This window comes from Dromaius novaehollandiae, chromosome 11, assembly GCF_036370855.1.
Source record: "Dromaius novaehollandiae isolate bDroNov1 chromosome 11, bDroNov1.hap1, whole genome shotgun sequence".
In the NCBI taxonomy this organism is placed as follows: Eukaryota; Metazoa; Chordata; class Aves; order Casuariiformes; family Dromaiidae; genus Dromaius; species Dromaius novaehollandiae.
In genome coordinates, this window is record NC_088108.1 from 22,365,508 (window position 1) to 22,574,711 (window position 209,204).

General features: G+C 47.1%; 4 protein-coding genes across 16 annotated transcripts; 3 read left to right on the forward strand and 1 right to left on the reverse strand.

The window, feature by feature from the left end:
- Positions 1-9,202: 9,202 nt before the first annotated feature.
- Positions 9,203-115,196, forward strand: MBNL3 (muscleblind like splicing regulator 3). Of its 13 annotated transcripts, none has more exons than XM_064518335.1 (9): positions 9,203-9,304; positions 45,735-46,708; positions 77,133-77,297; positions 87,263-87,463; positions 89,039-89,275; positions 97,955-98,105; positions 103,067-103,161; positions 104,580-104,653; positions 106,862-115,196. In XM_064518335.1, the coding sequence occupies exons 2-8, from the start codon at positions 46,535-46,537 to the stop codon at positions 104,634-104,636; spliced, it is 1,080 nt and encodes a 359-aa protein (XP_064374405.1). In that variant the 5' UTR covers positions 9,203-9,304; positions 45,735-46,534; the 3' UTR covers positions 104,637-104,653; positions 106,862-115,196. The 13 variants fall into 13 exon arrangements, 11 of the variants coding, with proteins under 11 accessions (XP_064374405.1, XP_064374411.1, XP_064374404.1 ...); XM_064518334.1 differs by lacking the exon at positions 9,203-9,304 and adding an exon at positions 9,414-9,550; XM_064518338.1 differs by lacking the exon at positions 9,203-9,304 and adding an exon at positions 9,636-9,823 and having other exon boundaries at positions 106,865-115,196.
- Positions 115,197-124,285: 9,089 nt separating this feature from the next.
- On the forward strand, positions 124,286-134,163 carry RAP2C (RAP2C, member of RAS oncogene family). Its single transcript, XM_026111007.2, has 4 exons — positions 124,286-124,423; positions 124,501-124,910; positions 126,644-126,963; positions 131,665-134,163. The coding sequence occupies exons 2-3, from the start codon at positions 124,638-124,640 to the stop codon at positions 126,920-126,922; spliced, it is 552 nt and encodes a 183-aa protein (XP_025966792.1). The 5' UTR covers positions 124,286-124,423; positions 124,501-124,637; the 3' UTR covers positions 126,923-126,963; positions 131,665-134,163.
- A 10,542-nt stretch (positions 134,164-144,705) lies between these two features.
- FRMD7 (FERM domain containing 7) lies at positions 144,706-152,598 on the forward strand. The gene is made up of 12 exons (XM_064517935.1): positions 144,706-144,762; positions 147,885-147,989; positions 148,211-148,253; positions 148,830-148,908; positions 149,495-149,592; positions 149,727-149,841; positions 149,934-150,081; positions 150,889-150,984; positions 151,117-151,280; positions 151,398-151,466; positions 151,540-151,615; positions 151,696-152,598. The coding sequence occupies exons 1-12, from the start codon at positions 144,706-144,708 to the stop codon at positions 152,596-152,598; spliced, it is 1,953 nt and encodes a 650-aa protein (XP_064374005.1).
- Positions 152,599-156,905: 4,307 nt separating this feature from the next.
- On the reverse strand, positions 156,906-189,986 carry STK26 (serine/threonine kinase 26). Its single transcript, XM_064518342.1, has 12 exons — positions 189,664-189,986; positions 189,437-189,552; positions 173,041-173,271; positions 166,117-166,173; positions 164,340-164,448; positions 164,090-164,247; positions 161,758-161,943; positions 160,947-161,095; positions 160,186-160,279; positions 159,644-159,706; positions 159,418-159,554; positions 156,906-158,850 (listed from the first exon to the last, which is right to left on the reverse strand). The coding sequence occupies exons 2-12, from the start codon at positions 189,476-189,478 to the stop codon at positions 158,826-158,828; spliced, it is 1,251 nt and encodes a 416-aa protein (XP_064374412.1). The 5' UTR covers positions 189,479-189,552; positions 189,664-189,986; the 3' UTR covers positions 156,906-158,825.
- Positions 189,987-209,204: the final 19,218 nt, after the last annotated feature.

A 209,204-nucleotide genomic window follows, 5' to 3' on the forward strand; every position in this document is an offset into this window, starting at 1 on the left:
GGCGGCGGCGGCGGGGAGACGGCCCCGATGCACCCCGGGGCTGCTGATCCAGCGGCACGCGCCTTGCGTGCTCACCAAACAGGATTTTGGGGTAGCTCGTCCCATTTGTTTTGCTTCCCTGCCAGATTTTGGTTCGGCTCGGCGGGGTCCGTGCTCCGCGGTTCACCGGCAGCTGTGCAGCACCGAAACCCCCCGGGGCTGTAAATGGCTCGTGGAGGTGGCGGGGGTCTCTCGCCCCAGCAGCTCTGACACCCTGTCATTAAATATAGGGCTTTTTTAACCCCGGGGTTTGAAAGGTCTAGGTTGCTCTTCATCCTGGCTCCTCAAGGGAGGGCTCAGCCCCAGGGCGAGCGGGGACCCCGAGGAGGGCTCGGTTCTCGGGCCCCCAAAGCCAAGGAGGCGTCACGGCACCCCGGAGCCCCGCGGCACCCGCCGGTGGCCTTTGGCAGCTCCTCCCGGGGAGGCTGCGAGCCCTTGCTGGCGTCTTATTTACTTGGAACCATAACGGAGCTGCTCTTTCCAGCATAATCACACTTTTGGCCTTAGAATAAATGCAAAGATTAAAAAAAAAATCATCACAGGGAAAAAAAAAAAGTCATTTATTGAAAGGACTTGTACGTGCTGGCCAAGTCCTGCTTGGTATTCAGGACGGAACGGCGGTAACCCTTATGTTTACACCCATACCAATTTAGGCTTTAATTTAGGCAATATAATGCAATCTATCTTTCTCTGGATTTTAATAGCTTTTCTATTATTTTGCTCCACGGATACTTGGAAATGTGAGCTCCTTTACTACGTGACTACTTAGGCCAATAAAAGAGCTATTTACTTAACACATTAGTTTGCAGGCACCCTTCTGCCCGGCCGCGCGCGGAGGCTGCCTGCCGTCCCCGTCTGTGCGTATGAATATGCATAATTAATAAATGTTATTTGCTGGACATATATTCCTGAGTGTCTTGGCTCTCCTTGACCGAGAAATTCTGTCTCTCTGAGAGCTAATGAAAGGTTTAGACTTTTTAATTTATTTTCTTAGATTAGACTCAGAAAATAACCTTATTATTCTAATAGGTAGATTAGTCCCCGAGGAAGATATGAATAAATGAAAAAGTGATAGGTGAAAAATAGGCCAGAGCTGCTATTACGGCAGAGTCTCTCTGACCCTTTAATTTTTGGTTCAAAACCATGGGAAATCAGCCTCTCGGAGTGTGAAAACTGCAGGCAGCCAGTCGCACAGCCCCAATAGCTGTTTTTCCGTGGGAAATGACAGAATTGCTACTAGAGCAAACGTTTTCTCGGGAAATACATTTTAAGTGCACATTGTATTAAACCCATTTCCGATTGCGTCCAGCCGGTACGGTTCAGTGTGCACGTTGGGTCCCGTTTGGGACTGCTCACACTAGAGGGAGCTACGGAAAACCCAATCCGTGCCGGGCGCCCAGGCCCTGCTCCTGCCTCCATCCTCGCGAAACGGGGGTCCCGCGGGAGCAAAGCCCAAGCACGGCTCTTCGGGTGTGCTGGGGAGCGGTTTTGCCAGAAGTAAAGCACTTGAATGCACCTGTGGAAGCTGAATTTGGGGAAAAGCCTTTTGTTTCAGTAACACCAAAATGTTGCATTCTGGGGGGTCGAGACTCCCGGTCCGGGCTGCGTTGCTGCCCTGTCCGTGTTTACCCTGCGTTAATGCTCTATCCTGAAACGGTCTCCTGCAGAGGTCAGCATGCCTCGCTTAAATTGCGGAAAAAAGATATTCGCTGACTGTTGTTTAAACAAAGCATCTATGCGCCGTGCTAGCGGTGGGGCAGCGTACGGCCGCGCGGCAGGGCTGGCACAGCAGCGAGCGCAGAGCAGCCTCCAGCCGCCGGTGAAGCCCGATGTGCGATTTTGCCAGCGCCGGTGACACCGGAGGGGTGTTTTTCACCCAAGTCGTCGAACACGACGGCATTAATGCAAGGGAGCAGGCAGCTGGGCAGGCAGGGGCCATTTCAACAAAGCAGTAATGCCTTTGCTTTTTTTTCTTTCTTTTAAGCCAAGATCACACCTGCAGCTGGCTGCACTGGTTTCCCACCCGAATGGCTCCTGGGCTGCGGAGGTTGCAGCAGGCGCTTCGCAGGCATCTGCTAGCGTCGCCGGGTCCCAGGGCTCGTCCCGGCCACCAGCCTGGGCTGGCTGCGGGCTCCGCCGTCGAGGGAGACGAGCGGGTGCCAGATCGCAGCGACTCGCCTTGTCCTTCGGCGTTGGCTGGCTGGAGCAGCATGCTTCAGAGACGCCAGCGTAAACCACTGCGCTTGCACGAGCCCCAGTGCTGCAGAGCTGTGTTTCAGAGCCACAGTGGGGTTCACAGGTATTAACAAAACAAAACAAAAAAAAAAAAAAAAAAAAGGAGAGGGTATATGAAAGCAAAACCAAATGTCTTTAATAATTACGTTACTGTTTCTGTGAGTCCAAGGACAGGGCTCTGCTCCCCACGCACCCAGACACTCCTTCTTCTCCTACCCGAGCTCTGCAGTGCAGCGGTATTAATAAAAAAATCACACCGTCATGTACAGCCCACACCGGCACATCTGTCAATGCCATCAAGAGGCAGGAGTGTGTGTTTTTCCCACCTTTCGGTACCTCTTTGCTCTGGCAGTTGTCTGAAAGAGCGGAGAAAGCCAAGAAGCCTGTCCCCCCCCCCCACCCCGAAGCAGCAGGCAATAGCTTCAGTTTGGGGTGCGGCAGTTCAGCATCGCCGTTTGGGGTGATTAAAAACTGGTATTTGCCAAAATTCAACCGCTAAAAATAAAAAGACTTCCAATCCTCCATCAGTATTTATCCTGCCGAACGCATCAAAATGATCCTGGCGTGCAGCCTGCTTGTGCAAAATCATATTTTCTAAGCACTGCTCATGGCCCGAGTCCGTGCTTACTTTAGTTAACCTGCGTAAGACTAGACTAGTGTTCATCCGTGACCATGGAAAACACCTTCTGCTTGGGCAGGGTTCGGGCTTGCCGAGTTATTCGCAGTGTTAGTACGGGCAGCAGTGGACAAGGCAGGAGACAGCGGCAGAGCTTTATGGTGGGCTGTGAAGGTGGGTCCTCCTCTACTGCCCGTGTCCTCCCCGCGGCTCGCTGCGGCCAGGACGGGTGCTGTAGTGACTTACCCCGGGAGCTCCCCATAACACATGACCCCCAAACTGCGGGAGCTTTTGGTCAGCATTAGACTAGGGAGGCCAAGAAATTAGTTGGAAGATGATGCTTTGCCCATACTGTAATTTAATTTTCAGCTGATGCGCATCACAGCGGCTCCCCTGCAGCGTGCCGCCTGCGCGCGGAGGAGCCCCGCGTCCCGCTGCCCCTGCGGCGTGCAGCTGGGTCCCACCCCATGGACTTAGCCTTAGCCTTAGCTCTCCCTCCCGGTCCCCGCGTGAGAGGCCCAAGCGCTAACGAAATGCCGCCTCTTTCCGCATGCATCTATAGTTTGTGTCCGCGGTGCAGCTCTGCAGCATCGCTCCCTCGTGGGGGAGGCCCCGGGCACCCCGGCAGCGCTGCTGCACAGGAGAAGCACGGCTGCTGCCACGGGCAGCCCCGGGAGGACGGCCCGCGTCGGCGGGGCCGGGGAGCCCGTGCCTCTGCCGGCAGTGGATGCAGCGGGCGGCCGCTTTCTGCACGGCTGGTGGCAGCCGCGCTGCGGGCACGGGCTTGCGGCGCTCCGAAAATGGGACCCAAATGGGTTTGCTGCGAGCGAGCCGAAGCTGGGAATAGAGCACAAATATTGTGTCAGTGGTGAGGGTAATTACACCGCCTGCTAACTGCGCAGACAACCAGCTGCCAGGAACGGTTACGTAGAGCTGGTCCTGCTGCGGGGCGGAAAGAGGGATGAGGTGGGGCCGGAGGCTCCTTCCAGGCCTCTTCGTTCGATGGCACATGAGGCTATTGAGGAATCGCATCACTTGATGGGGTTTGAAATCTGCTGCTGCGTAGATGTACCCTGAGGGAGAAAGGAGGACACTGGGGTTGCGGTTGGGCAGGAGGTTTGCTTTAAAGAGCCTGAAGGATCCCTTCCGACAGTAAAAATCTCCGGCTTGTTCATGCTGTCATGTGCGAGTGATCGTTTACTTCTCAGCGGGAGAGCCCTGCAGTGATGCTCGTGGACGGAAAAGCACACTCCGTGCTGGGATTTCTCCAGATCATAGTACTTGCAGATGCTGATTTCCCCCGTGGCTGGTGGCTGTGCCCTCCCGTGCCACCCGTCCTGCCCCTGCCCACACACGAGTGTTTGGCAGCCCTGGGCAGCGTGGAGTACAAGGGATGTTTTTTCCTCCATCGTTACAACTATCTTACACCATGCGTTACTTTTTGCTGCTTTATTTAGCTGCCTGGGAGGGTTTGGGGTACCGATTAAAAGCTGTAGATTCAGTAGATCCTCTTAGTGCTGCTGGAACCATTTTCTCCCCTCCCCTCCCCTGGGGCAGCCCAGGATACTCCTGTTTCTTCTCTCTGCTAGAGGATTTAAGGTTTACCCAGCTGGTTGTCTGCCTTTGCACAGGGTTGAGTACACAAGAAGTTGTGTATTCAGCCTTGAATATCTAGAATAGCCCTCTAAAAGCACCAGGTAAGCAACCTGCGAAAGTGCTGCAGTTCTGTGCGAATCCCAAGCCAAGGTAGCTAAGAAGAGGCACTGTCAGGCTGCCGCGAAGGGATGCTCGGGCCAGATCACACGCTTGCAGAGCGTGCAGCCAGCTGGAGACGTAAGGCAGCTATAGGGCTGCCCGCAGGAGGAGCCGGCCTTTCCGCCCGCCCTGCTCCGAACATGGGACGAGGTGCGAGTCAAAACGAGGGACACCAGGAAAATAATAGACTTCACATGAAGAAGAACAATAATTTGCAGCTGCAAACCACCTTTCATCTACAGATCACAGAAGCGTCTCACACACTAATTAACAGCCTTGCAGCATCCGTGCCCCACAACCAGCACGGGGCGATGGTTGTTACAGCCGCTGGCACCCAGCCACGTGTCCTTGGAGGCACCTGCGAGAGGAGCCAGCTTGCAAGGCTGCTTCTGCTCCATTTCTCACGGCCACGCTGGAGGTGCCTGGCCGCAGGAGCTGCGGAGCCGTGCCAAAGTGCAGGTGTGTGTCCCCAGCATAGTCAGGATTGTCGTCTGCTTCTGCAGCAGGCGGGTGAAGATGGGCCGGTGGATTGCACTGATGAGTGGACAACCGGAGCAGAACTCACTCTGGATGCAATACACCGCTGCCTTGTTTTTTAGTTGGTATTTTCTACGCAGCATTCATTATTTAGCTGGAAGAAAATTTGAGTGAGAAAGGTGAGCCTCTTTAGCAACAAAGAATGCTAGCAGGGCTGTAAATAAAGTAAGCCAGAAAGTTTTCCAGTCTCCTAAAGTTTTCAAAAATGTAGGTATGTGTACATTTATTTATATTTACAAAATATTTTCAAAAAAGTCAGAGTTCTTCAATATTTACCTTAATAGTTATGTATATAAAGGTAGGCACCCACTCAGAATAGTTTGTTAACTAGGGCATTTGCCAGGAGCCCAGAAAACAGTTTCACAAAGACCTGTACACGAGGTTGTGCCTACTCCTGCGGGAGTGCCTGAAAGCCTGGACAGGCCCCATGTCAGTCCCCTGCTCCCCAGAGCTGAGAAACCTTTTCTAGTGAAAGTGTAATATGTTCTTATGTGAAGAGTTGAATTTATTGAAAAAGAGAGCGAGAAGAAATGTCACAGTCGGGAAATTTCTCAGTTAGCTGTCGGCGTACCAGACTTTTCTTCCCTCCCCCTGGGCTGGGTATCTATACCATGCACCCTGCCCCACTCCGGTGCCTGCAGGATGTAACAGGAGACTCTGGGCTACAAAACTTGTATATTTAGAGTTTTCGGTGAGTAAAATGAAACCCAAGTTACTGGGCTCCATGAGGGAACGGAAATGGAAGAGCCTGTGAACGATGGGAGAGGGTAATCAGGTTGGATAATCTTGCTCTGCCTTCAAAATGTCCACAAACATTTTGGAAATACCGTGTGCTGGGGGATCATTTTGTGTGACTGAAAACGGGTCTGCAAGGTGCAGGGCCAGAGCGAACACCAGCCCCTGGCACCGTGTGGCTCCCAGCATTGCTTTGCTGTTGCAGCAGGAGCTTTGCTGTACAAAGAAAGCACAATGGAGTCTGTTACTTCTTCCATTTTATAAGCAGGTAAATTAAAGGTTGCAGAGACTATAATTGGCTTCAGGTCACGGCGCGTGTCGGGGCAGGAGCGAGACCCGAGAGCCCTAGCTGACAGTCCCCTGCTCCAACTTCTGCATGATGCGGGATTAATTTCCTTTGTTAGACATAACCTTGTTTATAACCTCTGTTTCATGATTCAGCTTTTCTGCAGTCAACAACTGATCACCATCAAAGCAGGGCAGCATCAGATTTCAGGAGGAAGATGCAATGGGAGGTTGCAGCTCGTGGAAGTTCCTTGCAAAGGGCAGTTTGATTAATGAAATGAGGGCTCTCTCGTCAAAGGACTGCTCTTTTTGGAGAGGCGTTCTCCTCTCTGAGATCGCCGTGCCAAATTCTAAGTTGTCTGGAGTGTCTGTTGTGCAAATCCCCACCCACTGCTGCTGCCCTGCCAGAAACACCAGTGCCTCTCGTCACTGCGCATCTCGCACTCTCTGCAGGCCCAGAGGTCCAGACGAATTTGGGTTTCCCGCTTCCTTTCCTCTGTCTCGCCTGCAGGTCAGAACGTCAGATGTGCGTTGCTGTTCATACTGATACCTGGAGCCCTACCAGTGGCACAGCTGCTGGTTTTACGTCTAAACCTAGACTCACTGCTGAGAAAGATCTCCTAGAACATCTTGTGTGACCATTTGTATTCCTTTGGCTGTTCTTGCGTGGGTGTCTTGCGAACAGCACTGCTCCTTGCCTTTAACCACCATGTGGCCAGGGTTTGCTCTCTGCTGTATTATCCTGCCTGCAAATACAAGGCAGTGATTTTTACTACTATTTTAGTGGATTGCGCTATGTTGAGGCACATAAAAATAAAACTGCCCATGCTACCAGGTTTCCGTTGGTCACAGCGCCCAGCATTTTGGCTGGAGCAGCTGCCACAGGCATTGGGGCTGGCAGGGGACAGGACTGGCTGCCCACAGGGTTGTCACTGTGCCTGGATCTGAGTGTGGCCTTGCTCTGGGCCAAACAGGCAAGGGCCACTGAATGCCCACTGCCCGCATGTGCGATGTGCCACCTACGCGGCTATCTTCATCCCATTTACCAGATGCAGAAATCGAGGCACAAAATGATCAGACCCCATTTTCCAAAAGTGGCTGCTGATTTTGGCTAATGGGATTGACTTGCCTTTTTGTCTCACATGGGTGACTCCAAATCATCGGCCACTTGAGCAACGGCTGCCCCACGTTGTATGCCCATGGCCACACAGCTACTCAGCAGCAGAGATATAAACAGAAGCCGCACTCCTGAGACACAATCTTGTGATGTAAACTTGAGATCGTCCTTCCTTTTTTAAGAGCTAATCCTTTGTCCTTGCAGCAAGAGGAATTTTCCATAAATGTGGGTTTTTTACACATCACTGTGTGTTTAATGTTTAACAGTGGGATCATTATAGTTTTATTAGCAGTATGTAATGCTTTTTCATCTTCAACTGACTTTGCAAACATTAACTAATTGATTTCAGCTATGAATCAGTGTGGGGGTAACTAAGGAGAGAGGTTAAGTGATCTGCTCTTGGTCACAGAGGAAGTCATTGTCAGAAGAGGGTGCAGAAATTAGGGCTCCCAGTTTGCTGCCTAGACCATGAACACCAGTGTTTTTATTACAGTCATTTCCATTAATGCCGCTTTCAGGGAAGGCCGCTCTGTGTGCAACAAACAACCCTCGTCTACTTCTTTTAGCTTCTGTTTGAGCTCACGCTTGACAAAACATAGCAAATGTCGCTGATCCCCGCAAAATGCTGATCTAAAAAACCCGCAATTGACTTTATTTTCTTCAGCAATCCAATAGTTGGTATTTGGCAATTGTTTGCAGCTCAGCCTAACAAAATGCATAATTAAAGTTATGTGTATCCGTGGGAATTAGAGGCTAAAGTCAGAAATTACTGAGGCTGCTTGCAATTGAACTCTTTGTAGTGTTTTTAAGGGCCCCATTGGAGAAGACTGACTGGAAACATCCTGAAGACGTCTAGGAGGAAATTAGCTCCTCGTTTGCAGTATGCGGAACATGTACGGCGGCTTTATGATTTACACTCTCATCTGCTTCACATTGCGCCGATTTTCCCTTGCGACTGTCCTGGTGTACGCAATTTTCTGTTGCAAAATAGGAGCGAGAATGAGCACTGCAGCATGGAAGAGCTGTGCCACGACGGAGGTAAGAGCGTCCAAGGCTGGAGGGGACGCAACCCCTTGGCCCCAGGCGGGTGGGGGGACACACGGGATGGTGGCTTTGGGGACAGGGGGAATGCAGCCCCTCAGTGGAGGGATGAGATGGTGGCTTTGGGGATGGAGGGGACATAGCTCCTCAGCAGGGGGGAACACAACAGTGGCTTTAGGGGCACAGGCGATGCAGTGTGGGATGGGATGGTGGCTTTGGGGATGGAGAAACAGTGGGGGGATGTGATGGTGACTCTGGGGACAGATGGGACGCAATCCCTTGGTGGGGGGACGCAACAGTGGCTTGGGAGGCAGAGGTGATGCAGTGGGGGATGTGATGGTGGCTTTGGGATGGAGTAGAAGCAGTGGGGAGATGAGATGGTGGCTCTGGGGGCAGAGGGGATGCAGCCCCTTGCTGGGGAAGCATGACAGTGGCTTTGGGGACAGAGGGGATGCAGTGGGAGGACACAACAGCAGTTTGGGGGATTGGGGAATGCAGTCCCTCAGCACGGGGGTGTGATGGTGGCTTTGGAAACAGAGGGAACAATGCAGGGGGATGTGACAGTGGCTTTGGGGACAGAGGAGATGCAGCTGCCCAGCAAGGAGGTGCGATGGTGGCTCCTGGGATGGAGGCGACGCGGCCCCTCAGTGGGGGGACGTGATGGTGGCTCTGCTCCCGCGCAGTGCAGGCGCTGGTGCCGCGGGCCCAGCCCGCCATGGAGGCGCGGAGCCCGCTCAGCCGCCGGCACCTCGAAGGGCCCAAACCCACCTGCCGGCGCGTTATTTACGCGCAGGAGGAGGAGGAGGAGGAGGAGGAGGGGAGGCTGCAAGAGTTAAGCTGCCGCGGGAGAAGTTGTGAGGGAGCCGGGAGGGGGAAGGGGGGGCCGAAGAAAGAGCGGAGGCGGCTCGGGCTGACCGCGGCGGCCCCGCAGCGCCGCTCCGCAGGTGGGCGCGGGCCGCGGCGGCGGGGGGCCGCGCGCTGCCGCCAGGCCGCGCCGGGCCGGGCCGGCCGGTTGCCATGGCAGCAGCCAGGCGGCGCGCGGCGGCGGCGGCGGCGGCGGCGGGGCGCGGCGCGGGCCCCGGAGCGTACCATGTGCGCCCGGCGGCGGGAGGCGGCGGGGCCACGGCGTCGGCGGCGGCTGCTGCGGCCCTTTTAGCTCCGCCACGGCGACCCGGAGCCGCTGCGTAAATGTAACGGCGGCGGGGGAAGGGGGAGCGGGGCGCCCGCGGCGGGGAGGGGGTACGCGCGGGTGTGTGCGCGCGCCGCCGACGGGCATTTCCACGCCGCGCGTGGCCGGCCGCCGCAGGGAGGCAGGGCGCGCGGCAGAGAGGGCGGGCGGGAGGCGTTAAAATGGCGGCGCGCAGCCGGCCCCCGTGCTAAACCGGCCCCCGTGGCTCGCCCCGTGCCGCCGGCGCGTGGCATGGTGCGGCCGCCCGCTGCCTGCTAGCGCCGCCGCCGCCAAGGTAAGGCCGGGCCCGGCCCGCTCGGGGCTCCCCCCTGCGTCTGGGGGGACCGAGCCGCCCCCCCGGTAGGGGACGGTCCCCGGTCTGCTCCCCCCAACCGCCCTGGTGCCCCGAGTCTCCCGTGGGGCCCCGGCCCGGTTCCTTCCCCGCCCGCGGGGGCTCCGGCTCTATGTCCGTGCTCGGCCGTGCGGGAGGTGCCGTGTTCAGCCGCGGCGCTCGCCGGGGGGGTTTTGGGGGGCGGCGAAAGTTTGTGGCAGTTTCCCGGCGGCCGCGTTGCCCCCGCGTCTGCGGCCCGCGGCGGTCGGCGAAGTTTTGCCCGGGAGAGCCGTGGTGCTGGTGCAGTAGGTCTCTGTATGTTTGATTTTTCTTTCTTTCTTTTTTTTTCTTTTCCAGCGCATTGCTTCTTTGTCTATTTGAATGGTTTCTTATTACGGGTTGCTGGCTGTTTCTTTCTTTAATTTACGTGTAGCCACCAAAGCAGGCTTTAAAAAGCATCTGCAGAAGGTTGTTTGTTGTCTCATTATAATGCGCTGCTAGTATTTAGTGCCGTTCTTTTTAATTAAAAAAAAACCCAAAACTATTTTTTTTGCAGTCATCTCGATTGTTGAAAGTGTTCCAGATCCTGTCTTCCCCCTGAAAATCTCGTAGCTTAGCAAAATTAGTGTTCAGAACAGAACCGAAACAGACTTTTACTTCTGTAAAAACAGCACAAACTATTTGATGGACTCCCCTATTGCTCCAGTAATGAGAGAGGGGGCTTGAGGGGAGGGGGATTTTTTTTTTTGGACTCTTATTAAGACATGCGCATTTGTTCGTTCTTGCCACTGCACTGGAGTCTGCCTAGAAACAAAGAACACAGCCTGGCGAAGTTGATGCTGGCTCTGCAAGTGTCTGGCTTTTTTTCTCCCCCCCCCCCCTTTTTTTTTTGCATCATTTACTTGTGCCATAGTTAAAAGCTCTAGATATTTCCATGAATTATTTCCATGTGTCTGCAGCTAGACCCCCCCCACCCCCTCCCGACCCTACCAGGCCAGGGCTACGCATTTCGGAAAGTGCAGCCATGATAGATAGAGCAACTTCTCCCATTTTCACCCAGCCCTGCTGGTATGACAGTTCTCGGTAGGTGTGCCTTCGCCGGGGAGCCACCCCCTTGCTGAATCATTGTGGAGCGATGGCCGGACAGCTCGTCTGCTCAGGGAGCAAAATATTCCCCTATAGATCATGAAGTGATTATAAGGTGAGGCGAGGAGAAAGTAAGGGACCTGTTAGCGTCTGGCTGAGGCTCTCGCGTGCAGCTGTGCTTCGAGGGGGAGAGTTTTCCTTCCGCGGCAAGCGTCGCCGGAGACGCAGCTCCGAGCTGCAAGGCAGAATGCGTGCTGCTGTAAGGAGCTGCCCCCGCCTTTGAGGTGGCGACACTGGGGTGCTCTGAGGGATTGAGCCTGCAGCTTTTCCTCCTGCGAAAGCTCCTTTCGCGTGCGGGTAGGCTCTGCGTCGCATCAACACCTGTTTTGGGGGGCAGTGTGTGAATTTGTGGTATTGCGAAGCGATGGTTATTAGCGGTAATCCTGTAATGTGTTTGTACAGACGAGCGTGTGAACGGTGTAGTGTCGTGACTGTGTTATTTGCCTAAAACAAGTTTGTTGTTTGTTCTGCAGTCATGAAGGTCATTGTCCTCATTTCTGCAAGGAAATAGTGATCTTTTTTTTAGTTCTTCTCCCCCCCCCCCCCCCAGGTGTGTGTGTGTGTGTGTGTGATACTGAAGTGCTGCTAGCTGTTACTGTCTTTATCCAAAAGATGCCAAAAAGTATGGAAGAAAGAGGTGGGATGAGAAATTTTGAGTGGGGTGTATCAGGCAAGACTAAATTATAGTAGTTGTTGGACATGTAATGCGATCCTGTAATTAGAGCGAGGTAATAGTCTATACCGTGTTGAAACTATCGAGTGTCTGAGTTGGAGCAGCCTGAATTAAGCTCGTTCTTCTGGGATTATGCAGTAGCAGAAGTAATGCAGTTAAAGTTTCCATGCAGCAGCTTCTGTGGGGTTGCAGAGATGTTTCCCCCCGCCATGCGTCCTCCTTGCAGGTTATTTTGCTTTTAAGGTAGTGTGTAGAGGCTGCAATGATGCTGCTCTCCAAGTTGGAGCAATGCTGTACATGCCACAGTCCTGCTCCCTGGAGCTTTATTTACAAATGAAGGCCGTAATTCTGCATCTCAGCCCTGGGAAAAACTCCCAAAGGATGGACTGTGACACAGGCCTTATGGGTTCAGCTTTGAGTCGTTTGCCCAACTGAATGATTTAAAGGACTCTGTAATTTGGTCTTAAAACTTCCCTGCCCCCACCAGTCCATACCCCGAGAAGAACTGTGTTACCACGCTGGTCTGGAGCTTGCATGCCTTGGTCTTTCCAGCGCTCCCCGTCAGTGGGGCAAGATCCTCCTGGTGCTGTCGAGCAGGCCCGATTTGCTCTAGGATTATAGTACCCCGCTGCCGGAGCCCTGGCAGTACAGTTAAACCCATGCAAACCCTAAAGCTGTGCAGCGCTGTTGTGTGTGGGCACCAGCCCTTCTTACACATGCTAATTCCCCTTTGGGGGTGTGTGTGTGTGTGTGCGTGTATATATATAGACATGGTGCATATTTAAATGAACTCATTTTAGAGTAGTGATGGCCCAGAAAAGTTTGAGAGCTATTTCAGCAGTGGAGTGTTTCTGTTTGAAAGACAATGGACTATAGAGAAGCTTCTAGGTATTATGGGATGCCTTTATGGCAAAAAGGTGCAGTCTGTTCTCAGATGCAGTCATTCTTCCCAGAAGCAGCTGCCTTACACGTGTTCAGTCTGGATACAGCTGTATATCTGTTAGTCTGCTAGTATCTTCCAAGTGAGACATACTGATGGGGGTCCAAAGCAGACCTGAAGGTTAGGGAGGAAATTAATCCCTGGCTGCTGTAACCCCCTGCACCTCTGTCCACCTCCTGCAGTATCTGGCCGAGTCAGAAGTCTGAGAGCCACCTCCTTCCCCTCCACCAAGGGAGAGTGAGGGGTCTCCAGGGAGAGGGTGAGGGAGTGGATGTGCTCACTGGCCTCTTCCCTCGCTGCCATTCCTCCCTGCCGCACGCTGGGCCATGTGCTGCAAGAAGGTTACTGAAGAGTAGGGACGCTGGGCGGTTGGGGTCCTGGTGCTGCAGGAATGGATGCAGTTTTGCATCCGCATAGATGAGTTTTCTAGTGGTTTTCATGCCCAGTTCCACTTTGTGAGTAGCAGTGGCCTGCTTGGCCTCCTGCTTGTCTGTCAGCAAATGGCTTGCATGAGGCTCGAGTGGTACTCTTAGATTTTTATGGGCCTAGCGTTTTACTCCTGTGCTTGTCCCTGCTTAGCAAGATGCGTTTTGCACTTGGGCTGTCCCCGGCAGTGAGGGTTTGAGGGGCTGTCCTGTGTGTTCAAGGGAGCATCAGAGTGGGGTGTAGACTTGTGACTACAAATTGTGGCATTTTAGCTTTCTTACCTTTAACAGTATAGCTTCCAAATCTGTTTTGAAGTGGGTGCTGCAGTGAACAAAGTGGTCCTGCTCCCAGGCCTTTTCTCTGGTCGCTTTACCGTCCTCATGGGTCAAAAGTAACCTTGCAGAAAAACAACAGAGAGGAATGCTTGTTTTAACTGGTACTGCTTCCCTGGTTCACCTCTTCACATGGCCACACGAGCAGTTGTGTTGGTACAAGGGCCTGGGATATGCAGGCAGAACAGGTTGAGCCTGGACTGCTGCTCTATTAGCAGCACTGGCTTATAATGCTTTAAACTGATTGTAACACTGCATTGCTAGTGTCTTGCAAATGGATCTTCCTCCATGCACAAGTCAAACCATGGCTTTCCTAGTCACCAGCGCCTGCAGTTTAGTCAGGAACCTGAAAGCAAATCAGGATTTTCTTTGTGGTTAGTGCAGGGACAGGTGATGATTATGAGTCTGCAGTCAGAGTTTAGTTCCTAAGGCCTGCAGCAGGACTCCCCGCCATGCCAGTGGTGAGAGCTTGGCTTTGGCAGTGGAGCAAACCACGGTGTGACTCAGACATGTTGGGAAAGAATACGCAATCTTTACACAAGTAGGCTTTTCTGACCATGAATGTACTAGAAGTTGTGTGAGGAAACTAAAGTGAGTACTAGAAATACGATGCTCTTCATTGAGAGGGAGGCTGGATGCTGCAAAGCTGAGTTTGCCTAGGCCTCAGTTTCCAAAGGCAGACCTAGGAGCTGTGGCTCTTTTATTGTACTCCAAAAGCAAAGGCTGAATGTCCAACCAAAGGAGAACTGCCACTTCAGACAGACATGGCATCCCACATTTGGGTTGCTCAGGTCCAGCCTCCCAGCACCCAGCAGGACACAACGCGAGAAAAGCTTTGAAACGTGATAGAAGCACTTGGTTGGGGAGTGATAGCCTGGAAGGGGAAAGGAGAGGATGTTTTTATTTACTCTGTAGTGTGTACTTGCCCTTAAGATCCCTGAATTGCAGACTTGCTTGATATGCTGTGTTTGCCATATGTAACATTTCAGTGAGCAGTTTCAGTTGTGTGTGAATGAGCTGATGCAGGAATTGTTCTGTTCTAGTTGATAGGGAACCAGTTACTCGTGCATAATGCACTGGTTGGCTTGTTAGACTTTTTTTTTTTGAACTTATTTTTAATCAGTGTATTTCAGACCTCTGGGCAGTGCACGCATCTTTCTCTAAGGCAGTGCTCAGGTCCTAATTTGGTATATGAGTTAAGCACAGGCTTGCATCTCATGCTGAAACACCGTCTTTAAGCTGGAGCATTTATAATACCAAAGCATTTTGCAATTCTGTGTTCACCTTTAATGCAGCATCGTGGGTACCCTGACTTTGCCTCTACACGTGTCTGCCCCTGGAATGGGGTTCCTTGTTGTGCCTGCTAAAGAAAGAAACTGTATAAACTGATCCTTTTAGTTTGCTTTCTGTAGGTTCGCACATGCATGTAAATCACTACTCCTGGGTAGTTTGTTTGCCTAAATTTTTGCTCATGGCACTTCTGCACTTGTGCACTTCATGTCTGTTAAGCTGCAGTAGCACGTATTCTTTTAAAAGGTGTGCGTCCTCCTGTTTTTCCATGCCAGCTTCCAGGAGAGACTGTCTACCCAGAGCACTGTTATCTTCCCCCATTTTAAATGGTGTCAGCTGATATCTAGATATATACTCTCTCTCTCTCTCTTTTTTTTTTTTTTTTTTTTCCCTTCCTCCCCTCCTGATGCTAAGGACCCACCATGGGAGTGAGTTGTCTTGTGTAACTTGTGTGGAGCAAGTCTGTGGCTTGGCCTGTTCAGGTTCAGGGCCCCGTTCAACAAGGGTAAGGGCCTCCTGAGCTGAAGTAACGGTGCCAAGATCTGTTCGTGTGCTTTTGCAAAAGCACATACACTGATAGTCAGCCGAAAACTGGTGGCCTTTAGAGCTTGGTATTTTATGTCTGAGAGCTTCTGAATGCATAAAATCAGAGAGAATGTGCCTGTGTAATCCGATCTGTTCTTGAAAGCCTTGCAGAGGGCTGCGTGCTGCAGACATAAGCTGTGTCAATAAGAACTCTATTCACTCTCTGAAAACAGCCTCGTGATTGGGTTTGATTGGCAGCCTTCCTAAGGGAGGGCCTTTTTGGAGAAAGAGCTCAGATTTTGGCGGCACTTCTGATTGCCTTTTCGGACTCCCATTTATTGTTCTTTGCTTGGCGTGATAAACTTGGATTTTGTTGGGAGGCTTCTCAGGCGCAATGAGAATTTTGTGCAGCGCAATAACATGAGTGCAGAGAGAGTTTCCTTTCTCACAATGCAACCGCTCAGCCAAAGCAGCATTTAGGAATGCGAAGGTGACAGATTTAAGAGTATGAGGTAGGACTGGAAATTGCTGTGTGTGGGAGAGTGTACTCATGTGCGCGCTCAGGGTACTTTACTGCAAAACAATGGCACAAAACACATGTCCTTGTAAAAGTCACAGATTGTAATGGACAAAAATGTGCTTATGCACATTTATGGGTGCTTTTTTCCCCCCCTCCCTCAATTCTATACAGGCTTACATATTAACCAGAAGTGTGGTAGGGTGAAATTCTGCTTTCAGTTACACTAGCATAAATGTGCTGTGAAGCCCATGTTGTACTAATGACCATAATTTGGCCTGTTGTGTGTGTGTCTGCGTGTGTGTGTGTGTGTCTGCGTGTGTGTGTGTGTGTCTGCGTGTGTGTGTGTGTGTGTGTCTGCATTTTTAATCCCCACAAATCAAAATTCTTGTTTTACTTTTAAGTATTTTACACATGACACGTAATCTTTTAAAATCTTTTAGGCAAATGTCCTTGAGCTAATAAAAACAATTATAAGCTTTTCTGAAAGCAGAATTTTAATTAAAAAGTCAGATTTTGAGCTTCTGTTTAATGTATACCGTCTGTGTAAATGGCAGCTTCTGTTGCATTACATGCATGATATTCAGTGTTTGTTCTGCTGAAGTCTTAAAGCCAGTCTTTTTGGCATCTTTCTTTAATAAAAGATGTTGCACTGTCAGTTTTGCATGTTTTTCTTGCAGGTTCCTGGGTCTATTCGGCACTTTTTTAAGCTCCAGCTCCTTGACTTAAGTGATGATTTGAAAATTAGCTTGTCTGTATTGTCTTTCTGGGTTATTCCTGTAGCTGCATAAGAAAGCTTGAAAAAATAATTAGGATGTAATATACAAGCTCAAAAAACCAAAGTAACACAGAGCTATTATTTAAAAGCGATGCAATTATGCTTTAAGCCAATTGAGGCTGGACTTAATTTCTCAAGGCTTGCTGTTGATGAGTAAAACCAAAGTTAACTCCTGAAATATGCTTATACTGAATCGGGTATTTGGCTGGTGGGAACTGAGAGCTCCACGGAGACCAGAGGAGTTCCCATAGTGCCTGAAGACCCTGATGCCGGCCCTGGGCGACTTGCACCGTTCTAGATGTAGTGCTTGGAGTCATTCCTGTAGTCTGTTTCCTTGTTCCTCCCCAACTGATTTCTGTTCAGTAAAGACCTGATTTTGCTCCTGAGAGCATTAATAGCAAATCCTTAATGGTTTAGGTGGGAGTAGGATTGGGCCCTAGGAAAACTGTGCAAAACCAGGCAGTCATGGATTGTGACAAGCATTGACAGGAAATGCTGGTTTCTCTGCTGCTGCTCATAACTCGGGGAGGCCACAGCTGGGTAACTTGTTTTTTACTTCCTGTTCCCGATCTGTTTGGGTCAAAAGTAGCGGTGTTTTTCCATATTAAGATGTTTGGCTTCATTCTGTAAGGCAGCAATAAATTTCACACCAGGCACAACATGTTTCTTATATTTCAGAGACTCTTTACTGCTGCCTTTGACTTTAATTTGGATGGTGAAATCCTTCTTAGTACCTTTCTTATTACATAGACCTGTTTTTCAAGGAAAACAAAGCTTTCTTCTCTCTTTCTTTTTTGGAAAGAACCTTTGAAATGATTTGCAGGAAGGCTGGTCTGTAGGTGAGCACGGGGAGTCAGGCGGTCTGACTGCTGTCCCTGGCTCTTCTACAGGCTCCTGCAGAGATGGGGACGAGTCAGCTTGCTCCTGTGCTTGTTGGTCACGAGGGGATGATGCTGCCCAAGTTCATTGGCATGTTGAGACTTAAATCATTAATATTTGTGAAGTGTTTGGTGATCTTTGGTAGACGGTTCTCAGACTGCAGGGGATGGTGCTGCACCGGGCTGTGACGCCAGGAACTATGTGCGTGGTTTGCAGTGGGCTGATGGGTTGGTCATTAAAGCGGTTGTAAAGGTTGAAATGCCGAGGGGCAAAGCATGATTAACTGGTGGGGAAACCTGCCCCCGAAAAGGAAGAGCTGCCCCCGTAAAGGAGAGCATCGCCCACTCTGTGTTGCAGCTGGAAGCTGGCTCACTAGCTGTTGCTTGGGAATTGTTCTCCAGAGCGATTGGTTCAGGATTAGTCCTCAGAATACAAAATGTTACTGCAGGCCATGAAGTACAAAACTTAGGGAGAAGAGAGGGTCAGGCCTCACCTCGGCTAGGCTGGTCAGCGCAAGGGCATTGGGTTTCTCTTCCAAAAATCCAGCCAAAGCTCCATCAGTGTTGCTCACTCCTCTTAACTGAGTGTGCAGCTCAGTTGTAGGATCTCACATCCATCTACAAACAGTCAGTCAGCATGGACGGATGTTTTTATAGACATAGCAGATATCAGTGGGATCCTCTTAAATACAGTCTGAATGCTTTGGAAAAAAAAAAAAAAAAGGAATGAGCTGTGCTGGCGTGGCACCAGACAGTGGGAAGTCCTGGCCCAGGGGGCTTGTGTTATGTTTTCAGATACATTTCAGTAAAGCTGTTTCTGAGTTGCAGGAAAGAAACAGTAGCATGGGGCCGTTGACAAGGTTACATATGCCTGTTCTCTCTCTGTGAAGCACACAAATGCTGTCATTGTATCTCACTGAAGAGCCCAGAGCCTGCAGATATCTTGTGAAGTGCCGCTGTGCACTTGCACAGCTTCCCAGGTTGTGGCACAGGCCCCTCTGCCTTGTATTTGCTGCATTTGGTTCCTGGTTCCAGCACTGGACACCTCAGTTCTAGGTCCTTGGTTGACCTTGCTTTGTTGTCCAGACCAAGTCCACTACCTTTGAATTCAGCTTGGCTAATTACTCAGTGAAACGCTTTACGCAGCAACCCCTGTGCCCTCCCTTGCACGTAGGCTTAGTAACCAGCTAATATCAGGTGTGCCCCGAGAACCGAGACGTGTTCTGGCTGATGTGCAACACCTTTGATGTGGTGCTTGAGGAAGCTACACTACAGGTCATGTAAATGAGGCTGACCAGAATTGGCTGCTCTCCTGTAGAAGGAATGGCGAATGCCTTCTCATGTTGGTGTGCAGGGAGGATATCTGCAGTGAGACAGACACCTTCCCCACTGCCTTTGAATGCCACGGTCCTGAGTCTCATTCAGCAGTGGGGACCAGTTGGCCCCATTCCTCCCTTCCCTGTTCTGCACACCACCTTGGACCAGTCTCTGGAGGGAAGCTGGCCTGGGTGGCTCTCACCTGAGACTGACCACTTGCTGCTTACAGCCTTCGGGATGATCTTTGAGGTCTCCAGAGCAGTCGCTTGAGCAGCTGTGATCCAGGTTTTTTCTGAGCCCAAGGAGATGAATAGGACGTGCAGGGCTGGTGCTGTGTGGGGTTATGTTAGTCTTGCTGAAGGGAGAGACCTGCTGGGTCAGGGACTTTCCAGCTCCGGTGACGGCATCGTCATACGACACATTCAGTGGCTGATGCTCGGGTGTCAAGTTTGGAATGGGGCAGCTGCTGCAGCTTAAGGGCAAATTCATTTTATGTCTTGTGTTAGGTGGGAAGATAGGCTTCTGAGAGGGCCTGAGATCCATTCAGAAGGTACAGCAAAGTCCTTTGGTGTGTCTAACAATAGACTTATTTATGTGCTGTACAGTGCCACCGTCTTGTTCCTACAGAGATACTAGGGTTTGTAAATTCGGCCCAGCTGCAGAGTCTGTCGTGAATGCCCTCTTGATTCCCTTAATTGGGCAATTGCACCGTTTTGCATGCTAGCTTATACTGGAAGCGGTTTCTTCCCCCAGGTCTTGGAGCACCTCCCCTGCTCAGCCCACCTGGGGGATGCAGTACCTGAGCAGTGTTTGGTTGCAAAACACTGCAGGGTACGTCCTTATCCCTTATCGCAGAGCCCACACCCAGTTCCTCTGGCGTGTTTCTGATGTAAATGACTTTCAGTGCGTGTAAGGAGAGACACAAGCTTGTGAGGAGCTCGTGCAGCTGGGGCACTCATGGAAGCCTCTCGAAAGAGGGGCCTGGCAGAGGCAGGGCTGTCTGCTGGGAGCTCCCGGGTGGTGCTGGGTGCCCTTGAGGTCCTGGATTCCAGGAGAAACTGAGCCTGCAGTTTAATGCCCTTCACATGGGTGCTGGTGCCGAAAGGTGCAGTCTTTCTGCCCTTCTTCTGGCCTGTTTCCCCTGCCTTGTGCTTGGTCTCCTGGATGAGAGAGAGGGCAGGAATGAGTCCTGGGGCCCGTGGGAGGGCAGAACCGCCCCTGCTGATGGCAGTCTGGGCTTGGGTTTGCTGGAAATGGTGGCGAAAGCAGAGCCTAAGGGTGTCCAGGCCTGCAGGGGAGTGTCGGGAGAGATGAGGCTGAGCTGTTTGCTGCCAGCCTCTTACAAGCTGCTGGGGATTTTTATTCAATAAAACAGTAACTATGGTAGTTACATATTGATTAATAAAAGTAATGCTTAATGCAGCCATTGCATAAGGCCATGAGCTAAAGCCAGGTACCTTTTGCCAGCAGTAGCTCTAATTCTGAAGCGAAAGGACTGGACGGTTGAGTTGGGCTAACCCTGTGCTACGGGAGTTCACCACCAACTGCATTTTGAATAATTGCTCTCAGAGTCCTGCTCTGCAGGCTTTGAAACGTGTTGGCTTGCCTTCCCGCTGTGGGGGCCAGGTGGGCACGCGGGGAAGGCAAAAGGAGCATTGCTGAGCCCGCTGGAGCTCTGTGCAGCAGCCCAGCCCGGCACTCCTGGTTTGGGGCTAGCAGGCAGGAATTGGCAGCTTGCTTGCCATGGACCTGCCTCCCTTTCAGTAAAATGCAGATGGAAACAAGTGTGGGAAGCTTTTAGTGAAAGTGTGCATGACTTTCGGCAGTGAACACATGCAGCTGGTGGCTTGCTTTACTGATGGCTTTCATTTAAGTCATCTTAGGTATTTATTTTGTTTGGGGAGAGGATTTTACAGCTCTGATTCAGAACTTTAAATTGTCAGGAGTATTCCTTCTAAAAGTAAATCAGTGGCTGGATTTGCACATGTTACTGTGCTCCATTTTCAGTTTGCAGTTCACCAGTGTTGGCTTTAAAATAAACCAGTTCCTAGGGGGGTAGCATGCACCAGTGTCTTCAGTTTGCATCTGAACTTTCGCTAGGAGCAATCTAAACCCCAGATCTGGTTTCGGTCACCAGTGAAAGCGAGCTGTTGATCCTGTGCTGACCTCCCTGGAGCGGGCTGCTGCTGCGGGGTGGTCGGGGTTATGCGTGCCCCAGGCTCCCTGTCCCCGGCAGAGCCCCAGCCTGGGCTGCGGCGGCGGAAGTGGCACGCGCCTGTTGTGCATGCGAGACGCGGGCTGGCGCGGCTGCTCGCTTCCTGTCGGTGGGCAAAGAACGCCGTCAGAACTGCCGAGCTTGTTTTCGGAGTTATGCAGCAGTTACCAAAAAAAAAGAGAAGATGGGATGCTTGTTAAATTAACACTGCAAATGCTTTTTTTAGATGCCTAGTACAAAACCTACCAAGGGAGAGAAGTCCATCGCAGTGATTACAGTCCAAACACAAGATCACTGTGGTAGTCGGAAAGTGAAGCTGACTACAAATGGGAGTGATACTGGGAGGGTGGCAAAAAACCTTGATATTTGGAATGACAGAGGAATGATTTTAAATTCATTTAATGTCAGTAATCTTTGTATTAGCCATAATCTGCTTCTGAGAAGGGTGTGTGTGTATGTATATATACATATATATATATATATATTTTAAAGCATAGAACTGCATTAATAAGAACAGACTGTTTTCCCTGATCTCTGCCTTTGGAGCATGGCTCCCAAGAGCACAGATTGCTCCTCTGTATATTTGGGAGAGCAGCTGCAGGTAGTTGACACTGCCACAGATAAATAGCGGTGCTGGGAATGTGTATTGCTGTCCCAGATCACTTAGCAAGGGTCTGATCCTGTGTGATGCCTGCTGGAGTATGGAGCCAGGACTGCAGTTTGATGTGAAATGCATGGCTGTCTCTAGGATAGCTTTAAATCTGTAGGCTTTTGGTTTTCTCCAGAGTGGTTCTCAGCAGGGGCATCTCAGGGAGCAGACTACTGAGCTCAGAGGGCAAGAGGAGGAACGGTCTGCTGTATTTGTTGCTGTACAACTTTCTGGGAGATGTACCAAAGAGGAAATATGAATGTGATGGTATTGAGGTACTTGATGCAGTAGTATTAGCTGAATTGTGGAGACAGAGGTGAGACAGGCCTTAGGATTCGTGTTCATTCGGAAGACTGAGTCTCTAATGTGGGGAGACAGTGGGGAGGTGGAGTGGCAGCAACTGACGCCTTTAGGTGGAGATTATCACGGCTGACTTTGTGCATCTCCCCTCTCCAAGGGAGAGACCTGGTGGTCCTTCCTGTGTGCGCTAGCTGGCTTTGATTTCTGCGTGAATGTGATGTTGCTCATCCTGGAGATTCAGGCAACCAAATGAGAGAGAGAGAATTAAAACATGAGATCTGCTTGCTCATGACCTGAATCCCCTAATCACAGCCTCATACAAGCGAAGCTCTTAGGCTGGGTTGAGTAAAGGGCATCTCCACGCAAGAAAATGTGCATCTCTGTCCTCAGCCCTCCAGAATTAGAGCTTACGTGTGATGAGCAAATTGAGGAATCGCCTTAAGCCAGACCTGCTGCGTGCGAGGTTGCCTCGCCTGCGGCACGTGCATAGTAAGAGCTTCATTGGAAAGGTGCGTGTTACCTGAGCTTCCAGCTCGCGGGAAGAGCTCACCTGGGTGCCAGAAACGCAGCCGAAGTGAGCCTGCGCTTTTTGGAACTTTTTAAGCCCATTTTGATGGGCTTAAATTGACCCTTAATTTTATTTACTTTAAGCTTTGTGCTGTTTTGTTCTTTAACCCAGGAAGGAACATTAATGAGGCTCGTACAACAGAATGGTCACTTTCGCTGACCCTTTAATTCGCTTTTCGTCCTGTCTACTTTCCGTGTACGTTTTTCGGAGGGTGCTTTGCTAATGCCAAGGGAGTGGTAATCCCATGCTTTGAACTACATGTTCTGTTAATTCCTCATTGTGACACTAGCCAGAGATACAAGATTAACAGTTGTGTGGGTTATTTTTCTTTTTTCTTTTTCAAAGTAGGTGGCTAAACTGAAAAATCAATTAAAGACCAACAAACAGAAGAAAAGGAATTTATTCCACTTAGGGTCAACTGGTAATAAAAATGTTTGGCTTCAGCAATAAGCTGCAGCTCATTTAAAAAAAAAAATTGTCATCCTACTGGAGGAAGGGGAGGAAGAGCATGTTTAGGTTTAAAATATATTGTTTGTTTATTTATTAGATGACAGGTAGAGATGCATGGCCTTGAAACACTATTTCAGCTGACAGGTGGAGGAAAAAAAGGAAAGAAAAACAAGTGGGGAAAAGCGTAATGTTACCTGCCTTTTCTTAAAAAAAAAAAAGAAGAAAAAGTTTCAAATTTTCTTCTGAAGCAGTCTGGAAATTCAGGTTAGTCACTGAAAACCTGAATAAATAATTTATCTGAAAAACATTGCCTAGCTTGCAGTCATAGCAGATGTAATCATAAAGGCAGATTAAAATATTTTTGTAAAAGGCCTTTAAAGCACCTTTGGCTCAAGTCTCTGGTTATGTGAACTGAGGGAGCATCTCTGATTTTCTGCTACCTGAGGATCTGGCTTTTATCTTGTTTTTAATCTCTTTTCCTATCCCTCCCCCACCTACTCCTGTGATATGAAAGGTGAGTCTGTGTGGAGGTTTTTTGCAGCACACACTTAAGAGCTGTTCTAGAGCTAGCATTTGATCCAGGCACTGCCCGGTCTCAGCGGGTTTCTGTAAGAGCTCCTGTGCCTCTCGTGCGAGGCTGCGCTCTTGTGAACCAGAGAGAATTGGCTCAGTGTTGGGAGACAGAAATTTGGGTTTTTGAACATCCCCCACAGACATTTTTAGAAAACTCCATACAAACATCTTTCTGAGAGCCAAGTAACAACAACAGCTCAGGTCCCCATGTTCATCCTGTGTTGTCCCTTGGAGGTTGAATTTATAGCTATCTGCCTTTTCAGAGTAAGCTGATAATAGATTAGTTGCTAATATTTTGCTTGTTGGTCAATATTTCCCCTGCTGCTATTGATGTGTCAGCAGGGTCGAGGCTTTTGAGTCGTGAGGTGGAGCACATAAGCCAGATCCTGCTCCTGTGCAAGACAGAAGACAGCCTCTGCTCCAAAGAGCTGGTGGTCGAGGGCTGGGTGTCCAGGCTGGGATGTGGAGCTCCCAGGAGAGCAGGGCTGGAGCTGAGCAGGTGGCCTGGCAGTCAGCTTTTTAAGTCATGCGGTGAGGGAGGCTTTGCAGGTCTCTGCAGGGAAAGACTCCCAAGGCACAAAGTGTTTGATGGCACATTGAAAAAGCAGGGAGCTGGGTGGGTGGGAGACAGGATTTTAGAGAGCGGGGTGATCATTTGTGGGGGGATAGCTAACAAAGAGATCAAAAGTGAAGACAATGGGCTTGTGTGAAGTGATAGAGGAGAGGGAGTCGGAAGGGGAGACAGCGTTGAGAGAATGGGGACCTGAGCTAGAAGAGGCCCCCTTTGAACAGAGGGCAGTGGAGCGAGTCAGACATCACTTGAGAAGGGCGTTACAGGCATCGAAGTGTGGGTGCCTCTTTGCACATTGGGGTAGATCATGAGTTGGTGTTGTGCAGCTGGGACTGCGCGTAGCCCTGGGTTCCCCATCTCTTGCTGCAGGAGCCAAGGTGCGATACCCTGTTTGTGCATGGTGTGTTTGGGTGAGGTGGGGATGGGACAAGGTATTGTCCACCCACTTCCAGTCTGCGACTCCTGTGTTGGCTGCATGAGGTGGGGACAAGAAGGAGTGTACCAAGTGTGTGACGTACTACCAGAGCCATTAACTAGCTCTTAGTCTGCAAGTGCTGTTGCAGCAAGTAGCTGGGCTGTGCCTCGTAAGGCCCTGTTATGGGGTGATGTGGTAGCTGGTTGAAGTCTCTTGTATTAATGTACTGTTTTGGTGTCTGGTCTCTGCTGAAGGGTGAATAACCTTTAGATGAAATTAAATACATTGAACCCTGCTATGGTTTCAGTGTGAGGCCAGGGCTGCATCTGAGGAAACTTCTGGGGTGTTAATTGAAAGTTCATATCCTGTTGTACAAGCTGCGGGGTAGGCATTTACCTTCCACAGTGTAAAATGAGCATTCACATTGGCTTTCTGGCTCTTGAACATATGTGTATTTTCAAAGAACATGCAGTTCTAAGGGAGCCTTCAATCAATAAACACTAATGTTTGTGCAGCATGATCAAAAGAGTCTTGGGGCTCTGCTGGCTGATGGGGGGACTGACCATAGACAGGCCCATGTCGGAGTCCCTGTGTGTTCCCTGTGCCCTTAAGGTAAAGGATTAAGCTTGCAGTAGAACGAGGTCAGGTCTAGACCAAGAAGTAGACTCTGGAATCCAGCCAAAAGCCTTAGTAAGATTTTTTTTCCCTGTAACAGCATCCTAGATGTGGCAGTTGTGTTGACTTAGGCGAAATGAGGCTGACATCTGTAGGTCAGGCCTGATTAAAAGCGAATGAGGGTGGAGAATAGCTCCACAGAGTAAAGAGGATTTAAAGATAACTGCGGAGGGAGATGTGGCCCTTACTTGGAGAATTTGGTTTGGCCTTGGGAATCTTGCTCCCTGTGTGGGAGCAGGGAGCTCCTGTTTCTCTGGATCTGCTACTGGCCTCCAGAGCACTATAGCCATTACCCCATTCTTCCTGGATTTCTTTTGGTTGATCCCATCCCACCAAGTATGTGATTTTTTTTTTTTTTTTTTTTTTTTGGTCCAAAAAGTCATTTGATTTAAGCTTTGGCCTTCAGCTGTGCAAGGGAAACCTTCCATACAAACCTTTGTGTTTCTGTACATCCCCACTGTGAAAGCAGTGCCCACCCCTCAGCTTGCTCTGTTGAAGGGTTGTGTGTCTGGGCCTTTCGCGTGGGGCAGATGAAAGGTGCTGTATTGTTGAGCATTAAATGCTGGAGGCTGCTTCAGAAAACATTTCTGTGCTCCTTTTGACCTCTGCTGCATATTCCGGCCCATCCTCAGTTGCATTGGCTGTTGAGGATATTGAAGATGTTTCTCTACTGAGAGAGGAGGAAAGAGGAGAATGATGGCAATTCTGACACAGTAGCCCTTGTGCTGTAGTAGTTACAGCATCATATCATTTTCAAAACTGTAGTTGTATCACTAGCTGCTGGTTATACATTGAGCATGTTGATCTCAGAAGTGCTTTGACACAGAGGATCCCCATCACTTGGGATGGGTGAGCTGAAGCGTGCAGAGACAAAATGACATGCTGTAAACAGTCGCTTGAAGGAGCATGCTGCTGCCACAGCCAGGGATGCAGCTTGTGTCTTCTAAATGCTTCCCTATGCGGAGCCGGTGAGCTGGGAGGGAGTGGGGGCTCGGGTGGGCTTTGGTGAGCGTGGCGAGGCTGTTCTGTGGTGTGCTGCCAGCATCGCGCAAGAGGGAAGCAGTGAGCGTCGTGTCCAGCTGCACTGGCTCCCTGGCTCAAATGACCGCATCTCCTGAGCTGGCTGGGCCTGGCCTGTGGCCTGACTCCGGAGGGCGGCTCGGATTTTCCCACCAGGGACACCAGTGCTGTCTGACCACAGCTCCCCAGGTACTCCTGCTTATATATTTTCTTGGAAGCATTCAAGGGCAGGTCCACTGTTCTGATTTTTCCACGATGATTTCTTTCAATGGAAAAATGGCTTCTTTGATTAGATAAAAATTTATGTACTAAAAATCAGAAAGAAAAAGGGTCCTTGATTTCTCCCTAAAGCAGGAGTTTTAGTTTCTAAATGAAATTTTTAGCAAGATAAAAATAAAGAATTACTTTATGGGGAAAGTACTCACTTCCCTACCAGTTCTGCTGAGCAGCCTTCAGCTGTGAAGAAGTGGGGAAATTATCCTCAGCTTCACTGGACCAAGATCGGCCCTGGTGTTTTTGCAGTGAAGTACCTAGAGTTGCACCAGGGCTTCAATATGCCTCTCTCAGTTTGAAGAATATATGAATCAAGATGAAAGTTTAATTTTAATTCCTGCCAGACACTGCTTCCTTCTCTGTAGTGATATGTAATCTTCACAGCACTGTGTCATGGAGCACGTGCCATCTTGTCCTGACTGGAGAAGGTGGCCGACTTCGGCATTGATGGGAAAAGAGCCATTTAACTGAGACTGCCGCATGGCAGCGTTCGTTATGTTCAGGTGCTCATTCCAGCTAAATGATGCTAATAATTGTGATGACGGCTCAGATCCATTAATAATTTTTATACTTGGGGAAATAACGGCATGAGCACCAATATCCTTGTGTAGTGTTCTGGGCCTGTCAGAAGACTGGCAGTTGTTTGATTTTGTGAAAACAAATGATCTCAGCTCTCACTATAGTCCCTAAATTTGTTTTCAGCTGTGACAAGAGCCAGGATTTAAGCCTGGGTCCCCAAAAGTAAAATATAGTTAATTAGCCTACTCTATCATGTAGCCATTTTCAGTTCGACAAGGGCAGTACATTGAGCCAGACGGTTCTTGCTCATAAGTGATGCTCACCTTTTGAGCTTCATGTGTGATGGAGTGTACTTGCTCAGAGCCTAAAGTCCATATGATTGCAGCCCTTTTCAGCAGTGCTTCTTAACCCCCCCCCCCAACCCCCCCGGCCTCACTACGGTGCTGCTTTTCTCTGAGAGAGGAAACTTCTGGCACCAGCACTTGTTTTCAGCTTGCGTGATGATTTGTGTTATGGCAATGGCTGCAGGTTCCTAGCAAGGTCAGAGGCTGCTGCAGAAGGAAGGGGGAAGGAGTTTTTATCCTGAGGAGCATGTTGCCTTCGAGGCAAGTATGTAGGGCTATGTGATGTTAGTGCTGTTCACGGCACCTCATGAACAGGGTGCAGGCAATGGTGGAGGAACAAAGTGAGACAGCCAAAACAGTGTTTGGTTTCTGGACTGGAAGAAGGACGTGTGAGCCTTCATCTTGTGTCCTGGCTTCTTGTTTTCACCAGACCAAATCTCCTTTCTGGCTGGGAGCTTATTTGCATCGGACACAGATAAGCAAGAACTCAATGCTGAGTACTGCTGTGGTAGGTCAGGCGTGGTGAGGTGCAGCCTGAAGTTAGCCATCAAAGAATGGAGAATTGCTGCCGTGGAGGGACTCTACTGCACCATTTGCAACAGGTTAGGGGAGGTGTTTGACATTCTTGCTTGCCACCTCTCTGCTGATTTTTTTTTATTTAATTTTATTTTATTTAATTTTATTTTATTTTTTTGGGGGGTTAGCCCACAGAGAGGATGGGGCAGGGCAGTGTGTCCCTGGAATAGGGCAGGCTGTGGTGAGGCTTTCTTTCTACCCAGCTATTGACCTCAAGCAGGGTACTTCACCGCTCTGTTCTTCAGCAAAGTGACTGTTAGGATTAAAGTTACTTGACGTTTGAGTCCTTTGTAATACCGTGGTTGTCAAAGGTGAAGGATGTTGTACAAACTCAAAATACAGTTTTTCTTCCTTCTAAATTTGACTTTTGCCCCTGCAATGTCACAGTGTTTAGCACGGTGGGGGGAAAAATCCTTAGCCTGGCTATAAGTGCTGGCTATAGCCTAGAAAAACATGTTCGTGTTTCAAAAAACGTAGGGCCTTATTTTGAGATCCTGGCATCTATTTATGTCCATGCTGTTTAGCAAGCACACGCACTTGGCTGCTTACCGAAATCTACATTCACTGGTATTGTAATCCAGAGCTTGTGTTTGCAGGCAGTGCCATTCGGTTGAACGAAATCCTTGCACAAAAAATCATCTGTATGTAGATACTAGAATGGGAACAGAGATGGCTGTGTGAGTGGATGGCAGGTCAAGACACCCTGAAAATAGAAACATATTGATGTTGTTAGCAAAAGCTGTGAAGCGTGTTTTCCTTGAAAATTGTTATTTAATATTGTCCTTGATGTCTTTGAATTAAACATACCGTAAGGAACTGTTTGCTGGAATTGTGGCTGGATGCTGGGTAGTCATTATCAACAGCCAGAGAAGACGGCATAACCTGCTAAATGGATAACAGGATGCATCGGTGCAGCAGAAGGGGAGCCGAAGACAAGGGAATGCAAGGGGAAAAGCTGTGTGCGAGGTAAAAACTTGCGCAGGCAGCCCTTATGCAGCAAATAAAGCAAGGTCTTGCTGACCTTGGCAGCTGTGCAGGGCAGTCTTTGCATAAGAATGAATCGTGCTTAATATACTGGAGAAATTATTCAGGGACAAATTTTTGTTTTCTTCAGCATTGGGGACGCCATCTTTTCACCTGATCTCTGGTTGCAGCATAGAAACACAAAGGCGGTGTAGGCAGGGTGAGAGAAGCACCCAGCTCCCCTCAAGCGGGTCAGCCCCATTTCCTGTAACGTGTGTGTGTGTGTGCGCAGAATCCAAAACTGTCCTCCTGGCTAAGCTGAACTTTTCCAGAGCACCTTCTCCCTGCGAGCTGGCAGTTGCTGGATGTGAAGGCAGTGTGATGGGTGTCTGTCTTAATTAGTCTGTTCTGTTTGTGCCTGCAAACAAGAGGTCTGCCCTGCTGCAGGGAGACAAAGTAATATCAAGGAGGAGTGATAGGAAAATGTTAGTGTGGAGAAGGGGAGCTCTCTTCCCCCATTAAAATATATTTTCACTTACAAATGTAGCCATTTGGTGCTTCAGGAGGTGGGTCTGGGCTTGAACCTTCCAACCCTCCAGTGCCTCACTGTAATTGGATTGAATTTGTGGTGGCCTTGGGCATCTCCGGTAGCCCTGCGAAGGAGGAGTTAATGGTCATGGCTGTGTCAGGAGAGCTCTGGGACCCATGCAGTGGGCCTCAGAGGTGCACTGGGCTCCCCGTGTTGTGCTGGGGTGAGGCAAGCAGAGGGGCCTAGATTTGCAGGCCTGCACAAGCACGGTGCATGTTAAGTGCTGGGACATACCGAGCTGCTAAAGCTCTGTTTTCCCTGACCTACTCGTCAGCCCATGAGCAGAGGCTCCCCACATCAGAGCTGGTCCCTCTCCAGCCACATCAGGGTGGGACAGATGGGTCACAAGCTGGCGGGTGTCTCCTCTTTGCGTGTCCTGGCCCCATCCAGCCCCCGTGCTGCTGCCAGGGCAGGAGCCCTGCGTGCGCTGGTCTCTGCGTGGGCTGGTGGTTGCTTCCGCTGGTGAACGTGGGCTGCGTTTCTCTGAGCTGTGCAGGTATTGTTGCTCAGTATTTACTCAGCCGCAGTGTTCTTCCTCTTTGCCTTCCTCTCGGTATGAAGAAATCAGTCCCTTAAACGCCTGTGTTTGAGAGAAAATTTATTGCGTGAGTTTTGCCGGAGCAGCGTCTCCAAGGCGTGTTTCCAGAGGGTTGTCGAGAGAGGGCCAGAGACAGTGTTTGTTAACATTGATCCTGGGAAATGTAATTAATGCGGGTATGAAGTGTTAAATGTTAAATTAAAATGGGAGATTTAAAAGCAATCAATAGATCAATTCCGAGGCTGGGATGAAATGCTCAGACTTTCAAACAATAATCAGATTTCCAATAAGACCTCCATTGTGTGCAATTAAAGGGGTTGCAATATTAAATCAGGTGTTAAGGGAATGATATTTAGATGTTGAAAGAGCGGAGGACCAGACAAAAAGGACCCTCCCATCTGCAAGTAGAGTGCCCTGGCTGGGCAGAAATGATGCAGAGAGGGGAATGCGCCGAACTGGTGACTAAAATCACAAAGGAAGCCTGGGAAAACTGCAGAATCAGTGCTGCAGCGCTGAACGTTTGCCTAGAGGTAGACTAGACCATTTTGTCCCGATAGGTCCTCTGCAGTCGGGTAAGACTGTTGTAAGCTCTAGGCCCATCTACGTGCACATACTTACTCCTTGTTTGCAAGCCAGCCTTCCAGGGAAGCGAGGGCAGCATGTTAAAATCCACTGCAGCAAGAAGTACTGCCGTGCAACAGGCTTCCCAAGAGGTTAAAAATACTCATTACGAACTCCCACCATGTTTCAGCGGTATCCCAGCTAGTCAATAAGAGCAAAGGCATGCAATCGATGCTCTGTTAACAAGCAGAACAGCAGTTAAGGAGGGAGGTGAAGCTGCTCTCAGCTCTGCTGGCGGTGGGGATATATGGGGTATCCTAGGGCATGTGGCATTTCCAGGGCATTTCTTTGAAGTTCATAGTTTTCCCTCGCCCTACAGTTCATAAAGAAATAAGCAGAAAAGGCCCTAGAGCAGCAGCCCCCAGTTTAACTGGCCTGTGAGTAACGATATCGAAGCAGTACTGCTTTGTGGGCAGCATCAGGCTTCGCTCTTCCAGTCAGCTTAACTTTCTGATGCCGCAAGCGGCTCGGGAGGCTGTAGGAAGTGCCACAGTGCCTGTTCCCCAAAGATGTATTTTTGCTTTAATCCCAAAGGGATAATTCAGAATATGGAGCGGACATAGCATTTGCTATGGGCACTGCACTTGCCAAGGTAACATTACTGTGGGGTGGAGGGCGGGGAAAGCACTTCTGCATTAGATAAGATGAGTAAATGTGTTCTTTAGCTCCAGGCACTTATTTGCTCACCTTGTCCTGTACCTGTGATGTGATTATCTGTGAGGATGTAGCTGTAAAGCTCTGCAGAGCCTTGGAAGACGCATGTTTTAAGAGTATGCTCTCATTTTGTTTCATAATCCTGGTGGCAGCCTCTGCTGCGTAGTTCTGGAGGTTTAAATGCTGATTAGGTTAATGGATTGTAATGTAACCCCACCCAGTTGGTCATCAGTCCCTTGAAAATGCCTTGTGATTGCGATCATTGCTGCTTAATTGCAAGTCCTGCCTTGCCCGTGGATTTGTGAGGCCGGGGCTTACCCCGCTCCTTGCCAAGGAGAGGGCCCAGAACTGGCAGGGAGGCTTCTCGTGGAGCCCTTATAGGAAAGTCGCTAAAATTTCCACTGTGGCCTAGCTGGGCAGAGGTAACGTGATCTTTGGAAAAGTGCCTTTGTGCTGTAGCCCACAGAAGAGCTTCTTTATTAACAAAGCCTGAATACGGGTTGGTTAAATTGTAGCTCTTGTATTCAAGGTCACTGTTAATTTTTTTTTTTAATTGCAAATCTGGGGTTGCAAATGAGATTTGCTGCTTTGAGCTCCCAGAAAGGGTTGGAAATGATGTGATATTTTTTCCCCTGGTTACCTGATGTCACCCCGACCCTCCTCCCCATTATCGCAGAGAGAAGTAAGTTTTGCAAACTGCCGTACATAGATGTTAACTTTGTCACTGATGCTAGAGCTCCCTGAAAGCATGTGTCTCTGGGAAGAGCCTGATGCTCTGTCTGTAGCATATCATAAAGATGTTTGGGGAGGCAGGGAGATCAGAACATGTTTGTGGCCAAAGGAGCTTGAACTTTCCTTTAACATCCCTCTGAAAGGACTTGTAACCTCTCCAGGTGAGCAGGGGTGGAGCTGAGGAGGCCCTTGCCCAAGGGGGGTGTGGGTGGGCGATGTTACACAAGTTGCAGAGGGGACTGGACAAGTACTCGGTGAGGAGCTGGTTGGGGATTGCTGAGAAGGCAAACCACAGCAGGTTCAGGAAATCCTCCAAATTAAAAATAGCAGGAGGCTATTGGGAGGTGGTATCGTATATGCCTGCCTTCTTGCTACTCTTTGGCACCTCTGGGTGGCTGGTGTCTCCTCATCTCTGCATGGGTGCCAGGTGAAAGGAGGGTTGGTCCTCCCATCTCTTGTCTTCTCCTGTCACTCCCTTCTCACAGGTGCTCTGGGTTGCGATGGCCATGCTGTGGCCGCAGGGAATGGTGAGGAGAGGAATTTGAGGATGGAGCAGAGATGCTAGCCTCCACCTGCGCACTGTTCCTTTCTCGATGCCTTGATGCTCCCTAAACTTAACCCCTATGAGGTAATCCCCTGGATTAACTGTCTCCTTGCTGATTTCAAGGGAAGTTCCTTGCAGTCCCGTTTCTAGTGGGCAGAGGTCTGTGTGGTCTCTGGAGAGAGTGACAGGGCAGCAGCAGTGCGTGCACCAGCTAAAGGCACGCCTGTGTCGAGCCCCAGTCCCATTTGTCCTGACCCGAATGCATGGAACAGCTTGTTCTCTGTTGTCTATTAACCCTTACAAAGAAACTTAATCTTGTTCTCCTTTGTTCTGCTTTGGTTGTGCTCGGCAGGGTCAGGCCCGTGCTCTCTGTGTAGGGCCGGAGCCTGGCTGAATAGCTCCATACCCCATGGGGCAGAGCCTGCACTGGAGTTAATTGCTGAGTGATGATGGCTCGCCCCAGCTGAAGAGCTGCTCCCAGGAGCTGTTTAAGCCTCTGTTTCTTGTATCTCGGTGCCAATCAGATTAGCTGGTGCCAGGAAACAGACCATGGCCTGCTTGCTCTTGAATGCACCCTTTTTCCTCCTTACCTGTTATTCCCAGTTAAGCCACTTCCTGCTCCTCCTTGATTCTCTTATTTAGTTTTGTTCCTTCCTTTTCATTTTCAGTCTCATTCTGGCCTGTCTTTTCTCTCCCTGAGGCTGTGTCTCGCTGCGTTTTGACATCCAGCCTTAGCACTTAACAATAGGCTAAATCCTGCTCGCTGTCGTACCGCCGGCTGCTCCGTTTGCAGCGCGTCAGCACCGCGTGGCCCTCTGCAGCGCTCCGCTGTGCTTGCCTCGCTCACGAGTCTCCCCACAACACTCGGGCTGTTGTGGCTTGGATCCCCTTTAATGTGCACAAGTCGAGATCTCTCCAGTTCGCTGGAGCTACTAAAGGCAAAGAAAGAGGAATGGATTCAGGAGGCAAGAGGGTTTTCTGCTGAGGGAGGGAAGGATGTGGGTGTCTAGGCACCGAGCTTTTCTTCCCAGCTCTGTCATTTAACCTCTCCTTATCTTCTCTTCCATTTGTACAATTTGTTTGTTAGTGTTTACCCATCACAGAGAGGTCTCTTGAGACATTAGAATATACATTAGCCTCTTTAGCCTCTAAAAATAGAGGGTGTGAGTTGCTGGAGAAGAGTGAAGCCACAACTTGCGCAGAGTGCAGTCGGTGTTGCTGTCTGTCTGTCCACGCTCCCTGTGCCACTCGAATGGCCGAGAGCCACCCGACTGCGCCTGAGCCCTGGGGCTGTCCCCCGTTCAGCTGTCTGTGCTTCCTTGGCGTCGTTCTGCAGCGCTCAGAGCTGGGCCCTTCCGCTCCCTTGCTGCTGATTTCGGTAAGGGGTTCACTGCTGCAAATGCAGACAAACTCAACTCTCCTGCCCCAACCTTACAGGGCCACGTGTTCCAGCATGGGTGCCTGTGCCAAAACCGGCCCATCCCCTGCCTCTCGCAAGGCCCCACCTTTATCCTTCTTCTAAAAATAAAATGCAAGGACATTCCTTCCTGGTTACTCTGTTCTGTTATTCTGACCTCATTAGACTTTCCCAATACAAAAATTCATTGAACTCCTCTATTAGCAGTGAAAACAAAAACAAGATCATTGGACTTCCTTTGGAAAAAATGCATCTATATGACGAGGACGAACTGTTGGGAGCCAAATTTCCACTGCTGAGTTTGCGCCGTATGCATATGTTCCCTAGTATGCCTTTTAGTAAACAAAGTTGTCTTCACACTTAGAAGGATTTAAACAATTTATCCTTTATATCTTAACTGATTTCCCTCCCACTCTTTCTCCCTGACTTGAAATAAATTGCTCCTGTGATGTTAGAAGGAGCAAAGTGCTGTTAGCTGGGGTCACTGGAACGGTGGCATTTTCTTCAGACCCCCGTGCTAAATGTATTTTGAGGATTACGTAAGCGCATGTGCGGAGGGATGATAGCCAGCTGATGGATTGCTAAGCCACATCATAAATTCTGTTCATCGGACACCTTTGATTACCTCCTCTGCACTCTGCCCGTAATCATTCTCCTTCAAACATCCTTCTAATGTTCTTAACAGCAGCCAATTAAAACAAAGACTCAACTTGCCGTATATCCCCTCTTCCCCTCTGCCATCCTCCAAGCTCCTTCCCTTAGGCAAAAAATGAGTGTGCTGGTTGGAGGTCCAGGGTGTGTGCCCAGGGCATGGGGGAATACATCCCTGTCTGTTATTTTGTCAGCTCTGAGAGGGACCCGGGGTAGATGCTGGTGTGTGTTCCTGTTGCTGATCAGAAGAGTGGCCGGGGGCTGCAGGGCGGTGAAGGGAAAGACGAGGCAAGTGGGAGGGCGCTGTTTATCTGTATGGGTGCCCTGTCTAGCTGGGACGCGTCTTCTCAGACTCAGTAGTTTCACATGTATTCAGGTGCTTTCTGGCAGAAAAGCATGCCACGAGCATGCTTGGGAAAGTGGGAAGTAATTTGGGCCACTATGGCTTCCATGGGGAAGAAGTTGAAGCCATAACCCTACAAATGCAGGAAGCCAAGGAGAGAATTGATGATCTGAGGACGTTAGTTACGTCCATGACTTGGGCATCCTAGGGCAAACGAAGGGCGAAAGGCTGAGAAGTTGATTCATCCAGCTGGCAATGAGATGAAGAGGAATGGATAACAGATTTTGGGGTGAGCGAGAGGCGGCAGAGGCTGACATACTGACTGTGAACGGCTTGCAACACACCTTGAGGGTGACTTCATTGGCGTCCCTTTGCATTTTGCAGGGCATGGCTGTGTCAGCTCCTCTCCGTGCACCCCCTTGGCCCCTGGGAACACCCCAGCAGACTGGCCGAGCGTGTGGCACTTGGCGCCAGAAGTGCAGTTCCCAAATTGGTGCTTAAACCTTCTCAGTGCCTCTTGGCTCGCTGTTCCCCCACGTGTACTGCAGCACCGCTTCCCTGCCATGCCGGGAGGGTGTTTATGGCTATGCAAGCAGGATTGAAGTTGTTGGACGTGCCTTTCATCTTGTTGCAGCCTGCTGGATTAATGGGGCAGGGGTGGGTGTGCACGCACGCCTGTGTATGTATGGTGTGTGTGTTTTTCTTTTCTTTTTTTCCCCCTCTCCTCTCCTGTATCCTATTTCGGACTGTAATGACTGTGGGGTCTGAGAAAGACTTATTCATCTAGTGCTTGTAAAGCCTTTACCATAGTAGTTTTTTAATGCCTGGTGGTCATTCCTTGGTTTTATCCTCCAGACATTGCTGAGGGGATAGGGGAGTATTGTCCCCTGTTTGCAGAGATTAAGGGACTTGCCCTGTGTCACTTGCAGAGCCTGTTGCTGAAGCAGGCTTCGAACCCTTGTCTCCAGGGTCCCCATCTGGCACTTAGACTAGAGCATCTTTCCTGTTTAAATGGTAACCTGCTGCAACTACCTGTGGGAAGATGATGCCTTTGGAGTCGGGACTAGGCTGCTCTGGATTTTCACTCATGTATAGAAGTAAAAAGGAAGCTCTCAGTTGTCAGGATGTTTGCTTTTCCTGATTTTCTGCCTATTTTAACTTCTTTCAGGATAAAAAAAAAAAAAGTCTTGAAATATGATGTTTTTCTTGCTTGGCTCTTGGTCTCTCTGTCATCATAGATTTGCTTTGCAACTTGAGGAGGCTGTTACAGGTCTGAGTAGAGAGGAATAAGTAAGAGCTTGCCTTTTCTGGAGTCCTGAATTATTTTGCAAATAATTCTTTAGTACTTTTCTATGTGTTATGACCTTTTGCATAGCCCAGAAATGGTAGGTGCTTTCACTTTTGTGCATGAGTCCTCGCTTTGTAACACGTAGTGTAATTCGGATGGACTCAAATGTAGTAGCATAAAGACTTTGGAGGCCTGCCCTGTGAGAAGGGGAAAATTACTGTCTGGCCCAGAGCAATGGCTTTGTGATGACTGCATTGTGTTCTGGTGCTCTGTGTTTGTACCAAACTGGTTTGCTGCCAAGTTACTTATGGCTTATCCAAGCACTCTGTACAAAGAATGTTAAAAGACAAACTATTTTTATTTTCTGTGAATTCTTCCAGCTGAGAAAGTTCAAACCACTGTCCAGAGCGCTGTCTCCTCTTTCTCCTGGCCTGTTTTCACCAGGTAGGCCAGCTAATACCTTGCTGTATGAGCCTACAGTATGTGTGTAGGAGCACATATGCACTTCCAGGAGATGCAGTACGAGACCTGAAGGGAAAATGCTGCCCTGTTATTCCTCTGGGGACAATGGCTTGACTGTTGGAGAAAATCTGGCTGTCTGAGCGTCAGGCTCTGTACAAACGGGAAGTCCAGAATGGGGCAGTCGTAGCCACACATCTGTTTTGACCGTGCAACGTTTCTCTTCAACTCGTCCTTCTGAGCTTTCTCCTCATTTCTGTGAAACCCATAAAACCCGTCGGTGTCATGAAATGTGTAGGCTTTTCTGGCGAGCCATCTGCTGCGGCTCGGCATCCTCTCTGAGCGCTGCAGCCTGCCTTTGGCTGTGCTTTGGAGGACGGTGCTGGCAAGAAGAATGCCGTGACCCAGCAGTCCCCGCTTGTCGGAGGGGAGAAGTTGTGTTGTGCAATGGGAATTTCCTAGGCACAAGTATGTGCACATGGACAGAGACACCCGAGAAGCATGAGACCTGCTGAACGTGCCCTGTGCAGGTATGCAGCATGTGTGCAGTAAGTCTGACACCTTCCAAAAGCCCCAGGCCTCCTGCACGGCATGATGAATGGGTGAGCTGGGCTGCTCTGTGCTGGAAAAATATGTCCTGTGCTGAGGGCTGGGATTCCCTAGGCTGCAGCAGCCAGGTTGGAAGCATCCAGTTCGTGACAATACCAAATGGCTGGAAAGTCCCTGAATTGCCACAAGTAATTGGGGGGGGGGGGAGATGCTGTCTGGGAAAACTCAGTTAAGTGTGAGCAGCACTGGTACTGCAGAGTTTTGGGGCAAAAGGCATTCCTATTTTGGGAGGGGTGAGGGAGTAGGCAGAAGGATGAGAATAGTCTTTGGCCAGGGTAGGAATAGTGGATACCTTTGCTCCTGAGCACCCACAGGTCCCTCCCCTCTCCTTCAAATGTTCTCCCTTTCTCTAGGATCAGTTCCAGATCTTTCTTCCAGTCTTGTGTTTCAGTGTTTCTCCTGCTTAATGGTGTATGTTGTCTGGCTCAAGTGTTAAGGCTGTGCTTGGAGCTTAGGAAAGACTCGTAGGTCACTCTTACCGTCAGGATCCCATGAAGTGTGATCCACGTGAAAGCATTCCTTCCCATCGGCCTGCCCAAATAGACGTGCACGCTTATCTGATTGGCAAGGACCTTGGGGGTTTCTCGAACGCTGAGTAGGATAATCAGATAGATTGTGGGATACATCTGCTTGATCCTATTTCTTATGATTACGTGGTGAGAAACAAACCTTAATAAGCCTTGGCCTTTCCAGTCTCCTCTGTAAATTTAGGCGACTCAGTTGAGCTCTCTGTGTAAGACAGATCTTTATGCTTGGGGATGGAGGGGCATCCACCTCTGAAGGTGGCCCTGCTTTGAGCAGGCGTTGGAGTAGCTGACCTCTAGACCTCCCTGCCCAATTACTTTTTTCTGTGTTTGCAGCTGGCGTAATTGTAGCCCTAACCCTTTGCAAGCAGTGCTGGCATTGGTGAGGATTTCAGCACTGGTTCAGAGCAGCGAGATAGCTGCTTCTGCACCACAGAAGAAATGCTTCTTTGGGGTCAGCCACCCAGCTTTCGCGCAGCTCCCTGGCCCTTCGCCCGGGAAGCTACCTCCCACGTGAGGCCAGCAGCGATCTGCCAGGCGGGTGCCAGCAGCAGGGAGCATAGTCTCTGCATGGCTGGGGGGACGTGGGCACCGTGCTGGAGCCGTGCTCAAAAAACCCTCGTGTTCGGCCGCCTGATCGTCGCAGTATCCCCGTGAATGACCTCATCTCCTAGGGCAGGTAAGGGATCTCAGTGGGTCGCCCCTAGTGGAGGGAGCTGCAGTAGGAAAGAGGACTAACTGATGTCGAATAAGCTGATGGCAGGGAATCCAAAGCCCAAAAAAGCAAAAATGCAGGTTTTTTCTGTTCTAGCAACAAATCTATTCAACAGAATAGATGGAAGTTCCCTTTGAACTGCTGCACTGCATGCTGCCCTGGAACACCCTGTGGAAAGGTATTTGTTCTGCGGAGGCACGTGTGGGTCCAGCACAGTAGCTTCTGGGACTTTTTTTTAAAGGCAAACAAATAAATAAACAAAGCTTCTTAAATTGAAATGTTTTTGTAATATATTTTGGCTTAGAATTCCCCAGCAAATGGTGGCAAACAGCTCTCAGTCTTTTGCCTGGGGAAGCATTTTGGAGAAGAGCTGATCCGGCAGGACCGAAGGGGAGAAGGGTTCTCTGAACCCTACGGGACAGGGGTGGTAGAGGTTGATGATAAAGGAAAAGAGATTGTGAAAATTTGAGGCAGCTGAGGAAGTAGGAGCACATGGTCTACAGTGAAGAATGATAGATTTCAGAAACAAAAAATAATTTTTTTCCAAATGTTTCATTAAATCCAGCATTTACTTTTCCTGTGCTAGTTTGCTGTAGGGTGTAAATGCAGAGAATTGCATATGTGCAGTGAAGGATAAAGTAAAGTTCCTTGAGTTTGTCTGTATTTTGTTTTTCTTCTCTGCACTGAAAGGCTCCCTTCCCCCACAGTACTTTATTTTGTTTGTCCTGGTCCTACAGCTGCCATTTCTTCAGGTAAGGAGGGTGTCTAGGTTAGGCTAAGTCGTGCCATCCTGCAATGAGCAGTGGGAGCACTCAGAGGTGTGATGGATGACCCGTTTTCCCCAGGATGGCAGACTGTAGCCTTGGCAACGCTGACTGTCCCTGCAGAGCACCACATCAATCTTCCAGGGTGCTGCAAATCCGGGAGCTTTAGGGAGGTGTGTGTTGGCGAATTTTTGGAGATGTGTGACACAATATGTGCAACTTCAGCCTTCTCCTTGGAGGAGAAGGAGGATTTTTCTCATGCTGCTCTTTCCATGGAGGTCATGATCAGTAACCCATGCTCTGTCGAGTTGCTCTCTAAGCCAGAGGCATGAGTGAGTGTGGGGGAAGAAGGGCAAGTCGGTGTTGGTGGCTCCTGGAGCACAGAAATGTGTGGTGTTTGCACTCCTAGACGTCCAGCTTGAGTGCACAGCCACTTCTGTAGTTGGTTTGTATCCTGCCAACGAGGCTTTTCCATTGCAGCATCTTTGGGGGGTTGCTTTATTTGGGTTTGTGTTTTCTGGCTTGTGCTGTCCTTTCTTGAGTAGACAGCACTCCAGGCTGCAGCTGACTCTTCAGCATGCAGTGTGATCCTTGGTGATTCAGGGCCCCCAACATCTGCGATTAGACCTTGAACAGAAACTTTCCATGCGTGGCCATGGAAGAGAAAATCTGTTCTTTTTCTGGGTAACTGGTCGAAGAACAAAAGAGGTTTTATTTCTTCCTGGCTGTGAAGGTCTACCTTAAATTAAGTAAACTGTTCCCTGAGGGAGAAAGTGTCCAGGTACAGAATGTTCACAAAGGAAATATTCAAGGTGTCTACCCGAGTCCCTAAAGTGTTTGCTTTTAAAGTATAAAGGCCAAGGCAAAAATAGAATATTATTTTCTAATTTAAAAGCAAAAATATCTCTTGCAGGTGGCAGAAAATAAATTGACCTTCTTCATGTTTGATACTGCAGCCCATTAAGTACACAGGCAGAAAGCAGGAGCTATTAAAAAGTCAGCCATTTCCACAGGTACTTTCTGTTCCAAGTGCACAGACCGTGTGAGCGCAGGGGGGGTGGGACTGGGCCCGTTCTGGAGGCAGGCCTGCTGCGTGCCGACTGTTGGCATTGCAACACCAGAGGAATTCGAGTGCTGTTGGTTTTTAGGTGATACAGGCTGAGAGCCTTGCTAATCTGGACTTCAGCAATGCAGGATCCATGCCTTGACCTTGTTTTTTGTGTGTGTGTGTGGTTTCTTTTGCTGTTGTACAACCTTGCTGGTACCACTTTTGAACCAGTCCTGAGCAAAGCAGAGAGCCGCTCTGTGATTCAGTTGCGGCACTGCCTAAATTGCCATGGGCTTTTTGTGAGGCTTGAATGAACCTCTCCTCTGAAGAGTCAGCTTACTGAACTAATGTCGTCATGTCCCAGGCTTGGTAGGTCCAGGATGAAGATGTCTTTTTTTTTTTTTCTTACTGACTCTGAAAGCTCTCCACAGATGTGGGTTATCTCTTTTCATGCATTATTGCCAATAAATGTACCGATGCAGCATTCCCCAGTAAAATCTTGTCCTTGGCTATACCTTTTTGATTACTTTGAGAAGCCAGAGTGCAGTTTCACATGTCCTCCTTTATCGCTGTTGTGAAGGTGGAGGAGAAAGAAAGGACTGGGAAAGAGGCTTGGGCTTGGTTGGCCATGGAAAGTGGAAGTCCTGTTGTATGGTGGTGGTACTGACATATGCAGCATTTCCAGAAGCATAGCATTTATTTGGAAGTGGGCTTTTAGGTTTTTTGTTTGTTTTTTGGTGGTGGGGGGTGGTTCTTGACAGTGGTAATACCTCTATTCTGTGCATGAGGAGTTTTACCATTTGGGCTTATTGAGGAGGGGTGGCAGTGGGCACACCAAGTTTCTCTGTACCCTTTGGCACTGAGTTTCAAAAGAGAGGATACAGAATTGTCTAGAAGGTGCAAGGACTCAAGACTGACAGTCACTTGCGCAGCCAGCTAGATTTAGTGCATTGAGGAACAGCCATAAAAATTTTGGGGGGCTCTGGCACTATCTAGGTACTCACTGAGAACATTAATGGTTCAAGGGTCCTTTTGGAATTGGTGAAAGATTTGATGTCTGAATTTTTTCAGTATAAGAGCACAGTTCATTGCTCTTCATCGGCTGCAGTGAAAACAGGGTGTCCATCCATTCAGGCTGGTTTGCTCTGAGCTTTCGTTGAAGATAACTCACAAAACTGGTTAAAGTGTGTTGCTGTCCAGCAATATAAAGCTTAGTTCAGAGCCAAGAGACCAGGTCCTCCGTTCTTGTCTTCTACTAAGTGCTAGGGTTTGTGCTGAGGAGGGTAGTGTGGAAAGTATTAGATAGGCTTTAAAAAAAAAAAAAAAAAAAGGCATGGCTGGAGTTTGGTTTGAAGACGCTTTCATGCCCTCTCACTGCCTGCCCCATCTCCCTGGTTCAGGTAAAGGGAAATCATTGCTGTTCTCATTCATTGGGACTGTCAGCTAGGATAAAAGTGGTTTTTTTGCCTCTCATCCGAGCAGATGTGACCTGGAACTTGTTGAGGAACAGTAAATATGGAACCCCACCTTGCCATTTTTACTGAGTCATTTTTTTTGGAGCAGAATGGCACTTTCAATAGCATCACTTACACATGGGAGCTGCTGGAATCAACCCTGTCACATAAATTGCAATCTCTGAACTCTGCTGTCAGGACGCGTGCTCAGGAGTCGACACCCATGGGGTATTGGTAGACGGGTTTCAGTTTCATGGAAAGCAAGAGGAATCCAGCTGTCAAGTGAAGATATTTGTCCTTCGCTGTGTCCTCACGTTACCCCAAGCGGCTAGGGTGTCTTAATCCCGCCAGAGGCGAGGTTGGACGTGACCTTCACAGATCAGACTGCCCTTGTTCCCGTTCGCTTCAGAAGCAGCAAGACTCGCTCTGTTGACATCCAGAGCAAGGCTGCATCCTCCCGCATTTCGAGCAATTAGGCCCGGCTCAGCAAGTGGCCGTATAGTAGGGGCTTTAAGGTTATTGTTTCCTCAAAGGGATAAAGGCCACAGGTTTTTCTGTGTTGCTGCTTTCTCCAGCTTCTGATGCTGCTGCGGTCGAAGCTAAATTGGCCCATGCGGCAGCAGAGATGAGCTGTGCCAGGCAAGTCTGGCTCAGGGAGCGGCAGCACCTACCCTTTGTTGTATTTCCTGAGAGCAGAGGAAAGCAGTGTTTTGCGGAGCTACTTTGTATCCTCGTTAGGTGTTGCTTTTGGCATGGATGTTTTTAATCCTCCCATGTGAAGTAAGTGGGAGAACAAAATGAATAAAATGCCAGTTCCCAAAAAAGGGTAATACGCGGAATGGGAAAAATGTATCACGGTGAGAATGGTTGTAGTTGTTTGCTGCCAGGAATTGAAACACGGAGAACTGAAACTTTATAGGGTCAGTGGTGGGTTCCTGTCAAATGCTTTTCACCCCTTGGCTGCATGCAGGGGAGCAGCGTAAGGCGCTGTGCGGTGTCAGCCTGGAGCACGCGCGCTTTAGGCTTTCCTCGCGGCCACAGGGAGGGGGGATTTGCATCAGTCCAAACATCGATCTAGTTGTTGACTTGCAGAAAATCCTAGCTCACGCTCCTTTGGGCTGTGATCGCAGAAGCCTAAACACGACGACTGCTGTCTGCGCTTGCTGGTCTCCCAGCTTAGATAAACCTGTGAAATAGATTAATTTATTTAGGCCCCGATTCAGCAAAGCGCTCAAGTACGTGCTTCCCTCTCTGCTTTCCAGTAAGATTGTTGGCATGCTCAGAGTTAAGCATGTGCTTGAGTGCTCTCCTGAGTGGGTGACAAACAGGTGATCTGAGGCAGTGTGTGCTTTTGCTGTGCTCTGCTGATTGTCGGCAGACTGCAAAATTGAGGCCCTGATGCTAACAATTTTCTCACTTATTTACCTCCCCCCCCAGTATAGAGGTCCTAGTCCTAGAGTCTGGGGTGATAGTCTCCCTTCCCACAGAAAAGGGGGTGGTTTTGGTAACACAGAATATTGTGTCCTGCTTTTCCATGTTAAACAGACCATTTTTTCCATCCTAGAGCAGGGGTCTCTCTTCCATTTCTGTCAGCTGAACATCTGCAAATGTTTCTTCATACAGTTCTCTCACTGTTTTTTCATTAGAATTGTAAAAAAGTCTGCTGTCACATGTGTCCGTATATATCAATATTTGTATTTTAATATTGCCTAGGGTTGATGTGACTTATCTTCCATTAATGTGATTCCTTTCAATGTGAGGACTCTCAGACCAGCGTACTGCATGCAGATACTTGTATGTCTGTGTGCACATGTGTGCTCCCGGGTTACATGGGTGAGAGCAAGACGATCATTTAGTTAGCAGCACTTTTCAGGATTTTTTCAAAGTGGAAGGGCTGGGAAGCGGCATATCTTACTGCACTGTTTATACATCTTGCTGTAATCATGTATTAAGTTCAGACTTGCTGTATTCAGGCCTGGCATTAACAGACCCTCACTTCTACTGGAGTCTGGGGCTCTGGAGTAGGCACTTAATTCACAAGATGGTTGTATTGCAGTCTGCTCACAGCAGCTCCTCAGAGCATTCTTTCTAATCCCCACCCATATTTGACCTGTTCTAGCTCGTTTTTTAAGAGCTGCACCCAGCCTGTCCCTCACTCTCTGTGGAAAGGTTTCCACATGTCTTTCTGTGCTTGCTGAGCTCAGTTGGACTGGGAGTCTGGATATTAATGAATGGGATTCCCACATAAAATTGCCCTGTTTGCAAAATCAAGATTGATTTAGAGCATCTCTGTCCCTTATGAACCCCCCCAAATATGACTATGGCTAGGTATGCTTTTTTCCTTCCCTTTGAAGTTGAAAACATGCCTAGCAAATCTGATGTTCACAGTCTCTGTTCCCCACCTGATGTGCAAAAATGCAAAGGTCCTTCCAGGCCCATGGGCTGGACTAACCCTGTACTGATGCTGCAGGCCTGAGCGTAGGAATCGGGGCACTTTCTGTTACAAACTTGGCTCTGCTTAACTGAGAAAATACTTGCAATGTAGGCTTTAACATTTTTTTTTTTTAATGCAAAAATAATTGAACCCGTGAATCAAGCAGCCCCCCTGCCCCACCCCCTGCTGCTGCTGACAGCATCTTCCCACACCGCTTCCCTGGTAGCGCTGCCTGCTCCAGCTCCAGCAGCCTTCAGTTGCTGATCAGCGTAACTGCAATAGCACATCAATAATAAAGGAAGAATTTAAGCCTCCTTTTCTCGTAGTCAAAGGCTGTTGTCTTAAGTTTTAATAGCAGTCATGTGAACAAGATCCTGTGCCCATCAAAGGTTTGCAGGATTGGGAAGCAATACTTCAGAAAGAATTGGATTTTGCAAACACGGAAACAGCGCAATCCTATCAGGCTGCACTGGTACATCTGATACTGGAATGGGGAGCTCCAGGGGTGGCTTAACATTTTAGTGGATGCCAAGGAAAGCTTGAATAGGAGTTTATTGGAAGTTGCTTGCAGGATAACTCAAGTAGCTGGACTCAGAGTGATTTGAGTTGTCTGTAGTTTTGCTGAAAAGTACAGCTGCGAACAAGGAGTTAACGTGTTGTGTGTGCGTGTGGCTCAAGCTTCCTTGCCAGGTTTGTTTTTGCTTTTGTAGATCCCAAATTTATAGATGCATGACTGCAAAGGAGTCGTTTGTCCGAGTGTAGCGTCCCAGTCCGCTGCTGAGCCAGCTCTGTAGTTAGCAATGGGTTAAATAAAACACCTTAAAAATGTGTAGCAGTGAGAGGGCTGAGCTGTAGCAGTTCCTTCTGCTTTGTATACAAGAAAGCCACCAGCTGCTCTTCCTGCCAGAACATTTCCTCCAGAAAGGGGGGGGGGGGGGCGCTGATTAATGGGGGGGGGGGAAAAAAAGCATGTGTTGAAAAAGCCCGTATAGCAAAACATTGCCCTTTTGCGTGAAAGGGCTGCGCGGTTCATGCGTCGCACCCGCGCTGTCTGCGCCCGCTTCCAGCCTCGCTGCGCGTGGCCCGGCCGGCCCCGGTGGGGGGAATGGGGCTGCCGCGCACGGGGGGCAACGCGGGGCCTGCGGACCAGGTACGTAGCGCGGCGGCCGAGGCGGGAGCAGCCGGCGGTGGGCCGCTCGCACGGGCAATGCCGAGCCCTGCGCGGCCGCGCTGGAGGCCGGCGCGTCGGGCTGAGGCGTTTTCTGTGCAGTGGGCACAAAAATGAACGGCTGCCAGCATCGGTCGATATGAAACGATCTCTTTTATTGGGCGGCTGCCCAGCCCTTCTGCTGCAAGAGCAAACCTAATTGGTCGCTTCCTCCTACCATGCGCAGCTTCATGTGGGAAATGCCCTTTTTATCTACAATGGCTGACTGCACTGTGCCGCACTGTCAGTGTCTGGGGAGTCCCTCCAGCGAGCCGGCTGGTTCCTAGCGCTCGAGTTGGAAAGGGGGCGATTGTCTTGTTGTAGCTGATTCTATTTCTCTTTTTCCTGCAGGTTGCTGAAAAGTGCCTTTCCTGAAGCCACCGCTGCTTGGATTTCTGTCTAGGGCTGCCTCTCTCTTCCCCCTTCACCCCCCTTTTCTTTTTAATTTGGCGTTGCTTGCAGTTCATACCCTGACGGCAACTCATCCGTTCTCTTCCTTTTTTTTTTTCTCCCCATTTACACGCAGTTTGCTCAGCCATTTTTTTCTTCTCCCGAGTATGTAGCAAATATTAAAAAGAAAGAGGGAAAAAAAAGAAAAAGCAAAAAGAAAAATTATAACATCCTTTTGCTCGTTTTGATGCTCGCGAACTGTAATTTTTAGAAGCAAGAAATAGAAGGAAAAAAGTTTTCTCCCCAAGGACCGAGACCATTCCACAAACTGAAGTGCTGCCAGCAGCATATGCTTTTTGCAAGAATAATTGAAACCATTAACTGGAGAGCACAGAATTCTTTTGAAAGTCTGCCAGTTATTTTCAAGTAACTTAGGCAGTGGCACAAAATATAACACTTATATTTTAACTTCTACAATTGCACTTTTAGGAGCTGGCCTCTAATTTGATTTTCAGTTATTCTGATAAGATTTCTATTTTATGATTGGCTTTATGTTTAATTCTTGTTTAAACAAACACAATTTGACTTAAATGAAAACCTAAGTGCTGATGAATAGGAGTTCTACCAAAGCAACAAGTTAGTTATTTCTTCACATTTAACTTGAATTCACTTTTTTACCCTTTTTTTAAAGAAAAAGATCAGCAGTAAATATTGCCCTGAAAAAGGGTGCAATTGCTTGCATTTTAATTTTTGTTTTTAATATGGCTGTAAACGTTTCCCTGGTCCGTGATACAAAATGGCTGACATTAGAAGTGTGTCGAGAGTTTCAGAGAGGTACTTGTTCTCGGTCTGATGCAGAGTGCAAGTTCGCCCACCCATCCCGGAGTTGCCATGTGGAAAATGGTCGAGTTATTGCCTGCTTTGACTCCCTAAAGGTGAGGACTGTCTAACACGTGCGTTACCTACGCTCGCTTGCTCTCCTTCTCTCGCGAGTCGCTCGGTGTGCGGGGACGCGAGATGTGCGGAGCGGTTGTTTGCTGGTCTGCTCCTGCAGGGAGGATGCCGCTGGTGTGGGATGCAGCCCTGCAAATCTAGGTTAGCTGGGAGTCTGCATTTCCTTTGTTCAGCTGCATTCAAAAACTGGAAGTCTTAGACAGTTTCTTATTTGGGGATCACAGTGGTAGTAGAAATAAGGGGTGGGGGGGGATGATACTTGGTCACAGTTCGGCTTTGGTTGAGTCCGACATGAAGTGCAATTGCATGAGGTGTTGGTCATCTTGGGGAGAGAGAAAGTAAAAGGATTTTATCCAGAGCATTTTCTGGTTGTAGCTCCGGTCTGATATGGCTGTCTTGAAATGGAGAATTCGTGTCGTGGGCAGTAAATGAAACTGAAATGACAAAGTAGAGAACTGAAACACAGTGCTTTAATTTGTGTCCGCAGCACGTTGGCTGTGCATTTGGTGCAGGGCTCTGAAATGTGCTTTTAATGAGCAGAAATAAAGGCAGCGTTTTGAGATAATGAATCAGCTTTATGTGTATTTCCTGGAGACAGTGTTGCAGATGCACCGTAACATCGTATTATATATGAGGAATAGCCAAAATATTTGGAGAGCAGTGCTCACAGGAAAATGGGTGTTGGGAAGAGGCATTCTGTAAGGGATATGAAAACGGGATGGCTCTGCTAGTCCTGCCCGAGTTAGAGCTAAGCCTTTCTGCTGGTGGTCGTCTTTGTGTAGCTGATTTTGCAGGAAGTAGATGGTTCTTTATTGCCTGTCACAGTCCGAGTTCAGGGGGTAACTTTCCAACTTCCCAAGTGACCAGATCTCGAGGCACGGGAGGGCTGAAGGATTTGGAGGAGGGGAAGGGAGCTGAGCATCTTTGGTTTGGTCACTTCTGCTGAGTTGTCTGGAAAGGAACCTACTTTTTTCTGGAAGAGGGGTTCCTCCAAGCTGTTTTTAAACAGGATGATAAAAAACCTGAGACAACACACATAACTGGTTGCTTTTGAGCAGCTAGTGATATGGTGTTTAATGTTTGTTAGAATAGTTAACCAGTTTGAGTTTGTAGAAGGAATCTGAAAAATCTTATAAGCTTAAAAGTTCTCCCTTGAATTGAAAAGCCTTAGGTTTATTTTTATCGGCACAGTGACTAAGAGCTGGTGGAAGTGTGTATGCACAGGTTCATATCAGGACTGGATCTGTTCTGCCATGCATTTACACATTTTACTACCGTTTGTGACTTCTTCATATTTTCACTTTTTTGTTCCCTTTTACCAGGAAGTTGAAGCTTCCTATTTGCATTCAGTTTTGCTCTTGTTAATCTGAGCATATGCAATGACTCCTTAGTTATACAGTGACTTTCAAATGTTCATTTACATTGCTGGCCTGCTGACAGTGAGAGACAAAAAATATTTTTATCAGAGGAAAAAAGAAGTCATGTTCTTTGTGCCCTTGAAACTTTTGAATTGTCGCCAGTGGCAGCGCAGATATTTTGAATGAAGAGATTAATATGTTTACGTTTTATAGCACTCCTTCCAGTTCACGAATGAATGCTGTAACACCATGTGGGATAGTGTGGTGTCTCCGAGGAACCCATTCAGAAAGCTGCAAACTGCAGGCACGTGGCCCCTGTGTAGCCCCCCAGCTTGGGTTGGCTCAGTTATTTAGGAGCAGTGAGTTGCACTGTAAGTAGCAGTAACTGGTGTTGGTTTGAGTGGAGCATCTGCAGCGTGCTCAGGCTCTGTGCTGGGCCTTTCTCTGTGGACCTCAGGCTGCAGCATGGGATGTGCAGGGCCAAGTGTATTGCCTAGCTCAAATCCCATCTGTTGGCAAGAGTACGCATTTCCTGCTGGTAGAGAGGGAGGGATGTTTTGGGGAGCACCATGTTGGGAAAGCAAAAACTACCAAAGGAGTTGGGGGTGATCTTCTGCAGCTCAGCATGTTTCCTATGTAACTGACCGTTCAATAATGTCTTCATTGCAGTTGCCTCTTGACCTGGTAGCAAATGCCCACTATGCGGTAAAGTGGCCTGAATTTGCATGGGAACAAGTTTTCTGGATTTTTCCAGGCTTTGGACAGCCTTAAGGAGGGCTGACAGCTCTGCCCTGCAGGAAGTACACCTGGAGAAAAGGTCAGGCACTGCAGAGCATATGGCCAGGGGATGATGGTGGGAGCTGTTCCTGCACCCCCTTGCTCAAATAAGAAGTAGGTGTCAAAGCCGTTCCTCAGATCCGTGGTTCTTCTGTGCATCTGGGCTTAGGATGGGCAGTTGGCAGGAATTTGGCCAAGCACATCCAGACCTAAAGCCCGTGGGTAGACCCAGCCAGCCCTATCCACTCTTGTGACTGGATTCAGTGGAGCTCATTTAACGGGGACTGCGTGAGTAGTGCAGGCCCTTGTGCACAGTGGTCCCAGCTGGGCTGCTGCCCCGTTTCCAGGGCAGTGCCAGCACATGGCTTCAGAATGGTTTCAGAGAGATCAGCCCCGCGGTTTTGGTCGTTCTTGCTGGACAGAGCCAGGGTTCTGCCACCTCTTGGGTCTGGGCTGCTGCCCCGTTTAAAGGTGCAGTTCCCAACACCTCCTCTTTCTTCTCCACCGGCCGGCAGTTGTAACGGCAGGTTAACAAGGGGTGTGTGTGTGTGTGTTGCGTGTATGCGTGCGTGCACCATACGGCTCCCAGTGGAGATAACCAGCCTGGTGACTAACCTCTTGAACAATAGTCTCTGTGTTCTTGGGCAGGAGCTGGGCTCCCAAGGCCCTGTTTGCCGTGGTATTGAGGGGCTCATGATCATAACACTGGCCTCTTACTGGCGACAGGAGATATGTTCTGAGCCATGACTGCCTCTCCAGTTTGAGTGCCTTGACTAGTCTCTGTTAGTGGCTGCGATGCATAAAAGACTGTCCTTGGCTTTTGCACGGCTGCCACCAGCCCATGGGATCAGTTGTCCAACTCTCCCCAGTGTCAGCACAGAATTTTGTGCTAAGGCCCTAACATAACAAGACCCCTCCATTAACACCGTTGCATTCCCAAACCTCCTGTTAAGAGGTTTTCATCCTCATCCCATGGACATCTTTGTGCTCTCAGTCGCTATTTCCCTCTGGCAGCTGTTGAACACTGACCCTCTCTTCTGCTGCGGAGGGCTTTATAACTGCTTAGTGCTCTTTTCATCTTTTCACGCCCCGCATTAGCAGAACATCTGTGTTTCTTTACTGGAGACAGGATATAGGATGCTTGCAGCTAATAAGTTTTCCCGTTGTCTTGCAGTCGCCCAGGGCTTTGTTTGGAGGTTGCTTATCTGCATCCATTGTGTAGCATTGTTGCTTGTTTTTTCTCACAGAACGCTTAAGCTCGAACAATATGTTCGAACAGGAACTTCTGATAACCCAGCATACAATGGTTTCGCCTCACTGATCAGGTCACAAACAGCATCTATACAGTTACTGCTTCTTATTTTCCAGTCTCTTTATAGCAGTTCTACTTCCCTTACAGTAGTAGTGAGGCTGCCTCAGTGTGTGGTGTTCAGATGTGAGCGTGTGCTCCCTGGGTGCCTGTAAAGAAAATACAGGACTCTAGATGGGGTACTGCGGAGGCTCCGTTGATGCAGGGGTGGGATTCACGGGTGGGGGCTCTGCAGGAGTGTTGTGTGGTTGTGAAATGCTTTGGTTGTAGGATATTGACTTGCAATTAGGCTGCAAGTGCAGGGCTGAATCTTGCTGCCCTGCAAGTGTGGTGCTTCAAAGGGGGAGTTTGCACGTTTGTGGGCAACAGAAGGAACCTTTCTCTAGCAGATTGATAGGAAACTTAAAAATAGTGCCTGTGAGAAGCTGTTCGCAGATTTGAATCAGATGCCAAGAGAAAACTCTCACTCTCTACTCACACTTTCTTCCTCATTAATTCAAATAATGCTGTTCTTAAAGAATAATCTGTGTGAATGGAAGGGCAAATCCCCCCTGCTTGGTGGAGGGCAGTGCGGCGGTCCCTGAGCCAGCTGCTGCCGTGCTGCCTCCAGGTCCCGGAGTGACCGCGGAGGCTGCTGGGCAGTGGCTCGTGCTCTGCAGTACCACCTGGACAAGTCCCAAAGGGCCTCTGAGTTGTTACTTAACTTTCTTCTCTGATCTGTGGCCTTCGGGAGCAGTGCCCTTCATATGCAGGGACATTAGTATAGACAAAACCCAGGGTACGGTTTTGAAATGACTCTGCTCCTCTTTTTGTGGAGGGGAACCTTGCCTTCCCTGCAAGCTGCTAGTTGATGAGGTGGTGTGAAGTCTGTTATGTTTTGCTGAGGAACGCTAGTTTAAGAAGCTATGAAACAGAAAATAAAATTTGTGAAAAGGAGAGAACTGTACTGTCATCACTGCTAACTGAGATGGCCCTTGTCTTTTTGCATCAGCTTTTCTCTGGCTTTGGCATGCACAGTCCTATACATAGCTGGTGCTTTTTGTAGAGGTCAGGACAGGGTTTGCTGGCTCATGGCAATTCTTCCTCAGGTTTGTTGTGGCCCTGCAGTGGGCTGCCTGCAAGTGCTCATCAAGTCCTTAACCTTCCTGTTCAGACTGTATCAGGCAGCAGCAGGATGAGCTTGTCTGAGTCTTAATTCCCTGTCCAGGAAATCATTAGTTTGTGTTCTTCAACTTCTGAAGATGTAAGGAAGCAAAAACATTCTCTGATCACTAGCAACGCAAACTGATAAGCAGTAAGCTGAGAGAAAGAACATTAGTAGATAGTGATGTATTACATAAAAACATGCAGGTAGTACAGGCCAGATGTTCAAAAAAGCTTTGATTTATACAGCTCACAGTTCACGTAGCTGCACTGTGGGTTCATGGTTAAAAACACTATTTAGAAGCCCAGTTTTGATTTGTCTTCTTGTTTGATTTGAGTGTAGATGTTTCCATATGCAAATCCAAGTTTTGAAGAGAGGTTTTAAAGACAGAAAATAGCATGGTGAAAGTCTCAGGGGTATGAATTTTGACTTTGGGAGGTCAAATTTAAAAAATGTGGTCATAAAGCTGCTACACATTTCAAAACATTCTCTTCTATGTAAAAACAGTGACTTGTGCCTATGTATACACATAAAATCGATAATGAAAAGCTGTTACAAAAAAAATAGAAGTATTCTTTTTACATTGCCCTTTTTCTAAAAGACATATTATCTGATGATTGTGCTCAGAAGTCCTGCAGCCACCTGAAACCAGCACCTGCAAAGCTCGCTGTGGTTGGGCAGTAAGTGCACCAGATGATCTTGAAACTGGCATACCTCATTCACTGTTCATCACAGCTTTCATGCTAGTTTACCTGTTTTATACTGGCTTCGGAACTATTTCTGACTGTTACTGATTTGCAGTGAAAATCTTTGTGGTTTTTTTTTTTTTAACAACTACAAATTGGGAATAACGAAAAACTCCCATTGAACTCAGCACATGGCTACATTCTTGGGGGGGGGGGGGGGGCACAAGACCATAGAGAGATATTTGGAGAGATCTTCTGTGTATCTCAGAGATGAACATCGTGGAGATGCAAGTAAGCCAGATAATGAATTATTTTTGAGTCAAGTAACCTTTATGAGAAACCTTTTCTTCCCAGCAGTAAAGGCACTGTTCCGTACCTGTGTAGCAACAGTATTTGATCGTTTGGAGTGTATTTCTTTTCTTCTCTTTTAGAGATGTGATTCAGTAAAATGTGTTAAAAATAAGTTTTATTTATAAGAACTGTTGCTATTGTATTGCTCTTAAAATAGAGCAATACTTTAAGGACAGTAAGAGGCTTCAAGTGAAAAAATTTTTGTTTAGGCCTGACCCCTTCTTGCGTACAGATTACAATAAGCTCTATTTCTTTTAGCAGCATAATTTAATCAGTGGATGTCTAGTGCATGTACTTCCTGCTGTCAGTGCCCAGAAGTTCCTAGGCATGGCTGTGGGAGTGAGATGACTGACAGACGCTCACCTAGGCAGTGTCTGTATCTGACAGTCCGTGACCTCCTTCTGTGTCTCCCCCAGAGCGAGGAGGGCAGATACTGTTTATTGGGGTCAGGCTAGTTGCTTCACGAGGGTGTACGAAAGGCACGGTGGGGTGCAACCCCCCTAGGCATGTTCAGCTTTGTGGAGAAAATGTATGTTGTTGCTTTAATCTGCTTAGCTGATCTTCCTGTGGGATAGAGGTCTGGGCAGAGCATATTTGATTTGTTTAGCATTATCCACGGGTTTCTTTGATGTGCCAGCAGTCTCGCTTCACTTGCTATGACTTTTTTGACAGCTGAAACTTGACAGATGAGCGCTGGCAAGTCTTGATATCATAGTTTAAAAGGCTGCTGCCCTTAGCTGTCCGCTTGCTTCAGTGCCATAGGTTACTGCCCCTGCAGCAGGGTTAGCAGGAGGACAGTGTGCCTATGCCTCGGATACAGTGTACAGAGTCCAGCATCTGAGCTGAAACCCCCGTGGTCCTGGCTTTGTGCTAAGGTGCTGGATTATGATCTACAGTAACTGGGAACAGGCCTGTGTTTCCTGGTGACTCTGCAGCAGGGACAGTAACAGAGAGCCATGGGCAGGAAGGTCTTACTCATTGCAGCTATATGCAAAGATGTAAGGCAGAGTCCCTGGTAGGAATTCCTTGTTTTTGCTTTAAAGCGAGCTGGTAGTTTTGAAGCATGCTATGGAGGGTGAAAGGGGTTTGACCTGTTGTTATCTCCAGTGGGTCTTTCTGCAGGTGAGCAATCTCAGCAGGGAATGCTTTATCTTGGGCTTTGTGCATTTTCAAGGACACATGGTTTGTTAAATGTGGTGTTGTCCAAGGCTAACATGGCAAGAAACACAAGATTTCCATAGGTTTTCTTGTGCATAGTCTGGTGGTTTTGGTGCTACTCTAGAGGAATGCTCCTATCTTAGTTCATTGCTAGAAGAGTGGGGGAAATACTGAGACTATTGTGCAGCACTGCTGGAAACTGAGTAGTGAGAGTCATCCCAAGGCAGAGGGCTTCATGAGAGTTCCTGGAGACATGGGCTGGAGGAGGCACGCTTAAATCTGCGTTTCCTTGAGTGATCTTGGTTGGAGTGGATCTGAGCATTGGCCTGCTGTGACCACTGGCTCTTGCAGAATCAGTTTGCAAGAGTCTGCCAGAGGGTTGATTTGTGTCCTTGGACCCTGCACCACCAGAAGGAGAGGTGTTGATGCTGGTGGCTCCCAGGTGGCAGGTCGCACTCTGTGGAAAGTCAGGGGCCAACCCTTCATCTGTCCAGCAGCTCTCCCAGTAGACTTTGAAGAGCTTGGGTTCTGATGGTCTAAACAACCTGGTATTATTTTATTTTCATTATATTTGTTCACTCAGACCCTTTCTTCCATTTTTCTCTCCAGTTTACATGGTATCTGGCTGCACTGGGGGGGATGATCTCCTGCATGGGGGTGGGCAGCAATGCTGTTGATGCACAGGCCTGTATGAATGTCTCCATGATGCTCTTCCTGGCCAGCTAATACAGACAGAGGGACAGTCACAGTCATCCAGATGGTTGTCATCAGTATGGAGATAGGTGTTACAAGCTTGAGAGGAAGCTTGCATGGGAGTTGTCTGTATGGAAAATGCAAGTCCTCCAAAATTATCAGTGTGATACTTCTCCTGGTAACTGCACTGGTTCCTCAGAAAATGAGTTAAATACTCATTTTCTGGTTGACTAGGCTTTGGTGACTCCCTCCTGAAGAATGTTGGTCCCTTGATTGCCATATTGGCCTATTCATCAGACCTTAGGCCATAATGCCTGTGGAAAGTAGATATTAGATGTCTTTGGGTATTTGCTTTCTCAGCAGTTAATGTGCTTTACAGTGGACACTTGTCAAGTCTAAGTATCTGTGTTGCTTTCTGCATCTAAAGCTGTAGGACTGTTTTACAGGCTTGGTCAACATGAACATATTCATCAGCTAACATCAGTAATAGTGAAAGTCACTTCTGAAAGCCTTTTACCCTGTCTGCCATGTTTCCCTGTAGAGAGGCGCGTCTCTTCCCTTCATCCTCTTTCAGCTTTAGATCTCTTGCAGTGTCCCACATCGACTACTCTGGGAGCATGAGGCAACTTGGCTTCTCCCTGTCCACTGTGTGGCATTGCTAGGAGCCAGGCCTAGGCCTGAAGGTTTCCAAGGCAAAGGCTTCCTCTTCTCTGGGTGGCTGTGGCCTGACAAGTGTCAAAGCATTCAGGCCGTTTGTGGGAGGGATCCTGGTGAGTCTTTGGAGCCTGCCTTGCTGCATGGTGAAGTCATCAGGACTCTCCTTTCACTGTACCATGGATACCTGTAAGTGAGGTGTCTTGGCAGCACTCCTTGGTTGTATGAGATATGGGTCAACCCTGCTGGTGTTAGGTTAGGGTTTAACTGCTCTGGGAGATGCCGAATGATTCTTCTGGCCGTTGCAGTGTACAGTCATGGGGTAAAACCAGATCCACTCTTGTTTCTGTGGAAATGTTCTCTCAAGATCTTTGTTTATTGTCATGCAGAGTCCTGTCTACTCCCCAGACCTCCGGACCCTACTAACTCCCAAGGGCTTGCCCGCACAGGTGCCATCACCTGGATGTCTTGAGGGCTCCAGCCTAGTTTGTGGTGTCCTTGGGTCAGGTTGAGAATAGCTGGTGAGAGGTGTGAGGGCAGATGTGCACTTTGGGGCCAGTCTTCCTGAGGCAGTCATGGTGCAAGTGGGAAACACAGGTTCTCTTTGCCTGGGACCAGCTTTGACCAGATGGAGCTGTGCAGCTATGTTAGGCATTTCCCTCTTGCCTGGTGTGTATTTCCAGTGGGCACAATAATGCCACTGTTGTCCTGCTTTTTTTCTTCCTTCCTCTCTCTGTCTTTTTCCTGCAGCTACCTAAATCAATTACAGCTTTTCCTTGGGAGAGGCCTCAGACTTGTTTGTATTTTCCCTTGAACATGTTGGAAAGCAGAACAGTGGCCACAAACTTGTCCTGAGACCACATGTCTGAGGCCAGCCTCCAAGGGGAGACGGGCCAGGCGAATTCAGCAGTGGGGTTTTCCACAGGCTGCCGTGCCAACTTCTCTCTTCATCAGCAATCCCTGGCAATGCAGGGCCTCTACTCTTGTCTGCAGTTAGAGTTGCCCAGGTCTTGTCCCTGTGGCATGAGCAAACCACCATCCCAAAAGGGAAAAGCCAGCAGCATTTATATTATTAACGTCAGCCAAGAGTAACCTTGGTTTTCTGGTTGGGAAGATGGTGGTGAAGTGCTGACTGCTGCTCACATTTGCCTAAAAAAGCAGGAGAGAAATTCTTTTGGGATGTGACTCTAAACCCTTCTGAGTTACTGCATCTGCTGAAGTAGATACATTTTGAAACCTTTTATGGGCATATTGCAATGGTGCAGGGCCATGGCATGCCATCTCCAGCTCCTGAGGCTGACTTTCTTTTTTTAAGAGCAAAGCTCTCTGGACTGAGGCTCCACTTCTGCGAAATATGTAAGGCCTCATTTTGGGCACATTAGAATTACTGTGGAAAGCAAAGACCTCCCTGTGCTGAAGCGAGTTGTTGACTCAGGTTTTCAGATAGGGAAATGGTCCTCTCTGCCATTCCCTCCGAGAGGGATAACTGCCTCCCGTTTCCTCTGTCACCTTTGGCTTTCCAGCTCGGGAGAGCGGCTTTCCCTGCGCGTGCTCAGCGTGTGCGCCTGGAGCTCGCAGTCCTGCTGAGCCTGCTTGGGTGTGCAAACGCAAGTGCTGTGTCTGTGAGTCGTTGTGCAACTACAACGCTCTGCTCTGAGCCCTGGGGTTCCCTCTGCACTGCATGGAGGGAGATGGGGCCCTGAAACCCAGCTAGCAAGGAGCGGCAGCTCTTAGGTCGAGTCTTGTGAGCATGTGAGTCAGTGCCGAGTGTTAGCCAAGGGAGTGCTGAGGGGTGTGGGTTTGAACAGTGAGCTCTGGCAGCTCAGCGTGAGCCATGCTGCAAGCTGTGGCATTGCCAGAACCACTTAGGGAGGAAGTTCAAGCTTTAGTGCTGCCAGCCCTAATCTATAGCAGTAGCTCTCGCTGTGGGATTCAGATGGATGCTCTGAACTTATTAGCTACTGTCCCCAGAGGGTGTTTGGGCAAAGAGGGTCCGTGCGCACTTGGGCACAATGTCCCATCTCGCTGCTTTTCCAGCACAGCCGCCTAGCACATTCTCTCGCTCGTGACTGCATTCGCCCGGTGAAGCTGGCTGGGGGAAAGGCAGCGGAAGATTGCTTTGCGGAGCGTGACTGCGCATGGGGAGCTGGTGGATTTCTTCAGCAGCCTGGTATCACTTTGATGTAATCCCTCTGCTGACAATAGCATTCTGCCGCTTGGTTCACCCATCTGAAAGAGGGTGCAGTAATGGGTATTTATGTAATTGAGCTGTTTGGAAGCTTTAAAACAAATATAAACAAGATATGCCAGATTTTCTGGAGAGCCCATTATCTGACATCTCCCACAGAGCACGCACTTAAGTGGATAGATTTCCAAGGGAGGAGCCGAGCTCTTTTGAAAATCTGCCCCTATAGATATCATTATGCTGGTATTAAAATAAATGCTTTGAGGTACATGGATGAATGTTGCCCTATACAGGCAAATTTTTACTTAGGACTTACGAATGTTGCTTTATTGCTTTTCATAAAACAGCAGAGAACCGGGCACTGACCGCCTTCTTTAGCTCCTGTAGTCTCTCATGCCATGTCGAATGATGGCCTTTTGATTAGAGAAAAGGCCAAGGATTCAGGGCCTTGCTGTGACGCAGGCTGCTTTATTAGGGTTGCTGTGCCAGTCTCTCTGCGCCTAATTGCGCTTTTTGACCTCTCAGAAGCAGTGCAAAGAGAAAAACGTTTTAGAGTGGAGCTCAGCTATGCAGTAACAAGACTCTGGGTGTTTTAAGCAGATGTCCCATTTGAGTGAGCATTTCAAAACCTGGCTCCTTCTAAATAAATAGCTATCAAACGTAGTTCTCCAGTCTTAGCTGTCTGTTATGAAAGCCTGCTCTCCTGCAATGGAAGTGAAAGTATTCAGCTTAACTAGGGGTAGTATGCGTTGGATACTAACGAAATCTTTCTATTAGCCACACGATGGAAGTGCCTGGCACAAAAGGAGCACCGATTCCTGCTCTCAGAAAGCTTGGCACTTTGGTTCTTCGACATCTCAGTCTCTGCACATCAGTTTAGTTCTGGGCCTTGAGTCTGGCTTCCTTTGACTTGGTTACTCGGTGTCACCGCCAGCAGCAGGGTCGGGGGCTGCGATTCGAGGCCAGTGGGTTTTAACTTTCGACTTGGCATTTTCATGTCTTTCCTCTGAAGCCAGCACTTTGGCGTGGCCCTGTGCCGTTCTCCGTTGCGTGTTTGAGCTGGAAACTTGGGAGCTAGAGGTGCCTTTCTGCAGCGTCTCATTTAAAACTGAGGAAGGTGCATGTTCTCGAGGGGGAAGATTGGCTTGCTGGGAAATGAGTGTACTCAAACCAAGCACGTTTGCTATTCTAAAAGTTTGTAGTGAAATGTTACAGCAGATGGCCCGCTTACAATGCAGGATATTATTAGAGCCATGATCAGTACTAATAAGGTCATTGACAGTAGAGGAGGAGGTCGGTGTCTGACCTTGTTTGAGAGGTGGCAGCCTGCGCTCCGGGGGGGAAGTCTCTCTCCGACAGCGGTGCAGTGTGAATGTTTAAAACAAGCTATCTTTGCATGCCTCAGTGCGGCTGTGCTGTAGAGTGAAATGCCACCCTAGCCCATCTGCTGTGGGGATGCTGGGCCTGGGCCTCAGTGCCCTGATCCCTAGCTGAGGTAAGTGCCGAGAGCACTGTTCAAAAGATGAATTCTGCATAAAATAATGGCCCCAAGAAAGGAAACTCAGGACTGGTTTAAGTCAGTCCTGCAGAATGGGTCCCATTTGAAAACACATTACATAGTCTTCTGACGACGGAGTGGTGTGTGCTGAGTTTTGTCATGCCTCTGCATCCCCTCTGGGTCTCTGGGTGTGGAGCAAGTCCCTGTTAACCAGGCGCAGCTTCCCTGTGTTAGCGAGTGCAGCTCCCCGGAGGGACGTTAGCACGGGAGCGGGCTGCCTCCCCCTTCCACAGCACGGGGAGGGTGAAAATAGCTCAGGTTTAGAAATATTAATGCTTGAGCCTCCTGGAGAGCTCCTGGACCCGCTCAGATCCAGACCGGAGAGCTTCACCAGCCATTAGGGGTTAGCAAAGCCTGGCTGCCACTGGGATGGTTGGAGTTGGCTGGAGAGGGAGCAGGACAGGGCTGATGTGTCATGGCTGGGCAGTAGGATTTGGGGAAAAGACAGCTGTGGCTTTCCCAGCTCCTCGGTGAGGCAATATCTTTCGAATGGATCAACTTAAGAGGCAGGCTTATTTGAACACATTCTGCATTAACACAGCATTTACTTCTAGCTGCCTTTTCTACACAGGTATCAAAATACTACAGCAAGGAGCATTGGGTCAAGCTTCAGTTCTGTTAGTGGTGCCCATGTCTCTGCCCAGCCTTCCTGTACCCAGCATGCCTATACCAGGCTCCAGAGAGGGTTTAAGCCATTAACCCCAACAGTGCTGCTTAACTCAATTTGTCTCCTTGCTTCTTTTCTGAATAAGCTGCTAGCTGCTCCTGGGTGCTGGGGCCAGACCTAGGTGCTTATTGAGGGAGAACAGCTCTTCCCCCCCGTCCTGTGGCTCCCCTGCATGGAGGGGCAGCAGTGAAAGTACGGGGAGTATCTGGCTGTTTTAGCTGGGGAAAGGAGGTGCCCAAGGGCAGCACAGACGCAGCGAGTCGTGGACAGCCTGCCCAAGAGCGCAGCCATTATTAAATGGTGGTTCCCTAAGTCTGTATTATCTGCAGGGGCACGGCTGGTGCTGGGAACAATCACACGGAGATTAGGCCCTTAAAGAGCCCCTGCCACAACTGAGCAAAGTTTGGAAACAAAACCTCAGCGTGTAATCCCAACGGCGCTGGCTGATCATGCTGACCAGCGTTTCTTCCTTTTGCTGTCGGTTACTGGCAGATCAGAGCGAAGTGGAAGCTTGCTTTCTGACCGAGTTCCCCTTCCTCCTGCCTGGTCCAGCTGTGCAGCGTCATGCTCCGTGCGATGCCCGGGCTCTGCTCCTGGGGTCCCTGCCCTGCAGCGCGGCGGAAAGCAAGTGCTGCCAGAATTTGGCAGGAGGAAGCCAGAGCCTTGCTGGGCTGGGCGTTTCGACCTGCGCTGTGGCACTCGAGTAGCCAGGGAAGCAGGGACCTGAGAGCAAGAAATGCATGCGAGAGTCTTGAAGGAGGGCTTGAAAGGTCGTCCTCTAGCCAGATAGGGCAGAGGTGGTGGTGTTTGAGGTCAGCTGTAGGAAATAAAGTGCTTTTCTCCCTGGAAGGGAATCTTGTTTCGTACAACAGTGGATTTCCAAGACAATCGTCTTTGTTTGGAAACGAGCAACATCTCATCCAAACTCTGTAGGGGAGGTGTTAAAAATGCACCTGGCAGTTTCTGCAGGATCCCTCCTGAGTCTTGCTCCAGTATCCCAAGACTTGTGCAGCCTTGTTCCAAATGCCGCTTCTCCTTTCTGCTCTGTTTCCTCCTCCCCTCTGGGCTTATTTGTCCCCAAGCCCTCCCGCAGCTCTGCTGCGTGCGTCCCTGCCTGTCGCTAGGTGTGGTGTCTGCAGAGCTGGGAGCAAGGCAGCCGGGGGAGCCTGCTGCTCTGCCTCTCCCGCTGCCTGTTACCTCTGTGGTCACTTTGATTTCTCAGTGTACCTGGTACAAGTTGCAGATAAAGAGGTAATCATTGTGATTACCTCCCCAGAGACTCTGGCTCCCCGCTGTGTAGGTCTTGCTGCCTGCAAAGCCTCCTTGGCGTGGGGTGTAGCAGCCTGAGCAAGGCAGGCAGGCGACGTGAGCCTGAGGGGCTGCCAGGGCTGATCAGAGTAGGCCGGGGAGGTCTGCGGGCTTCGGGGAGCCGAGCGAGCAGGAAGGAAGGGGGCAGCTGCCAGGAGGAGAGGAGCGGCTCCCAGGGCTGCCAGCCGGCTCTTGCAGAACAGGGCAGGCTGGGCACGTGGCGAGGGCCCCGTGCGATCCAGCCGTGTCAGCGTTACCAGCATCTGCCGGCTCGCCGCCTCCCGCAGCGGGGGGCCGATTACCCCGCGCCGCACCACGCTGCTGCCCGGCCGGCTCCTTGCTACCGTTCATCACTGGAGCCCGCTCCCGCTGCTCGTGAGCCACAGTTTGGAGAGTTTAGGGAAGTCCCTCGGGGGCTAAACAAGGCAAATGAGCAGCACCGCTTTTAGGTAGTGGTGCAGAGGTGGGAAGCGTGGCCTGTCTGCTTTGAGGATGCAGGAGCTGGAGGGCAGCACAGCTGCAGCTCTTCAGTTACAGCAATGCAGCAAGGAGAGGCTTGCTCGGAGTGGCTTCCTAGAGGGGCTCACTTCTAAATAAACTGTCTGTCAGAGCTAGGAAGTCTTTGAGGGTGAAGAGGAGTGTAGAAGTAATCCCCTGCAGAGCCTGTATGTGCAGCTTGCAGGCTGAACTCAGTTGCCCCTGAGTGCATGACACGCAGCAAAGTCAGTTCTACTGCAGCTGCAAATCTCGTTGTGGTTATAACCGTATTGCTTTCCTCCACACCCTCACATGGCTTCAGGGTTGCAGAAGATCAGTGATTTGGAGAAGGTGATAACTTATAAAGAACCAGTAGTGCGTGGTTCCTTGTTGAAACTTCCGACAATGTCAGGAAGCGCGGTAGAGGAGGAGACTCTTCCCGTGGCGGACTGGTGGTGTGACTGACACTTCTCCCAGCCACGTGTTTTCTTTTCCACCAAGTCTTGTGTATTTAGACTGTAAACTCTTCAGGCTGGGGCCATCCTGTTCTGTGTTTGGGTAGTACTTGGGAGCAGGACCCTGAGCTATAACATCAATGAATACTTGTATTCACGGAGCTAAAAATTCCCTGCTGTGGCTTTGTGCGATATAGTACCATTTGAATTGAGAAGGTTTTGTTGTTGCTTTGTGTTTTTTGTTTGTGTTTTTTGAAGAGTCCTTGGTAATATAAGATCTTTGGAAGTATTTACTCAGAATGGAGCTCACATTAGCTAGGACTGAAACACCACCAAAAGTCACTTTTGTCATCTTGATGGGGTGAATTGTAGGAGAAGGGTCTTAAGCATCCTTTCAGAGTGCACCTGTCAGGAGTAGCCCAGGCAGAGGAAAAGCCTTAGCAATTCTTTTAATACTTCTCTCTTTGTATGAGTGATACTGTGCAACCTCTTGTACAAAGGATTTCCACCAGGGCCTGTCAGAAGTTCATCTATCAGTTTAAGCAGGCGCGCGTGTGCTTTACAGCCTGGTATGCGCTGATGTACGCACCGGCCCTGCTGCATTCCAGACTCGCTAATGACACCGGAGCTTCTCTGCAGCTCCTCCGCTCATGTGTCTGGAGAGGCTGCAGATGTCCTCAGGAAAGGTCACCCTGTTTGGCAGAGAAACCTCTCCTAGCCAGCTCTGGTAGGGGCCCATCTTGCCAAAACGCAGAAGAACCCTTGCATCACAGCTGACTCTCATCCTGGCTGTACCTGATCAGGGCAGTGAAGGGTCCTTTTTCTTGCTGCCATTTTAGGAAAGGGTTCTGCTGTGTCTGAAAGTCTAAAGGTAGCTCTTGTTGGTGGCAGAAACAGAATACACGAGGTCAGGTGTCTCCCAGCATGTCTAAGGAAGTCATATTGTCAAGATAGCTTTTAAAGGCTGCTTTTTGTTAGAAGGTAAATCCTTGCATTCCTTCTCGTCTGCAAAAGGTTGAGCATCAGCCAGCCTGTATTGCAGTGGTGACTGGGACGAGGATAAGCAGCTCAGAGTAAGCATTGAGGACAGGAGTTTAGGGAGCGGAGCAATAATGTGGAAAGGGAGGAAAAAAAAGAAAGCCACAGTAATTGGATCGGTTTGCTTTTTGTGACTGAAACCTGAATAAGCAAGTGTGTCCACATGGATGTGTTTGAGTTATTTCCACCTCCCCCAGCTTTTCCCTTATGCTCTCAAACCTAAATATGTGACTCTGGCAGTTATTGAAAACAAACCACAAAAAAAAGAAAACCCAAGCAAATGAAACCCCTGATTAGTTCCAGTCCTGCTGCTCTGGCCGCACACACGCATGCGTGCGCACAAACACCCCACGTTCCCTCTTAGCTGTTCTGTCACTGCACTCGGAGCAGAATTTAGGTCAGGATTTCTGGCAGGGCAGAAGCTGCATCTTGCAGGACAGGGCAGATGCCTCCACAAAATAAAGTTGTACAAACTCGCTTTTTGGTGCCTGTCCTACCACTCTTGGAGAGGGAACAGATCTAATGAGTGGGTATGTGGAATTCACCTTTTGGCTTCTGAAATCATGGTTTCTACAAAATGCACGATCGGTTAATCCTCATTCTTGGCACTGCACGGAGAAAGCAGAACGTTGCTACTAGATTTGGGGACTTTGGACTTCACCACAGCTACTCCATGTTGACCTACAGACCCAGAGCGTGAAGTGCACGTTGAGTAGACAGCATCCTCCAACAGGCTGCCTGCAGCCTCCCTTGGTGGCTGCTGTGCTGGGAACGGTTTCTTGCTTAGCTGCGCTCAGTTCAGCGCAATAGCACAGGTTTGCTTTGGCTGAGCAAGGTAGGAGCGTGGGTCTGCACAGACCCTCGAAATGCTCCGGTTAACACCTTGAGGGGAACTAGGGGGCTGCGAGGAATTTTGTAATTAGGACAGATTGTTAGAAATCTTACTCTGGCTGAGGCTGTTTTAGTAAATCCATCGTAAATCAACAGGGCTTGAAACGTTGGCGCAGAACTTGGTATGCTGTCCCCTAGGACTGGCTGCCTGTGTGATACTTGTGACTAGTACATGTGATCTACAGCTAAAAATGTCCCATGCTCTGCAGTTGTAGCCCAGAAAGTGTGTTATTGGCCAAATTCTGACTTTGCACTTAGAGATGGCATTGCGTTATCTCTAACATTGTGAGCCCATCACTTACACCCCCATGGGAAACCTCGGGCCCTAGAAGGCCTGCCTGTGCAAGCAGCCGAGGTGTGGTGGCGAGGCCTCTTCCCGGGGAGCACGGAGGCTTTTGCTCACTGGCCTGCTCTTTCTCCCACTGATTTAGCTGAGCAGGATCAAGGCCTTCAGCTGGACAGCGGGAGTCCACAGGCCTTGCAGGATCAGGCTTTGGCAGTGAAGGAGTGTGTGAATGTGTGTCCAGCTGATAAGTCGAGTTTAGAGGGAGTTTTTGCTGCAGCCTTTGTACTCTTCTGGTCCTGTGTAATGTGCCATGGATGCTGCAGCCTGTACTGTTCCACAGGCTCAGTGCTCACAAATATTTACACTGCCTTAACCCTCTTTTCCCTTGCGATTGTAACAAAGATTGGATGTTCATCTGCTCTCTAGTGCCAGGTACTTATCAAAGAGCACATCTGAGGGTGTTTTCTTAAAAGAAAAATCCCCTCTGTGACTTAAATGTGCATATGTTACTGGCTGTAGCAAAGTATGAAGAATATAATAAAATCAGCCTTTTTTTTGTGTGTCCCTGTTCTTTCTAAGCCTTGCTGCCCCTTAGTCGGAGGGCTGTGTTTTGGTGTGACTTGGCCGGGATGCCCCCTTTGGAAGGTCGGGCCTACATGAGATGTGTGCGCGCTCCTTGCCAATGATGCTCAGCAGCCTGGAAGGGCTCTCAAAGGTGCTTTTCCGTGTCAGGGTCTGCAGCTTCAGCCCTCTGACCAGCAGCGAGTTTGCTGGTGATACCGTGGGCATGAAACCTGAGGCTTGAAATGCTTTTTTGCAGCAGTTCCTGAAGGCCTGTGTACGGTCGGGTGTGCAAGGTGATGAATGGGCTGTAGCTGTAGGCACCAGTCAAACCCATGAGCTCATCAGGCGTCCCATGAACCATGAGGGCAGAGCACGAGGCCCCGTGGTGACAGCTGACCACAGCCTTGTGGGCCAGCAAGGCCTGGGGTCCTCGCTCCGAGGTTAGCGAGAGCGCGTAGAGTGGTGGCACGCAGCCAGCCCTTCTCCTGGCTCATCCAGCTTCTCCGCAGAGGGGAAGCATGTGCTGCCGGCCTTGGAGCCCAACCATGGTGGGTTATGGCCCTTCAGCTGTGCTTAGAAGGGGGATCTCTGGGCTGGCATGTTCACTCCTGTCCCTTGCTGCCCGCGCGGCTGCTCACGGGCTGCTGGCTGTCAGCTGTCCAGGTGCACCGGTGCTTGCAGACTTGCTGGGCACATGGGTTCCCGAGCATGGGCATACCCAGTTACGCTAAAGCCTTTCTCAGCAGTTTCCGCGCTTGCTGAGGGCATTTCCCAGGCTGGTTCCTTGGCTAGAAGGAGTTAGTCTCGCCTTCCCCCAGCGCTTGTCTGGAAAGGCCCCACATCAGCAGCGCGCCAGCCGGCCTGGCGCGTGTGGCCGAAGCAGGAGCATGGGGCTACGGCTTGGTCCTTTGTAAAGCAACGGCACTGCTGGGAAGTGCGGGACCTCAGGGCTCTGCCAAACGTCCCGCAGCAGATCTTGCGGTGGTAACCGAGGGCATTACCCTCTGCTGTGTGTGCCCGCTCCCCGGGAGCCCTGGCAGGGTCGTCGGAGTGTGCTTCCCAGAGCCTTGCGGGGGTCTTCCCCCCTCGGGGGCAGCGGGAGGCTGCTGCCTTGCCCCGCGGCAGCCCCTCCATGGCTGAGCCTGGGGAATGTCCTGCAGTTATTTTTTCAGATTGAAAACTCTGCCTGTGAATTGTCAGCCCAGATGGGATTAATTTTTTATTTTTTTCATTATTTTTTGAAAACTAGGAATCTGTTTATGCCCATTAAGCTGTTGCTTTGAGTGAAGCAATAACACAAACAAAAATTGGACTAGTTCTCGGATGCTAAGTTGCTATTTTTTTGCCAAGTTTTAAAAAAAAACCTCACAAATCTTTCCAATTTGCAGTTTCATTTTGCTCTCCAAAATACATGGAGAATGAGGTTTTTCTGAGCATCACTTTGCCCTCCATGGACTTGGACTGGGCACTTGGTTCTCAAGGCTCTGCACTTTCCTGTTTGCCTTTTCCTTTGTGTAAACTTGAGGAGTGAGGCAGCCAGAGGGTGGTCACATGTCCAATATTTGTATTCATGAACATAGTGCTTTAACATTTATTCTCCTGGGCTTTGATGTACTTTGCTTGGTTCTGTCTACGTGTGGTTTGCCTGCTTAAATTGTAATATTCAACAGACACTGTAGGTAGAGGAAGGTCAGAAGCATCAACTTTCTGTATGACCTTGACAGATTCAATCAGCCAGTGAAAGTTGTAGAATTGGATTATGGGATTTGCAATGAAAAAGTGGTTTAAGGGACAAGAGAAACTATACTTGGCATTTTCAAAAGCTGGCCTGGTTTAATAGCAACCTGGAGGGACAGAACTGAAGGAGACACAAAAGGTGGATGAAAGATATTACGGTTTTTGTGTGCAATATTTGTGCAATATTGTTGCAGAGACTGGCATAGTTTTTATAATTTATTACAGCAAGAAAGCCAATAAAATGCTAGAGTTTCTATCTTCCAGGTAAAATTTCTTTAGCTACAAATAGCCCCATACTGAAACACTTACCCGCAGGAATATTAACATCGCAGGGCGTCGTGTCCTACTCTAAATACGTTAAGCTATTCTAGGGCTGAACATATTTCTAAACTTGCTGTCTTTACTGGGTGCTAAATGCATTCTTTCCTAATGATAATTGATCAGCTGGAACAGTTCTGTGGCTTGGGACGTCTGTAGAGACTCATCCTGTTTGGAGAAAACCTGTATTTGATACTGTATTAAAGAAATGTATTTTACTGTGCTTTTAACATTCCTGAGCTTCAGAGTGTAGTGGAATAATACTTTGCAGACAGTAAAAATGGTCAGTGCAGAATTCCAGATTGATGATACTTCTGTGCATATGTTTTAACCTCATTCAAATATGCACTTTTAATAGATCGGCGCAGTCCACAAAACGTAGCCTAATCAAAATGTGTTGGTGGGTTTAAAGGAAAGAAAAAGCTCGACAAACCCTTTGTTCCCCTCCTTTTTGGAATGAGAGTGCTGTTCACTGCGAGTAGTAATCTCTCAGATAAACAAAGTATTTTTCTGCTCTTTGGCTCTACAGTTCATAAATATGCTTTGACAGTGCTGTACTTTTTTTTAATACATACTTCTTGGACCTGGTGAAACACTGCCCATTGCTTAGAGCAAGCCAAAATGTTCCACAAACCAAATAGGTTAAAATCAATACATGGTTTTTCATTGAGTATAACGGAGCATACCACTGGTCTGAATGAAGAGAGCTTGGCAGGAGAACAGAGCTGGAAAGAGTTGTCAAGATGCAAAAATATAATAAAGGAGCTACAGGGCTTTTCCCCGACGAAATCGCTGCTCTGAATTTGTAAGAACCTTTGAGGATAACAAACAGCTCGGAATAAAACTTCTGCGTGAAAGCGGGAGGACAGCCACGGCCTCTTTGTGCTGTCCTGGGGAAATTCAGCAGAACATTGCTGCGTTCAGCAATGTGCAAAAGTAAACTTCGCTCCCGGCAGCGCTCTGCTTGCCTCATTGCCAGGTGAACGAGGAGCTGGGAGGTCAGTTTGGTGCCTGTCGCTGCTTCGAGTCTGCGCCAGGGCTGGAATACAGTAAATGGATGTCGCCCCTGTTCCTAGAAAATGTTTGCCAGGGTGATGTTACTTGTTTAAATACTTGAACTCGGTGCTAACAAACCGTCCTTTCTTTACTGTTCTGTATTTGCCTGCAGAGTGTAGCGCTGGGAAGCTTTTGGTAATAGCGTGGAGTAACTCACTAGTTACGGTTGTACCAAAAAGGGAGAGGAGATGATATAGAAATGCTGCTGTGTTTGCTTTCTGTTTCTCTTCTGCCCTCATTTGAACTTGGTAACAAAAACAAGCTTGACAAACGTTTTGAGGCTGACAGCTTTGTAAAAGAGTCCTAGATAAGCATGTCTGCATCCCAGCAGAGTGCATCTGATCTTGCGAAGCCATGCGAGCGCTTTACAGCTGCACACGCTGTTTGAAAGGGCTGACGTTTGCAGTAGGACTCGTCTGCGCCGTGTATTTGCTTGTTTCAGGCAGTCTGCATCTGATGGCTGCCTCTTTACCTTGCTGCAGGCCCTGCGAAGCAATGTTACATGCTCTATTAGAGGGGAAAAAAAAATACTGGTGATATTGTTTAGTAGTTAAAAGGCTTCTTCCACGTGTGTGGTTTTCTGGAGGATTTTTTCATAGATTTGTACTGGGTAGGAAAGCAAAAATGCTGTTTATACGGCTTTTTTGTGTACACATGTTCCTGAGCTGAAAGTTTGAGGTCTCCCAACTGGGGTGGGGAGGCAAAGGGGGAAAGTACTGACTTTGCTTAGGCCAGGACCCCATCCTGGGTAAGCAGCATGGCAGTTGGAGGCTGAGATGTGGCGCTCACTGCGTGCCCTGCTTTTCTGTCTTAAACGCAGAGCTGGCGTCGGGGGCTTCCGCACAGCGCACTCCCCAAGCCGGCGGCACGCAGGGGCACGTCTCCATGCCCGCTCTGTCTGCAGCAGAGGCTGGCTTTCGCAGACAAAGGCCCGAACGGCACCGAGGTGGCGATGCTGCGGGTCTCCAGCAGCGTCAGTTCAGCAGTCCTCTCGGCTGCCTGTTGGCAGCTTTTGTCTGGACTCGGATGCGTTTGCAAAAATGATGCTGACGTTTTTTCTCCCCCCTGTCCTTCCTCCCGTCTCCCTGCGAAGCACAAATATCTCAGCTGAGCAGTCACAAGGGTGAGACGGGGAGGCTGAAGAATGGCCCCAATGTGCTGGAGCCAGGGATTTTTGTCTCTACTTTCCATTCCTTCTGCATTTTTCTAACTTGCTGGACGTGGTGAAAGGCCTCAGCGGAGTGAAGTGATTGTGTTTGCCTGACCCGCTTTTCTGCGGCTGGAGAAGAACAGATTTTTTTTCTCCCTAAACCCCTACAGTTCCTTGTGTATCTCTTGGTGGGGCTCCCCGAGCTCTGCCCCACAGCTGCAGGGCGAGGAGAGCGGGGCAGGCTGGGGCCAGGCAACAGCTTCATTTCAGCAGGGCGAGCGCAATGTGCCGCCTCGGCTCCCTTTGCCGGCGCGCTCTGCGCTTGCACGTGCCACCGGCTTGGCTTGGAGCTTTCAGTTCAAAGGGACCCGGGTGTCAGGTGTCACCTACTCTTATTTGAATCCATGCAAAACATCAGGCTTCACTCATTTTGGTCAAAACCAAATCTAGGCTGGCTCGGAAAGGGCTCGACCTGACATCCATTGAGGCCCATGGAAATTCATTCCCTGTCTCTGAGCCCTTTCTGACGAGTGGGAGCTGCCAGGGTAGTGCTGGGAGCTCGTGATGGATACTCAGCTTTTTTCCACCGAAGCTGCGTGGATGCATGAAGGAACTCAGAAGTTCCTGCTCCTCTATGGGAAGTGCCGCTTCGAGTAGTGTGTCGGAAATGACGGCGTGTTTCTCTTCCTGCAGGGAAGCGAGGCTGGGGGTAGGGCACGAGGCGGGCCTCAGGGTTGTCCTCTGGGCCCTGCAGAGCCGTGGCCCCTTGATCTGAGCAGCCGTGCGTTGACAAGCTGCCCTTGCAGCTAACTGCCTCGCTCGAGACCAAAGCCGCAGCTTGGTAAGACGCTCTGGCACAGGCCCTGAGCTGGATTACTTTTGTCCCTGAAGTGAGGCCAAAGTCAGTGAATTACTTGGTGATGTATGTTATCTGCTTTCTTGTCTTTAGCACTCTTCTGAGCCATACAAGAGCAGGAATTTGAGAAGTGTTTGGCTTTGGTCTGCTTATTCCCCAAGAAATTTGTGGAGGTTTGCCTAGCTACTGGGGGGGGAGGGTTAGCCCAAAATACTGCCTGGGGTGTTTTTAACGGACTACTAATCTGTCTGCACGTCCTCATGGAGATGGTTCTTTGGATCCAAGAGGTGGGAAGTTCAAAGAAGTTAGGCAGAGCTCCTCTGATGGCCACTGCAAAACTCTGGTTATGGTTTCTGTGGGCTGCTTGAATCACATTCTCAGCAAATTATATATTTATGAACAGTGCTTGTTCCTAGCTAGGAGATATGTCTCACGGGGTCCATATGATCCTTACCTGGAAGTTACTAGATTAACCTTAATTCTAGCATTTTTATCCATATCCTTTGAAACTTCTGTGCCCTAGGAAATCCGCATTGCTTCCCCTCTCTCCAGTGCTGATTGCCTTCTGGTAGTGCTGGCTGGATGATAGTGTGCTTTCCCTCTTCAGCTACAATCTGTTCCCAGCAGGGATCCATGTCGTAACAGTAGTCTTTGGGCTCTCTGTAAATGGGTGTTACGGCAGCATTTGAAAAATGTCAGGAACTAGTTAGACTGCTGAGCTGTATCTTTCGTAATAGACTGTTACAGGTAACATTTGAGCACCAGCTCCTTTGTACCAGACATCCTGTACAAATGCATGCTTGATCACAAATCGGTCTCCTGGCATAGGAGCGGAGCAGACTGTCAACTCCCCAGCGTTTCTACAAAGATGGCCAGAGCGGAGCCAAAGAAGCGGTAGAGCTGGAAGCCTTTGATAGGTTATTCCAGAAGGACATGGATGACAGAGTGCTTGCATTAGATTTGGGAGTCTTTGTGACCTGGGGCAAATCAGTCTTGAAGCGAGACAGGGAATTACAAAGCATAGGTGAAGCTCTCAATGCAGGGCTGCCTGGAAGACTCTGCAAAGAGCTTTGTTCGGAGGCAGTCTGGAAGGATGTGCTTGGCAAGACTGTTCAGTCCTTTTCTGATAACTTGAATGATGGAATAGAGAGTATGCTTACTAAATTTGCAGGGTGCTCTGAGCTGGGAGGAACTACAGGCACTTTACAGAACCAGGTCTTGAGTTGCAGATAATCTTGACAGATTGGAAAAATAGTCTGGAAAAAAAATGAGATGCAAGTTCAATTAAAGAAATGTGAAATACTGCACTTCAGAAAAAAAAAAAAACCTGCATGATGCAGGGTGTAGCAATAGCTTTGGAAAAAGGACTTGGGATCACAAGTTGAAAGTGAATCAGCAATGTTAAGCTGCTGTGAGGGAAGAAAATGTCATACAGGAATGTATAAGCAGCAGTGTCATCTGCAGGACAAGTGAAATAATCTTTATATTCCGCTCAGCAGTGGAGAAGTATTAGCTAGAGTGCAGTGCCTGGTGCTGTGTACACACTTCAGGAGGGGTGCAGCCTCGCTGGAGAGAGTGCAGAAGAGAACAGCCTGATCAGCAGTTTAGCGACCTTGCTCAAAAGGTTGAAAGGAGAGAGTTTGCTTAGTCTAGAGCAGAGAGGTCTGAAATAGAGGGATGGATATGACTGCTGTCTTTAAATATGGACTTTTCTTTTCTTGCAAAGAGGAAGGGAATTAATGTCATCCTGGCCTGCTGGGGTAAGACAAGAGGTCCTAGGCTTCAGTTGCAGGAGGAGCAAAATTGCAGCTGAGCATCAGGAAGAGTTTAAAGCTGTAGGGAGAGTGTGCTGGAGTCCCTTGCCTGGGGAAGGCAAGCTGGCCTACACAAATACTGGGTATGAAGAAAATGGGTGGAGTTGGTCTGTGTGAGCCTAGGGCTGTTCTCTCCCACTTCTCCAGGTCCTTTTAGTCCTGCTCTCTAGGATCCTTGTTGATAGGCTAACAGCCCTGCATGAGCACTCCTTTATGAAGAGTGGTGCTTTGCACATAATTGCATTTAAAACATCTCTCTAAACGAAGTGAGCTGCTCCAACACTACGAGGAGAAGAGCATTGCTATTAAGTAGAATGTGCCAGGGTCAATGTCAGGTGGGTTGCAAGGTTGTGCTTTTCGCTGACTCAAAGGTAGCAGCATAACTTGAACATTTCATTAGACTGTGGAAGGGAATTGCAGGTTAGGTACATACTGAACTAGTCTTTAAACTGCAGAGTATGGCAGCTTGGCCGCATGAACGCGTATCCGTGAAACATAACACTTGTTAATGATCATGCTGACTTGTCTGCTCCAGCCTCCTCTGTTTCCCAGTGCAACTGGAAAACATGCTATTTTCATGCTATTTGGTGTTGCTCACCGAGTGGACGGCGTTGCTGTGTGGCCGCTTCTGCAGTTTGGTCTCTGTGTTGTCCCTCCAGATGCCGTGGCAGATGCCGCGGTGGGTGAGGGCGTGTTGCTGTGTGTACGCAAAACACTGCGCTAGGCTCTGGCAGGAGCGAGGATCCCTGGCCAGAAGGCCTCTGTGTGCATGTGCCGAGTTTGATGGAAAGCAGAAGGCTTCGTGCCTCAGCGCTGGAGCGATAGGCACTGAGTAAGCAGGGCCAGCGCTTCTGTGAGTGTGCCGCCCCACCGAGTTCCTCTGGGGGGAAAACTGCTGCTTCATGCAGGGAAAAGTTATGTAGACAAGCTGTGTTTCGGTGCCTGGCTTTGTGCAAAAACACAGAAATCCTTTCCTGCCTGGTCTCTTCTCATCCTTTTTCCTGTCACTCACTGCACATGTCATCGGTGTCTGTGGAAAAGACAGCACAGTCGGGACCCAAATCTACTGCAGGCTCGCCTGTGCAGAAAGCAATGTTAGCCTAAAGATTTTCGCATGAGAACTGCTGGTGAGTGACAGGACATAGTGCAGACACTAAAACCAGAAGCGTGTCTGCTGTGGCACCCCTCGCTGGCATCCGGGATTAGAGACTGTAACGACCTACGGAGTGTTACTGGTGCAAGCGTGAGCACAGCCTTAGGTCTGTCCTGGCAGTCTCGTTTTGGTAGCGCGGTCTGGCTCGTTTCGGCAGCCACCGAGAGGAGAACCTGTGCGTTCATCTGGCACGAGGCAGGTACCCCGTGTGTTCATACCCGCATCCCTCCGAGCAAGGATGCAGATGACAAGGTGCAACCTGGGAGACTCCAAACAGTTAAGTGTGATGCAGGTTTTCCTCTGGATTTAAGTGTGTTGCCATCAGTGCTACCCGTGAAACCGCTGGCTGTGTTACCCCCACTGCAAGCTGCTGTCATGTTAGCTCGCATCAGATGCCAGCCATTTACAGTGTGCGCCATCACAGCATGACTTCAGCTGGCAACGCAAAGTCAATCACATGCCAGCAGCCTACTGTAAGGGTGGGGTTGCGTGTGGGAAGAAGGGGGAGAAGATACTCTCATAAAATGCTTTAATGATTTATTTTTAATATCTGCTTTTCAAGCCTTGGGAAGTGCAGTCCATATGCTTTTCCCTCCTGGCTCTAGTTGGCAAAGAGGCTGATGAATATGGTCCTTCACAGGCTCCTTCCCTTTCGTGAGGAGCCAGAAAATACATCTATATTTAGCGTGTTTCCAAGGCCAGCAGTAGTGCGTGTTGCTGGGTGGTGATTCCCTGGCTGCACGCGCGTGTGCCACCCTGGGACAGGGTGGGAGCCTGCGTTCCCTAGAGTCAATGGCTGTGTTGAATTAACAGCATCAGGGACAAACTCCTTCAATTACAATACCACGGCTGCACAGGTCACGGTGGGTTCAGCACGCGGCTTGCTCACATGGGACAGTCTTTGGGCACTGTGCCCCTTCACAGTGCCCACAGCGATCCGCTTCAGGTGCTGGCAGGAGCTGGGCTAGTGCTTCCCTGTGACCCTCGGCTTGGAGGCTTTTTGGCTCCCATGCAATGTGCTAAAACTGTCTTGTGCTGAGCATTTGATGTGCTAGAGGCACAGCTAGTCACATCATCCAAACAGCTAGTGTGCTTTAGTGGTGAAGACACTCATCTGAGGATTAGGAGCCTGAGTCCTGTTGTATTTTTCTCTTATTGTGTTCCTAGGCCACCCCACCGCAGTTACAAAGTGGAGTTGTCCTTATCTGTCCCCAACTCAATATCCCCACAGCAGATTTGCTACCAGTTCCCTGTTGTCTTCCCTGCTGTTTCGCAGCTGGTACAGGAAAGTGAATAATGGTCGTTCCTTTGCCCTTCTGGCTGCTTTCACAGAGCTGAAATTGCTCTTGAAGAGCGTATGTTTTGCTGAGAAGCATGGAGAACTGTGGACTTTATGGCAGAAGATTAGAAGATAGGATCATGCCTGCAAACATGGGACTTCAGAGAATGCTGGAGGTGCCCATTGCTTCAGAGTGAGATACTCTGAAAGTTGTTTCACAGCCGCATGTCTAAACTGGGGTCTCTAAGAATGAGAATATGTCGTGTCATTTTCAGTGAGATCATCAGCGCCTAAAATTCATTGTCAGAGAGATGAACCCACTGTGGTGCTGGAAAGTGAAGCACTTCAACTGTGGTTCCCAGCCTGTAATGGCGAAGCACAGCAGTTGATGATGCTCAGGATGAAAATGATGGCTAGGAGGAACTAGACTGGGGATTTTGAATTTGGGTGCAATGATGATTCACTGATGATTCATTTAGTCTTACTGGAGCAGTAAAAGGCCAGAATGACAGAGGTGCCTGTAGTTTAAAGCCTTAGCTCTGCAGTAGCACCTCCATGGGTCTTAGTTCCTTGCAAATACATATCCTCATTAAAACTAGTAGCACTCTGTGTGGGCACTGGATTCTGCTCACAGCTCTGTCTGCAGGGCCAAGGCCTTGTGCTTCATGTTGTTTTGTTGGTAATAAAAGCATTCTGTTTTTAGAACCCCCTGTGGGAATTAAATCAACTCTGTTTTGAGGAAAAAAGCAGAACAAAGCTTCAAACCAAGCTGGGGTGGCTGGTATCGATGTCATGCAGAATTTCAGTTGGAATAGTAAAGTCCTTTTCAAGTTGAGGTAGGCACTGTAAGTATTGTTTACAAAAGTGGTAGCACTTTTTTCATCATCTCCGTTCCTGCAGAGTGAAAACATCTACATGGATTTATTCCAAATTGGGTAGAAATTAATGTTTTCTCAACTCAAAGTACTTGTGCCAAGTTTCAGCCAGGAGGAATTTCCAAGGCTGATGTCTAAGCCCTTGAAGGCTGTAGCTCAGAATAGAGCAGCCGCCTGGCCGCTCACAGTGCGCTGCTCTGCCAGGCCAGGCCCGGAGCAATGGGAGCAACCCCGCAGATGCCGGGGAGGTGGGACACACAGGCTCCCGCACTGCAGGCATGCTTTGAGCCTGAATGTTGGTCTCCTCGGTGTCGCTTTGGTCCCAAGCGATGGGATGGCCTGGTTCGATGTGGTTGCAAAGGCTTCACCTTCTCATCTGCGAGCTCCCCCATACGGATGGGTCAGGGAGGAGGAGGAGGATTAGATGGGCTCACAGGGAGAAATAGCGTAGTTTGGAAAACTGAACCCAGGACTGTGTGTAACATCATCTTGAAAAGCTGCGTGACTGCCTTTGCCGCGCCGTTTGTCTGCGAGCAAGGTGAGCGGGATCAGTCGGAGAAGCTGGAAGGGCTGCCCAGGCCTCTCTGTTCCCTAACGAATCTCCTTCGCCTTCCAGGTTCACGTAGCTACCATGCAGTTGTTCACCTTGTAGTGCTGGGTCCTCTGGCAAGCGGCATCATACCTTTTTACATTTACTTTATGTGGATAAATAAGTGTTTGGCAAGGAATATTCATGTCCTCGGGGCTTGCGAGCAGTTAACTCACTGCTAGGGATCTGAGGTTGTTGGGTTGCTGAGAAGCCCAAACAGTAGCCTGAAAGTCTCCTTTCTGAGCTGGGTTGTAGGGTGCTGCTCAGCTCCTGCAGGAGTGGGGAAGGCTTTTGCTAAAGTAGACTTCTGAAGTTGGGGGTGAGGGTTCCTGCCCCAGCAGATTTTTCCCATTAGTTTTTGCATTTAATTATCTGTCTAAGTAACAGTGGGGAGCCAGGAGTTTTGTTGAGCTGCCTGATCTGCTCGGAGCAGATCAGAGGAGCGTGTTCCTCATGATGCTCCATTGCGCGTCTTCCCTGATGCTGCGGTGCCAGCTCTGGGCCCGGTGGCACCGCGATCCCCACCAGGAAAAGGGCAGAGAGAAGCAGGCCCAGGGCTGCTCTTGGTGTGCTGAGGAGCCACGTTTGGGTCCAAAAAATGGCCTGTTCACTGCTCAGAGGGCCACAGTGGTGGCTTTGGGTGGTGCTCAGCACTGTCCGCTGGTACCACCTGTGCCCTTGCTACCCAGCAGGGACGAGTCTTCAGTCCCAGCGTGGGGCCTCACCGAGGGAGCATCCTTCGAGGGTGTCCATGAGGCGATGCCCCACGTCGGTGTTTGTTTTGGTTTGTCCTTTTTAAGCAAGCTTAATTATGGTGAGGCTGAGAGCTCTGTTTTCAGCCCCTGAAGAGAGCACCTGGGGCCCAGGCCGGGTAACCCTATTCCTTCGCTGTCTCCCACAATGATTATTAGTTATTTGTCAGGTGACAGCTAGTGGCCCTAGTTCTGAATAGGAGCCCTGTTTTACTGGGTTGTGAATAGCTACAAAAGAGTTATTTCCTCAAAAGAATTCACTATTTTTGCACTAAAGCTGCCTAAAATGTTTCCTGTATTCTTTATGCCTGTTTCTTGAAAAGTGAATAAACAGAGAGAGCGTGAGAGAGAGGCTTTTTAAAAAAAAAAAAAAAAAAAAAAAAGAATTACTTCATCTCAGCAGGAAAACAAAACTGGTAACAAGTTTTGTTTTCAGCAGACTATTGGTAATTATCCTCCTATGGCTGGCTGCAAACACCATTAAAACAAGGCACAGTTGATGGATGGGTTTTGGAAGTGGTTGTCTCAGTTGATTTGAGCTGATCCATAAGATCAGGGATCCTCTGCTGATTGGGAGCCTTGGCTTCCCCAGTGCTTGTGTTTGTTTAGAAAAGAAAAAGAAAAAAGCAGCTAACAGCAGTGCAGCATATTGTGGCTTTTAACAGATGAAAGCACAAGGGGGAAATCACTGTTTTAACCATTACTCTGGGTACTAGCGCCTGTCAGCATCTCGGGCTCCGTGCACGTTGAAGATCACAGGTACTTCTTTGGAGATGCCTGCTCACGTTGCACCCAGCACAGCTGGGGAAGTGCTGCAGACAGTTTTGTTTCTTGCTATCTGGTTGTCAGGGCCAATTAAGTGGTCTGGTGCTGGGAGGGAGGGGGAAAAACCCACACAAGAAAATCAGGGATTTTTTTGTTGTTGCCAGCACTGCTGTCACTGGCTTGTTAGAATACTGGTGTTTGTGTTAGGTTATTTTATTTTGACAACAATCCTGTTGCCTTCAGAAAACCTAGCTTTTGGGTTTAGTTTGATAGCGTTCAGTTAGTGTTACAGCAGGAGAGGTCATGTGTTTTTCTTCATCCAAGTATTGCACTGCTATAGAAAACTTACAGAAGAGGCACAGTAGCTACCAAAATGCCTCTGCCTTGATGATTGTGTTGTTACAGTAACCCAAACAATCCTTAATTAAATTTCTCTGGCTGCCCTCAGTGTTACATTTGCTGAAATGCTATTTCATTATTTATTCATTCATTTATTTTTTAGGGCCGGTGTACCCGAGAGAACTGCAAATATCTTCATCCTCCCCCGCATTTAAAAACGCAACTTGAAATAAATGGACGCAACAACCTGATCCAGCAAAAGACAGCCGCAGCCATGTTTGCTCAGCAAATGCAGTTCATGCTACCGGGCGCGCAGCTACAGCCAATTGTAAGTTACAGCCATGAACCGCGTTCACGTTGGTCCAGATTTCTTTCCTGTTTACTTACAGAGGCCCCAGTCCGGTGTTGTGCTCAGGCAGGCAGGCAGTTCTTGCTGCTGCACTGACCGCAGGGATATCTGCGTGGATGTTAAACCTGCCTGGGTGAATCCGAGCGCTACAGCGAGTCTGGCCTTCGAATCAGTCTCACCTAGGCTGTGGTGTTATGCTCTGTAGGCGGAGGGCTGTGCTCTCTCTGTACCTTCATGCAAACTGTGGCTCTCCTTTTCTCTGTGATAATTAACCAGCTGCAAGATTCAAGGCAGCGGAGCTTCCTGCTGTGGACTCCCAACACCCCGAGGTCCCCGACGCTGAGGCTCAGGCTATACCTGATCCATTCAGGAGCATATGATTTTCCACTTTAAAGCTTGTCGGAAAGTGGAGCGGCCTTAGCACCAGGTGGATTTTGACCAGCTCGTTTATGTAAATCCCAGAAGTCCAGAGCAGCTTGATTCCAGCAGATCCTATTTTGGATACCTGTGTTACACTGGGGTGAGGATGTCTGAGTCCTGACTCCCTTGGGTTAGACATCTGGCATTGGTGGGCTAAAATTGGGGGAGATGAATCTCATGCAGGAAAATGTTAGATTTTTTCTGGGAGTGAGACCATTTCTTTGCAGTCATCCCAGCAGAGGGTTGTGCTAATGTCACAGTCTTGTCACTGCTCTTCACAGCAATGCTAGTTTTTAGTAACAGCAGAAAAACTTGCTCCTCTTCAGACAGGGAAGGGAAGCCTGTGGGAGATGGGTGTTTGCAGAGCAATAGTTCAGAGTCCTTCATCACTGGTCTCTGCTGTAGCTAATTGGTTAAAACAGGTTTCCAGGCTGGAGTGCCCTGTTACCCCCAGGGAGAGAATGGCTTGTCTCTCTGCTGGCTGGTGTATCTGGGAGGGGGTGACATTTGTCTGCTGAGTTTGAGTCTGTTGCCATGTATATTTTAAGGAAATGTCAGAGGTTTCAAAGGAGCTCTTCAGTGCTGACATATAAATAGGCTGCACATTTTTAACTGTGAGCCTAATTAGGAATTCTACATCAAATGATGTTTTTTTATTTTATTTTAATTTTTTGTCAGGGTTAAGTATCTTTCCTGAGGCAGTGTGGACTTGATGTGCAGTTGTTGGGTGAGGTTCCCTGAGCTGTGCCACATGGCAGGTCTGACTAGATAACTAGGACATACTCTTCTAGCTTGAAGACGTGAGAGTCTGAACCAGCCTGCACTGGGCCTCCTGGTTTCCACATACTGTGCTTGGCTTCTCTGCCTAAACGGGATTTCAGACTTGGTGTCTGCTGTCCGAGCTCTGACGAGTTCGGGTGTCTCTGGTTCATCCCTGCGAGAGACTGATGGAGTTTTCCTCCTTGTTGGAGGCTGTTGTGCTGTTTGGTGTAAGTGTGTGAGATGATGCTGTGTTTCAGCAGGAGAGGCTGATAACTCTCCCTCTTTGATACTCTCGCACTTTACCGTTGAGGAGCACGCCAGATGGCCCCTGGTCATCTTGCATGTGCTAACAGATTTATCTTCTCCCTGCCATGTGAGCTAGGGAAATGCTGTTCATTCTTCTCATTTCAAAGATGGGAAAGTGAGGCAGGAAGAGAAAATGGGCAACAGAAGGCCTATGGTTGCCCTGAACGTTAAACTTGGATCTGCTGTAGTCTTTGTACCTCCTTTTGTGAAGTTCCCTTTCCACCAAAGTTGCATGCATAGGAAAAGGAAATCCTGAGTTCCCACAGAATGGTGGTACTGGTTCCCTAGCCCTGTATCGAAAGCAAACCTTTCCTGTTTGGGGTTTTCCTCTGTGGGGGATTCACAGTGGATGCTCTTCTGTTGGCTGTTCAAAATATCCTTGGGATTTCCTCTCTGGAAAGTTCCCATTTTCCCATTTTGCAATCTTGCAGGTCCAGTTCATTTCTACTGCAGCTTCACTGCTGCCTTTTAAATTGCCTCAGATTGAATCTGTTGGTTTGTCTGGTTGGTGCTTTCATTTTGGGGGTAACCTTATTTGATGAGAAAGGTCCCCAGTTTCTAAATTGTGCCATGGGGGAGACACGGATAAAGAAGAAGAAAAAAAATGTTCTGCAATGACTGCTCACTTCCCCCTTTCCCACACTTGCCCAGAGTAAACGAGCCCTTGCTCTAATTCCTGCTGCCCGACTTGTTCCGCACCAATTTCAGGACAAACAAGAGCTTGCTCTTTCACCTGCCTTTGATTTCCCAAAGATGCTGCCAGTGGAAGCAGGCTCTGAGGATTTTCTTTTTTTCCCTGTCTAAATGAGAAGGGTGGGGCTTCCTTCTGGCTACGCATGAAATTCTTCAAAGCAGAAAGTATTATGAGATGCAGCGGCAGAACTAATCCCATGTGATCAGAAAGCTGATCAACGGTATGTCTGCTTAATTGGGATGCTTGCCAGAGACCAGATTTGGGGCAACGTGTTTAATAGCTCCAAACAATAGCTGAATGCCTAGACATTTGAAAGTGCATTTTCACCGGGAAAGCAACCATGTAAAAACAGCACTTGATGTAACGGCCTGTCACCACACAATGGAAATACTTACCACCAGATCTTCTTGCACCCACTGCTGACATGCAGCAAAAGCTAATCTTCCTGTTGAACCACAGTCAGGGCCCTAATGATGCCTGTTGAGCGAACATGCTGCTCAGAGAAGAGCCATGTCCCATGTGGACTGCCTGCTGCAGGCTGCTCACAGAAGCCTACCAGGTGTGAATTAATGGTTTGCTGGTGTGAACTTCTTCTCTGAAGTCTCTGGTTGCTCTCTGATGTTGCTGCTAAGTATCTGTGCAAAGCTGAGAATCATGTGAATGTTTGATGCAGGTTTTTCGTCGATTTTTTTTTTTTTTTTTTTTTGAACGGTGCTTCATATAGCACTTTAAAACAAGCGAGGCAAGGACATGGAGCAGAGTGTTTACTCAACATGGTGTCTCAGAGGGACCTTGGAAAGATCACACAGGTGCCAGGTCGGATGACTATAGATAGTAAAGTTTTAACCTTCAGAAGTCCAAATCCACCTTAGCTACTGCCTTTGATCAAGCTAGGGCCTTAAACTGGAAACTCTCTGGGCCTTCTTTGCCTCTGTGTCACTTAAACTGAATACAGATCTGGTTGGGATGGGCAGAGCTGGACTCTGGCATCAGGATGTGGAGTAGCTTTTATCAATGCTGTGTCTGGTTTCTCAGATACAGTCTCTTCCAGCTGTGTGTGTGTGTGCGCACGTGCCAAAGCAAGACCACCCAAAAAGAGATGTGCTCTGGGCCTGATCCTTTGCCTTTTTCATGCTGCTTTGTCCCTCTGCAGCAGTATGAGGCAGGCTTAGAGCTAGCCATGGAAGTGCTTTGGTGCTGCTAGGGCACTTCAGCCCAGCTCCTGAGCTAACCCAGTGGCTGTGAAGCACTGCCGTGGAAGCTGTCTGCGAGCAGACGTTGGATAAAGTGCTGCAGTGTTGACACACCTGCCTCGGCTCCTGCCTCGCAGCTGCCTCTGCTGCTGCCATGGGAAGTCGTTTCCTCTCTGGGCTTTTGTTTTCAAGCCCTTCACCTTTTCTTCCTGTCAAGCCCTTTGCAGGTAGGACTGTCCCTCTCCCAGTGTCTCGACAGCACCACACTGAGTCACCTGTGCCTCTGAAGATGGCTGAGGCCTTAACCAGCCCTGCAACCCCTCCCAGTGCAGCAGGACCCAGCTGCTATCCCATAGTGCTGGTGGAGAAGTTAAAGCACAGGGTGACCAACTTGCTTGGCCAGCAGCATGCTTGCAGCGTGTGGTGGGGCAGATCTGAAGCGGTGTTTCAGGCATATGCCTCTCCTTCCATGCAGCGGAAACCTGACCTGCATGTGGGTGTCTAGTGAAAGGCACCCCGGGGATTCATCACTGGGAGTACCTCAGCCCACCTGGGAGGTGGTGGCTGAAGCCAGCCGAGCAGCCAGCGCTCTGGGGGTTTTACACCTGCCTCTTGCACAACAGCCATCCACAAGCGAGCTATGGAGTTGGATGCTACAGCCAGTTAGGTTCACTCCAGTGTGCTCAGCCTCCGTGTTAAAAGGATTGTCCTGGCATTGTCCTACAGTCAGTCCCATGCAGTTGAATTGGATGGGAACACTACTTTTTTCTCTGAACAGTATCAGTTTTTAATATTGGGATCTTCAGCTTTGTCAGTAGAAGGCCTTTAACTTCTGTTTCTATCAGCAGACTATAGTAAATACTGCTGCTGTTTGTGTGCTTTCCATGCGTAGCTTCTTAGCAGTGACCTGTCTCCTTTCCTTATCCAGCTCAACAGCACCTCCGCATTTCTGTCAGGCCTCTGCTCTCAGACTTTTCCCTTTTCTGGGGTCTGCAGTAACTCAGACTCGACACTTTCTGCCTGGGACAGTGTTTGTGCCGTGTTAAGCAGAACACCAGGTGCTTCTCTGCGTTTCTCTTCACACGCATTCTGTGTTTCTTCTGTAGCTTTCGCATGATTTCTGTTAGGCAAATTGGATGCAACTTCCAGTTTGTTAACAAAATCAGCTGTCCTCATGGAGTCAACCTGGGACTTTGGACTATGTCACCTGTGGTGACAGGTGCCCCTCCCTGGGCCTGTCCCTTCTGTCTCACCCCCTCAAACAGACAGCTCCTGTGCTCTGTGTCTGGGAAGAGCTCAGAGTGGCTCAGCCAGACCACTGCTGCTGTGGACAGAGCTGGCCGAGTCCTTGGCAAGCTTTCCCTGGTGACACGTTATTCCCATTCCTCCCCCACCCCCAGATTCCCTTTGCTTCTAGCACTGGGGAGTTCCTCCTTGCATGTATGCTTACAGTCACATTTTGGTCAGAGAGAGGTTTTCCTCTTGGAAGGGGGGAGTGTGTCTCCCTTGGCTTAGGCAGCTGCCTTCAGTTTAGGCAGGAGCCTATCCCTGTCCCACTTCCCGGGCAGGTGTGCAAACGTGGCAGGACGTTGCTGCCAGGAGCGGTGATTCCTTTAAGCCTGGTCTCATGCCCTGTCTGGGAGACTGGAAGGCATCTTGTTCGGGAATAGATGTTCGGTCTGGCAGTGGGGCAGTTTAAATCATCTTTGCTCTGTTTAGCTCAGGTGCTAATGTGAGCTTCTTTTCCCTATGTGTGTCACTGGATAGCTCCAAAGAAGTAGTGTTTGCATCCTCCTCTTCTGTCATTCCCCTCACACCCTCCTGCCCAACAGCCATTTTGGCTCCTCTCTTTTCTTACAATCATTTTAATACTCAATAAACCCGCCCTGTGAGCTGTTACCAGTCTGAACCCCTCTACCACTGCACCGTAACCGGTTTCTCTTTGCTCAGGATCTTCTGGTAGTGTCTGCATATGTATTAGAGGTTAATAAAAGATAGTCTGTAAGGAAACCCATCCCTGCATTTCCTCAATTTGCAAAAGCTTTAAGGGGTGCAGCAGAGCGTAGATGTTAATACTTTCAGTTGGGCTGTTCTGTCCTAAAGCATACTGGGCTTTGCACAGATAACAGGCTTCTAAGGCTCCTTGGGGAAAGGATCAGCTCAGTTTCCAGATGTTGACCTAGGACATCACTGATCCTATTGCATCTGGCTCCCCCAAGGAATTCCCTCTGTCTTCAGCCTTTGTGGGGACCTGTGTGCTCTGTGCCCTGGAGCCCTGCAGCTCTGGAGATGATCATATGCGCTCTCAGTTATTAAATTAGTCCATTACCCAGGTCTATCTTTGAGCCTTTGTAATGCTGTCCAAGCTGGCTGTTGCCTGTGTCATGGCAGGTAAGTTCAGGAGAGCGGCTCAGACCTTGTGCTGCTGGGGCATTGGGGTATTGATTACAGTACCAAAGTCTGGAAGCTTGAGGTGGCATTAGGAATGTCACAGTGCCTCCCATGCCAGCTGCTTGCACCAGACACCAGCCTCTTCTCTTACACGTGTGTTCATAGCAATTGGGACTAGAAGCTCTTTAGTGCTGCAGGTGATGGACTCAATTTATAGTGGTAGTCGGCTGGGGCTTCCGATAATCTTTAAGGCAATCTATGGGTTTGGGGCTGTTCCTACAGAGTCAGTGCTTCCAGCCTGCTCTTCAAGAGCTTTGTCATGGTGCTGCCTTTAGTGCTAATGACTTATTTGGAGCTATGTTGTTGTGTTTTGCACTGCAGCTTTACCCTCCCAGCAGTCGAGGAGCAGCCTTCTATCAGGATCTCAGCCTGTTTGTTGGTCCACTGAATATAAGACTCTAGAGTATACAGTCAAAATAATATTGATCTGTCGAGCAGGTTTCCTGGCCAGATGCAATCACAAGAGATGGATGGGAGATATGTTGTGGAGGAAGAAACTGCTGTTGCTAGTAGAAATTACAGTCAGGTTCTGGCTGCAAGAAAGGAGCTCGCTAGAATTCCCTCGGGACAGGCCTGGCACAGGGGACCTGCACAGACGTAAGGGGAGGAAAGATTTGGCTAGCAGCATCTTTATTACTGGTACTGATGTATGAGCCAGACTGGATTTCCTAATCCAAGGCAGGCAGGGCTGGCAATGAGCACAGCCCATCTTTTCCCTTCATGAGACACAATAAATACAGAGCTGCCTACTGCCAGCTTAGAAAGGAGCAGTTTTCAATGGATTTACTGCACTGCAAACTTAGAGACCCAGTGCTTTCAGACTTAACAGACTGAGTAAGTCAGCTCCTTCTCTGGCTTTGCATCTGGATTAACAGAGCCATCCCACAACCTGGCTTTCCTTATGCTTTCTTGGGTTTCCTGGAAGGAGGGGCCCTGGGCTGGATTCAGGATCTTATTTAAATATAAGGTTTCTGGGAAGGGCTGCTGGCAGGTGCGGCCCTGATGAGGGCTGCTGCTCCCGTCTCTCCCTGGCAGCAGCACATGCCTGCAGCAGGGCAGGAGTGGGAAAGTGCAGATCTCTGAGCGAAAATGCCTGCATGTCTCCCAGGTTTCAGTTTGCTGCCCTTGGGCAGGGTGTGGAGCAGAGCTGTAGCTCTCAATCAGCAGCATTAGGCATCTCGTTTGGGCAGGCAGAAGAAACGGTTGTGAAACCTTGGGAACGCTGCAGCAGATGCCAGGCCGAGCGTGGAAACAGGTGAACGACCAGAAAGCCCATCCCACCCCTGCGTGTGCCCCTCTGCAGGGCTGCGTCGTCCTTTGCCCAGGATCAGGGATAGATCACGTTCCTCACTAGCTCTTCATGGCTGTGGTTCCTCCACTCGCTTGGGAGGGTAGCGCTCTCCAGGCTGGGTTCAGATCTGTTGGCTTGTGCTGCTTTCTGCTGCTAGAGAGAGGGGCTGTCCTCGAGAGAAGGTCTTGGAGAGGGGGCTGTGTTTCAGGGGATGGGACCTGACTCTGTTCCTAGGCTTTTGTGGAGAGGCTGGTGTGTCCTCTCCATGTGAATGTTTTGCATCTCCTCCTACTGCTTTCCAGTAAATTTGCTCAGCGTAAGGCCTTGCAGTCCCCCGCCTCCCTTGCTGGCTGTGCAAGTGCCCCAGCCTCCTCTGCTTGGGCGTCAGGAGGAGCAGCTCTCCTCCGTCTCAGAAACGAGGGCTCTGGGAGCTAGACCCTTGGGCTGGCTCCTGGCTGTGTGCGAGTCCAGGCAGGGGAGCTGGCCTTAAAGCATCTCCTGAAAGTTTGTCCCACCTGGGGACACACAGGGCAGGGTCTGTGCCACCCCTGCTCCGGTCAGCATAGCTGGTGTGTTGAGTGCCGGAGAAGCATAGGGTAGATTGGCCCACCTGCTTGTGCAAACCACATGTGCCGCAAGGTTTGGGCGATCGTGGGTACATATAACAAGTGCTGACAGCGTGCATCAGGCCCCAGCATAACCCCGTGCAGGCTGGCCTGCCCGGAGAAGTTCCTTAAAATAGAATTAACAGCGTGAATGGTGACAGAAGTTCAGCAGATGCCACTGTAATTTCTAGTGCTCACACAAAAGAAAATAGTCTAATGGCTGCCTTCTTGCTGAAATGTTCAGGGAGCCACAGTATTTGAAGATGCTTAAAGAGCTTTTTAGCAACAAAAGGTGTAATGTGTCTGGGAGCCGCAGAGAATTGAGCAAGAGAAGAAAGTGATTTAATAAAGGGCCGTGGACTGGAGGAACTCTGGGTTTAATAGGTAAGTCTCCCATCAGTTGAACAGGGGCTTGAATCAGGCTCAAAAGAAGGAAAATTGAAAATCTCTCCCAGAGAGAGGATTATTTGGCTCTGCTGGATTTAGAGCACCAAGCTCCCCTGATTCAGGAGGCTGTGTCTGATCATTGTGGAGGAGAAAGTAGGCTGGGAATGACCTGTTGTCCCCTTTCCCAGCAGATCAGGTGCTGCTTGCTGTCACCCTGACCTAAGGAAGAGAGACTCATTTAGCTGGAGGTGGGTTAGGACAGCTTGGCTCATGGGCTAATTTATTCCAGATCACCACGAGCAAGGTGTTTCCTAAGATACGGAAGTGCTGGGGTGTGGACACTGATGAGAAACGTATTATACACGTGCAGCTTCTTTGAGAAACCCACAGGACTAGAAATGTAAAAATAAAAACAAGGATAGGGCGATGTGCATGGCCAAAGAACCATCTGAGGTTGCTTTGTAAGTGCATTTGCGTTTACCGCTGAGTAGAGGCTCTAGCCGCTGAGGACAGTATCATGCACACCCAGGTATGCGAGCAGCCTTTAACAGTGACCTAAAGTTTACAGTGGAGCAGGTGACAGAAGGAAGAATGAAAATGTGTGTGGGTCACAGGCTGCTTCCCATGGGCATGGATCCAGCCACTGTTACAAGGTTACATGTTACATGGCCTTCTGGGTGGGCAGAGAGGGATTTTACCTCAGCTGGAATTACTGTTTTTTTGCCCCAAACACACCTCAGCTCTCGTGCTTTGAAGCTGTACAAACTCCCTGACTCTAGGAGCTATTTTTAGGCTTAACATGTAGCACTTATTTAATTGTTTTGTGTGACCTTGGCCCATCTGGGAGAATGGAAACTCTTATCAGACCAGTGTTGCTGAAGAAATTCAGGCAAGGGGAGCTGCTCTGGCCACCTGGATTCCAGCTCTGCTGTTCTTATAGGTCCTGCCTAAGGCTATTTAATGATCAGAAGAGCCTCTGTCTTTGTGACCCTTTTTTCTGTCTCTTTATGCAAACATTACTCCTCGCAGTATTGATGGGTCCTAGGCTTCATACTGGCCTCCCTGAGCAAGCCATCTCATCTAGTACACTCTGTCCATGTCTCACCCAACCTGTAGACCTACCTGGTCTTGCCAAAGCTGGGGGGAGTCATGATGCTAGTGAGCTTGTGTCCTTTTGTTGCCATTCACATGGAGCCCAGGCTTAGGGATGCTCATGAAAAGTGGCTTTTGCCTGGAAGCTGTTGAGACTCTGATATGGAGCGTAGATGTGCAGAAGTCTAGACCGGTAAATGTACTGTAGCAGAGACACTTCACCTGACTTTAAATGAGCTGGTTTGCCTACATGAGCCAGTCTAGTCATCGCAGCATGAAGCTCAATGCAAGCTAATAGTAAATACAACTATGTAGCTATCGAGGTTGCCTATTTCCAGGTCCTGAAGCTTGCTTCAGTCTAGCTTGAGGTCTGCATACAGCATTGCAGTGTAGACATACAGAAGCAGAGACGTTTATTTGGGAATGAGAAGTCTGTTTAATTGGGGCCTGCCCTAATTGCTGGCAAGAGATCCTTAATTGTGTCATTAAACCATAAAGATCATCAATATGCTTTGATCTGACAAATAAAGATGCCTTGTGTTCAGGATGAGTCACAAATCTGTGAGTCAGGAGAAGCGAATGGACTGCAAGTAAATGGCAATAAATGAATAGATTGATTAGCAACATCAAAATGCTCTGCTTTTCAAATTGTCTAAAAGGATTGAAGTGCTACAAGGCTTTGACTGGATAATCCAAGGCAGAGATTTTTACTAATATTTTGTTTTCTCTCTTTCTATACACAGACAACATTTCCTGTGACTCCGTCGCTTGCAACAAGCCCCACGATGGCTTTTAGTCCCTACCTGAGTCACGTTTCTCCTGGGATGGGCTTGGTTCCTGCAGAGCTTTTACCAAATACTCCTGTCCTGGTTTCCGGGAATCCTACTGTTACAGTACCAGGAGGCTCTGCTGGACAGAAACTGATGCGTACGGATAAACTAGAGGTATTTGAATGTCTGATGTAATACTGCTGAAGGGAATGAACGGGGCCTGTGGGTCCCAACTGTTGCACTCTGCTAGAATAACGCCTTCTGATTCAGTAGACAGCGCAGAGATTAACTTGCAGCTTTCCCAACCCAGGGCTGCTGCCCTCTGCACGTCCAGACACTCATGTGGGGACTGATCTCAAATCCTTTGAAGTCCCTGGAAGCTTGGGAGCATGCAGGCTTCTGATTTTAGTGGGCATTAGAGCAGGACTGGGAGTGTTGTTTTCTGTGTATAATCCAGTTGCTACACTTAAAAGATGCAAGTGGATGGCCTGCCCTTTCCCTGGGTTGAGTGGGAGACATTCTGGAATAAGAACAAGAGGGTGGAAGTAACAAACACTGCCCTTGTCTTGAGATAGGCTTGTCAAGCTTTTACAGAAAGCTTCAAGCATTACATTGTTAGAAAAGCTGGGAGCGGAGCATCGGGGTCTGGGTCACAGAGGGGACGAAGTGTAATAACAAATAAGTATCATGATTAGGAAAGCCATCTTTTCCCCTCCCAAGCTCCCCACTGCAGCTGGCTAGGCATACTGGGACTTAGCGTTGAAGGAGTCGTAGATGTCTTTCAAATCGTAAACAGAGGCTCTGCAGGAAGTAATGGCTGAGGACCCGAATTCAGAGGCTCCTGTAGGTGTAAATTATAACACAGGAAGGCAGCAGAGAAGGGTGTAATTTCACAGCGTATTGTTTTATGTTACATACACTTTATATTGGCTTGCTTCCCTTTTCACGTGACGTCTCACCTTTCCCCACACGCAGTCTGATAGTGTATTGGTATGTGATTTACACCTCCAACTATAGACCTCAGTAATTTTTCTTGGTTCCTCAGACAAGGAAACCTTAAGATGTGAAACTTTGTTCTCTGCCTTTGATGCTTCAGAGTTCGTAACTCCCAAGGAGCTGCAAGGTCTTTGTAAAGCTAGCAATTTTGGTAACAGCTTATGAACACATTGTTGGCTTTTAGTGTACTGTAATCAAGCGCGCTGTCAAGTAACTCCTGGGTCAGAGTTTTATTATGGAAGTCGGTCAGACCATCTACATGAAAGAGGCTCCTCATACTTAAAAACAGCTACCTGTTGCAAATACTGTAGGTTGCAGCACTGCGAATTAAATGTCCCACCTGGGAGTGCGCTCCGTAACAAATACATGAGCCTCCTGAGACACAAATGGCAAAGTTATGAAAACCTGAGCTTCAGAGGTGGGGGAGGAATCCTCAGCCCCAGAGGTTTTGGCAAAACGCCATTAACTTCTTGGGTTCAGGATTCAACCTGGTCCCTTTCCATTCTGAAAAAAAATCTACCCTTCACTTACATTTGGTAATTGGCCTTGGTAGCTTTGTTTTTTCCATATCCTGAATCAGTTGTGAGTGGCACCAGTTGCCCATGTGATTGTTGGTGTATGCACTACCTAAGATAAGCAGGGTTTTAGAATACATGTGTAGTTTAATGTAGCCAGCTGAACTGATATTCTGTGTTGAAAATACTGGACGAAGAGTAATTTGGTATCTGCTCAACAATGTGACTTTCTTTTAAGGTTTGTCGAGAGTTTCAGCGTGGAAATTGTACACGTGGTGAGAATGATTGCCGCTATGCTCACCCTATAGATATTGCAATGATAGACACAAATGAAAATACTGTTACAGTTTGCATGGATTACATCAAAGGTCGATGCTCTAGGGAGAAATGCAAGTACTTTCATCCCCCTGCACATCTGCAAGCCAAAATCAAGGCAGCTCAACACCAGGTGAACCAGACAGCTGCAGCTGCAATGGTAAGGATGCTCTTATCAAACTGTAGTTCCATTGCTAAGAGATTTGATTTGTGTCATACATGGAAAAGTAATGCTGTGTATTTTGTAAATGGCTGAGCATGTGCAGTATGAATCCCATCTTTCCATTCTTTCTGTGTGCTCACCACAGCATGAGGCACTGAGTGAAGCAATACCTCTCACCAGTTAGGGACACAGAGGCAAACCCTGTGACTTCCTGACGTGAGGTCAGGAGGTAATGTGCATCAGGCATGGTTGCAAGTACCTAAAACAAATGCAATCCCTGGCTAAGCCCTAGGTGTCAGTTTAGCTTCCTCAGTACACAAGGAAAGCAGATAATGCCCATCTCATAACACTCCTTTGTGGGGAGATCCTAGCCTGTGATGTCAGCAGCAAAATTTCTGCCGACTTCAGAGTGGACAAGATATCAGCTGTTCCAGCGTAGCAAGCTGAGGAGCCTTGTGCCTGATACCTTTGAGGCTTAGTGAAATGACAGGAGTCTCAAACCAAGGCTGACTTACTGTATCTATTTGATGCTTAGGAACTGTCAAACGTGGTTCCAGCTATATTTTAATTTGAGCTGTGATTTCTTACACTCTTGTAGCGGGGGCTAAAATTCTAAAAACAAGTCAAAGAAGCTTAGAAGCGTGGATCAGATTCCCAGCTGGAGTAGATGGTTGCCATTCTGTTGACTGCAGTTTAATGGCTCCTATTTACTCCAGCTGGGAATATGCTTCCAACAGTGCATTAGAGAAATCTAATTGCAGAGCTGAAATTGTCCAGAGCAAGGAGGATATTGCCATTATAAATTTTTCTTGTGCCCTCATGGCAGAGAAGGCCAACTGCATCCTGGGCTGCATTGGGCAGACCGTTGCCAGCAGGTCGAGGGAGGTCATCCTTCCCCTCTTCTCAGCCCTGGTGAGGCCACATTTGGAGACTTGGGTCCAGTACTGGGCTTCCCAGTATGAGAGATGTGTGGATGTACTAGAGACTAGTGCAGATGATTAAGAGACTGGAGAATCTGACTGTAATACAGAGAGAGGCTGAGAGCAGGGATTCTTCAACCTGAGAAGAGAAGGCTCAGGAAGATCTTATGAATGTGTATAAGTACCTGATGGGAGGGTGTAAAGAAGATGGAGCCAGACTCTTGTCAGTGGTATCCAGTGAAAGGATGAGAGGCAATGGAGACAAATTGAAATACAGTCAATTCCATTTAAACATAAGACAAAAACTCTTTTACAGTGAAGATGTTTGAACACTGGAGCAGGTTGCCCAGAAAGGTGGTGGAGACTCCATCCCTGGAGATATTCAATACCCGACTGGACACAGCTCTGAGCAACCTGCTCTTCCTGACCCTGTTTTGAGTAGGAGTTGGACTAGACAACCTCCAGAGGTCCTTTCCAACATTGTCCACTCTGTGATTCTTTGAATAGCTAATATTAAAAAGTTATTAAATTAATCTTGCCTCCTTTTTGATTTAGAAATAAAGCTAGTAGAGTTTTTCTGAATAACACTTTTTCGCAGACAGTAAAAGGGGTTGCTTTTTATTCATGGTGAAACATAATGCAAAAACAGGAAGATTGTGGAAATTAAATAACTGTCCTCCTGGTAACATCAATGTTACCTGGAAAGTATCTTGAAGAACCAAATATACTGCAGTATTTATTTGTCCTGGACTGTTTTTGTTAAATTCTTAACTGTTTTTTCTTATCGTTGAAACAATAACTGAAGTCTATTGAAAAAGATTCATCTGAAATGAAATTCTCATGTTCTTTACAATTGAAGTTTTACTTTTTCACTAATTATCTAGGACACTGTTACTTAACCAAAGCCAATACATGTTTTATTCATGCTGCTGGCTTCTCTTAAAAATGTAATTAACCTTATTTGTATGCTGTTAACTAGAACCTTTAAAATATTTATTGATGGTTTGTTGCATCACACCGCTACCAAAACAACTTACATTATTCATGGAGTTTTCAAGGTTTGATGCAATTATTTTACCTGTTGAGGGATGAGACTTTAATAAAGGGAAGGATGGTGCCCAGTCATCTTGTATCAAGAAACAGGTGCCATGCAAATTGGTGTAATAAGCCCTTCTGAAATAGATTTGGCGTGACTTCAAGTCTAAATTCAGAAGATATCTCTGGGGGACCCAATCCTGCAGTAACTTAACACCTCTTGTAGTAGCTTTACTTGCTCCTACTTGGCTGAAGTCTGTGCAGCAAAGTCAGATGAACTGGGTCAGGCTCATTCCCCGGTTCAGGATCACACTTAAGGTGTGCTTGAACTTCCCATCTTTGCTGGTGGTCCCTTCCTTGCCGTGAGCTCTCCTGCTGGCCTCTGCATGGCGCGTAGCTGCAGAAATAGGGCTGAAGCCCAGCGCAGATCCCCTGGCAGGTGCTAATCCCCGAGCGTGCCTCACTCAGCACGTGCGTCGCACTGAAGGTGCTCTAGAGTACATGTCCCGTGATGATATTTCTTTACTCCTAAAAATAACTGAGGCAAAATAACTGACTAGCCGCTAGGCCAGGTAATTACTCAGACACCCCATGTTGTGCATGCCTCGTCTTTTTGATATATTGTATAATGCATTCATTTTTTTTTTTCTCTTCACCTCCCCACAATGTCGCTCTCTCTTGACACACCTCTGCTTGCTGTTTTTGTTACTGTGCTTGACTCCCCTCCCCGGCCCATTGCCATCATGTGCTCGCTGCCTGCTAATTAAGACTCAGCCAGCTGTCAGATCACTGAAGCGACCGCTCGAGGCAACCTTTGACCTGGTACTTGGACCTTTCACCTTCTCGCTTTGCACGTAGCCATCGTAGCTGCATGAACGCTTTCCTTGCTCGTTCTGTTGTGCTAATGCCTGGGGAGACTGCCCATCCCGGTCAGAAATGTTAGCGGCTGTTCAGACGTGCTGGGCTGTGCCCCGCACACCGTCCACTGACCGTCTGAGCTCTTCTTCACAAAGCCTGGATGAGTTGTGGAGGATGCGATAATCTTGGGGACCTTCATCAGGGGAGACAGCTCTGTGTTTTGGGGTGTTTTTCCAAACAGCAGCAGCTTTGGAGTTGTGCAATACAATGCTTCAGTGAGGATTTAACTCGTTAGGTCTGCAACATGCTAGATGTACCGGAGGAACCGCGTGGTGTTGGACAGATCCTGCTCCTGCCACTAAAGCCTGAGCAACTTTTCATGATAGGCCCAACAGCATGGCCTTGCCTAGCAGTGTCGTGCTCATACTGCCCTTCAGAAAGGTGCTTTGTGTGTAGGCACAGCCCAGATCTGGGCCCTCGCTAATCCTGGCCATCCCTGATGTTGAAGAGAAGCGCTGGGAGGGAGTTTAAGCAGCAAGTGCAGTGATGAGCTCTGGGAACTGAAGCAGGTGCAAGGCAGGACTTCGATCATGAGATCTGTAAGCTGGAGGGCTGTAGCTACCATGGTCCACTCTGTCTCTGGTTTCTCCCCCACGACCTCAGTGAGACAGAGATCAGCAAAGGGATGGGATGCCTTTTGCTTCAGCCAGAGGCACAGGACTCGCTCTGCAGGCTTTTATCTGCAAGCTGTGTTCGTATAAGCTGCCTTTGATTACATCCTAAGCCCCACATACTTTTGCCTGCCTTCATGATGGTCTTAGTAATGCAAAAGCCATCCTCTCAGCCTGCCATCAGCCCTGACTCTGGAACAGACGATTCCTTCCTGCTCACCCCAAACAGATGTGCGATCAGAGGAACAGATCCTAAAAAAACGGCTCCTGTCCTCCAGCTGTAGGGGGAAAGGGAAGAGTGATGCAGAGGAACTCTGAAACCTTCGAGCCAATGTTGCTCCCCGTTCTCAAAGATGGGAAGCAAAGGCTGATCTGCTCCCATTCCCCTCAATCCGGCCAGATTTCATGTAAGAGCCTCCTTCACCTTTCTCAGTGCCTGTGGCTATTCCTCGCCTGCCATCTGAGCAGGCCCCTTCCAGCTCCTGGCCTGCCAGGGCCAGTGCAGTGAATATTCCCCCAGACACCGGGGAGTGTTTGCTCAGGTCAGGGAGGCTCTTTTTTTTTTTTTTTTTTTTTTTCTCTTTTTCTCCTCTCTTCTCAGAATGGGGATGTTAAAGTGTCCATTTCACCTCTCCTTGGGACAAATTTAAAAGAAAAGAGGTGGTGCTGGGTTTGGCCGAAGGCAAAACCCCATCAGCAACTCTGCAAGACTGTTTTTTCTGAGCAGGCAGCAGGCTTCCCTATCGGAGCTTAGACGGCAGTGTTAGGAAATCTCGTTAGGGGCCAGCTTCCGCCAGCAGCCCCGGGATTACGCTGTAGATGACATGGCAGCGCCTTGCTGGTGCTCGCTGCTGGCACAAGCACAGCCGCGAAGCCAGCATCGCTGGTGACCTGAGCCGTGCCTTGCTGCCCTTTCCGAGCACCACCTCTCTTAAGGGACTTGGACTATTTGAGAAAGGGAAAGCCTTTTGCCCTCCTAACCTCTGCCACAGAGCCAAACCTGGCCATATACAGGGTCCGGTTATTTTTAATAGTCTTCCTGCTCTGGAACATCTGAATGTTTGCAGCCACATTTTTGGACTATATTGCTTCCTCATTCTGCTGCTTACCAGGGAACGGGTGCTCCCTCAGCCCTCTTTAACATGACCCTCTATTTGTTGTGACTTGGACGGAAGTAGCAAGTCAGATATGGACCCAGCCCCTCTTTGCTAGGTGCTGCGTAAGCAGAGAGTGAAAGTGTGATCTGCTCCCAGGAGATAGGAATCTGAATGGAATTTTGAGGAGCAATTAAACTGTTTGCTGCAAGATTTAATCCAGTTCCTGTCTTGCAAAAAATAACAAGAGAGGGTTAACCAGCACATGGGAAATTTTGACTTAGGCATGCATTGCATTTTTATCTGTCATTCATGCTGAAAGATTTCTTTCCATGCCAGGCAGAGAAGTGGCACAAATCTCTTTGAGGTGCTCATATTCCAGCAGGAATGTGGCTTTCCCAGCCCTAAAATGGGAGGCTGCCTGGCATTTTTGGAGTGGGAATTGTTCGGTGGGATCAGTGTGAACTATTGCATGGATATTGAACAGCAAAAAATTAACCCTTTCACCAAGGCAAATGGTCTGCTTACATTGCATAGCTTGTGTACACGTGCACCTGCACAAACACATGGACAAAAAGGAAAGTTAGAAAAGGTTACTGTCGAGCACTGCTACATCTGTGATGATCAAAGCTTGTCCAGAGGGAAATCAAAAGCAGCAGGGTGAGGTAAACTGAGCAAGTAAATTCTTTGCTGCAAAGATTTGGTCTAGTCCCTGTCCTGCAGCAGGGGGGCACTTGCAACAGAATTCAGCAAGGTGGAAATGGGGTGAGGAGTCTCCTGTTGCCTTTTGTAGGTCCTGTGGGACGCACTCAGGGGATTCTTTCTAAACCAGGACGTGGTGCAAGAGAGAAATGTTGCAGAAGTAACATCCCTAGAAGCTGCACTTTCTGCAGGTCTGGAGACTGTTATACAAATCCTGTCCCATTTGAAATAAGACTTACTGGGCTGTTTGCTCCAGTGTCCCTGCCAGATTCCTGTGCAGGCAACTGTATTGGCCCAACCTCATCCGGTGATGTTTTAGACCCCCATCCAAGGCCTTTGTTGATAGATTGTCCAGTGAATAGGCTCCTGACTTGGGGCCCTTGTCTCAGTGCAAGAGCTGGGGCAGTGGTGAGGCCAGGCCTTTCTGTCCCTCAGACCCTTCTGCACCCTGCAATTTGGCTGGAATTTCTCTTGCCTCCAGCCCATGTTCCTCTGTGCTGTACTTCATTCCCTGGGGGCTGCCACCCTTCATTTGGGAGCCCAGAGTAAATCCTGTGCCCAAGTGCTCGGGCTCCAAGGGGAGTATGGGCACTGTGTAGCTGACCTGGGCAATCTGCCGTATGGCCTGGCAAATTGTAGAGCCATCACTTGCCCTCCCCGGGATGGTCACTGTGCTCTCCAACCTCAAAGTTAGATACAGGGGTTGGCAGCCAGAGGAGCACATCTACAGGGCATGCTCCCATGCAGATGCTCACCCAGCTGCTGGAATGGGAGTAGATGGTGCAGAAGGCCTCTGACTCCTATGCCCACAGTGCTGATGTTACAGAGCAGGCCTTCAAGCTAAACACTAGCTGTTTCAGTGTGCTGCTTATTTTTATAGTGCTGCTTTGGGCTTCTCCACCATCAGCTGCTGTTCAACCATTTCCCAAAGGTGCTCTTCAGGGGACAGTAATGGGACTGCCACAGCTCCTGTCTCTCCCTCTCTCCCAAGGGGCTGGAGCAGGGCAAGAGAAAAGTTGATGTTAGATAGATGGTGGAGTAGATCCTTGTGCCTTGACATCCCTATGGCCTTTTGGTATTTGTGTGCTCCCTCTGACCACAACACTGGGCTCAGAAATCATCCCATGTATAAAGAGCAAGGACATCACAGTCTCCAAGCCTTCAGCTGTTCTCCTGCTTTTAGCACTGCGGTTATGGGTTAATGGGCTTTTTGGGGTGGTGACAGCCTTTGGCCAACAGGCAAGGAGTCAAAAGTCCATTATGCCCCTGGCGTAGTTGCTTTGCTATAATTAGTAATTTTTTTTTTCTGAGGCAGATTTTGAAAGTGAAAAAAATGTTTTGCAATCAGGCACAGTAAGAATGAATTTAAGTGGCAAATTCTTCAGCTATTGTAAACCTATAAAACATCTCTGAAGTAAGTGGAGCTACTCCAGTCTCTGCAAGCTGCAAATCTGTCCTGTGCCTAGAAGAGCATTCACGTGGCCACCATTAATAGGCAAGATGTAGCTACAGTCAGATTTAACGTAGGCATCAATGAGGGCTCCCCAAGAAATAGAAACACATAGATCTCTACCTAAAAGAGCTCATCCTAAAATATGGATCTTAAATGAAAGATTTTGGTGTCTGTTTCTGAGAAAGTTGGCCCATACTTGACTGCTGTCTCTGATACTAGCCACAAGAAATCTAGAAGAGTATTGTTAAGGCCTAATTCTAGTACTGGATGTCTGCTAGCATCAGCAGAGGATGTGTGCATGTCTGAGGGCAGTTTGCAAATGCAATTTCTTCTTCAATTCTTCTTTTTTAATATTAAAACCACCCAAAAGCAACTGTATGAACAGAGAAAGGATGGAGTACTGTTTTGCTTGGAAGTATCTTCCTTAACATTTCTCAGATGAGCAGTCTCCTATAGCAAATTAAATTTAAAGTGTAGCCTGTTTCTAGATGGTGACAACTGTTGTAAGCTTTCAGTTATATTCTGTTGTGTGTTTCTCTTCATCACATTTTTAAATCTCTTTCCATGTGTCTTTTCTTAAAATTACTGTATGTTTGTAGCCTTAACCCTTCATTAGCCAAGCTTCCTTCATTACTCGCCCTTTGCTGTCATTCATTCAAAAAAAAAAGAACAGGATAACCCTATTTTTCAGCCATTGCTTTGCTACATGATGTAGAACACAACTAGGCAGAAATGACCTAATTCTGCATGACTTCCACGTGCGTAAATCTCATTGACGTCAATGGGAGTGTTACGTGCAAAAGGACTGCAGGGCATAATTAAAAAGGACCCTTTTCTATCACAATGTGGAAAAAATGTGGTTTCTGCTTAGGTACAATGAAAAGCTGTAAATCATTAGAAACATTCCTGTCTCCTAAGAACCTGACATACTACTTTGTTGTTGAGGCATGCTTTATGAATGATGAGTAGCTCGCTGAGAAAAGTTCCTGAGTTGGGTTAATGCTTTTTACCAAGTCTGATCATGAAACAGGTTTGACTGGCTGGAAGAAGCACTGTGGTGTGATGGAACAAAGCGAGAGGATTTGCTGGCTAGCAAGGCCCACCCAAATCTTGTTCGAACAGCAGATATGACAATGGCTTTTTCCACTGTTAATAATGAGCAAGCCGTATTTTACTGTTGGAGGCCTTCTTCTAGTGCTGCACTACTAGAAACCGGGAGCAAGTCCAAATCTGCTGTTCTTGAGCTGTGCAGCTGTTGCAAGCGGTGGAGAATCTGGCTTATTCTCGACTATGTCGTTCAGCCTCTCTAATAACAAGTAGAAACGCATTTTACTATGAATGTAACATTATGCGTGTAATTGGCAGCAGCTACCACTTTACCACCCGAATGCATAGGTCATCTGCATACAAATGTGCACGCTTCCACACACGTGCACAAACATGTAGGCAGGTATCGAAATAAGTGGAGGCAAGCATTCCTTATTTTTCCATGACATTTGTTGCTTATGCTAGTTTTGTTGTTTTTAAATAGTTTTCTACTATATTTCTCTTAGCTGGTATTTTTTTTAAATGCTTGTTGCCTGCAACTGCTTTTTGTGGTATCCTGCCCAGAAGATTGCTTCTCCCCTTCCTCCTCCTCCTTGTTTTCCTGTGTGTCCAAGTCAGTCCTATCAAAAAGCTTCCTTAGTGTTCCTCCTCATTCTGGACTCTGACCCCTTCTCCCGATGCATTTACTAACTGCTTACCTAGTGAAGTTGTGCTTCCACCTACCACTTTTACTGTGATTTAGCTGCTCTTCTGTTTCCTGTCTTGCTAAGTTGACCCAGTTGCAGGTGATTTACAACCAAGACCCCCTGTTATTTATTGCATGCTTTATGTACATCTGTTTGGTTGTTTGTTCTTTTTTTTATTCCACTTGTCTTTAATGATTCTCTTATCCACAGGCCCTGCCGCCTGGTGCACTTCAACCTTTACCAAAGAGGCCAGCACTTGAAAAAAACAATGGTGCCACCACAGTCTTTAACCCAAGCGTTTTCCACTACCAACAGGCTCTAGCCAACATGCAGTTGCAACAGCCTACATTTATCCCTACAGGTAAGTGTCTCCTTGCTTTCCTCATCACATCATTGCTTTCTTTTTATGACCTAGAGATTGAGCTAATGAACAGTTTTGTAGGAGTCCTTAGCAGAAGATTATTAGTGTGTGTAGTTTCATTTTAAAAATCCATGGAAAGTTAATGTTTGTTGTTTGACGTTTTTCCTTTCACCTACTACAGTCCAGAGCTTTTGACTTGTAAAGATCCCTTCTTAGCCTTTTTTGTTTTGTTTTTTAAACAGTCAAACTAAGAAAAATGTCTGCATGTTCCTTGAATTCATACTTCCTGTTTCTTCTCCTTATGGTTCAACTAGTTAATCCCAAATTAATTCTTTGACTCTTGTGTAGCACTATCATGGACTCATGTTAAAATGTTTAGTGGATCTCAATACAAAACAGCCTGCCCACTTTAAACTGCAGGCATCTTTCTAACCTTCTATCTCAGTGACCTACATATTCCAGCAGCCATGATGTTTGTAGAGGGAATGGTTCATCTTTAGTCAATACGAATTACATAATCCTCTTTAAAGACATATATTTCCCTCTTGTCTGTCTTTTGACCGGTACGATAGCCTAAGCTTTTTAAAAGCAATTTAACTCCCCAGCTTTTATTGTACCTTTCAGGTCTCAGAGTAAAATTGAAAGATGCAGTTCAGTAATTCATATAGAAATTGAAATATTGACCTGGCAGATGTGACTGCTGACTAGCCAATTAACCTGTATTCACTGCAGCCGAGTGAAAAACAAAAGCTGCTTAGAGTAGTAAGTATTACAAATGGCTGAATTAGGAATATTCCAGAGTTGGTAGCTCACTTTTAGTATCATTATCTTCATCGTGGAGCATCATATGAAAAGGAACGCCTGAATTTTTTTAATGTTCAATGCTGCATTCATTTGCCAAACGATATTTACAAAAATACATGAAGTGTTTCTCCAAGCTGGCTCCTTGAAGTGAAACCACAGTGGACTTGGGCTTTGGTGTCTTGCCCTTCCTTGGAATCAGGGGAAGACTTTTCAGAAAGAGCCCGATACTGAGAGCAAACTGTGTCTCAGGGGTGAGTGTGGATCCAGAGAGCTGAGACTTAAACCCTACAGTCATTTGGCCTGTATGTCATGAGCGTGCTTGGAGATGCTCAGGATTCAGCAGTTGCCAAAGTGTATTCTTCCAGGGAAGTGGTGTTGTGCATGCAGAGATGAACGGAGAGACTCAAGCAGAAGGCCTCCCCCCTTGGGCTTTGCCGAGTGCTCTTAGAGGGGATGGGCTGAGCTGACCTTACAGCAACTCTTTGAGATGCCAGCAAAATATTTCTTCCCATGGGACGACTTTTTCTTTTTTATCTGATTCCCTGATATCAGGAAGCATTGAGGACCTCTAGAATGCCAAGTCGTTAAGCTGACAACACATTCCAGTTTCTTGAGGTCACAGTCTCCAAACTTGACATAAAGATGCATATTTCTGATGCAAGCACCGTAAACTAATTTTTACCCAGAACTCTTAGAGTCCTGTCTCCTGATCCGTTAATGGCAGTGGAACTACGCATGGGGCTGGTGTAGAACAGGTCTGTTTTGCTGGCACCTGCTCTTGTCGGAGGACATGAGCTCTGGTCAGAGGAACAAACTGTCAGTCAGAGAACTGACAAATCTACCTTGCTCCTCCGGATCTTTCCTTCCTCCAGCATCAGACCTTGAATTTGGTCTCAGCCTTTGAAGTTCTCTTGAAAGCTAAGCAGAGAAATGGCAGATAGCAGATCACATCATAGGAAGGGGAAGAGAGTTCCTGCTTTTCTCAGTTTCTCCTGTTCAATTATCAAGAGATCAGTGTCATGGTTTACCCCTGGGGGGAAAGTCAGTGTGTATAGGCAACAGCACCTTCAGTAGAACTGTTTCAAGTCCAGAAAAAACTGCCTCTTTCAGCTTAAACTAGAGACTTTGAATCCCAGCACCTGCTTGCAGGAGTAAATTGTTTTTCGAAAGTCTGTTTTAACATGAGTGTGCTGTTCCTCTAAGGGCAACTTGATGTCTGCTGACATGATCAGAAAGAAATCAACACGCCTGACACCAAAAAAACCCTAGACAATCCTGTTCTGTAGGCTAGATCACATCTTTTAATACCAGGGTGGGAGAAGAAATAAATTCTCTACCCAAGAATTCAAGAATTAATTTGGTTTGCTACAGTCTCTTAAAACTGAGTTTAAACTATTTATGTATCAATATGCAGAATCTGTTTTGCATGTGCTTAAATACTGAATGCTGCAAAGAGAATACCTGCTTTTTAGTTAAAGTGATTTCTAACACTGAAGCTTCACTAATGAAATATCCCTTTTGTTCATCTTTCCACGCTTCAATGCATGGTGTGCAGGGTCAGTTCTGTGCATGACACCCACTGCAAGCGTTGGTAGGTTTTTCTACACAAACTTCTCAACTTTTCCTAATCTGAAAGAGACAGCAAATTAGTATGCATCAGTGAGAACTTGGGTGGCTGAGTGGTGTGACTGTCTGTTCGCTGTCTTCTTTGAGGCTTAAATGGTTGTATCCCTTTTAATTTCTGTGCAGTGCATTGTTTCCTGTGACTAATAAGAGAATCCAAGGTGATACATTCCCACTGCAGTTTAGTTCTGCTGCAGAGACAAAAATTTGTCACTTAAATATCTTTACAACCTATTTAAGTCATCCAGCAAAAGAAACTAGCAATGGAAGGATCCTGTTGGCTTATCTTTTATATCAGGCATCAGGTGTGCTAGAGTTTGGATTTTTCTTTGTCCTTCAGAGGATATTTTAAGAGAGTGGTTTAATAAAGGCTCTGAGAAGTAATGAGTCTAGGGCCAGCCCCTTTGCCAGAATTAGGGCTCTGTTTGTACAGCGGGAGAAGCAGTTATGCTTCATCTCTGAAGGCGTCAGTGAGGTGCCGGCTGTGCAGGTGTAAGGAACTGTAAGAAAATGACAGCGTTTGTGCACGTGGGATCCAGCGAGGCAGAAGGGCTGAGGACCATCTCTCGGCTGCTGCGGGAAGCCGAGGGGCTCAAGCTCAGGATCTTGTTCTTACGGGGAGCCTGTGCGGGTCTCTGGGGGACCCTCCCCTCCGTCTCCTCTGGAGCTGCTGGGCACAGCAGCGCGGGTGAGCGCTGAGCTTTTGTCCTCCAACCGAGACGATGCTAGGCTGCAAGCATCTCGGTGTGTGCCTGCTCCAGACGGAGTGAGGACGATGGGAGCAGTAGTCCCGGGAAGGGTGCTGAGCTTCCACAGAGCAGTTTGGGAGCAACCTGAAAGTCGGTAGCTTTGGCAGAAAGGGCTAAGCACTCCGCTGTCGAACTTCCCCGTCCCTACGGACTGATTTTTCCACCCGAGAGTGATCCGCTGTGGCAGTAACGGCACAGTGTTACCCACTGTTGAACCCTGTGGTCATTCCTGCAGACACCAGCTCTGAGCGTGACCAGGCAGCCAAGTCTGGTGGACTCTGGTGCCTCGGGAAGATCCCACGTCTGTGCTGAGACTGGCCCGAGCGGGAGCACGCACAGGCAGACCGTGGCTGTGAGCTTCCCTCCTCTGGGCCTTGCGCTGTTTTCTCTGGGACATGACGGGTGACTCTGATGATCTCGGGGGGCCCACAACAGCCCCTGTGGAGGGCCAGGTGTGGCTGGTGGGGTTCCCAGCCGGTTCCCCCTCCATCCCTTGGAGAAGGACCTAGCAAGGGCCATCGGCTTTTAAGGACCATCTGCCACCCCCACTCCCGGCTCCCTCTGGCCGGGAGACGGCAGTGGCTGCAGGTGGGGGAGTGATCCATGGCAGCGTCCCTCCTTGGGAGCTCCCAGTGCTGAGGACGAGGTGCCAAGGTGCCCGTGGTCCCCAGCGTAGTCTGGATAAAGAGCCAGTGCAGAGAACAAATCCCGAATCCCGGCTCCGCAGAGGAGCCGGTTGTGCCTGAAGAAAAGGGCTGTGGGCAACCAGAAGCCCCCAGTGCAGGCGGTAGCGTGAGGACAAGCGGGGACCCGGGTTGTGCTGAGGGGAGCTGAGGCCTCCAAAGCAATCTCTGCTCGTAGGAGAGCACAGCACGCCTGCTTGGACCCCGCAGCCGGAGCGGGGCCGGCGGGCGCATGGCGAGGGATGCCGGCCCGCTCTCCCACCCGCACCGCGCGCTTCCCTCCGGCTGCAGCACCGCTGCGGTCGCCCTCCGGCCCGCTCCAAGGTGCCCTTTCGGATCGTAACCGAATCGATTCGTTTATTCTTCTCCCTATCCCCAAGGAGGGGTGGGGGGGAATTTTGCCGAATCCTCTGGAATTATAGTGGAGAGGAAGCACGCTGAATTTGGACGGAGAGCACTGGGGCTGCCGGCCGCTCGTTTGCAGCGCCATCACCTCTGCGCTGAGGAGAAGCCCCTGGTGGGAAAGGGCGAGAAAGCCCCGTTAGAGGGACGCCGGCCGTGCCTCTCCTGGGGTGGTCCGCCCCAGAAGCGCATCGTGTGCCTGTACCTCCCGACGGGGCCGGGCGGGGAGGGCTCGGGGACGAGCTTCCCAAGGCGGGTGGGACGGTGCGCTTGCCAAAATGTCCCTCCCCCCCCGCTCCCCCGAAGGACCGTGCGCTGGCTGCGTCTAACTCCCCACGGGTGCGAGCTGACGTGGGCTTTTGCTAGCACGCCCGCCCTCTCCCCCCTCGGAAATCTGGCCCGCGGAGTCTAATACATCATTGTTCTGCTTATAAATGTACTAAGTGTTGAGAATGTTTTGGTTTTTTCCTTAATTATAATTGTAATTGGCTTCTCCCCTTCTCTCTTGTTTATTTTTCTCCCAACGCTGTCTTGCTTTGCACTGTGATTGCATGCCGCGCCCCGATGTATCCTTCATGACGATGTCACATGGCTTGTTGCTGCGATACCTGCCACGCCCCCAAAATCCACCACATGTTGCCATGGTTACATAAACGCTCCACCCTCCCGTATGTCGCTTCCATGGTTCCCTTCCGAAAAGTGCCCATGATGCACGGTGCTACGCCCACCACTGTGTCTGCAGCAACAACTCCTGCCACCAGCGTCCCCTTCGCTGCAACAGCTACCGCCAATCAGGTTTGGCCCTTTCAATGGCTTTCTTTCACGTGTTGAGATGTCGAGGGCCCGGGCATCCCCCCGCCCCCCAGGGCGGCCGGCGAGGGGGCCCCGGCGGGCTCGGCCGCGCGGTCCCTCCGGCGAGCCCGGCGGGAGCGTAGGGATGGGCGATGCGCAGGGACGGCCGGAGGCGCGGGTGTTTGCCGGGCGGCGTAGCCGGCTTCTCCAAAACGGCCCCAATCCTTGGGGGAGGGGGAAAGAAAAAAAGAAAAAAATAGCAACTGCAAAACGCCCAAAAGATGCTGTCACGCAAGACCCCGCAGCACTTCTGCTTTCAGTCGCAAGCAGAAATACCACCTCGAGCATCCTTCCCCGTGGTATTTTGGCATGGCCTGTCCTGGCTTGAAAGTGGAAGTGAGAACACAAAGCAGCTTCCCCCGCCCTGACCCTGCCGCAAGATTGGAGTATAAAAACCAAAAAAAAAAAGAAAAAAAGGAGGGGGGCAGGGGTGAGGCCATGGAGATTCGAGCTTATTGATGCCAGAAACATCACCCATCCCTACAGAAATTACTCTGGATGTGCAGTACGTGCTGTTGTAGCACTGCCTTAAGTGTAAAGGATTTCATGCATGTTTGCCTAGCCATAATTCTCTCCAAAACTTTCCTCTGAAGATACTGAGTTGTGATGGCTGCTTCCGCACCAGTCCTGAACTGTATATGCACAATCTGTCCTGGTGATGCTTCCTGATAATTTGGTGTGCCACAACTTTTTTCCGGTTAGACCAGGGAAATTTCAAGCAGAAGGACTTTTCCTTTCCCCCCGATACTATTTTTGCATTTTTATTTGGTTCTTCGTCATGCTCTCAAGTTCAGCGTGATTGCGAAGAAAACCGGGTAGCACTTTATTCTGTAGGACACTGTTAGCAGTGCTGAGCGTCAGGAATTTCTCAGGCTGTAGGATGAGCTAGCCCAACGTCGCAAGGCTTTCAGGAGAAGTTTAGCCTGTGTAAGTCCGAGGCAGTGCTTTACTGCTTGCAGGAGGTATCGCTGTTCTCCCTCCGTGCTCTGGTGTTATTTTCAGGTAGAGAAGGTCCTGCTCGTACTTGGTCACGAGGAGAAAGCAGGAACTGCTGTGCAGGGTTACTCTGGCTATACGAGTCCTGGCAAAGCTCTGCTCCTTGCTCTTCAGCTAGTTTCAGGGCATTTCTCCATCTCATTTACTGTCTGTGGAGTTAAATTCCCAGTGCAATCGCCACATACTCCACGAGGCAGTAGTAGCGATGCAACTACGTTGTACTTAGTGTGTGGCAAAATAGAGACATCTTGGGAATGGATCCTGTTTTCTAAGGCACTGATGTACTTACTGACCTGAAATTGAAGACAGAACGAACTCAAGACAATGTTTTAATGTGTTGTGTTCTCTGTTTTTTTTTGCTGTAGATATCCCAGTTATCAGTAGATGAACTGAGTAGCAGCATGTTTGTTTCACAGATGTAGAAGTTCCCGATAGAACAGTAAGTTCCTTTTCGGTACTACTCTTTATGGTCGATCGCTTTACCCAAGGGCACTGCATCCTCTGAAGGTGCTCGTTTGGGCAGAGGGACTGGACCCACAGCCCTCCGGGGCTCCGCTCCCTGCCAGGTCGCCCGAAATTCGGCAGGTGCAGCAGAGGTACGGACCAGCCCCAGGGCTTACAGCCCGTAATGTTGCCTTGTGTCTAAAATACCTGTTTTAGGGTGCTCAAAGCCTCCCTTCTTGCATCCCCCCGCAGTCTGACAGTTGTGGTTACAGCTACCCTGGCTCTGGGCAGCTCCAGCTGCCTTCCCTCAGCTTCCTACCTCAGGGATTTGTGCTATTGACAGTAGAGACTGTTCTTGTAACAGGAGTCAGGTGAAAAGGTGCAACTTCTGCTTTGCTGTGAGTGGTGTATTTCCTTTCCTAGGGTAAGTGGGACTGGGTCATCATCGGCCGCAGCACTTTAGCAGGGCTGGCTTGGTTTGAGCCTGCCGTTTTAGCTGCAGTGGGGGGCTGGCTCGTAGCGGTTTTCCGCAGAGATCTGTGTATGCCGTTAAGAGCAGGATGAATGCCGCAGGCAACATATCCTTCACCCCACTTGCAGATCCTGGGCTTCCCTAGGCTGCCGGGTTTCTCCGAGTGGGAATAATGGAGGAGCTTGTCCTTTTCTTTGATTTATACAATATAATTTTACAGCCTGAGCAGCACTGTCATTTTTCTATTGCTTTTGTTCGTAAATGTTAGCTGATGTTCACAAGAGAAAATCCCTTGGGAGTTTCAGTTTATCACTGTATTTTTACCCCCAAGAGACTAAAGAACAGTTCAGCTCACTCAGCGAGAGGTCACCAGATTTTCCCAGTGCAGGCCGTTTAATATACACAGATATGCATTCCGTATCTCCCTTAAGGCACGGATTACAGGCAAGTACTTAAATGCTGAAAATAAATTTGGCAGGCAGTTCTCTAATTATGTCTTCAGCAATAGACAGAAGTTACTCCTGTTGGTGGTGCCCCTTATCTCTCCTGACCTAAATAAACTGTCCTCTATTTATGTGGCCCGCCAACTGTGGCCGTGTATCCCTGTTGGTATAGGGGTGAACGCTGAGCTATCCCTGCTAGTGGAAACGTTCTGCCTTGTACTGCATACTACTCTCCTAAACACCAGATGTTACACCTGATGTGTTAAAACATTTCCATACCACATGCAAACAAGTCTGTTCCACCCGAGAGGGGATCGTTTGCATTGAAAGAACCTCATTCTTGAACACTTCAAGACTGTTTTCAGCGTTTATTTCAAGAAACTTCTTATTTTCTTAATTCTTTTCACTTTCATGCGTGTCAGTAGTTAACAGCGATTTCAGACAAGGTGAGGAAGTTCCCTGCAAGCAGGAGCGCAGCACCGTCTGTCCAAATAAAGCATCAGCAGTGCTGTTCAGGAATGAAAAACCCTTGCTTGAAACAAGTAGGGCCAAGGTTTTGAATTTGATGAGATTTCTTGGGGCTCCGGCTACTGGGCCTGGAGCATGTCTGGGTTGGACACAGAGCCTGTTCTCTGCGAGGGAACACTAACTGTGTGCATGCCCCACCGCTGTGCTGTGAGAAGCAGTTGTCCTCTCAGCACCTCGCAGCTGCAGGGCATAAGGTGCCTGCACAGACTGGCAGAAAAGAGCTTTCTCCTCCAACTTCCCCAGCGCGCTCAGACCCATTGGTGACTGTGTCCACGCGGGAGCCCTTGTGCTGAGATCCTGATCCGGGGTTGTTACCCCTCAGTCATGTTTACCCCTCAGGATAGTGTTTTGAAGTGAGTATCTGTGGCTCTCGTTGAGGGAAACGGGCGCTAACAGTGGTTAGGGATTCCTTCGTCCCTCTCATTAGTCATTCTCCACCTGCCGTCTTGTCTCCAAAATGAGACTATTAGTTGCCCACCTCCCTGTTTCACAATTTGCTTCATCAGTGTGTGTTAAATGCACTGAAAATGGAAAGCCGTAAGTGCAGATTAAAGAGAATGCCAAGTGTGTTACTAGCAATTTCACCCTAAGTCAGAAAAATAAGGGAATAAAATGTTGGCTGTCTGCAACATAAAGGAAACCTCTTGGGCAATGCAGTGAAGATATAGATGTATCTTATTAGAATGACTTTTATTTAAAAAAAAAAAATTCCTCCAATTTCTTACTCTTTCTTTGTTGTTGTTTTTTCTTTCCCCTCCAGCAGACCATATTGAAATTCTGAACAGTAAAATTGTGGAGCACCAGGACTTCTTGGTGGGAAGCTGCGCATGGCCTTTCTGTATATACCCCCTCTTCCCTCTATCGTTCTCCACCACCTCTACAGTAAGCCTGTTGCAGCCTACATGTTAACCAAAAACTGATCAATGGGAATGTCAAAAAAAAAAAAAAAAGCACTATAGAAACAATTAACAAACAGCGCTCTGTTATATGAGATATACAAGTAGAAAATTATAATAGACTTTTATAACACATTACTTTAACACACTTAATCATTTTATGACTACCATCCTGATAAGTGCATCTGCACAGCGGACTGTTGGTTTACTGTATACTATCGATGGATAAATGTTTGTCTTGTTTTTAAAGTGTTATCTTACTGTTTTGTTTACATCATAGTCTATTGATTTGTTTTAAAGTGTACATCATTATCAAGTATACTCAATACCATTTTTTCATTATTGTTATGTCTTAAGTTTTCATATACTGTAGGTTTTATGGGATTTTGTTTGTTTTTTACTAAAAATGTTATTGTGGGAAACAGGAATTATGTGCTTGAAAAACACGACACAAGAATGTTCTGCCCTTTTCTAGATCTTGCTGTTAACGTCAGCTACAGTTGCTTGTGTTGAATGCTCCTTTTATCATGTAAAATTTGCCTTCAGATAGAGTCTCCAAAATTTAGTACAAATGACAGGAAAGGACAGTTGTCGTTTTAGTCCAGTTCAGGGTACTTTTTTAAATACAATGAGCCGATTCTGGAAGCGTAGAAAACAAAACCACAACCTGCACTCAGTGAAAAGTATGGGGACAGGAAGGATTTGCTCAGACCGTGGAAAGTATCGAGGAATGTCTGCAGTTCTGTTGTACATTGAAGTGCATTCTCAGCTGCAAATGGCGCACAATCTTTCTTGCTATTCTCATGGTGCAGTCAAAAAAAAAATGGATAAGTGAGACAGCTTCATTTGGGCAAAGATGCATTTGCATTGGAGAGGAACAAACACCAACTGTTAGCTACAAAACATATAGCTGGATTAGGCCCATAACCATGACTTAGCCCGAGCTGGGTGGTAGCGTGCAGGTGGGCTTGTCTCCACTGCGCATGCTGCAGCATTTCAGCCTGAAATCTTACGTGGCTCATCTTGACATTTCATCAGCGTGCACCAATTATTTACTCACCGTTTTCCTTAAGTTGGTGATATTTCCCAAGACCTCTGGCCCTTTAGAGCAAGCTTACCAGTAACAAGCCAACACAAAAAATCTAAACTTAAGCTTTCTACTGTACATGGATATTCTTTCTAATGGAGTTCCTGTAGGTCAGTGGATGTATTTTGGCATCTTCTACTTGATCAAGAGCAATGTTTGTCGCACGACAAGGGCTAGTTCTCAACACCTCCTTTTCACGCGCATGAATGAAACGATTTCCAGCCCGTGCACCCTGGACAGCACAGCCTGTGACTATGCTGCGTTGCTGAACAGCCTGGCTACACAGTGAATTTGATTTGAGGACGCACCAAATTCATCCCTATTGTAGCTCTGTAATATCATTGGCATTATGGAAGAGATGGATTTGCTCCTGTAAATCTGTGAACTCCAGAGAAGTATGAACTGCTTGGAGAAAGAGAATCATTACTAAAACCAAACAAGAGGCACGTTCCTGGTGTCCGGAGGGTCTGCACCCTGAGCTCACCATGGCCCTGGGGGGTGCCAAGTTCTGACAACCAGATCATGTTTTCTTTTCAAATTTCCTAAGGCTTTGGTTAGAGGATTTCCTTGCCCCCTCTGTTCCAGTGTGAGTACAGATACATTGGTAGATATGTATTTATACGGGCCACAAGTGATAGAGGGGCCTGCAAGGCACAAGTGGTGTGCCCCAGACCAGGCTGTGACCATCTGCTGTGGAGATTTCTTCATAAGCAAGAACCTTGGAAGAGTCCAGTTCAGAAAAGCCTCGAGCCGGTAGAAATCTTTCCATTCATTTCGACAGGCTTTGAACCAAACTCTGAGAGAGGGAAAACACCCCCGCAGCACTCATTTGTGAACCTCGCGTTTTGACAGTCACTCACGTCCGTAGATGTTTCCCAGCCATCAGCGTTCAGAAGCAGACAGTGTTGCCTGAAATCAGTGACTCTCATTTATATTGGCTACCGCATACCTGTTCTTTTAACCACTGAGTTTCTGTTTCCCAAAACCATAACATTGTTAGTGGAAAAAGTGGATTTGAGTACTTCCTGTTTGAAATTATTTGTGTATCAAAATGGGTTTTGCACAACCTGTGCCAGTGCCTCAACAAAGAACAGAGCTGATCTTCTTAAGCCAGAAAGGATGCATTCAAGCTTGTATGGCTTTATGTGTTAAAGGAGGTTGGAACTTTTTCAGTGCTAAATGGATTTTTGTATATCTTGACACTTTGATGTAACCTCCTACTTTATTTATCTACTTAAACATCTGGCATAGATGTGCATAGAATGTAAACCTAGAATACAGCTGTTTTCATGTCACATTTAAAGCACTGAAAAAAAAAGCGTTTAAGGATTATTTTTTATTAAAGAGGTCCAATGAGGGATGTTCAGGGTAGTTATATTAGGTGCCACAACAGTTTTTATATTGCTGGCAAATTTAGCGTTAATTTGTAAATGAGTTTAAGGAAAGAAAAGCTTGAAGCACTAAACTTCACCAAATTCAAAACAATCTCGGCAAAAATGCCATTTTGAGGTAGCACTATTTAAACTAGTTGTGCAATGACTTGCTCTAATTTTCTTTGTTCAAGAAAGAAAAAAAAACAGTCGCCAGACTATAAATTTCCTAAATAGACTATTACAAAGTCACCAAGGTAGTTAGTGACTCTAAACAAATGTCATAAAAGCATGAATATCATCCTTTATTTGACAAGAGATGTATGTAAGTTTGTTTAAATCAATATAATTTTAGTGACATTTTTATAAGCTTCCCACTTTCCATGAACCTATATTTTTTATTTATCCAAAGTTATTTCTCTTTGTCCATTTCTCTCAGCCTTATGCAAACAATATGCAAGAAATGCTGAAACTTGGATAAAACGGGTCATGCAGAGGGAAAATGAAAGCTGAGATTGATCATTTTCACAAAAAAAGGTTGTTAGTAGTTTCAATAAAAAAAATACTACTACTAAACTGTAACATAAGCAGACAATAAAAGAGGGATTTAAAATAAAATGGATTCATAAAACTATTAAGATTATTTTTGTTAAATACAGTGTTTTTAGTAATTTGGAACCTGATTTCACAATCAACCATGTTTTTTTAGTTGGAGATTTCTAGCTGATGATTTTTGACTTTGTATTTTTGCATCGTGACGTTCTAGAAATCATTACCTCCCTGGCCAGCCCCCGCCGGCCCCGTTCCCGAGCACCCCGACGCACTTTCCTCTCTGCCCTAAGCGTCGCCTTACGGGCGGCAGCCGGCCCCGGCTCGGGTCCCGCCGCGCGCCCGGGCGGCCCGGGAGACGCGTGTGTCCGATGGGATGTGTGCTCCACCTTCCAGACTCCTTGCCGATGCCGTAGAGTAGCTCTAGGACGCGCCAGACCCCGAAGCGTTGCGAAACTGGAGTCCTCGGTTTGTTTTATCCCTTGTACATTTCACGTACCTGAAAATTGAAAAAGGTGAAATTTATGAGGAAAATCTAATTTCCCATTCCTGTTGAATGGATTTAGTTTGATATTGACCTGATTTTACCATGTGCCTGTTGAAGGCCTTAGAGTATATACTGTATGTTAAAGACTGTAATAACTTTAAAAAAAAAATAGTTGATAGCCTAATCCAAATGTAAATATAGCTACAACACATTGTTACTAGGCTACAACGCATTAATTCATGTCATATATTTTCATTTCTTTACCATTAGTTTTTAAGGTCTTCATTATTGCTTTTTTGATATCTTTAGTAACTAATGAATTTAATTTTGAAGGAGAGTTAGAGAAAGTTTAAAATTTTTAATACATGTACTCAACCCATTTAGTTATATTCTAAACCAACACTGAAGCATGGTAAGGTATAGAATACAGTCCATAACTAGTTTGTATAGTTTACAGTTTAAGAACAAAATTAACTTTGTATGTAACTCCTACAATGATAGATTCATTGTTAACTAATTATATTAAGTTGTTGTTGCTATGGCAACAAAACTACAACATGGCTACCTTTGTATACATTATTTGTGAAATTTTCACATGTAAATTAAAAGTGATGTGTAACAGTATGAGCTTGTTAAAGGTACAGTTCGATACTGTCAGATAAAGATATGATTGAATATTTTTAAAATCCCAAAGTCCCATGTGAACGCTGAATTTGTGTCTTTATGTCACTTTTTCAGTCAAGAAGTTTACAACACATGGATTTAGAGTCAGGTTTTATAGCTTGTAGAAATTGTTGTGTGGCAAGGGTTATTCCACAGTATTTTAACTTTGAAAACACGGCAGCCTGTATTGACGACATAGTGACTGGTCTTTCTTTCATTTCGTGTCCATTCGCGTTGTGGGAATTCAGAATTAACCCGTTTCAGTACTGTAGCTCTGCTTGCAGTTTGTTTTTTTTTTCCTGGAATTGAACACTCACATGATTATGTTACGATCAGGGCTAAATAATTAAACATATAACTATTTTAATACTAATTTATATTAGCAAAAACTGTACATAAGAAAAAATATTGTGGAATGACCCCTTAACAGTGTTGAAGATACAAATATGCTGCAGTTAAACTGATTCAGTTAGTGTACGAATGTGTGAGACACACCTTTTTTGCACTTATGTACATAGTCCACGAAAGAAATCCTTGGAACTTATTTTGAATATAAAAAGTCTGTAATAATACAGGAAAAGTTTGTAAAAGAGATAGGTATTACTAAGGCTTTGAAAAGGAGGAGTTTTTTGCTATAAAACTTATCTGAAAGCATGATGTTGCTTTGCTGTTGTAAAAGCTTTGTAGTTTGCCATAGCTTATTATACAGCAGACTGATAACAGGTCAGCTCCAACCTGCAGCACGGAGAAATGGGAAACAGTGCTTAATTAATTAATAAGGTCACTAGCAAAGATTTGAATTACGCTTTTTTTTTTAAATCAGCCTACATTTCTGAACACACCCTAGGTCATGTTTTTGATAAGTTGTGTTCTCTGTGAATCCCATTAGGACCAAGATGTCACTGGTGGCATACGCGCGTTTTTCCTGACACCTAATCCTATTTCTAGCTGGAAGTGTGTATCTGTTATAGACGACTGTCGTTGCAGCAAGCGTTTTGAATTTCAGAGGGAGATTGAGCTGTTGCCCCTTGCTCAGGCCTTTTTTTTCTTTTCCCACCCTTTCGGGGCAGGCTAACCAAACTGAAGGGACCGATGAGCAGCAGAAGGGCAGGAGTTGTTTCGGACTGTGTCGGGGTAGTTTCCTGCTGCTGTACAACGGCCTCGATGCCCGTTTGAAAGAGCGGAGGGGTTGCTCACGCGGTGGTGCTGGGTCGTGCTGCCTGCTCCGGTGGAGCTGTTGGTTGGATTTGGGGGCGCGGCTGGGAAGGCTGATCATGGCCAGGTTGGGGCTTCTGCTGGGGGATAACACAGGCAGGAGAGCAAGGGGCAAGCCTGCCCTTCCTTGCCTTGGGGCAACTCTGCGGCTCCTCCTCCTCCTCCAAGAGTGAGCTGGATCTCTAGCGGGCTTCGGAGGATGAGGAGGATGCTCCTAGCTTGCTTGCTGGAAGGAAAGATGGAGAAGCCTGCTACATATTCAGCATTACAGTCTCTTTCACAACCTTCTCAAATTTCCTACAGTTTCAGCTGTTCTGGAGCAGTCAGGGTGTGGAAGCGGCGTGGGTGCACGTGGGAGAGCGGTGGCCGATCTCGGAGCAGGGGGCTGGGATGGTGGGTCCCTGCCCTTTATGCTCTCTGCCAAAGATGTGTGCACAGCCAGGCTGGTGGTTTCCCATCACCCTTGGCTTACTTTGGGGGAAGAACCTGTTTTCTTCCTGTTGACTGTCATCAAAAGAGCATGCAGCTGTGCCCTCCCAGCCAGCAGCACAGCTGGCAGCAGCTGCAGGCCCGTAAGGACAGTGCTTGTCAAGCATCTTCTAGCTACAGGCTGGCTGAGGGTTACGTGGCTCTGTTTTCTCCCTCACTGTGGTCGATCATAGTTTAACAGTGAGGACTGGTGTTTCCAGGAGGACCCAGCTGCACGTTCCCTGTCCAGCCGGCCGGCCACGTGGAGGTGGTGCTGTCGTGCACAGGGCTGGTCGTCCTCGTTTGCTGCAAGCACATTGATACGTTAACAGTAACAGAGAAAACAGATCAGTGATGTGAAATGTCCTTCGCTTGCAGCAGACGGCTGGCTCCCAGCAGCCCTGGTTCCCAGGCTCTCTCGAGTCTCTTCCCCCCTTGCTGTTGGTTGTACTGCCAGGGCTCTGCACTGCTGTGTGGATTTTGGAGAAGCTAAAGGGCCTGCGTTGACCCGTTTATCTGATTGGACCGAGTATTTTTTTTGCAAAACCCAAGCCACCACATTTGCTTCAAAAAACATGGCTAGTTTTGCCACAAAGCTGGTCCCAAACCCTCCCGGCATTGAGCTGAACCCCCAGAGCAGTCCGGGGCGGGTGGCACCCGCTGGCACTGCCTTCCCTTCCCACCCGCTCCAGGGACGGGGGCCGCTGGGCCACCCACCGCAGAGCGCGAGATCCCCTCCTCGCCGCTGCCACTGCTGTCCCAGCGGTCCCCGACCCTTGGCAGCGCCAGCCGGGGCTGCTGAATCGGGGCCGTGGCATCGGGCGGTCGCCGTGGTCTCGCTGGGGCTGCTTGGATCCACCTGAAGGACGATTCATCCTTTGGTCATTAAAGCAGAGGAAAAAAATCAGATGTTGCCTCTTTCTTGGGCATTAGAATGATGTTTAATATTAAATAATTAGCTAGCTCTAGCCACCAGGTTGTTTAGGCTTCCCTTTGCTGTGATCATTTTTCATAATCAAGCTCATTCTCATCTGTAGGATTATGAGAGGAAAATATTTTGCACTATGAAATGAGTCGTAGCCGGTAAAAACTTCTTTTCATTGGGATATGAGTACGTTCATGAGGCCACTGCTAAAATCTTTGCTAGTGATCTTTACTGTCATCCTCTATCATCAAAAATAACTCTATACGCCTCTCAAATGAGATATTCAAACATGCAAAAATAACACAACTATTAAATAAAATGAAGTTATTTTTCCAAACACACAACAGAGAGAATTACCTGACACCGAATTACAAGGTTCCAGTTCTTTATTACTGTACACAGATGCTATTTGATAGTGGTGGAAGCCAAATGATTTTGTTGCCATGGCTTTTGTATCCTAGCAGATGAGGGGATGATAAGACCATTCTTAGATTGGATTATGGGATTTCTTTTTTCTTTCCAATTAGCTTTGTTTTAATTATATTTTCATTTTTAGCTCATGAAAATGAAACAAAAATCCCTACACCCATTCTTATTTCACCTGACAATAGATCACTATTCTTTTTTTTTTATAAATAGAGAATTGTATTTTAGGCAATCACTAAAATCAAAAAAGAATGTTCTCCTAAATTGTCAATTATTAATTTAAATATATAAAAACATTAATACTGTACTGTGTAAAGTAGATATTTGAAACACATTCTTTTCATAGACATTTCTGGTAAAACAAAGTAAGGGAAACATTAGATATCAATTTAATGATATAGTTTAGAATATATACGAAAGATTACAGTTAGCCCTGTGGAACTGTAAGAAATTAAAATACCGTCGGATCCAGACAGGCATAGGTTAATGCAATATTTCAGTTCCATAACATAATAGTTCATTCCCTCAACTGCTACCGACAGGGTGTACGCTTTGAATTTATTTTTCTTTTTGCCACGTTATATTGCTGTAGTGCTTGTACGTGCTTTAGAAATGTGCATAATGCTACTCATTTTAGTATGTTACTTCTATATTGTTATTGTTTATTTTTTGATCTTTTAATAAAGTGTATAAAATTCTTGGTTATGTTTTTTATGGATCCATATCTACACATTAATAGGAGTTTACTTTAAAAACTTTTCAAGTTCCAGTTTATTAGTCCCAATCTTTAAAGGTTCTGATGTAAAAATAATAACTAATGAATTTGATTCAATGTTGTATCTAAAGTGTAGAACAACAGAATAAATTTCTTTCCAGAAAATACCTTCAGTATTTTGAATTCTGTAGCCAGTGCCTCCTTTTTACCGGATGCATTGGGCCTATCCTATTGCAGTTACTAACACAAGAAAGACATTTGTATTTTAGAAAAATAAAAGTAAAACTTTGCAGACGCTGCCTTTTGGTTTCTCTTGTGCCTTAGACCCGCTGAGACGCCCAGGACGTGCTCGTTTTGTGTTTTTCCCTGCTTCCTTTCTGAGCTGTCCGTGATGTGATCGGAGGGGAGAGCAGAACTGTGCATTTGAAGATGACCATGAAGAGTAAATCGAATGTAATTCAAAGGACCGCAGCTTTTGTAGCACGGTGATGTGTATGTTAATTTTTCTCTTTCAGCCTTTGTGTCAGGGGTTGTTTCGGAGGTCCGGGGGCTCGGCCGCGCCGGCTGCCAGAGCCTGCGAGAGGCCCCGCTCGGGCCCCGGGCGGTCGCAGCCGAGCTCGCTTCCAGCTTCCCGAGCAAACGGCGCCTGGCCAAAACCCAGAGCTTCTGTCGGTCGCTGCTGCAGCGCTGAGTAGATGCAGAGGTAAGAAAGCTGCTGAGCAGCCCGCTCGGTCCGTGGTGGCCACCCGCATGCCAGCAGCGCTGCTGTCACAGGTAGCTGCTACCTGCCACGCTGGCTCGCAGTGCCTGCGGACCCCCGCCGGTGCCCGGGGACCTCGCTGCGGAAACCGAAGCAGGGTACGGCCCTCATTGCCCAGAGCCGACACCAGCGTGGGCCACCCGTGCGTCCCCAGGGCGCTGCACCAGCCCCAGAGCCGAGCTGGAGCCAGGGGACCGGTGATGGAGATGGGCACCGGGATGCACAGCAGTGCCGGCCGCCGGCAGAGGGGCGCCCGGGGTTGCTCTGCGACGTCCCGAGGGAGGGGACAGGGCACGCGGGGGCAGCGATGTCCCCGGGAGCCCGGCCGCCGTGCCTGTCCCAGCGTGGGGCTGCAGCCTCCCGGCGCCTGGAGCAGCGGAGAGCACTGGGAAGACACAGACGGCTTCCGCCTCTCAGAGCACATTTGGGGTGTTCCGGCCTCGGCCTCTGCTGCAACGTGGAGGACACTGGCGCCAACAGCTGAGTTGCGGCCGGCAACTGTTTAATGGTGAGATGGGGCCGGGGAGGCCCTTTCGCTGCCGGTCCCTCGGCCAGTTTGGTTCGCTGCCGGAGGCTGCAGGCTCGGGGCAGCACGCACGTGTGCCTCCCGCCGGCGACCGTGGCGTGGCCCCATGAAACGCAGCGGGGACGAGGTGGACATTTCCCGTGCGGGCTGCAAGCTCGGCAGGCGGCAAGGGCCTCCGTTCCCAAAGCGGGTCAGGAACCAGGCGCCGGGGGCAGAAAGCAGTTTGCAAATGAACATTTCAAAGTTTTGCTTCCCTGGCTTCTCCTTGCAGGTTAATTGGCTCCATTTGTGGGTCAAGGCCACTTGCAACATTTTTGCCTGTAAGCGGCTTCCACCTCATCCAGCGGCACAGCTCAGCGCCCGATCCGCTTCCGAAACCCCCGAAGAGCGGGGAAAGCGGGCGCTTCTCGGCGCACCGTGTTTGGGTGCTCCTGCGGCGGGGCAGGATCCCTCCTCCGGCGGCTGTGTCGGCTGCTTCGCTTCGCTTTGCTTCACTTCGCTTCGCTTTCCCTGCCGCCAAGGCTGCTGCGGACGGGGGCAAGCGAGAGCAGGGCGAGAGCTGCAGCACTGCCCGCTGCCAGCCCGGCTCCCCTCCCCTTAGAGATGGAGCTGGATTAAACCTCCGAGCGAGCTGTGCGTGGCGGCGTATTTATGGCCTGTGTCATCAGGAAAGCTTGCAGCACCCAGCCTATCTATCTTCCCCTCCGCTGGGGCACGTTTGTGTAGGAAAGCGAAGTTTAATAAAAATCTCCATTTGGTTCATAGGCTGTTTGGGCTTCAGCGGAAACACCAGGAAAAAAATCTATTTTTCAAGGCCGGCTTCAGTGGGCCTCTGTGCTCCAAAGCCAGACAGCTTTTACTCAATCTGGACTTCGTGCGGGATAAATAGATCACTTTGATCTATTTGTTATGAGAAAAAGGAGAATGGAGAAAGAACTGCTGGGCTAATCCCCGACGAGTCGCGGGTGTGAAATCCCCTCTCCCAAGAAACCCCGCTCCCCTTCCTAGGAGGGGGGTGCAGAGTGGGGGTTGAGGCCTCCCGGGAAACTCCCGCCCGAGAAAAACCCGTGTTGCCCTCCCCTGCGGGAACGGCACCGGCGAGGGGTGCTGCTGAGGGTGGCCGTTGGCACTCGCCGTGGAGCACGGGGTGATGGAGGGTGATTCCCTTTGTAGGGAGTGTGCAAAAATTGTGTCCGGCAGGCATAACATGTGAAGAGCTCGTGTTTAACTGAGCAGAACATGGTGGTGGCACAAGGCATGAGGATTAAACGCGGAGGGACTCGAAATGCTGCAGAATTATGCAGCCAAGTTTAAAAAAAATGTATTAAGAGACTTGCAGAATTTTAAGAGGATGGGGAAGAATTTGGCGTGGGGTTAAATATTGGGAAAAAGAGAAGAAAAGCAGAAAGCAGGGGGCGAGAAAAGCCTAGGGACGAGGCGGATGCACAAGAGCTGGCGAGGTCTCACCCTCCGTCCAGCCGCGGCCCCCGCCGCCGCGCGGGGCTGTTTGTTTGTCCGTCTCGTAGGTACGGCGAGGAGGCGGCAGACAGGGGAGCGCCGGCCCCGGCAGAGCCGCACTCGCTTCCAGCAGCTGCTGGTTTGATCCTTTCCAGGCCGTGCAAGTTGGGAAACACTTTGAACCGCCCAAGCGCCGCTCTGCAAAACCCAGCCGGCCAGCAGTCCCCCGCCACCGGGGCAGAGAGGCAGCTGGGCTTTGGCGCGCTGGCTTTTGTCCCCCAAATGGACTCAAGCAAGTTGATGAGCTGCAGAAGAAAACATTAAGGATGGCTGGCCATCACCACAGCGAGCTCTCAAGCCCGTACCAGCCGGGGAGTCCCATCAAGGCTGTTGATGGCCCCTGCTGCTTCTAATGCTCCCTTGCAAATATTAATTCTGTTTTTCAAGCAGAGAAATTAGCTGCTTTGCAGCCCCAGGCAATCTGCCTGCTCTAACGAAGCACCGGGATTGGGGTGCTCCCTCCGGCAGCGGTCCGGGGCGACGCTCTCGCCTGCCCTGCTGAGGCCAGCATCCCCTGGACGTGAGCTGGGGCCGCACGGAGGGCCCCGTTTCGGGGAGGGGGCACTCGGCGGCGCGGTGATGCTGCCTTTCCCAGGGCTGCAGGTCCGCCGCCCGCTGCAGGGACACCAGCGGGCTCAGGCCACGACGGGCTGGACGGGAGCGCGGCCTCCAAGCACCAGGCTCGGGATCCTGCACGCTGTAATGAGCTCAGCGCCGTGCGCTGCACAGAGGAGTTAGCGATTCAGGACAAGGCTTCTCACTTTGCTACAAGGAAACGGTCCTGTTAAAAGTAATTTATTAAAAAGAAGAAAGAAATGTTTTTGATAATTAAAATCAATGTAATATCAAGGTATTTTCTGAAGACCCCGTTTGGGCTGAATTTTGCATTTCTCTCTGCGGTGGGAATGAAGCGGAGGGTTTCACTCTAATTAATTGTTAGCTGGTTCATTCTGTTAGTGCATCGCATGCACAAGTTTGCACATTCCTGTAGCATTTGAATTGCAATTGCTGCAGGAATATCATAAAAAAGGAAAAATCCATGGGAATTTTAAAAGCGAGTGGGAACTCTTCTGTTAGACTTAAGTGTTTAAGTGCCTCATTGTTACAAATCTTGAATGTACCTTGACAGTATGTTTACCTTTCTCCCCTACCTTTCTTTTCACTGGGGTGTTTAAAATAACACGATGCTGCTCTTTTACGGATTGCATTAGCTCGGACCGTGAAGGTTGATAAGGAGACAGCTCCACGACCAGGAGAAAGGGGCAAAGGAGCGACCCGTGACACGCGCTTCTTCACTGCACCGTCCTCGTCCTCACCGGGAGACGTGCTCATGTCTGGAGCGGGAGAATCCAGGGGCCGGGCCCCAGCGCCAGGTGCTGGTCCTGCAGGAGACGCAGCCTCCGTGGGGATTGCCGGGCGGAGAGGGGCAGCGCGGAGGCGAGGGGCCGGCAGACAGCAGGCCGAGCCGAGCCGCTCTCGCCAGCCCCAGGACGCGGGAAAGCCGCGAGCGCGGCCGCGAGCTTCCTGGGAGCATGGCAGGGTGTGGAGAGCATCCCCCAGCGCCGGCCTCGCACGGGACCGGGCTGAACAGAGGTGCTCCCCCTCCCCAGAAGTGCCGTAACCTGCTCTGTGTGTCTGATATGGTCCTGCGCATCCCCAGTTCTGTCCCAGGATCATATATTCCCCTAGAAGAAGTCTTTTATCTTTTCTTTAAGTGCCAACATGCCTTTCGGGTCTACTAAAATAATGTCTGAAAGGTGGCATATGGCAGAAATAAGAGATTTCTGAGAAAGGCCTTCAAAATCTGCCTCTGAGTCATCTCCACGTTGGCAGGAGAAGCTGGCAAAGGAGAGCAGTGTGTCTGCAGGTGGTGCAGCCTGAAATGCCCCCAGAATGAGGAGACTTGGCCGGGTGAACACGTCCAGCCCCTCAGACATATTTCACTACAATCTGAAGGAGAACAAATACAAAGCTGCCGTTATGGTCACGCGGTTGGTGCAACAGAACCTCCTCAAAGGAGCCCGATGTGAGCCCAGCACCCCAGCGTGCTAGGAGCTGCCCGCACTCCGGGGACCCAGGCCTGGCCCTGCAGCTTACACGCTAAATACCATCGAGCACAGTAAGTGGATTAGCAAAACCTCTGGAAGAGGTGGAGGAGAGACGACACTAGATCTTAACCTAGTTTTGCATACATTTACACAAATTATGCACCCAGCCAGACAGTTTTCATTGGGTGACTTAGGTGAAATCCAGGCTACCCCTTCTGGGTAGCCACCTGGTCATCTTCGCTCGGCAGTTTGCTGCAGAAAAGAGTCTGTTTTATAGCTTTAACACGGTGAGTCACATCCAGGAGCCAGTCATTAATCACAGCGCAGACAGCCCGAAAGCAGCGCCGGCCGCAGCGGGGCCGAGCCTGCGCAGTGGTCCAGCTGGGCCGGCGAGGCTCCGGCTGGTGGGAGGCTGGTGCGGACCCAGCCGCGGGATGCTCCCGCCGCCCTCCGCGGCTTGGGGGTGCTCCCCTCTGCCGTCCCCCCAGGCCGGCTTTGCAGGGCAGAGCCTCGCTGCAGGGCGCAGCGCCGGGCGGGAGCTGTCTCTCACGGACGCGAGGAGGATTGCAATCATTCCTGGCCCTCGCTTGTGCCATCTGTGCATCCCCCCACCATCCCTGCGTGATCCATGTCTTTGCAGGTTAATTTAATAAGAGCCGGGTTTATTGCTGCTGGCTGCAGGCACGGCACGCTGCGGCCGAGCCCGTCGGCAGCCCAGAGCAGCACCGGCCACGATCAGACTCTGCCCAGACGCTTGTCAGGGTTTGTTTCAGGGCCGTGAGCGGCAGCAGGGGCCAAAGCCCTGGACTCTTCGAGCACGCTTAGCAGGCACCGGGGAGAGCGTGGCAGCAGAGATTAAGTGAGATGTGCTGCACCTCGCGGGTGCTGAGCTGGCAAGAGCGAGGGAGCGGCATGGGGCGGCTCACGTAGCTCGCTCCGGGCTTGGCCATTTATGGAAGATGCAGCTATTCCCGTCTCGAGTTTCGAAAGCTTTTGCACCACTAGGTACATCCAGCTACGGGGTAGGGTGCAGCCCGGTGAAGCAGCCGTGCAGCACGCAGGTGAAGGGAGCAGCGTGCTGTAAGGATAACGGGCAGCAGGGAACACTTTGAGATAGACCTTCTCTTTGCGGGGATGGAGACGTGCAAGGCCAGTTATAAAGTTGGGAGACAAATCTCAAGGACTCTAAGCTGGCATTGATGACACAGTGAGGATCTTGGTGGGGGGGGGGAAGAAGAGTTCCTAATCCTGCAATAGGAACTGCACTGGCCCAGTCAGTCCAAGAGCGAGGCACTCCCAGTACAGTCAAACTGCATCAAAACCTATCTGTTTTTCCTTTGATTTGCCCCATTGCTGTGCTCTCTGCCCCAGTTTCTCTCCGTCTATCCATCCATCCGTCCATCCGTCATTCCTCCACCCATTAGAAACACAATGGACCAGCAGTGCCACAAAGGCAGAGACATAATGAACCTAAGTGACCATGTAATCTTATTATTGTAACCCTCATCCTCCCTTTCCCCTCTCCCCCCCCCCATTTGTCACTGTCACTTATTGTCATGGTTAAAATTAGACTGGAAGCTCCTCTGTGAGGGACTGTACCTTTCTTTTCTTTATCCTGAGCACCTTGAATGCAGCAGGTACTCCGCAACCACTCGTGATTTATAATAAGGTTGAGGTAGGAGGAAGCCTGTTTTAATGCTCACCTTTTTACAGTTTTGAGCTGATTCACCAGCCACATGAACATCTTCTATCCATGCACCTCTAACTCCTGCCAGCAATTCACCTGACAAAACGATTTCAGAGGCAAAGGAAGGAGAGGTGTTATTACTCACATGCAATAAAGACAAGTGACTCAAATTTCGTGCAACTTATGTAAGATTTGTTCTGGCAGCTAAATGTCCTCTCTGAGTTTTCCCCATAACGGACATAATTCCTTTATGGAATGAAAGTGAAGAAAATAATGCTACTTGCAAAAATAACCACAAGCAGAGCCGTTTATAGGGTGCCTTAATTGCATCTTTGGAGGATGTTTCACCCTGACCAGGTAGCTCTCTACGGTCTGCTGGAAGCCTGGGAAGAGGCGCAACGCAGACAGACAGCAGTGTCTGCCCCAGACTTGCAATCGAATAGGTGAAACACAGAGGACAGAGGACATGAACAAATCCTATATATTACATATAGCTGCTGAATTTCTGCAGACCGTGACGAGGAGCTATCTCATACCTGGAAGAAATGTGATCATATTAGAGGGCTACTTCTCCTGTGGGGAAATGCTTTGGGAAAACAATTAAGTTCTGAAGTGACTGAGGATTTTTGTTTTAAAAGGAAAACAGTTATTCATCACTTTTACTGGAAACAATGGGGGAAATTCAGAAAATGACAGGGGAAGTATTTTGTCTGGAAAGTGCTAGGGATGGGCTGCAATATCTAATACTTTATTGTGGCACTTTATTGAAGGTCATCTCAGCAGCTTCGCAGGCTTCTGCTCCTGTTTTCGGTCCCTTACTGACATCTGGCGTTTGCTGACAGCTCACGCTGTGTGTGGTGAGAGCGGGACCAGTAATGCAGTTCAAGCCATCAAACATCGAGGAGCCAAAAAACACTAGTTTATTGTTGTAGAGAGTTACTGCTGATTCTCTAAGGCTTTTCATGCAAACAACTCCGGGCAAAAGAAAATAAAAGCAAAAAGCAAAGCCTCTGTGCTGTTTACAGAACGTGTGATAGTGTTAGGAAAGTACACGATAACCAGGCTATAAAACTGAGTATCTTTTGCTGTGGTTGTGAAGGTCACGGGACAAAGTTTGTAGGTAGAGCCATCTTTTATTAGACCAATTTATGTATAACATTCCTTTAGGCATGTAAAATTATAATGACATGTTATACTGCCTCCCTCTTCTCCCCTCCCTGCTAATCACTGTCTCTTCCACAGGTTTAAGCCACCCGCCTCGTTCTTTCCCCCAGATACTAAGCCCTTCTCCACCCCTCTCTTCCTCCCACTGTACCAATATCCTCTGCTCTAGTCAGAAAAAAGCAGTACTTTGCTTCCTGTCGCGGGCCTCAGAGGTGAGGTTTGCTTGCGTAACTAGTGCTGAGTAAGAGCTGGCCAAAACATTCCTGAAGACACCCGTGTTTCTGGAACTTACGCTGCGATTAAGAATGATTTAGATAAAGGAAGATTCCAGTCTGAAAACAAAAATCAGGAGAAACGTAATTCTTCACAGCTTTTTATATACAAATAAGTGTAATTAATTTTCTAAGATTTTCACTATTTAAAAGTCTAAAAACACATGATACTGTTTTGCTTCCTCTCTCTTCCATGCTGCCTTAATTTAATTTCTCTTTGGAAATAGAAAGTGTGTGTGTGTGCAGGGAAGAGTAAATTCTAATAGAAAATCATTTAAGAAATGAAGTAACATTTGCAGCCTGCAGCTCCAGAACTAAACCATTTCTGTGAAATACTTGGGAAGCCCAAACAAGTTCCTCCCGCTGGGCAGGACCTGCATTCGCCCTCCCCAGAGGAGGCGGATGGGACAAGGAGACCCCCTTCCCCAAGGCAGGACCCAGCACCCAGGGCCTCGCCGGGGCAGTGTCCCCTGGGAGGCGACTCGCGCCTGGCTGGGCCTTGCCGGGGAGACGTCCCCTTGCTTGGCGGATGTCCCCTCGCCAGGGAGACGTCCCCCCGCCAGGGAGATGTTGCCTCACCAGGGAGGTGTCCCCTTGCTGGGTGGATGTCCCCTCCCCAGGGATATGTCTTCTCACCAGGAGGACATCTCCTTGCCAGGGAGATATCCCCTCACCAGGGAGATGTCCCCTTGCCAGGGAGATGGCTCCTCACCAGGAGGATGTCTCCTTGCCAGGGAGGTATCCCCTCACCAGGGAGATGTCCCCTTGCCAGGGACATATCTCCTCACCAGGCAGATGTCCCCTTGCTGGGGAGACGGCCCCTCACCATGGAGATGTCCCTTCAGCAGGAGGATGTCCCCTTGCTGGGGAGATGCCTCCTCACCAGGAGGACGTCTCCCTGCCAGAGAGGCATCCCCTCACCCAGGAGAGGTCCCCTTGCCAGGGAGATGCCCCCTCGCCAGGGAGACGTCCCCTCACCAGCCCCACTCCTCGCACCAGGCGCCACCTCGGCCCTCCCGGGCACGCAGGAGGCCGGGGCCCTAGCGGTGGCCGCAGAGCCCGGGGGCAGCCCGCCTGCGTGCCCCTCCGCCCCGCGGCCGGGCCGAGCGGCTCCCCCGGGCTGGGAAGGGCTGACAGGGCGCGTGGGGGGGCGGCGCGGCCACGGCCCCAGCGCGACGAGGAAAAAGGGGGCCGCCTCGGTGCCACACCCAAACCCGTCCCCCGGAGGCAGCGGCGAGACGCCGCGGTGCCACACGCTAACCCGTCCCCCACGCGTGTCCCCGCCCTTCGCGCCCGGGCCCGCTTCTGCGGGCAGTGACGCAGCACCTCCCCCCTCCCTCCGGGCGGCCGGTGCGCCGGTATTTGGCGTCCCCCCGGCTTCGCCCGCACTGCGCGGCCGCGTAGCTCCCGGCCCGGAAGTGACCCGGGAAAGCGGGCGGAGAGGGGCGCGCCTCCGGGTGCCTCAGCATAATCCTTCCGGGCGGGGGCGGCGGCTGCCGGGCGGTTCCCGAGGCGGAGGCAAGGCGCGATGGAGTGAGGCGGCGGGGTAAGGCGCGGCGCGGCGTGGGGCGGCGGGCCGGGCCGCGCCGGGCCGGGCCCTAACGGCTCTCTCTCCCCCCTCAGGACGGCGCGGCAGCGGCTGGGCCTCGCCCTTCTCCTCAGGCGGGCCGGGGCTATGCGAGGGCCGCGCTGCCGCCTGCCCTAGGCCCGCGCCGCGGCGGCGGGCCCGGCGGGGGAGCGGCGAGCGGCAGCGGGGCCTCATGCGGGAGTACAAGGTGGTGGTGCTGGGCAGCGGCGGCGTGGGGAAGTCCGCCCTGACGGTGCAGTTCGTCACCGGCACCTTCATCGAGAAGTATGACCCCACCATCGAGGACTTCTACCGCAAGGAGATCGAGGTGGACTCGTCGCCCTCGGTGCTGGAGATCCTCGACACGGCGGGCACCGAGCAGTTCGCCTCCATGCGCGACCTCTACATCAAAAACGGCCAGGGCTTCATCCTCGTCTACAGCCTGGTCAACCAGCAGTCCTTCCAGGTAACCCCGGCCCGGCCCGGCGCAGCGCCCCGCGGCCCAGAGGAGGTTTTAGGCTTAGGCCTTTTTTTTTTTTTCTTCTCCTCCCTCTCCGAAAAGGCGAAAGCGAAAATGCCGCCTCGAAAAGCGCCTCCGCGAGCCGCCTTTCCTAATGGAAAAGTGCTTGCTCGGCAGGTACTTATCAGGGTGCCGCCGCTGTTAAATCCCACGCAGTGTGGCAGAGCGATCGCCGGCTCCCACTTCCCTAACACAAATGCAGCCGGCAATCCCCTTTTATTAAGAAATCGCTCGATATTAAAATCTGGACTTCCCTTTTTTGCTGAAGAGGAATGTTTCTTCAGTTGATCTTAGAGAGGCATGGGCGATTCAGCAGTGACTTAAGTAAACTCTCATTTTCCCCCGCACACACCAAAGCCCCCCATGTTCCAGTGCAAGCTCTGTGCTTTTGCAGTGCAGGTGGTGTGCTAGAGAGGAGAAGCAGGCCGTATGTAATAACTTGTGGATCTGGATTTCTTTTGTATTATTAAAACTCGGGAAAAAATAGAAACTTCTCGGCCAGTAACTGGTTTAAACTGCCTCTAGAAATAAGCCTTTATTTGTGGGGAATAACTGGATTTAGCAGCCCTGCATGTAATGCAGGGATTTGCAACTTCTGCGTTGGCTTCAGTTGCTGGTTTGGGTGTATTCCAGCTGCTTGGCAGAACCTTGCACACCCCCACTGGAGCAGAATGTTTGCTTCTGCTGAAGGCTAAGTTTTATCTTAGAGGCCTCAGTGTAGCTTCAGTACAAGCCGGAGGCATACTTTCTTTGGAAAACAACAACAATGAAATTGGGATGCTTCTCCCCTCGTTTTCACTTATTTAGGAACCTGAGTGTTCCCCATTATTCAAGGAATGGGCATGCAGTTAGTAATCCACCCTGTTAATATTTAATTATTCTTGTCTGTCTGTATGTTTACTCCTTAGCTTTTAGGTGTAAACCACTCTCCACAGTTCTTTCAAACAGTGGCAACTTCAAACACTCAATTGCTTTGTCTCGGAGCTATGCAAGAATCTGTAGACATGAGTCGTACTGATAGTAACTTAAAACATTCAGAGGCACACAGGGGGTTGACTCAGACTTTAAACTGTAAACTCCTGATGTTAGTTCAGACTGGAATAAATTCATCTCTAGGTAATAAAAACTTCTTATAGCACCTAATTTGCTTTCTTAGATGTGATTAAATGTGTTCACAATGAATCAATTTAAGCATTCCGGAAGTGAGAAGACTATTCACTAGCTTCCCCAAGCCGTAAGCTGACCACAGGCTTCCTAAATGATTGTGTAATAATACAGGTATCACTACAAATGTTACAAATCTGCTGTTACTAGACTTGAGACAAATTTTTCTGTAAAATAGAAATCTGACTTGAAACCAGTCATACTGTATCTTCCTCTAGCTGAACCAAAAGTCTCGGAGTATAGTAGTAATTATATATATATACACACGCATTTATAAAATATGCATTCATATAAAATGAAAATATACTTTTATTATTATTATTATTATTATTATTATTAAAGATGGACAGTGAACTTCCTCTGTCTGAGTTCTAGATGCACATGGATATGAATTTAAGAAATCTTCTGAAGTATTTTCAATTGCATGTGAGGGTTATTAAAATGTGTTTTTGTAGTGGTGATAGCAATTTCATGTGATTACTTATGCATACTAACCAGTTGGATTGTTTGATCAGGACATCAAGCCAATGAGGGACCAGATTGTTCGGGTGAAGAGATACGAGAAAGTTCCTCTGATCCTAGTGGGGAATAAAGTGGATCTGGAGTCGGAGAGGGAGGTGTTATCTGCAGAAGGCAGAGCTCTGGCTCAGGAATGGGGCTGTCCCTTCATGGAGACATCAGCCAAGAGCAAAACAATGGTGGATGAACTGTTTGCTGAGATCGTCAGACAAATGAACTATGCCTCCCTGCCTGAAAAACAAGATCAGTGTTGTACAACTTGCATCGTCCAGTGAGAAAAATTAAGAAAAACCTCAATCATGGCCATACAGAGCAGGTTGGTTGAACAGTCATAACTAATTGAGGTGCATAATCATGCTGTTTAAGTAAGCAAATAAAGTGGGATAGACTGTCTGAAATTAAGTAGTCTGACCTGGAAGTAGCTTTCCTCTGCAAGAGATGCAAGCTTGTGGATTCAGTTGTGAATGAGTACTTGAGTAAAATGGTCTTCTTGCATTACTTTGGTAAGGTTAGCCAGGGAGTATCGTCTTTGCCTGTAGTGATTTTACAGCATGACAGAGTGTATGATCTCATTTGCACCTATTTTGACTGACAGTGCTGTATTTGACATAACTTTATCCTTAATAATGTGTTGGGATGTTGCAGTAGGATTCTCCATTGGTTGCAGTTGGTATCTGTATTATTTTCAAGTTAAAGAGAATTAGCCTGGAGTTAAGTAGGATGATTGTGGCTGGATTTCCCACTAACTGTGCTGAGAAGATTTTAAGCTTGTTTAAATAGATCAAACAGCTGTGGTACAGAAACTGAATGTACTTACAGTACACTTTTGCCTTATCAGTGGAGTGAGTTTGAAAGAGAACAACCCGAGCTGTGGGGAGTGGCTTGAAGCGCACATGTACTAGTCAAGGATATGTGCAAAGTATTCTTCATCTAAAAACTCCTCAGCAGAGAACACATGATAAAATGGCTCCTTATGCACAGCTCTTTCCCAGTGACTCATAAGAGGCGTGGCAAGACAGCAGATTGTTCCGAGGGGGTTTTATACAGCTTCCCCCTTCTCGGTTGTTGCTTTGGTTTCCTACAAGGGTAGCTGCTCTTGGCACTTCACAGGCACGGCGTTCCCTTTCAGTATCATAACTTGGCTTTCACCTGATTGTGTAAATGGATCTGCTCCTCCCCTGCAAGTGGCAATGTTGGTCTCTCTATGGGAGGCAGTTCTGTAACCCCCTGCTCTACTTTCCTGGTAGTAGCTGTGGGTGTGGTTTCACCATTGGCTTAGGTCTGTGTTGCTGAAAGGGACTTGGTATGCCTTGTGAACGGGCTGGCCATGCAGTCAGCTGATCCGTCTGACCTTCAGTTTTCTGTTGGATCTCGCCACAGCAAACAACTTGATGTGATCTGTAAGAGCAAGTGCTGGATTGAAGGATGGCACAAAAATTCAGGGGAAAGAACTGCCCCTTTCAACAGCAGCACTCATGCAGGTTTGGCTTTGACTGCCATGTTAGTTACCCTTGCATGAGTCAGAGGAGCTTTTTGTGTCTGAGTGACAAGAGGGAAAATAGGTTGTTACTGGAAACTTTGGACTACGTGTCCACTTCAGTCTTGAGTGTAAGGTCAGAGAGTGAAGTCTCAAAATTAGTCTTTGAGATTGTTATCAAGGGCTCTGTGAATATAAAATTTTAAGTATTCATGACCTTAGCACTGTCATACTAAAGATAACTGCAGAACTTTATAGGATTATAGGAATGAGTAAATCAAAGGAATTGCTTCTCAATGCTACAGGGTTAATATCACTTACAGTAATGCAAAGTTTCAGCTAGTTCTGAGGTAGCTTCACAGATAAGAGTGTCTGGACTTAAGGTATCAAGCCAAAGGTTATGGCAATGCCCTGGCTCACTAGTGATTCATCTTGTACAGGATGCTGTCACACCATGTCTCTAGCAACAGAATAATTCTTTGCTTGTATGGGATACTGCCTCTGCCCGACAAAGTTTCTTCACCTGTGCCAAGCCAAATAAGTCTGTTTTTCCTGAGCCTCTTCCTACTCAGTTCAGTTCTCGCTATGTTTGCAGCCTCTTATTACTGGTCCTGGCTCCTCCCAGGCTTCATGCTCCTATCTTTTACTTCAGCCTTACACTTTTTGGATATTTACTTCTTCCTGGCTCCCATTCTGTCCTTGATCTTTGAGTAGGTGTAGCATCTCATTAACATTGTGATAAGCCTTTGCTGCCTGATAATGTCTGTCTGATGTGCTCTAGTGTAGGAGAGCCGCTGATGGGGTCTTTGATAGTTGTAGTCAGCTCTGTAGGGATGAGTATTCTGCTTATCTGTGATCCAAGGGGATGACTGCTGCTTCTCAAACATCTGCTCTAGCAGTGACCCCTTCTAAGTAAAGTGAAACGGAGAAAGTGGAACCAGCTCTCTGAAAGCCTGAGTGTAAGATATGGACCTCAACTACAGTTCTGTCCTAACGTCATCATCATCATCTCCAACTTCTGTGACCTCTGTGTGCAGAACTAGTTTCAGGTCTGGGTCAGTTGAAGGTCAGTCACTCAGAATGAAATATGTAGAAATAGTTTGTGTTTCTCCAGTTCTGATGGACAAACTAGTGTGCAGGGTGCGTGGAGTATATGCTAGACCTATTCTCATCAGTCCTTCAAATTCTGAAGGCTATTTTGGTGTCAGCTTTAACTAGCAGGTATCGCTTAGTTCTTTTTGGTACTAATATATCGACCCATCTATTGACAGCTATGTTAAAAACTAGCTAGTACTTAACCTTTTCAAGTAAGTGGAAGGTAGTGTGACTGAGCAGTTACGTTACCTCAGAACTTTGACTTCTTAAAGTTCCCCACCACAGGATGCTAAGGATTAAAGTCGCACTAAAAACAAAGGAAAATTTTGACCTTCCATGAGGTATGATGTTGTGTAAGTTCTTTCATCGTGTTTTTGAGACACACTTACTTAAATTACTGTTCCAGTCAGTATTCTTGGCTGAAATAAAGGATAGACCATAACTACAGTGTCCTAACCAGTATATTCTATAGTTCCTTTTAAGGATGTGTGCTGTTGCTGCATCCTGTTCCCTCCTGCCCTGCCGCCCCTTTCCTACTTCTGCAGTGGTCTTCTGTCATCTCGTTGCATTCAGAAATCTGAGATTCCCAGCAGCTACTCCCTGTTGCATGTTCCAGTATTTCTCTTGAGTTCTCAGTATGACGGCGGTTCATAATCTACGTCATCTTTGGCCAATGTGTTAAGTCTTCTACAGAAGTACTGAGCAGATTTGGAACACGTTAATATTGGGGTAGAAGACTGCTGATTAGTGACTTCTGTCCCCTCCCTTCATGAGTAACTGACACTAGCAAATGCCGAAGGAGGAGTATCTCTCTGTATTTCCACACTGAAAGTGCACTGCCAGTGTGCCTATGCAGCACAGACAAATTTATCCTACAAGGTTGTTTTACTTACCCCTCTGCCCTGCCTTCTTGCAGAAGAGAACAGAGAACACTATAGGAATTTTGTGGGCAAATAAAGCCATATGAAGTACTACATGGTGTCACTTGTAGTAAATAAGGACAAGTTAAACGGAAGGATGAAAACTCTGACCTGGGAAGTCCCTAAGCTGTAAATATTAGGAGGCTGGAAGAGTATTTGGAGGAAAATACCAGTGCATGCTTCCTCTGTTCTTGCTACCCTTTTCTGACCACACAGCTCTGGGTGTTGGGTTTAGGTGGAGTTTCAGGATAGATCACTTGTTCAGTAACTGTTGGTAGACTAGATGAGGCTCTAAAACTCTGCTGTGACAGCAGCTGATTTTTAAACTGCTAGGATAAGCAGCCCTACTATAAATGGTTTGTCTTTCCTGTGCTCTAAGCGAGGATACAGGATATGTTAAGCTGGTCCAATCCATCCCCATTAAAAGCTAACTGATTGTTACTGTTTTAGTAGTATGGGGACCCTTCTTGTTTGAAATTCGTTGACCTGCGACAGTGTGTGTGGGAACCTCACCAAAATGGGTGAGAATTACTGTTAGGTGTCTGTGGCAGGGGGAAACAAACAAACAAACAAAGAAAACCTGGCTCTCTGCTCTTGCTAGTACAAGAGTACTGCTCCTGAATGGTAGGGTTTTTCGGTTGTTAGGCAAGGAGGGGAACTCTGACTGTGTCAGTGTTCTGCAGTAAGGAACTGTTAGCCTAGAGCAAGTCAACAGCTGAAAAGAAACAATATCAGAGGAAACATAGAGTTCTGCCACAAAGAAATGACTTCAAGAATAGAGAAGATGCTCATCAGATTCCCTGGAAAGCCAAACATCACGCTTTAATGAAAAGTATGCACATGCATACAAAGGACTGGTTTCTACAGACTTTAAAGCTGGACTAAAACTTTTAGGATATCTCTACAAATAAGTCTTATGAAATGCAAGCAAGTCATCAGAAATACAAAGATGTATTGGTCACATTGGTGGAACTGCTTGATTTTTGTGTGTGTGTGTGTGCGTGCTTTACTCAAAGCAGCAGTGTACAACTCTATCCTCGCTGAGGTGAACTCTGATAAATGAAAAGTTTTTTTAAAAATATTAATTTAGAGGATCTGAATGTTGAAAACTCAGATCTCGACTGAGTTAGTTGGCTCAGCTGCACGTTTCCAGAATTTGTGTGAAACGCTGTTGCTTCATATGCCTGAGTGATAAAGTGTTTCCCTTATCACTAATGCTAAGTCCAGGGTATGCATCACTGTATAGAAGAACTTAAAATCTCTAGTTGTTTCAGATCTTTGTAACAGCTGCCCCTTTGGGATACTGAACTGCTTTTACAAGGTTCATAGGAACCAGTCATTACCTATTTGCCTTCTTTACTACCAGAATTAGTGGAAAAGAACTTCAAGAATGCTTCTGTAAAAATAAATCAGTGTTTTAGAACTCAGTTTAGAAAACTAGCTATTCCACACTATGGGAAAAGCTGAATTCACTTTGAATGTATATGGAATATGGCTTTCATTAGCTATTTTGTTTAAATTGCAGATAAAACTCAGAGGAAACTTGCACAGATGCTGCTTTGGAGAACTTTCAGCCCAGGTTGCAGAGCTGAGCCTTGGTAAACCTGTCTCTATTACAGCACATTGCCATACATCTAAGTGCATAAGGTTGGTGGCCTCCAGGATCCACACACCTTAACCAGAATGCTTAGCATGTTTACCATAAGTTTAAAATCTGTTCTTTACCTATCAGTCCTTTTATAGCTTTCTAAGTTCATATAATGGCTAATATGCAAGAGTTCATTTTTAATATTTTAATTGATTTCTTTAATCAATTTCTGAACTTGTATTTATTAAATACTTAAACTCAGTATTACCTACTCAATGCCTTTTAAAAGAAGAGAGTTTTAATGGAGAATAAATTGAGCCTTAAACAAATGGTTACTTCTGTATATTACCTCGCATCAGTGCTTATTTCTATTTGCAAAGTTTTCTCCTACAATGTAGTTGGTCATTCTTTGAGACTTTTTGTTTACATGTGACAGTGTCATGAAAAGATACTGAAGGCACCCCTGTTATGTGGATGTACTATCCCTTTTCTTGGCAAATGCAGCTGTGATAGTGTGTAACTGGTCTGATTTGATGATAAAGATTACTTGGAATGGGATATAAAGTCAAGTCTCCAGCTGTTTTTTTTTTTTTCCATGCAGTCATGGGTTTCTTAAACTCATTTAATCAAAAATGACAATTGTAGCATTGAAATATGGCAGCACACTTTTCCTTCTACTGAGTTTCTAAACTTGCTTGTTTACAAATAGCTTCTTTATGCCTTTGAAAAGGGATAATGTATCCTCCAAAATGGGCTGTATGCCTAATCAGAGTTAGCTCAGCTTTGCCTGGCACATTAAGTGACATCTGGTGGACCTCTGCACATGTAAATCTAATGCAAATAAGATCACTTTACATTTTATAGTTCCTAATATTTGTCTTTCTGAATAATATTTTAAAGCAATATTTGTTAAAGTTTTTTCTTGCACTGTCACAAATTGCTTTTTAGTTTTTTTTTTTTTTTCCCAATAAACAAGTTTAATATTAGAGACAAGTTGGTGTAATGAGGGGAAAGCACCAGGTTTCAGTGATACTAACTGCAAGTGTGCTTTAAACAGCCATTGCCTTCCATATTGTTTACCTGATCAACATATTTTCTCTGAATACTTGAAAATTTTAACAATAACACAGGTATAAAGAGCAGAATGAAAATGTACAAAGAACAGATGAAATCTTTTTGTTCAGTTTTATTAACATGTTGCATACATGAGAGCTTTTTCTAGCAGTGGTTTAAAATGTGTGATTTTTATTTTGCCGAAGTTTAATAACTGCAGCTCACCTACTGCACCAAAGTTCTAGGTTTTTAGGAGCCCAGCTTTAGTCATTTGAACATGCTTCTAGAAATGTACATTTTTTTCCCTGTAATAGCTAAATAACTTTGAGAAAAGCTCTAGTAAAAGCAGTGATGGATATATGAGGTTAAGCAGTTTAAAACTCACTAAATGTATTGTGGATGATGGCATTTAAAACAATAAAAGATCACCGGTACAGTATCTCAACAGTAATGTGTTTTATTGGTAATAATGCAGGCTGATTTTACAGTATTGAGCGGAAGTAAAGATTCTGGCTCTACATTCAGTGTTGAATTTGAATCCTGAAATGAAGAGAACACCAAGTTTTCTGCTTGGGTATCAAAACACCTGATTTTCCTGTGGGGTTACTTGAAACATTTTTGTTGTTGTTCCCCCCCCCACTTGTACAAACTTTATAAACAGGCTGAGGCTAATACTTAGGTTTGCACTTTAATATCAGAATTAAACCAAACCCTGTATTCAAAGTAGGTTTTTAAGTGGTGTTGATTTTTTTTGTAGATTGTAAGGAAGTAATAGGAAATAAAAGTAATTCATAAAGATCTTAGTTTTCCTTTGTCTAAGGGGGGGGAAGTTGATTAATATTAATCAGTGGTTCATTCCTATGGGTAGTTATCAAACCAGTGTTCATTTTCATTGACCTCAGCGCAAAAAAAAAAAAAAAAAAAAAAAAAAACTTAAGTCTTGATCTAGCTTAGAGTGACAGGACTGGGAAAACGAGAGATGGTTTCTTCAGCACACTTTGGGGGGAAAAAGGGACCAAAAGTTATTTTAGGCTTCCTCAATAGGTTGCATGTGAAGTTGCTTATTAGTATAAGAGGCTAATAATAAATGCAATATGTATTGTCTTTGCTATGGCATCTGTTTAGGAGTTGTTCAAATCACTGCAGTAGGGCTCTACAAATAAAAATGTAACCTAACATCATGTATCTAATGTACTGTATCTTTATCAGTGATAGGTGAAATCTGGAATAACAAGTGCAAAAATGGAACAATGACCTATAATGCTTTGTAAAAAAAAAAAAAAAAATTTTTCCAGTAGATTTCATTCTTGTCATTTTGTAAGACAACCCTACAGTCCACCTGTTTGTAACTTTTTTAATAAAATAGATATCTGTATTACCAAACTGGGGTGACTAGTCTGTTTTCAATTTCTTCTTTTAAAGGGGGTCTAACAGACAAGCCTTTATTTAATACTCTTTTATTTTTTTTAATTTATTTATTTGTTTTGATGTACTGGTTATTCTAAACATAGGAACTGCAACTGGCTGACTTCCTCTGGCTCAGGGAAAGAGGGTATGTAGCAGTGCCCGCACTGAGGGGTAGAGCTCTCTCTGCCTTAGTTGCTCTGAGCAGAGGATGAGGTCTGAGGACATGGTCCGAGGGCCGTGCGATATCTCCGTGAGCGAGGCAGGCCTGTCTGGACCTGAGGGGCTCCCCTGTGAGCTGAGGAGCCTGTCCCAAAGCAGTAATGGTGCTTCTCCTCCGGGGCAGGTATGGTGATCTTCACTCCCTTCCACCTGGGGAGCTGGCTGCAGTACTATGTTTCCTGGTGAATCTAAAGCCTGTCAAGCTTCTCTGTAAAGCCTTAGAGGTGTTCAGCCATGTTTATGTGGCTTTTCCTTTTTGTAAAGCTCCCTATTGCAGTATTAACCTCTTTCTGAAGCTTTGTTCTGAAGAAATATCCACATTTTCTTGTCTAAGGCTTTAACCTTATTTTTCATACACTTTTCTGTGTGAAGATGACAATTGTGATGGGTTCTGACCGATCTTCCTACCGTCTCACTCTAGTTAGTCTCCACTACGTTAACCCAGAACTGGTGTCATTCCACCGCACTAGCAAAGCATGCACTGCTGGAGCTGTGCTTTGCGAGAAGCAGAAAATTTTTCTAGAAAACCATCCAGTTGAGAGCACCCAAAGCTATTTGATAACCATTACCTTAAATGTTCCAGTAAAAGCCTTGAGTTTGCTACGTCAGTGATTTGAGTCATCTGGGCCCTATAACTAGAAGTCCCTCTTCCACAGAACTTCATATTTGGTACTGATCTTTACTACAGCATATGTAACTAAAGCCATGTGTTAATTAGTATACAATGTGATTTAAACTTTGCAAAAACTTGCTACCTTAGAGGCAGCTTCAATCATCAGTGATGTATAGACAGGCAAAAGCACTTAGCATCCTTATCACCCCCCTGTTCTCCTGGAACAGGGTTAGCTTTCTCTTGGAGCCAGGCTTCCATGCTGTTTCTTCCTACTGCTTATACTTGCTCACTGAGCTGGGGGAGTAATTCCTGCCCTGAGGGGAAATGACACAGAAAAGGGGAGGATTCCCATTAAAAGTGATTGTGGACAAAATGTATGCTTCCCTTAACACCCTCACTGGCTGTGGTGGTGAGCAAAGCTTGCCGTGTTCTGACCGGTCTTAATGTACCAGTGAATATGGTAACTAGTAAATAAGGACTGGCTTGCTCCGAGATATAAAAAGTCGGTTGACTGTTGTGTATGTCTGCTTTCTCTTGTGTGCTTTTTAAAAAAAGGCATAATTCAGCAATAATATTCCGGATTCCTCGTGGCACTCTCCACTGCAGCTAAGCAAGCTGCTTCCTGCTTCCCCGCGGAGACTGGGAGCTGCCTGCAAGCTCAGCCGGTAGGTCTGTGCAGCTCCACGCCGCCGGTGTGCTTCGGAGTGACGGTACGGAGTAGTCTGGTGTGGGAGCTATAAGGGGGCACGTCAGATTTACGTTTAAGGCCATTATCTTTCCGAAGCGTTGGTGTTGAGAGTCAACTGAGCTGCTGAACAAGCGGTTAAGCAGTGTCCTGCCTAAAATAGGTGTGACAACTTCATGTTACTTCACACTTAGCTAGCCGGTTTAGGGGTCTGTACATACGAGGCTTCATATGCTGCTGTTTCTCTGATTGAACAGTCCCCGCTATAAAAGCACACATGCCATGCAGAAAGCTCCCCAGCGTCTCACTCCTCCTGTGCAGTCAGGACAGGTGTGACCTGCCAGTGCATTTGGAAAGCAGCAGTTAACCGCAGCAGAGCCGGGAGGACTCTTCCCCACCCTGCTCCCACGTAGCGCGGTGACACATACGTGAATTGCTTTGCAGTCTGGTTGACTGTGCTTGGGTGCAAACCAACCGTGTGAACCCTGCGGTGGAGACAGCCCTACGAGGAAGTGCACAAGATAGCCGGAGTGGGTGGAGTGCGCCCCAGGAGCCGCACCTCTGCCGAGGACTACCCTGCTGTCTGCCCTGTGCTTGGCGTAATTACAGCTCGAAGCTAGGTGGAAGTGTCTAGTCTTAATTAAAACGAGATAGGGATTCTCAAACAATGCGTGTTGACCTGTTTGAGCTCTCTCTGCTTGGAAGTCAGCAGCCCTGGCGGCTCGTTCGGCCTGACGGCAGGAGCTTCAGTCGTTTGTTGAGTCACTGCTCAGTTACTCAGCAGCGAGAGGAAGTGTGCAGATAGCCACCGTCCCTGCGGCAAGCTCTGCAAAGGGCTGAGGTGGCCCTGAGCGCTGCGCTCTATGAAAGTGCAGTAACGTGCTCATCTTACGGAGCAGCCACTTTTAGCACTGCCCGGTCAATACAGCTGCGAGGAGCAAGGAAGACAGAGTTCTGGCTGTAAAGCAGCAACAGCCTTGTTCAATCCAAGGGTCAAATCCTGCCTGTAGCTATTTGTTGGCTCCATTGAGGGCAGCATTGAGCTTGCAAATGGCTTTCCTAGCAGTGATGATGCAATTAGATTACAAGGTTGTAGGGGAAAAAATGTTATTCTCCATGGAAACAGAATATTTTGGTATGGAATCAGTAAGAAAAAAAGCTTCATTGCTTTTGGTGCTCTCTTTCAAGGCTGAGTAGCTCTTCAAGCCCCTTCACAAAGCCTGGCTATCTGCAATAATTGGTGGGAAAGAGTCTCTTGTGTTGCAGGAACATGAAAAATACTCACTGATGGGCAATCTTTGCTGTTTATGTTTGGTTTATTACGTGTGTACGCTCCTTGGTATGCTGCTGGTTCGGTTGAGTGCTCTGGGACAACTTTCTAACAGTGAATTATTTCCTCCAAATCCTGTTTCCAGTGCTCAGGCGTGCATGGGATTTGAGACATTGAGACACTGCCGGCTGCTGGGTGATCGCAATGGTTCTTGCCTCAGATGAAAAATGTTAATCATGGCACTTCTGGGGAACATAATGTAGGAGACTATGTTAAGGTCCGTGAAGTTCTTGGACTTACCTGGAATCATATGCACCGGCATTGTAGAATCATTTTGAAATTGCACTTTTTGCATGTAAATAAATAAGTGAGCTAGAACATTAAAAAAAAAAAAAAGATTTATGAAAGCCATAGGGATCTGTCATATATTTGTGATAGTGCAAGTTGACTGATCTGGCCTTAAACTTCTCATGCCCATACTAAAATACACAATTGGTAACAACTCGGTAAATTAAACAGACAATCAGCTTTTTAGGAAATTTCTGGCTCTTCAAGCTCATTTTCCTGCCTTTTTCCTGCCTTTAGGCTGACAACTTCATCCAGTTTTATGTCCTTAGAAGATCTGTCTTCACATGAGACTTCTTAAATTATCTGGTCAGCCCAGAAAAGAGGAAATATATTTGCTGTTTGTGACATTCCTGAAGGGCTGCTTGTCCTTTGGGGAACTGGCAGAAAGAATAATTACTTGACAGCATGGGATTCATCCTACCACTGTAGCAGGCCTTAGACCCTTGTTCTTAAAGGCAAGTTAACGACGATCATGTAATCATCATCAGCATAGCCACTGTGGGAAAGCAAGAGGAAATAAACTGACTTTTCAGCAAAGCTGATTTATGTTGAAAATGGGAGAAAAGCCTTCTTTTAGGATAGTTGAAGCTCTACCTTTGGAGGTGATAGAACATATTCCACTAGAATTTTTGGAGATGACATTGGATAACCATTTGCCGGGGGGGGGGGGGTGTCTAGTTCCTGCTTTAGTATGGTGGGTTGTCATATGTGAGCTCTTGAAGTCCTGGCAGCCCTGTGCTTCTGTGACCTCAGTCCCTTGACTGATCCTGTTGTTCTTTTCCATTTGATGTTCCAGGAATTAGCACAGACTTGCCAAATGCCATGTGTCTAATCTCAGTAATGCAAATTTTTTTAATAGGTTTGAATAAAGATTTTAGCTTCAGGGCCGGTGCAGGGTCAAACTGTGGTTACAAGTACTTTGGATTCTGGCTGTAAATGGCTCCTTTTGGGGATACATCTGTTAGTTAAAACATTTCTTTAGAGTGGCAACTCTCTAAGCTGTTTTTCTATTTACTGTCAGCACAGTATCTCAGACAGTCTGAACTATTTCATCTTGGGGTCCAAATTAATAATTTGGAAAGGTTTTATGAGTGTCCCTCTCAAATCTTGAGCCAATCATGGTCAAGGAATGTTTCCTGTCGAAACATGTCTGTCTCCTAGCTACCACCCTCTGCCAGAAGGCCATGGAAGAGGAGCCATGAGGCAGAGGTTGCCTTTGATCACTACAAAGTATGAAACTCCCAACTTCAGACGGAAGCTGCTCTGTTGTCCTCCACTTCCTGCGCTGAAGGATGGCTTCAACACAACCTTAGCTCTGCTTTGAGCTTTATACCTGGAATTCAGTAGGACTTGATAGGACTGAAATGTGATAAGGATCTTTTAGGGGAGGTTAAAAGGAAGAGGGCGGGGGGGGAGAGAGGCTACTTGGAAGGGAAACTTGTTAACAAAACTCGGGATCAAGATCCATATGGTGAGATGGGTCTGATCCACTAGCCTGGAGGCACCTGGAGAACACATGCATTTCTTTGCCTAGATGTAATCAAGGGTTACTCAATCAGAGCTAGTTGTCTTGAGCCAGGAAAGAAACCACATCTGTCATGAAAATAAGCAATGTAGTTCCTCAGAACTCCATCCTTTCCTCCAGTAGTCAATCTCTTCACCCAGTATTACAGACTCAATTTGGCAGCTTCCTCAGAATCAGCCTTTGGCCATAAGATCCTTCCTGATGGTGCTCAGCAAAGGTTTTCACCACCCTGGCCTTTAATTCCCCATCCGAACGGTTGCTGCTGTGTATAGTCTCACGATTCTCTCTTGCCAGAACTGCATGAGCAGAGAAGGAGCCAGTGCCCACTTGTCACACAGCTTTCTGGAGCGTAATATGCCTATTTTGAAATCAGTAGTTGTTCCTAGTTGGGGAAGGGTGTCTGTGTTTTTTTCCTTTTGGGGCATAAGTTAGGAAAGATCTGCAAGTGTCTCAGGAGAGCCTTAGGGAGGAGGGTTGGACTCCTGACAGCACTCGCAAGGACAGAGAGCCTGGGCACCTGGAGACCTCCTCATGGGACTACGGGACTACAGGTAAATTTACTCACCTTGTGTCGTCTTAACCTGGGGATTTGCAAGTGCAGGGACCAGGAACAGTACATGTTTGAACCAAATGAAGATCAGCATATGCAGGCCCTGTTCTTTGTACTACTACACAGACTTAGTGAGAAGCATCTCCCTGGCTAGGAATGACTGAATGCTAAGAGAAGCCTGGGTCTTTGGAGACATCAGTGCTCCTCTGACTTGATTTTTAGTTTGAAAAGATCGCTTAGAAAGACATAAGAAAGCAATGCACATAGAGAGGAAAAGCCTCATGAATGTATCAAGTGCTTTTTATATAGCTGTGCCAACAACAAAGCATAAATGGCATATTAAAAATGAGATAATATATTATTCTGGGTGATACCACTGTTGGGCTATTATTTAGGTTTCTTGTACAGCTTCTGATATCATTTACATTTGTTCACAACAAACTGTATTCTTCAGTGCCTGGTAATAGTTTTTTACATAGCGTATAACATCTGAGAAACGAAGAAAAGCCAACAGTATATATGGAGGCATGACAGCTCGTTCATCTCTCCGTGCTCAGGGCTGCATTGTTCCTCCTTGCCACCTTCACTGTTTTGTTGTTGGGCACAACAGCCACAAGAGGGAGCTTGGAAGGGAAGGGCCAGTTCGTCCTGGTGGTATTTTTCTTTGGAGTGGGGCTGTGCTCTGTGTTTGCAAGGCTGACACGGTGCTGTATAGGTCAGAGAGAGAAGAGAACTTGAAATAAGTTAATATTTCGGGATTTTGGTTGCGTGACCTGGGTATTTCTTAGCAAGACTTCGAAGAAAGGTTTGTGCTTATAGTTAACGTGTCTAACTGGTGTCTGGAATTGCAGATTATACTTGAGAGTCTTTTGTGCGTAATCAAGGGTTATTTACAATTTCCTGCTCTGTAATTGCAACTTGGTAAAAAGAGCCATGGGATTCCACTAAAGCTGAGGTAAAAAAATGTAATCGCACGAATAGGATTTGTGTGGTGCGACTCTGCTCCACCGAATGTCAGAAACTGTTACTAAAACAAAGCAGGGGGAGCAGGATGATTGAATTTGACTTAGCGCTTAAACAAAGCTAAACCTACTTTTTATTGCAGTCTGGTCCAACTTAAGTCCTCCTGCCAGTTTTCATGCATGGCATGGTCCCCGCCTGTCACTGTCATCGAGTTTAGCTGGCACAGTTCATTAACGCTGATGAACACCAGGGTGTCCGCTGAGTTTGTTTCAGTGAGCGGTATTAGTGATGTTGCATGGCCGTAAGCACAGCTCTAAACAGGAGTGTTAGCAAGAAGAGCAGGCACCAGGTATCTGACACGAAGGACCTGTGTCTTTAGGAGGATTGGGGCAGACTGGGGAGAGAAATACTGCTGCGTAATGTCATCTTCTGGTGTCAGAACAAAGTGCTGGGCCGAGAAGCCCAGTCCTGCAGTTGAAAGGTAATGGGCAGATTATACCTAAACCACAAAAGTAAAAATGCAACAATTTCAGTTTCCTCAACAATTATATGATTAACAGGTTGCAGGACAGTGGTGTCAAGACTATTTAGCTGGTGTTTGGCGAGGGCAATTTGGTAGACATGCAAATGTATCCTTGTTTATTATATTCAATAAATAGAATGGTTCTGGAGCAGAAGTTTTTAGAAGCAAAGGACTTGCCCAGTCCATTGTAACTTCAGAGACACGATCAAAATAAAATACAACTTGGGAAGTCAAAGAAAAATAATATTCACTGTTAAAGACTTGAAAAACGTCTATTATTTGGGGCCAATCATTGATATTTTCCTGAGAAGAGTCTCCTTTGAGAGCTGTAAGTGAAGTGCCATTTTGCCAGATGTTCTTGTGATCTTTTTTTCAGCAACGAATTAATAGAGCTTGGCATTTTTTGTGTAACCCTTTTCATCCAGGGATGGGCCGGTGCTTTATGAAATAGAGTATGAGTTTGCAGAGAGGCTGAGTGCTTGCCTGCAGTCACCCGGTGAGTCAGCAGCACAGGCAGGAATAAAACGTTTCCTTTTACCTCCAGCTCCTTCCCCTTCCCACACAGGTCCTCTGTAACCAGTGGCAACAGGAGATCCAGGAATGACTAAGTCCTTGGAAGGTCTCGCTTATGCAAGCCTGCAAATGGGAAGCTTCTAGGTGGGCTCGCATGCAGTCAGAGAAATGTGAGGCCAGAAGGTCACTGGATCACCTCAGCCTTTCTCTGCACCAAGGCAGGACCATCTCTGACACTTGCTTGAGTCATCCTTGGCTCCTCCAGCCTGCCCCAGTATTCCTAGCTGGTAAAGGGACCTAACCCAAATCTTCCACAATTTCAGGCAATTTCTTTGTTTCCCCCATACCTTTGGAGCACAGCTGATCATTCTCACAGAAATGGTCCGTCATACATCAGGAGACCGCTGTAGTTCCCCTTCTTTCTTTTCTAGGCTAAACAAACTCAGTTCTTTCAGATGTAGTTTTTGAAAACTACCTCTTTTGGACTCTTTTAAGAATACATTTTGTTTTGTTTTGTTTTTCAAACAACTAGGACCTAAGCCAGGACCCCAACTCCAAATGAAATAATTCCTTTAGGTGTGGTGGGGGGAACATTGCAGGTATCTTATTCCAGAAAGGTATTTCCCTTTTTTTTTTTGTAATTTTAGTGCGCTGACTTGGATCTGTTAAACAGCTGGTCATGTTCCTCTTATGTGTCTAGTGCTATTCAAACAGGACTTTGGTCCATCCATAGTGGCCTTCCATACACTTACTTTAGATCTTTCCTTCTTTAGCACAAACCCATCAGCAGAGTTACCAGGAGAACTTCTGCGTTCACTCTTCACCCAAGCCATAAATCTCCGAGCTGCAGCACCAGAAATGACAGCAAAGCGTCTGCTTTGTTGCTGCTGCTGGAAGCAGGCTCAGGGACAGCCAAAGTCCACTGAGGTGAGTTCCTGTCCCTGGCACTTGCCAATAACGAATGCTTTGAGTGTGAAAAATAGGATTACTACAATATGGCCCTTCTCCCTGTCAGCTGGGTATGGGCTCTTGCCTCTTGGGCTACAGGATTTAAAATCCCCTGGCAGACCTCTCTTCCATGAGTCTATCTTGTCTTCTTCCTTTTCTGTCCTCTAAAATGGATTTGATGGTAAAAATGACAAAGCACATGGACCGTAACGGCAGTGACTCAGCTCTGCATCAGAAGTCCTGGAGGCCGCCATGGTCACCGCTTCTGGGGGCGAGGAGGGAGCAGGCAAGCAAATCCTAAAGACCAGGAGGGAAAGGTCACAGCGGCGTTTGGAAGAAACGAGACTTTTTGTTTCTGTTCTGCTTGGACCATCCTGGCAAACCCCGAGCTGTTTGAGAGGCCAGAAAAGACCACGACCTAGCGCAATGCAATCCATCCTGATATAAATACAGCCAACATGCTCAGAGGGTCAGATTTGGCACATGGAAATATCCTCCCTGGGAGAGCTGGTGCAACGCGGCGGGCGGTAGCTGGGCTCCAGAGCACTGAAAATCAAGGGAAGGACGGGGTGAGCAACAGCGGGGAAGGAGCAGTCAGCCCACGGGCAGCTGCGCAGCCTCTCCACGCCGCTGCCCGCCGGTGCTGCTGCCCGCGGCTCCCTCCTGCCCCACGCGCTGCCCGCTCGCCCGGTGCAATTCCTCCCCACCTTGCTGCACGTATCTGCGTTGCGTTTCTACGTTCTTCCTTGATGCTGTGAAAAGGAGGGCGGACGTGCCTGGCTGGAGGTCAGCGGTGACTCGGTGTGGGAGCCGGCGGCCAGGACTGCTCCTCCCGGGGTGCCAGGTGAGCCGGCCGGCCGTGCCGCTCCCCACGGGCCGCTCCAGCTGGCTGCGGTCACCCCAACGGAGGGAAGGGAATGGGGACTTCTCCAGGGCCCTGCCACCGCACCCGGTGCGCCTAGCAATATTCAATGGCACAAGCATTTAAAAATGCACAGGGAAACGGCACTCGGCCCTCTTGAATGATTTCTACATGATGCCGCCCTTCTCTGGTGACGCTAAGAGCGAGGACCATGGGCCAAGGGAAGCAATGGAAATTTGGTCCCAAACTGCAGTGATGGTACATCTAGCACAGCCAGTCCTTGCCCCTGCCGCTGGCAGCAGAGACGCTCAGCTGCTTTGTGGAGCAGGTTTACAAGGAGAGCAGTTTGACTTTAATCTTTATGCTTCTTTTCTGTCCTCTTCGACAGGAGTCCACATCCCAGTGCGCTCCCCTGCCGCTGCCCGTCCCGCTGCGGCGATGCTGCTGCAGGGCTTCGCTCGGCATCCCGTGGGCGCCCGGCCCTCCCCAGCGGACACGGTGCTCAGAGCTGACTTACTCCCGCGCTGCCCTCGAGCCAGGCTGTGCCGTCCGTGGGGGGCCAACTGCATGAGCCCCCCTGCTCCGTGGTGCTGCATCCGCCAGGCCGGAGGGATGGAGGGATGCGGCTCCCGCCCCGCGCTGGTGCGGTCCCGCTGGGGCCTCTTTGCAGCCGGGGACGGGCTCTGTCCTGACACCCCGGCGTATTCGGGGGGTGTAAGAGGGAGCACGGCAAGCGGCACAGCTGCCTGGGAGTGACCTGCAGTAGATGTTTCATAGGAAACTCAAACCAGTTTCCATAGGAAACTCCTCGCACTGCTTAAACACAAATTCCAGGGGGGGCCGCAACCGAGCGAGTGCAAGCCCCCGCGCCGCGGTGGGGGCACCCGCTGGGCCGGGCCGGGCACCCGGTGAGCCCCAGGGTGGGCAGCCAGCGCCGGCTCCTCCTGGAGCTGGCAGGAGACCCCCAGCCACGCTGGCCACGCACAAGGCTAGCTGGCCGCTTTGTGTTTTAATGGAGTTTAGCCTGAATTAAAAAGATGATGCTCGCTGAGCAGTGACTTAGTGCTGAGAGAGCAGCTTAGCTCCTCTCCCCCAGCCCCTCTGCAGGAAACAGGAGTCATTTTGCCCTTGCGTTTCTCCACCAGCAGCTGCAAAAGCTCTGTGCTCACCAGAGACCACCTCAGCCACACTAGTGCAAATCCTGCAGCGCTGGCAGACAGCCTTTTCCCCTCTTAATAAAACCATAATTCAGGGAGAGAAAATATCCCTTAACATAGCAGTTATATTTAGACCAGGGGGGATATCAGTAATTTTTTTTAAGCTGCTTTTAGGCATCCGGTTCCTTTGCTCCAGGGAGAAGCTGCACCTGCGATCGCAGCCCTTGCCGTCCAGCTGAGCGGGAGATGATGTGCGCGAGACGAGCCAGGCTCGCCGTGTCGGCACGCTGATCAGCCCGCTAGCGCACCGCGCTCGCTGCCAGCCCAGCCGCCGGCCCGAGGATGCTGCATCTCAAAGTCCAGTTCCTGGATGACTCCCAGAAGATCTTCGTAGTTGATGTAAGTGGGCATCGTGTTCTTATCAGTTTGTGCTAGTCAGTGCCGCTCCGAAGGATTGCATAAGCCTCTGAGGGGCTGTGATAGCTTCTGGGTGCCAGCTTTGCAAACAAACAAAAAAAGAAAAAAAGAAAAAAAAAAACCAAACCGAGAGCATGTTGTGCTGACTGCTAAGTGTCTTTCAGCACCGACACACTCCCACTGTCCTCTCTTATTTGCATTATTTATGAAGAAGGAGGAATGGCTTTTGCTTATCTGGTGTCATTTTTTGGAAATCAGCTAATATAAAGTGATGGTCTTGACAAGTGGGGAGTTCTGTTTTCATTTGTTTGGCTGCCAGTATAATCATTCAACAGGGAAGGAAAAAGCTGGGAACAGAATAAAAATAACATATTTAGCCAAACTACCCGTGGTGAGAAACATCTGTATGTACATCTCTTCTTGGGTACTTGATTGAAAAAGAAAACTGTGTGGCTTTGGGGATAGCTGAGGAGTTTGGATCTTATTTTCTGTATTACAGTGTCCTAAAGCACACTGCCGTTAGTAATTCATGCTTAATAAATACTGGCTCTGAACATGAACTGTTGAAATGTATTTTAAATGTTAAGTGCTAATATCTATAATATTATAGGTTATATAAATATATTTATATATCTGGAGCTAAATAAAAAGTGGTATTCTGTCTGTATTTTAGAGACATATCTTCTTGCAGGAGTGATTGAGCATTTACTGTTGATTAGGATTTGATAATCACAGTAGATAACTGAACTGGATAATTCCAGTAGATCTATCCTAATACTGACCTGCATCTCCTATGGGACGAAAGTTTTTTTTAATAAAACCATTTTTCTTCCAGCTGTATTACATTCCTTAGATGATCCTGTTTTCTGGTTTTGTAGCATAGCATAAGAGAACTTCTGTTCAGTCTCGGAAGCACTTTGGTTTCTTTGCAATAGCAGTTTTGAACAAAAGAGGATTGTAAAGTGCTTCCATCATTTGAAACAGTATGGAAGTTATTTAATGTAATTCAATTAATGTATCATAGACCTGGAGTCAACTTAAAAACGAGCCTGGTCATTTAAAAATGTTGTTTTTCACACTGATTAGATCAGGGCACAGTGGGAGACAATTTAAAAGATGCTGCTGCCACAATATTGCTGCACTTTTCCATCTCTGCTTTCTTCTTTGCCCGAAACACTTACAGCACTATAGCTCTGCACAGCGTTATTGCAGCAAATAGCTTCCATTAGAGGAACTACTAGACGTTTCTTTTTTTTACTTGGAAAGATATTGGAAACCCCTTTTAGGCATTTCATGCATTTGATGCTGTATGGGTACGATAAATGAGTAGCTGAATTAGTGGCTTCGCCATCATAAAAGGACTGCTTTGGGCTAAGTTTGGAGCAGATATTTCAAGCAACTCTTCCCAAACCCTTCCCGACTTTGGAAAGCTCTTTTGTACGTATGGTATTTCAGTATAAAGGGAGGAAAAAATACAAAAGAGGCAAAACACGGCGGGCCTGGTCCCCCTCGTGCTTGCTGTACGCGCTTGCCGCTGCGGCATGCTGGCACCTGCAAGCGGCCACTGCGTCTCGCTGCCCGCAAACTCGCTGCCAAAGCGAAAAACTGGGAAGCTGCCCGGGGCAGCGGAAAGCCGCTTGCAGAGTCGCCGCTTCCTCCTCTCTCCTCTGCCCCCCAGCTCTGCTCTGGCACGTGCTCTCGGCTATCAAACCCCTCGGGACGTTTGCCTGCTCTTCAGAAAGAGTTTAAAAAAATTAGCTGGGAGCTCGTGCCGCACTCGGAGCCTCTCTGCGAGTAGCAAGCGAGAGCAAACCGCTCTGCAGCCCGAGTGAGCCGGGGCCAGCGCAGCGCTTGCTGCTTTGCAAGTCTAATTTGCTGCAGGGCAAGATTCATCTGGAACAAAAAAAGGAAAGAAAGGACAAATCAAGCAAACCCCGCAAAATTGCTGGGGCTGAGCGAACGGAGGACAAAAAGTCTCCTGCGGCCTCATGCCCTTTGCGATGATTAAAGATGGGAGTTTATCAACAGGAGCTGCGTGGAGCTGGCCGCCCTGGGCCTGTGCCCGGCTGCGCAAGGGACCCGGGTTTTGGTTTGCAGCCTCGTGCACCAGCCGCAGCCATGCAGGCAGCATCCCCATGCCCAATGCATGGAAAAATCCCACCCTGCTGCTAGTCGCGGCGCGGAGAGCAAGGGCAGGCCGAGCTCGCCTCTCCCCGGGGCCGTGCCGGGATGCTCGTGGGGTGACCTGTCCCGCAGCAGCCGCGCGGCGGGTGGTAACCTGCCCTTCGCCTGACAAAATGCCCAAGCTTTTCATGCTGGAAAATTCTAGCTTTGGGAATAAACAGCTGTAATTGTTTTAATTGCCCCGGCGATCCCGTCATTTTGATGGGAGCCGGGAGGGCTGCGGAGCAAGTGCTGTTATTATGCTATCACTTTTCGGCAGCCTTGCAGCACACAGCTAGCAATTTCGTGCCGGGAGAAGCTGCGAAAGCTTGTGATTAGCGTGCCGGGCGCCGAGCAGCCCTGCTGCCCTCCCCTGCCTGCCGGGGTGGGGGGCGGCGAGCGGCCCCGGCCCGCCGCAGCTGCAGCCTGCCTCCCTCTCCATCGCCGGGAATGCCAGGCTGCGGCAAGTGGCTGACCCATCCCGGCTGTCCCGGCTTGCTTTTGTGCTAAGCATCATTTTTTTTTTTGGTCCACTTTTCATCAGGTAATAAAGGACTAGCAGGATTTTCGTGGTTTTCTGGCACTTCCCTGCTGATTTTCGGTGCTTTCTGGAGCACGTGGAGAGCGGGATGGGGCTGGGCGGCTGTGTCGGAGGCCGGGCACCTCAGGCAATCCGCTTACCCTCGGAGTATTTCACATACTTGATTTGAATACTGAAATTGAATTTATTGATGATTTATTGATGATTTATTATGCTTTTATTTATGATATAGATTTACTTATTGGATTTATTTATTGAACAAGGTTTGGCTGTGGCAGGGTCAGGAAAAATCCCGCAGATCATATTGGGGGGGGGGGGCAGAAATGCCTCCCTGCTCTCACTGAAATCACGTCCTCACCGCTCTCGGCATCGCCTAACCCGCGGCGTGTTTGTCCGATAGCAAAAATCCTGCGGCAAAGGGCTCTTCCACCTGACCTGCAGCCACCTCAACCTTGCGGAGAAGGAGTACTTCGGGCTGGAGTTTCGCAGCCAGGCTGGGAACCATGTGAGTTGGGGGCCCGGTGCCCGCGCTCGCCGCCGGCCCTGCCCCGGGGTCCATCCGCAGCCGGCGGCGGTGCACGGGCCTCCCCCAGCGGGACAGCTGCGCACGCGAGCAGGGCCGGCCGGCGACTTTTATTGCATCCCTGCATGATGCTGCCTCTTTTACTTCCATTGCTTGGGCTGCTTTGCTGCTTATTTACCCAATTCTTCGCTGCCTTATTTCAGGTCTGGTTGGAACCACTAAAACCCATAACAAAACAAGTAAAAAGTAAGTATTTAACAAATAAACTTCTTATAAATCACTGTCGATGCCAGCCTGTCTCAGGTGCATTTGCAGTCTTCTGGGCTTGGGGAAGGGACTTGCTTTCTGGCATTTGCCCAGGCTCCTTTTACAGTCCAAGGCTGGGCAAGATTTTTGAGGTCACCTGTGTGCCCCCCCATCCCTGCAGCCTGGGGGGGGTGTCACAGCCCTCTGCGTTCAGGCTGCCCCCCCCTTTCTGCTAGCCCGGCGTTCAGCGCTGCATGCCGAGGGGCCCGAGGCTGCCGCCATCAGCCCTGCCGCCCGCCCCAGCGGGATCCCGGGGCAAACTGCAGCTTAAAAGCGATGTTGGTGCCTTTTCCCTTCGTGCTGGTTCGGCCCCCGGCTCCCGGCTCGTTTTCATCTGTAGTGCTGGGGAGCTGGGCGGGCTTGGGGCAGGAGGGAGGCCCTAGTGCTCACGGCTTGTAAATCCCACTTTGCAAGGGACCGGAGTGATTTACTCCGTCAGGCAGCATGTATGAAGAGAGTTGTAAATGTTCTCCATAGGCACATAAAAGAAAACTTATGAAGGTGTTGTGTTTTAAGATCCTAAGGAGGTTCTTTTCAAATTTATGGTGAAATTTTTCCCAGTGGACCCTGGACATCTGAGAGAAGAGCTGACCAGGTACAGTGTTTGCTTGGGTCCTTTCTTACTGCACAGTCCTGTATTTTTGCTATTGCTAAGCATGTATCTAAACTCCTTATCTTCATCCACCTGAATCTGTCTATTAGCGGGGGTAGTTCTGTGTAGTGAAACAGCTTTGTACTCTACAAAACAAAAAAGCAAAAATCTTTTCTTGAGCCTCTGTTTATAAACAAATTAAAATCCACTTGCTGGATCAGCACTCTTAAGAAGCTGCAACTTGTTTACTGCTGAACTGCTAGTAGTTGTGCAATGCGCTTGACTTTGTTGAGTCTTAGTGTGAGCTGCATGCTGAAATAAGAACTTTAATTTTATATTTAAAAGCAGCATAGTTACCGCTTATGTTTTGGAGAAAACATTGCAAAAAGGAACCAAGACTATAACCAATGCACTGCTTCAGCAGCACATTAGCCCTGAGAGAAAAGCATAAAGGAATGTTAACTCTGAAACCTAGTGATGGGAGCGGCACCAGGGCAGCCAGCCCCTTGCAGCACAGCCCTGGCTCTCGGCTCAGCTGCAGCCTGGCAAAAGGCCGCTTCTCAGAGCACCATCCTCTCCCTTTCTGCAGGTACCTCTTCACCCTCCAGATCAAGAAGGACCTGGCGTTGGGGCGGCTGCCCTGCAGCGACAAGAGTGCCGCGCTGCTCGTCTCCCTCCTGCTGCAGTGTAAGGGCAGGCGAGCACGCGCGGGGAGCATGGGGTCCAGGCCGCGGCGGGGGGGGGGGGGAACTGGGGGTAGCCGAGGGCTGCAGCTGCCGGCGGGCTCCTGCGGCCTCACCGCGCTGCCCTGTGCCCCGCAGCCGAGCTGGGCGACTTCCACGAGGAGACGGACCAGAAGCACCTGGCGACCCACAGGTACCTGCCCAACCAGGAGCACCTGGACAACAAGATCATGCACTACCACCGGAAACACAGGCAAGCGCCGCCCGGCTCCCGGCCCCGAAACCCACCCCAAACGTGTGCTGCCGCAGTGCATCTCACTGCCGTCTCTCCGTTCGTGTCTCCAGCGGGAAGACGCCGGCCGAGTCGGACGCGCAGCTGCTGGACGTGGCGCGGAAGCTGGAGATGTTCGGGATTCGCCCGCACCCCGCCAGCGACGGCGAGGGGACGCAGATCAACCTGGCCGTGACGCCCATGGGCGTGCTGGTGCTGCGGGTGAGCTGCCCGGTGGCCTTGCTGCTGGGTCCCACTGGGGGCCCCAAACCACCCAAATGCCCCACGGGGGTAAGCACACCCCGACCTGGCCCGGGAGCGCCGTGTTTCGCCCTTGTAAACCCGAGCGCGGCGATGTAGGCACCCCAGGTTACACGGCTGCGTCACACGTGTTTACTGTATAATCTTCAAGCAAAAAATAGCCATCTAATGCCTGTGCAATTACATAACGCTGTAATCACAGCATCGCTGCAGCATAAGTACAGGCTGCCCCGCAGCCCGCGTGAAGCAGCGCTCGCCTCCCACGCGGGCTTCATTTCAACCTGGGACTGCCTTGCCAGCGCAGAAAAATCCCAGCCGTGGGGCTGCTGCTCATAATTAGCGCTGCCAGACCCAGTTATTTCTGCGGAGCCGTAAACGCCACTCGCACGCACATGTGCTTGGAGCATCTGCGATCCTGTTAAAACTCAGGCTCAGGAAACTGGGAGGGTCCCAGGGTCGTAGTGTGACGGGACAAGCGTTGTGTTGCCGCATCTGAGCCAATGCTAAAGGTACCAAAGGGCAAGGGGTGTCTGCTGAGGTTGTTTTGGGATCGTGGAGGCTTACAAAGAGCTTCAGTGGGCAGCATTAAGCCCCGAAGCTCCGTTCCCATTTTTGGGACCAACTGATGGAGGACGGGACCGAACATGGGCTCCTGGGGCTTCGTCAGAGTCTCCTCAGGTCAGGTCTGCTCCGAGGGTCACGTCTTGGCCCAGCTCATTTCTGCAGTCCCTCCTCCCTGCCCCATAACCACTGCGTCCGGCTTTGCAGGGCAACACAAAGATCAACACGTTCAACTGGGCCAAGATCCGAAAGCTCAGCTTCAAGAGGAAGCATTTCCTCATCAAGCTCCACGCCAACATCGCCGTGAGTACTGCGGCCGCAGCAGCCGCACGCCCGGGGTTTGCCAGGCCCGCTTTGCTGGCTGGCGGTCCCAGATTCCTTATTTTTTTTTGAGTAAAACCCATTTCCACTGCTTTCCCGCTCACGGCCACGCAGGCGCTGCGCAAGGACACGCTGGAGTTCGCCATGGCCAGCAGGGACGCCTGCAAGGCCTTCTGGAAGACGTGCGTCGAGTACCATGCCTTCTTCAGGCTGTCCGAGGAGCCCAAGTCCAAGCCCAAAGCCCTCCTGTGCAGCAAGGGCTCCAGCTTCCGCTACAGGTAAAAAAAAACCCGGAGAAGCCGACCGCAAGTGGCACTGGCCACCCGGGCTGGTCCCCGGGGAGCGGGGCGAAGGCTGACGGCTCCTCCCGGGCCTTTCCCTGCTCGCGGCCGCAGCGGGAGGACGCAGAGGCAGCTGCTGGAGCACGGGAGGAAGGGGCCGCTGCGGAGCCTGCCCTTCGAGAGGTACCGGGGGGCTATGGGGGGCTGTGGGGGTGGGCGGACGGCCGCACGCCCGCTAACACCCTGGGCCTTGCAGGAAGCGCTGCGCATCCCGCTATGACGAGCGGCAGTGCCGCTCCTCGCCGGACCTCCTCACGGACGTCTCCAAGCAGGTAGGTGCCCCCCCCGCCATGGCGGGGGCGAGCGGCAGGGCCACCATCCCGGCTCCCCACTGCCTGCTGCCCCCGCGCAGGTGGAGGAGCTGCGCCTGGCCTACGGCAGACGGGGCTCCTACTGCGCCGCCGCCGCCGCCCACGCCTCGGAGCCCACCCTGGACGCGGCCATCGAGCCGGAGTGCGGCCGGGCTGCCTTGCTGCCGCCCTCGCGCAGCAGCTCTGCCTTCCCCCTGCTCTGGGCCGCGCTGGAGCGGGAGCGGGCCTGGGAGCCCTTCGGCCCGCCGCCGCCGCCCCTGACGTCCTTCCAGCCGCGCCGCGGGCCGCCCGGCGCCGCCAAGAGCACCTCCGTCGGCAACATGCGGGAGGCGGCGCGGCCGCTGGCCTGCACCGAGGTGCCCTGCCCGCCGCCGCCCGCCGCCCCCCACGTGCGCTTCTACGTGGAGCGGCCCCCGCCGCGCCAAGCCGAGGACGGGCCTGGGGCGCCCCAGGGCCGCGGCCCCACCGCCACCAGGAGCCCCGGCGCCGCCCGCGTGGCGGAGGCCGCGAGCCGTCCCACGGCCTGCTCCTTCGAGCACGGCCCCCGCGAGCAGCCCCCCAAGCGCTCCTGGAGCCAGTCGGACATGAAGAGCCTGCGGTTCCCCTGCGGCTCCGAGTTCAGGCCGCTGGGGCCCTGCCCGGCGCTCAGCAGCCGGCCGGCGGGCGCTTTCTGGCCCGTGGCGGCCCCGCGGGGGCTCCCGGCCGGGCCGCGGCGCCCCGCCGAGCGCTGCGTGGGCAGCAGCACCGAGTCCAGCGACTCCGACCCCGACCTGCTGGGCGCCGAGTGCGGCGCCCGCTACGGCCGGCCGCGGCCCTCGCCCGCCGCCCGGCTGCGGCTCTCCTCCGGCAGCCTCCAGCTGGACGAAGAGGACGAAGAAGTGGCCTTGGCCACCGGCGCCGCGGCGGGGAGGACTGCCTGGGGGGCCGCCGGCTACTTCACCTAGCAGCCCGGTGAGCGCCGCGGCGGGCCCGTTGTGTCGTGTGCGTGCCGTTAGCTGTAGAGGGTGTTCGTGGACAGCGAGGGCACCGTCGGATGTGCCCGTCCCCCACCCAGAAGCACCACCAGGGCTTTCCCGCACGGCCTCGGGGGTGTTCGGCTCCGGGGTGTCTCCATGGGAAGAGGAGCAGGACGGTCAGCGGGGTGTCGGAGAGGACGGACCGCTCCGGGAGCTGCCAGCTTGCTGGATGCGGCTGCTGCCCTAGTGCAGAGCCGGGGCCACAGGCCGGTGCCTGGGCCGTGCAGGAGGGGGTGGCACATTTGGGTGCTCCTTACAATGCTCGGCCCCAAGCAAATAACTCTGTCTTTTCCCCAGCCAGGTTTGAGCATCATTCTTCCATCAAGAAATACCATAGCGGTGCTCGCAAATCGTTTTAGCAGCGTCCCACAGAGATTTCTGGGAAAAGGGTTAATGGTCATCACTCTGCTGCACCTTCCTCAGGCCCATTAGCCCCTGTGCTCCAGCAGCAGCTCCAGGGCCCCGGCCCCCCCCGGCCCTGCTCCGACCCGGGGCAGCGAGGCAAGGCACGCAGCCGGGCCCCTCGCGCCCCTGCACCAGGCCTCAGCAAGCGACAAGGGGGGGGAACAGATCACAGGAGGGGGCAGGAAAAAAGAGGCAGCTGGTGCTCACCCGTGGCGTTCGGCAGCTTGCTGTAACCATGGTGCTTCTGAACGTTTCTGTTTGCTACATGAACACAGTGTTATTTTTATCAGGGCTGTTTTCTGTAAAGTTATAAAGAAGAAGCAGAAGAGGGGAATTCTTAAAAACCGTAAGGTGGCAGGAAAATGATTTATTCGTTGTTCCCTGAAAGGGCAAAGGTATAAGAATGCTACTTATTAAAAAAAACCAACCAAACAAAAACCTTGCTTAATCTAGAACTACAGGAAACCCATGCAGGAAAGGGGTTCCAGACAACTAAAGAATGATGCTATTTCTGTAAGATTTTAGGGGAGGATTTTGTTATTTTGCTGTAAGAACAACCCTGTAAGATGCTGTGGGATGTTACTATAAGGAGAGCACCAGCACAGTAAACCCACAGCTGCGATAACCACTGCAACCTGTGAGAATGCACTTCAGAAACAAGGAAGCTGGGGGAAAGATAGAAAAAAGGTTAGTTGCAAGGCAAGAAGAAGTAGGCTTCTGGGCATCACTGCACCCTGCACATCTCTGTTCCCTGTTTTAGAAGCTGGACAATAAAGACCAGTTGGTCACCCCTGAGTTTTGTGTTCCTCTTTGCAGCAGCCGGCCCCCGGGAAGGTTGCACCTCCAATGCTGCAGGCATCCCCAGCCACCCAGTTGCTGCGGGCAGCTGAGGATGCTCCACAGAGCTGCCAGGCCCCTTTCCCTCTCCCACCGCTGCTTGCTGGCTCCCTCCCTGCTTTCAGTGTCTTGGCGACAGCAGCCTCACCGCGATTCACTGAATGCTGCTCAAAACAACCACATTCTTGGTTGGCTGCCCAAAGAACTGTGTTAGATCAACAAGAGGGCACACGAGGGTTGCTTCTGCTCAAGACTGGCCTGTGCTGAAAAAGCTGTGAACTACCTGGACCCCACACGCTGCTCCGAGACAGGCACAGGGGCTATTAAAAAAGCAAACTTTCTGGTTATACGGAGTTGTTTCTTCCCTTTTCCAAAGCTCTGTGCTTGGCAAAGGGCAAGAATCACCTCTCAATACAGCATTTAAGTATGGCGGTCTACATGCACGATTTGGTAGAGAAAAGCAGCCGTGTTTCAAATGCAAAACATACACACAGCCTTCAGACAATGTCCCTTAAAGGGTTATACCTTAAACTCACCAGCAAAGCGTACGGAGGCACGGGCGAAGGCTGGCCCCGGCCAGCTTTCCCTCGAGGGTGGCCTCGACGAGGTGGCAGCCCTCCTGCGCGGGCTCAGAGCACAGCTATGCTACTCGCCCACAGGAACTGCCAGCGCTAGCCTCAGGGACAGAAGACCATGCTGGGAAGAAGAGGATAGCAGGGGCCTCCTCCTAGCTTTGAGAAGGAGGAACAAGGACTTGGGAACTATTTTTGGATTTTTCCACAGACTAGAGAGGGCTGGAGCATGCTGTGTACACTGTGACTTAGCACATCCTACATGGTGGTCAACAACAGCAGAGGAACAGAGCAGCCAGTGAGTAAGTGACAGAAATTACCCTTCTCAACCTAAACTGATCGCATAAACTACTTTTCCTAGGACTGACACAGGAATAATCACAGTAAACAGTGGCTTATGCCTCAAGGAGCAACCAAAATAATTCCAGAATAGGTCCTTCCTCATGGTACCAGTATGGTACCTTCTCAGCCCTTTTTACCAGAAAGGAGGTCAGAAAAAAAAAGGAAAAAAAGAAAAAAAAGCAGAACATCTATTAAATGATTATCACTAAGCAAAAAAAGTGAGCGTGGGACAATAACACAGCAGGATTTGGTCTCTTGCCAGGAAAAGAAAGGTAGCAATACCAGGGAGAAATGCCAGCGTTATAGCCCGTATGAAAGTAACTGGTGTTGAGGGAGGGAGGGGAACAGCAGCATCACAGTGGCAAAGCATTCTTCAGCTACTCCATGCATCAGGACTGAAGTAATTGGGGTTACTGAAATATATTGCTACAGATAAAGCTACTCTTGAAACTCAAAATGCAAGGCATTTGGCAACTCTTCAGGTACAGGTGTATATGACAGGATATAAAAGCAGCAAAAGGTACACAGTATATATTAAAACTAACATTAAAAAACTTTGGAGAAGTACTAAAATAGGTTTCAACACGTTTAATTCATCTCCATATTTAAGTTCAACTTCATTTACTGGAAAATATGAAATAACGCAAGCCAACATACATAACACTAAAACTTTGCAAAGAGGAAAATAACTTTATTCCAGTGTTGTCATAAAACAGTGTGATAAAAATCATACCTTTAACAATTGCTAAACTTTGTGCAAACATTAAGACTCTACCTACTTTCCTATTCCACTAGACATTCAATTGAATGCAAGAACAGGTTTTTACGATTACTACATGTTCACTGTACAAAACTGTATCAGAGGAATCAGACCAGGGATTTTCAGAATCCTCTTACATTGATAAAGGACTCGGCTACCAAAGACCAAACACATTTCTCTACTCTGTGATTCAGACTACTTTAAGACTAGTTCAGTATTGATTCTTCCCAGTCTACAGTGGGAAAACGTAACAAACAAGAGGATGGTTCCCGCATGAATATTTTGATAAATCTTTCCATTAGCTATCTGCCAGCAACAGAATACTGCTGATTAAGTTACACAGTTCATCAATAACTAACACATGGGAGCTGGGCCGGGGCGGGTGCAGAAAGACAACTCTCCTCTGGAAACCAGTAACACAGACATCCATTCTTAAGAGTTAAATTATAGTCTTATGCACAGAGACCTTAGAAGCTGAAATGCCATATGCAGCGCAATAAAACTGTTTCTTGAATGGACTGTATCATAAAGAGAATGAGGCTGTTCTATACATATACGGATTAATTAATCCCCACACTGCCCTATGAGGTAGGTGTACATCCCACCCATTTCGTAAGAAAAGAAGAGGCACCATAGTTCGGCAGCTTATTACAGTCATAGCACAAATAGCGCAGGTTTCAACTTCCTCTTTAACTCAGTAACCCCAGCTACCCAGAATCGTCAGAGCTGCATAGATTAAAGCCCCTCCGTTCGGAGGGCAGAGCCACCCATTATGAAATTCAGGAGAAATTCCCATCACCTCTCCCCTCGGCCTTCTGTAGAAAAGAACGCCTTAAGGGAAGTGACACAGAAGTAAAACCACGTTTTTAATTCTGCAAGATGGGTATGGCTCTCTGAAACGAGATCTGGGATGAGACTGCAGAAGTAAAAGCCGAGGTAACCGTGGCGCAGGCCTTTTTGTACCTTGAATCCGCAACACTGAGTTCACAATTAAGTCAGAATGTTTTACGATCTCTACAGCGTTGTCACCGGCACTGCACGTTCATCTGAGCACACGGATCCCGACGACTCCTCTTTAGGCATGAAATCAAACCGAACCCTGGTGCTGCTCCGGCTGCGAGCATCCCCGGGGGCGCAGCGGCTGGTGGGCGTCCTCCGGACAAGAACAGCATGGGGGGACCCAGACCTTTTCAAAACACCCATGCAGCTCTGTGCAAGGAACAGTTTTGCTCAACTACAACACAAATTTATAAGAGGTATATCCATACCTCTGCACATTTACTAAAATCCAGAATAAAACGCACAACAGAACAAGCTCATGAAAGTTTACAGAACTTAAATATTTATTTTTAAACCATTTAAAACCCCCCCAAACATTGAAATAAGCTTCATCTATAAACAGATTTACAAGACTAACAACTACAGAAGCTAGAGGAACTCTACAATTTGTTTCTGTGATGCAGTTATTTTGTAAAGCTTCAGATCAACTGTATTTACAACTTTTGCTGCTTTTACATTTATAAAAATATTTATTTAATCCATAACATTATTGTTTTCAAAAACTATTTCCAGACTTTTTTCTCAGATATAAATTCTAATCGAATTTCAGTTATATAGCAGATGAAAGATTTAAACAGAAACATTTTTTAAAATTAAAACAAGGAGTTAAAAGTAATTTTTACAGTGTAGGCACCATTGAAAATAATTGTCCTTGGCATATCTAACCACCATCTCTCACAAGTGTCCTTTATATAAAAACGATGTAATGGCAACATTTGACTAAAAATGCAGTATTTACTTGCACACCATTACTTTTTTCAATATTTGGCAGATATATTTCAGATTCTTTAAAATGACTTTTGTGCAAAAACAAAATGTGCAGGTCTGAACCATAAAATAAACACACCCAGCCTTTATCAAAAATAAATTTACACCAACAGTTCCACAGCTAAGTACTGAAAAACAATCCCAGTTCAAAACTTCAGCATAATATACATACTGGGTTCAAAAAGGAAAACAAACCAAAAAAACTTAAGAAACAAACAAAAAGAAGATATTACCCATCTAGCAGTACCATAAATATATAACTGAAAGCAACTTTATAGTCTTACCTACTTTTTATGAGGGGAAAAGAAATAAAATCATCACTCCGTACTGCACAGTACTACCTTTTCGTGAAAGAATATCTATAACTCAGTTATTTGCATATTAACTGGTAAATACATATTTAAAATACACTTTCAGAAAATTATAAACAAATTATGTTGATGTACTGTATTTAATGTACTTAAGAACAAAAACGTGTATAAATATCTTACAGGAGAAACAACACCACCACACAGAACGCTGGTGTTACGCCTATACCTGCTTGTGAGGTATGTATCATGCGACGCTCGGCTTCTCTGGCTCCCTTCCACCCAGGCATGTATACTCAGAGGAAAAAAAATTAAATTAAATTAAATTGGACTTCAGTTTTTGTCCATTATTGCCAAAAGCCCCACCCCCTCAACTGTATTGCTTTAATTTTCCTACCATGATGAATAAGATTGAATTACTACTTCAAAACCTGCGCTAAAAGGTAATACATGTACTGTACATCAGGATACTCCTGTTGCTACATATCACCTGCAAACTAGTGACATATTGCTCTCAAATATATGTAATCATAGAGCTGCCTAAAATACTGTACCAATTTAGAATTATAATAGATACTGTTGCAGGTTTATTTTTCAGGGCATGATAACTCTATGCTGGTTGAAGCAGGTGCTACAGCAATACCTTTGCCACTACGTTACATGTTTTGAATACGCCTGTGAAAAAGCTATTTTCTCTGAAGCTTGTTAGTGACTTACAAAAGTTTAACTCATGAATACAAAAGACCTGTACATCCCCGTGTACAGGAACAAAATAGCATCAAAACATACTGTACTTGCACTTCCTATTAACTAAAGTAATGGTTATTTCTAAAAGCAAAACTGCACCTCAACATTTATCAGATTAAACAGGTGAAACTACAATATTAAAAGTTGTTCTTTACAAAATAATTTCCTGAAAATATAAAACCATGTGCACTGCCACAAAATAGTTGAGTAGGTTCTTTCAAATCCTCAATCACCATCAACATGTTGCAAAGATCCAAAAGGCACAAGGAGCTCATGAGCTAAGCACTGCCAAGCTTGAAGTAGTTTGGTGGGTTTCACTGGGTCCATACGAAACAGCAGTCAATTATGTGAAGTTTCTTAGGATGAGTCATTAACAGAAAATCTACAAATAAAAAAAATACAGGTAAGAATTTTGTTAATTAGGTTTCAGCTTGGCAAACGGCACATAATGGTCAGTGCATCACTAAACAAGCACATGCCCTCATCTCATCTCAACAGTTTGTATGAAGAAAACCCAAAACAACAACAATAAAAAAACCCCCACACCAGAATCGACATTCTCAAGGAAACATTCCCTAAAAAGATAAATCAAGTTACAGATTCTCTTGCTCCCTTACTTGCTATTAATACATTTAAGATAAAATTGCAGGCTAAATTAAAAGAAGCAAAAGTATAAGACTACAGTAAAATTGCAGCACTAAATGAGCATAAAAAGTGATTGTTACAATTAATTTTAGTCGCAATAACCAGAAGTGTTGCATATGACCAACAGAGCTAAAAGTTTAAATTACTGGATGTAACATATCCCCCACTTATCACAAAATTCTGCTCAAGTTTCCCTAATATATGGAGTATTCAAATTCAACCAACCTTTCCTGAATGTAACTACTTAATTTTAGACTTTTCTTTTACAATAAATTTAAATGCACACAAGAATCCCTTAACTTACTTCTGAAATTTCTCCATAAGTTTCTTCACCATTTTATCTGTGATCCCTGGACATGTTGCTTCTGCCATATTGATACTTTTCTCAAGTTCCTCAATTGCTTTCTTTCTGCTAGCATTATTTGTGTCTTGCTGTTTAAGCTGAGTAATAGACCAAAACAGATAAAGCTTAGAAAATTTATCAAATACTTGGGTAATACTTTCAAAAGGGCTTTTAAATTAAGACTTACCTCAGCAAACACAGGGGTGATTATCATTGTTAAACAACTCAGGGTTTTAACAAGATCTTGATCCTAAAAATTAACAAATGCAGGTTATTTTAATATATTGCTACAGAGGTAGTTGCACTTAACACAGCATATACGATTCTAAAAGTTCAGCTGTATTCAACAAAGCCCCTGAAATATAATCACAAAACAATGAAACATACAGTACATCAACAAGTGTTACGTGATGTGGAAATAGATGCCGGATGACATTTCTGAAACAATGTCATATATTGCCACAGTTCTATTTTGCTTCTGCTTAGTATTATATGAACCTTTAAAATTCACATCTTTATGAAACAGATACTGATCTATTGCTCTGTAGTATTTTTTGCAACTGAGGCCGACATTAACACAGGAAATTATCACTGACAAGTTTTGTGTGTTGAATTACAAAAAGGTAGTCAATTCTTCTGAAAAAATAAGTAATTACTAGTATTTATGAACATGCTCCTTACAACAGCTTCACAAGTAGCACTTTAAAGAACTCTTCAGACCATACATACCGTCCCATTCTGCAGCTTCTTTGCATCTGGTTTCTTTCGAACTGTAGTAAAACTCCACTCAGGATGAGAGTTATTTTCTTTGTTACTTGACTCCCTGAAGAAAAAGAATACCATCTACATAACACTAGCCACAACATAACGCTAAGCAGCATAGGTAACCCAAATACATAATAAACCTGTATGGATTAGTTCGGTGTACCTTAAAATAAGAAGAGTATGCACTGAAACTTTAACTGAACTTTAGAAAAAACAAACTTCAGAGATTGAATAAGTTAAAGCCTGATCAAAACAAACAGATGTAGTCTACCCATAAAGCTTACCTTCTCCCATGGCTTCCCATTTAAAAGTTATCTGATATCCAGAAAAACAAGAGACTTGCAGAATGTATGCTGTTCCACAGGCATCGTGCAAACTTCTTCACAGACCTCAACCTTGCTCTGCAATATTTCTAATTGTGTTGCATTCTTTTTGGTATAACCACTAACCTGAGACTAGGGAATACATAGCACTTAAACAGAACTGGAGTTTGAAGAGAAAAAGTTTAAAGTAGTAATGAGTGCACAGCTTGATTTCTGCATTAGTCTGTAGGTTCAAACAAAGGGTTCCCTTCAAAAGGTTAGAGCTAATGCAAAACACACTGAACAAAGACAGTTACATAGAAGAGGAGTCAATTATATACATAAACTGCAACACACGTGCTGCAGTAACACTCAAAAAAATCCCACCCCAAAACCCAGACTAAACTGTGAAAATGAACTTACGAATCAGAACCGTCGGAATCAGATTCATCACTACTGTGTCCCTCTGCCTTCCACCTCTTAAACCTATCAATGAGTTCTGTCAGATATGAAGTCTTCTTGGCATTTTTCATAATGAATTTGTGCTTCAGAAGTTCTTTTGCTGTAGGGCGCTGTAAGAAACACTTTAAATATTTAACCCTATGCTAACATACTGTGATTTCTTATGTTAGTAGGGAAGATTTAGTACGATAACTGGCTTCCAGACCTAATTTGTACAGTATCAGGAATTTAGTGCAAACAGGAAATCAAGAAAAGCCAGTAATCCACATTTACAAGCACTCTAAAAATATGATCAAGTTGCACAGAGACTATACTGCTTATTCTTCTGCATTAAAAAGTACACACCCAGGAAAATGACTAATCAAAATTCTCCAATGCAACACTTCCTTGTAAGCAAAATTCAGACAGTAAAAGTTTTGCTGGAGAAAAGATTAAAGATTCTCTCTTCTGTTCAGGCTTCTCTCTTCTGACGTAATCCCAAGCTAGTCTGCCCCTTACGAAGTGGCCTCTGGCATAATCATTTCTTTGGTCACCCCCCAACCTTTTATTATTTTAAACTGAAGAGACTGGGATGGGAAGACAGACATTAAAAAAGCAATGCTACCACTTACAGTGGAAAACAGAGTCTTTGAAATTATTTGAAATGACTATGATGCACTAGAAAGTAAGAGACACAAAAAACAACCCCCCTCAAAAGCACGAAACAAAAAAAAAATCCCAAAACGAAGAAAAAAGCCCATCTACATATACACACAAACTTCTATCTACTCACAAACGTTGGGTCCTTATTCAGGCATGCATCAATGAATTCTTTGAAAGGTTTACTGAACTCTCCTAACAAAGTTGGAGGATTGTTTTTCGGAATGAGAAACAGAACTCTCATCGGATGCATATCCGAGTTGGGTGGCTCCCCTTTGGCTAGTTCAATAGCAGTGATGCCCAATGACCAGATGTCAGCCTGGGAAAGGGAAAAGTTAATTTTAGTACAAAGCTAAGGGCTACCATGACAAAGTATTTAGCAACCAAAAGCTTTATATATACCACATCACAAACTTAATGTTGGTACAAGTGGATGATGCACAAAGATTCTTTTTTAATAATCTGATTCAATGTGTCTTTAGTAACTCTGGCAGACATACACCATCACCAGTTCTCCTACAATGTTAAATGTGTACCTAAAGACACAAGCTTTTGGAAAAAGCTTCAGAAATGTTAATCTTCGTATGATTTCTTTTTTCCATAATGAACTATAAACTGCTGTGAATTTCCTAAGTGTAACTCAGTTTTTGTTTAGATAGCAAAACTGCACGCTGGTACTACTTTAAACTACCTATGCACTTTAGTATCCCACCTTGTTCCGACACCTCACTCTGTAAAGAAACAAGGCAGAGGGCTCTACCAAATCCAGTAAGTGATCACTCAATTTGTTTCCCAGCAGACTACTTAAGGAATTTAGTTAGACCTGCAACACCAAATTCCTAAAAGGTCTGAAACCCCAGTTTTATCGTGTAAGTTTTTGAAGACTACTGCAAGTGAAGATACTTATTCTAACAGATGATAAGTGTTGCAAACAAGACTGTCCTTGCATTGAAATCTGTTAGGGACTGTGAAAATCTTTTCTACTTCAAGTGTCTGAAAACAGTTGACTATGCATAGCACAGAAGTCATAACCCAAAGCTGTGCATATACTAAGCAAGGGTTACAAATTGCATCTCACCAATATTCCTTTCTTATTCACAAGAATATTTGTATTTAGTATTGATGAATTCAACTAGCTCACTGTATATTAATGAAATAGCATAACCAACAGTTGTATTTAGGAGCAAAATATTTTGAAAGAAGAGCTGAGACTTGTAAATCTCTGCCATTACAAAAAAAAAAAAAAAAAAAAGGTATATGCATTTCCATTTTATTTTCTGCCATTCTTAAATGGAGAGAGAAGGAGAAAGGTTAAAATTCAGTCCAGGGGCCAAAATACTTATCAGCATTAGTCTAGAAATAAAAAACAAACTATCCAATGCTCATTCGTCCTACACAAAGGCTTATACTTTTAGTGCTTTCCACCAGCCTTTGGCAGATAAAGAAAATAAGGGGAGAGGACATGGCTCTTGCAACTCATTGAGAAGACAAGGAAAGCAGGAGATTCAGTTGCTGACAGAATATGAATGAAGGAGTGGTACAGTTAATTTACTTAAGGCAAGGAAAAAAGGAATGATTTTTCACTTGGACTGAACTACAAGCATTTTTAAAACAAGGTGGAGTGCTTTCCAGAAGTGTCCCAGAGAAAGCATTACAGTTGCACCTCAAACCCTGAACATGAAAACTACTGCGTGCATGTGCTCCTCCTTATCAGCAAGAACCTCTGTGACATGTAGGTGAATTCATTCAAGTTTGACACTGGCTAAACTGGCTCAGAACAAGTTTTGGAAATGAAATGATGTACTAGAGTCCAACACTTACCAGCAGAGTACACAGAGAAATACTAAGACCAGGTTTAATCTCACACTGCTGTCTAAAAATATAGGTGTTACCATAAGCCAGGTTTCTGTAGCTAGTAGAAAGAGATAGGCAACTGAAATCTCTCTTCTGACTCTAGAGAGGAAGCCTAGAAGGCCAGCTTAAAGCAGGTAACTACCTTTAAATAAAATTTTATTTTTATGACATGAATCTTACCCTTTGAAAAAGGGGAGACTAGAACAAAATTTCAACCACCATCCTGGCTTTAAGCTGATTACTTCTGGTGGTATTCTAATTTGTGAGAATTTTATCACTATTTGAATTGGAATGGGAAACACTGAATTGAAATTAAAAAACAAAAACAAATCCACAACACAGAGTATCCAGAGAGTTTCTCTGAAAGAATCTCAACTTTAAAGCATCCAATTTACTAGATGAGTTTTCACAGGTCAACTAGCGCACACATACAACTAGTGACATGCAATTATGGCATAAAGAACAACCTAATCGGACTTTCAATTTTCTTATTCAAAATTCTGTAATTTGAAATCTATTTTGTCAGTACACAGAGCTAGAAAGACAAAGAACAAAGCTACTTCCGTCGGAGCTACAGATACAAAGCAAAGATTTCCTACTATAACACTTACTTTTGAGTCATATGCCGACTGCTGAATAACTTCCGGTGCCATCCAAAACGGAGTTCCAACAAAGGTATTCCTCTTAATTTGCGTATCTGTCAGCTGCCCAGCAACTCCAAAATCAGCAAGCTTAACATCTCCTTGTTCTGATAACAAGACATTGGCAGCTGCCAAAGGAAAATAATACGATATCTAATTTAGAATATGGCTCCTATGATTTTTAGGACTTTAACAAAGTTGCATTTAAATTGTCACACACCTTTTATATCCCTGTGAATTTTCTTCTCTGAGTGTAGGTAGTCAAGACCTTTCAAGATTTCCTTCAGCATAGTAGCTATCTGGAATTCATCAAATGGGCCAGCCCGCAGCTTTAGAGAAAAACACATGTTAATTAAAACTTAAACTTGCAACATTTAATGTAACAGAATTCATAAAAATGAAGATTCAATATTCTCCCAGAAATCAGTGTCACAGAAATCATCTTTATGTCTCCTATATTGACAATTCCTTGAAAGTGCTGTTAATATTCTTTTTCTTACACTTACAATATGCACTCCCTCACTATGCAATCCACGTGAAAAGCTAATTAACCTCCAAAAAAATTCTAGTTTCTCAAAGCCTGCACACAGAATTTTGCATTTTAGATTAAGTGAATTAAGAAACTCAAGTTTATTTCAAAATAAATCAATCAACCGTGTATGTTTACAATTTAACAATCCATTTTTTTCATGTTCCAATATTTTTGATTCCATGCTTGTTTTTCATTTAGAACACAACGTACTACTGCAAAGCTCCTTGTATGGACTAAGTGTAAAGCTAGTGAGCATAGGAAGCTATCCAAATAAAACAGAAACAATGAAGGTGTGTGATTCTGCTAAAAAACCCAACCAAATAACCCCCCCTACACGTTGCAGTCAAACAGAAAACACCAGGGAGCTATCAAGCCAATGAGGCAAAAATTAAGGTTTTATCCTCCTAAAGGACAACTGAAAACACTGAACACTACTCAAAGCTATTTATTTCTGATGCTCCACAGAAGACTATAAAACTATCTGAAAGTGTTAACAAAGAATAAATTATCTCACAGCCACTTCTCCAAAAAGACGAAGCTCCAGAGCTACAAACTGCACCATGCCATGCACAGTTACTGTGCCCCTGCACTCCTGCAGCTGGGCTGATGCGGTGAAGTTTCACAAAGAAGTCTGAACAGGTTTGTGAAGTTAAGCATATCTTTAAATCTTTGCAGACAGGACCACTGTTAGCAACCGGGCAGTTAACACTATTCTGTAATACTGAAGACATGGTATTTTTACTCCCGAGTCGCACAAACAAAGACTGAGTTATATTATCTTACAGGAAAGGGTGGGTCTAAGCTTTACAGTTGAGGCGGAGCTGTACTGAAAGTTGGGGGAAACCACATCCACGTACAGTGGACTGTGCTTTTTTACCAAGCTGCATCCTTCATGAATGCCACAGTATTAAGTAAAAGACACTTTCATGTTTAACTGTAAATATCTGAAAATGGAAAAGCAAACACCCTTTAGCCAGTTAAAATTAACTATACTCTGTGAGCACACACAACATCCATTCTCGAGACCCAGTCCTGAAGGAAACATTTGAATTTAAGTGTAATGAATATGCTACTTCAGGGGAGGGGGGAGGAAGATGGCAAGAACAGTACTTCTCCTCATAGTAAAAATCCCAGTTTGCTTCCTTTTGACTGAAAAGGAATGGACACTTCCTAGTGCTTGGAAGACAAATAGAAAAAAAAACCCCATATATATAATGTATGTATGTATGTATGTATGTATGTATGTATGTATGTATGTATGTATGTATGTATGTATGTATATCAACTCAATGTGAGGAAAAACATAACAGAACCATCATGCCAATTTACACTTTTTGGAGCATTACAATGTAGTGCTGATATAACACCAGCAGCCCCCAGGGACTGGATTTTTATAAAGAGATAGGAAAGCACAATGAAGTACGTTTTACTACTGGTACTCAAAATGCCAAATTCATATACTTACAAGGTCTAAAGCTGATCCTCCACCCAAATATTCCATTATTATCCATAGCTTTGTGCCCTGTAAAAAAAGAAGGCATAAGCTGTTAGAAGGCCAAGTGTGCCCTGAAGAAGAAAACATCTCAATGGACTACCAGCACACTGTTAGGAGAACACAAACGGAGAGCCCCAATAATCATCAAGTTATGTCTGATTACTGCTTGTAGCACGATCACACTGCTCCTGCACAAGAAACCTGAATAGCAAAAGTTTGACTTCTATATGAAAAAACACACTAGTCATTTTAAGTGGTGGCTTAAGTTTAAAGTAAATCAGTGGTTTTTCTAAGACTGTAGTTGCAACGAGACATAGACAATTAATTCCACCTATTTGTGATACAGAAAAAGCACATTTTTAATACATAAATGGAATAAAATTCATAGAAATCTACAGTTAGAATAATCAACTTGCACTGAGTCACAAAGAATGAAAGGAGTCATGAAGCAATTGAAATTCTTGCATGATTTTTACTCAAATGAAACTTTTCTGTAACATGACCAAACACACACACAGTCTTATATCCTATCTGAGCAAAACTACTCAGCAGAACTTAAAATTCCTCAAAAAAAACAAACAAGCAAACAGGGTGGAACCCCTCTTCAAAGGCAACACAGAAATAAAAGAAAAATGGATGTAGCTGTTAAATGCCTCTTCATCTACAAGGCAGTCGAGCAAGTGCACATCTAACACACCCGCAAGCTCCAACTTGAGTTGTCAGATCCAGCAAAAAGTGAGAATTCACAGACCTTGAACGTGCTTGTGCCTAAAGACTTATGTTCTACCATAAAACATGCCTGTTACCGCAAGGGCAGCTCCAATTTTGGGACACAAGCACCATAAAACACCAACCAGGGGGAAGAGCATGACTGGATCTGGAACCCTATGAAAACACGCAGTTTTCCCAAGTTTCCAGATCAGAAGTTCCAAATTAACCATTAAAAGGTCAAAGATAAGAGCAATACAATTACATAAAAAGTAAGATTTAAAGATTTTTTTTTTCTTCATTTCTGGTAGCGTTGCAAAGTGTGCATTCCTTCAACTATATGCTGTTTGAATCTTCATTCCTGTTTGGAAAAAGGAAACAGCTATGTGAAGAGTTTCTGCGCTTTCACTGCTGAGATGTCTCAGCTACAGTGCTATAACACTAAAATTGACAAGTTCTTCTAACATAGATTTCAAGATGTTGACTTTGCCCTTAGTGTGCAGCTGAAAAAGGTGGCTGGTTCATATAAACAAAACAGAAAGATCTGGTACCAGATCTACAAAGCACATCTTTCCAGACGGGGATCTTCTCTATTTGCTTCCCACAATCCCCTCGCATTTCAGAATTAGAAACCCGGATTTCAACCTATGGACTACTACTCTAGGAAATCCTGGGAAGATAAAAAAGAAAAAAAAAGACACACCTTTGTTTGAAATAAAAATCAGTTATTAAAACCAAACCAGAACTGGCAAAGTCACACCTACTGTCTCAGTCTCCAGCAAATAGTTTACTAGCGCTCGTTCCTTGTAACGGTGCACAAGCTCATGGCAGCACTACCTTTTCAAGCCTCTCTCATTCTACGTCGTATTCTGTCTTACTCCGTTTCCTGACTAGCGATAGAAATCTAAAAGGAAACTCAACAAGCAAATAAAGGTGCAGTTTTTGAGTGTACCACATCCAATTATCTCAACAAAGTATACTCTGTTGGATTTATACTGAATTTAAGAAACACACCATTTATGAGAGTCTATTCCAATATTATGAGATCAGCAGGGAAGGGCTGGCTAATTTTAGCAGGTTTTTATAAAGCTCAACTTTGTCAGCTGAGAAAACCTGCAAGGAACTCTCATTTAAGGCAAACATTGTGGTTACCAGACATGTTTGGAAGATTTGACTACTACTTGAAAACAGCATAGGGTGAACATGAATAAGTACTGTGTTTCTGAAATACAATGTCTCAAAGAAATTGCTATTATCCGGTGTAACCAAGCGTGTGTATTTTCTAGCTAGCATGTACAACCTTTTTCCTAGCTATTTTAGGTCAACCAAGTATAAATAGTGTAGAACACAAACAGTATCTTTACATGTTCTCCAAGCCTTGCTGTTTAATTCTGATGGAAGTCTTTGGATGCTACTGCAAGAGTTATCCATACTAAAATTTGAATAACTTACAGTAACTTCAAGACTGTTTTAATTGCAAAAGAAAAAGAGCAAGCCCAGGTGGCTGCAAGAGCTACAGGGATAAAAACCTAAATTTCTAGCCTGACAGCTATATGGCACAAACAGGGAAAACAATGATGTTTCAGTCTCCAAGAGAAGATCTCTCTCTATTGGAGCAGCCTGGAAAAATACAGCTCAAGTACTTATCAAACGTCACAAATTTGCATAACCAAAACATGCCAGAACTAGGGTAACTTTTAATACTTTTAACCTCTTTCTCGCATGAGCTGATAAGACAATACTACTGACATTTTGAGAAGCCATTAAACTTGAGGAAAAACTAATTTTAGCAATTCTAATTTAAATCCCACTGCTATGCATTATCAGTTTGAACGGGACTCTCCACAGCCAGCGTTTTATTTACTGAGGTAAAGTGTTAATTCCAATCAAAGTGCAATGCTGGATGACAAGACAAAATCAGATGCTGACCTACCACAAATATAAACAACATCTACATTAGGATTTAAATTACTTTACATCTACAGAAGTTCCATTCATACAGCTGTAAGCTTGTACAATTATACATGCCTTTGTGAAAGACACTATATAAAGTTAAGTCCTTTACTACCCTACACAAACATGCCTATTACAGTGCATTCTTTGACTATATGCTCACACACCAATATGTTTAGGAGATACTACTGATCTTGCCAGATATCCAAGGAAAATTTAAGGAAAAAAAACCAAAAAACAAAAATAGCAAAGTTCTAAAGATGGATGGAGTGGGAAGCTCCTCTTCTACATCAAAATTCAAGAGAAATAGGTGTCCCAAATTACAAAGACAGAGTTTTCTTGCATTGCTGTTTGTGTCACAATAAAGGAAAAACTGGAATCAGCTTTATCTCCCGAATCTCTACGCAAGTGAACTTCTCCATCTTGTACCACTGATATTTTCGAAAAACAAAATAACTAACAATGCAGCATTACTCTATGTTGTTAGGTACAATCTTCAGAGACTGGCTGTACTTTTTAAAATCCGTGTTTACAAGACAGATGTACAAGTTGTAGCTAATGAGCAACCAAGCCATAGAATAAAGAGCAACTTACAGGGAGTCAGCGGAGCTGACTAAGTTACAAATTTGTAAGTCAAGTAATTGAAATAAAGACACCCTTCCCTCCCTGCCTTTCAGTTTCTGCTTCACAGCAAGGAACATCTGGAAGAGCCTGTGTGCAGCTGGTAAGGGCAAGGACTCCTGAGACCAAGCCTCTCCATCCCGGTCAAATTTCCTCCTGAAAGATAGCATATTCGGTAAAAACCGAAACTGACTTAAAAAAAATAAATAAAAAGACAAGACAAATAACTGCAATCTGCTTATTCAAAGTTTACTTCAAAATAAGGAGCAAAACTTAGGACAGATGATACGCAGTTACAGTTCAACAGATGAACTGAAGCACACACAAAAATCAGAAGCAAACGTGGTTTCAGCCACAGTTATTTCTTTCATCCTTAAGGCAAAGCCATTTTCATCAGGAACTGCCTCTTTGAAGTAAAAGCCATCCAATTTTATAGATTTCACCAGCAGCAGCTCGCTAATACCATTTAGAGACTAAAACCAGAGCTGGATACTCAACTAAAATGAATCAGTAAGTATTTCAGGCAACTTGAAATGCCTCTGCACTGATGGTTTGCTTTGGTCTAGCCAGGGAAACACCGTATCTTTTTGATTTAGGCAGTGCGTAACTCCAAAGAATTTCTAATATCCTTCATAGAGCTTCAGAGAAAGCTATACAGATGATTAGTGTATTTTAGTAAACTATTTCTATCTCATAAACATGATCTGAAAGAGGGTAGACTGGTTCAACTCGGTATCTTCTAACACTCTAAAAGATGCCCATATGTTCATACCTTTCACTAGCCAAAACCCAGACATTATCTTATTCCATTAGGGAGCTCAAAGCAATCTACAACAGTCTGTTTTGCTTGTAAGTAAAGAAAGGAGGATGCAAAGGGAAAAAGAAAAGTGATCTTTTATATTTTTAAATACCTTCTAGTTACCATATACTTACGCTCTTTCTAGCCACTACTTTAAAAGGTATTTCTAGGAATATTCTCAGTATCTTTACATATAAAGCTAATTACTCACCAGCATACCTACTTGACTATTTGATTTTTTTAATCTATTGCCTATTGCTTTGAATGCAGTAAGATGTCTTAATTTTTAGACTGTAGTGTCAATGTAATGTCTTTAGTCTTTAATTATAAAGTCATTTGGTGCACAACTGTACAAATTTCACTGTTTCCAAGACATGTCTACAGTATGTAGCAAAATTAACTCCTGAATGAAATACTGCACAACTGAATGCTCGGCAGGCCAACAGCCACTCAGAATAATAGCTGATAGAAAGTTAAAAGCTATAGCAATTAAGTAAAAAAGCAGACAGATACAACCCTTAAAATACCCGTTATTACTAAAATGAAAAGAAGGCAGCATAAAAGATTCTTTGCACATTTAACAAAACCAGTACACTCTTTCCCTCGAGTGATCTCAAGCTGCAAGGTCTAGTATTAGTTGCCAGGGATAAATCAAGCCTAAAAAAAAATTTAAAGCCACTTAAGCTACTTAGAGTCATTTTATTTATTTATTTTTAATTACAAAACGAAAAGTAACTCATTTATTTGTGGATATTTTTATTCATTTACTTGGGGAACAGCAAGCAGTAGAATTACCTACCATGCTATTCTGGGATGAAAAACACTCCTGTAAACCAAAAATTTTTTTTTGAAGGAATTTCTTGAAGGAACAAGACAGCAGTCAAAACTCCACAAAAACTTCCCCACACCTCACACAGAGAAATTTCTTCCCCAAAGAAGAGTAGAAGTGTGAAAAATAAACAACAGACCAGCATTAATCTTTCAGAATTTATCAAGTTAGACTAGAAATGGAAAGAACTCAAACAGTGGTGAGGAAAGTAATGTGGCATTAACATGTTCCTGTATTTGCCAGGAATGTTTAAAAGTTAAAAAACCCTAACCAAAAGCTGAAAGCTTTATAGCACAGACAGACAGACAGACAGACAGACGAGTGAAAGACATGCATAACAATTCCAAAGAAAAACTGCAGTTATGCGCAGGTAGTTATGCAGAATTGGAGATTTGGTTTCAGCACCTACGTTGCTGTAATAACAAAAAGACGATTTTCTCAACAAATTCAGTTCACAGCTTATCAAGCTTTTTCAGGCTAAGAAATCAGGATCCCCCCCAGATTTACTGCTGCTGAAACCTATGTTTAATTCTGACATTCAACAAAGCTATTTACATGTAAAAGCACTTTCCAAAACTTACCTCTACCTATTTGTGCTACAGGGAAGACATTTGGTCTTCTACAGCTCCAAGTTACAAATATGGATACCGAGGAGGATAACATTTAGGACTTTGTTCATCACAGATAAAAAAAGAACTGTGAAAAAGACCGATCACATTTGGGTCTGCGACATCACTGGTACACTGCTCCAGCGAAGCATTCCTAGCTGAATCCGAAGTCAGTTTGGAAAGAACCAGCTTGTTCTAACATATTATAACACAAGGAAGCAAGTTCCACTATATCTCAGAACTCTATTGCAAAAATATATAAATAAATAAAATCCCACTGATTGAACCCAATAAAGATAAGGAGAGATGGGACAGTAGTGACAACCTGTGCACACTCCATAGCTGTCTATTTTGGTCAAACGGAATTAAGTATTTGGAGTACAGAAAATTAAATGGCTCACTTAGTGCTCGAATATTCAAAATGGAATACTTCTGCAATTTGAAGAGGGGAAAAGAACCCCCAATTCCACAAAGAACATGACAACACAGTTTCTGCAGATACTTTTACAGTACCCAAAAGATACAGCACAAATGTGACACAGGAACATATCTCAGCAATCTGTCGTTGGAGTAATGCCCAACTCTCCCCCACCTCTACTTTAAAGAGGTGGAGCTGCTGAAATGCCTCAAAAAACTCCAAACAAATAAAACCTCTAGACACTTAAAACAGCAGTAACTATGGTTAACACTTTAGCATTTTTAAAACTAAAACCATTAGAAAAAAAACTTCAAAACTTAAATATATACCTACTGCAGATCATTAAGCAATATTTGAGGTGATTATACCCGGAAAATTTTGCAAATTGACGAGACTTACTCAACACTGTGAGTTTCTGTAGGGTATTTTTGTTTTTAAATTGTGCCTTGGATAACACTTTACAGAGTGGTTACATAACTTTGCTGATGTCAGTTTTACTTTGACTCAGGCCTATTATGCTGCATAATTACAAACACAACCCTACACAGTGCAGGGTATCCTTCCTTATCAGTGAAAGGCTTCTGCTACTATAGCTATGAAGATATTTTTTCCTAACCCGGAAAGACCACAAGATTGGGCTGGGTAGCATGGTGAAGAAAGAGGCGAGAAAACCAGAGTACAAAAGCAATAACAAGGTCAAGAAGAATTCTCTATACAACTCCCTTCATTCTGCAGCCATTTTGTGCTATTTCCAGCCTCAAAGAACATGCAGCAAAAGCAGCAAACTAAAGTGAAAAAAAATCACTGTTCAAAGGAAGAAAGAAAGAAAAAAAATCAAACTACTAAAGAAGGCAAATTGGCATGACAGCATTTCCTCAATTTTAGAATTTTCTTAGCAGCATTCGAAACAATTGGGTGACATACTGATAGCAAATTTTTGTGCAATACTATACATTACCTTTAAATATGATCCATAGTATTTTGTTACGTAAGGACTATCACACTGACTTAAAACAGTTATCTCTTGCTGTATATCTTCTATTTCATCTTCTGCTTCCTCAAGGTCTATGATTTTTATAGCAACCACTTGCTGTGTCCGATTATCAATTCCTTTAAAGACTTCACCGAATGAGCCTTTTCCAATGCGTTCCAGTTTTGTGAATAGTTCTTCTGGGTCTGCTCTATGGTTCTAGAAAAAGGAAAGAAAAAGGGATACACGAGTTACTTAACTTACTTCCAAATTATTATTCCTCACTACTTCCCAAGAAGCAGATCATCCAGATTTACCATCATCATTAGAAGGCTTGTATCAGGTAAGATTATTTCCTGCACACTAAGTTCTATCCAGCTCTTATACAGAACATATATCATGCAATTATGTCAAAGGTAAATCAGTCTCACCAAAGAGAGAAAGTCGGGTACAAACCTCATTTCACTTCTCCATAAAACAGCCCTCTAAAAGGAAAGAATGGCACTACTCTTGATACTAATCCTACCTGTGCAGTAATTCAGAAGACTGGGGAATGCATTCACTGGCACAGAAGCACCATCATCATTACCCAGACAAACAAGGCTGGGCTTCCTACCCGGCCAGCAGCCTTGGGCAGAAAAAACATCACATCAAGATACACAGCATGGAGCTAGTTGTGAGAGGGCTGCACTACCCTGTACACACTGGCAGCCTCCAACCAAGTACACTGAGCTCCTGATAAGATCAGGCATATTCAGGGCGGCTAGAGGAGCCAAGTGAAAGTAGAGCAAAAGGGCCTGGGAGATGTTCAAAGAAGGAATCAGAGGGCTGGAGCAGAGTAATAAAACAGAGGTACTGACCAGAACTGGCTGGTATCGCCTAAGCATGCCTTAGGAGTGCAAGGGAGTATAGCACTGCTGAGAACACCTGACTGAGGTTAGTCTTTGCAGGCTAAATGCTCCAAAGCAGCAGACAACAATTACTATACAAAGGTTCTAAGTTTCTCGGCTGCATCCAATTGTCAGGAAAAAACAAAAAAAAGGCAAGCAAATTCTCATTTACCCTTCAAGCTAAAGCACGCTACACGGCTGCTGAGAACACTGCACATCCAAAAATCATAGTATCTGAAGGAAACTCTGGATCAGGTCATCCGTATAAGAATAAAAAACTTCAGACCACAGTAAAAGTTTGCAAAAAGGTGGTTTTGAGAGGCAAGACAGATGTGTCAACAAAATGGCTACACTCTGCAGAACAAAGCCAGGCACGCTATCATCTTCTGAAAAACACGACAGGATTTGGAGATGACCCCAAACGCTTTGCTGTAGCTCTGCAGTTGTTTATTTGCTACTGCTGTCTGAGCCAGGCAACTCAACGCACAACTCTGAACAAGACATATCTGCCCCCTCAATCCCCCAACCACTCTGATTTAATAGCAATATTTGAAAACATGAAAAAATGCATCCGGTTTCATTTTTTCTCCTGTCCCAAAACCTGGCATTCACTGGTCTGAACTGGGGAGGGGGGGCGGGGGGGAAGAAGTGACAGTTTTGGGGAAAGCAGGCATCCAACCCAATGCACAATTATCTTGCGTAACAACATACTCCAGTATAAACATGTGCCTCCAGAAATGACAAATAAAATACCCATGTGTTGTATTAAAAAGACTAAAGATTTTTCAGTTACCAAAGATCTTTACACTCTTCTTGCAAATGGATGCAAAATCTTCACGGGGGGGGTGGGCGGCACATTACTGCTTTAGTCCAGTCAAAAAGGGAAGATCTCTCTCCCTTCTTGGCCCCTTATTATCACTCCCTCCCTCATACTAGAACGAGCATTTATTCAACAATATGGTGAGATGAATCAGGGGACAGATTTAGCTGAGAGTTAACCATATGATTTGTCAGGTTTATTTTCAACTGGATCAGTTCACTGCTCATATACATCAGACTGTCATTTATGCTACTACAAGAGGAGCAAGCACGAAGCACTAAGGCAGATCCATGCCGATTTGAAATGACAAAGCAGTTAGTTTACAAATTTACAAAAATGACGAAATTCTTTGTTTACAAAGAACTCGGTACTACTCTGCTCCATTAAAAAAAAAAAAAACACCCACACAAATACCTTCAGAGAAATAATTAATCCCCCCTTCCCCCCCCAACCGCCCAGAAAAATGTTTATGTTCTCATCTGTTGATGATCCATCCATGATCCATGGAAAGACTTGAAAGGTGAACAAACATGCAATGTGGTAGACTCAAACAAAATGAAAAAAGTAGGATCAGTATTATTCTGACCTGAAATCAGGGATAACCAATACTCTATGGGGGAGGCAGGGGGAACAACTGTAGGCCTTTGATGCTCAGAATGAATTTAGTTAGACAAAAGAGCAGTAAGTGTTCAAATTGCACAAAGATAACCATATTGCCATGCACTAATGCATCAGTTAATTAAGGCTTAAAAAAAAAAGAAAAGAAAAAGAAAAATTATATTTAAATTTTTTTTTATAAGATGCATTTTTGTCCACTTACAGGTGATACCTGTAATACCTCCAATTATTGTGGGGAAAAATGAGGCAAAAATAGCAGCACTTGTCACACCACCTCTGCTTGCAGCTTGTCAGGCTGCAGAACTGCTATTTAGCTGGCAACCTAATGTATTCCTAACCTAGGGTATTAGTTGCAATAAAGAATAATTAACTCTAGATTTAGTTCTCCATTTACAAGAAAAAAAAAAAATCAAAACACCAAAACACCCTAGAGTTCAAAGAGGATTAGCAAATCTTCCTCATCACCCTAAAATAATCCTATTCATAAATATAAGCTTCATTCTGAGACACTCTTAGAGCAATTGATTTCCATTCAAGTTAACTAATAGCTACCCTTGGATTTGATATGAAACCTGTTAAATACTTCCAGATATATAGAAAGCACACTAATCACAGATGCTGTCAGCTGGTCCAATCTTTGCAAACATCGGAAGGGCTCAAAGAGCAACTCTTCTGGGTTTTGCCTGGGGAGAAATCTCAAATCCCAAATCCCTCTGAGCTCCTCTGTGGAAGCGTGCATCATCCAACCCCACACAATTACTTGACGGTCATCAACAAAACGTACCAGGCCTCTCTGCCCTCTTCCCCGAGCAACTCCAGGTGAATCAGAACAGCTTTCAAGGCCATTTTAACACCCAGCAATTCCTAGTGCCATCGTGTGCGAGTGCTGGAGCAGAGGGAGAGAGCAGGCAGGACCGGACTTCCCCAACACTCCCCAGCACTGCAGAATTTGAATGTGTATCCACGGGAGAGGGAGGTGGAGCAGGGCAGCATCAGAAGGGAACAAATCATGCTGTATCACTAGAGAAGAAGTCTCCAGTCTTTCTATCCTGAGAAAATCCTTCTGTAGCAAGTGAAGTTAACTTTACACCTTCTGTTACTCAGAAAGCTGGCCAAAGCTGAAAAGCAGCTGTAGAACAGGCGAGGATGAGGGCAAATATTTCTGTCCAATTATGGCCAATATTGAGACAATCTCTTCTGGAAAGGCTTCAGACTAAGAACACTTATATTACCTGAAATACAGCATTAGAACAATGACTGTATTCCAAACCAGATTTGCTTTTACCTTTCTTCATTTCTTTGTCTTTCAGGCTATTGTCCTACAGGAATGTTTTTTACTACATCTGATCTAAAAAACTTCTCTAAACAAAGGCAAATCTATAAAGTGTGGCTACGCATATTCTCACGGTATACAGGAAGATTTTATGAGAGTATGTAAACACATACATATACATACACACAAATACACACCAATAAATTGGTTATACACCAATAAATGTTTGCAGCATTGCTGCCAGTTAAACTTCCAATATGGTGAAAATTAAAATCCAAGACTGTCAACACTCCCGAGCAAAACTCCCAATTGTTATTACATGTCCTTTCACAGATCTTTCAAAGAATGGGGAAAAGGTTTAGCAGCTTTGAAAGCTGCCTGCATAAGTAATGGTTAAAAAAAAAAAAAAAAGAAATCCGTTTCCATGGAGAGCCATGTCTGCTGGAGAGCAGATGGTATCAATAGGGTAGGCAGAACATAAGAACTCCATCAACACCTCTGAGAAGGTATCACCTCTAAGTGGACAAATCAGAACGAGAACCCATTGCTCCTCCACTCCTAAACCCCATTTCCACAGACAGAAGCTGCAGCAGCGATTACGACAGGCGCAGGCGTACGCATGCCAGCTTGACTATTGCCAGCATGAGTAACACCACGGCACAGATGTGGCAACACCAGCCCTCCGCGTAGCCCAGGAAGTCCATCACTCCACCAGTTCCGCACAACTGCACTGCCTGCACTACTGTGCAGCATCACCTCTCCTCTCCTGCTATCCAGCTACATGCCATTCCCATCCGTGTTCAGCAGCACGTACAGAGGCACGAGATCATAGCGCAGGTTGGAAGGGACCTCAGGAGGTCATCTAGTTCAGCCTCCTGCTCAGAGCCCCCAGACAAAAACCTCTACAGCAAAACAACTTTTGCCAGCATACCTGCATTAGTTACACCAAGTCGACTGCCAGAACGGCTTAGTCATAGGCATTCTCTTTTCACGCACAGACACAGCTATGCAGCAATGCTCTGGCTATATTCTGCTGTGAGATTGCCCGGTTGGCTCACCTTCCTATCCCTGACCCCCTTCTTTTACCCGTTTTCCAAGTTCTGTGTTCTTCCTTTGAAATAAAATTAAAGCACATCTGATATCTAACTTCCAAGATTATATAGATATCTAATGACATGCACCAAATTAGGAGAAACAATTTAATAATTCTAAACCATATTTTAATAAACACTCAAATACACACAAGTAATAGAAGACAATCTCAGCATAACATCTTGATTAATATGTATGTTAGCTAGATGTGAATACTTCAGGATATATACAGATGCTTCAGGATCTGCCAGAGCAGGACAGCTCTGAAACTATCATTCCGTACAGAACTGGATCTTCTTCTAAGAAGGTTCATTAATGAATTTCATTGAAGCTTCTGTTTTTCATCCATTTATATTCAGTACTCTTTAAAGCATCCCAGACAGAGACCGAGTTAATACCCTGTATCTAATGAAACAAAACTCAGGATCCTCTAGGTTCCCCAAGGCAAATAATTTAACACAGTTTCATGTGACTCCTTTTAAGTAGTTTGTGAATGGGAGAACATATATTCTGTTGTTTTAACAATATTTCTAAAGCCTGTCCCAGAAATGCTGTTACATTATCTGGATTTTCAAGTGTCTCCTGGGCTTTATTTGGAACAGAACATCCTTTAAAGGAGTGGATATTACAGAATAGCTCACCTACATTAAGAAACATTACTCAAATACACAGTAAAAAAGCATTTATAAAGATACAACAATTAGCTCAAAAGACTTCTAAAAAGTTTGGTAAGACAAGACTGAAGTGTCTGCTCATATATGTTTTTCAAGTTATCTGCTGCAATGGCACCCTGGTATATATACACTGGTGTATATACATACCAGATACACTGGTACCTTTGGAAGCCATCAGAAGTACCTGTGTATTTAGAAGACAGTTATACAAGCAATTAGTCACTAAAAAACCTCATCTTTACAGTCAGGGAGAAGCCAAACATGAACTCTAAGGAAAAGAGCTACCTTACAGAATGGTTGAGCAAAGGAAGGAGATTATGTTGCAGCCAAACTTAATGTAAAAATCACTAGTTAGTTTACAGTGAAGCCTCACAATTATATTAGCATAAAGCCAGTGCTGATAAACTCTAAAATAGCAGATCAGGAGCCTATGCCAACTGGGCTTTTGAAGACAGCATGCACTGCACCATTTTCTTAAGTCCTACTGTCCAAATCATGGCTAACAGTAAAATTAGAAAGTGATTATGAGACCTAATATCCAAGATATCATGTATTGTCTTAAGAATGAACACTTGAAGTACAAGAAGTAAAAAAAAAAAGACACTTGAAAGTCGATAAAAGAAAACTGATTAAAAGTTAAACATTGACAATAGATTGTCTTGGTTATCTGACTCTTACACAATACTGCGTCTGGGCTGAGCACACATCAAAATCCTATTGCAAGTAAACCAGCCCATTCATGAACATTTACCTATTCTCAGACAATGCATTACCTCTAAATTTTGCTTCTGTTTAGATCCAAAAGAACACTGAAATTAAAAGGAAGTAAGATTGGTAAGACTGATAGGGTATGAAATCTTTTAGAGAAGTGTCTTAACCAACAGATACGGTAAAAGCATTTAGTTGAGTTTCTTTGCATACATTATATGCATATATTTCCACATATTATAATTACATATCACATTATGTATCGTATATATTATATATACTCCCATACTTTATCTGCATATGAAATATATTTACTTCTTTACTTTAAGATAAAGCCACCACACTTATTTAATTCCTGCTCGAGTTCTCCCCCCACTCCAAAATATTTGTAAAACCGTATTACAAACAATTAAAGCTACTCATACAAACAGTGCCACAGGCTTGTACAGATACTATTTATAAATAGTTTGAAGTCGATGAATGCACAGGTGTAAATCCATTATCACTTATAAAGCACGAGAAAAATGAACCTAGACTGACATTCAAAACAAGGTGGAACGCATCAGCCCTCTGATGCCACCCTGCAGTCCTTCTCAAGGCTCAAACATCAGGATAGCAGATATTTTACTATATTTACTAGAACTGTGTAATACTTATTGAAGATGGGAATGATCCTAACAACCAAACAATATTGTTTTATAAAATAGCAATCCTTTACAATACAAAGTTTTTCCACACAATAGGTAGCAAAAACCAGCTTTGAGATCTGCTGTCCTTAAATGGGACCAGACCTAAGTTACCCAGTTTAGGAAGAGTCTCCCTTCTCTGACAAGGCCAAGCCTCACTCCCATTTTAGCGAGAACCTGAAGAACTTTATAAAAACAAAACAACAACAAAAAACCCACAAAAGCAAATAAACAAAAAACCCCACATGGCTTTGTTTTTATCTAGTCAGCTAATAATTATAAAGGCCAGCTGCTTGAAAATTCTTACAACTATCAACATTTTAAAATCAGCTTTCCTTAGAAGTCGGAGAACAGGCAGGAATGAAACAACCTACTTCATTCTCAAAACATTTCTGACCTGTGGCAGATGCATGCTGTCAACTGCATATTGTGCTGAAAATGGAAACAACCAAACTCACTTCCTCTGTTCTCAGCTATTCTTTCACTTTTGTAACAAAGAACGAAGAGGCCTAGGGAACAGCACAAATAACCAAAAAGCAAAATAAACACATCTCCCAAAGATTAGCTCTTGCACACTGGCAAGTTAAAAAAGAAATCTTTTTTTTTTTTTTTTTTTTTTTTATACAAAGTATTCTGCAGAGGAGAGGAAACAGAAAATTCACATGCCAAAGGACTTCTTTGCAACTGAATGTCCTTACACTCCAGCTGGAATACCACTTAACCTGCATCCTGTACATCCATGCCTTTAATCCTACCCATCCAGCATCTTTAAAAAAAATCCTCAATCCACTGCATATCCTTCAATTTGCTCCTATCTCTGAGGAGTGTGGCCTACCAAAAGAGCCAGGAGAATTAAGAAAGCGGGTTCGAGGGGTACAAATTATGCAACTAGCTCTTTACTACGATTTGATAAACATGCAGGTGACTGGCCGCTGTTTAGCTAAGAAGGTTACATGTCCCTTGACAAAGAAAGGAGTCAGGTCTGGAATTCAACAACAGATTTCTGTATCAAAAAGCGCTAAAACTTTGTGGAACGCTGTAATAAATGCAGAACCAACTGATCTTTCAAAAGAAATTCCCTCTTATTTGCAGAGCAGCACAGGCCAAGTGAGTTTTGAATAGATAATTAACCCACCTCAATGACCTACCCATACATCTGAATTAGAAGACAGAGGGCTACTGCAATATATCAGTGCTGAAGAATATTTATAATCTCTCCATTTTATGAACTGCTTCAAAAAAATCTAATCTGTTGAGAGATAACAAAAGGCACCTCTAATAGGAACACAGAAAAATAACCGTTCAATGGAGGCTACTTTCAGCAGTAGGCCTTTCCCCTCAGCCAGCAGCCTGCTTATCAGTACACAAGCAAACTTTTTTTTATTTTTGCCACACCCATTTAAAAAACAACTATGTCAAAACTCTGCCAGCAACAAACTCAATCATCACGGCATTTGTGCCATTTTCTGAATATTTAGAGGTTTAGCATCTGCAACTAAATGACAACTGCTACCTGTTTTACAGACACGCAGCTCTAATTCAGGAGCCATTTTGGCATTTTTTTCTGTGCAAGTTAGAACCTGATATACAGATTTTCCTCACTGTAAATAAGATTAAGCTCGTACTATAATCCAGGTAGAATAAAAATAACAAAATCAGCTCTTTAGTTTGCCAGTGCATAAACTAGAGAGTGGCAACAAGACCTTGGGTTTAACACACATTTAAATATCTTTGTTAAATCTCTTTACTGAAGTAGTCACTACTTATTTTCGGGCTAAACAAGATTAAAACATGCCTGAAAAAGTGCTGAAGTGGCTGAAAAAGAATGGCTCCAAAACATGATACGGGGTAAAGAGCAGACCACAGCTTTATTTTCCAAAAGTAACTATCCAAGAATAATCACTGCCTGTGATGGGAACCCACAGTTAGAGGGTATCACACCATTCCTTTAGTTTAGATAAGGATCATTTTGAGGAAGGAGTTACCAGTCTGCTAGGATCCTAGATTTCTATCCTCTCCCGAAGGCTAAAGACCACCAGTCTCAAAAGCACAGTCTCCTCATCAATAGCGGTCCTCCTTGATCATACCAATCACACTGGACTTGAAGCTACAACACTCACGCAAGGAAAAAACAGAAATACAACTCCACAGAAGAAAGCAAGAAGCTCACCCTGCCACCAACCTGCCCTTTTCAGGAAATTACCTTTTCAATTACTTTGCAGCTCATCAGCTCATTCACGGTATTGCAAAGCATCCCATTACATAAAAAGGGGAGGGGGGGAACACCCTAAAAACAAACAAACAAAAAAACCTCAGGTTCTTTTTGCCAGCTAGGCTGGAATAAAGCTGTGCAGGAACGTACAAGTGTTCTTGCTGTGACTGGTTGCCAGATGACACCTCCCTAAGTGAGAGATCAACCGTAGCAATCTCCCTGCCAGTCTGTCCCCCCATCCTCTACCATGGGTCAAGGCCATCCTGTCCTAAGTTTCTGCCAACCCTAGTCCCGCAGTTACAAGGCTTAGATTTCCCTGCCTAGATTTCTCCATACACCTGTAAACTGATTTACAGCAGTAGAAGCTCAGAATATTTTCTGTTCAGGGTTTTATGTTTAGGCACTTTATAACAGTCATTTCAAGGTGCACAGTGTTTTTGTTATTCTGCATTCAGTTGCCTTCCAACACAGAAGCCTGCATCAAACTCCAGCTTGCCATCTAGCATGCTGGTGTAGATTACTCCAACACCCTCCAATCAGTATTATTTCAATATGCAGGACATACAGCAGTACCCAGTTGAAAGGAAAGCCTGCAAAAGACAGGGAAAAAAACCCTCTTCAGGATCTAACAGATGGGTCTTGAATCCTGGTTCATAACACCAACGAAGCCTAGTCCTGGGCTCCCAGACTCCCTCCTCCCACGGCTTCAGTGGGAAATGTATAGAGAACTAGTGTTTCTCATTCCTTCTCCTCCTTCACTGGCACACACAGAATTCATGCAGATCCAAGTTAGATCACTCCATGAAGCTTTTTCAGGTATGCCTCCTCAATCAAGACCATTCAGATCCAGATTTTGGCAAGACAAACTTGGCTTCACACTTCTAGGAGTCAACTATGCAGTTCTTCAAAAGCTTTTTTTATTAAGAGAGACATAAGCTGAAGCCATGCTCTTTTTTGGACTAAGGAGCTAATCAACACACAATATAACATATCTCTGCAAAACCACACACACAAGATATGAGGAAGAATGAGACCAGCAAGCTACTTCTATCTTGTCAGCCCCTCTATTAATAGTTTCCTCTGATTGACTTCTTTTTGCCCTATTTATTTAGGCAGCAATCCCTCTGGCAGATGAATTCCTGTGCATCTCACTGGGTGGACACACTTCTCATGAGATTTAAGTCTCTCCTGCACAGCTGAAGAGCATGCTTGGTGATCCTCATCCAATCAGCAGAACACAGACTTTCTCTAAAAAAACTGCCCCAGAAGTTTCAATGTAAAGAACAACTGGCAGGCCTCTAAATGCAAGTTAAAAGCATCTAAAAACGCAGTGAGGCAGTATTGGAAGGGAATCTGATTTCCAGTGATTAAAAGTTAGACAGAAATACTAAGATTTGGAACAGCGGCTCCTTTCATGATATCACACCAACCCTTTACTTCTGCAGAGACAACATGCATGTCGCTGCTAATCACAGCGCTCCAAAAAATTCCATTACAGAAGAGCTTCAAAACCAACCTTGTACTGCTAATCCTCCCCCCAAAAAACGCCATCCCTGAACTCCGCAAAGTCTGTCAATTATTAAACTGAGTCCTCCAGGAGAACAAATGAAAAAAACACTAGTCTCTTATCACTTCACAGTTGGTAACTTCTTTAATCTCAAGATATCACTGAAGAGCAAATGAGCGGTGCTTTTACTAGCAGCTTGACAATTTGTCCTTTCACTTTCAAAGAATGCTGAAAAACTGTATTTTCAGGACATTGAAAACAACGAAAACTAAGGGTAATATGCTTGTCTGTCCTTACTGAGATGCTTCAGAGATCTCATGTGACAAGTATCGCTAACATATTTGGTCATTTTTTCTTCACGGCGTGCCACAAAGTTACTACATACAAAGAACCAATCCTCCCCCCAAAATACATATCTAAATAATAAGAGCCTGGTTTTATTTCATTTTTTAGCAACAAAATGCAATTACTTGACATATTTCTCCTTTTTGAGCAAAAAAAAAAAAAAAAAAAAAGAAAAAAGCAAAGAAAAAGAAAAAAAGAAAACTTTCATCAGGACCAGTAAAACAGGACAATCAGGCACTGGAGTTCAAAAAAAAAAAAAAATCCAGCCAACATGAATCTTTTCAATGTTAAATTCCATAGAATAACTACTGCAGAATAAATTAACTGCAATATATTCTTAAAAGTGGAAAATCTGGTTCCAGATGTAGTGTTTCATCTTTCCTAGGGAAATTATACCCCACCCAAAACTGATATGATTTGATGGTGCAGAATAGTGTACAGATAAAGGTGAGAAGAGATGAGTTTGTTTTTATGTACTTTCTGCAGCTTCAGCAGATTTGCCTCTGAATTCCAGGTCAGCACACTTAACAAGTTTATAAAACTATAAAATCTGCACAAAAAATGCTAGTAAAAGACTGCTGTGGATTTTTTCCTGGTCTCTGCCCAATGATAAAAGTGTCTGCTGAATTGCAATTGGTCGCAGCTACGCAGTTCCAATGCAGCAGACACTTTCCAGGGCACTCTCTATCCTCCTCCTCTGATAATAGTGGGACAGCACAAGCATGACGGAGCCCTACTTTTGTCACTGGAATAACTTATCACAAGGCACAAGACAGAAGAGACAAGTTCAGCTATAGCCTGAGCTGAGTTAGCAGCCTACTGCTTGGTATGATACAGCTTGTACGTCACGCACAACCAGGAAAGCAACAACCAAAATGTGGAATTCCACAAATAGTTTAATGTGATGCTGCTTCAAATAGCAAAGAGATATATTCTCCACAGCTCTTAAAATACTACATCCCTGCAGTCTGCCTGCAGTGAGGCTCAAAACACAAATCAAGGGACTGAAGTCAAAGTATTCACCACCAAAACTGATGTCCATTCTAGATCAATCATAAGAAACCCCCATTGCCTCAAGTAAGTTGCATTTCCAAATAACGGAAATGTAAAGCCTTTTTGGACTCACTGTAAAACTATCTGGATGCAGCTCCCTTCTAAGGGGAGGAATAAACAGATCCTTGAATAGATCTTTCTTCAAAGTTTTATGTTCTTCTAATACCCCCTCTTTAAACATTTAAGTATTTGACAACTACAGACTGCTTACGCTTAATCAGAAGTCATACTCTTGCAACTACAGTGTGCAAGGATTACTAGAAATCTGACACTTCCAGACTAGCTTTAGGCACTACGCATAAAACCTCATTTCTGCAGATGCGCTAGCCTAACAGGAAAAGTATTTTTTTTCCTTTGTCTATTTATCAATACCAAAATTCATTCTCCACGTTAGACTGCATCCCATCCATTTCTGGGCTGAAGTCTACCACAACCAAAATTAAACACTACTTTTTCTTTCATCTTTCTATACCCCATCCAACAACTCTAAGTTAACTGATCTGCCTCTAAGCATCCCTCAGCGAGAGGATCTCCAGCTACCAGGCTCAGGTTGTTCAGTCAGCAGCCCTCTAAAGTCAGTCTGTTAGCTGGCAGCATAGAGGGCAAAGCTCACCTTTCCATCCAAGTTTGTATTTAATCAAGCAATCCTTAAATTGTGAATCACGGTGCACTGGCTGACAGATCACATGTTTCTAGCTGCTTTGCTTTTAGAGGAAGTTAGGCTCTTCACTGCAAGATAGTTTGAATGCCAATAAAAGCAGATGGAGATCAGGTCTAAACAACCTTGCTAGCTGCACTCAAAACTACTGCCATACAGGATCAGGAGATATCAACAAAGCCACGGGAAAAAGAAAATGTTTAGATGAGTAGGACAGCAGAGATACACAGAGAAACAAAGCCCCAAATGAGGTTCCAGAGACACGTATATCTACAAGAAGAAACACAAGTGACAGAAGAGCCAACATTTCCATTCATTAATATTTCACAGATTTAGATTTTGCACAACAAATTGGAATAGGAAAAGTTTACACATGAGAAATCTATCAGCTAAAAACATCCTTCTTGAGTGATGCTCCACTGCTGAGTTTAAGGACTTGTTCAGAACTTCAGGATGCTGACAGACAGCAAAATTTCCTCGCTCTCCACCCTAGAAAGGTAAGCTTATAAATTAGTAACAATTAACAAGAAAGAGAGGCTGGAAAGTCCAGTTTTCAGAAGTTTCAGAGTAACATATGAGATGCTGCCAATAACACAAGCTCATCAGAACACGCATCAATCTGAAATGAATGACATAGCAACTACTTTAAACGTTCTGATCATTTGGAAAAACAACGCTTCGAACTATGCATCTTGTCTGCTGTGCAAGAGAAAGACAGTAGCGTAGGATTCATAATAAGATGTCCAACACCTCCATTTCAGCTCTGGTAATACCTCTATTTTCAACACAGTCCCTTGATTGGTGAAAGATACTGGCAGACTCTAATCTCTTTCTTGCAAGCCATATCCAGAAACACTTCCTATCAGTTAAACTGGATTCCTTCAAGATGGTGCCAGTAGACCAGTTTCTCACTGTGAGATCTCAAAGTATTCCAGACTAAGAACTATTCTGAATATTTTTATCCCATTAGGAAGAGGAAAAAAGCTACAATATTGCAATAAAAACTTCAACCAGACCCTGAAACTCATGGCAAACTATGCTTTGTGCAACCAGAACACTTTGTTTGTGCTCAGATAGCTCCATCAACCTTTCATTTTTCCTTCTAATCTGAGATTCTATATAAAATGCCATAATCTGGAGTATCATACTCAACTTCACAGCACTTTAATAGATTCACTAAGTATTCTGACTTTACTAAATAGGCTAAGTTTGACAGCTGGGCAAGTTAACAACATACAATTTTAACAAATGGAACCTTTTGAAAAAGTGAGAAAAATAATGTCTAGGAAGTCATCTGCAGAGGCAAAAATTGTTAGGTAGAAAATTTGGTTCTGTTAGGGACACAAGGCAGGTTAAACAGAATGCAGCCACTATGCAAACAAATGATTCTGTAACTCACAAGGGAAACAGGTAACACTACCTCTGGGTCTCCCATTATTGACAGGGTACTGCAAGTCACAGCCTGAGTTCACCAAAATAACTCTATGTGACCTTCCATTGTTTTCTATGTTTGGATCTTTTTTTAAAAGGGAATCTGACTCTTCATTAGATGAAAGGTCTTAAAATAGTCAAAAGAGCTTCTGTAATACTCCAGTGACAAACTGGCAAAGTTTTCCTTTTGCAGTGGCTATGGGAATTATATAATAAGTTATTTCTGATAATCAGCTTTTTCTGTATAATGAAGTGGGATGGAAAATACAGGACTACAGTATAACTGGAAACCTCAAACCTGTAACGCATTCTCTGGCAAATTCCACTTCCAACTGTTACCTTCAGTAAAATGCTTCCCTCAACACAGGCTACAAGACAAAGAGTTTGAGACTACAGGCACATTCCCACAATGCTAGTTTTAACGTAACTATTAGATCTTCTTCCATCATACAAGAACCTGTTTATTCCTTCTTCAATTAATCACCATGCATTCATGTTAACACTGAGCATAAGCAGGGACACTTTTATAAATCACTTAACATGACCCTAAACACAGGAGAAGAAACTCCTACACTTCAGACTACCAGACTCTTCCAGAATATATATATTTTAAAGGTATATTTTGACCCTTCCTAAAGAGCTAGCAGAACAATTTTCCACTAAATTCAACTTCTTCATATTATAAGAAGTTTCAGGACCTGCATGTCAGTCTTCATCAAAAAGAAAAAGGAAAGTCACCAAGGGAAAACAGATCTTAATTCTATGCAGCTGTACATATGTAACAGTTGGGGGGGGGAAAAAAAAGCTTTAAACCTACAAACATTTCTTAAGAGGTCTGGGTTAAACTAACAACAATACTAGTGGAACTAACTGTGCCATTATATAAAGTTTATTGGTTTAACAATGGAAAACAGTGCTTTAAATAATTTCAAGGTCCTTTGTGATGGCAGGGCAGCTAAGGAAATAGGACAGCAATATATTAAGTAGGTAGGAAAACAAGGAATTGACAAACTCAAGTTTTGAAATAGAAGTCTCCCAAATAGAAGAACACTTAAAAAAAAATTTATATACACATATAAACAAAAGCTCAGCTAAAGCTTCTGAATCTTTATCAGGAAATTCTTTAGCTTCCCACTGTTAAGTATGTACCAATAACAACCTTGATGTATCAATAGAATGGGGAGACTGATAAAGTGTGATTTCTGTCCTCTTATACCAACAGAAAGTCAGTGGGGGGAAAAAAAAAAAGTTAACAGATTTCTGATTTCCAAAAAACTGCAAGGTTTCTGAAAGGTGAAACAAACTTTAATATAACTAACCTAATTTAATACATTAATGCTGTTTATATATCAATTCCACACTTCCTAGAAACTGATGAAGGTATTTGACCAAAAAAAATTTCAACTTTCTGTCCTGAAACCTCCTGAATTGTTGTCTGTGCATATCTCACCTATACAGAGATATATCATAAAGGCTTCTATGTTACCAGAACCGAAAAAACCCTCAGATATACAGGCATGACTATCCCACAAGCAAAGAGAAAGCTGAAAACACTGAAAAGCTGAAAACACTGACTGGGGTGCCCATCTCTGCCAAACAAAAATCAGCACTGAAACGAGTCTGGTCCTTAGCTCCTTGAGGTTCAATAAAGGGACCAGACCAAACTTACACCAGACTGCTCAGAGGAGTAAGAGTCAGAGGTATTCCAACCTTCCTAAGCAAGATCAATGATATAGTGGCTTCTTTGGTTGGTTTTTTTTAAGCAAATACCACACACAGAACCACGTTAGGCCTCCTTCCCAGGCAGGGAGGTGGACGCTTCCGAGAGGTGATGGCTCCTACGCCGGCTGCTCGGCCGCACGGAGCCCGGACCTCACCTTGCGCTGGCTGCGGGATGCTCAAGGCGCCCGAGCGCCGGCGCCGCGGCGGGGAGGCCCTGCAGCGGGGAGCCCGCCGGCCGGGCCGGGGTGTCATCGCAGCGCAGCCTGCCATCAACTTCGCCTTCGCCTCTCATCAGCCGGAGAAGCTCCTACGTGCTGCTGGATGCGGCCGGCTCCGAACAAAGGGGGGAGGCAGGCGGGGAGGGAGGGAGCCGGCCCTACGTCCCCGCCGCAGGTACCCGCCGAGGCGGCCCCGCGCTGCGCCCTCCCGCTGCCCCCCGGGGGAGCCCGCCCGGCCCCGCGGCGCCCCCGACCCGGGCCCGGCGCCGGGGCGGCCCCTCCCCGCCTAGGCCCGGCGCCCGCCCCGCGGGGCCCCGCGCGCCGGCGGAGGCCTCTCCGCGGCCAGGCCGCGCCGCCCGCCCGCCGCCCCCGGCGCCCCAGCGGCGGCCTCCGCCCGGCGGGGCCGCGAACGCCGCTTCCGGAGCCCGGGCCCGTCGCCTCCATTTTGGGGCCGGCGCGGCGCGGAGCGCAGCTCACCTGCATGCCGGGCACTTGCACCGCCACCGGCGAGTGGGCCATGGCGGGCTGCGGCGGCCGGGCGCCGCCCGCTGCTCCCCTCTCTCGGCCTCCCGGCTCCTAGGCGGCGGCGGGGCCTGGAAGGACAAAGCGGCGGGGAGGCGGCTTCAGCGCGGGCCGCGCTCCCTCCTTCCCTCCCCGCGCGGCCCGCCCTGCCCGGCGCCGCCCGCCCGCCCGGCTGCGCTCACCTCGCGGGGCTGCGGCCGGGCTGCGCGACGCGGGGGGGACGGGGCGGCTAGCGCCGCTCTCCCATGCCCGCCGGGCTCCTAGCAGCGGCCCTGCCGGCTGGCGCCCCTCGCCCTGCCCATGCCCCCCCTGCCCGGGCGCGGCGCGGGGGCGGCGGCGGCCGGCGCGGCGCGGGGCCCCCCCGGAGAGGCGCGCGGGGTGGCGGCTCTCGGCGCGGCGGGGCTGGGCTCAGAGCGCCATGTCGGGCTCCGGCAGCAGGCGGCAGCGGCTGTGCGGCGGCGGCGGCGGCTTCTTCCGTCTCAGCTCCGGCCTCGCGGGGCGGAGCCGCCGCCGCCGCACGGGCCCCGGCGTCAGCTGCCCCCGCCTCTCCGGCCGCCTCGGGCCGCCCGCGCGGGACGGAGGGAGCGAGGGAGGGAGGGAGCGAGGGGCGGCGGCTGCTGCCGCTTCAGCGCGGGGCCCCGCGGGGCCGCGGACATGTCGCACCGTCCTGCGCCCCTGAGGCACGCTGGCCCGCCGTGTGGGGACATCGCGCCGTGTGGGGACATGTCACACCGTGTGCGGACATGTCACTCCGTCCCACTGTGTGGGGACGTGTCGCACCGTCCCGCGCCCCTGAGGCGTGCCATCACACCGTGTGGGGACATGTCACACCGTCTCGCGTCCTGGGGACACGCCGTCTCACCGTGTGGGGACATGTCACACCATCTCGCGCCCCGGGGACACGCTGTCCCACCGTGTGGGGACATGTCACACTGTCCCGCGCCCCTGAGGCATGCCATCACACCATGTGGGACATGTCACACCGTGTGGGGACATGTCACACCGTCCCACGCCCCAGGGTCACACCATTACACCGTGTGGGGACATGTCACACCGTCCCACGCCCCGGGGACACACTGTCACACCATGTAAGGACATGTCACACTCTCCCGTTCCCCTGAGGCACACCATCACACTGTGTAGGGCCGTTGGACATGTCACGCCATCCACCCCTGAGGCATGCTGTCACGCTGCCCGGGCCTGCGGACATGTCACCCCGTCTCACACCCCAAAGGCACACTGTCACACCGCCCTGTCCCCCCGGGCACACTCTCCCCCAGTCACACTGACACAAAAATACAAGCAAGCGTGCACATTTTATATTTTTTGGCTGTGTCCTTTCGAGGCCGTTGCAGAAGCGGTGGCGTCTTCTCGCCTCGCGGGCGCTCGCGGCAGCCGGCCTCTGCCAGGGTGGCACGGGTGGCGTGGGCCAGTCCGACCGCGCTGCTCTGGTGCAGCTTCCAGCTCGTTTCTTTTTTTTGGCTTATCAGTCGCGTTCCCACCAAGGCCAGCTCTCCCACTGCCTGGCTCCAGCTGCCACGGGACCAGCCCAGCGTGTGCTTCAGCCTCACCATCTTCTTCACTGTGGGGTCAGCTCTCCCTCAAATTCTTCCAGGGTCTGGAGAGGAGAAAATGACAGTGTTTTAGGGTACATTTGTGTATGAGTCACCTATTCATGTGTATGATTCACCTTCCTAAACATGAAAGTTTTGCCATTTACTCATGTGAAGCTAAAAATGATACCTTTTACGATGCTGGTCTTTCCCTCGCCCCATCGAGCCAGAATATAGAAATCACATTGGCCCATTACACTCATGCTCAGCTACAAATACCCTTGTGAGCACTTGAGGACTTCCCTCAAATTCACAGGTTTGGGGTCTCAAGGCCAAGAAAATGTAAGGTAAGCTGCCATTAGATGGAGGCTGTATTGTCATGCACCCCAGACGTACCCCGTTCGGAGGGTGGTTCCCGTCATAAAGACGTGTCTGAAGGTGATCTTCGTCCGTTACGACACAGAGGAGCGTTGCACTGCGGCAAGCAGCACAAAACACCTCTGTGTAAGGTGAGGCAGTGCTAAAGCAGTCTAAAGCCAAGAATTTCAAAGTTAGGCAGACTTTCCATGCTTAACTCGCTGCGGCTTGAACCAAGAAAAACCCCACAGTGATGTTAGTTGAGGACAGGCTTGTGGCTCAGGCTGGAATTTTTTTTTTTTTGACTTGCCCGTCTGTTAGGCCTTTAATGTTATTAAAATATTTACTTTTCCTTTGCATCCTTTAAAAATACATAGCTTTAAAAGGCTTCTAAGTGACAGTTACAGAATACATCTAAGTTACCTAGGAGCCTATAAGGAGGCTGGTTTCATGGGTGGCATATTTAAGGTAAGTATTTTCTGGGAGTTCATACCATGTACTAAGATTCAAAAATGTTTCTGATTAACTAATTAACTCATTATCTCAGCCTAGTCTGGGCCATATTTCCTCTTGAAAGTACCTATTCACTTTAATTCAGAGAGTGTACTAATTGCCAATCCATGCTTCCTGATTTGGGGCCATATACCAAGACTTTCAGCCTTTTATGCATTTCTGACTTCTTCACCAGCATCCAGCTTAATATAGCATGAAAGGGTCTGTAACATATTTATTTAATAGAGAAAGAGCAGGGCAATTGGTACACATGTAACAATACATCTTTCCCAGTAGATATATCTGGTCCCCATGCATGGATGATTGCCTGAAAGCACTGCAGTGACAAGAATATAAGCAAAATTTCTGCAAAAAGGTAACGCTTGTTTATGCCATGCTGGCTCAGAAGGCCCCGGGGTGATACGGTGAGCGAAGCCAGGGAGGAAAATCTGTCAGGGAATCTTAAAGGAATCAGGCAGTCACATAACGACTGAATCATCACGCCAGGCTGTGAAGTGAGGTAGGCTGGCACCATAACATCTAAGAAAAGTGGTGTAATATTAGATGCCACTCTGTAATTAGCTAGCTCTAATTTGTTTATTAAGAAAGTCAGATGGTCAGTGGCTGATATTGCTGCACAAAAGGCCTTCCCTGCCCCCTCCCTGTAAATACCTGTTGCTGCTGGTTTTCAGGACTTAAAACACGTCCCCAGATCACTTGGGACAGCTCGCAGGGCCTCGTAATCAAGTTGTGACCCAAATCAGACCTTCTGCTCTTTTGTGCATTTAGCTAGCATTTTTGTGTTGCTGGTGTGAAAATATAGTTATTTTTACTGCAGGGAGCTAGTAAAAACACTAGGCTCTTTGGTAGTGCTTGTAGCACATTAGGTGGTTTAGACCTACCTCCAGAAGTGGTAATTTCTCTCAAGTCCCAAACAGTAATGAATATAATGTAATTACTTACACTGTTAAGTAGAAAATTACTGCATTTTATAGCTGTGGACTGCATGGACTCCACGCAATGATTTGCTGGGGTGAGGGAAGGAGCGGGTGTTTGATCCCATCAGACTCGCATGTCCAGCTAGGAAACGTGATGCCAACTTCTGCATATTGATGGAGCATTCAGGTATTTAAAAGCCTCTATGCCTTTGCCAAGCTCAGCCGGCTAGTGCAGTGCTGCCCCTGGGGCTGGTGGCAACGATCCCACATGCTGCTTTAGAGGGGACTCCTTGGCCATGGCCAACACAACCTTATTCTCTAAAGTCTGGTCCATATTCAGTAACGAGAAAACACAATTCTTCTCCTCTACCCATTCTCAGAATACAAGCAGCCCAGCAGTGGGTCATCATCTAAAAGTGGAAGACAGTGTCCCAAACTGTTAAAATCAAATGCCTTTCATGTTTTTACTTTTGAAACACCGCCAAAGGTGTTGTAGTGGTGAAGAGTTGACTGAGATATGAAAAAAAGGCTGAATATTTATTTTATTAATTAGAACACCGGACATAAAAAAGGAATAATGAAAATATTTTAGGAAGGATATAATTTCTTTGGTCTTTGACATAAATCAGTCTCTTGATTTGTGGGCATTAAGAATCACTTTTTCTTAGAGGCAGGTTATTCAATGGCTGCAGAATTTCTAGCACTGCTGCTGGAAACTGCTGGTACTAGCTAACAGGGAAGACAGATGTAGGGCTCTTCAATCCCATATTACAATTTTGATATTTCTATAACCAAGTAATCATTTAAAATTATAAAACCGTGCAGCAAGACTAGAAACATTACCACAATACACTCATTTCTGTCCAGCACTTTGCTTTCCACACCCTGCATCCACCCTCCTTGCCTCCCCTCATCCTCTGGCTCCCGTAGCATCCTCCCTTCCCTATTTCCACTGACTTCTGCCAAGGTTATTTCCAGCCTCCTGCTGCCTGTGTGCAGGATAGGTGAGCATGACGACATAAAATAGAGGGTTTCTTGGTCCCAGCATAGTGACAGCAGCCCAGCATCACCAGGAGAAATGGCTGGCGAAAGCCTTCTCCAGCGTTGCGTTCCCCTGGAGGAGCCGGCTCAGTGATTCTGTGGGACACCAAGTGCATGGAGCTTGTTTGCCACAAATGATTTATTTAGAGAAGTCAGCTGCCAAAGTCTGCCAGTGTCAACCAAGCGTTCACAAATGGAGATTTTGCACGTCATATGGCCAAATTGAGCAGTTTCTCCAGGAGACAACAATGGGCACATCCCTGACACAAGGGTGATGGCTCTACCACATTCCAGCTCCTACCTCAAAAGCAGAGGGGCATGTTTATTATTTTTCTTACCAAGGCAAAATGATATATCTTCCTGCAATCTCCTTCTTAGAAATGGCTAAACTATTTTTTAATTGACACTTCCTGTACTTTTAAGGGAAATAATTGGGCAGAGGCAGATGCCTAGGATGAAAAAGGTGAGCGAGGGATGCTTGTTCACCATTGCATTTAATGCAAGGACTAAAGTTCATTAAATCAAACAGGCAGGTGGCAAATTCAAAACAAACAAAAGTAGGCACTTCTTCACACAAGCTATAGTTAAGCTGAGGAACCGCTTGCTACAGGCCAAAAGTGACTGGACAATTTAATGGAAGAAAAGTCATTGGGAAATATTATTTATAAAACCAGCACCTCTGGTTCAGGAAGTATGTGAGCTGCAAAGCCATGTAGGCAGTTGCAAGCATTGCCCATGCTCACTCCTTTTTCACATATTTCCTTAAGTCCTTGCCACTAGCTCTGGTCAGAGACTAGTGATCACAGTAGAGGGACCTTCATTCCTGCATGATCTAGTTGTTCCCATGTTTAGGATGCAACTCAGAAGGTTAACATTTGGCCAAATGGTACTCAGCCGAAACAAGGGGAACGCTCCTGCAGTCATAGGCAAAGCTGCTTGCAAAGAGAACTAGACATAGTACCCCTGGTCATAGATGACTCTGTAGCATAGTTTCATTTCTTTCTGAGGAGTTTTTCCTTTGTAACAATCTTTAATTTTCCATAATAGGAAAAAAACAGTAAGTTGTCTTTACGCAGGCACTAAGCTAATAGTGAATGTGTATTGTACCAGTGTGGTGAATGGTGAGTCACTATATGACTAAGGATTATGACAAACTGAATGGCCTGTTCACAGGTTCAAGGGTAAACTTCCCACCTGCATCACAGAAAGATCCTTCTCCTGCTGAACTTTTTATTTCCATACAGTATTTGGCTTAAAGAAGCCAGTCTCCTGCAGGATAGTCCTATGCTTCAAAGTCTGTGACAAAAGTGAGACAGGGTTAATGTTGTGTTTGTGACCTCTTCATTACAAATATACTCTACTTATACTTCCATCTATCAAATAAACCTAATATTTACTTTATTTTTTTTTTAGTTAATGATGTCCAATTCTGTAGTTTAACATCACACAACATTGATCTTTTCAAATGAATGTTCTCATAGATTCTCCTCCCTGCTTGTAAATTTATTGTATGCTGTCAAATAACTCAACTTTGCTCTAATTTCCCCCGATCAGGAAACCAAATTTTCAGCAAAGCCTGCACTCTTGGAATACCAAAAATAGTTTGGCCGCAACAGTGGAAGGGGTGAAGGAAGTGAGCGGGAGGCCCTGCCAGTGGGCAAAAAAATAGCCAGCCCCATCTGCACAGCGTCTTATATAGCCAGTCCAACTGCTTTTTTTTTTAAATAAAATACATACAGTATTTATAGTATTAAAAACATTTCTATATAAGGGAATAGCAACAGGAAACTGGTTCTCATAGAATTCCTATACTAAAAAAGCCCCAGCTCCAAAGGGGCACCAGGCAAGGCAGGGCTCTGGGCACAGTGCTCGTGGGGACAGACTGCTCCAAGCACCGGTTCCCACCAACACCAAGGAAAGGGTGGAGAGAAAGAGAGAGACAAGACAGGTTAGAAGGAGTGAAACAAAGCAAAGGGGAAACAAGGAGAGAGGAATTTTAAAATGATGCCAACAGGAAAACTAAGGAGGAAAGGAAAGGGGAAAGAAGATGAGAAAAAAAAAAAGAGTTTAGGAGGATGTGGTACCTCTTCTCAGTCTCATCCTGGACCTACTGTCCCAAAGAAAAGTCTCTCTCTAGCTTTTTTCCCACACCCTCAGTCCGTTTTGGTGTCTGACTTCTCTTGCTCTCAGGAAGATGATGGTCTCTTCAGCTCAGGTCCCAGCCACACTGGTGCAGTCTGCAGCAAGGCAGTGACAACTTGGTGGCAGAGAAGGCAACTGGAGGGAGACAAGGGGAAAAATGAAGTGCTAGGATAGGGGCAAGAGTCTGCTTTTCCTTGGCCTTGCCAGTCTTCCCACACAAAAACAAAGACATGTGCACGTGCGCACACACACACATGCATGTGCATGTCCACCTACAAGCACGGGCACACCCATTTTCAGCCAGTCTCCCCAGAGCCTCAACCATCCCTCCTGAGGGGACAAAAAATCTTCTGGTGCCATCGGATCTCTTTGTGCCGCTCCGCCACATGCCTCCCGACCCCATTTCCCTCTGCGCTGGCTGCAGCGACAACTCCTGCCGGTTGGGCCCTGACAGCACTTGGCTCCCGGGAAGAAGTATTCACACATGATGGCAGCTCGAGAGAAAAGTTGAAAAGGAATCAAAGCCATCTCTGTTGAAATAAACATCTGCTCTGCGTTCGGTATCGTAGCAACAGGGCTCACAAAATGCACGGGCAGCCCTCCAAGGGCTCCTGGCACATCACGGCTATGGGTACCTGCTGAAAACAGGCTGCCGGAGTGGTCACGGCACGGTGGGGAGCACAGACGGGGACTCTCGGAAGTGAAAACTTTGGTCAAAGCTGGAAATAACTTCATGGTTCCCTTGGAGGAGCATGGCTTAGAAATCCACCGCCCCTGCGGCGACGCTGGCAGATCGGAGGAGATTGTGGCACCACGATTTCTTCCACGCGGCCGCAGTGTGTGCCCAGTGCACTGCCCCACAGATGGTTTCCTCCCGGTTGCCTCAGCACAGCAGGAGAGGGAAAGTGATGGGGAGAAGTTGTGGAAGAGCGCTTACCCCTGGAGCCCGTGCAAGGAGAGATGTGGGTTTATTGGCACTCGGCTACCACGGATGTGCAATCGCCCGGGGCATGGGCAGAGCGGGCAGAGACCAATTGCCTCCGCCTCTGCCTCCAGCTGCTGCAAGTCCGAACCTGGACATTAAATGCAAAACTGTCTATTCTCTGTTTCGAGCTTTGCGTTCCTGGATCCCTGCAGAGGCAGTGCCACAAAGTGACAGCGAGCCGAATCCTGCCATTCCATGGCTGAACAGTGCCCCAAGCACTAACCGTCGGCTCTGTGCCTGGCCCCAGGACTGTATTAACATCACAGCCAGCGGACCCAAATGCTGTATTTGCCTTATATAACCTTTCCTATTAATGACAATGCCCTTGCAGGGGAGGACCACAGCTTGGCTCATGGAGACCCACCTGAGCCTCCAGCTGCACTTTAAAAAGTTGGTTGTAGTTCTTTTTAGCTGGTGAATTGGATGCGTTTGAGCAGGGAATCAATGTGAAGAGACAGCCTGATAACGCCAGTGTTACCGAGCTCCTTCTCAGAGCAGAACTGCCCACTAAAAGCAGGAATGCTATACCTTCCTGGGAGAGGCAACAGAGAGATTTTTGTCTCTGGTCCAATCTACCCAAATTCCTCCTAGAGCACTAAGTGACAAACACAGTCTTCACTGAGAGCTTCAAAAGGAAATTGCTGTCTGTGTAAAAGACATATTAAGTTTACTTGGTTGTTAATAGGGGACTTGAGCAAGAGGAGGGAATGGAACAAATCCCTTGGAAAATTGTCCAAAAGCCACTGGATCGTGGAAAATGAGGGTCAACATCTGTGTTCCAGTTGGGCTGTCACTCAAGGAGAACAGCAAGCACAGGGCTCTGGGTGTGCTGCTAGGCATCACAGATGGTGACATTGGAGCAGAGAAAATCAGGAGAGCCTCAAGATTCCAGCAAGGGCAGTAAAAGGGAGAGGGAGGGCATTGAGAAGCCAAGAGGGCGAGCACAGTCTAGAGTTTTGCTAATTTTATAACAAAATAGAGTAAAAAGACAACAGAAACATCAGAAATGAAAAGGGCTGCCAGAAAATCCTGCTGGGATTTCATCTTTATCTAAGTAGGTAAGTAGGGTGGCCTGGAAGCTTTCCTACTTTCACAAGTCTTTCTTCCAGGAGATGAATCCTCGAGCAGTGCTCCAAACCAAGCCAGCTGCCGGCAAGGCACTGACCAGCCGGGGGCAAGTGGGGTGAGGACAGCGCTGACTCTTCTAGGTCTGTGCGATAGGATGTGTATGGGCAGAGCCTTGTATGGAAAGCCTAACTCTGTGCAAGGCCAGGGTCTCTCTGGGTGGATGGATGAGACCAAAACACCAACACGACAAGCTGGATAATCTCAGTGGATTCAGTGATAGACGCTGCGGCAGGGAAGGGAAACTCAGCAGAGCCCTGTGGGTAAGGAGTCATTTTTCTGCAAACAAAGGAGTGCACCAAGGAGCAGATGACTCACGAGCACACTTCTCTCTCCTGTCTGCTCCGGGAAACTCTCCTCTAGCTGGTCCAACTGCTACCTACATATATCCTTCACGCTGACAAGGAAGTCAGACATAAACACGTGGATCAAGGCCAGAAAGGCTACTGGTGAGACTGTAAATGTCAGGAAGATGACAGTGTGACCTGTGTGCTAGACGGCTGCAGCTATAAAATACACCACAGTTGACGCATCCTTCGTGTGCACTGGTGTGTGGCCACCTTTGCATCTAAGAAAGTAGGCTGTTTTGAAGTATAATATAAATAATGGTGAGACTTAGCTAAGTACCTTCTTCTACAAGCAAACACTGAACCTCAAACTGAGTCCAGGAAACTGCTGTCAGAAAGGTTAAAGTACACGAAGAGTATGAGTGACAAAAGGAAGAAGAAAAGAGGAAGTACAGCAGACCCTAATACCATTCACTGCTAACGAGCTGCTGAATACATGGCCCATTGGTTCCCTCTTTCTCAATGTCTGAATGAGGAACAACAGCAAAATAACCTACTGGAGAGGGTGAAGGGAACCCCAGGAGATGTGTCAAGAGTGCACTCCAGTGCCTGAGCTTCCTGCTAAGTTTGGAGAGGCTGCCACAGGGCAAAATGCTTGCTAGACTGACTCAGATACTAATGGGAGTCAGGGGATAAGCGGGAGAAGAGAGAAACAAAGAAGTCGGCGTGGCGGAGGAGAGCTGAACTTTCTTAAGAGGGAAGTGAGGAAAGCTTGTTTATGAGCTGCTTTGCCAGGAAGTCCTGTGACTAACCTTATTTCACACACTGATTTTATGTACCAAGATGGCATTTATTGCATGCAGGAAAAATGCACAAAGAAGCTGTGAAAAACCAGGCTCACCTTTCCTTTGGAAGGATATAGCAAACTCCCCAAAAGCTCTCCCGCCGCGACAGCAGCCCACCAGAGCAAGGCTCTGTCTTTGCAGCTGCGACTGTCGCATGAGGGCCCAGGAGCAGATTTTGTAACCTTGAGGAGGAAACGAGCACAGCCAAGCTGTGTGTCTTGCAGAACTGTTTTTTTGTGATTTGAAGAAAGAAAATTTGGTGTGCTGTAGTTTTGTGTAGTGCCAGTCTGGCTGCTCCTGTGCAGTGCAACACAGCATCTCTCCTCTTCTCATGCACCCTCTCCATTTATCTGCATCTACTCTCTACTCTTTGAACTCAAGGGCAAGCAAAATTATACCATTCTGTGGTTTCAATGGCAACTTATGGATCATAGAGGAAACAGGATGCTTCAGGCGCATAGTGTTTACTAAGAAATCTTTCCACTTTCTGTCCATACCACTGCATGGACAGAAAACCAGAGCATCTGGGAATCTGTGCAAGTCGAACGGGACAAAGGCAAAGCACAGTGTCACCTTGAAAAAAATGTGTTCATGGCAGGGCCTGTCAAGGAAGATGCTGACAGACTGAAAAATTCAGGGAGGAGAAGAAAGAAGGCTCAAGGGCAACAGTGCCAACACAGACAGATCATTATAACAATATGCTCGACTTGGTTAAACATCAACTCACAGATAAGAGGAACACACCAGCCTCCTGAAAGGGCCTGTACAAGCCAAAAGGATGAACTGCTGGGCCTGGGCCATGTGGGCACGTTTGGAAATACGGCAGTTTGCAGAAACAGCCTAAATAGAAGGAAAACAGTGGCTGGAGATCTCACTGTGGAGGGATGCGTCTGGCTGTAGCCATCTGCTCGCAGCTCACGGGGTTTCCTTGTGGCTCGGTCTGGGGACCCCCCACCCTGCATCCCTTCCGCTCCTTCTCCCTCTCTTCCTCCAGGCCCAGGCAGAGCCGCTGGGAATTCATCACATCCAGGCTGGACACAGACATGGCGTTCCTGGAGTCTTGGTTGCAATCACCTCCTGGGCAATTATGGCTGGGGTAGACTGAAGACTCTTCAGTTGCTCCCCTATCTGGTTCAGCATGTTTTGGTGGGCAAGTACAGGCCTGGCAGCGTGCCACTCTTCCCATCCACGGCCCTGTGCATCCCAGCACTTTCCTCGCGCAGCGCCCTCCTCGTCCAGATGCCTGGTCTCCTGCAGCATCTGAGCCTCTCCTGAGACTCTGGTGCTTCTCCTGGATTTTCCCAGTGCTCTGCCCTGTTGTTTCTGGAAGGTGCTCAGATGTGCTGCAGAGGTGCCTGCAGAGGCAGATCTGGTTTGACTTAGTGTAACATGCTCTTGCCGTCAGCTTTTGGCACCTCACCCCCTCCATCAGCGGTGCACCCATGCTGGGACTCCCATTGCGCGCAGGTGCCTGAGGTTTTGGAGAGATTCGTGCTTGGTGGGTATTGCTGCTGATACTCTATCAAAACGAGACACCAAAACTTCCACGTACATGCGCATGGCCTGGAGCCCGTTTCCCACCTCCCGTATAAATACCTCTTTCTGCGTCGTCTAGCTGCTCTGCCAGCCCAGGCCCTGGGTCCCTGGGAAGGGCTCCGCGGTGCGGGCTCCAGCACGGAGCCACCCCGGACTCCTGGGGCTGACATAGGTGCCCTGTCGCCCTGGGGCTGGCAGGACACAGCCCCCCTGGATGGCTTCCTGGTGGCATCTCACGGCTTCCTCCAAGTTTCTGCTGCTTCCCTGTGCCTCCAGGTGAGGAGAGGAAAATACAGCCTGGCAGCGTCTGGTCCTGGCACACTGCCGGCGGTGGAGGACCAGTGTCACGCTCTGAGTCAGGTATGGTGGAGATTGGAGACGTCCCCTCCGGACTGGCCCCCAACGAGGGGGCAAACCCCGTGGGCATCTCACCTTTGCTCTGGACAGTGCTGTGCTCCTGCAAAGGTCCAGTTTTCCTGGAAAGCTGCTCCACGCCTGCCCTCTCCACTGAAAGCTCCCTCCTGGCTCTGCTCTTCAGGATAAAGGGGATGAAGGAAGGCGACCCGTGTCTTTCTCACGTGTTAATTCCCACTCGGGTGAGATGTGAGGCAGCAAAACTACAAACTGAGAATTTTTTTCCAAAGATGCTGCAAGCAGCTGGTGAAGCAAGGCCTCTCCTCCACCTGTTTCGGAGATATTTATTACTGACACCTGCACCAGCACCACCTTTGAAGCTGGTTTGCTTAGGAAACAAAATTGATAGAAAATAACTAAGTCACCTGAGGTGTCAGAGCATGTAAAGGAAGCTCAAAAGTCCATGAGCTTTCTGGTGACGCCTGGAGTGGACGGCGATTTGGGGGTGGGAGAGAGATAAGACACCAGCTCACGCTGACTTTCATTTGCAAGTCAGGCTGGTTTAACCGGATTTCTGGCTGCTGACATCAGAGCGAACAAAAGGCAAGGTAAAGCCAACATACTCACTTTTAAGAAACACCAAAGAGACTGTCATCAGTGGCTTATTAACAAAATGCCCCTGCTCCCTGTCATCTCAGGCTTTCAAAGAGGGCCTGGGCACCCCGTTCTGCCCTTTGCTCCTGCAGTATTTCCCAAGCACACTTCACCTGTGCTAACTCAGGCTGTCCGGGCTGAGAAACCCAGCAGCCCTTCCTAGTTAGGCCAGACCCAGAGCACTGACAGCTTGTCCCATTGCACCGATTTCTTGGGATCCGGCAGGATTGCACTTGCGCCAAGCTGTCCGGCATGTCCTGGGGCGGTTTGTCCGGCCCCGCGGATGGCGGCGGTGCCCAGATGACCCACTCGACCGCGGAGGGATGCGTGGTGGCACGGGAGCCTCCATCCGCACCTCGCGCCGCGCGACCGCAGCATCGGTCTTCTAGTACTGGAAGCCTTAAAACAGGATGCAGCGTTTTGTCAAACCGCAGCCTGCGAGAGCGACTGGCCAAAGGTCACGGGCTGCTCGGTCCTGCCTATTAGAAAACACTGATTCGGTTAAAGCAAGGAAACCAGCTTTTGTTTAAAATATCAGAGATTGGCTCTGCTGCCAGGGAGTAGGGGGTTGCAAGAGCCCTGTCCGCAAAAGGAAGGGAGGAAAACAAGGCTGATCGCCGAGACCGGGTAATTCCTGGGTACGGCATCCGCAGGCAGCGCTCACCCTTTATGCTTTAAAAGAAATAGTGACAAACCTCAGGAGACAGAGCTACGGGCAGCTCCCAGCAGCCGCGTGCTGCGGGGGACACGCGTCCAGCCCTCCGCTCCCCCACTGGGCCATGCAGTGGGGTGCCGGGCCGTGCAGTGGGGTGCCTGGGCATGCACCGGGGGGGGGGGGGGGGCTGAGCATGCACCGGGGGGGGCTGAGCATGCCCGGGGGGGGGGGCTGAGCATGCCCGGGGGGGGGGCTGAGCATGCACCGGGGGGGGGGCTGAGCATGCCCGGGGGGGCCCCGCTGCAGCCTGTGCTGGAGGTGGCGGAGCGAGGACCCATTCGTGGGGGACTCCTGCCCCCCAGTGTCGGCTCTCGACAGCGCCGTGCTCCCGGGCAGCCCCGCCAGCTCCCCGGGCTGGCTGGCAGCGGCTGTGCGGAGGCAGGGCTTCACCCTGGTTTAGGGAAAAGCAGGAGCCCAAGCGCTGCCGAGGAGCTAGTCATGCTCCAGCATTAACAGCTACAGACGGGCATGTTCAAGTTGCAGCTGGCATTACCATTGCCTCGGCACAGCTGTGAACCAGCTGCAAGTAATGCCAAGGTATGTCGTAAATCTCGCAGCGTTTGACGTTTTCCCATAGCTCCAAGTCCTGGCGACAAAGGGCAGTGGCTTCCACTGGAAAACAAAGTTTTTACCTTCCTTATTATTAAGGGAGAGCCAGGAACTGGCCTGTCTGCACCAAAAAGGCAGAGAATCCTGAAAAAAAAAAAAAAAGAAAGAAAGAAAAAAGAAAAAAGGAAAAAAAGGGTTCAGTATGACATGACTCAGGAATGAACGCTCTGGTTGTGCCAATGCCAGTCACTCCGTGTGGATCTGTGCTTCTAGAGATACAGCATGCTACTGTTTTCAGTTTTATCTGGATTTATCCTTAAAATTACAGACGCTGGTTTCTGGCAAAAAGTGAGGGATTTTACTTTTGTTACAAACTCAAGACAAGATTACAAAAAGAAATATATAGTCTTAAACAAAACATCAAGATTCCTTCTTAATTGTTTCCATATCCATCACTTAAAGACATCTCATAACAGCTACCCAGTATAATAAAAGCATTAATTGTGTACCAATTCCTGTAGAGGACGCACACAACTCATTTATAGTAGAGGCAGGGTCCTCGGCATGAGGATCTGCTGGCAAGTCTGTCCTCGGCATTACGAGCTGTGCATGCGAGGAAAGTGTTTCCTTTGCAAGCTTATTTTGCTGATCTGAGCTAGAGGGAAATAAAGCTGGAAGAATAACTGAGAAGTCAGGAAATAAGCGTAGTAGAATATGAGCAGAAACACATTTAGAAAATAACCTTTGCTTTGTCATGGCCATTATTTAGATATGAAAAATTACAGTCGTGTTCCAAAGCATTTGGAAAGACACCAAATGCCCATTATATGAGCAAACTTTCTCCCTGGCAAACTGTTGTTCCAGAGCTGGGTCAAAACAGGTCGGAAGAAAAGTTCAAACGCCGGGAACCTGTCCCAGGAGACCTCTCTTGTGATCTCCAGGGCTTCACAGCCACCAGAAAGTTTGGACAGAGGCTCGAAATCTCCGTCCTGCCGCAGGTGTCCGCATCCCCCTCCCGGCGGGAGCCCGCGGTGGGAGGCTCTCGCTTCCAGGCCTGGGGAGGCTGAAGTAGCCGGCAACAGTTTAACTACTTCTATCCTGAACCGACCGGCACCGCGCTTCTACCGGGCTGGCCCCCGATAGCCGCTGGAGAGAAAACAGCTCAGCGAGGGTTTGCTCTGCACTAGAGCTCTGCTTCCTCTTCCTCGTCACTAAAAAATAATACAGTAAATAAACAAATAAATACAAGAACATTTCCCAATCCCAGACAGGGTGTTACATTTCCTCCAGAGGAAGCGAGGCTGAATCAGCTCGGGGTTGTGTAAGAGCCGCCTCAGCCTCCTGGGGAGAGACGCTCGCTCTAATGTCAGTGTTACCAACAACCACAAATCCGCATGGACCGCACTGTTATTATGGTAAATTAGCAGCTCTGGAAGTGTCCACCTGAATAAAATGAACACTGCAAAACCCATGTACATCAAGGTGATGCTCTACAACTTCCCCACTTGCACATAAAATAAAAAGTTGCAGCTATATATGGGAACGTTTGGATATCAGTATCACATATCTGGGTTTTGGCAAGTTGAAAATCGCTCATTACTTACAGTAGATTTTATATCAGTGTAAGAGACACAGCCCTGAACTCTCTGGCTTCTGTTTTCTAGGATACACTTCCCATTTTTATTCTGCTTCAAGAGCACAGTGACAGCAAAAATCTGCATTACGTGCACTTTCAAACACCACAAACAGAAATATTTTAAAAATTGCAGTTGAGAAGTGCACAAAAAACATGGCATGTAAAGAAAGCAAGTGAGCAAATTATTTAGGAGAGGCATCGAAACACCTTTGAAAACACTCGGCGCAGGGGCTGATGTGTGTGCCTGCAAGACTCGGCCCCTCTGCCTTCCCACCACCCACTGGTTCTTCTACCTTATTTGGTGATGTAATGGGGACAAGAAGGAAAAGCTTGGCTTGGCAGCTGGATGACCGTAAAGCATGTTCTGTGTATGCTGTAATTTGTGGTCACTATCTTGGTTAATTCTGCTGCCTCTTGCTCTCCTCGAGCGTGCCCTTCCTCTGCCCTCCATCCCGTGTCCATCCCCGAGATCCTCCTCTCACCCTGGGACCTCCACCACGACCGAGAGCGCCAGCAGCAAAGGGCTGAAAGGAGTTCCAGCTAATACAGGACAAAACAGGCGAGAAAAGAGTGTACGAATACACTGCAAGCTATAAAAAAAAAAAAAAAAAGAAAAAAAATCCAGATTAATGACCCAATGGGAAAGGTCAGAAAAAGCCTGCTGCAGTGAAGCTTGGTGCATTCAATCCTTCTCTGCTTTAATTTTCATGATCATCTATGACCACAGCAAATTTTAAGAAGCAGATAGGCACATGGGCCAGGAGGAGAGCAGGCTGGAGAGCACTGAAATAAAAGGATGTCTCCGGGTGGGCCAGCTCCTGGAGCACGTACCTGCTAACGGCGGAGACGATCTGCAATGCACAGCGGTTCTCTTCGAGGTCTGCAGCAAACAGAAGTCTCTAAAACTGAAGGACAAACATCATATTTATCTTCACAAAGGAGACACCCATGAAATCATTGATCCTTTTGTCCAGCTTCATCCCTAGGGAAATTCTGGAACACAGCAAACAATTGTGTATCCTTTCTTCTCGCTGTTCACCAGGCAACATCTAATCAAACATCAAAAACAGTTTGTGCCAAAGCAATCCGGTTTCCTTTTCTGATAGGCCTAATGCACGAGGCGACATCCTTCTAATCAACCTGAGGAAACACAACAGCTAATCAGTGAAATGCATGTGCAGCTGGCTGAAAAAAAATCTCTTAAAGAGCACTTGACTGCCCAGTGGGATGGCGAACACTGGTATTTTACAGGAATCTGTCAGATTAGCAGTGTTATTCAGCATCTTAAACAATTTGATCGTGTGAAAGAATGCACTCCATGGATTATGTTGAACGAAGAAAGTTTACAAAGGTGCTTAGGGACACAGAGTATGAATAAAATTTTAGAAGTTTTCCAAGTGGCACAAAAACACAAGTGAAAAAAAATGGCATTGAATAAAATGTTAAAAGCATTAATCAATTTTGCAATCAAGAGTGACTGACAAGGCAACTGCATTGCTAGAAAAGACCTGGAATTGTGGAAAGCCACAGACTGAGAACCAATAAGACAACAATCCCTTGCCCCCCAAAAAAGAAGGAAAAACCCCTCATTCCAGATATAACAGGGAAAGAAGACTGACAGACAAGCAAGGTCATTGTTGTGCTATTTTGGGGATGATGCAGTCTTGCTTACAGAGCAACACCGCTCTAGAGAAGCCAGCAAGAATGATGAAAGATTGAGAAAACATAACCTAGGAAACACAGTTGAGTCTTTTTTTTTTTTTTTTTTTCCTGAAGCAGGAGAGAGAGACGGAACTGAGGGCAGGTTAGTTATTAGGGAAGTTTCCTAATTAAGAAGAATATAGCAGTGGAGCAGACCATTTAGGGAGGTGTTGACTAGAGCTACTTTTCCAAGTCTGTTCAGTCGGACAAACATCCATCACAAAATGTTCTGCTCCTGTCACGATCCAGCAGAGCACCAAGTTGGTGTTGCCCTGAGGAGTTTTCCAGCCCTGCGCGAACTTTAATAAATGCGTGTTTAATATCATTTTGCATATGTCACATAATCGAAAGAACTAATGTTACACACCTGAAAAAAATGGTCTAGTTTTTCCAAGCCTACAGGATTTTTGCTCCAAGCTAAACTCAAATACAGCCCTTGAAGTCTAGCACGTGGGAGGGCAGATTCCCTTCTCTCTACTTTTGGGTTATTGGGTTTTCTACCTTTTATTCCTCCTAGGAGAAAAAGTGGCAAAAAGAGTGACTGGAAGTCTTGTATGCAATAAAAGCTATATGAAAATCAACTGGAAAAACATTAACTAATGGTTCTGCCTTAGTTCCTGCCATTCCAGTCGGGGTTATCTGCATTTGAATATTCTCCTGGAGCATGATAGGATGTGAATTTAAAATTAAATAGCCACAGCCTGAATAACTCCCCACTGCAGCTGAACCCTTGACATTTGAAGGAGTGAGTAATTATGCACCTTTTAGAAGCGCACCTAGCTGGCACTTTCAGAGTTTCCACATCTACATTTTGTATGAAGGAAGGAAATTTGTAAGGCTCAGAGGCTATGAAGTGTTCCAAGGGGCAAAACAGACAAGTAAAAGGCAGTTAAGTGCTCACACTGCTATTGTCGGAAGTCAATAGATTTTATTTCAATTTGCCACATTAAAACAGGTTCACGAGAAGCATCAAAGAAACCTTTAAGGAAACCTGGATTCCGATATTTCAAACCTTATGGAATTACACTGTAAGTGTGCGGAGATCTCTGAGACAGCAGTAGTCGGTACCGTGTGATCTAATTGATCTTGGATGAGGTCAGCTGGAAAGGATGCCCATTTCACACACCAATTGGTTTCTAGCACGAAGCACGTTTGGTGTGTTTTTATCACAGAAGTTGTAAAGCCAGCTCCACTGTGAAAGCAAGACATTAATTTAACTCCCGGGTCAAGTCACTCAAACCTTGTCATTTAGCTGAGTAAATTTTGTCCAAGTTCCAAAAAATGATACTAATGTTCTGAGCTTAACAGCCTCATTCTTGCTAAGCTTTTGGTGTCATCGTACTCTTCTCCAAGTCCATTTTAGCAATTTGAGACAAATTAAATAGAACAAAACTTCAGTGTAATAACCTAAGAGTGCAATTACTTACTCCTTAACTGGAAAGCATCTCTTTATAGATGCTTTGTGGAATTGTCATTAAAATAATTCCAGCACTTTGGCAAAGGGAAAACAAGGAACAGAGAACAATAATAGAAAACTCTGGCTGTTTTACAGCTCTGCCATGATAGCAGCAATCAACTTTCACAGCTGAGGTATTGGTTGAGGAACACAATTTTGCAATAATAATTGTACTGTTGTAGAAGGGATATGCTAAGGATAAATGAGGAAGGGCTTACTAATAAAGAAAAACAATTTCATTAACCTAACCAACGTAGCTGGAGAAAAGAGAATACAAAAAACAAATCATCAACCAGCTTTCAGGTTCTTATACCCTGCCAGCCTGAAGCACAGTTTCCGGGCCTGAAAATTCACCTCTCTCCTGTGCCTCCCACCCAAACCCCGGCTGCTTTGCTGTGGTTATAGTGTGGATGTATTTACATCACAGAGATCTTAGGTCACCTACTTTAACCATGATTCAACATAGCTAGCAGGAAACTCTTTCAAATAGAAAGATGTTAATCTTGCTTTACATCTGGTTTGTAATTACCACCTAGAAGCCACGTTGCTACAGCTGGCGATGGAACGGATCAGGGCTCTTCGACACAGCACTCCAGCAGAAATCAAATGAGCAAAACTGAAGTATTCAGGAATCATCTTGGTGGACCTTCAGCGACATTGGCAGACCTCCTTCCACCAGCCCCACCATGCACACTGCTGGACCTCCAGCGCTCAGCGGCCGCCCCACCACTGTCCCTGCGAGAGGTGGGGAGGTTCCCGCAGTGCCCTGCCTCTACCTGGGCTGCCAGCCACCTCCTCCGTTCGCTGGGCTGAGGGGAAAAACCCTCCCAAACTGAGAGTCTTTTTTTTTTTTTTTTAAATGAAAAATAAAAACCCATTTCCCTTCCAGGGGAAAGTCTGAATATTTCAAGTTTGAATTCAGAGGTAAGTTTATTGAAGAATTTCCAGTGAATGGAAATTCCCAATAAGTGAACAGTTCTACCTAATAAGCATTAAAATGCTGTGGCTTGCAAGCTGGTTTGTCCATCCATTGACTCATTTAAAGCTAATCAGCTGTATCATATCCTGATAGAAATCAGTAAGAATTCACAAAATCAAGAGTGTTCAATTATTTGAAGCATGTCAAATACAGAAAACATATTCAAGTATTTTGTATTTCACATGGTATTTATTGAAATAGAAAAGGTCATTTATGGGGAGCAATTAAAATTATAGGTGGCCATTATGGCCACGTTACAGTCAAAACTGTAGAGCAGAAAAAAGTCCAAATATTCTTGACTTGTAACTTCCCCAGTTTATTCCTTAATTTTGAATGATCTGGTCACTGAACTAACAGGGATGAAAGATACTTTCTCTG

Excerpts from the sequence above, each read along its gene's own strand:
- MBNL3 (XM_064518335.1), top strand. The coding sequence starts at position 46,535 with ATGGCTGTAAACGTTTCCCTGGTCCGTGATACAAAATGGCTGACATTA. Across the intron at positions 46,709-77,132 it reads CCTGCTTTGACTCCCTAAAG|GGCCGGTGTACCCGAGAGAA; the intron begins GTGAGGACTGTC and ends TTTATTTTTTAG. Across the intron at positions 89,276-97,954 it reads AGACAGCTGCAGCTGCAATG|GCCCTGCCGCCTGGTGCACT; the intron begins GTAAGGATGCTC and ends TCTTATCCACAG.
- RAP2C (XM_026111007.2), top strand. The coding sequence starts at position 124,638 with ATGCGGGAGTACAAGGTGGTGGTGCTGGGCAGCGGCGGCGTGGGGAAG. Across the intron at positions 124,911-126,643 it reads TCAACCAGCAGTCCTTCCAG|GACATCAAGCCAATGAGGGA; the intron begins GTAACCCCGGCC and ends TTGTTTGATCAG.
- FRMD7 (XM_064517935.1), top strand. The coding sequence starts at position 144,706 with ATGCTGCATCTCAAAGTCCAGTTCCTGGATGACTCCCAGAAGATCTTC. Across the intron at positions 150,082-150,888 it reads TGGGCGTGCTGGTGCTGCGG|GGCAACACAAAGATCAACAC; the intron begins GTGAGCTGCCCG and ends CCGGCTTTGCAG. Across the intron at positions 150,985-151,116 it reads AGCTCCACGCCAACATCGCC|GCGCTGCGCAAGGACACGCT; the intron begins GTGAGTACTGCG and ends ACGGCCACGCAG.
- STK26 (XM_064518342.1), bottom strand. The coding sequence starts at position 189,478 with ATGGCCCACTCGCCGGTGGCGGTGCAAGTGCCCGGCATGCAG. Across the intron at positions 164,449-166,116 it reads GAGGATCAGCTTTAGACCTT|CTGCGGGCTGGCCCATTTGA; the intron begins GTAAGTATATGA and ends TTTTCTCTAAAG. Across the intron at positions 161,944-164,089 it reads AGTCGGCATATGACTCAAAA|GCTGACATCTGGTCATTGGG; the intron begins GTAAGTGTTATA and ends TCCCTTTCCCAG.